General features: G+C 36.6%; 1 protein-coding gene, 1 non-coding gene and 1 pseudogene across 3 annotated transcripts; 1 reads left to right on the top strand and 2 right to left on the bottom strand.

The window, feature by feature from the left end:
* The first annotated feature begins 80,966 nt into the window (after positions 1–80,966).
* On the top strand, positions 80,967–254,443 carry PIK3C3 (phosphatidylinositol 3-kinase catalytic subunit type 3). 2 transcript variants are annotated; one of them, XM_077135585.1, is made up of 25 exons: positions 80,967–81,129; positions 88,996–89,184; positions 93,141–93,284; positions 105,091–105,220; positions 141,920–142,006; positions 144,391–144,486; positions 146,948–147,019; positions 149,279–149,383; positions 150,013–150,105; positions 158,518–158,703; positions 169,161–169,315; positions 170,946–171,036; positions 179,321–179,385; positions 192,648–192,753; positions 194,233–194,349; positions 198,616–198,747; positions 208,099–208,227; positions 208,882–208,951; positions 209,767–209,831; positions 213,693–213,777; positions 220,997–221,071; positions 228,804–228,972; positions 234,546–234,636; positions 241,280–241,405; positions 253,622–254,443. In XM_077135585.1, exons 1-25 carry the CDS (start codon positions 81,062–81,064, stop codon positions 253,634–253,636), a joined length of 2,661 nt encoding a protein of 886 aa, XP_076991700.1. In that variant the 5' UTR covers positions 80,967–81,061; the 3' UTR covers positions 253,637–254,443. The 2 variants fall into 2 exon arrangements, with proteins under 2 accessions (XP_076991700.1, XP_076991699.1); XM_077135584.1 differs by having other exon boundaries at positions 179,318–179,385.
* Positions 114,295–114,710, bottom strand: LOC143662619 (small ribosomal subunit protein uS8 pseudogene; annotated as a pseudogene).
* Positions 244,944–245,047, bottom strand: LOC143662854 (small nucleolar RNA U13). The gene has a single exon (XR_013165622.1). It is a non-coding gene; the product is annotated as a small nucleolar RNA U13 (small nucleolar RNA).
* Positions 254,444–288,358: the final 33,915 nt, after the last annotated feature.

The raw sequence follows: 288,358 nt of genomic DNA, 5'->3' as shown, positions 1-288,358 counted from the left end.
AAACCCAGCGTTGTGCCTTTCCCAGTTTAAATCAGTCAATCGTCTCCTTCCAGCACCACCAGTTCATACCTTGTCTTTAATGTGTCATCCTGACGATAAAAAACGTTTGTAAACTTTTGTTCAGGGCTCAGACTTTCAAGGAGATTCAGCTGGGCCCCGTGTGCATGAACGAATAAAATCCTGCTTCCTGAAGCTCCTCCGGAGCCTTGGTCCCAATTCCTACAGCGTTCCGCCGCATAACGTTCCTGGAGGGCTGCAGCCTTGTCCCTGGTTTTGTGCAACAATAGAAGAGTACGCATATAGTTTATTGTGTCATTTCAAATTAAGCATCACATCTGATCCTTTCTATACCTCTGAAAGGTAAAGAAGGTAACTTTACATGTGATACATTTGAGACTGAGAGAGATGAAAAGTCTGGCTTAGAGGTGCCTGATTGGTAAAGTAGTATAAAAAGGTTAAGCAAAAGCCCTAAACTAAAGAAAAAAAAAAAGGCAAACTCTTTGGGGAAAAACCCTGTTTCAAATTTCTAGATTTAAAAGCAGTTTTATTGACAATGATTTTCTGGCACTTTAAATATCAAGATAATAATACTTTTGGACTGTAGGGGAATTGTGTTATTTAAAATATCTTTAGCTGCTATGATATATTTATTGATATATGGCACAAGTCCTGAAAACCCGGACCCACAGCCTCAGATGCTTAAAAATATATATGATAGAGGATAAATAGATAGATGAGAAAGATGATAGATAGATAGATAGATAGATAGGCAGATGGACATATATATATGGAGAGAGAGAGAGATACAGATATGTATATTCTCTTCTACCATGAGTTGAGCCCACTCTTAATCTCGGAGAAATCACATTCTGTGATGGAATAATACTTTGATAGACCCAGGAGTCCCCCAGAAGAGTAACCTGAGCAGAGAGGAATCCTGACTTTCTGAGAACATTCTCTTCTGCAATGTGTCTTGGTCTCACAAACCTCTCCCACCCCTGAGTAGTCCACCTGTACCCCATGATCTGATCCAATCTGCCCAATTGTCCCGAAAATCCCCATGATCGGGTATAATTTATTTCCTTTGTGCTTAGGCAAGAGAAGGTGCTTGACAAATATTTACTAATGAATGATTGGCGGTTGAGGCATTGAATGCAATTTAATAACATGGAAAAATTCTATAGAAATATAATGACAGAAAAATTATTGCTGTCTGGAGGGAGGTGGACTAGACATTACAACATAAATTTGAACTCAGCTGTAAAGGATGAGTTTTTGGCCACTACAGAATTAGGATGCTTAGACGAATACAGGGCTAAAAGGAAGTTTAATGGCAATGTAGTCCAGCAATCCTTTTGGTACAGTATATTCCCTACAGAATTCAAAAAGTGGGTTCAAAATTTTTAAACACATAAAATGCCTTTGCACATTATTGTGAAATTAATGAAATGAGAAGTGTGGACTGTTTGGTGGCACAATCTTCATCTCTCCAGGTCCCAGCTGTGGCTTGGTACCACCTAATGGTGGTTATTTGTTACAGATTAATATTGATGGGGGCCATTCAGGACTGCAAGGCTGGCTGGGACTTGCAAGATTCCTGTAGCAATTCCAGAAATCATTTAATTCGATGGCATCCATCCCATGGGCCTGGTCAGCAGAGATGGGGCCAGAAGAAAATCGGCCTGCCTACCCAGATGGGATTGTCTGCTATTTTCTCACTTAACCTCACCTCCCTCTTCACATCCCAAAGAGCCCATCATTTCCCCAACAAGATAAGATATTTAGCCAGTTCCTTTTGAAGAAGACAATGAACAAAAGATGAAAGCCAATTGCCAATTGCATTATAACAGACTCCCTATTATCATGGGGACTATTATCACAGGGTTATGTTTGACTCCCTTCTACAAGGGTTTAATCAGTTTATGGTTGAGTACCACATTTGCAAAGAAAGCTGTTCCACCACTGGATACTTTTAATTGGTGGAAATCATTTTTCAGAGACTATTCTATTTGAATATATATACATTAGCAGTGGCTCTTCAGTTATCCAGAGGGACACCATTCCCTTCAAATACTGAAAAATTGCATACGCTTATAAAGTTTTCTCTTTTACTGGCTTAATTTTCCAAATTCCTTCAGGGATTACTCATCTTCCTTGGTCACTGTTGTATCTTGAGTGCCATGGTGCCTGGAACACACTAAACACTCAGTAAAGTTGTACTAAATGAGTAAATGAATGAATGAATGGTTCCAAGTGCTTTCACCCCATGATGGTCATATCTGTAGTCCCTCTTCAAATACAGCACCAAAAGTACAATGTACAGCTCCAGGTATTGTCCAGCAAGCACAGAGAACCAGATTAATCATCACCATGGACACATATTATAGTCAGCTAAGACCCCCCTCCCCCAAGATACTTTTCACAGTTCTACCATTAAGTGCAACTCCCCTAATTGAGTTCTCAGACTGAATTGCAGGACCTCACATTAATCCCTGTAAATTTTGTCTTATTGGATTTAGGCCATTTTCCAGCTTTTAAGACCTCTTTGATCCTTGATTCTGACCTCTGACATTTTAGATATTCAACCTAGCTTTTCACCACCTACAAACTTGATCAGCATTCTATCATTGTCCTCGTACACATATTTAATAAGTAGCTGGACAAGATCCTGGACAGAGTCCTGGGACCTACCTCAAGAGACTTTCCTGCAGATTAATGATGATTTATCTTGCAGTTGATTATTTCCTGAGACCACATAGGTTGTCACAAGAAAATGAAATAATATACCATCAGAGCTTAGACAGACCTACTTTGTAAACCCACACTATCATTTACTAATCGTGTTCTTTCTGGCAAGAAGTAGGGAAAGAAAATTAAAATAAATAAATAACAACAACAAAAAAAAACACAGGCTCCATTGCGTTTCTATGGTCATATGTCAGATACTGGAAAAGGGTTTTCTACCCTTAAGTTCGTGTCATCCTTAGAGCAATCTACATAAATATCAATATCCCTGTTGATGCAAATATTGAGCTTTAAAAAGGTTAAGGAAGTCGGCCAAGCTAAGCAAGTAAGACGCAGCAAAGCCAGTATTAGAATCAGATCTTCCTTGATTTAAAGCACATATTTTTCCTACTGAATCTGTGCTCTATATAACTATAATTTATAGGAGAGAATATTAAGAACCTGCAAAATTAACCATCTTACACAGAGACACAGCATGATTTGTCAAAACCCATATGATAAAACTCTAATTAGAATCTGGCCTCGGTCTCCTTTCACCTATACCTCTCTTCAGGGTAGTATGATGCCCATTTACCTTATGTATAGATTAAAATCAATCAATACTTGGAAAGTGTCTCCTCTATATAGCGCTTTTGGTGAGTTTCTAAGAGAATACAGAGAAAAACAACGCATGGACTATTGCCTCAAGGTGTTTACATTCTAAATGAGAAGACATCCTATAAAGGATTCGATTCTATCCCATCTGTACAATTCAGCACCCTTGTATTAATAGCCTACCACATGTTACACGTGACAGAATGTGCAGGAATGAATGAGATATTCCTACCACATGCAGATGGCATACACTCTAGTAAAGTGCATAAGCTAAGCATACATATAGGATGAGGGATATTATCATTAGGGCCCTGAGAGATACAGGCAAATGTTCCAGGTATTCAAGAAAAAGTGAGAAACCTTGCTAGGATCCAGCAAGATATCTGGCCCTTCATGGTACTCATGATAAAAAGCAGTTTTTCACAAAAACAAAAATACTAGTTAAGAGTAAGAAATCCTTCTGAAATTTAAAAGAAAGGAAAAATAGCAATGGAAGATGAAGGGGGATTTGGATCTCAAGAAACTGGTAAGATTTGACTCTACCATAAATCTCTCCTTTTGGGATCTAAATCTGTGCTGTCCAATATGGTAGCAACTGGATACCTGCGACTACTGAGCACTTGAAATGTGGCTAGTCAAAATTAACTTGTGCTGTAAGTGTAAAATACACTCCAGATTTAGAAGAATCAGTACAAAGAAAAGAATATAAAATATCTCATTAACAATTTTCTGCATCAATTACATATTGAAATGACAATACTTTGGATATATCAGGTTAAAGAAAATATACTATTAAAATCAATTACTACAGTTTCAATTTTTTTAATGTTAGGTACTAGAAAACTTAAAATGTCGTGTGTGGTTTCCATTGTATTTCTGTTAGAGAAGCTGTGGGTTGAACCAGACTGAAAGGTAAGCAGGTTGCTCAAAGACAAACTATGAATCTGTCATTTTTCACTTTTATATTTGTATAGAGATTGCTGTTTTAGTTTGCTAAAACTGCCAGAATGCAATATACCAGAAATGGATTAGCTTTTATGAAGGGGATTTATTAATTTACAAATTACAATTCTAAGGCGTGAAAATGTTCAAATTAAGGCAACAAGAAGATACCTTCACTCAAGAAGGGAAACAGAGTCTGGGATTTATCTGTTACATAGGAAGGCACATGGAAATCTCTGCTGGCCTTCTCTCCCAGCTTCTGGGTTCAAACAGCTCTCTCAGCTCTTTCTGTATCTACAGACATCTGTCCTGGTTTTCCATCTCTGCTTTCTGTGTCAGCTCTTTTAAGGGCACCAGTAAACTAATTAAGACCATATTGAATGGGCAGTCATATCTCCTTGGAAATAATCTAATCAAAAGTCCCACTCACAATAAGTTGGCATCCACAAGATTGGATTAAAAGAGTTTCAAATAAGCACAATTGCCTAACCCCTATGTTATTCTACTACCTGGGGGTTGTTAATTGAAGAAGATAACTGTCTGAAATGATGACATAAAATACTTTCTCTGGGCAGTGTGACAGTGGCTCAGTGGCAGAATTCTCGCCCGCCATGCCTGAGACCTGGGTTTGCTTCCCGGTGCCTGCCCATGTAAAAGAAAAAAAAATACTTTCTCTTAGGAAATTATTTGCATGAAATTTAACATTTAAAAAGAGGACAGGTCACGAACATGCTTTGTGACATTGGCTATGCCACTTAACTAACCTCATGAATCTACTTGTCTACAAAATAAAAAGGTTGGGCCAAGAATCTCCAAGGTTCCTGCCATTTCTACTACACTGGGTTGGGAGTAGAGGGGAATAGTCTATGGGTCCTGAAATCAATGTTACATTTTGGTTCATGCTGATGTGGGTTTTTCCCTCCTCTAACCTTGTCATTGGCATAAGCTGACTTGAAATCCCGACAAATCTTTCTTACACTCTACTTTTGGGTCTTGCAAGGAGCAAATATAAGAGGAAAAACTCCTTCATGGAGTTTTGGTACCTTCCATATGCCCTGAATTTAGACAAAAAATGCCTTTTGCTAACTATACCTCCACATGATCCTCGAGCTTCTCATGCATCATTTTAGACATGCTTTTTCATGTTATGCATGACCCTCCACAAATTTCAGCCTCAGGTACCTTACCAATAATCCAGTCCCTATTTATTTCCTATACAAATTGAGCATGTTTGGAAGATAGCTAGGCTCCCAGTCACACATTAATTCATGTGTTCAGGGCTAGTTTGATACAAAACAAGAGCAATTGTGATAGCCTAGGTATTGGCTTCAGGAGTGAGAGGAAGTCATCTCCCAAAACTTGCATTCCTACCATTAGAATTTGATTCCATTGCTTTTTCACAGTGGTGCTTTGTCTTTCATTAAAATGACAATCTTCAGCAGAAATTGGTTTATCACTCCTCATCTTGATGTAGAATTTGACAAGAACATTTGGGAAAGAGCATAAAAGCTCCAAGAAATGCCATCCTGGAGGTCAAAGGCATAGGACCAGAGGCATCTAAGAGTGCTCCTAGCTCTGGTCTTGCTCCACGACACATCCATATCTGTTTCTGGTTTCCTTTACTCCTACGTGCCAATCTGCTATTTTCTTTTTGCCCTAATGGGACACTTTGACCTATCTAATCTTTCTTCAGGGTAGATATCCCTTTTATATCAGATCTGCTGATATTTCAGTACATGTGCTTATAGCAGCTTAGGCTGAACAGGAGAAGGCTGAGGCTACTGAAAGGCCAGATTAGACAAGTCCTGGAAAAGATCAGTATCAGCACAGAGCTGACGAGCTAATCGGGGTTGACAGAATTGTACCTGGCAGCTCGCCAGCATCTTACCCTCCAGAAAAGGAATCGTAGTTCTGCTGAGTGATTCCAAATGTTGATGATAGCTCCAGGGCCAGAGAAATAGGAGTGCAGTATGAACAGGATTATCAACCCTTCTGGTCCTCCATTGCTAGGTCTAGCAGGATTGTTGGGTATTTTTTGTTTTGTTGGTTCTCTGTTGTTTGTTTTTGTTTTGAGGATGTGCCCTATGCTGATCTCAATATCTTGTTACAGATGATGTTCACAGTTGCTATCAAACTTCGCATCATCTGAAAATACCCAGATGAGTTGGAGGCAGCAGTGAACAACCAGGCAGCCAGCCCTCATAAAGATGAATCAAACTATGGTCATCTGATAAGAAGGCTTGTGAAATCCATTTTTCACCCAAAAGGGAAAGAGTTATTATATCTTCCAAAATTGTCAGGGTGATTAAGTCACCAACGGGAAGACACACTGTTCTCACTTCACCCAAATGCACTGACTGGGTAAACAGAGAACCATGGCTGGTATCAACGACCATAAATTTAAAGTTAGTATTTCAGGTCTGTATCTAAAGAATGACAGAACATCATCTTTCCTGATTCATCCAGTAAGAATGCACCATTCTTTCTCTCCCGATCTAATCAGGAACACTTGTACCATGTTCATTTTTCTTTATAAGTCCAAAAGGCACAGAACAGATTTAGGCCTTCTCTCCACCACTCTTAAATCGGGGTCGGGGGAGGAACTGGCCTGCATAAGAGCAAAATCTCAGATACTATTCTGACCTCCCCACAGGTACTCTGGTTTTCGCTGGCAAAAATTTCATATGCTGTACACAAGTGCCATCTAGTGGTTAGCAGCAAATTAACATGTCCCTTTAAGAAAGAAAGACTTAAAGCCTTTTGTGAGTAACTAAAGGTATTATCTTTTTTATTTAAACAGGATGATTTTTGTATATTTCCCTCCCCTTTTTTAGAAGACATTATTTCTTCCATCTGTTTCTGTTTGGTTGGTATAGAAGTATCTTGCCTTATCTTCTGTCAAAGTGTGCTTTGAGCCATAAAAATAAGCTGGGGTTTATTCTACAAGGAAACACATTGAGAATTCCTCCTTTATTGCCAGTCACTACTCTGCAGAAGAAAATCGAGTTGGTTCTATTGACTCTGGTATTATATTTTAGCAAACACTGCAGGGTTGAGTGGTGGCTGGAATGAAAAAGAAAATTGAGAAACTGGGATGGAGCAAACCACCTGTATCATTTTCTGTGATTCTCCATTGCTTATGGGATGGTGGCAGAAGCTTCCACCCCATAATCAGAGTCTCTATTGCCTGAGCCAAGCTCACTTTCTAGCTTCTTCTCCTTCTGCTCCCTAGTATAAAAATTTGAATTCGCATTAGCCTATCCATTGACTCCTGTATAAATATTTATTTAACCTCTCTTTACTTCTTACCTTTGTCCCTTCTTCCCAGCCCATGGTATACTTCTCCCCTTGCTCCTATTCAACCATACTCATCCTTCAAGTGATATATTTACTATAACAGGATGTCAAAATGGAACTAGTTTAGTCATGGTTTTCATCGACACCTGTATCAACTAGTTATAATTGCATTAAAAATCACCTCAAAACTTAGTGGCTTTCAACTAGAAGCATTTATTATTGTTTGGAAATCTAGGGATTATCTGGGAAATTCTAGTATTGGCTAGGCTTATTGCAACTGTGCTCAACTTTGGATCACACGGTATCTCTGCTATCCTTGGCCTGGTTCTCAAATATCTGTAAATTAGCTGGCTATAAGCTGGTCTAATATGGCCTCAGCTGGGACAAATGGGTTGTCCTTCAGAGAGTGTCACATCTTCCCACACATTAGCCTGGGTTTATTCACATGGTTGTGTAAGGTATGTAGAGAGAGCAGAACCATGCAAGACTTCCTGAGGCCCAGACATAGAATTTGCACTCTGTCACTTCCACTGAATTCAGTTGGTAAAAGTAAATCACAAGATCAGCCCAGATTATGCACTCCAGCTTTCGATAGGAGGAACTGTAAAGTCATACTGTGCAGGATGGGAGCACAAGGAGAGGTGAAGGGAAATGGCTGTATTAGCAATCAAGCTTCCTCAAGACCCCAGGAATGGATACAGTTCACAGTGAGATGGTACCCTCCATGCAGAACTTTCAAAGGAGTCTGAAACTGGGTTTGTAATTCTTAATCCCTCATCCTCATCAAGAGTAGGATATTAGAGGAGGTGCCGTTCTTTGAATTTATCTAACACTCTCCTTACACACACACACACACTGAGAGCATGGGTGAAGGGTGCTTGTCTTAAACTCAATCCTAGGAAGAGCTAATTCGGTAGACCTCTTAGACAGCTTCGTCAGTGTGTCCTAAAATCTGGAGGCTGCTGTGAACTGGTGCCTGAATCAATTTGGATAAATATAAAGGAAAGGAAGCTGGATAAAACATCTGCAGTTTGTGAAGTTAGTGTGCTCCCATCCAGGATGGGTCAAAAATGCCAGACTTCTGTGGAATAGTTGTGAACCAGGAATTTTAGAAAGATTGTATAAATTCGCCTTGGGATATGGTCAAGAAGGCCATGAAAACCTAAGGTCTGAGAAGGACTCAAGGGAGCAGGATGTTAAATGAAAATGTGGAATGCCTGGATGTCACGAGACTAGCCAGGAAAGAAATGGAATTACCCATTTTGAGGGATCTGATGTTCATAGATGCTCAGTTGGAGGTGTTCTAAAGAACTACAGAAGCACCCATATGAAAGAAACCACCTTATATTCCTACAAAGCACAGATCACAGTAAGGCTACCACTCAAGTAAGAACTTTCCTTCTGCCACTGAGTGCATTTCTTCCACTTACCTAGTCTCAACCCCACCATGCAACTTCCTTTGAGGAAGGTGAACAAAGAGCAATAGTGCTGAGTGGAGGAAATTATCAACAACTGCCTTGCCTTCAAGGCAAGATTAAGTCTTCAAGTAAGACTTAATCTTGGGGTTGGGGCAAGGGGTGGAAATGGGATGCATGTAATTTCCAGAGAAGCTTTACCTTTTTTGTTGTTGCATCAGACATATTATTTACTGGGCTGGGACATCCTTTACAGTCTCAAGTACACCCAGATATCATGGACCAGGCCTGTTTCCACTCAGAGGAGGTGAAAATACAAGCTGCAGCATGAGTTTGAATGGGTAGGGGAAAAATAAATCAAGTTGTTTTCTAATTGTAACTCATGAATGTCGCAAGTTTAGTGTAATGATTCCCTTTGGTTTCCTTCTCTGTGCACCCTTACCAGGTGCCTCTTCAGCCACTGTCCTCTCTTTCTTCTTCAGATTAAGTTGGTGTTTGCTTATAAGAAAGCATAAAGTCTATTTAGAACTAAAAAAGAGCAGAAGTTAGAATTATAATTCTACATTTCACAGTATCATCTTGAGCATGTCCCATAATCTCTCTGATCTTTATCTTCTTCCCTTTATAAAAATTAAAATATGATAATACCTACATCCATTACTATTAAAAGTATTAGCTGAGGTAGTACCAATGAAATTTTTAAAAATATTTACTACATTGAAATTAAAATGGCAATATTAAGAAATATTTATTAGTTCATTTAAACTAACAATGATACACACATTACATTTGCATACATAAACATGCTAGTATTAAAAAAAATGACTATATTTTCCAAAACAAAAATATTTTAGGGAGACAAGTGGCCATTTTTCATTTTACAAATCTTTTTAATGTCTGCCTTAAGATAAAGGCAGATAGATTCTTATTTTTGCATCCAATCCACACATCAATCTGCGGTTTTGGTTACAGGATGTGACAAACAGATACTAGTTGAAAGGAGAAGTATTTCAGGTAATTGTGGATAGTCTTATTTGATACTACACCAAAACTCAACTGTAGAATTTTCTTAAAAGTTAGTTGCAATGTGGAACTTGTAATCATGGCAATGATATTTTGTATTCTGGGACATTAAACCCCATTGGTATAGTATGCATTTTGAATGGATCTTTTATGAATGCATGGTTTTATAGTACTATACCTGGGTCACTGGGAAAATACTGGTTAACTAAGCTACACAAATCTTCCAAATGTTGACCCATTTCATTATATAATATTAAAAAAATCACATTTGATTATATCACCAGTTACCTTATCAGAAAACTCTTCTGGTAAGTATTGGGAAGCTGTCAAGATCATGTGGCAGATATAATTGTTCTAAACTGCTACCTTTTGCTTAAAATCTCAAATGTTTTCCTTGAAGTGATAGACTTACATTGTTCATGTTTAAAAAAAAACCTGACAAATATGCAAATGTGAATAACTGTAATTTGTCTGTGTTCTTTCAAGTAAAAATGATGTCCCATGAAAAAAGCTCCTCAGCAAATGACTGAAAAAGGGCTTTTCCAGGAATAAAGGAAGCATCTGTAATGTTGCCCCACTGTCCATGTCTCTTGGCCAAGTTGACAGTGGTGGTTTTCCTTCATATGTCCCAGTGGGAATTTTATTTTGGTCTGAGTCATACAGAAGATCCATAGTAATAATGCTATACTTGCTGAATCCTAGAATTAGAAAATGTCTTAGACATCTAGTCCATTCTAAGAGGAAATTCTCTCTACAGCAGTCTTGACACAATGTCATTCAGCATCTGATCAAGCATTTCCAGTGATGTGAGTCTCAGTAATTCTCTCTGCAGTCCATTCCACCATTCTTGGATAGCTTCAATTATTATTCAGATCTTCATCATATTAAGTCAAAATGTTCCTTCCTTGGTTCCATGATGCAGAAGAGAATGAATCTACTCTCTCTTCCGTATGGCTGACCTTCAAGCATTTAAACTTTAAATTTATTTGAATTTTAAAGATCACTTTAACCCATACCCTTCCCCGCTACAATTGCAGTGCACACACACATGGCGCACACACACAGACACACACACACACACACAATGTTCCATCATCATGAAACCTCTTCCCTAGGACAAAACCTGTTTTCTTCATTAGTCTTCCTCAGATAATAAGGTTTCTAGATCTCTCTTACCCCATTACCCCAGATCCTTTCTGTTCACTCCCGTGCACTTAAACATAGCACAGTATTCTTCTATTAAAGATTGTGAATTTAATCTCTCTGGAGCAGAATTCATTTCTTTCCTGTACATTTGTATTACTGTTGCCTTCAATTACATGTGTTTTTTGCTTGTTTGTTGTGTTTGTTGTTTTTCAGGAGCCACATCAAACTGCTGACTCACGTTGAGTTAGCCTTCAAGCAAAATTTCCAGGTCTTTTTCCCACATAAATATCTCTTAATTCAGCTTTCCTATCCCGTGCTTATGCAATTGATTTTTTTTAGTCTACATATAGGAATTTATAAAGTATGCTGAGAAATTTTATCTTATGGATTTAGACTCATTTGAAATGATCTAGACTGTTAAAATATTTATCGATTTTAATTTTACATCTGTGGCAGAGTTCTTGCTTCCCACCAAAACCTATTTTCTCCTTTTTGGGCACATGACCAAATTATATTTCCCAGACTCCTTTGCATTAAGAGGTGTCCATGAAATGGATTTCTAGCCTTTTGAATGTGGGTAAAAACACACATTGTGTGTTACATTAGGGGCCTTTAAGTTGGCAACATACCTTTTCACCCTCTCTTCCCTCTTTGACTCTTAAACCTAGACATGATGACTTAGTCTTGCCTATAAAGTTGTTGATAAATCCTTTGGTATGACAGAGCCATAAGGCAGAAGGAGCCTGGCTCCCGGAAGCTCAGTGCAAAGAAAAGCTGCCTTCTAATCTGTAATACTTTCTGTAGAATTAAGTGAGCAAGAAATAAATGTATTGTTCCTTAAACTACTAAATTAAGAGTCTATTCATTACATCAGCTTCACTTACATTAATTAATATAATGTACAACATATTGATGGAAGACATGTTTAATAAGATATATGTTAATGCAGTTTGATGATTTTTTTCATGTGCTTAGCATAATGGTGAGAAATATAATACCTTCTGTATTAGTAGGGTTGTCCAGTAAACAGAGCCCACAGGGTATGTGTATGTCTGTATGTCTGCATGTCTGTGTGTGGAGAGAGTGATTATTATAAGAAATTGGCTCATGTGACCATGGGGGCTGGCAAGTCCAAACAAAGTGAGCAGTTCCCAAAATGGAAACTCAGGTAAAGGTGATCTTGCAGTTTTCAGTTTGAACTTTCCAGGAGAAACTGGCTGGCCAATAATTCCAGTGAAAACCCATGTTGAGTTGAAGCAGAAATTTCTCTGGCCACTGAAAACCTCATTTCTACATTTTGAGATCTCTAACTGATTGGATAAGTAGATTACCCACTTTGCTGAAGGCAATTTTCTTTGTTGATTGTAGATGCAACAGCTGATTGTAGATGCAAATCCCATCTATGAACTACCCTCCTAATAAGGAGGAAGCCAGTGCTTGACCAAACAATTAGCCAAGTCCACACACAAAGCCATTTGAAGAAACCTATTGGATTTTCTGGAAAGTCCCCTAAATCCCTGATTCTAGTCATATTATACTTTTATCACAAGTATCCTCTTTGGAGACTTCTCCATTTTCCCCAGTCAGTCAGTACCTCTCTCTACCATGCTCCCACCAAAAACCTTGGCCAAACCACTTGGCCTATAATTGCAATTCTATTGAAATTGTTTGCCTGCTATCTTCTCATTTGACTTTGTATTCCTGAGGGTAGGGACTACATCTTTTCTGTCTGAGTTTTCTCAGTGCTGTGGCATAATATCTGACACATAGTGAGTACTCAATACATGTTTGAAAGTGAATGAACAAATAAATAAAATGAGTACATTTAGGCTTAGCCTACAAGAAAAAAGAATCATTGGGAGATAGTAATTGTAAAAACACTATATTTCTATTAATGGCAAATAATGACTGAGCCTCCAGGTACAACTTTCTAGGAACAAAGTGATTGGTTATCTGGAATGTCTCTGCCATTCTGAAATCTCCGAATCTTTTTTTTTTTCATTTTTTTTGGTGGGGAGGAGGGGCGGTGCATGGTCTGCATGGGTCTCCCGCATAGAAGGTGAACATTCTACCCCTGAAACACCTGTGCACCATGAATCCTTCTATAATCCTACTTTGGCCTTGACTGTCTTGAATTATAGTGTGATAATCTCCTATGACTTCTCAATGTTTTGTGCTCAATGAAAACCAGACATATTTCAACATTGAAAACCAGAGCATATTCTTCAAAACTTCATTCTCTTTAGCTAAGATAAGATGGAACCTTCTGTCTCATTAGATTTCTTACTTTGAGTTCAATTTATTTAAGACTATTTATGACAGCCAGATGGTCCACACTAGTTTCAGACAATTTATCACAGTGCTGTGCTGTTACATTAAATCTATTTCTTAAAGGAGAAAAATCATTTATTATTTTAGCAGGAAGAAATTAGGGCTCCAAACTCATAAGGATACCATATACAGCTAACCTAGATGTCAACTTAGGGCTCCCTGACCCTTTAGAATCTTTATCTAGAAATTATCTGATTGTTTCAATCCCCGTTCAATGTTCTGTGGCAATCCAAAGGTCTTCCAAGATTTTTTTCCAAATTCACTGGGAGATGGGGATGAGTTGGGATATATCCTCATGATCACTTTTTGGTCGGAGCTCTTGCTTCTCACTTTCTCTGGTACATGCTCTGCATTCTGCATTACTTCAACCCAGGTATGAAGCCAAGCCTCTTTCTGAGTTCCAACTGAAATTCCCATTAATGTATTACTGATAACGGCAAAACAGGAGAATGGGCACAGTGAAATGAGGAAAGTTACTTTACATTACAGAAATGCAAACAACCTCAAAATGAATGTTAACTTTTTATGTAGCCTTGCTCTTAAAATTTCTTTACCCACCCTCCCCCATACCACAGTGATTTTTTTTTTTCCCATAGCCCCTCCACCCACATTACCTGAGTTTTCTCACTGGCTCATCTCTCCTTCATACCTCTCTTAAGTCTCTTCTCTCTCCCTTCCCAGTTTCTGTTTCTTTCTAACCCAGAGTAATGTAGCTATCTCATCTATGGCTCCAGCCTCTATAGACACAGCCAGTCTTACCTTTCTCTTGAATCTTGCCAAGGTATTTTCCTAAATAATGACATTATCTTTCTAAGTGGAAAGATCCTGGTGCCATCTATAAGACAATAAAACTTTAAGCTCCATTACAAAGACATGGTGGGGGGAAGGGGACTGAGACAGCTGACAACTGGACTTCAGTTGTTTTGTGTAGATACTTGTCTATGCAAGGGACTGGGGTACACAGCACAACAGCCGCTCGAGCCAGTCCTGCCTCCAGGCTTCCTAACTTCTATTCCAGTGCTCTCTTTACCACGGATCATATCAGTAGCCTCTGTAATGCGCAGTGAGCACACTACATTTCATCCTTTTACGCCAACCTAACCCACACCTCTCTACAACCCAGTGTGGTAACTTCGTTCCTTTCTTGTTTCCTGACTCCATGTTCCTGTCTTCTCAACCTGCCATTACCCCCATCCATCTGTGACTGGGACTCAGATCTCCCAGTGCATCTCAGATTGGGACAGCAATAGCAGTTTTAAGTGTTTCACTCTTCGGGGATACTATGATATTTTCATGTACTGAAGTATCAGATTTTGTGTGTGTTGTTAAGAATCTCAAATCTGTACCAGTTACATCTTGAGTTAAATATTTTACAAGTATTCTTGTAAATACCTGTCCCTCCCTTATTTCACATCCCTACAATATACCTCATTGTTGTTTTATGTCACATTTCCTGAGTTACTAGGGAGGGTGGACATGTTCTCTCATCTTTACTTGTCATTTGAATTCCCTCAGAACCAAATGACCCTGATGAAGTTTTAGAAGTTGAGATGGAGAAAAACTGGAAGTGGGTATGATGTTTAATTAACCATTACAAAAATGAATTGTTCAACATAAAATATTCAAATGGGGCTGGCATTAGATAATCAGCATGTGTGGTTATGTTGAGATAGAAGTATCTACATTTCAGCAGAGACCAGTATATAATATGGGCTATATAGGAACATTCCTATCAACTATATCATGCACACTTTGTCCCCGAGCTGGATACTTCAGGAGGAGTTAATAATTGTTTCAACATGACATCAGCATGTCTCCGCCAAAAGTTCATACACACACACTCAGACACATACACATGCACCTTCCAGATGTGTTGTCTTCATATTCCAGCACCTGGCTGTTTCCAAATAGCTGGGTGCATGGCCTCCTGCAGGTGGAACACCTGGGTGATTGACTGCAATCTTCCCTATTCATCCAAAAGTTTTGGCAGCTAGTTGCAGACAGATTGAAAATCTTCCCCTGAAACAAGCAAGAGTAGCCTCTGTCAGCTGAATATTGACAGACTCCTTGGTGGGGTTTTTCTTCCAAGTCTCAGCTACCATCAAAATGTTATTTTCCAGCTGCTAAGGGCTGGTCTTTTACATTGTAGCTGAAGACCAATTATATTCAGAATGCAGCATGAAAAATACATTTCGCAAGATCTCACTCCTGGCAATGGTGTTTAGATAACAGATAAAGTTATACAACGGTGTATAGGGTAATGTACTTCTGAATATAAGACCATTTGACATCTGAAATTATCCCTCATGACTAATTGAGGCTTTATGTATATAGGAGGAATTGAAGCTGGCCATCTACTGGCAATCACAGTTATTTGGTCTCAGCTCTGTGTGTCTCCATTTATTCTAATGAACATTGGAACACCAAATAAAGGAAATTTCTGAATTCTAGTGGAATAAAAATGTGGTTTAAATTGATTATAGATTGTCTGACATTAACAATCACAAATAAATGATGTGAAATATACCTACATAGTAAATTATATGCACATATTTTATTTCTCCCTGCTTCTACATGCATAATTCAGCTTGCTATGGCTTGGTGCATAAGAACACCTGTTTTGCAGTCAGGCCCAACTGTGTAGGGGTTTTGGCTCTACCACTTACAATCTGCATGGACTCGAGACAATTATTTAACCTCTCCGTGACTTTGCAAAATATAAATAACAATCACAGAATCACTGTGAGGGTTAAATGAGATTGTTTGTGTAAGGCATGTGGAGAGGTGCCTGGAACACAATAAATTCTCAATAAATGTAACAGGACCATGTATGAATGCATGTGTGCTTAGAACATAGATGAATGCTTTTTTTTTAAATAATGCAAAACTTTTGGCACTGATTTTCCAAGTTTTAGCCTCGGAGAACTCTTACATGATCCACAGCTTACAAGAATACAGGGAAAAAAAAGGTAAAAGAAAGGAAGGACATGTTATATAAAAATAAAAGGTAACTGTTAGTGCTTATCACTATATTGTTAACCTTTCTTAAATATCACTTTGATCATTTCACTTTCCTGTCCAAAAATCTTCAGTTGATTCTAATCAAGTCCTTACTTTACCACTTACAAATTGGCTTTGGGCTAGCCACTGTGTCCTCACTTGTCAATGGGAAGGGGAATTCCTGAGCAACCTACTTCTTGGAAGAGTGAAGATCACATGGGAAACCGTCGTGGATATCTTCTGCTCTTGTCTGCTTAGCCATCTCTTTCCTTGAAGAAACTGCCCCCTGTTCTCCATCTGATGTCTCCTGTGAGATTTCAGCCATTGGGATCTGCTTGCTTCTCATCTTAACCCTGAGCACGTGCTAGAGACTTAATCAACTGTGGTACTTGATTCTCATGCCCTCAACAACTGGTCCAAGGGACAGGCATCCAAGTAGAATGAAGAATAGTCCATCCATTAATTTAGATATGAATGGACTCTGGAAGAGAAAGAACCCCTCACTGGATCAACATTTGTTTGCTGACCCTATTGCCACCATCTTTCCCAGTCACACAAGTGAAGCTACATATATATAAAGCTTCTTTGTTGCAAACAAAGAGAGCAACTGTAAAAAAAAAAAAAATTAAATATGAACAAAGAAGCAAGATACAGGGGAAATCCATGACAAACATAGCATAGCCAAGCCATTTCCAACCTTGCTTAGAGATCAAAAAGGCATTGTTTTAATTATTGCTCACTATTCTGTATCAAGCAAACTCCAAGTTTATGCCTTCATTTATTTTGCTTACCCGCTTCTAATAGCTTAAATTTCTTTCACTTTTTTCTGAATTTTCAAATATTGAGCCTTTCCATTTCCAGCTTTCTATTAATTCTCCATCCCTGACTGAATTCCCTCTCTCCTGAAATTTTATCAAACATTAAATGGCCTCATATTTTAGGGCTTAATAATATTCTGTTATTTTGGGTGATCTATGTATCAGTCTGGGTTTCTGATCTATGCCTGCTTCCATTTTCCAGCCCCAAGACTTCTCTTACATTACAGTGAAGATGAGGCTGTTTGCTTGCCGGCTGCTTCCTAGCATCGAAATACCTGGACCATGTTCACAGCAACATAAATAGATCTTTAAAAGATAATTAAAACAGAATGCTCTACTAACACCATTATAGCTATGAACAATATTCAGTCAAAACAAGAACCACACACATTTTATAAGAACACCTATGAGCTGAAAGATGGATAGTAACCAGAATAAAGTAACTGTCTGTGGGAAAAGGGCCCAGTGATGATGGGTCTTGCATGAGCTAATGTTGCCAGTATGCTGCCAACTAAGGAGGATACAGAAAAGTCAACCCTCCACACCCAAGGTCCCAAATAAATTCATAAATATATATGTATATATTGGGTCCTGCCAGTCAGCGGGCACATTTTTTTTTTATGACCCTGGACCTAACAATTGGATCTAAAGTGTTCTTCCTACCACGGTGACAGTGTAGTGGAGTGCTCCAATCTCCTCCAGTCTCCCATGCCATGGTAGCAAGCATAGTCCAACCACTTTCCAAGACATGATATTCCTTTTGTAGCTATCTCAATGTTTTCCATCCCATGCTGTGGCAACTCTTTTATTGAATTCAAGATGAGCAGTAGCCACCAGGCTATGATCTAAAGGAAATCAATCCAGCTGCTCAAGAAAGACTCTGTAAAGAAACTTGGTGATCATTATTAAGTTCTCACTGTTTGCTACCTGCAGTTCCAAGCATTTTATCTCATTTAATTCTTTTAATAACTCTACAAGGAGGTACTATTATTATTGCTATTTTATAGATGAGGAAACTGAAGAACAGAGACTTGCCCAAAGACACACTATGGAGCCAGAGTTTGAAATTTCACACTCTTGTTCTAGCTGCTACCCTTAATAGCCTCACTATTGTTGGATGGGTGGATAGATGAGAAGAAGAATATGCTCAGGAGGAAGGAAATGGAGCAGGGATCCCATGTGTTAGCTAACTACTAGCAGAGATAAGGATAATGTATAAATCATTAGAGCCGGGGCCTTGGAGGCTAAGCACCTATAAAGAAAGTGGCTCCTGGGGTGTGAATGCTGGAATGCCAGGAGGCGTGTACATGCATGAGGGGTTGAAAGGAGAGGGGAAGATCCTCAAAATCACACATGCCCACCTCCAATTTTGATAAGAAACAGGGAGCGTAAGGTTTAGAATCCGATGAAATCTTGACTCCACCAGCTCAATATTTAGCAAGTTATTAAAACTTTAAGCCTCCATGTGCTCATCTGTAAAAATGGGGATGATAATAAATCTTACTGGATTATGTGAGTTCATATATGGGTTTCCAAAGGAGTAACAAAGTTCAAAAATTCAAAAAGAGAGAATCTAACATTCATTGACCACTTTATAAAATCTTACTTTACCTTTCTTTCCTTCCTTGTGGGCAATAGGAAACATCTTTTTAGGGTCTGTACCCTTTGTCATGCAATTTAAACTTCATTCCAATTTGAATTCCTTGATCATAAAGAGCAACAACTCTTCCTTGCCAGATTTATAAGATCCCTCAACACTTTGATCAATCGAATTCAGAACCCTCCTCAAGTACATGTTTCTATTACAATATACCCTGTTTATATAATGAAGCTAAAAGATTGGACATCGAATAGTGTCCTTGTTTGCTAGCTGCCAGAATGCATTATACCAGAAACAGAATGGCTTTTAAAAAGGGGAATTTAGTAAGCTGCTAGTTTACATTTCTAAGGCCAAGAAAATGTTCCAATTACAAGTTCCAATTACAACAAGTCTATAGAAATGTCCAATCAAATGCATCCAGGGAAAGTTACTTTGGTTCAAAATGGCCGATGAAGTTCAGGGTTTCTCTCAAGTGAGAAGGTACATGGAGAACACAGTCACAGTTTCTCTCTGATCTGGAAAGGCACATGGTGAACACAGTAGGGTTCCTCTCTCATTTGGAAGGGCACATGGCGAACACGGCATCATCTGCTAGTTTCTTCTCCTGGCTTCCTGTTTCATGAAGCTCCCCAGGAGGCATTTTCCTTCTTTCTCTTTAAAGATTGCTGGCAGTTGGACTCTATGCTTTGTGGTGCTGCAGCATTCTCTGCTCTCTCCAAATTTCCTTCATTCTCCAAAGTGTTTCCTCTTTTATAGGACTCCAGAAACTTCTCAAGACCTACCCAAATGGGTGGAGACATGTCGTCATCTAATCCAGTTTAACAACGACTCTTGATTAAATCACATCTCCAAGGAGATGATCTGATTACAGTTTCAAACATACAGTATTGAATAGGGATTATTCTGCCTTTACGAAATGGAATTTTGATTAAAACATGGCTTTTCTAGGGAACATACATCCTTTCAAACCAGCACAAATGAGTAGCAAACTTTAAGAAAGCCCAATATTAGAAAAAATGGATTAAAAAAAACTCTAAAACATGTATAAAGAGGTTGGGAAGCAATCATTTCTATTGCCAACAAAACAGAAAAAGAAGAAGTGGATTCAATTTAATAGATAACTTGCTGCAGGGTTAATTTAAAGATTGTGTAATCCAGGTTCATGTAAAAGCACATTTTAATTAAAACATTCTTCTATTTATCAAAATGTTAGTCACACCAATATTGCACAAAGTGTTGCAGCTTCATTTTGCTGTTGTGGTTGTTGTCTGCTTACCCAATCCTAGTTACAATGTTACATGTTTGTGTTTTTTAAAATAGTTTTTTCTGTGTATGTGTGCTATATTAATGAAAATAATATTTCATTATTTTTCCATGTGAGTATCCAGTTATTGCAGCACCATTTGTTGAATTTTTGTTTGCTTGTTTTTTGATTGTTTGTGTTTTGGGAAGTGCCTGGGCCGAGAATCAAACCTAGGTCTCCCACATGGCAGGCGAGAATTCTACCTCTGAACTTCCCCTGTATCCCCACAATGTTACATGTTTTAATAATGAATGGAGTGTGTAGTGTAGAAAGCATGCTAGAAAGGCCCACCTGTATAGTTTATCTTAATTTAAGAGTAATTTAACCAATTTAAAAATACATTTCCAAATATTTGTTGAGAGGTTGCTGGGGTTTTTGTTTGTTTTTTTTAAGTTTGACAACAAAGAAAGGTCCTTAAGAGACACAATGTCCTTTTCCTGTGACTTCCAGAATGGCCAGCTCAGAGGCTGACGGTGATGACGGTAATGATGCCAGCGGCAGAGATGCTCAAGGCAGGCAAAATAAAAATCGTATTTTTGGAAATGGGCTCCTTAAAATTGTCATTTTTTTGTTCCCTTGCCCAGCTTTTTCCCTTCCAATAATAGGTTGAGAATCACAAATAATTACAAACTAGATTATGTTCCTTGACACAGGGGACCATATCTTAGATCCCCAGTTCTCAGCTAAGGTGTCAAAGCATACTCATTTGTTCACATCAGCTGTGAGATACGTTAAGCTCAGTCTTCATGTGTGATGGAGATAATTAGATACTAATAGGGAAAATCCCTCCAAAAATGTGATTTTCTTTTATAAAACAGAGCATTTTGAGGCTTTACCATGAAAATGTCACTTTCACTCATTTGCTTTGAAACATGCTCTCTTGAACTGGGGGGAAAAATGAAGATATAATTACCAGGTTAAAAATTGTACATGAGGCCCCATTATTTTGTCCATATCACAGCCCAGAGGTGAAAACCCACATAGATCCTCATTTTAAATGTCCTGTCATTCATAAACATGGAAAGATCCCAGCATTCAAGTCTGTGTCACAATCTAAATCTAAGATTGTGCTGCTCACAATGGCAGAATCGGTACGAAAATCTTTTGTCAATTTCTGGATCTTGATTTTTTTGTTTGAAGAAAGTGGTTACCCTAGAAATATATTTTTAAAAAAAACATTTTTTGTTACTTTTTATTACTTTTTGTTAATTGTTATGTGAAAAAGAAACCAAACCACAAAATTGTTATATAGACATTTAATCAGGTATAAAAATCAAGTGTAATATGAAAACCCAGAAAAATAAAAATTCTCTTTCATCAAAGTAAGGCATTTAGCTGATTAATTTCAACATTTTTCTTCTCTAAACTCTTTTTATTGTATCTGTTAACAAAAAAATGAAGAAACTCTGCAAAGGATATCCAAGCTTCTAGGAATTTATAAGACCAAAAAAGAGAGACATTTGGTTGTAGCCATGCCTGCAATAGATTGCCAGTCATTTTCAGTGCACTGAATAAAAGCTGCCATTTTCGGTTCACACTGGGGAGAGAGAATGGGGATATTCCATAGGTAAAAAGGGAAATGTCACATTCACACAAAATACTAAAAATACAAGGTTGAGTGAGGAAAAAAGAGTGATTGGGAAGAAAAGGAGAAAAAGAGAAAGAATGCCAGGGCAAGCCTGCAAAAGCAGAGACTGAGTTGAATTTTTAATTTTAGGAGGAGTAGGAATTAAATTCTCCACTGGAAAACTAAATCAAGGGAACTTTTATAGGGTGACTAATACAAAATAATCTACAGGAAGAGCTGAGCCGGTTCAAGGACAAAAGGCCAAGTTCCCTTTCTCCCACCACTGTCAAGGGATATTTAATGAATTCACGGAGCAGAGAGACACAGAGTCCGGAATTCTTAGAGATGCTCACTGGCATCCGGAAAGTCTCTTGTGTACATCTCTGAAAGGCCTTATTATTGACTAATGAGCTTGTCTGAATCACCTATTTGCTTTATTATTTGCAAGCAAACATATAATTTAACCTGCGCTAATTTGAGATTCCAACTTTCCATTTTTAATGCAGCTTGGTTAATGCAGGCAATCTTTCACAGCGCTCATGACGAAAAGGTTACTCTTTATTCTTTTGTGCTAGTGATTTTTTTCAAAGCGAGCCTCACTGGATGTCATTTTCTCTAGAAACTTTTTCCTTTCTTCCCTTAATAGAACAGTCTAATTACTGCATAATCAAAACGAGAGGCGCACAGGCCTGCGTGGCTTCCCCACATTGATGCAATGGTGCAGACCGTGGCTGAACAGTCCAGTGAACTGTCAGTGGCAAAAGTAATTGGAAATGTGGGACTGTCTCTCCATGTACTGGTAGTGGGAGTTTTTCCTGTGCTTTGTTAATCGGAAAATCACTCTCAGGAGTGTTGGGAATCTGCGCTTGTTTGTAAAGACCCTTTATAAGGTTAAAAAAAAAAAGTTATGAAGCTGCCTTACACCCTCCTAAAAATTTTTTTTTCAGTTACACTTTAAATGACTTGGCATTTGAGGTAATGTTATCTAGTGCTAATTCACCTGTTAGGAAATTGCCTCTCTCTAGAACCTGGGGTTAATAGAGTGCAAAGGACCATTCTTATCAAGGGGTGAGAGAAAGGCGATTAATTTACACTATAAATTAAAACATAGAAAATAGGAAAAAACAGGCTCTGAGTTCTGGCCTCACTCCTGAAAAGCTATTATGTTTGGTTGTTTTTTCTGTTTTTAATTTGTTATTTTTATCCACTTTAGCAGGTCTCTAATCATCCCAGGCAGAACACACAGCACGGATGAAACTATACATGAAAGAATATGCTTCAGGAAGCAAAATTAATTGACATTGCAGGGAACATTTTCACAGAGTCCATGGAGTTAAAATTGTGTGGCTTCTATTCACATCACAGTAGACTCATTTGTCTGGTTAATATTTGCAAAAACACATTTGAAAAGAAAAAACCATGAAGTACTAAGCAGCCTTGTTGACAAGCAAGAATCTTTTTTGTCATACTTCACCCTTAATAAAAATAGTGATATGAATAACGATAAAATCCATTTGTACCACATTCAGAATCCATTCCAAAACAACATAGATCAGAAAATGGCTTCTAACAATGGAGATGGGGAATAATTGTTTATGACTGCTATGCTGCTCTTTGCAATGTGCAGTTCTTTTAAATAAAGTCTCTGATGAACTAATAGTAAGATAAATAAATAGACAGAGGATAGACAGATTGCTGATAGACAGTCAGGTAGGTAGGTAGATGTTCTCGTTTCAGGAGACAGGTCTTTGTTCTCTATTCCACCCACCTCCAACAACTAAGGGCAACAGTGGGTTCTTGTCGAATGGAAAATTTTAATGTAGCTGCTGATGCTTACCTTTCACTTTACCCTGACTTCTAAGGCAGCAGCCTCATGGTTGGTATCCTCCCAGGAACACTTAGATGCCTCACGTAGGACTTCACCATTTCCCTTCTCCCTTCTTGCAGGAATTACACTTCCCTGTTCCTTTCTCTTAAGACTCTACCATAGGACATTGTTTCATTCTTTAAGTGCTGCAGGAAATGCAATATAACAGAAATGGGTTGGCTTTTATAAAGGGGATTTATTAAGTTACATATTTACAATTCTAAGGCCATAAAAAGTGTCCCTAACACCTCTAACAGCTGGCGTCTGCTGGTCCCTTGGCTTCTGGTTTCAAACACCTTTCCTGGGTTTTCTTTCTGCATCTCTAGAGATCTCTGACTGTGTGGGCTCTGAAGCTTTTTCCAAAATGGTTCGCTCTTAAAGGGCTCCAGTAAGCAACCCTCTTTGAACGGGTAGAGATACATCTCCATGGAAACCATCTAAACAAAAGTTACAATTGGATGGGTCACATCTCCATGAAAACAACTTAATAAAAAAGATCCCACCCTACAATATTAAATCAAGATTAAAGAACATGGCTTTTCTGGGGTAAACAACAGTTTCAAGCAGGCACAGAGATTAAACACAAGAATTGCACTTGATTAGAAACTGTTTAATGTGCAAATCATCAAAATAATGAGCATACTTGACCATGATTCCACCATGTACAAGTTTTATGGAATTGACACATTACTTAATTTCTTAAGCTTCAGTTTCCTCATTTGAAAACCTGCATCAATAACATTACCCACCCTACAGGGGTCTGGGAAGATTAAATGATATGGTGTACATAAAGCACCTATCCCAGTGGCTGACACATAGTAGTTAATAATTATTAAATATTGGCCTATTTTCCTCAAAGTCAAGTATAATGCTTTACCACATAACTGGAACTAAATATATGTTCACTGAATAGAATAAATGAACAAAGGCAGAGTAGGCCAGATTGCTAACAGTAAGTGAGATATCAGAACAAGTCATCAATCAAATAGCAATTTTTCAGGGTATAAAGCGTCATGCAAGCATCAACATGTTTTCCAGAATATTATTTTGCATTCTGGCCTAGTTTACTTTCCTCTTATGATAAAGCATAGGTTATAGAGACAAAAGATAAATATTACAGGCTTTCAGTAAGACCTTGGAGGCTATTGCAAATACCATTAGCCCTCAAGGAAACAGAATGGTTCCCACTCCTACTACCTGGGATTATTGAAATTGAAGTTAATTGACAATGAATCTCTCTCCACATAACAATTTCAAATGGAAACCCAACTTACTCACATATGGTACTCATTCTATCCAATATATTTGTTGAGAATAATGACATATTTTAAATAAATCAATACCATAGTTAATAAATTTCAGTGTGCCACAAAACACATATTCAAACCTTAGAAGCCATAAAGAAAATTTAAAATGTCCTTGAGAAATTGGGAAAATTGTCTCTAAAAAGAGTATAAAAATCAATAAACATAAGGTGACATATTTAGAGAAAATACATAATACATACATACATACATACATACATACATAGAAAGAACTGCATTAAAGAAAAATCCTAAGGGGAGAAAAAGGGCTTTTAAAGAAAATGAATTTGTATTTGAATAAAATTCCTTTTCTTCCTAGCTGTATAACTTTCCATAGGTCACTTAACTTCTCTGAGCCTGTTTTCCTGTCTTTAAAATGGAAATTATAATGTCTCTGCAAGTTTCCTGGGAGAACGGGAATGTTATGTTCCAGGCACAGAGCAGCCACTCAAACACAGTAGTGGAGACGCAGATGAAGGTAGTGGCAGCAGCCAGAACAGCAGAAGCAGGAGGATTAGACCAGTCATTTAGAAGTCAAATTTGACTACAGGATAAATACAAAGCAGCAGTTTCATGCTGTAGAGAAAAAAAATAACAAATAGCATTCTGAAATGTGTTTTTTAAGCATGCTATAGAAAGGAAAACTAAATGGCAAATAAACATGAAAAAAATGTTCAATTTTACTAGTGACCAGGAAAATGCAAATTAAATAACAAGATACCATTATGTACCCATCAGATTGGCCAAAATGTTAGTGTGGCAATCTCAAATACAAGTGAGGATGTGAAAAAACAGGATTTATGATAAGCACTTTGGAGAGCAGCTAGAAATGTCTAGTAAAAAAAATAAATAAATAACAGTTCCTCTGCTGCTCTCCAGTGCCATTTCACCACTGGAGATGCTCTCACATTTGAACACAAGGGCACATGTACAAGAATTTTTCAGAATAGGAAAAAAAAATAATAAGGAAAACTATAAATGCCTCTTAATAGGAGAATGATATATAAATGTGATATATTCATTAAATAGAATATGATCAAACATTTTAAGTGAATGAATCAAAGCAACGTGTCACCATGACCAAATCTTAAAAAATAATATTGAAATGTGCAAAGCATATTGCTGAATGATTAAAAAATTTATACTAATTTGTATTAGTTCTGAAAAACTACAAAAATCATGAAATGATATACTAGATTCAGGATGCTAGTTTTTCCTGCAATGGGAATGGAAGGAATAGATCATGCAAGAGTACAGAGTCTATGGAATTTGATTTCTTTTAAAAAGATCTGAAGCAAATGTGGCAAACAGATAAGATTTATTAAGCTTGGTACTATGTATGCAGCAAGGCCCATATTATCACATCGTGTAGACAAATCTCTGGGGCTTAGACTTAGCATCTGTAAAATGAAGTAACTGGACCAGCTAATCACTGAATTCTCTTCCAGCTGAGAGATTCCCTAACTCTGTTGTAAGAAAGACTTATAATGATGGAACAGGCTAGTCAAATTTTTCTCTCTGGCATAAAAAGAGGGAATCAGTTTAAATACAAAGAGGAATTACTACAAAGCTACAGTAATTAAGACAGTATGGTACTTGCTTAAAGGCAGACATAGAGATCAATGGAATAGAATTGAGGGTCTGGAAATAAAATTTTATATTCATGGTCAGTTGATTTTCACCAAGGGTGCCAAGACCATTCAATGGGAAAGAATGGTCTTTACAACAAATGGTCCTAAGATAACTGGATATCCTCATGCAAAAGAATGAAATTGGACCTGTACCTCACATACTATACCCCAAAACTAACACATAATGGTTCACAGACCTAAATGTCAGAGCTAAAACTATAAAACTCTTAGAAAAAAAAATTGAGAAGTATATCTTCATGACCTTGAATTAGGCAAAATTTTTAGATATGAAGCCAAAATCTCAAGACACAAAAGAAAAAATAGATAAATTGCATTCCACCTGATTAAAAATTCTGTGTTTCAAAGAACTTCAGCAAGAAAGTGAAAGGCAACCCATGGAAAGGGAGAAGATACGTGCAGATAATGTATCTGTTAAAGGACTTGTGTCAAGAATACAAAGAACTCATACAACTCAACAATAAGACAAATGAACAATGGATTTGAATACACATTTCCTAAAAAAAATCATATAGTAAGGGCCGATAAACACATAAAAAGATACTCAATATCATTAGTCATTAAGGAAATGCATATTAAAACCACAAGGAGATACCTCTTCACAGCCACTAAGATGGCTATAATAGAAAAGATGGACAATAAAAAATATTAGTATGCAAATGGAAAAATTGGAACCCTCATACATGGCTGGTTGGAATATAAAATGGTGCAGCCACTTTGGAAAACAGTTCAGCACTTCCTCAAAAAGTTATAACTCAGCAATTCTACTCCTTGATCAATATCCAAAAGAACTGAAAGCATATGTCCATGCAAAAAGTTATTCACAAATGTTAGTAGCAGCATTATTCATAAAAACCAAAGAGCAAATGTCTATCAACTGATGAAGGATAAACAAACTGTAGAGCATCCCTCCAATGAAAATTATTCAACCATGAAAAGGAATAAAATAGTGATAGGTGGAACAACATGGATGGACCTCAAAAAGACTATGCTAAGTAAAAGAAGCCAGATTCAAAAAGTGACATATGATATAATGCCATTTATATGAAATGTTCAGACAAGGTAAATCAATAGAGACAAAGTAGTCGGTAATTATTAGAAGTTAGGGGAAGGAGGCTATAAGTAATGACTGCTAATGGGTACCTGGTTTCTTTTGGGGGTGAAAAAATATTCTAAAATCAGATAGTGGTGCTATATGCACAACTCTGTGAATATACTAAAAACCACCAAGTTATACACTTTAAAAGGGTAGCTTTTAATGGTATGTGATTCTTACCTTCATTAAGCTCTCACTGAAAAAATTTAAGGAGAAATATTTGGGGGATAGTTTTTGAAAAGAATATCTTTATTATCATAATTATTCTATAGTCAAGGTAATATGTCAGGACTCTGTCACAAAAGCGTTCTAAAAGAAAAAGTAATAACTTGTCTTGATGTCTTGAGAATTTTTTTATCTGAAAGCATAAGATTGGATTATAAAATTTTATGAGATTTTTTACCATTTCATTTAATAATGAACCTAAGATTTCTGTTACCAAATATTTATTTTTCTTCTCTGTCCCCATCTGAGAAGTGATTTTTAAATATAAAAATGTATTCAAAAAAATTTTTTACATGTATTCATTTTCGCATCACAATTGAGGAAAACCCTTTTTGGAAATAAAAATTCAGTGATGCTATCTGTTATTAAAGAAGGAATTGTGCTATATAGGTAAAGATTACAAACAAATGAAATTTATCTGCAGTCAAGCCCCATATTGAGTTTTCCCTTTAATCATACTTCATAGAGATACCTCAAAAAAGGTCTTGTTGCCTGGGGCACAAATGAAATCAGAAGGAAAGATAGACAATAAGGACTGAGATGGTATAATATAGGAATGCCTGGTGTGTATAATGATAATGACTAAATGTACAAACTTAAAAATTTTTTGCTTGAGGAAGAACAATGGAATGTCAATACTGCAGGGTGTTGAAAATAGATGATAATTAATATTTTAAAGCTTTAACTTACGTGTGAAATTAATGCAAAAAATGTTTATTTGATGCAAAGTTTATATTTTGACTAGTGGCATTTCTTAATATAACTTATGCGGACAGTTTAATTGAACACCATAGTACATGGAACCTTGAGTAGGACATGAGATTTTGTAGGTTTGTCCAGAGTGATGCCCCGATAAATCCCAGAGTGATTTCAACAGTGAATAAAAAAATATTTGCAAAGTTCCCTTGGGGATATGGTGAGTGTGCTGGTTTGAAAGGATGTACGGACCCTAGGAAAGCTATGTTTGAATCAAAATCCCATTTTGTAAAGGCAGAAAAATCCCTATTCAATACTGTATGTTTGAAACTGTAATCAGATCATCTCCCTGGAGATGTGATTTAATCAAGAGTGGCTGTTAAACTGGATTAGGTGATGACATGTCTCCACCCCTTTAGGTGGGTCTTGATAAGTTTCTGGAGTCCTATAAAACAGGAAACATTTTGGAGAATGAAAGAGATTTGGAGAGAGCAGAGAATGCTGCAGCACCACGAAGCAGAGAGTCCACGAGCTAGCGACATTTGGAGATGAAGAAGGAAAATGCCTCCTGGGGAGCATTATGAAACCGAAAGCCATGAGAGAAGAAGCTAGCAGATGACTCTGCATTTGCCATGTGTCCTTCTAGATGAGAGAGGAACCCTGACAAATGTTCACCATGTGCCTTTCCAGATGAGAGAGAAGCTCTGAACTTCATCGGCCTTCTTGAACCAAGGTATCTTTCTTTGGATGGATGACTTTGATTTGGACATTTCTATAGACTTGTTTTAATTGGGACATTCTCTAGGCCTTAGAACTGTAAACTAGCAACTTATTAAATTCCCCTTTTTAAAAGCCATTCTGTTTCTGATATATTCCATTCCAGCAGCTAGCAAACTAGAACAGTGAGAAAGGGGAAAAATTCGACTTCCTCAAGTGGAGAATTCTTGATATTCTCACAAGCAGGGGAGACGACCTAAGCAATAGGCTGAGTCCCCAATCTTGGGGTTTGTTCATATGAAACTTAACCCCACAAAGATAGGCTAAGCCTACTTAAAATTAGGCCTAAGAGTCACCCCCAAGAGAACCTCTTTTGTTGCTCAGATGTGACCTCTCTCTGTCAGCCAACATGACAAGCAAACTCACTGCCCTCTCCCTCTCTATGTGGGACATGACTCCCAGGGGTGTGAACCTTCCTGGCAATGTTGGACAGAAATCCTAGAATGAGCTAGAACTCAGCACCAAGAGATTGAGAAAACCTTCTCGACCAAAAGTGGGAAGAGAGAAAGGAAACAAAATAAAGTGTCAATGGCTGAGAGATTCCAAACAGAGTTGAGAGGTTATCCTGGAGGTTATTCTTACACATAATATAGATATCACTTTTTTGTTAGGGTGTAGTGGAGAGGCTGGAGGGAATTGCCGGAAAACATAAAGCTGTGTTCCAGTAGCCATATTTCTTGAAGATAATTGTAAAATGATATAGCTTTTGCAATGTGACTGTGTGATTGTGAAAACTGTGTGTCTGATGCTCCTTTTATCTACCTTATCGACAGATGAGTTAAACTATGGCTTAAAAATAAATTAATAATGGGGGAACAAATGTTAAAATAAATTTAGTAGATTGAAATGCTAATGATCAATGAAAGGGAGGGGTAAGGGGTATGGTATATATAAATTTTTTTCTGTTGTCTTTTTATTTCTTTTTCTGAATTGATGCAAATGTTCTAAGAAATGATCATGATGATGAATATACAACTATATGATGATATTGTTTGTTACTGAGTGCATATGTAGAATGCTTGTGTTTGTATGTTGGTATGTTTAATTAAAAAAAAAAAGGCCTTACTGCTCAGACTCCTGAAGCATAGGATAGTAAATATATCTACCTTTTCTTGCTGAAATGGGGTCAGCACTATAATATCCAATCTCGGTAATTCACTATTAATACCATCTGGCTCTGCATCTGTTTTTGGGTATCCTCTCCCTCCCAGACTGTCAACAGTCATTTCTGTTGTCACTATTAAATGACTTCTATGAAAGTTTTGCATGGATTTACAGAGGTACATCTCCTTAACCCTCCCACATGTTTTTTTTTTCTTTTTTTTTTTATTAATTAAAAAAAGAATTAACAAAACAATTAGAAATCATTTCAATCTACATGTACAATCAGTAATTCTTAATAACATCACATAGTTGCATATTCATCATTTCTTAGTACATTTGCATCGATTTAGAAAAAGAAATAAAAAGACAACAGAATAAGAATTAAAACAATAATAGAAAGAAAAAAAAACAAAAAAAACAAAAACAAAAAACCTATACCTCACATGCAGCTTCATTCAGTGTTTTAACATAATTGCATTACAATTGGGTAGTATTGTGCTGTCCATTTCTGAGTTTTTATATCCAGTCCCGTTGTACAGTCTGTATCCCTTCATCTCCAATTATCCCTTCTCTCTTTTTTTTTTTTTTTAATTAACGGAAAAAAAGAAATTAACCCAACATTTAGAGATCATACCATTCTACACATGCAATCATTAATTCTTAACATCATCACATAGCTGCATGATCATCATTTCTTAGTACATTTGCATTGGTTTAGAAGAACTAGCAACATAACCGAAAAAGATATAGAATGTTAATATAGAGAAAAAAATAAAAGTAATAATAGTAAAATCAAAACAAAACAACACAAAACAAGACAAAAACCTATAGCTCAGATGCAGCTTCATTCAGTGTTTTAACATGATTACTTTACAATTAGGTATTATTGTGCTGTCCATTTTTGAGTTTTTGTATCTAGTCCTGTTGCACAGTCTGTATCCCTTCAGCTTCAATTACCCATTGCCTTACCCTGTTTCTAACTCCTGCTGAACTCTGTTACCAATGACATATTTCAAGTTTATTCTCAAATGTCCGTTCACATCAGTGGGACCATACAGTATTTGTCCTTTAGTTTTTGGCTGGATTCACTCAGCATAATATTCTCTAGGTCCATCCATGTTATTACATGGTTCATAAGTTTATCTTGTCTTAAAGCTGCATAATATTCCATCGTATGTATATACCACAGTTTGTTTAGCCACTCTTCTGTTGATGGAGATTTTGGCTGTTTCCATCTCTTTGCAATTGTAAATAATGCTGCTATAAACATTGGTGTGCAAATGTCCGTTTGTGTCTTTGCCCTTAAGTCCTTTGAGTAGATACCTAGCAATGGTATTGCTGGGTCGTATGGCAATTCTATATTCAGCTTTTTGAGGAACCGCCAAACTGCCTTCCACAGTGGTTGCACCCTTTGACATTCCCACCAACAGTGGATAAGTGTGCCTCTTTCTCCGCATCCTCTCCAACACTTGTCATTTTCTGTTTTGTTGATAATGGCCATTCTGGTGGGTGTGAGATGATATCTCATTGTGGTTTTGATTTGCATTTCTCTAATGGCCAGGGACATTGAGCATCTCTTCATGTGCCTCTTGGCCATCCGTATTTCCTCTTCTGAGAGGTGTCTGTTCAAGTCTTTTTCCCATTTTGTAATTGGGTTGGCTGTCTTTTTGTTGTTGAGATGAACAATCTCTTTATAAATTCTGGATACTAGACCTTTATCTGATATATCATTTCCAAATATTGTCTCCCATTGTGAAGGCTGTCTTTCTACTTTCTTGATGAAGTTCTTTGATGCACAAAAGTGTTTAATTTTGAGCAGTTCCCATTTATTTATTTCCTTCTTCAGTGCTCTTGCTTTAGGTTTAAGGTCCATAAAACCGCCTCCAGTTGTAAGATCCATAAGATATCTCCCTACATTTTCCTCTAACTGTTTTATGGTCTTAGACCTAATGTTTAGATCTTTGATCCATTTTGAGTTAACTTTTGTATAGGGTGTGAGAGATGGGTCTTCTTTCATTCTTTTGCATATGGATATCCAGTTCTCTAGGCACCATTTATTGAAGAGACTGCTCTGTCCCAGGTGAGTTGGCTTGACTGCCTTATCAAAGATCAAATGTCCATAGATGAGAGGGTCTATATCTGAGCACTCTATTCGATTCCATTGGTCGATATATCTATCTTTATGCCAATACCATGCTGTTTTGACCACTGTGGCTTCATAATATGCCTTAAAGTCAGGCAGCGCGAGACCTCCAGCTTCGTTTTTTTTCCTCAAGATGTTTTTAGCAATTCGGGGCACCCTGCCCTTCCAGATAAATTTGCTTATTGGTTTTTCTATTTCTGAAAAATAAGTTGTTGGGATTTTGATTGGTATTGCATTGAATCTGTAAATCAATTTAGGTAGGATTGACATCTTAACTATATTTAGTCTTCCAATCCATGAACACGGTATGCCCTTCCATCTATTTAGGTCTTCTGTGATTTCTTTTAGCAGTTTTTTGTAGTTTTCTTTATATAGGTTTTTTGTCTCTTTAGTTAAATTTATTCCTAGGTATTTTATTCTTTTAGTTGCAATTGTGAATGGGATTCGTTTCTTGATTTCCCCCTCAGCTTGTTCCTTACTAGTGTATAGAAATGCTACAGATTTTTGAATGTTGATCTTGTAACCTGCTACTTTTCTGTACTCATTTATTAGCTCTAGTAGTTTTGTTGTGGATTTTTCCGGGTTTTCGACGTATAGTATCATATCGTCTGCAAACAGTGATAGTTTTACTTCTTCCTTTCCAATTTTGATGCCTTGTATTTCTTTTTCTTGTCTAATTGCTCTGGCTAGAACCTCCAACACAATGTTGAATAATAGTGGTGATAGTGGACATCCTTGTCTTGTTCCTGATCTTAGGGGGAAAGTTTTCAATTTTTCCCCATTGAGGATGATATTAGCTGTGGCTTTTTCATATATTCCCTCTATCATTTTAAGGAAGTTCCCTTGTATTCCTATCTTTTGAAGTGTTTTCAACAGGAAAGGATGTTGAATCTTGTCGAATGCCTTCTCTGCATCAATTGAGATGATCATGTGATTTTTCTGCTTTGATTTGTTGATATGGTGTATTACATTAATTGATTTTCTTATGTTGAACCATCCTTGCATACCTGGGATGAATCCTACTTGGTCATGATGTATAATTCTTTTAATGTGTTGTTGGATACGATTTGCTAGAATTTTATTGAGGATTTTTGCATCTGTATTCATTAGAGAGATTGGTCTGTAGTTTTCTTTTTTTGTAATATCTTTGCCTGGTTTTGGTATGAGGGTGATGTTGGCTTCATAGAATGAATTAGGTAGTTTTCCCTCCACTTCGATTTTTTTGAAGAGTTTGAAGAGAATTGGTACTAATTCTTTCTGGAACGTTTGGTAGAATTCACATGTGAAGCCATCTGGTCCTGGACTTTTCTTTTTAGGAAGCTTTTGAATGACTAATTCAATTTCTTTACTTGTGATTGGTTTGTTGAGGTCATCTATGTCTTCTTGAGTCAAAGTTGGTTGTTCATGTCTTTCCAGGAACCCGTCCATTTCCTCTAAATTGTTGTATTTATTAGCGTAAAGTTGTTCATAGTATCCTGTTATTACCTCCTTTATTTCTGTGAGGTCAGTAGTTATGTCTCCTCTTCCATTTCTGATCTTATTTATTTGCATCCTCTCTCTTCTTCTTTTTGTCAATCTTGCTAAGGGCCCATCAATCTTATTGATTTTCTCATAGAACCAACTTCTGGCCTTATTGATTTTCTCTATTGTTTTCATGTTTTCAATTTCATTTATTTGTGCTCTAATCTTTGTTATTTCTTTCCTTTTGCTTGCTTTGGGGTTAGCTTGCTGTTCTTTCTCCAGTTCTTCCAAATGGATAGTTAATTCCTGAATTTTTGCCTTTTCTTCTTTTCTGATATAGGCATTTAGAGCAATAAATTTCCCTCTTAGCACTGCCTTTGCTGCGTCCCATAAGTTTTGATATGTTGTGTTTTCATTTTCATTCGCCTCGAGGTATTTGCTAATTTCTCTTGCAATTTCTTCTTTGACCCAGTCGTTGTTTAGGAGTGTGTTGTTGAGCCTCCACGTATTTGTGAATTTTCTGGCACTCTGCCTATTATTGATTTCCAACATCATTCCTTTATGGTCCGAGAGAGTGTTGTGTAAGATTTCAATCTTTTTAAATTTGTTGAGACTTGCTTTGTGACCCATCATATGGTCTATCTTTGAGAATGATCCATGAGCACTTGAGAAAAAGGTGTATCCTGCTGTTGTGGGATGTAATGTCCTATAAATGTCTATTAAGTCTAGTTCATTTATAGTAATATTCAGATTCTCTATTTCTTTGTTGATCCTCTGTCTAGATGTTCTGTCCCTTGATGAGAGTGGTGAGTTGAAGTCTCCAACTATTATGGTATATGAGTCTATTTCCCTTTTCAGTGTTTGCAGTATATTCCTCACGTATTTTGGGGCATTCTGATTCGGTGCATAAATATTTATGATTGTTATGTCTTCTTGTTTAATTGTTCCTTTTATTAGTATATAGTGTCCTTCTTTGTCTCTTTTAACTGTTTTACATTTGAAGTCTAATTTGTTGGATATTAGTATAGCCACTCCTGCTCTTTTCTGGTTGTTATTTGCATGAAATATCTTTTCCCAACCTTTCACTTTCAACCTATGTTTATCTTTGGGTCTAAGATGTGTTTCCTGTAGACAGCATATAGAAGGATCCTGTTTTTTAATCCATTCTGCCAATCTATGTCTTTTGATTGGGGAATTCAGTCCATTGACATTTAGTGTTATTACTGTTTGGATAATATTTTCCTCTAACATTTTGCCTTTTGTATTATATATATCATATCTGATTTTCCTTCTTTCTACACTCTTTTCCATATCTCTCTCTTCTGTCTTTTTGTATCTGACTCTAGTGCTCCCTTTAGTATTTCTTGCAGAGCTGGTCTCTTGGTCACAAATTCTCTCAGTGACTTTTTGTCTGAGAATGTTTTAATTTCTCCCTCATTTTTGAAGGATAATTTTGCTGGATATAGGAGTCTTGGTTGGCAGTTTTTCTCTTTTAGTATTTTAAATATATCATCCCACTGTCTTCTAGCTTCCATGGTTTCTGCTGAGAAATCTACACAAAGTCTTATTGGGTTTCCCTTGTATGTAATGGATTGTTTTTCTCTTGCTGCTTTCAAGATCTTCTCTTTCTCTTTGACCTCTGACATTCTAACTAGTAAGTGTCTTGGAGAACGCCTATTTGGGTCTAATCTCTTTGGGGTGCGCTGCACTTCTTGGATCTGTAATTTTAGGTCTTTCATAAGAGTTGGGAAATTTTCAGTGAAAATTTCTTCCATTAGTTTTTCTCCTCCTTTTCCCTTCTCTTCTCCTTCTGGGACACCCACAACACGTATATTTGTGCGGTTCATATTGTCCTTGAGTTCCCTGATACCCTGTTCAAATTTTTCCATTCTTTTCCCGATAGTTTCTGTTTCTTTTTGGAATTCAGATGTTCCATCCTCCAAATCACTAATTCTATCTTCTGTCTCTTTAAATCTATCATTGTAGCTATCCATTATTTTTTCTATGTTTGCTACTTTATCCTTCACTTCCATAAGTTCTGCGATTTGTTTTTTCAGTTTTTCTATTTCTTCTTTATGTTCAGCCCATGTCCTCTTCATGTCCTCCCTCAATTTATCGATTTCATTTTTGAAGAGGTTTTCCATTTCTGTTCGTATATTCAGGATTAGTTGTCTCAGCTCTTGTGTCTCATTTGAGCTATTGGTTTGTTCCTTTGACTGGGCCATATTCTCAATCTTTTGAGCGTGGACAGTTATCTTCTGCTGCTGGCGTCTGGGCATTTATTCAGATTTCTCTTGGTGTTGGACCCAGCAAGGTTGTAATATTTTTCTGTGAAATCTCTGGGTTCTGTTTTTCTTATCCTGCCCAGTAGGTGGCGCTCGTGGCACCCGTTTGTCTGCGGGTCCCACCAGTAAAAGGTGCTGTGGGACCTTAAACTTTGGAAAACTCTCGCCGTCCTGGGGGTTCGCTAGCCGAAACGGCTTGAGCCGGCCCGGGGTCCGAACGCAGGGAGGGTTGCTGGTCGCCGCAGCCAGGGAAAGAGCCCGTCCGAATTTCCTAGTCGGCCCTGGGCAACAAGCGTGGCGGGAGGGCGCCAGCGGCAGCGGCCCACCCGAGAGAGTGCACGTTCCCCGGGAGTCACGGGTTTGGAAGGGGCCTCCCCCACCCGTCACCGTTCTCCGCGGCCTGGGGGTTTCCGATCCAATTCTCTCAGTTGGTCCGGGGGCTGCGCGTGGTCTCCCACATGTTTTGACTAAACACAGTCTTTAATATCAACCTTTAGAAAGCAAAGGAAAGGACCTTTTTACAGGGATAAAATTACAATTACCTGGCACCTCCATAACTCTACCTCATCCTAGCTTGACTGATAGAAGGAAGGCTCTCAATGCCAGCCACTTTTCCTTCAGGACGCTGACTTATAATGGACTCAGTGGAACTAATGAACTCAGTGTTCCTGGGAGAGCCAGGGGAGCTGGGATAGTACCCAAAACTTGATCTACATGAAATGGATATAATGCCATTCCCAGCAGCCCAGTTCTGTGACAAACGCATTGTCTCCAATCTATCAGCATAACCAGTTTCTCACTAACATCCTTTAATCAGCATGGTAAGGTAAAAAGGTGTGTGCGTGTGTGTGTGTGTGTGTGTGTGTGCCTTTAATCAGCATGGTAAGGTAAAAAGGTGTGTGTGTGTGTGTGTGTGTGTGTGGTATAGTTTGTTTCTTTCAGAGGTGGGAGGACAGGAGATAGGAGGAGGGTTCTGTTGACATTTCTTTCTAAAGAAACAGAAGAAGAATAGAGGATTAATAATCATAGTACTGGCTTCTTAATGATACTTAAAGATACAACTTAAATATATTAGAACATTCCTCTGGCTGCATAATGTTGGCCAAACAAAATTATTTTTTATACATAAAACATGTACCCAGAACATTTTTATGGTCTTTCTTCAATTCTACTTTTTTTTAAAAGAAGGAAAAACTTATCTACAGAGAAAATTTCTCCCAGACTGGCTACCACCTGTTTTCCTTTTGTCTACTCAAACTTCAAAATTAGACATTACAAACAAAACTTTAATATTCTATGAATCTGCCATAAGTAGTAAATAATAAGATTGTTGAGTTCTAGGATATTATAACAGACACTCTAGAATCTCAGAATTCCTGACTGTCTTGGTTCACAGATATACCATAGGGTTGTGTATGTCTGAAATCTTGTCTCCAAGTAACTGGGATATTATATTTCATAAGTTATTTGGAAGGAACCAATCTAAATTCAATAATTAATCACACTGTGTTCCAGATGGTACAACTGAAAGGTATTGGTCCCTGAGTGACTGTGTGGAAGAGAGATTCTTTCTTACAAATTGTAGCTTGAACAAGGAATGAAGATTTGTTACATAATTGCTATTTCAAGGTAATTTGTTACTAGAGTATAACCTACCAAACTTGAATAATGTAGCAAGTGATCAGTCTAGAGAATGAACAGATCTGCATGAAAAGGGTGCTCAGCTCCAACCATTTCAAGGAGGGTTATCATTTGGAAAGAAAGAAACTCATTCTAGGCTGGGATATGTAATTTGAGTAAACAGAGAGATGTGAGATCCATGTGAAGAAAAGCAAGAATGATGAATATTAGAAACACATACAAAAGTACTGGCCATATGGCATAAGACTGACTCACAGAGCTTTTGAAATCTGGTTCATTATAGAAGACACTATCTGCAAATAACAGTCAGTTATTTAAGCAACCTTAAGCCACATAGGGAAAATTATTAAAATGATATGAAGGGGTCTAAAGAACTCCAATTCAGAACACCGCCAAGGTTCTGTAAGTGTTGAGAGCCAGATCTGGGAAAGCTGTTGTATTAGTTAGGGTTCTCTAGAGAAACAGAATCAATAGGGAACACTCACAAATACAAAATTTATAAAAGTGTCTCACGTGACCGCGGGAACGCAGAGTACAAAATCCGCAGGGCAGGTTGTGAAGCCGATGATTTCAATGAAGGGTCTGGATGAACTCCACAGAAGAGGCTTGCCAGCGGAAGCAGGAATGGAGCCTGTCTCTTCTGAAGCCTCCTTAAAAAGCTTCCCGTGATTAAATTAAGCATCACTCATTGCAGAAGACACTCCCCTTTGGCTGATTACAAATGGAATCAACTGTGGATGCAGCTGAAGTGATCATGATCTAGTTCTATGAAATATCCTCATTGCAACAGACAGGCCAGCACTTGCCCAACCAGACAAACAGGTACCACCACTTGGCCAAGTTGACACATGAACTTGACCATGACAGCTGTTCTCTGTGCTTTTCATCTCTACTTTCTTTGACGTATTTTTGTTTGTTTGTTTGTGTTCATTCTTCTCTCTCTCTCTGGAGATTGGCTTTCTTGGAGTCTATTTATGTTACCATTCCAGACACACATAGAAAGACACATAGATATAGACTGATCATGTCTATGTTCCAAGTCCAAATCCCAGAACAGATGGTGTCTGGGTGGTGCCAAGGTAAAGTGCCGCCAACTGACCCAATCAGATGGATGTAGCTAAGGAGGTGGGGTCACGTGATACACACATGGCTGCTGGAAGCCTCCCGGGTAAATCAAGTATCTACCAAGAGTGGAGACTGCCTTGTGGACTCAGCTGACTACCAGAAGTTGTCCACTACAGACTGCAGATGAGTTAACATTTGATACTATATGCAATTAGGAAAAGGGGAATAATATGATAAAAGCTACTTTAGGAAAATTACTCTGGTAATATTGAGCAGAATAGATCAAGAAAAATGACAAATGCAGGTGAACATGAGTCTTAGTAAAATTATCATTTTAAAACAAAAGTAAATATGAAAGAAAATTCAGTTAAATAATATCATCACTTATTGACTTTTTTGTTTGATATTGCAGCATAATGCTGAATAATAAATAGTCAATCTATTTCTTATTCATTTAAAGGCATACAGAGTATATAAAACAGATATTTCTAAATGGAGCTGGTCAAGTCAATTACTCAAATTTTGAAGATAAATACACATAAACCTCATAACATTAGTCAATGAAACATTGATGCCTTTTATCTGGTCAATAACGGAAATTTCCCCTGTATTTAAACATTTAAGTCAGAAGAGTTTAGTGTTTAACTTTTCAAGCTATGAATAATATATTTTCTCACACATTTTTTTCATTCAGAATTTATAACCTCTTTGGATTTAATTCTACAAGGACTGATAGCTTGATGAGGTGGAAAAGGCCCAGGCCTGAGAGTGAAAGACCTCTGAAATCTTAATTCTATCTCTAGGTTTTGAGTCCCTCAGCAAAGAATTTAGCCAGTCTGAATTCCTGAATTCCTTTGTTCCCTCCAACAAGTATTGATTTTTTTTTTAATATTTAACAAGCAGATTTGTGCAAACCAGAAAGCATCCTTTAGTTTAGGCTGGAACCCAAAGGCTGACCCAAAGGTCAGCAGATCTATGTCTCCCCAATTCTCCTGCCAACCTGTATGCCAGGGAGCTTGGTTGAGGGGCACTGATTCCCCCCATCCCCCATGAGACTAGCCTCTAAGAAAGGGATCCTGCCTCCCACTGTAGAAGGTGCATGTTCAACATGGACACCAAAGCGTCTGAACTTGAGTGCAGCTGGACAGAGATCACTCAAAGCCAGCTGTCCTGCACAAAGCCTACTTACGGGAAGTTGTTCTCTTCATAAAGCCAGCCCTCCATTATTGACCAATATTAATAATTTTCATGGGGCATCAACTATCACTAACTACCAGCAAATGGAAAGACTTCCACACATGGCCTATACTATTTTTGATGCCATTACTTAATCATAGGTTTAGCAGCCACATTTTGAAATAAATATGTATTTTCCCATAAGAACCAAACTTATTAGTGTAAGCCATAGCTCCATTTGGCACAACTACTGACATCTGTCACATGGAGATAATCAATATTGTTCTCACATTGAACTCTGAATTCCTAGGGTGAAGGAAATTTGGCTTTCTCCCTTTTGCATAGCCTGGGCCTTTTACAGTACCTAGAACTCTAAATGCTCAATTAATTTGTTGGACAAAGAAAACCTAAAATGTTTCCTTGTAAAACAAACATCCAAAAGAGACGAAGGGAGGAAGTTGACAATGTTGAATTTTATCTGAACGCTGTGATCTTGGAAAACAACATATGTTAAGAAAGCCCCTACCCAATTACTGTCCAAGACTGCTTTACCTGTTCTTTTTCTTGACTAAACTTAGGCAGACTGCTTCTCTGTAAACTCCTTTCCTCCCTCATCTTGGCTCTTACAGAATATTTTCCACCAGTCATGAACAGAAAACACAGGAGATAAAATAATATAATGGACAAACCCCATTGATTGACTTCTCTCCATACTCTTCCATTAGCTTATCCCAGTTCTTAAAAACAGTTCTGCCCTCTGCTTTAGTGAAATTGAACCCTTTCTCTCTTTTGTATTGTGTTAGTCTCTGGTCTCTCTCTCTTCTCTATTGCATATAGCTTTGAATAGCATCATCTTGTTTTTCATTGTGTAGTACAATATTTTCTTTGACAAAGGGAAGCAAAATTTGAAAAGCAAGCATGCAAACATGTAGCTTAAGGCCACAATAAATTTCCTAGTCAAATTCCATCTGTTGTAGGGAGTGTTTTATGAAAAGAACAGTGGAGATCTTTAAGCGATATGATGCCACCTTTCTCTCTAGCCCAAAACATTTTACTTCTTTAGCTAGTACCTATAATCAGAGAGGTTATAATTTTTTGGCTTTATCCTTAATCAGGTCTTGAATATGTAGGTTTATGTCTTTCAACAAATTTGAAGAGTTTTCAGCCAATATTTCTTTGAATCATTTTTCATTCCCACTTGCTCTCTCTTCTCCATCAAAAACTGCAATGATATGAATGCTAGGTCAATTCCCTGAGAGTAGAGCCTATTTTCTCTACCTTGTTCAGACAGGGTAAATTCTATTGATCTCCCTTCAAGTTCACTGATTCTCTCCTCTGTCATCTCCACTCTATTACTGAGACCATCTAATAAGTTTTTCATTTCAGTTATTGCATTTTTCAGTTCCATTAATCTCTATTAAGCTATTTTATATAACTTCTCTTTCTTTGTAGAGCTTTTTCTATTTTTTCATTTGTTTGAAGAGAATTAGTAAATGCTTGTTGTGACAAGCAATTCTTTTTTATGATGGCTGCTTTAAAATCCTTGCCATATAATTCCAGCATATCATTTATGTGCTTGTTGACATCTGTTGATTGTCTTTTCTCATTCAAGTTCTGATTTTCCTGGTTCTTGATATTATGAGTGATGTTTTAATGTGTCCTGGACATTTTGGACATTGTGTTATGAGACTCTGGATCCTACTTAATCTATGTTTAGTAGGCTGTCTACCTGTTGATGTGTAGTGCAAAGACTGATTGTATGTGCATGTTCAATTTTTGGCTGGGCCCTAGACACAGTGCCTGCAGAAGTGGAGCATTGACACATACAGTGCTTGCAGATGAGTGGGGTGGATATTCATCTGACCACTTGGCCAAGCAACATTTTCCAGAAAATTTGGGGCAAGGACATGCACTACCTTTGAGTAGTTGCCTCTGAGTGGGAGTATGAGGTCAGCTCTAAGATGCATCTCAGCACCACCACTATGGAAGGAGAAGGGTGAGAGTGAAGTGCTAAAAACTAGTTCTCCCTCCTCCCAACTCATTCCACTTTGTCACAGGGCCTGGTGGAGAGTAGAGTTCTCCACCTCCACTTGCCATCTAACAATGAGGAGAGTGGGATGAGTGAAGGGGGATTGTACTAGCCCTTCTTTGTTCTGCCTCACTGTCACCAGGTAGATGTAAAGGTTTAGCTCCCCATTGGACCCCACTGACATGGATTGGGGATGGGCAAGTTAAATATAGTGGTGACTAGCCCTAGAAGAACTCCTTAAATCTTGCTGCTATTAGGTAGGAATGGAGGCTCAGCTCCTGCTGGACCCTGCTGCCACTATCCTGGTGAGAAAGGTGGATGTACAGGGTGGGGGGAATGGAAGTAACACCTGCATCACTGGGCCTGGGATGGAAGATCAGCTCTCTCTATTTAGTCCCACCAAAACTACTGGGTGGGGGAATTGGAGCACTGCCACCAGTTTCCATGGAGTTAGGAGGTAAGTGGGAAGGTTGGGTGGAAGAACAGCTTTCTGCTCAGCCAGGCTGAAACCATAATGGGGTGTGTATGGATGTGTTAGGCCATCTTTTTCCATCCTTTCACTGAAGTATCCTGTCCTGGATATATGGGAAGTGATAAGGAAACTCACTGCCATGTCATTCCTCAAGACAGAGGTCCCTAGGCAGTCCACCTTTTATTTTCACCTTTCACGGTCTTTTACTTGGTTGTTCTATTATGTCCAAGTTTTATCTTTTAGATATAAGTGGAAAAATCTCTTTTTTGGCAAGAACTGAACTTTGGAGTATGATTCTTTAACTCAGGCAATTGAGGCACTTCCGAGGTTCACAGGCAGAAGCCAGCCCAGAAGGAGTCATCTTCCCAGGTAAAAGCACTTTTGGTGGAATGAACAAAATGATAAATGAATGAATTAATATCTTGTGATACAAACTTCATTCATTGTCACATGATCTGAAGAGACTCCTTATGCCATCAACCTATTTTCATGTGAACTAATAATGATTTATTTTCATTCTAACAACAACATAAAATACACTATATTTAACAATGAGATTGTTTTTGTTTGCTAAAGCTGCCAGAATGCCACACACTTTTAATAAGGGGATTTATTAGTTAAAAATGTGTAGCTCTTCAGAGGATAGGTAGCTAGCTTTCCTCTGAGTTTCTCTTGTCACAGGGACAGGCACACGGCAACATCTGCTGACCGTCTCTCCTAGCTTCTGGGTTCTATGGCCTTTCCCGGGTGATTCCTTATGCATCTCCAGATGTCTGGGCTGAGCTGTTCAGGCTGTGCTACACTGAGCTCCTTCTGACCTCTCTCTTTTAAGCCTCCAGCTATTAAATTAAATCTCACTCATTATGGAAAACACTCCCCTTAGCCAATCGCAAATGCAATCAGCCATAGATGAATTTCACATGCTGAGATTTAAGCCCACAGAAACAAAACAGCGGGACATCATCACCTGACCAAGCTGACACCTGAACCAAACTACCCCAGAGATATACATAATATATATATTTCAAGAGGCCAAGGAACAAATGCATAACCTCACACTTGGCTTGATGCCAACTCTTATTTTGAAATAACTTTTTCTTTAACTTTAAAAAATATTATTTTCTTTGTATTATAAAAGTAATATAACCTTATTGTAGAAAATGTCAAAATATAGAAAAATTTAAGGAGGAAATTGAAAATAGCTTTTATCTCACCACTGTTAATATGGTATATTCTTTCCAGTATTTTTTTCTTTCTACATAGATACTGTCAGATAAAAAAAACGACATCAAAATTAGTACGGAGAGACTTTACCCAAAAGGATAAATCCACAGGGAAATGGATTCTTATAATAGGGAGAGGGAGACTATTGCAATTGTGAGAACATGCTGATCCTGAGATCTACAAGTGTCTGAGGATTAGACAAAAAGGTATTTTTTATAGAGAGGAGTAAACAAGCTAGAAAGAACCATATATGGGGAAGTGGGGTGAAAGGGTGGTGTGATTGAGTTTTCAGAGAATGTTTTATGCTGAAGCTAGCCTATTTTCCAAGGGATTCAAGAGTTGAGAGGGGAGGGGAACTTAAGTAGGGGCTGTGTGCTGGCTCAGGCTAAAAGTGGACCAAATTCCACCTGATGGAAGAATATGTTAGCCAAGATTTAGTTAACAAAATCTTGTTAATCATTGTTCCTATTGATCAGATAATCATTAATGAAATGGAGAATGGGAATTTGGAGGGTCTGTGTCTGGCCTTGTCATAGATAAACAAGGAAGACATCTGTGTCTCTTACCTAAATCACATGAGAAAAGATGGTCCTTTGTGATAAGTTGTCGTCTTAAACACAAAGAGGGGATATTTCTTAACCTTTACTGTTTTTCCAGGACCACAGGGCTCAGGTAAAATTCAGCATTGTCAGTACATAATCAGATGCATGTACTTTATATAATTTTTCATTAATTAAAAAAAAATTACAAGAAACACAAACATTCCCAACACATACACTCAGCAATTCACAATATCATCACAGTCGCATATTCATCATCATGATCATTTCCCAGAACATTAGCATCAATTCAGAAAAAGAAATAAAAAGACAACAGAAAAATATAACAAAGAAAAAAAATTTTACAGGCCATACCCCTTACTGAACCCTTTCACTGATCACTAGCATTTCAAACTAAATCTATTTTAACATTTGTTCCCCCTATTATTTATTTTTATTCCATATGTCCCTCTCATCTGTTGACAAGGTAGATAAAGGGAGCATCAGACACAAGGTTTTCACAATCACACAGTCACATTGTGAAAGCTATATCATTATACAATCATCATCAAGAAACATGGCTACTGGAACACAGCTCTATATTTTCAGGCAGGTCCCTCCAGCCTCTCCATTACATCTTGGATAACAAGGCGATATCTACTTAATGCATAAGAATAACCTCCAGAATAACCTCTCGACTCTGTTTGGAATCTCTCAGCCATTGATACTTTGTCTCATTTCACTCTTCCCCCTTTTGGTCGAGAAGGTTTTCTCAATCCCTTGATGCTGGGTCTCAGCTCATTCTAGAGTTTTTCTCAATCCCCTGATGCTGAATCTCAGCTCATTCTGGGATTTCTGTCCCACGCTGCCAGGAAGATCCACACCCCTGGTAGTCATGTCCCAGGTAGACAGGGGGAGGGTGGTGAGTCTGCTTGCTGTGTTGGCTGGAGAGGGAGGCCACATCTGAGCAACAAAAGAGGTTCTCTTGGGGGTGACTCTTAGGCTTAATTTTAAGAAGGCTTGACCTATCCCCTGTGGGTTTAAGTTTCATATGAACAAACCCCAAGACTGGGGGCTCAGCCTAAAGCTTTGGCTGTCTACACTGCTTGTGAGAATATCAAGAACTCAACTTGGGGAAGTCGAGCTTTCCCCCATTCTCACCATTCCCCGAAGGGGACTTTGCAAATACTTTTCCACTCACTGATCAAATCGCTCTGGGATTCATCATGGCATCACCTGGACAAACCAACAAAATCTCATGTCCTTTACAAAGTTCCATGTACTTAAGGTGTTCAATCAACTATCTACATAAGTTATATTAGGAGATGCACTAGTCAAAGTATAGATTTGTACCAAATAAACATTTTTTGCTTTAGTTTCGCACATTCGTTGAAATTTTAAACTATTAAGTACCATCTATTTTCAGCACACTGCAGTAATGACATTCTTTTGTTCTTCCTCATGCAAAAACATTTTTTAAATTTGTACATTTAGTCACTATCATTATACACTCTAGGCATTCCTAGATTACACCATCTCAATCTTTATTGTCATCTTTCTTTGTGATTTCATTTATGCCCCAGCCCTCCTCCCTCTATCATTCTCATATGCAGCTTCATTCAGTGTTTTAACATAATTCCATTACAGTTAGGTAATATTGTGCTGTCCATTTCTGAGTTTTTATATTCAGTCTTGTTGCACAATCTTTATCCCTTCAGCTCCAACTACCCAATATCTTACCCTATTTCTATCTCCTGACGGTCTCTGTTACCAAGGAAATATTCACTAATGTCAGTTCATATCAGTTAGACCATACAGAAACAAAAATAAAACCTTTTGTTTCTGGCTAACCACACTCAGCACAATGTCCTTAAGGTCCATTCATGTTGTTACATACTTCATAAGTTTATTCTGTCTTACAGCTGCATAATATTCCATCTTATGTAAATGTCACAGTTTGTTTAGCCAACTGTCTGATGATGGACATTTTGGCTGTTTCCATCTTTTGCTAATTGTCAATAATGCTGCTATAAACATTGGTGTGTAAATGTCCATTTGTGTCCTTGGTCTCGTATCCTTTGAGTAGAGACAGCATATAGATGGGTCCTGTTTTTTAATCCATTCTGCCAGGCTACGTCTTTTGATTGGAGAGTTTAATCCATTACCGTTCAGTGTTATTACTGCATGGATAGTACTTTCTTCTACTATTTTGCCTTCTGGATTTTATATGTCATATCTAATTTTCCTTCTTTTTACCTTTACTCATAGTCTTCCTTTCTACACTCTTCTCCACACCTCTCCTGTCTTCATATCTGTCTCTAGTGTTCCCTTTAGTATTTCTTGCAGAGCTGGTCTCTTGGTCACAAATTCTCTCAGTGATTTTTTGTTGGAAAATGTTTTAATTTCTCCCTCATTTTTGAAGGACAATTTTGCTGGATATAGAATTCTTGGTTGGCAGTTTTTCTCTTTTAATAATTCAAATATATCATCCCACTGTCTTCTCACCTCCATGGTTTCTGCTGAGAGATCTGTGCATAGTCTTATTGGGCTTCCCTTGTATTTGATGGATTGCATTTCTCTTGCTTCTTTCAAGATTCTCTCTTTCTCTTTGACCTCTGACATTCTGATTATTAAATGTCTTCGAGTATGTCTATTTGGATCTATTCTCTTTGGGGTATGCTGCACTTCTTGGATCTGTAATTTTAAGTCTTTCATAAGAGTTGGGAAATTTCAGTGATAATTTCCTCCATTAGTTTTTCTCCTCCTTTTCCCTTCTCTTCTCCTTCTGGGACACCCACAACATGTATATTCGTGTGCTTCATATTGCCTTTCAATTCCCTGAGTCCCTGCTCATATTTTTCCATTTTTTTTCCTATAGTTTCTGTTTCTTGTCGGATTTCAGATGTTCCATCCTCCAGTTTTGAAATCCTGTGTTCTGTCTCTCAAAATCTACCATTGTAGGTTTCCATTGTTTTTTTCATCTCTTCTACTGTGTCTTTCATTCCCATAAGTTCTGTGATTTGTTTTTTCAGACTTTCAGTTTCTTCTTTTTGTTCTTTCCTTGCCTTCTTTATATCCTCCGTCAATTCATTGATTTGGTTTTTGATGAGGTTTTCCATGTCTGTTTGTACATTCTGAATTAATTGTTTCAGCTCCTGTATGTCATTTGAATTGCTGTTTTGTTCCTTTGACTGGGCCATATCTTCAGTTTTCTTAGTGTGATTTGTTATTTTTTGCTGGCGTCTAGGCATCTAATTACCTTAATTAGTTTATTCTGGAGATTGCTTTCACTTCTTTTATCTAGGGTTTTCTTGCTGGATGAATTTGTTGTCTATCTGTTCTTTGACGTTCCTTCAGCTTTATCTGGACCTTTAGCTTAAGTTTTAACAGAGGAGAATTTTTCAGTTCTTGTTTTCTTGTTTCCTGCCCTGCTTGTGTGGTGCCTTCCCCCCCCACACACACACTTAGGAGGGTCTACTTAGATATTATAGACCCCAGCCAGATTTTCCTAGACCAAACTGGCTTCCTATCAGAAGGAAAGAGTCACCTGCTTTGGTTTTCCCTGAGGGTGAGACCCAGCAGGTTGAAAGACTTTCCTGTGAAGTCTCTGGACTCTGTTTTTCTTATCCTGTCTGGTATGTGCCACTTGACTGACTGCAGGTCCCACCAGCTTAAGATGATGTGGTACCTTTAACTTTGGCAGACTCTGCCTGCTGGGGGTGTGGTGGAGACAGAGGAGAGGTTGTAGGCTGGTTTTAATGGCTTCAGATTACCAAGCCCTGGTGTCTGAATTCCTTGATGGAGGGATCCCACCTGGGTGGGGCTTTACCCCTCCCCTGGGGAAGGCACAGACTCCAGATAAGCCCCCAAAAGAGTTCACTTCTGCCTATGCCTGGGGCAGTTGCAGCCTGTAAAGTCCTGCCGCTATATCCAGAGGCAGTCAAGCCTTTGTAGAAACACAGCCACAAAAACCTCTGTTTCCTTCTTTTTTTTTCCCCCTTTTTCTGTCAGTCCTGCCTCCTTGGCACCGGGGCAAAAATGAGCAACCTCTGCTTTGATCAGGTTCACCTAAGCTGGGGGCCTATTTTTAGTAGTCAGAATTTGTTAATTAGTTCCACAATTGGCGTTTGATTGTGCCTAGTCCCTGCTGCTGGTAAAGTCCTTTTTTTCACCTCTGGTAGCAGTCTGTGGGGTAGAGGCGCCGGCCACCACAGCTTTGGGAACTCACGGTTTTGGGGGGTGCTTGCAGCCAGTCCCGCTGGTCCAGACTGGGGTACGCTGTGTGTCCGGTCACTGACGTGGCCCCAGGAGCTGTTCTGTACTGTTTCAGGTTATTTAGTAGTTGTTCTGGAGGACGAACTAAAATGTGCATGTTGTTAAGCCGCCATCGTGACCCGGAAGTCCACTTTGTGTAATTTTAAATCTTCCTTTTTTCATTTAATTCTGTATCCTTGTCATTTTCTTATGAGACTAAGATTATTGGGAAAATTTATTTTAATGGAAGAATAATTTGCCATTTTAGAGATGAATATGAATTTATTTAGCCAATCCCTTTTAGTTGAACATTTAGATTGTTTCCTTTTTTTTGCTACTCTAAATAAAGTGCTGGAAAGAACAATTTTTTGAATATTTATCCTTATATAATTGTGGGTATTTCCTTAGTTAGATGCCTTGCCTTCAGTTATGTTTTGGAGGCAATCTCATCCCACAAAATTAATGTCAGCATCTTGGTTCACTTTAGCTGAGGTGGAGAAATAGTGAAGTTCCTAATTTTGAACTTAGCAATATACTGTAAAAGCATATAAAATGTACAGTTATATGGACAGTGAATGCTCCTTGTTTCTAAGTACATATTTATATTCTTGTTATTAGATTCTTTAATAGAGCTCTTGTTCTTTTTTCAATGGCCTCTGTAATTACTCTGAATTATAATCGGTAGTTTTCACCTGAGATACCTGATATTCCTGCTGAAATGTGAAGATTGTATTTTATTCTGAAATAGTCAATAGCATCTTTAAGATATACCTAAACACATGCTTTTTGCAGTTTTAGGTCTTTGGGGTATCATGAGAAAAAATATACAATGTGAATTCTCCTTGAAAGATGTTTAGGAGAAACATTGTTAAACAGTTTTTTTGAGAACGGATAAGTAGCATATAAATGAGCAGAAATTTTAAAGACCTTTGGCTTCTAAAAATCAGAATTTTTAAGAAAAGTGAACCTATCATAGTAAAGCCTTAATAATTAAGCCTCAGTAGAAAAAGGTACAAGGAATATCACAAAAATTAAAACTAATTGAGTCCAGATGATTTGAGGATTAGGAAAAAAACTGGTTGTAAAGTTCTACATTTCCTAAAATGCTCAATGGTAGAAAAAATGTTCTCATAAAAGAGATTAAAGATTAAATTGCCTTATACTGCCTTTTCCTCCTTTAGAAAATAGGTATAATACGGCTCTTCGTAGCAACATATCTCTTCTGTAATTGAAATGATAAATAAATAAAGCTGGGCAAAACCCGAGGTGGTTTCAGAGTTTGAGCTGGGAGTATTGCATTTATACTTTCCAAGTTTCCTTTCTTAACTTGTGACTCTGGGGCTGAAATAATGATCTCTTTTTTTCCCTTTAAAATAAATCTTTCCCTGCTTCTAACTGCCAAGGGAATATTATGAAAACATTCTGAACTAACATTACAGAACTAACATAGCTAAAAAACGTGCATCAGCATTGTGAAAAGGCCTATAATCCCAGAGAGAGAAAAACTCCAAACATTATCAACAGCGCAGGGCTCTTTACTGTTGATTTTGAGAAGCAGTAAGTTTGGGGTTCTTGCTGCTCATTTAGCAAAAATAAACTTTGAAAACACAATGAAAAGAAACAAAAAGGGACTGCACAGAAAACATTCCCTTGTGTTATCCTTCTCCTTGGTATCTCATGACCAAGTAACCTGTCGTATTCTCACAGGAGAACTGATATAAGGGAACAATTGGGAGGGGGAAGGATAGAAACTGGGACAGAGTAGGAGTGTTGTCAGATTTGGCTTCCTACATTTTCGGCCATGCCGCAAGAAAGAATTCAAGGGCACAGCACAGCACAGAGTAAGCAGGTAGAAAGTTTAAGAATGCATGTGGAGAAGGAATATGTGGGTACTCTCACAAGAAAAGAGATAAGAGGCAAGAGGCCCTCACACTGTGGGGCAATCTGCTTTTTTTTTTCCTATAAAATTTTTGTTAACTATTTTGCTCCCTTCTCCTTTTCCCTCAGCTGTGGATGCTTGATGGCAGATGACTCACTCAGGCCGGTCAGTTGGCTCCACTGTTCTCCCTCAGTAACTCACTGAGGTGGAGGTTGTTTGGCCCCCCACTGCTTATTGCTATTCTCAGAGATATCTTTCTCCTTGAGGCCTGACAGCTTCTGGAAATTTGCTCTTTGCTTATCCAGCCACTGCCCTAACTCTAACCCTCCTTTATTTCCCTCTCAGAGATTTCTTGCTCCCTTAATCTGAAGAGAATTTGGGCCAATGGTCCATCTTCTGTAGCTGCTACAAGTTGTCAGTGGGGTTGTAGCCCTATTTGTGGGAGCATAGATGTCTCTGGTTTTGCTATTGAGGGTGGCTGGTTGAGTGTGGGGAACATGAGTATAACCTCTGGCAAGAAATTTGTTGTGAAAGGCTTCCAATCTAGAAGAAATAAACTGGATGAGGAATTGTATACACAGTCTGACTAGAAGCTGGAGCAAGATGGAGCTCAGGGTAGTCTCGAGAGTTTTTTTAGGAACATTGTTGGTTGGGGCTTGGCATACTATGACAGTTTGCAATATCTGACTGAAATTTGCATTAGAAAAAGTTTTAAAATGGCTTCCAGGTTCTAGTGGAAATTTTTTAGTGACTGAAATTTCATTTTCTTTTTTGGTCAACTAATTTTATGATGCGAAGGCCAGGCTTATCTTTGGGAGTCATCTCTCACATTGCTAGGGAGAATTTACACCCCTGGAAGTCATGTCCCATGTAGGGAAGAATGCAGTGAGTTTATTTGCAGAGTTTGGCTTAGTGAGAGAGACTACATTTGTGCAAAAAGAAGTTCTCTGGGGGTGACTGTTTGACATTAATTATAAATGGGCTTAGCCTTGCCATTACAGATAATTTTTGTAATGGCAAGCCACAGATCAAGGGCTTAGTTTATTAAACAGGGATTTTTGCTTAAGAGAATAGCAAGAATTCCCCAGGTGGATAAATTTAATAATTCTACATTTTTCTCTAGTCTCTTAAGGGACTTAGCAAATATTTTTATTTTTTATTAGGATTTTATTCTCTTTTTTTCCTAGGTTCCATGTCAGATAAAGTTGAATTAGGTTGTTTAAATGAACTGACCAGTCAAGTTAATCTAGACAGTATGCTACAGATAAATTAAATTTTTGGAAGCTTTAGAACAAAGTGACAATTTCATTGAGTTTGTAATCTGTCATTTTTAAAGAATGACTACATGCAGATCAGTATTAGGATATAACATGGACAGCAAGAACACTGTTAAGTTTTTAGGAATTTTATATAATCTCTAAATGTATGAATAACAACTCACTTACGTAAATTTAGCTAACAAAGTGATATTAAATCTCTTTATTATTCTAATACTTCTTAAACACTGCTTTTGTAATATTTTTAATGATTTTAGCCCCTCACTTTTACAAGGTGAAAGAACAAATCTTTTGTAATTTCCTTTATGAGTGAGAAGACTTGTCTTTTGAAATAAAAGATAAGGTCAGGATAAACATTTCAACAGAGTAGTCAGATGATTAAGAGAGCAACATTGGCTATGACAGAATTTATTTTCATAAACTCCCTATAACTTTTTATAGCTATCTAGGGCTTGTAGTCACCAGTCACTACAAACAAAGCCTGCTTTCTCAAACTATATTGACAGTCAGGGTGAAGATGGATTTTTAAAAAAAAGTATTCTTAAGATCTGGAACCAAAAACCTGAATGCAGACCTGGGCTACTCAGGGGACTCACCCCCAGGATGCCTTCATTCCATTCAGATAGATTTACTTGCTTAAGGACCTTGATTTATTAGAGGCCTCAGGGCAAATGAGAGGATAAACACAAACTGGGTTTACCAGTAATGAAGAAGATCCCTCCCTAGAAGGGGGTTAGGGCATTCAGGGACAATGAGAAATTGATGAGAACCAGAATGCCCTCAAGTCTACAAAGGGGCTGGATAATGAAGATCTCAGTTTTGGCTTTACCATTAACTCCCAGTTTCAATTTGCTAAAGATGCCAGAATGCAAAAATACAAGAAATGGACTGGCTTTTACAAAGGGGATTTGTTATATTACAAATTTATAGATCTAGGGCCATGAAAATGTCTATAAAGCATCAACAAGATGATACCTGGACTCTGAAAAAAGGCCACCAGCACCTGGAATACCTCTGTTATTTGGGAAGGCACATGATTTATGTCTTCTGGACCTTGCTCTGGTTCATTGCTTTCAGCTTATGATTCCAGTGGATTTCTCTGTTGTTCTGTGGGTCTTCTCTTGGCATGTCTGGGGCATTTCTCTCTCTAAGCATCTGTGGATATTCTCTTATCTTCTCCAGGACAAACTCTGGATTTCATCTCTTAACTTAGCACCTCCCAGGGCATTTTCTTTTCTCCAAGTGTCTGTGCTTTCTCCAAAATGTCTCTTTCCTAAAGGAATCCAGTAAGCAAACTAAGACCCACTTTGAATGGGCGGGGTCACATCTCCATGGAAACCACCCAATCAAAAGGCCTTACCCAAAAATAGGTCTCCCCCCACAAGATTGGAGTACATAACAGATTCAAACCAGCATACTCCATAAGTAGACAATTCTGAGTGGACGGAGGTCTAAAGTAGTAGCTCAGGGTACAGTGGCTCTAGTATTAAGAAATTAATAAGCTTACCTGCAATATCAAGTGTCACCCAAGTCTCCTCTAGATTGATGGTCAGATGTAAAGTCAGCAGAGCCATAAGCAGGCTACAGCTCCCTGATTCTTCTTTACCTACTATGAACAGGACTTGAGGGGACACCCCCCACCCCCATTTCAGGAAACAGTACAGTCCCTGGGCCCCATGCCCATGTTAATGGCACCTGGATCAAGGTCCCAGTGGCTCCCTAGGCCAAGGGTTGTTTCGAGGTTTCTGACACCCTCTCTGCCAGTGGCCCTCTGACTCACGGTTGAAGCAGGTTCCTTGAGGCTTGGAGCCATGATTCACATGACTTTGAAAGGACAGGATGCTTTTAATAGTGACTACAATAAGCTGAGCTGTTCTCTTATCTTTTGCTTACCTTTCAATGCCTTCTCCTCCTCCTTGGCCTTGTCTTCATTGTTAAAGACAGAAAAGGAGTTTTAACAGGTTGTTAGTGGGAGTTTGTGGGCCCATGGAAAGCTGTTGTGATTTTCTCTGAATGTTAGGGGTAGACTGACTGAAGAAATGTGTGCCCAGCAAAATCTGACCTTCCTGGGAATTCAGGCTTACATTAGTAATCTTTTGGGCTTCCACTAACCTCCCCTGAAACAGAGCTGGGTTTTCCTTTCTCTCCTGAATGATCTATCTCCCTTAGCTTATTACAAGTAACTGACTAGATGGTATATTTTCTCCTGCCTTTTAGCAAACAAATTTTTTAAAAGGGGATTAGTAGGAAGATTTTCTTTTCTAAACATTTGCTCATAGTGAATTTTTTACTACTTCCCCTGTCTTCTTCTACGGATTGTAATTGAGAGTTCCATTGGAGAGTTATTCTTTCCCATTTTTTCAACTCATACTGATTGTTGGCATTTCCCATTTTCCCTGGAAAAGGAAAAAGAGGAGCATTATATTTGGCTGCAGTGTGCTTTAATAAGAGACTAAATGAGGACTTGGGGTAGTATTTAAAAGAGGATTATTTCAAATATTTGCCTCCTTCTACAAAAAAGAGTTATGAGAAGAAGTTTTTGATGGTCCCTTTAGGCATAATATAATTTGCAAGAGTCCTTTATGAGTTTGTTCTAAGGCCATAAAAAGCAATATGTACAAAGTTTCCATGTACTAGGGTGACTTTCTGGAGGCCTATGACCTCCAGATGGGTTCCTGGACCAGATAAGTCCTGAAACCCAGCCTGTCCAGAAACATCAGCTAGTTCTATCTCCTTACCCCATATTATTGAGAGCTCCTTCCAACATGAAAAAGTTAGAATAGCCATTGCCCAAATACCCATAAAGAGTGGAATAGCAAGATCAAAGGTGATGGTGGAGTAATGCACAGAAGGTGGGGTTTAACAAACGAATGTGAATGCTGAATCATTAAATTGATACTTCTTTTGGTCTCCAGTATCTTAGAGCAGCTAGAAGTAAAAACTAAAATTGTGGAATTGTAGCCCATACCAAACTCTGAAATCTTTTCTCCAACTAATTGTTGTGCTGTGCTTTGAAATTTATTGCTTTTTGTATATATGTTATTTTTCACAAAAAAGAAAAAGGAAGTTGTGGTGATAAAAAAAAAATGTATTCCTTCTAGCCTCCGATATTCTGGAGCAGGTAGAAGAAAAAATCTGGGATGATGGTATGGTGGCTTATGGCAAACTCTGGGATCTGTCCTGTTTCTACTTGTTGAAGAGTGCTTTGAAAACTTTTGCTTTTCTTCTTTCTTTGCTTTCTATATAGAAAAAGCTATATGTAAGGAATTTTTGCCACTTTCCCTACCTTTTACAAATAGAACTGACTGTCTCATTCATGGCTGTCCCCCAGGTGATACTGTGGCCAGACAAATATTGCAGTAGAAAATAAGCACCACCCATTTCTAAGGAAGAGGGAGGAGAATAAAAAGGCAGATTTCAGTACTGTTTATCCTCCTGCCATTCCCATCACTGATCCCTTGGTGCCATGGGATTAGGCTCCCTATCCTCATGCATCTCCAAGGTCCTTGAAAACTCAGGAGACAGATGGCCCAGTACCATCCCAATGCTGCTAAGATGACCCACTCATCTTCCTAGAAGTGTTTGGGCTGTTAATTTACTGCCTGACTTACTGATTAAGAGAATGGAAAGGATTTGACACACACAAAAAAGAAATTCTAGGGAGGGAATCTCCCCAGCTGTTGCCAGGATTAGGCTATAGGGAAGGAACATGCAACAAATATATCAGTCTCCCCTTAAGGGGGAATGTACTGGGAAAGACAAGTCACACAATAAAATGTGGCTTAGAATGCTTTTCAGGTAAGCAGATGGTCTAGGTATGGATTTATTATAGCCTAAGGTGACTCCTTAGAATGTTAAAGACAAATACATCCATGTTTGCCCCTCACCACTGGAAACCCATGTTATCCATCATCACTTGAATTCTCTGCTTATTTGACTCCACTGCCTGTAATTTGATTCAATTACTCCTTTCTCCCCTTCCAATTCTTCCACTGGGCCTTCTGGAACTGTCTTCTGACATTATAACAGTATCCGCAGCCTCATTTTTGAACTCTGTGCCTCATGGGTAATGTTTCTGTCCCCTGAGGATATTCACCCTTTTCAGTGGAGGCTGCTGCTTCTGTTTTCTTCTCACACCTCCTACTCTAAGGCCATGAGTTGGATTAGATGTACTGCTTGATTCCCACTGCAGCTTCCAACCATTGCTCCTTCACTCCCCCTCAAACCAGCTTATCCATTGGACCCAATAGGCACAGTGCCTAGAGTCCACAATACTTTTGGTGGACCCTAAAAATGTTTTAATTTCTTTTAAAATCAGAAGGAAAGTATGAATATAATCCTATTATATTTGTCTTTTTTTTTTTCTTTTTTGTAAAGAAAGTTTATTTAATTACAAATTTACTAATATGGGAAGGCACATGGAAACATCTGTCTGCCCACTCTCCCAGCCTCTGGGTTCAAACAACTTTCCCGGGGGTATTTCCTCTCTGCATCTCCAAATTTGGAATCTATATAATCCTATTATATTTTTCTTTAAAATATACTTTTTAGTATTTTTTTATGAAGGGGAGTCCTTCAAAGGCAAATATGTCTTGGGCTCAGGAACATAGCCCTGCTTCATACACCCAGCTCTTTCTAAGCATCTACCATCAGGATTTATCATCTCTATTCCATTCTTCATCATCTGAGGACCAGAGTTCTGACTCTTCTTTATTTAGGACAAGAGTTCTAGTCTATTCCTTTCCCCTCCATCCAGACTATGATACCAGGGATGGGCTTAATGGTATACTGGGACATTAATGCAACAGGCCATACTTCTTGATTGATTGCCCGTTAGATTGGAAAAAGTGTGCATTCGGGTGAGTACAGTGGTGAAGAATAAGGAAAGGATCAGGGCTAAGGGCTGGAATACCGTTAAGTATTTCCTGTTTCAGTCAGGATCATCCCAGACATTGGGGAGGGATAGAGTCTACAAGTAGAAGGCCTTGATGGGCCTGGTGAGAAGAGCTGGGGAAGGCAGCATAGCAATTGAGGCCAAGAAACAACCTTATTTTGGGTTTTTCACACTTATTCTCTCCCTCTCTGTTATAGAGTGAATCGTTTGCCACAAAAACACATGTTCAAGTTCTAACCCCTTGTCCTGTGAATGCAAGTTTATTTCTAAATAGGATCCTTGAAGATGTTATTAGTTGAGATGAGGCCAAAGTGCATTAGGGTGGGCCCTAATACAATGTGACTGGTGTCCTTATAAAGAAAGAAAATTTGGGTACAGGGTGTTTGAGAGAGAGAGATAGAGAGATGGCCAGGTGCCCAACAAGGAGACTGAGTTATGCCATAGATGCTGGCACACTATGGCCAGAACCCTGCAAACTCAGACTTCTTGATTTTAAACTTCTAGCCTCCAAAACTGTGACAACAAATTTCTGTTATTAAGCCAACTAGTCTGTGGTACTTTCTTACAGCAGCCCTTGCAAACTAAGAATCTCTCTGTACTTGAGGCCACTCTCATTTACCTAGAAGGGTCATGTGAGCCAAGGAAGCGGTGCCCGACTGGTGGCTCACAGCCCAATGTGGCCAAGGATCTGGTTGTGTTCCAGTCTTGTCTCAGCAGACAACTTGTATGATGCTTCTGATTGCCCTGTTCCCTGAAAGCTGCACGTTGAATTTCCAAGTGCTTTAGCATATCCTGTAAGGAAACCAAATGCTCATAAAAATGAAGTAAGAAAAAATCCTGAATCCTTATTTCCCCTGCAGCGTCCCGGGTTCTTGAAGTGCAAAGTAGAGAGAAGAGCTCAATGTGTGTACAGAGGGGCTCTTCATGCTGAAAAAGCTAGCCTGAAAGTGGAGTGGCAGGCAGCACTAGTTAAGCAGGCATGGAAGAGAAGCTCTACTTCAAAAGGCAGAAGGCGAGTCTGCAGCTGACTGGGCACGTGTGTTTGTTATATCCTGCCCTAGGCTGCTCTTTGGGGAAGGACTGTTGCCTGGGATCAGAGAATGACCCTGCCCTAGGCATCTCTCTTTCTCTGTCCCCTCTCTCTTTCTTGTTAGAGTACATCAGGAAGCAGCCCAACTTCATAATGAAGGAGACTGCCTCTGTACAGGTTTAATCTCTGATTGATGGAATGTAGGGTGGGAAGGAAACTGACAAAAGAGAGTTTATGAATTCACTCTCAAGTTCTAATCACGTCAGAAACCCTGCCAGTCTCCTTAGGCATAAAATTGGGCAAGACAGAGATCAGCACTGTATGTGTTGATGTTTCACTTGCTCCCCCTTTTCTTTAAACTTAGCAACCTACTAAACTTGCAGAATCAGCCTTTACCTCCTTTCTTACTGTGCTAGTTTGAAAGGATGTATGGACCCTAGAAAAGCCACATTTTAATCAAAATCCCATTTCATAAAGGTAGAATAATCCCTATTCAATACTGTATGCTTGAAACTGTAATCAGATCATCTCCCTGGATGATGTGATTTAGTCAAGAGTGGTTGTTAAACTGGATTAGCTGACGACATGTCTCCACCCATTTCAGTGGGTCTTGATAAGTTCCTTGAGTCCTATAAAAGAGGAAACATTTTGGAGAATGAAGGAGATTCAGGGACAGCAGAGAAGAATGACATAGCCACAGGAAGTACAGAGCCCACAAGCCAGTGACCTTTGGAGATGAAGGAGGAAAACACCTCCCGGGGAGCTTCATGAAACAGGAAGCTAGAAGAGAAAGCTAGCAGATGATGCCTTGCTTGCCATGTGCCCTGCCAGCCAAAAGAGAAGCCCTGACTGTGTTCACCATGTGCCTTCTCACTTGAGACAGAAACCCTGAACTTCACTGGCCTTCTTGAACCAAGGTATCTTTCCCTGAATGGGTACCTTTGATTGGACATTTCTATTGACTTATTCTATTTAGGACATTTTCTTGGCCTTAGAACTGTTAACTAGCAACTTATTAAATTTCTCTTTTTAAAAGCCATTCCATTTCTGGTATATTGCATTCCAGCAGCTAGCAAACTAGAACACGTATGTAAGACAAAACAGAAATGGAAATTCTTGTTTGTCTGTTTGTTTGTTTTTTAAGTTGCTGCTCTTCCCTGGGGACACTAACAAAACTGAATTTATTGACCCATTTTTGAACTTTTTGTGCAAGTTTTTCCAATGCAATGTCCCAAAGTTATATAGTTTACTATTTTTCTCAGTATTTAAAGATTAGCATATTAATAAATATTGGGATTCGCAAATACACACGGCCACAACTTAAAAGCAATTACTCAAAAAATAATCAATTTGATGTCAGTATATATTTTTTTGACTGCCAATGTAAGTTTGAAACTGCTCTGGGACTGGTGGTAAGTATAAAAAAAACAAAGATCACACTGTGATCACTGTGGGGTGAAAAATGGACACATGTTAAACAATAGCAAGAAAAGGAGAATGTTAAACAAAAAAAAGTGTGATGAGAATAGCAATGATTCTTATGCATATGTGCGTTGAATGAATAAAGCTCATGTTTTATATTTTTCCATACTTTATCTATATTTTTATTATGAATGTTTTATATATTTACCTGTAAATATATTGGGTTTGTTTGGAAGGATGTACAGACCCTAGAAAAGCCATGTTTTAATCAAAATCCCATTTCATAAAGGCAAAATAATCCCTATTCAATACTGTATGTTTGAAACTGTAATTAGATCATCTTCCTGGAGATGTGATTTAATCAAGAGTGGTTGTTAAACTGGATTAGATGATGACATGTCTCCACCCATTTCAGTGGGTCTTGATTGGTTTCTGAAGTCCTATAAAAGAGGAAACATTTTGGAGAATGAGAGATTCAGAGAGAGCAGAACAGAACGACATAGCCATGAGAAGCAGAGTCTACCAGCCAGTGGCCTTTGGAGGTGAAGAAGGAAAATGCCTCCCGGGGAGCTTCACGAAACAGGAAGCCAGGATAAGAAGCTAGCAGATGACACCGTGCTTGCCATGTGCCTTTTCAGATGAGAGAGAAACTCTGACTGTGTTCGCCATATGTCTTCTCACTTGAGAGAGAAACCCTGAACTTCATTGGCCTTCTTGAATCAAGGTATCTTTCCCTGGATGCCTGTCATTGGACATTTCTACAGACTTGTTTAATTGAGACATTTTCTTGACCTTAGAACTGTAAACTAGCAACTTATTAAATTCCCCTTTTTAAGATCCATTCCATTTCTGGTATATTGCATTCTGGCAGCTAGCAAACTAGAACATATATTATACCATTTCATTGTGTTGGTCACTTCACTCATATAACATTCAATCCATCTGGCTCAAGTGAAATAAAAAAGGGTAAAGACATTCTTCTTTTGGGATGACAAACATTGTGAGATTGGGAAGAAAATCCACAAACTACAGAAGGATCCTAAGTCGTGAAAAGATTATTTAAACCAGTATAAGAGAAACTAGCATTTTAAAATGCACCTTCTATAAAAAAGGAATCCATGGTTTCTGTGCATTGCACTGAAAAAATACTTTAAGGAATCCTAAAGTTATCTGAGAATGTGAATGCTAAAATTCTTTCAAAATTTATTCCTATCATATTACATAACTTTTTGCATAAAGTGCTATTAAAAATAAAAATAGCATTCTGTATAATTTTATCATTAGAATTTTGTATATTTCTTTCTTCTTGAAGTTTTGAATTTAGTTTAATTATAAATAGTTAAATCCACAAAGACATTATGATTTTTATCAGAGAGTCATTGTGCTAGGAGAAATCAACCCACTTACAGAGGGTTCCGACAGCAATATGTTCTATCAACAGATTTAAAACTGCAGAATGTGCAGAGTTCTTGCCTGCCATGCTGGAGACCCAGGTTCAATTCCTGGTACCTGCCCATGCAAAACAACAAAACAACAACAACAAAACAACAACAACAACAAAACTGCAGAATGAGACTCCAGCTATCTACTGGGAAAATAGAAGGCAAGTAGAGTTGACATTGGAGCTAGTGTTTGTCAAATAAAAAATGAATGAGGATAGACTTCAGGAAAGATGCCAGAATAGGTAGTTTCAGAGTTCACTTCTTTTCCAAAAACAGCTGGTGTACAGGCAGAAACTATCCAAAACAACTGTTAAGGGACTCCAGAGACCAGGGGTGTCTACACAGCATCCAGGTAAGAGTAGGATAAAGAAACTGAGAAACTGTAGTGAAAAACTGTCAGTACTCACTTGACCACAGTTCCTGGCACCCATCCCCCACCCTCAAGGCAAGCAGTTTCAAGTCAGCCCTATACCTGCCTGGCAGGCTATTGCAGATTGGGAGGGCTGCAGCAGCCTTTCTCCCCAAGCAAAGAGTGAGAAACAGCCCACTACTAATCCAGCTATCGGCTGGCAAATTTGTGGCAACTTTAAACCACTGGCTTCCACTATATTAGCCCATCCTGGACTGGCAATGCCACAGTATTGTTACACCCATGTCAGAGACAATAGCCATCAGAGGGCTAAAAATGCCCTTCCTTATTAGGGCTGTAGGGAATAGGCCGTTGGAGAAATCAATCTGCTGGGCACAGCCTTTGGGAGCTGAGAAAAGGCATTTTTGACCTTTGGTACTAGTCTGCACTGCAGTATGGGTCCCTGGGCCTGTTTTGTCTGGGAAATGCTGTTGATCCAAGTGTTGAGGAAGAGCCTTAACACAAACCCAATCGATAATAAAATTCTAGACAAAAGAGAGAAATTGACCTTCAAAATAATCTAATCAAGATAGTCAAATGCCCAAATATTAGCCAAAAATTACAAGCCACACTAAGATACAGGAAGATATGGCCCAGACTAAGAAATAAGTTAAAAAGTCAAGGGAGATACAAAATTTGGAAAAATGAATCAAAGTATTCAAACAAATGTCTTAAATCAATTAAAGGAAAGAAAAGAAAATATGGCTAAGGAGATAAAGGATATTAAGAAGACACTGGATGAAGATGAAGAATTTGAAAGCATGCAATAAAAAATAACAGAATATATGGAAATGAAAGTCACAATAGATAAGATTAAAAATATGCTAGAAGCATACAACAGCAGACTTGAATAGGAAAAAGAAAAAATCAGTGACCTAGAAGAGAGGATATGCAAGAGAAAATAATGGAATAAATTGAGCAGGGAATTGAATGACAGCATGAAACATGCAACTGTTACCTTCATGGTGTCCCAGAAAGAAAAGAGATGGGGAAAAGGACAGAAAGAATATTTGAGGAAATAATGGCTGAAAGTTTCTGAACTCCTATGAAAGACATAAATATACACAACATACTTCAAACTGAATAAATAAAAATAGACATACTCCAAGATACATGCTAATCAGACTCTCAACTGCCAAAGATAAAAAGGGAATTCTGAAAGCAGCAAGAAAAAGGTGATCCATTATGTGCCACAGATGCTCAATAAGAGTGAGTGCTGATTTCTCATTAGAAACCATGGAGACAAGCAGGCACGGGTATGATACATTTAAGAAACTGAAAGAGAAAAATTACCTGACAGGAATTCTTTTTCTTTTTTCTTTTTTTGTATGCTGTATGGCGGGGGTCACATTTCATTTTTTTTCCATGTGAGTATCCCATTATTGCAGGATGATTTGTTGAATTTTTGTTTGTTTTTGTTAGTGTGTTCATGTGTTTGTTTGGGAAATTCATGGATCAGGAATCAGACCCAGGTCTCCCACATGGTAAGTGAGAATTCTACCACTGAACTACACTTGTGAAAAAACTGTGGTATATACATATGATGAAATATTACACAGCTGTAAGATGGAATAAAGATATGATGCATGCAACAATGTTTATGAACCTTGAGGACATTATGCTGAGTGAAATGAGCCAGAAACAACAGGGAAAATGCTGTTTGGTCTCATGCTTTGGTTTGCTAATACTGCCGGAATGCAATGCACCATAAATTAAACTGTGTGAGTTAGATTCAGTTGTCAACTTGGCCAAGTAAAGGTGCCCAGATCTATTGCTGTGGACATAAGCCAATGGCATGTGAACCTCATCTGTTGCTGATTACACCTGCAGTCAGCTAGGAGATGTATCTACTGCTATGAATAATGTTTGATTTAATTGGCTGGTACTTAAATAAGAGAGCTTAATGTAGCACAGCCCAAGCAGCTCAGCATATCTCATCTCAGCACTTACAGCTCAGCCCAGGCCTTTGCCGATGCAGAAAGAAATCACCCTGGGGAAAGTTGTTGGAACCCAGAAGCCTGGAGAGAAGGGCAGCAGAGATCACCCTGTGCCTTCCCACATAAGAAAGAACCTCAGTTGAAAGTTAGCTGCCTTTCCTCTGAAGAACTAATGAAATGAATCCCTTTTTATTAAAAGCCAGCCCATCTCTGGTGTGTTGCATTCCGGCAGCTGGCAAACTAGAACAAACAGATTTTAAAAAGGGAATTCATTAAATTACAAGCTTACAGTTCTAAGGCCATAAAAATGTTCAGACTAAGGCATTCAGAGAAAGATAACCTTGATTCAAGAAAGGCCAATATCTGTCACATGGGAGGGCATGTAGCTGGTATCTGCTGGTCCTTGTTCCCAGTACTGTTGCTTCTAGCTTCTGATGCTAGTGGTTTCCTCTCTAAGCATCTGTCGGCCTTTGCTTAGCTTTTCTGGGACACAACTCTGGGTTCTGGCTTGCTTAGCATCTCATGGAAAGTCTTATGGTGACATCTGTGGGACTCTGCATCTCCAAATGTCCATGTCTAGGCATCTGTTCTCTCTGTTGGGACTCCAAATATCTCCAAATGTCTGTATCTGTGTCAGCTCTGAAGTAACTTTATTTTCTCCAAAATGTCTCCCTTTTTTAAAGAGCTCCAATAAACTAAACAAGACCTACCTTGAATGGACAAAGTCACATCTCCATCTACTCGAAAGGCCACACCCATAAATTGGTTTGTCACATCTCCATGGAAACCATCCAATCAAAAGCTCCCACCCTAAATGATATTGAATCAAGATTAGAGAAACAGTTTCAAGATAGCACATCTCACTAGTATGAACTAACTGCAATGAGCAAACTCTGATAGTTAAAGTTGAGAACATAGGCTATCAGAAGATAGAAAGAGGGTAGAGATTGGGCATTTGATGCTTAAGGAGTACAGGATGTTTGACAAGATTGATTATAAAGATTCAGAAATGAATAGCACAATAATTACATGATGGTGGTACAATATTGTAAGTTTAATGAACAAAGCCAAGTGTGAGTATGGAAAAGAGGATGGCTAGGGGCATGTATAGCACCTATACATGCTATAGTGTGTGGACATGATAAGTAATTGTTTTAGTTTGTAAGCTACTGGAATGAATATACTAGAAACAGAATAGCCTTTTTTAAAAAAAAAGAGGGGGGAATTTATTAAGTTGCAAATTTACAGTTCTAAGTCCATGAAAATTTCCAAATTAAGACAAGCCTATAAAAATGTCCAAACTAAGGCACCCTGAAAAAGGTACCTTGACTCAAGAAGGCCGATGACATTCAGGGTTTCTCTCTCAGCTGGAAAGGCACATGGCAATGTCTGCTAGCTTTCTCTCCAGGCTTCTTCAACCAATTCCCTGGGGGCATTTTTTTTTCCTTTTCTGTATCTCTAATGATCTTTGGCTGTGTGGGCTCTTTCAGTTCTGAGCACTTTCCAAAATGGTTCCTTCTTAAAAGGCTCCAGTAAGCAACCCCAGCTTGAATGGGTGGAGATGCATTTCCATGGAAACCATCTATATTAGCCAGGATTCTCTTGTGAAACAGAACCAGCAGGAGAGATCTGTAAATACAAAATTCATAAAGGTGTCTTACACAACCATGGGGATGGAAGAGTCCAAAATACATAGGGCAGGTTGTGAAGCTGGCAGCTCTGATGAAAGGTCTGGATGAACTTCACAGGAGAGGCTTGATGGCTGAAGGTGCAGTGAGTGAGTCTCTCTTCTTCCTTAAGAGCCTTCAACTGATTATATTATCTCATTGTGAGAGACAGGCATTAGTTGATTGCAGATGTAATCAGCCACAGATGCAATCAACTGACATGATTTAATACACCAGACTCCTGGCTTATCAACTAGCCACAAAATTTCCTTGCAGCAATAGTCCAGCCAATGCTTGCCTGATGAGAGAACTGGGCATAATCACTTAGCCAAGTTGACACCAGAACCTAATCATCACAGTATCTAATCAAAAGTTACCACCAACAATTGGATGGGTCACATCTCCATGGAAGCAATAAAAAAGATCCCATCCAGCAATATTGAATTAGGATTAAAGGACATGGCTTTTCTGGGGTACATAATAGCTTCAAACTGGAACATTCTTCCCTTTGGACCCTAAAAGACACGTTCTTTCCAAATGTAAAATACATCCATCCCAAAGCAATATCAGAAAGCCTTAAACCATTTTAGTAACAATATAAATACAATACAAAGTCAGAAACAGTACAAATTCTCTTTAAAGTCAGCTACAGGCATGGTCTGCTCTAAGGCAAAATTCTCCACTGGCTCTGGACCTGTAAGACTCAGAATAAGTTATCTCCTTCCACTATACAGAGGAGGGACTGTCACAAGATAAACATTCCCATTGTTTCAGGGAGAAACTGAAATTAAAACAGGGATCACTGGGCCCAAACAGTTCTGAAAACAAGCAGGACAAATTCCAATAGATTTTAAGTTCTGAGAATCATTTACAGAATGAAGGTCTAACCTTGGAGCTTGAGAAAGTAGCAGTCCCACTTTTTCCAAGTGTTTACATAGTGGCCCTTCTTTCTTCAAACACTAGGGTGAGGATTTTAACATATCCAAGCATTAGAGAGACCACCTTGTTCTCAGCTCCACCCTCTCAAGCATCAAGGTAACTTTTGGACTTTCTGCCACCTCTGGGGCACACACATAACCCCTTCAGAGCAGTGGGGTGGTCACCAGGCTCCCTCCAATGCCCACAGAATATGCTCCACTCTCTCTGAGGCCTGAGGTGGCAAAACTCTTCCTGAACAATGAAGCAGAAGGCCTACCCTCTGCTTCTAGGGCAAACTTATGCTCTCCACATAGGTGGATCCACTTTCCTGGCCTAATATATTTCCTGGCTCCAGAACTTCTGCCTTTGAAGTCATTTTTCTTTCCATTTGTCCATTTTCTGACCCTTTAATTCCAGACTGAAAATTTATACAGATCTGCAATACTTTTGTCAGTTTCCCATTCAGTATACAGGGATCACAACCATCAGACAATAGGACTTTCCACAAATCTTTTCTGGATAACTCCTTTACAAATCCTGGCTTATGCTGCATGGCTGACTGGTTCCATGTTTAGTTAAGTACTCATGTGGGGCATCAGATTCTGAGATTTCATTTTTTGGAAGCCCAGAATTTTCTAGAACATCAATTTCTGGTTTCTTTGAACCCAAGAGTTCAGTTCTAAATTTATCCCTTTCCTGACATATATTATTATAAGTTGAAAGAAGAAACCAGGCTGCATTTTCTGCATTTAGTTTGGAAATTTCCTCAGCTAGATATCCAAGCTCATCACTTTCAAATTCTGCCTCCCATCCAGCACCAATACTCAATTTTGTCAAATTTTCTTCCACTTTAAAGCAAGGATCACCTTTATTCCAGTTTGCAACAGCACATCCATCATTTCTGTCTAAAGCCTATTGGAAGAACTGTTAACGTTCATATTTCTACCAAAAGTCTCTTCAAAGCATTCTAGGGCTTTCCTTTTGTGCTGTTCACAATTATTCCTGAAACTTCCTGTCATCCATTTAAAAAAGCTGTTTCAACATGTTTGGTATTTGCAAACTGCAGAACCCCACTCTTGGTACCAAAGTATGTTTTGGTTTCCTAAATTTACCAGAAATGGCTTGGTTTTTACAAAAGTGATTTATTAGGTTACAAGTTTACAGTTCTAAGACCATGAAAATGTCCAAATTAAGGCAACAAAAGGATACCTTCACTCAAGAAAGGCCAATTGCATCCAGGTTACTCTGTCACAGGGGGTCTCCTGGCTTCTGGTTTTAAATGGCTCTCTCAGCTACTTTTTCAAGTGGCTTTCTTTCTAAGCATCTGTGGGTCCTCACTTAGCTTCTCCTGAGTAGATTCTGGGTATCATCTCTTAGTTTATTATTTCCGAATGTCTTGTCTTGGTTTCAACTCTCTGCTCTTTGTATCATTTCTGAGCTCTCTTTCTTTCTGTGAGCTCTTTTAAGGATTCAAGAACCCTAATTACGACCCACCTTGGATAGGCAAGTTCACATATCTATAGGACTAATCTAATCAAAATGCCCCACCCATAATAAGTCTGCACCCACAGATTGGACTAGGATTAAAAGAACATGACTTTTTTGGGGTACATGACAGTTTCAAACTAGCACAGATATTAAACCCAAAGCACAAGCATTGACAGAAAAAAATAGATAAATGGGACCTACCAAAAATTGAAAAATTGAAGACTTTCTCATTTAAAAGATTTTGTCATCAAGGTGAAAAGGCAGCCTACTCAATGGAAGAAAATATTTTAAATCATATATCTGATAAGGGTTTAATATCCAGAATATATAAAGAAATCCTAAATCTCAACAATAAAAAGACAATCAACTCAATTTAAAAATGGGCAAAAGTCTTGAAAAGACACTTTTCCAAAGAAGAAATTCAAATGACTAAAAAGCACATGAAAAGATACTCGACATCACTAGGTATGCCAGTTTGAAGTTATTATGTATCCCAGAAAAATCCACGCCCTTTAATCCTCATTCAATATTGCTGAATTAAAAAAATCTTCTTTATTGTTCCAATGGAGATGTGGCCCACCCAATTGTGGGTGATAACTTTTGATTACATGGTTTCCATGGATATGTATCCTCACCCATTCAAGATGAGGTTGCTTACTGGAGCCCTTTAAGAGGGAACCATTTTGGAAAAAGTTTGAGTCTATGAGAGCTACCAGAATCAACAGAGCCACCAGAGCCAACAGAGTCAACAGAATGGACAGAACCCTGTGGAAACTGCTGAAGAGAAAGCTAGCAGATCTTGCTATGTACCTTTCCAGCTGAGAGAGAAACCCTGAATGTCGTTGGCCTTCTTGAACCAAGATATCTTTCCCTGGATGCTTTAGATTGGACATTTTTATATTCTTGCTATAATTTGGACATTTTCATGGCCTCAGAACTGCAAACTTTCAACTTAATAAATTCTCCTTTTTAAAAGCCGTTCTGTTTCTGGTATATTGCAAACTAGAACACTAGGGAAATGCAAATGCAAATCAGAATCACAATGAGATATCATTTCACACCTACTAGAATGGCTACTATTAAACAAACATAAAATTAGAAGTGTTAGAACACTTATTCACTGCTAGTAGGAATATAAAATGGCACAGCCACTGGGAAAACAGTTTAATAATTCCTACAGAAGCTTAGTTTAGGATTGCCATTTGATCCAGCAAACCTGCTACTAGGTATATACTCAGAAGAATTGAAGGTAGGGATGCAAACAGGCATTTGCACACCAGTATTCATAGCAGCATTTTTCACAATTGCCAAAAGATGGAGACAACCAACTGTCCAACAAGTGAGGAATAGATAAATAAAATGTGGTGCATACATATGTGGAATAGTATTCATCTTTAAGAAGGAATTGTGCTTGATGCATGTGAATAGTAGCACAAATTGTTAGTATAATTAACAGCACTAAATTATGGGTATGATTGTGGCTGAAAAGGGAAGTCTAGGGTTATGTTTGGCACTAGACAGAAAGCTAAAGGATAAAACATGGGGCTGTATAACATAGTGAACCCTGTTGTGGATGATGACTGTGGTTAATAGTACAAATATATGAGTGTTCTTCCATGAACTAGAACAAATGTATGCCACTATTACAAGGTGTTAATAATGGGGTGGTATATGGAAAATATATACGTAATGCAAACTATGGACTATAGTTAACAGCAATATTATAATATTCTTCCATCAATTGTAACAAAGGCACCACATCAATGCTAAGTGTTAATAATAAGGAGGTATAATAGATATGGGACTTTTCTTTTGGAAGCCATGAATATGTTCTAAAATTGATTGTGATGATGAAAGCACAGCTCTGTGATTATACCGAGAGCCAATGACTGTACATGTTAATTGTATTGTACGGTGTGTGAATAAAAATGTTTTAAAAAAACAAATCAGTATTGGCAAGGATTGAAGGATTGGCTTTATTCTGAAGGATTATTGCGGGGAGTGGACTATAATAATAGAGGGGAGGAGAATGTTGCCAGAAGGAAAATGCTCTAGTCATAAGATCTGCAAGTCTTTGACGGGTTAGGCAAAAAGAATTTTTCTTTTCATACAAAGGCATAAACAAGGCTAGAAGAACTTGGTGGGGAGAAGTGGTACATACCCCAGTTGAAACATGAAATGGAAGGTTTACTTGATCAGAAAGTAGACCATAAATGTTTTACCTGATGCCAGCCTATTATTATCTGGAAGGGTTGTTTTGGAGTCATACACTGGCTCAGGCTGAGGGTGGACCAAAGTTCAGTGCAGAGAAAAAGAGGAAGGGAGGAAGGCGAGAAACTTAACCAAAGTTTGATTGACAAGCATTTTTTTTGGATTCATCAGTGGGAACAAAATTGTTTGGCTGATCAATTACAAGGCAAAGAATAAGAATTTGGAGAGTTTGGGTTTGTCCTGGTCATAAATAAAAAGGGATCATCAGCAAATCTAATTTATGTCATAGGGGAAAGGGAACACAAAAGGGTGGAGGATTTCTTAACTTTTGCTTTTTGAGGATCACAGCGCTTGGGTAAAGTTCAAATTGGTCAGATTGCAGAGGAAAAACCAATCCCACAGAACCTTTAAGTTGTCTACTAAATCCTAGATTTCATTTCAATTTCTTAGTTGACAGGAAGTACTTGGTTCTTATAAAAAATAATAAAAATTGATGTTCTTCAGGCTATTGCAATATGTAGAACACCCCAGATCAGAAGATGAATGTATCTCACAGAGGGGTTCCTCTTTGTCTTTTATAGGGAGAAGTGGATAATGATAGGTAGATTGATTTTACAGTTGATATTGTTTTTGTAATCAGAGGGAGAATCAATTTGTAGCTGACCAGGGCATATTCATCTATGTGTCTAGCTAGTTTAGGGGGGACAAACAGTTCAGCTGATCATTTTGAGACAGAGAATGGGAATTTGGAGGGTTTGGGTCAAGCTTTGTCATAAATAAAAAAGGTAGTTATCAACAAGTCTTATCTGAGACATAGGGAGAATGGTAGTTCTTTGCAGTAAATCATTTTCCTGGAGCACGAAGAGAGGGAAGATTTCTTAACTGTTGCTTTTTCAGATGCACAGGGCTCAGGTAAAATTCAACATTGTCATTCTCAGTCGACTTGTCAACGAGAACTAAACCATCTTGAGTCTTTGAGAGTCCACTTACTAGGTGGCCTGACATTTATGCAGTTGTTCATTTATTGATGTATCAACCATTGAGGGTTTCTGAAAGATAACTTTCAGAATAAAATAAAATGATGATTTTCATGCAGATAAAAATGAACATGTTCAACAATTTATTCTACTCTTTAATCAATGAGGCAACTGTTATAACCAGTTCAAAAGAGAATTCAAATAATATTCTAAATATTTTTGGATTAGGAATATTTAAATGAATATGGAAATGAATGCAAAACTGATTTTCCAAAGGTATGGGGGGAAGGCAACTGGACTCCTTTATAGGAATTATTTTGCATTGCTACAATTGCCTACAATCTACAAAGAGGTAAAATAACTCAATGATAATAAAAGACTAGAATCAGAGAAGCTGGAACAGTGTCCATTAGACAATGTATAGCTCTCTATTGAAGCACAAATTTTGTTGTACATTCCTTTTAGGAAGAATCCAAACTCTACAGCAGGATTTACCAGCCTCTGGGCCCTCTTACTCCTCATCAATTTTTCCTTGCCCCTTCTTCCTTTCCAGTGTATTCTGTGTTTTTTCCAAGCCATCCTGTCTTGAGGAAACAGGGGCTGTTTCCTCTGCCTAGAATACCTTTATTCATTCTTAACCATCTACACTTCTCCCCACTCACCTAACCAACTTCTACTCATCCTTTAGATCTCTGCTTTGTCCTTGCTTCCTCTGCAAAGCACTCTTTTTCTCATCCTTTCACATAAATGTAAGTTACCATTTTAATGGAATGCTGTATCAATTTCCATATTTGCCATAAGTAATTAACTTGTTTATTGTTCTGTCTTTCATATGAAACTGTAACTCAGAGAAAGCAGAGGCTATATCTACCTACATCTATTGTCTCTCCAGTGCTATGCCTAGCCAATGACAGATACTCACTAAATATTTGTAAAAAGAACAAATGAATGACAGATAAAATCATGAATTTGCATGCTATTGTGCTGTAGAAATACAAAGATGAATTAATTGTGGCTGAACATTAAAAAGGGTTAAATGGAAAGAGGCTGGATCTTGAAGTCAGTGGAACAATGAGAAAAGATGAGACTTTTAGGGAGAAGACATAACAAAAGCAACAGCTATGAGGGGAAACATGGGTTGTACAGCAGACTGTAGTTGGCTGAGAGAAAAAAGAAGAGAGAAAGAATCAAATAAGGAGAATATGAACGAGAAAGCACGAGGGCTTCCATCTACTCAGAGAAACCAGCAGAGAAGCAATAAAATCAGTAGAAACAACACACCAAATGGAGGCTGAAGTAAGAATCTGGAAGATGAAGAGGTCCCAGCTATGGAGGATTGACATTTATTCCATCAGGTATGGAAGACTGGGTTTCCAACAGGGAAGAGACGAACTTATTGTACATGTGTAGGCACCATGGACTTATTAGAAATCCTATTATAAAGCATTGGTTATTTCAAAGAAGCCTTATGAAGACCCTTGTTAGCACAGAGGTGACCTTTCAAGAAATTCAAGGTGATTCAGGAAGTGAATGGAGAAGAGGAGAAGCAAAAAACAGCAAAGCAGGTCATAGCTTCCTAAGATGCCCTAAACATAAATTTAATTCGTTTCTGTTGACATAGCAGAAGTCCATCTCCTCTATGAAATCTTCTGGAAAAGTGTTGTCAAGTTCCAATTCCTGACTTATAATTATTAGCAGGATCTGCAGCAAGTTACTTTATTCTCTCCAGGGATCAATTTCTCTTTCTCTAAATGAAATGGAAGAGGTGATGCACATTAAAGTTACTGAAGGCAGTGGACCTCACCCATTAGAAGTAAAACTCCCAACTTATTTAATTGGTATCTGCATTTTAGCAAGATCTTTGGGTGATTCATAGAACTGATCTGGAGAAGCTCTCCATTCTCTTCTGAGAGCACCACCACTAAGTGAAGATAAAGGCATGCGCTGAATACAGAATAAGAGAAAGAATATTATCCAAAACTCATATTCTCAAATAAACATTGAAAGACAAATTAAAAACAATAGCAATTTCACAAAGCAATTAAAATTTAGCTCCAATTCTAAATATTTCATGAGGTCCTGGGAAGCCTCTGTTTCTTCATAACTGCTACGAAGAGACCTGATATAGAATAGCCCTTTTGTTTTGTTTTTAAAACAGAGAAAGTTTCACCCCTGTGCCTTGATTTGACTTGGTTTCTCTGAATAGATGGAAGCTCCAGTGCTTTCTCATTCATATTCTCCTTATTTGAGTCTTTCTTCTTCTGTTCCCTTATCAAATCCCAGCTTCCAGCTGGACACGCATCCTTTCTTCCCAGGAATATGAACTTTCAGAACTTTTAAATCCACAGCTCAAAGCTGAGCAGAATCTCAAGTAAACACTTCTCTCTTGCTCTCTTTTTTATTTTTACCCTTTGCTTATTCATTCCAGGACTACGCTTTTAATGTTTATATAAATTATTTTGTTCTATTTCTCATTAAAAAAGAAATTTCAACAACACAGTGAGGGTTACTTCTTTTCTTTTCTTTTTTTTTTAAGGTCTCTGGCATTATGTCCTTACTCATTTACAGAATCTGGTTAGATGACAAAGAAATTAGAATGGCAGAGATCATGAGGGGTTACCTCTGTCACTATTGTTTGTGGACTCAGAGACTCTGATTACTCCTCTTCCTTTGGTCTCAGGAATGAAAGCCTAATTGTTGGGTCAAAAACCTTTCTGCAATTAAATATCCATACAAAAGCACAAATGCACACAGTACAAGGCAATAAGAGGTGCCAAAAATTAATAGCAGCATCTTTGTCCTATGGAGCATGTAGAAGCACAAGTAAGTATTATGTACCCTAGAAAAGCCATATTTAATCCTGATCCATCTTGTGGAAGCAGCTCTTTCTTTTAATCCCTATCCAATAATGTAGGCTGAAATCTTTTTGATTAGGTTATCTAATGGAGATGTGACATGCCCAATTGTGGGTATTAAATAGAGGGATATGTGACTCCACCCATTCTAGGTGGGTCTTGATTAGTTTACCTTTAAAAGAGGAAGCATTTTGAAGAAAGCTTCAGAATGATGAGATCCATGAGTGCCACGACAGAGCCCTGGCAGAGCCATGAGAACCATGAGAGCCCACGTAGCCAGAGACCTTTAGTGATGAAGAAGGAAAACACCCCTGGGAGAGCTTCAGGAAACAAGAAGCCTGGAGAGAAAGCTAGGAGATGTCACCACATTTGCCATGTGCCTTTCCACCTGAGAGAGAAACTCTGAACCTCATTGGCCTTTCTCTAGTGAGGTAACCTCTTGTTGGTGCCTTAGCTTGAACATTTTTATAGACTTGCTTAATTGGCCCATTTTCACACCCTTAGAACTGTAAACTAGCAACTTGAGAAATTCCCCTTTTTAAAAGCCATTCCATTCCTGGCATACTGCATTCCAGCAGACAGCAAACTGAAACAGATAGTGGGCACAGTGCTTCCAAACAAAATCAGAGTTCTGTTGGCAAAGAAGAAAGGGAGAATAATCATTGAGGAGGTAACCAAAAGTCTTTACCAAACCATGTTGAGGACTTTGGTGTTTATCTTAAAATTGATAGAACGATTTTGGAAGATTTCTAAGCAAAGAAGTGACATGATAAGATTACAAGAAAGAATGGATGTAAAGAGACTAGTTAGGAGGTTTATTAACCAAAATAGGCTAAATGCTCTAAAAATGTACTCCTAAATCTCACTGGTTTAACAATATAAGAGACTTATTTCTTATTCATGTCACAATCCAATCAGATTTTTATTGATGGTTTCCAAGCAGTGAGTCAGAGACCCAGGATTTTTATAGTGTTTTTACCATTTTCTAGGGTCTCAGAGAACTCCATTGAATCTCTATCATCCAACTAGGATGTAAAAGAGAGAAATATAGAAGGTAGCAAATTACACTGAGGTTTTACGGCCACATTCCTTCTGTCCAAATTCCGTTGTCCAGATTCAGTTACATGATCCTAATCTATCAGCAAAAGAGGTTGAAAATGTAGTCTTCCTGTGAATCTGAATGAAAATGAAGCAAATCTTGCATTTGTGTGGCATTGGCTCTGCCACAAGAAGTTGTTGGAATAGGTCAGGTAACAAACAGTGGTGTCTGGACTAAGATGATGATACTGAAGATGGAAAGAAGTTGATGGATTCAATAAATATTTAGGAAGTAAATCTATAGAATACATGAGGGATGAAGGTTGAGTTCTAGGTCTCTGCTTTATGGCAGTATATGGATGACAGTGGGTATGAGAAGACTTTTATTGAAAAAAAAAATGGGAAAGGCTTGCGCGTGATTAAATGCTATTGCAAAGGACCTACCAGAAGGAAAAAGGACAAAGAATGACTGTAAGTTTCCTAAGAAGATACTAATTCAGAAGGTATTAGAATCCAAAGTACAGATATTGATCTTCAATAGAAGACTCATTGCCAATTTTATTGTAATTAGAGGGGGAAAAAGAGATGATTGGCACAGATATAGATGCTTATGTACTTTTGAGGGAAGATAGATGGTGGGTGGAGTTGTGTGAATTTTTACCTCATGGCTTTTACTATCTCCAATAAGTAGGAGGTGAGGCCCTGTGCTGAGAGTGTGGAGAGGAAATAGGGGTATCTGAGGATTAAGGAGAGGGGAGCAGAGTGGCAAAAGAAACTGAACAGAGAATGTAGTAAGACAGTTTGGCAGTGAAAAGGTTGCTGATTGGGAATTTATAAAAAAGGTTGCTGATTGGGAATTTATGAGTCTATCAGTCAGCCCTGATAAAGATTTTCTCAACTAGCACTCTGCTGCCTGGGAACAGGTATGCATCTGGTTGTCATGTTGCATTTATCAGAGTTAAAATCAGATAAAATCAGATAAGTGTTATTAAAAGAGGTTAAAAAGTTGAATGCTAAGACACTATTGAGCAGTTAATGTAAATGAATAAAGTACGTCCTGTTTTAGACAAAAGGGAGTGCAATGGACCCTGGTAAATGAGAAAGTTCATGCCACACGAGTCAAAAAGAGTATATGGAGAGGCAAATTGCAATCAGAAGAGAGCTTGTGTGGCAACACATTGGCAAAAAAAAAAAAAGGAATTAGCTATCACGATTCATGTAGGGAATTTAGGGAATTCTTGATCAGCAATCAACAGACATGCTCTTTTACTCATCAGAACCCAAATTAAATAATGTAAGCATTATTTAATTATTTAATTATTTTAATTATTATTTAAAATAAATAAAAGATCAGCACTGTAACATGCAGAATTGGGTAAAAGAGGTTTTCAACAAATATTTTTAAGTCTTGACTCAGATAATGTAAATAACAATCAGATATCCTCACACTATGTTTTTAGCCCTCCTTTCTAAGATCTGAGTGTACCCCCTTCCCATATTGCAGAGCACACAAGGAGTTCTACCCACAATCATGTTCCTTGGGGATGACCTAGTCATGCTTCGTATACCTGGGATGCTGAACAGTGACATCATTTAACTGCAAGTTTCCTTTTTCTCACTTGTGACACTAAGGGGGGGATTCCTCTATTATTGAATAGAAATATGACAAGGAGCACACATGCAAAATATACTTTTATTATTTTTCAGAATATTACTTTGATCCTTTCCCTTTTATAACTTCTATAAATTAGTTATTTTAATGGAACCACCTAGGCCTTGTGGGTGCTCCTCAAACCCAACTTTTTCCTCATTGTCACATGATAAATGGCCAAGAGTCTTGGAGAATAGGGCAGGAATCTTTCCAGTTTCCTGGAACTGTTGCCAATTCTATTATGTGATTCTAAAACAACTAGAATTATTAAGATTTATAAAGACAATTATTTAATTGGAGAAAAACAGATTAAGAGATAGACGCCTTTAATCTCACAATAACATAGTCATTTTTATTTGGAGGGGTGCTCAATAACAGACTTTTAAAGCTGTAAGTGTAAGTTTTGTTACAAGCTAAAGAGAATAAATTGATCGATAGAAACTGGCAAAAACAAACCTGATTACCTGGAAAGTCTGAAGGATTGGACCACAATCAATAATTTTCTAAACCACCATTAAATAAAATCTGCTATTAGAATAATCAAATATAAAATTGAAATATGATGGCAAAAGAAGCAAAAAATAAAACTGGACTTCCAAAGATGATTAAATACAGAATCAAATAGCCAATGGAGCAGTCTACCATGCAAAGAAAACACCCAGGCCAAAAGTTATTTCCCTATAGACAGGCTGTTGTGCGTATATTTATGAGTTGTGAAAGATCATCTGAGAAGGAAAAAAATTGTTCATTTTTTTTCAGAATAAGCTGTCTAAGGCTTCCATTTCTTCTATGGACATGTCTTTGTCATTGGAATCTGGTACTGAAATTCACCAAAAAAACTTCTCCTTGACCCAGGTTGGTCCAGGAAAGGCACTGCTAGTTTTGGATTCTGTGACACTTATGCTTCCATGAATGATCAAAATCTTCCCTGTTACTGGTACACTATGTTTTCTGAATGCATACCTATCTTTAATACAGTTACACTTCAGTGTTTTGAGATTTCTCTGTAATAAATTTTAATGCTACTGTTTCTCTTAATGTTAAGGTTTAAACAGTTAATATGACTCTATCCTGGATTATATATCTTATAACCAAGTACTAACAATTGATTTTCATGCTTTGATCTGTATTTTTTTTGTGACTATGTTGGGATCAATTAGTATTACTTTAACTGTCATGAATTAAAGAGAAAAGAATAGCGATAGATTTAAGATAAAAAGATGGTTTGGGGGTTATCTAAACGCCAAATGGCATCGTGGTGGCCTTAGTGGGTGTGGTGCTTTGAAAGTGTTGTGTATCCTAGAAAAGCCATGTCCTTTAATTGTGATTCAATACTGTAGGGTGGAAACCTTTGATTAGATTGTTTCCATGGAGAATGACTCACCCAATCATGGGTGTGACCTTTTGATTGGATTATTTCCATGGAGATGTGACACAATTGTGGGTATGACCTTTTGATTACAAGGAGATGTGACTCCATCCATTCAAGGTGAGTCTTGATTAGTCTACTAGAGTTCTTTAAAAGGAGAGTGTTCTAGTTTGCTAGCTGCCTGTGCTGGTCTGAATCTGTGGTGGACCTCAGAAAAGCCATGCCCTTTGATCCTCATTCAATATTGCTGGGTGGGAGTATTTTGATTGTTTCCATGAAGATGTGACCCACCCAATTGTGGGTGGTAACTTTTGATTAGATGATTTCCATGGAGGTGTGTCTCCACCCACTAAAGGTGGAGTTGCTTGCTGGAATCCTTTAAAAGAGGAAACATTTTGGAGGGAGTCCCTTTTGGTAGAGCCACGTGAAAGCCAGCAGACGCTGCCATGTTCGCCATGTGACCTTCCAGCTGAGAGAGAAATGCATCCAGGGAAAGATACCTTGGTTCAAGACAGCCAATGAAGTTCAGGGTCTTTCTCTCATGTAAGAAGGCACATGGTGAACAGAGTCAGGGTTTCTCTCTCAACTGGAAGGGCACATGGCAAACACAGCATCATGTGCCCTTCCAGATGAAAGAGAAACCCTGACTGTGTTCACCATGTGCCGTATCACTTGAGAGAGAGACCCTGAATTTCATCGGCCTTCTTGAACCAAGGTATCATTCCCTGGATGCCTTAAATTGGACATGTCTGTGGACTTGTTTTAATTGGGACATTTTCTTGGCCTTGGAACTGTAAACTAGCAACTCATTAAATTCACCTTTTTAAAAGCCATTCCATTTCTGGTATATTGCATTCCGGCAGCTAGCACACTAGAACACAGCCTGAATGCAACATACCAGAAATGGAATGGCTTTTAAAAAGGGGAATTGAATAAGTTGCTAGTTTACAGTTCGAAGGCTGAGAAAATGTCCTAATTAAAACAAGTCTATAGAAATGTCCAATCTAAAGCATCCAGGGAAAGATACCTTGGTTCAAGAAAGCCAATGAAGTTCAGGGTCTTTCTCTCATGTAAGAAGGCACATGGTGAACAGGGTCAGGGTTTCTCTCTCACCTGGAAGGGCACATGGCAAACACAGCATCATCTGCTAGCTTTCTCTCCTGGCTTCCCTTCACAAAGCTCCCTGGGAGGTGTTATCCTTCTTTATCTCCAAAGCTTGCTGGCTGATGGACTGTCTGCTTCTCGTGGCTATGTCCTTCTGCTCTCTCCAAATCTCTCATTCTCCAAAATGTTTCCTCTTTTATAGGACTTCAGAAACTAATCAAGACTACCCAAATGGGTGGAGACATGCCTCTACCTAATCCAGTTTAACAACCACTCTTGATTAAATCACATCTCCAGAGAGATGAGCTAATCACAGTTTCAAACATACAGTGCTGAACGGGGATTAGAAGAAATGGCTGCCTTTACAAAATGGGATTAGGATTAAAACATGGCTTTTCTAGGATACATACATCATTTCAAACCAGCATGGAGAGACATTTGGGAGGAAGCTCAGATGCTTGGAGAACATTGTTTCAGAACCTAAAGAGACACAGACATTTGGAAATGCAGAAGCTCCAGGAGATGCCAGGAACTGAGAGAGCCAGCAAAAGTTAGACCTGAATCAGAGTTGACAGAGATACACATTTGGAGATGCTTGGAGTGCTGACAGAGAGAGCAGACACCTAGACACTGAAGTTTGGAGATGCAGAGTCCAGCAAACTTCAGCACATATCTTCCCATGAGATGCCAAGCAAGCCAGAACCCACAGTTGTGTCGAGAGTTGTGTCCTGAAGGAGCTAAGTGAAGACTAATAGACACTCAGAGAAGAAACCACTGGCATTAGAAGCTGGAAGCAACAAAACCAGGAACAAGGACCAGTAGATGCCAGCCATGTGCCTTCTCCTGTGACAGATATTGGCTTTTCTTGAATCAAGGTATCTTTCTCTGGATGCTGTAGTTTGGACATTTGTATGGCCTTTGAATTGTAACCTTGTAATTTATAAATTCCCTTCTTAAAAGCTATTCCATTTCTGGCATATTGTATTCTGGCAACATTACAAACCAAAACAGGGGTATACTAATTAATATTTCACATTAATTTGAATAGAAAAGTGAGACCAGCAAATTGAACTGCAACATGACATATAGCAGTTTAGAAATACTAAATTTCAAATAATCAGTCCTGAAAGAATAGTCAATGTCACATTCTTGTTGTGAGCAATGGAATTTCAGCAGAAAAGACATTATCTACTATATTAAAGTTATCAACTTGAAATTTTCTATGTAATTTGTAAATTCATTTTGATTTTACTGTTTGAAAGACCTCTCTCTCTCCTATATATATAATTATAAAAGTAATTTAAGTAAGCACTGGGATCAGAGGATTTTTGAGAAATCTATTTTGTGCCAAATCTCACACCCACTGCTGGAATTATTTTACAGATAGGGCAGTTGTGGCAATTATAGTTGGACAGCTTTGAGGATGAAGAAACTCAATTTTTAATTGTTTTTTGAAATTACATTTTCTCTAAGTTCCAGTCATTGATAGTAGCTGTATTTAAAAACAAATTGTTTGCTTTATTTTTGTTTAAACTTTAAATTACAGGAAGGTAACTATCATTTTTTCCTATTCTACCTATGTCCTTTTCTTGTTTCCACAAACATTTTTGAAAATTTACTTTGGGCAAATCATTGTACTTAGACTTTTTCTTGTGTGTACCTTTCCAGGTTAGGGAGCTCTTCTTTTCAACAGTACTTTAATTTGAACATACTTTAATTTGGACATAGTCTAGCCATGCTCCCTTAAAATGAAGCACCCAGGACTAAACTAATAGAAAATGGAGACTTTTGTTCAATATCATCAATAATGATCAGTCAAGACAAATTAATAAACTCCGCAATGTGCTTGGCTCTAAGAGGAACAGAAAACAGAGGTATATGGAACATTATTCTTGTCTTCATGAAGTTTTGAATTTAGTTAGAATGAAGATTACAATTTTAGGTTATATTAAACATTACAAAAGTAAACATTGTAGAGGCTGAGAGGGTTCAGAGATTTGAGTTTTAGAGTCATTCCAGGATCTAATTTGATTTGGGTCTTGAAAGCTATATTGGACCTGAATAGTCAGAGTACAAACAAGTGCTCAAGCTCTTTCACCAAAGCATCACATTAATGTTGGTAGCGCCAAAACTTGCAACCAGATGAATGTGCTCTCTGTCTAGTCTTTTCCCCACTCTTTAGAGAAGAAAGAGGGTTTTTTTTTTTGCTTGAAATAGCTAATCAGTAATCAAATCTACAATTTTCTAAGTCTCTGGAATTTAGAATCGGCAAAAATTCTCACTCTTGTGATTGTTCTGTGTTTAGCCTACAGGCAGTGAAAACTTAAAATTTTTATCATCGAATTTCTTTTAGGATCGATTTTAGGTACTGCTCAAGTTCAAATGACAGCTCCTTCTTAAAAAAGAAAAAAACGTCCTATTGAAACAGGAACAGAACAGGAAGCTAGGAATGTAACCAGATACACACCGTTTCCGGATTCCTATTTACCCTTAAGCAAGATGGTGGGCATCCTCTGCACATGCGCAGGAAAAACACTTGGGCGGGACGTTTTCGGCGACTAGGCGCTCTTTCGGCTCTGATTAGCTGTGCTCCGGCTAAGGGGTGGAACCGGAAGTGCTGCTGTGTTGCAGCTCCGCTGGTTGAGTTCCGGCGTCGTTTCTGTGGCTCGTTTCCATCCGTGGCTGCTGCTTTTCCTGTCGATGCTATGGGGGAAGCTGAGAAGTTTCACTATGTCTACAGTTGTGACCTGGACATCAATGTGCAGCTCAAGATGTGAGAGAAATCCCGAGGGCAAGGAGTGGGGTTGCTGAGGTGCAGGTTCGGGAGGCAGGTTTTTGGGGGTCGGGGAGAGAAGATGGTGGCTGACCTGAAGGAGGGGCCTGTGGGTTGCCTGGAGAGCAGTGGCAGGAAAGGCGGTGGAGAGTGGAAGTTAGGAGGTGGGGCGCGGTTTGGGAAATTGAAGATGTGGTCCCTTTGAGAAAGGAAACGGTAGGAGTAAATGTAAGCCCCACAGTTTTTTAGTTTGCAGAGCATTTTGCTGTTTACAACTTTTTTGGTGGATCTTTACTGTCATTTTAGAGAGAAGAAGAAACCAAGGCTCGACAAAGACGTGGCCCCGCCGTTAATAGGAGAAGTCTCCTGGAATGGAGACTGCAGAAGTTAGGGTTAGAGAGGGCTGAGCTGTAGTGAGGATGAGATGAGCACGTGGGTGCAGTTTTTGGAGCTTGCGAGGTGATAGAGGCTTTGTCTGACTCTGGGCAGTCTGGTGTTGTGAAGCCAGGAAAGTGAGTCGGAGATGAGGGTGCCAATTGCAAAGGGACGAAGAGTCCTGCAGTAAGACCTTGGAGCACTGTGATTGAAGTCAAATGAGCAAGGGCAAGACATGCTGAGATGAGAATAATGGAGCTGAGATTGGGGACTATGTAGGACTAGGTTCTGTGCATTTTAAGGTATTGCTATAGAAGCATGTTCATTTAACAAATTATTAACCACAGTGTTACCGGACAAAGGCAGTGGATTCTTTTGCCCTACGCGCTCAATAACCAGTTTTGAGACAGCAGGGTTTCAAAAAGAGAAAGAGTTTATTACCAAGCACGTAGTAAGAGAGCAGACATCTTATGGGCCCAAAATCTGTCTTCCCTAACCGCAGTAATTCTGGTAGTTTTATTAGAGAAAAGATGGTCAGCGTTTAGGATAATGAGCACGGTGGCTCCAGATGATGTGGTTAGAGTTAATCTAATTATTTAACATGCACAGATTGATTACATGCGTAGTCACAGGTAAGAAATTGGCGAAATATTGTGAAGTATAGATCACTTGTAGGTTGAAGTCTAAGCTACTGTGTATGTCAGGTGGGCCTGTTTTTGTTAGAACCAGTCTTGGTTATGAAGATAACTTTGGGCTTGGGGTGGGTTAGTTAGGGGCTGTCTTTAGTGATTACATGACTTTAAAGTTGAAAAACTGGTTAACTGGGTACAAATAAAGGTTAGTTACAAAGTTTTTACAATCACGGGGCAGAAGATAGAGACTGTATGATCTTTTATTAGAGATCAAGGCAGCTGGGTTACAGTTAGAAATTTCAGGCATTTCCTGCTGTCTACTTCAGTACACCAGAAAGCAAAAAAGGAATATCTATGTAACAATTTGCTAATCAAAATCATGCCTTAAATTTGGTTTCTCGGTTACAACAGCATCACTCAGAATAAATATTTACTGTGTATGCTCCATCAGTATTCAGCAAATATGTGATAGACAAAGGGCTACGTGATAAATGCATTTTCTTAGTTGATGGTAATTAGATTTTTCTCATTTGTCAGATGTACCTTTGAATGTTTCCTTTTACTTCCAGAAGGCATTTACTTTAGGCTCCGACAAATCCTCACTTTGTGGTTGTGGTAAAACTAATATGTCAACACTCCCATAATGCCTTTGTATACTACTTTACACACTTCAGGTATTTTCTGTAGCAGTCATTATTAGATGCCTAAATAGAACCTGTATTGCCATCACCTGGTAAAGAGCTTTTCTCAGGCTCTCTCCTTTCAGTATTTCTTGGGCATGAATATGTGTGTTTTGAAACTTTTTTTTTAATTTAATTTTTTATTAATTAAAAAAATTACAAGAAACACAAACATTCCCAACACATACACTCAGCAATTCACAATATCGTCACATAGTTGCATATTCATCATCATGATCATTTCCCAGAACATTAGCATCAATTCAGAAAAAGAAATAAAAAGACAACAGAAAAATATAACAAACAGAAAAAAAAATTTTTTTACAGGCCATACCCCTTACTAATCCGTTTCATTGATCACTAGCATTTCAAACTAAATCTATTTTAACATTTGTTCCCCCTATTATTTATTTTTATTCCATATGTTCCTCTTGTCTGTTGGCAAGGTAGATAAAAGGAGCATCGGACACAAGGTTTTCACAATCACACAGTCACATTATGAAAGCTATATCATACAATCATCATCAAGAAACATGGCTACTGGAACACAGTGTTTTGAAACTTTTGATCATTAAAAAGACACAAAGCGAAAATAAAGGTTTCAAATCAGAGTTTTGGCAAAAATCAGTACTAATTGTCTTTTAGCTACTGAGCTAATCAGAGAATAGTAAATTCTTTTATGCTATTTATTCTACCCAGGCCTTTCATCTATTTCAGTGGTTTAAAAACAACTTGTACCTTGATGTCTCTCCTTTTAGCACCATACTTGAATATCAAAATGCTGATCAGACATCCTTGTTTTGGACATCTCAAAGCACTTTAAAAACAACTTGTCTAAAATTAAACACATCATTAGCTCACACTTCCAACATTGATCTTCCTGTATTCTCTTACCTGATTTTGGTGATTGTTAACATCATCCTTTAAGTTGGTTTACTCAGAAAACTGTAAGTTGTGCTTTTACTGTTTCTGTTTAGTCATTCACCAAGTGTCTTGACTCTACCTGCTGAGTCTCTGTGAGCTATGCTCTTTCTTCTGCCTTTCTGCCCCAGCCATAGTATACCTTTTTCATTTATAATTTTAACTGAAAAGTCTTCTAAACAGGTCTCTTTGCTTTCCATCTCATCTCTCTGGTCTGTTCTTTTTTTTTTACTTTATTGTGAAAAATAACATATATGCAAAACAATAAATTCCCAGATACATTTTAAAGAAGTAGTTATACGACAGATTTTAAAGTTTGGTATGAATTTAAGTTCCATGATTTTTCATTTTTCCTTCTAACTGCTCTAAGACACTGGAGACCAAAAGAAATATCAATATATTGATTCAGTAGTCATACTCATTTGTTAATTCCTATCTTCTCTATTATACTCTTCCTTCTCTCTCTTTTTTCCTTTCTGTGAAAAATAATACATATACACAAAAGCAATAAATTTCAGAGTACATTGTAACAGTTAGTTGTAGAACAGATTTCAGAGTTTGGTATGGGTTACAATTCCACAGTTTTAGGTATTTATTTCTAGCTGCTCTAAGGTACTACAGACTAACAGATAACAATGTACTAATTCAGCCCTTATACTCATTTGTTAAACTCGACCTTTTCTGTATAACTCCACTATCACCTTTGATCCTTCTCTCACTCTTTAGAGGTATTTGGCTGTGGCCATTCTAACTTTTCATGTTGGAAAGGCCTGTCAATAATTTGAAATAGGGGGATGGAACTCGATGTTCTGGACAGGCTGACCCCTCTGCACATCAGGGCTTATATCTAGTCTTTTCTTATGCTACTGCCAACAGTGTCATAAATACAAATCTGATTGTTACTCTCCCATTTCACATAATTCAACTAACAGACTTTAAAAAGAAATTCTTGTAACTTTTTATTTTGATATATTCAAAATATTATTTAAACACGTTTTCAGTGTATACAATTATTGATGTATTTTACTTTTTTTACATTAAGTCTTTGAAATCTGGTGTATTTTTTCTTACGTTCATCATCTTAATTCAGATTAACAACATTTCAAGTGCTCAGTAGCCATGTGTGGCTGATGGCTACCATGTTGAACAGCACAGATCTAAACTGGCCTAGATCTTTTGCTAACTGTTCACCTCACCTAGAACCAGTTTCTTTATCCAACTGTGCTAACTTTCCTTACAGAAGTTCAGGAGACTCCAAGACAAGACCATCTCTAAACTTCAGTTCTTATCTCCTCTGAACCCTTTTAACATTAATTAATCTTTTTGGTAACATTGATATTTCTTATGTCAATTATAATATTTGTCAATTTGTATAATCAGAGGTTATTTTTATAATATTTAACGACTAATAAGGTACAGGCCCTTGACCATGGAAATAGGTGCCTGATGAATTGGAACCAATGCCAGTGTGCATGGCCTGTATGATCTCAGTGTATGTACCAGCTCATTAACAGCTCAGGTTACCCTGGGTTGTCAGCTTTCCCCTCAAAATTGTAAGTTCCTTGAGGGCAGGCTTTTTTAAAATTCATCTTTGCATGTCTAAGACGGCTGCTGACCTGGACTGTACTAGGTGCTCTTTAAATATTTTAAATGAGTGAACAAATGCTACCTTGTATTTTTCTTTAAATTTTTTTAGTTAGAAAAGTTGTAGGTTTGCAGAAAAATTATGTAAAAAATACAGTGTTTCTATATACCCTCCCCTGCCATGATTAACACTTTGCAATCTTTGCAAAGTGGTACCTTTGTTTCACTTGATGAAAGAATGTTATAATTAACTATAGTCCATGGTTTATGTTAGGGTGTATTTTTCCCCCATATACCACCCTTTTATCAACATCTTGCATTGGTGTGGCAGATTTGTTATAATTCATGAAAAAACATTTTTATAATTGAACTATTAACTGTAATCCATCATTTACATTAGGGTTCACAGTGTTGTGCAGTCCTATGTTTTATCTTAATTTTTATTCTAGTAAAACATGATCTAAAATTTCACCTTTTAACCACATATATAAATTCAGTAGTGTTAACTCCATTCACAGTATTGTGTTAGCCATCATCATCATTCATTACCAAAACTTTTTTATCTCCCCAACTCATGATTAACTTTGTACCAATTGTTTATTTGTTTTTTTCCTTTCCCAAGAAGAAAAAAAAGCACCTACTTTTTTCCTAGGTGCTTAGTAGGAGAACGGATGGCTTATTGGCCCAAAATCTGTCTGTACCAATTAAGTATTAACTCCCTATGCCTGCTCCTTCCCTGGCCCCTAGCAACCTGTATTTTAGTTCCTGACTATGACTTTTGCTTATTCTCCTCATTTTATATTGGTTTAGATTATACACTATTTGTCCTTTTGTGTCTAGCTTATTTCGCTCAACATGATGTCTTCAAGGTTCACTCATGTCACATGTATCAAAACTTTGTGCTTTTTCATGACTCCATAATATTCCACTTATATCTATAGCACATTTTATTTTTCCATGCATTAGTTGGTGGACATTTGGGTTGAATAACATCAGTGTACAAATAACTGAGTCCCTGCTTTCAGTTCTTTTGGATATATACCTAGAAGTGAGATTGTCAGGCCGTATGGTAACTCTGTGCATTACTTTCTGAGGAACCTCCAAACTGTTTTCCACAGCAGCTGTACCATTTTACATTTCCAGCAACTATGAATGAGTATTTCTATTTTCCACATCCTCTCCAAAATTTGTTAATTTCTATTATTAATAGTAGCCATTTGATAATGGCTTATCAAATACATGGTTTCCAAATATGTTCTCCCATTGTTTATTTTTATAATGAAGTCCTTTGATACAAAAAAGTTTTTGCTTTTGATAAGGTCCGTGTATCTTTTGTTGCTTATGCTTTTGATGTAAAGTCTAAGAAACCATTCGTTTAGTGCAAGGTTCTGAAGATGCTTCCCTACATTTTTTTTCCTAGAAATTTTATAATCTTGGTCCTTATATTTAAGTCTTTGATTCATTTTGAGTTAAATTTTTCAGTTAACAGACTTTTAACTTTGTTTTGGTATATTATCATATATATACAAAGCAATGAAAGAAAAAAACAATAGTTTTCAAAGCGCTCTCCCACAAGTAGTTACAGGACAGATCCCAGAGTTTGTCATGGCTACCATTCCATCCTCTCAGTTTTCCCTTCTAGCTGCTCCAGAATATAGGCGGCTAGAAGGAATAAATATTTTTTTTATCATCACAGTGAACTTTTTTTTCTTTTTTGTGAAAAATAGCATATATACAAAACAGCAATAAATTTCAAAGCATAGCACAACAATTAGAGAACAGATTTCAGAGTTTGATATATGGGTTAAATTCCACAATTTTAGATTTTTACTTCTAGCTGTTCTAAGATACTGGAGACTAAATGAAATACCAATTTAATGATTCAGCAATCACATTCATTTGTTAAACCCTACCTTCTCTGTATAACTCCACCATCACCTTTGATCTGTCTTTCCCACTCTTTAGGGGTATTTGGGCTATGGCCATTCTAACATTTTCATGTTGGAAGGAGCTGTCAGTAATGTGGGGTAGGGAGATGGAACTAGCTGATATTTTGGAGAGGCTGGGCCCTCTAGGTTTCAGATCTTAATCTGGTCCAGGGACCCATCTGGAGGTTGTAGGTTTCTGGAGAGTTGTCCTTGTGCATGGAACCTTTGTAGAATCTTATATAGTGCCCTAGATGTTCTTTAGGATTGGCTGGAATGCGTTTGGTTGGGGTTTGGCAAGTTATGATTTGGTAGCAATGTTTAACTGAAGCTTATATGAGTGAACTCTAGAGTATCCTCTCAACTCTACTTGAACTCTCTCAGCCACTGATACTTTATTAGTTACATTTCTTTTCCCCCTTTTGGTCAGGATGGAATTAAATTAACAGATTTTTTTTTTTTTTTTTTTTTTTTTAAAGAGAGGGAGGAAGGGAAGGAAAGAAAGACAGAGAAGGAAGGAAGGATGGAAGGAAGGAAGGGAGGAAGAAAGGGAAACATCTTTAAACATTTTCTTGTTTTATTATATTTTGTTTGTTTGTTTGTTTTTTTACATGGGCTGGGGCCGGGAATCGAACCGGGGTCCTCCGGCATGGCAGGCAAGCACTCTTGCCCGCTGAGCCACCGCGGCCCGCCCTAAATTAACAGATTTTTGAATGTTCACTTTGTGTTGGCACTTTTCTGAATTTCGTGGTTATTTGATTTGTTTCATTGTCCAGCCTCTATTTACCTTTTCAGTTTCCTCTCTAGCTGCTTCTCCATGTGTGCTTTATATGCTAGCCATACCAGACAAGTTGCAGTTCCACAGACACATTGTCTTGCCTGTTTGTCTTTGTACGTGCTTTTTTCCTTTGGTATGAGTATCTCTTTTGCTTCCATCTCCTGTATATGGTACAGGCTTATTTCAGGCACCTGGGATATTCATCCTCTGTCCTCATGTTAGAAGTAAGGTGCGTTCTTTAGTATAGTGGGAAGAACACTCTCTTGGCTTTCTCGGATGGTTTTTATTCTCAGCTATGTTACTTATTCTGTGACCTTGGGTGAACTTGATTTCTGAGTCTCTGCTTCTTTATAAACAAGAGAATATGATGAAAATTAAGTAGAAAAGGCTATATAAAATGCCTGGCACAGTATTGGGCACAATCTTGATGTTCAAGAAATACTTCTACCTCTTTTAAAGTATCTTGTGAATATCTTTCATATTTGTAACACTGTATATTTAAATAAAAAAAGAACAGTAATACATGCACATAATAAAAAAGAATATTTGGTTAAAATTAAATTTTTTTCTCCAGGAGCTACTACTTAACTTGTTTTTATTTACTGTGCTATATTGTTCATCTTGTTTTTTCATTTCTGGGTCCTATGCCTAGCACAGTAAATGTTTGTTGAAAGAATAAGCTAAGAACTGGTCAACTTGAAATAAACAATAGGAAATTAAGTCTCTAGAAGGTAGATTAGGACTGTGTGGCAGGGTTTTAAATTAAGAGGCCCAAAATTGATGAAGTAAGAATGATTTTAGATATGTTAGGATTTAAGAGACCTCGATTAGATATAAAAGTTGCTTTAATTTCATATACAGAGAATGTTGTATAAGAAACAGGTTACCTTGACACAAATATATGGTTACTGACTATTGTGTATATGTGTGTATTTAAATGTATGGCTATAACATTGTTTTTGTGCTTTCAGAGGAAGTTTGGAAGGGAAGAGAGAACAAAAGAGTTATAAAGCTGTCCTAGAAGACCCAATGTTGAAGTTTTCAGGACTTTATCAAGAGACTTGTTCTGACCTTTATGTTACTTGTCAAGTTTTTGCAGACGGGAAGCCTCTGGCCTTGCCAGTGAGAACATCCTACAAGGCATTTAGTACAAGGTGGAAGTAAGTTGTTTTCTTGCATATGTTGGCTTTTAGGCTGCTCTTTTATTTCTTAATAAATTTTGCAAGTGTAATTTAGTAACGATTACAGAGGAATTTAATACATATAAGCATTGATAAGATAGTTTAAATCAGATAATAGCTCACTCAGATAGAATAAAGTATTATACACATTAGTGTTGTAAGAGCAGTTGAAATGAAAGAACATTCATATTTATCTTCAGTATATTGATATATTTTGATAAGCACTTGGCTGATTTACAAAATGAACAAATATAAAAACACATCCTTATCATCTTTTTATGTTCTGTTCTTTGCCCTTGAATACATAAATACTTTTAGATATTCTGAAATGTTGTTCAACCAGGAGTTTGGAGCTTTAGATATTTAAAGTGAAATCTGTTGTCATGTTCAAATCAGATTTATTAATATTATTATTATATTTTTAACATTAAAATATGTATTTTTTAAGTTCATGGTTTATTAAGCATGAGATGTTAGCAAAACATTGTCAGGATATGGGGTAAATAAATATGAAGTTCATGTTTTTCAGAAATGTATCCTGGGTCCTTAATTTAACTACTTGACACTTCTTAATTCTTTGAGTATATGGTACAGTTCTGATGCTCTGTCCATGTGTTGTATTAATATTCAGCACCCTGGTGGACTCAGTGCAGAAAATAGGTTTTGTGTCCCTCAGAATAGGAACTTAAGCCCATAGTATTTGTGCAAGACAATGTGTGGCCACATGGACAGTCATGTTATGTCATTGAGGGTACAACCCCATGTGGGAATTTTCAAATGTATAACAGTGGAGAGAATAATATAATAAACTTCATGTTTTCATCAATTGGCTTCAATAAAACTCATAGCCAATCATGTTTTATCTATACCTACCATTATTTTGAAGCAAATTCTAAACATATTTTAACTATGTATTTTTATGTATCTCTTTTTTAAAAGTGTCTGTGGCACCATCATCAAGCCTAAAACAAGGGCAGAAATTGCTTAATTGTATCATAAGTCCTTAAACTGGAATAAAGAAATCGATATAATTCTGATAGCTGTATGCAAAATTCTGTATGTCTTACACATTTCTCCAGAGGTAGAGTTCAAATTAAATATTTTGAAGTGGCCTGTGCACTCCCAAAAGATTTCAAACCACAATTTTAGATCTAGAAGGCCAACATGTATGGTGAATCCCACTTTTCTTGGTAAGGAATATTGTTTAGTGGTTTTGTTCCATTCCTTGGTAAAAAGGAAATTCCCAATTAGAGGGAGGCTTAAGTCTTCTTCGTCCTCCCATTTGTCAATTCCTCTTTGCCTTATAAATGTATTATATTATATTTGCAAGTATATAAATATCCTTGCTTGAATGTTTTTGGTTTATATTTTTTAAACTGTAATAATAAAGTAAGTGAATACAATTAGAATAGGATAATGGCTTTTTAAAACTTTAAAAGCCCCAAAGAGCTGTATAGAAAATAGGTTGAAGAAAATACCTCATATTCAGTAACATGAGTAGGTTTTTTTTAAATGAAAATATACTGTTTTTTGCAGATTTTTTGTATACCCTCCACTTTAGTATTTAAAGCTTGAATTGGTTATTAGTTTATCAAAGCAAAATAAAACCTGCCTAAAATGAATGAGGGCAAACTTTAATATATATGTATATACACGTTTTCCTAAAACAAATACACAATAAACTGGGGAAAGAAATTATACCATAAAAGAATCTCTTGCTATCCATATTTTTGTATTTCCGTAAGTATTTTTGTTAAGTATTTTAAGTATTAACAGCTAAGTATTTTTGTAATATGAGATGCCAAATTATTGAAATCTGTTTGGTTTTGGAGTTCTGTAGTGAGTAATGTGAGTTCTAATAAAGAGTAATTTGTCCAGAATTTGTCCTAATCTATTGTATGTTAAGTTGTGTTATGCTATGCTATAATAAGAGAAACCATAGTGTGGGAAACTTGTACTTTGTTTAATTACATTTAAGGTTAAGTTCTCAGTTTTAGGAGGTTACTGCAAATCTCAAGTTTCTATATGAATATTCTGTGGGCAAGTAGTTTAAATTTCTTTTAGAAATCGGTATTCTGCCTTGACCCTTAAAGGATTTGAAGTGACTTTTGAGAGTCACATATAGCAGCCATCTAATATAATTTAAAAATTAGGAAGTCAGACTTTATGAATGATTAGACTAGGGGGTTAATACAAGGATGTGGCAGAGAGGAGTGGTGGAGGGCACAGGGTGGCAACTGGAATGTCAAGATTCAGGCTCTAAGGTCTTACAAAGTTTTGAAAGTTGCCGATGAATTTAGCTTAGTGGGGGTGGGGGTGGGAGGGGAAGGGATGATGTGTGGGAATGGAGAGAACAGAATGGTGTTCAACGTACACAGCTTTCTTATGTCCGACTAGATCTTTCCATACATTTGGTAATATTTTAGAGAAGTTTCCAAACTAGCTGTAGAATCATTTACTTCAAAAGAACTCTCTTGTAGAAGCCCAAAATGGAAAACAGATGGACGGGGAGTTGCTTTGACTTAAAGAGGTGTTGGGGTCCTGGGGTTGGATAGCAAAAGGTTTGAGACCAATGATTTGTTGTTATATGTATCATCTCCTTGTCATTAAAGGGCAAACTGCAAAGGTGTGAAATTTCACAGTTCATTTTGAATATGGTAACTGATTTTCCTCTTTAACTTTAGCCTTTGTTAATTAACTTCAGTGTAATGGAAAACAGTTCTGAGTCTTGGCATTTTAAACCTGGTTTACCATGTGAGAAATAAATGTGTTCGTTTAGTTACTCACGGTTATCTGTAGTGGAGAATGACTTTCTTAAGCATACATACAGTTTATTTTTTTAAGAATGTCATGGAAGAAAAGGTTTTAATGACTTCTTGAATTCTTGAATTCAAGCATCTCTAATTTTCCTTGAGGTCCTTGAATGCATATAATAGATATGTGCAAAAATGATTTGTCATTTAAATTTTTGAAAATTCTCTTCAGCTTTTTACTGATGGAGATGTATTTGATCTAGACTGTTGGGATATGGCTCTTTGAGAATAATTTTGCATAAACAGAAGCTTTTTCCCTAATCGTTCAATGTGTCTGCCGTGTATTACATTGTGTATTACTTGGGTAGTCTTTAGGGATTATACAGGCACTCTGCTGTTTAAGGGAGTTGTAATTATCAAGTGAATCCAGTGTGAGGTGTAAATGCAGAAGAAAATTTTCCACGATGAGTAGAGGGTAAAAGAAGAGATGTGCTGTCATTACTATATTAAGAATAAACATTCCTTCGTCAGATAATGCATAATATATGCAAATATATGTATATATATTTGTTTTTAAAGCTTTAAAATATTTTTAAAGCATAAAGCACAAATAACTAAGCATTGTTAATAGAAATAAGGTGACTTCAGGTGTAGAAAAATCTCACATTAAAAAGAAGTTACATATCTGTCTAGAGCATTATGATAATTTCTATTTGTAAGGGTTTTTTTTTCCCTCCCTGTTTATTGAAGCACTGCTGTGCAGTATAGGACATCAGTAGTGTTTTAAGGGTAATAAGGATAATTCTGATTTTCTCTTCATAGAGTAAAATTTTGTTTTGAAGAACAATAACAGAAAAAAATAGCATTTGGGTTCAAAAAGTTCAACATTTAACGTTCTCTCAGATGTCTGTTAGGCATTAACATGTTCCCTAGTGTCTTAGTGATACTGTTTGAGTGTCTTAGGTTTTACTAGTGTTATTTTTCATGTTATCTATTTTTAAATTTTTTTCTTATATGTTCACTATTTACATTAAGGTTGATTATATAAAAATCCAGGTAACTGGGACATTTTTTCTTTAAATATTAGCTTAGTCTTTTGGGAATTTTTTCTATGGCCAAATCTTGGTTTGTTAATTTAAAAAAGGTTGTATGTATCTGATTATGTTGACTTTATTTTCATAGCTGGAATGAATGGCTCAAATTGCCTGTGAAGTATCCTGATCTGCCCAGGAATGCCCAGGTGGCCCTGACCATATGGGATGTGTATGGACCAGGAAAAGCAGTTCCTGTGGGAGGAACAACGGTGTCACTCTTTGGAAAATATGGGTGAGCATTTAATTCTGCTAATTTGTAGGAGAGTTGTAGCTTTCTGGCATTTTTCTTTTCTGGGAGGTTTTCACAGTTTATACCTACTCTTGTTCTCTGTGTATTAGGTATTGAAACCAGTTTGATACAACATGTGATTCGGTAATTTATGAGTCTGACATTTCCTACAGGAGAATGTATAGATAGAGTGACTAAGAAGCACAATTTATATTACTCTACTGTTAATGTTTGATAATATGATTTTTAAACAAAATATCAATCACTGGGAACTAGAACCTTGCTTTTAGGAAAAAAAAGGCTGGCATTAATTATAACTGCTTTGCTAAAGGGTTTTTCTTCTTTGTCATAGTAATGACAGAAAGTAGTGACAGATAAACAGGATTGAAATACATTAATTTACTAATGATGGTGATGACTTTAATAGAAAAGTTGTTCATTTAAAAAAATTGCAAATAAAAGCAGTTTATGATTAAAAAGAAAACTTACAGTCTTGCAAGTTACAGTCTCTCTATACCTATTCTCCTGTCACAGAGGTTTCACTCTTTATCTTAAGAGAAATGTTGATGTTTTATTTTTCTTGCACGAATTGAGTGTTTTTCTCTAAAGATTTTGGTCCTTCATGAAATACTTGGTTATCCTGATATACAGTTCATATAGGAAAAGCAGATGTTTGATTTTTGTTTTTCCTTTTACAATTTTAAAAATAATGAGTTAGTGCCTTAGTAATTCAGAGGTGACAATTGATGTGTTTTGTTTTTGCCATGAACTTTTAGATTTAATTGTTTTTGATGTGTTGAAGTCTGTTACTACCTTTACTCTTTGTGACATACCATTTTCATGTAGGCCTTACACTCTTTTGACAGTACCTCAGTAGTCATTGTTAGCTTCTATGCTTTCTTGTAGACAGACTATTCCAGGTTCATGAGATAAATTTTCTGCCTCAGAAGGTTCTCTTTATTATCCTTATGTACTCAACTTTTGTATTACGTCTAAGAGAGGCAGTGTAGTACAAAGTATAGTAGAGAGCAAGTTGTGGGACTGGATTTTCTGGGTTTGAATCCTGGCATCTTTGCTGAGTATCTGTACAACCTTGGCACATTGTTTAATCTCCTTTGCCTCAGTTTCCTGATCTGTAAAACAGTGATTACAATAATGTTTGCCTCATAAAATAGTTATGATGGTTAAATTGAATAAGCTTAATGAGTTTAGCTGTCATAACTTCTGGACTATTTTGTCAGTTTTGAATACTATATATTATAAAATAAAATATTTTAACATTAAATAGGGATGACTCACCTCATTAGTCTTCTTTTGGAATTTCTCTGGGTATTTTCCATGTTTGTTTTTTTTACCAGATAAATTTTAATGTTATTTTCTCCAGTTAAAAAAACAGTAACACATTGTTATTTTGTTGGAAAATTTTACCGAATTATGCTAATTTAGGAGAGAACTGATATCTTTAAAATTTTGAAATCTTTTACCCAGAAATAGGGCATGTCAGAAAGGCTTCAATTTTTGAATAAAATTTCTATATAATCTAATTTAGAATAGCTTGGTTCTTCAGGAATGCATAGAATTCAGTTTAATCTAGCTGTTAAAGAAATGTTTATTAGTGATATCCATACAGGAACGAGAATTTAGACACAGTCTAGAACCTTGGAATCTCCAATTTTTCAACATAATTTTTAGTAAAATAGGATGTTACAGGGCAGGCAATGGTTCTCACCTGCCATGCCGGAGACCCGGGTTTGATTCCCGGAGCCTGCCCATAGAAAAAAAAAAATAGAATGTTACAACAGACCAGACAGTGTTACTGAATCAGTGTTGTTCCTTTTCTAGACATTTGTTTCTCCTTAGTTTTCTCTACTAGGATGTCTTTTGCTTGCCACAGAGAAAAAAATACACTATAGTTTATTGTGCATGGGTCTTAGTGGCTACATGTTTTTGAGAGATGGCCAGACCTCTTGGCATTTCCTCCTGGGTTCCTCACAAGTGGTTTACCTTTCAGAGTAGCAGCCAGAAGTTCCCTTATAAAAATATCTTTTTAACACTTGTGCATTTTAGATGACCCTAGGTTCCAGCTTCAGGAGATTTTCTGACTAGGCTATCGGTGTTGAGCAATTGTGTTTTCCACTGGGACAATTGCATTTTCCACTGAAGCATGGTGAAATGACTTGTCAAAAGCCAGCAAACTTTTGCATACTCTCTTCAGTTGAAATGTAATGCGCTACTTTATGTGGTTTTTGACAAATTTTTTAAGAAGTACTTAAATCAGTGGTAATCAGTCTTTTGTATGAGAATTATCTGGGGAGCTTATTGGACACACATTCTTAGGTCCTCCCTCGTTCATTAAATTTGGGATTGGGCCCCAGAATTAGCATTTTTAATAAGCATCCTGAATGATTTTGTGGAAAGTGGCCTGTGGATCACATGTTGAGAAACACTGCATTAACTTTTTTTGTAGTAGTTTATCTGTATTACTTATATGTACAGTTATTTTCATGCATTCCTTTTTTCTTCTTTCTCTGGTGCCCAATTTACTTGTATTTCTACATATATCTTAGTAAGAGAAAAAATTATTTGCCTCCCAGCTAAACCATTGCTGGGTATGTGCATGAAAGACAAATCAGTATTTCTTGTTCTACTTAAAACATTAACTAAACCCCAAGGATTTCCGCACAGGTCGTAGTGGCAATAAGTTGGAGTTAAGTTTTCTGTTAAGTAAATTAAGACTTCGAAGCCTGAAAAGTCATCTACTTGGTTCATGGTATTCCTCCATGTCCTGAACACATCAGATGTCAGATAAAGATGAAATGTATTGATGAATAGCACTGATTCTGTGACGTCAGTAGCTCCCCCAGAGCTTGGTTTCTCAAACTTGAGCCACTTACTTACCATATTTCTGTATAAATATACTCTATGTGATTTTTATTTAACCTGTTTCACTGTTTTTGTTTCTATTTATTTTGAAGGAAAAACTTGATATCTCTGCTGTAAATGTATCATTTAACATTAGTGGGTAATGTTATAAACAAATACAAAGAAAATTATTTTTAAAAATATGATTATATCTAATTAAAATTAAATCATTACCACAACCCTTGTGGAAATACAAATGATAATAAATTTATTAGCTTTACAAAATATGCATGCTATATCTGCAAAAAAGTCCTTAACAATGTTGTTCTGTTTATTTTCTAGTCAGAAATAAGGGGATATTCAGCTCAGTGTCACTTTATTTGAGGAAGATGAGGCTTTATTTCCAGTTTTTCTTTATAAATAAGCCAGTTTCTATATGACTGCAGGCAGCTAGCCAAATCATAAAATTTAGATTTTTAATACAGTTTCATGGACACTTTGAGCAGTGGGCAAGGAGTGCAAAAAAGCTAGATCACCAATTCCTATTCCCCCTTGGCTGTTGCTGTATTTATCTTTGCCTCAGAAGAAGGAATGCTAAGAAACTTTACAAAGTTAAAATAGCTCCTTTTTCTGTCTGTGTCCTGGGGCCTTGCTCTGAGGGCTGAGTGAATTGTGTTGGAGAAAAGCCTAGGTATTCACATCATTTTATTGCACTTCTTATGTACCTTTGGACTACAAAAATAGAATATTTATGATATTCCAGGTGCTCATAGTAGAGTGCAAACATGCACTTGTACTGCTGGGTCACAGCTGCTTCTTTGCATGGTACTGCTGACACCCAGGGAGAGAATGTAACATGTCTTCTGGGTGGCCTCTGCAGAAAGCCTGTGCAAATGTTCTATCTGCAATTGAAAATCATGTCATTTGACACTATAGTTATCTTAATTTGGGAAACACTGACTTAAACCATGGCTTCCTCAAGTATATCTTAAGCAATGAAATAGCACAGATTGATCCCTTTGTTCCTAAAGAGTGCTAGTGTGCACTTAATAATTTTTAGAAAGTAGTCCTCAAAGCATCCAGTATTAAAGTATTTTGTTTGTAACATGGGAATCTTGTGACTTCAAACTCTTATTTGCTTATAACTCTTTTGTGTACTTATCATTGTGAAACAGAGTTTTTTGCAGAATACTTTCATTAATAATTAAAAGACTGATTTGTTAGGATAAGGCTAGAATTTATTGTCCTTAATTCGAAAACCTAGCATGTGAGCTTTCTAAGTAGTCAAGGAATGGATTGATCATTAAGTGGAATTGGCAAAGAACCATAGGAAAGTTACAGATTTCTCCTACAGATGTTTTTTCGAAGTGTGAATTCTGAAGTTGAGGCAGTTGCCGGTATGGAGTGACTTGGCACTGGAAACTGGGGCATCAGTAGCAGCTGTTGCTGGCGCCTCTGCTGGAGTCTGAAGGAGATCCTGCTGTGCCATTTCTTCCATCTTATGTGTGTGGTTTAATTTCCCAAGTGGACCTGATGCTGTGACCATCTTCTATCTTACCACCTGGAGACTGTAACTTTGCAAAGGTTCCATTAGTGTCAAAAGAAAGTAATATGTTTAGTTGATCATTACAGTCACTTGGCATCACCTCTGTCCTTAAATCTATCCTTAAATCTCTCCAGATCATCCCAAGGCACCTAAGTCATTTAGTAACTGATTTGCTGCCAAATATGCTTTTTTTTTGGTTTAGTTAAGTTCAGCCAGTCAGATATTCATATGGGAGAGAGGAGAGGGCAGCCTTCTACTATTTCTGAAGATACATTTAAGGGATATTCATTTATAGTGTTACCATTACCTCACTGTACTGAGTTCCTTAAAGATTGCTCTAGTAGGTCTGTTTGATGTTGAATCTAACTTTTTTTGTTTTGTTTTGTTTAACATGATAAGTATCAAGAACTTTCATCCTTTACAGCCAATCAGTACAATGTATTTTGGGTCTGTAAGTTAGACCTCTCGTAGATATGGCTGCTGGGTGTTAGACATTTTATCACTAACCTTTAGAACGCTTACAACATAGGGTTCTCAATCTTATTATGCTCATGAGCTTGTAGCTATCCTTTGTCATTCCCAATCTAAGTGTTTGTACCATCATTGTATACAATACAAGTGTACTGAAATTATCTGAGGGAAATCTATGAAGAAATGTTCCATTAGTCAGAACATTATAAAGCATCATTTATGTAAACCTTTTTGAATTTAGTAGATATTTTTAGAGATGGAAAGAATATACTAATATATCTAACATGTACCCTTATTATCTTTTTAACATTTTTTGTTGTGAAATACAACATTTATACAAAAAAGCAGTGTGTTTCAAAGTATATTGTGACAAGTAATTATAGAACAGATTTTAGAGTTTGATATGGGTTACAGTTCCACAATTTTAGGTTTTTCCTTCTAGGTGTTCTAAGACACAGAAGATTGAAAGAAATATCAATATAATAATTCGGGAGTTATATGTATTTGTTAAAGCCTATATTCTCTGTTATAACTCCTCCTTCTCATTTGTTCCTTTTCCTAATCTTTAGGGGTATTTGGGCTATGCCCATTCTAACTTTTTCGCGTGGGAAAGGGATGTCGATAATATGGGGTAGAGGGATGAAACTGGTTGATATTCTTAGAGAGGCTGGCCCCTCTGGATTTCAGGACTTAATCTGTCCTAGGAACCTATCTGGAGGTTAGGTTTCAGGAAAGTAATCTTAGTGCACGAAACATTTGTAGAATCTCAGTTAAAGCCCTAGGTGTTCTTTAGGGTTGACAGGAATGGTTTTGGCAAACCCTGGTAATTAGCAATATCTAGCTGAAGCTAGCATAAGCATAGTCTCCAGAATAGCCTCTCAACTCTATTTGAACTCTCTCAACCACTGACAGCCTTAGTTTGTTACATTTCTTTTCCCCCTTTTGGTCAAAAAGGCATTGTTGATGCCGCAGTGCCTGGGCTAGCCTCATCCTTAGTAGTCATGTTCCATATTCCCAGGGAGATTTTCACCCCTGGATGTCATGTCCCACGTAGGGGAGAATGTAATGATTTTACTTGCAAAGTTGGGTTTAAGAGAGAGAGAAGTCACATTTGAGAAACAAAAGAGGTTTTCTGGCAGTACTCTTAGGCATAACTATAGGTAGCCTTAGATTGTCTGCTACATACCTAAACTTCATAAGAACAAGCCTCAAGACCAAGGACTTAGCCTATTCACTTGGGAGTCCCTAATGTTTGTGATAGTTTATCATGGGTTTTCCTGGTGGTAAAGCTTAATAGCTATGCTCTAGGATCTATCTGGTATATTACGTTAAGCTATGCAGAATTACAAGCCTTCATTCCCATTCTGGGCTCCTTGTATTTGGCTTGTTTAAATGAGTTATCCAGATAGGTTGAGTAACATTATGTGCTGCAGAAAATTTAGGTTTTGGACAACCTAAACCTCTCTTCCTTTGGTCTTGTACAGTAGATGAAGTTCTAAAATACTGACAATGTCATCCTTATCCTTGTATTCTGATTTACCTTAGTCCCAACCTGATAGCCTTTGTTCTTATCTCTAATTGAAGCTGACCTCTTTTTCCATTTCTTAAACAGTTGTTGTATATAACAGTGCTGACTCAGAGCTGAGGAGTTCCAGCATTTAATCTTAAGTGTCACATAGGTAGCCCAAGTTCCAGGGAGATACCAGGTTTTTTATTGATTTTTCTCAAACCAAGTTTTGGTTTTATCGATTCTTTTATTGTTCTTTTGTTCTCCCATTCATTTAACTCTGCTTTAATCATTGTTATTTCTCTTCTTCTATTTGCTTTGGGGTTAGTTTGCTGTTCTTTCTCAAGTTCCTCCAGGTTAGCCATTAAGTCCTCGATTTTTACTCTTCTTTTTTAATATAGGCATTTAGGGCAATAAATTTCCCTCTCTCAGCACTGCCTTTGCCGCATCCCGTAATTTCTGATATGTTTTATTGTCATTTTCATTCATCTCCAGATAGTTTTGATTTCTGTAGCAATTTCTTTTTTTGACCCATTGATTGTTTAAGAGTGCATCATATAACCTCTGTTTACTTGTGAAAGTTCTCTTTCTTTGGTGGTCATTCTGTTGTGATCAGAGGAAGTGCTTTGAATAATTTCAATCTTTTAAAATTTATGAAGACCTCTTTGGTGCCCCAGCATATGATCTATCCTGGAGAACATTCCATGAGCACTAGAGAAGAATGGATATCCTGTTGTTTGAGGTATAACTATATATGTCAGGTCTAATTCATTTATCAAATTGTTTAAGTGCTTTAATTCCTTGTCAATCCTTTGTCTGGCTGTTCTATTTATAGAGGAGAGTGATATATTGAAGTCTCCCATTATTGTTGAAACATCTGTAGTTCCCTTCAGTTTTGCTAATGTTTGCCTTCATGTACTTTGGAGTTCCTTGACTGGGAGCATAAACATTTATGATTTTGGTTTTTTTTTGTTGAGTTGTCCCTTTTATTAATATGTAGTGTCCTTCCTTGCCTCTTACATCCTCATATTTAAAGTCTATTTTGTCTGATACTAGTGTCGCTACTACTGCTTTCTTTTGATTACAGTTTGCATGGAACATCTTTTTCCATCCTTTCACTTTCAATCTATTTGTATCCTTGTGTCTAAGATGCATCTCTTCTAAGAAGTGTAGAGATGGATAATATTTCTTAATCCATTCTGCCCATCTGTATGTTTTAATTGGTGAGTTTAATCTGTTAATATTCAAAGTTATTACTGTAAAGGCATTTCGAGTGAATCTAACATCTTATCCTTTGGTTTTTATTTGTCAGATTTGTATATCTTTTTTCCTCTTTCTCTTTTTACCCTTTAAGTTACCCTTACTGGGACTCTTCAGTTCTGTGCCCTCTAGACCTCTCTCTCCTGTCTTTTTTTCTCAGCCACAGAACTCTTTAGTATTTCTTGTAGGGCTGGTTTCTTGTTGACAAATTCTCTCAGCCTTTGCCTGTGAAAATTTTAATCTCCCCCTCACTTTTAAAATTTTTATTTTATTTTTTTCCCTCACTTTTGGAGGACAATTTGGCTGGATAAAGAGTTATTGGCTGAAACTCTTTTTCAGGTTCTTAAATATATCATACCACTGCTTTCTTATCTGCATGGTGTCCTTGAGTAGTCCAAACTCAGTCTTACCTTGTTTCCCTTGTATGTGGTGAGTTACTTTCAGGACTTTCTGATTTTCTTCAACATTTGACAGACTGATTAGTATGTGTCTTAGGAAAGGCCTACTTGGATTTTTTCTGTTTGGGGTTTTTTAGGCTTCTTTGAGTTGTATATCTATGTCTTTTATAAGGGTTGGGAAGTTTTCCCCCATTATCTCCTCAGTTAATCTTCCTAGCCTTTTCTTCTTCTGGAATACCGATGATTCTTCTATTTGTGTGCTTCATGTTGTCCATCATTTCTCTGAGATCCAATTCAAATTTGTCCATCTTTTTTGCCATTTGTTCTTTTGTGCATTCAAATTCAGTTGTCCTGCCCTATACTTTGCTTATTCTTTCTTCTGTCTCTACAAATTGCTGTTGTGTGTCTCTGGTATATTTTTAATTCAGTCTACAGTATCTTTCATCTCTGTGATATCTGCTATTTTTCTACTTATTACTTCAAATTCTTCTTTATGCTCTTCTTTTGTCTTCGTGGTATCCTTTATGTCATTAACCAAACCATTGAATTTCTTTAGGAGAGTTGCATGACCATGTTTGATTAGTTGTTCCAGGGTCTCTGGTACCTCTGGGTGTTTTAGTTTGGTTATTTTGGCTGTAATATATCTGCCTGTATCTTCATAAGCTTTGTGATTTTCTGTTACCTTGAGGCATTTTATTTTCTTGATAGGATTGTTCTGGGGTTTGATTTCCCTTAGTTGTCTTAAGATTTGTTTTTTTGTTTTTGTTTTTTTTTTGCTTGGATTTGTATTAAAGGTCTCTTTCTGCACATGGTTTTGTCAGTAATTCACTGCTAAACCAAGGCCTGGACCTCATGCAGGGAATGCAGTTCTACTTGAGAAATTGTTTGGAGCTAGACAGGTAGGCAGTTTGCCAGGCTGCATTTTTCCTTTTTTTCCCAGCAAATAGTGCTCTTGGGTACCCTTTCCCCCTCAGGCTCACCTCTCCCGGACTGCAGCAGCTGGGTGAGCTGGATGGAGACCCTTTGCAGTTCCAGCAAGGTCCACTGTCCCTGGAGTGCTGGGGAATGGGCAGCATGCACCTCAACAGAGATTCTTCTTGTGGGCCCGATGGAACTGGTGGCCCCCAGACTCCCAGTTGGAATGACCTTGGGTTGTGGGACTGGGTATGTCAGCGACCCTGTCTACAGCCTATTTGGAAATGCCTGCTGTCTTGGTGTGGCATTAGGTCAGATGCTGTGTGGGGGAGTGGGGTGTAGTGAACAGGGGAGTGATGGGATGGAGTGTAGGGTACTGAATGCAAGGGTGGGGGGTGGTGGATGGGGCACAGCATGGGGGCAGGGTTGGAGCAGGGGTGCAGGGGGATGGGTGCAGGTTGTGCAGGAGAGTGTGTAGAGGCGGTGGGTGTGGGCTGCAGCATTGGGAGGGCGGTAGGGCAGCACAGGGTGGACCATGGGGTTGCAGTATGTGTGGGTGCCTGGGCATAGGGGTTGTAGGCGCAGTGTGGTTTGCTTGTTTGTGCCCGCCTCCCTCTCCGTGCACTCCTGAGGGTTCTGGGCCTCTTTTGGAAGGGGAGCAGTAGGTTCTGTGCACTAGCTGAATGATCTCTGTGCTTAAGGAAACCAAATTTACTGGCTTCCAGGTTCACTAAGGGGATGCTGGGTTTTGGGACTGAGAAAGCTGATATCCTCAGCTAGTTGTGGGGGCAGGCACTTTGGTGGGCACATCCTCTTGTCCTTGGTGGAGTCCCAGTGGAGTCTACTCACCCTGTTTTTTCTATCTCAATTCCTCAGCATTTTCCACCTCCCTATATAGTGTAGAAGACACTCTCAGGTCTCTTGTATCCTGAACTGCTGTCCCCGTTGTTTTTCTGTCACTTCTTTAGTTGTTCCTTGCAGCAGGGGTGAAGTCAGCCTATCATATTCCATCATCCAATTATGTACCTTATTAAAAAAATAAATTTAAATGTTAAAGAGTGAAAAATGTTTTAGACTTGCCTACTTATCTGCATATACTTTTAGTGCTTTTTTCTCCAGTATAATTGACAGCTTGCTCTTTCAGTTTTGGGATGCTATTTGAGAAGACGGAAAGGCCTTGTTAAAAATACTTTAAAAAAATAAGAAGAGGACATACAGAAGAACATCCTAACCCCTCATTTAAAAAAAGAAACTCAGAAACTTTTCACAGTGTAATGAGAACATGTTCCTGTTTAAGCTCCCTTGTGAGTTTGTTCAGTCTTTACTCTAGATCTTCTTGGTAGTTTTTGAATGAAATAACATAATTGAAGGGCATATCATCTGTATTAGTTTGCAAGCTGCCGGAATGCAATATACAGAAACTGGAATGGCTTTTAGAAAGGGGAATTTAATAAGTTACGAGTTTACAGTTCTAAGCCTATAAAGGTGTCCAATTAAGGCATCCAGGGAGAGATACCTTAATTCAAGGAAGGTTTATGGGTTAGGTACACCTCTGTCAGCTGGGTAGTCATGTGACTGACATCTGCTGGTCCCTTGCTCCTCAGCTCTGTGCTTTCATCTCTTGTCCTCCCTCGTCTCTCTCCAGGTTCTGGCTTGCCTAACATCTCATGGCAACGTCTGCTGGGCTCCATGCATCTCCAAGCATCCGTGTCTCTGTTCTCTAAATATCAGGCATCTGTGTCAGCTCTGCTATGAAATTTCTCTCTGCTCTGTCCTTTCTAACGCTCTCCAAAATGTTTCCTCTTTTATAAGGGTTCCAGTAAACTAATCAAGACCCACCTGCAATGAGTAGAGACACAGCTCCATCTAATCAAAAGATCACACCCACAATTGGACACCCCACAACTCCCTGGAGATATAATCAAAAGCTCCGACCTACAGTATTAAGATTAAAAGAAATGACTGTCCCTACAAGATTGGATTAAAATACCTTCTCTAGGGTACATAATATTTGCAAACTGGCATATCATCTTTTACCTTAAAGCAGTATTACCAGGCTTAGGCTGAATTTTGTTAAATTTCTGCTTTGCATAGATGGGAAAAAATTTTTTATATGACCCCATCATCTTACTCTCTCTAGAACATCCTTTTTATGGAGAAGAAGATGAGAAATAACACCCTTTGTCCTAGTGAAAAATGTAATAGCTTATATTTATTGCATGCTTACTTTACCAGGTACTATCCTAAGTACTTTTTACTCATTTGTTTAATTCTTCCAACAACTTTGTGAAGTACAGGTTCTCTTTATAACCCCATTTTTTAGATGAGGAAATTGAGGCATAGAGAGTTTAAATGATTTACCTACATTTGCATAGATAATAGATGACACTGTGGGCATTCAAACCCAGCAGTCTAACTCTAGATTCTACTATGTTAAATTGTCCATTAAAGAAAATAGTATGTGATTATTTAAATATTATTTCAGCCTCTGTAAATGTGACATTCCTCCATTGGACAGAAATTTAGTTTCTTATTTCTGAGGTCTCCACTGAGGTGATTAAGTATGTGTTGTCCATTACCAGTCCTTCACTCTTTCCACTCTGTCTTTAGAACTTTCTGTTATAGTTCTAACCACTTGGAGGAGAAAAAGACTAGCGTGTGAAAAACTTCAGTATTACATGATTTTCAGTTGCTTAGTTAATTGTTTAAAAACCCTCTGGGGGCTTAAAGTTTGGTAATAGAGACATGCATTTCCTTATGTAGACTTCTCTCTGTTTTTAAGAATTTCAGTTTGCTATAATGAAGTACATTAATTATTTACTTCTACCCTGAACATTCTTTTTCGTTTAGCATGTTCCGCCAAGGAATGCATGACTTAAAAGTCTGGCCTAATGTAGAAGCAGATGGATCAGAACTCACCAAAACTCCTGGCAGAACAAGTAGTACTCTTTCAGAAGATCAGATGAGCCGCCTTGCCAAGGTAAAAAAGAAACTTTTATAGCAGTTGGAAAACTCTGAATGGTACTTGTAGTATAGAATGGCTTATGAATACAATTATATTTTTTTTAATTAAAAAATTTTTTTTCTTTTGTATGCTGTATAGTGGAGGTCACATTTCTTTCTTTGTCCGTGTGATTGTCCTGTTATCGCAGTACTATTTGTTGAATTGTGTGTGTGTGTGTGTGTGTGTGTGTGCGTGCATGCACGCGTGCACGGGCCAGGAATCAAACCTGGATCTCCCACATGGCAGGCAAGAATTCTACCAAAGAACTACCCTTTGTACCCCCAAATTAAAATTTTTAATAAGTTTTATTGAGATACAATTTGCATACCATAATTAACACACACCTTTGAAAGTGTACAATTCAGTGTTTTTTAGTAAATTCACAGAATTGTGTAAGTCACCACTATATAATTTTAGAACATTTTCATCAGTCAAAAGAAGCCCTATTCCCTCAGCAGTTATCCCTCAATATCCCCTCTCATCATCCTCTGGCAACTACTAATCTACTTTTTTGTCTTTATGGATTTGTCTATTCTAGATGCTTCATATAAATATTATACAATATGTCACGTTTTGTGTCTGGAATTTAGTCATATTTGAAAATGTGAAGCACTTGGTGATATTTTTAAGATAACCCACTATTTTTTGGGGGGAGGGGCACAGCCTAAAGGTTGCAAGTATTACCTTCTAGAGATGCTTATGTTGTTTGGAAATACAGTTTATTAACTGGTCTAAACTGCCCTTCTTGCCTTTTTTTTTTTTATAAGCAGACTGAGTTATTAGCTTTTTCTTTCAAGATTGTCTTAATAAAGTGCTTTCTTTTAGAAGTGCAGAAACTAAGCTCAATTCTGTACTTAAAATGATGTAACATATTTTGTGTATGCCATTCACAAAGCAGTGCGGTAGATACTGTTGAAAGACCTTTCTTTGTTACAATTCTTCTAAAAGACTTTCTTTTAAATCTCACAGTGTTTTCCTTTGCGATCTTATTAGCATGGGTGACTGTTAATGTCTAGAGAAAGTTTTGATGGCAAGTGTTTTCCTGCCTGTTGCTTCAGCCTGCATCTGGAAAAAAATCTTTATTTACTTGACTCTGAAATCTCTCAGCCACTGACACTTTATTTTGTCTCATTTCTCTCTTCCCCTTTTCGGTTGGGAAGGTTTTCTCAATCCCTTGATGCTGAGTCCCAGCTTATTCTACGATTTCTGTCCCATGTTGCCAGGGAGGTTTACAAACTCTGGGAGTCATGTCCTATGTAGAGAAGGGGAGGGCAGTGAGTTTGCTTGCCATGTTGGCTGAGAAAGAGATAGGCCACATCTGACAACAAAAGAGGTTCTCTGGGGGTGACTCTTGGGCCTAATTTTAAGTAGGCTTAGTCTATTTTTTGTGGGGATAGTTTCATATGAGCAGACCCCAAGATTGAAGGCTTGGCCTATTATTTTGGTTGCCCTATTGCTTGTGAGAATATCAGAAATTCTCCATAATGGGGAAGTTGAGTTTTCCCTCTAACTCGCCATTCCCCCCCAAGGGGACTTGGCAAATATTTTTTATTCACTGTTCAAATCAGTTGTCTATCTTTCCTTCTGGTTTCATTTGTGTCCCCAGCCAGCCTCCCTCTATCATTGTGACATTTAGCTTCATTGAGTATACTAACATTATTGTGCTACAATTAGGTAATATTGTGCTATCCATTTCTGAATTTTTACAGTTAGTTCTGTTGCACAATCTGTATCCTTTCAGCTCCAGTTACCCAAAATCTGGAAGAAATATTTGTTATATACAATAAGTATGTGCATTGACTGGGCCTTGTAGTTCAACATAAAATTTTTATTGTCAAGCCCATTTAAAATAATATCTTTTTTTTGTATTGCTCTTTTATGGAAAAATGGTATCACAGCTACCTAAAATCAAGTGTTTTAACTAATGTAGTATTGTCAGCCCCGCTCTGCAATAATTAAATAAAATCTAGTTTTCAATTCAGCTACTCATTCTGAGTTTTCGTTTACATTCTCACATGGGATATAGGGGAGTTCTCAAGGTTTATGTGTCTATCATCCCTTTAAGCGTTTATCTTAGTTACAAAGTTTCATTTAAGCTACTTTCTCTGAATTTTATAAGCCTTGATTAGCTAATAGAAATTTGACTAGGATTAGCTCATTTATAGCTCGTGGGTCACTAATGTGAAAAAGGTAAAGTCTCACGTGCAAGAGGAGTGTAGTGTGTGTTGAATTCAAAGCTCTTACATTGTTTTCTGAGAGCAAAATTATGATTCATATTATGGGTAAAATTCTAAGTCTTGGCAATTTGAGGGGAAATTGACAGACTGGAGAAATATAAATCTGTATAGTTGTACAAAATTCCATTTTGTTTCTGTCCTAGGCATAGTATTTAGGTTTCTGTTCACATTCCTATTTTTTTTTCCCTAATTATTTTGGTGGAAGGTTCAAAACTATTTTTTATAGCAACTGTGACTTTTCTAACAGCAATAATATCATTTAATCATTGGAATTAGTTTGAACTCTACTTAATAGCTTTCCATGTAGGGCATGTTATAGAGTATATTTTTAATTTTTGTCTTTTGGATTTTATAATAGAAAAAAGTGACTTAATCATCAACTTTTTTATGGAAAAAATTCTTAACTTGTGTGGGCTCATATTCTGTTAGTTATCAGTGTACATTAGCAACTCTAGAAATGAGGATTAAGTACGTACGGTAGGGTTAGGTGAATGAGGTATTAGGAAAATGCTGTCTCAGTGTTTTTGTCAATAATCATTAATAATCTAAATTCTTTATATTGGGAGTATGGCAGATTGTGTCCTACCTTTTCAAGATTATAAACTCAGAGGCTTATAGTAGATGGTGAAGGAAGAAAAGTAGACAATTACTAAGATTTACAGCCTGTCTGTACTGCTTAGAGTGGTTAATAATTTCCAAATAACTTTTTATGCATTTTTTTCTTTCTCTTTTTAAAATTTTATTTATGCATTGCTTTTATTTTTTTATTTTTTTATTTGATTTTTTGCATGCAGGCTCTGGGAATCAAACCTGGGTCTCTAGCATGGCAGGTGAGAGTTCTGCCACTGAGCCACCATTGCACTGCCCTATGCATTGTTTTTTTTTTTTTTTTAGTTGTTGTTGTTTTGCATGGGCAGGCTCTGGGAATTGAACTCGGGTCTCTGACATGGCAGGTGAGAACTCGGCCTGCTGAACACGTGGCCTACCCTGTGCATTGGTTTTTAAATCTTTAAAATGGAAATTCAAATTTATGAGAATGAGCATCCACGGCCTTTCTGGTAGTAATTGGATCTGAGCTCTTTTGGTTATTCTTTGCTCCTAATAGAATTGTACTTTTTACATCTCATTATAGTGGAGACTTCAGATCTTGGTATGATGTGACAGTTTGCATTAGTATTGTCATTTTTCCCAAGAGTCTAAACAAAAACCATCAAATCATTGATTACTTTTATTAAGGGGGATAATGCATATAGTATTGTTAAAGTAACTGCACTCTTTCTGAAGAAAGCTTTTTTTATTTTTTGATACTTTGGGCTGTTCTTTTTGCTTCTATACAGTATTTTTTAAAAATTTATTTATTTATTAAAAAAAATTAACAAAAGAACAAAAACATTCTTAACATATGATCATTCCATTCTACATATATAATCAGTAATTCACAATATCATCACGTATTTGCATGTTCGTCATCATGATCATTTCTTAGAACATTTGCATCAGTTCAGAAAAAGAAATAAAGACAACAGAAAAAGAACTAAAACGAAAACAGAAAAAAAAACCATTCCCCTTACCCCTCCCTTTCATTGATCACTAGCATTTCAAACTAAATTTATTTTAACATTTGTTCCCCCTATTATTTATTTTTATTCTGTATATTCTACTCATCTGTTGACAAGGTAGATAAAAGGAGCATCAGACACAAGGTTTTCATAATCACACAGTCACATTGTGAAAGCTATGTCATTCAATCATCCTCAAGAAACATGGCTACTGGAACACAGCTCTACATTTTCAGGCAGTTCCCTCCAGCCTCTCCATTACATCTTGAATAACCAGATGATATCTACTTTGTGTAAGAATAACCTCCAGGATAACTTCTCGACTGTTTGAAATCTCTCAGCCATTGACACTTTGTCTCATTTCCCTCTTCCCCCTTTTGGTCGAGAAGGTTTTCTCAGTCCCTTGATGCTGAGTCTCAGCTCATTGTAGGGTTTTTCTCAATCCCTTGATGCTCAGTCTCAGTTTAGTGTAGGATTCTGTCCGAAGTTGCCAGGAAGGTCCACACCCCTGGGAGTCATGTCCCACATAGACAGGGGAGGGTGGTGAGTTTGCTTGTTGTGTTGTCTGGAGAGAGAGGCCACATCTGAGCAACCAAAGAGGCTCTCTTGGGGGTGACTCTTAGGCCTAATTTTTAAGTAGGCTTGACCTATCCTTTGTGGGGTTAAGTTTCATATGAACAAACCCCAAGACTGGGGGTTCAGCCTATAGCTGTGGTTTTCCACACTGCTTGTGAGAATATCAGAAATTCAACTTGGAGAAGTTGAATTTTCCCCCGTTCTCACCATTCCCCAAAAGGGACTTTGCAAATACTTTCCCACTCACTGATCAAATCACTCTGGGATTCATCGGAGCATCACTCTGGACAAACCAGCAAAATCTCATGTCTTACCCAAGGTTCCATGTACTTATGGTGTTCAACCAAGCTATCTACATAAATTATATTGGGAAATGCAGTAGTTAAAATATAAATTTTGTACCAAATAAACATTTTTTGCTTTGATCTCACACATAATTCTGTACAGTATTTGGTCACACTGGTTGAGGTTTCCAGAATGTTATATCCCTGCTGCTATTGAAGAAAGTATTCAAAAATGATGTTTTAAGTTTGATGAAATTGGAAGCCTGAATATTTGGAAGTACGAAGAACGCTATACTATGAGGCAGAGTTTTCACTGTCTTACCGGCTGGAGGAAAATAATTTATGAGCCTGTGAAATCAGAAGTGTACAATGGATGATTTCTAAGGTCCTGTGTAGCTTTCTATATTGTGCGATTCTAAAAGTATTTAAATAGCTCACAATTGGGATATTTAGCAAACTGGATTTTGTAATTATCATCTTAGTAGAAAATAAAGGTGTGGTTATCAGTTTGTAGATCTGATTGTGTTGTGTTTGTGCCATTTCTTGTTCTTGTGCAGTATGTATGCCTAGAGCAAAGCATTATTCAGGGAAACTGCCTTATGTAATGATGTGACAATACTCTTAGATTTTTTTTTTTGTGGTTACTTGATTAAATGCCTGCTCCTTTACTTAACTTTTTTTTTCTTTAACTTTTTAAATTGTACAGTATAACATATACAAAGTAAAGAAATAAAAAAGCATTAGTTTTCAAAGCACTTTTCAAAACATGGTTACAGGATAGATCCCAGAATTTGTCATGGACTACCATACGATCCTCTCATATTTTTCCCTCTATCTGCTCCAGAATATAGGAGGTTAGTGGGCTTAAATACTTTTTTATCATCACAGTCGACATTTTTTCCTTCTTTTTTTGTATGATAACATATATACAAAAAAACTGTAAATTTCATAGCACAGCACCACAATTAGTTGTAGTACATATTTCAGAATTTGACATGGGTTACAGTTTCCCAGTTTTAGGTTTTTACTTCTAGCTGTTCTAAAATACTGGAGACTGAAAGAGATATCAGTTTAATGTTCAGCATTCATATTCATTTTTTAAGTCCTATCTTCTATTTATAATTCTACCATCACCTTTGATCTTTCCATACCTCTCTTTGGGGTTGTTTGGGCTATGGCAATTCTAAATTTTTGCTGTTGGAAGGGTCAATCACTAATATGGGTTAGAGAGATGGAACTATCTGATATTCTGGAGAGGCTAGGCAAGGTTTCAGGACTTATCTGAACCAGGGACCCGTCTGGAGGTTGCAGGTTTCTAGAAAATTACTCTCGTGCATGGAACCCTTGTGACATCTTATATGTTGCCCTAGGTGTTCTTTACGATTGGCTGGAATGGTTGTGCTTGGGAGTTAGCAGGTTATGATAGGTAGCAAGGTCTACCTGAAGTTGCTTAAGAGCATCCTCCAGAGTAGCCTCTCGACTGTTTGAACTCTCTCTGCCACTGATACTTTATTAATTATGCTTCTTTTCCCCCTTTTGGTCAGGATATTATTGTTGATCCCATGGTGCCAGGTCTGGATTCATCCCTGGGAGTCCTCTCCCACATCACCAGGAGACTTTCACCCCTGGATGTCATGTCACACATAGGAGGGAGGACAGTGATTTCACTTGGAGAGTTGGGCTTAGAGAGACTGAGGTCCTCCAGAAGTAACCCTTAGGCCTGCCTTTAAGTAGTCTAAGCTTCTCCGCTACCTATGTAACCTTCACAAGAGTAAGCCTCATAATTGAGGGCATGGCCTATTGATTTGGATATCCCTAAAATTTGACATTGTATCGGGATTCCGTGATGGTAAGGTTTAATTCCAGAGTCTTTCTCCCTTCCCTCAGGGGACTTTGCCAATACTTTTTTTTTATTTGATTGATATACTTCAGGATGTTTCCAGGCATTACCGTTATCTATACAGGATTAAAGGACCTCTTTCTTATTCTGTGCTTCATGTGTTTCAGTTGTTCAAATGAACTATACAGATAGGTTGGATTAGATTATGCGCTACAGAAAATTTCAGTTCCAGGTCAAATAAACCTTTCTTCCATTGGTCTCAAAGAGTATGTCTGGTTCTAAAATACAGACACTGTCTTCCTTGCCCCTATGTTCTGAATTACTTTAACCCCAACCTGTTTTGCTTGATTCTTATCTCTAAATATCAGGTTATATATATAAAACAGCCTCTCAACATCCAGAAATAATAATCACCACTCCAGACTTAATATGCCTGCTCTAAAAGCTTACAATCTAGGTCCCTGTTTTCTTATAAGCATTTTCTAAAGGTGACCATACTATTATTGTTTTTTTGTTTCTGCTTTGTCTCACCAAATATCCCACATGTTCATTCACATTGTTGCATGCCTCACGATATTGTTCCTTTTTGTTGCAGCACAGCCTTCATTCGTAAGTATACACCATCGTTCACCAATCTGCTTCTCCGTCAGTGCATCCTTCAGCCACCTGCATCCATCGGGCATCATGTAGAGGGCCCAAAGTCCACAGTTCATCAGCATTCTCAAATTTAGATAATTTCATTGTTTCCAAGAGACAGAAAACCAATAGACACACCCTCACCAAATAGGAAATCTAAACCTCCTCTTAACTCTTGTCCCTTACCTCATTATTTACCTCTGCTGTTGCTGTGGTAGTGCTGATGGTTTCCTTCTGAAATAGCTCATAGCATGCAATAGCCGTTTTCCCCCTGTACCCTGGACTTAAACACTCTCTATACAAGAATCATATATTTGAAGTAATTCTTATATTACATTACAAGAATCATATATTTGAACTAATTCATATTTTCTAGTGTGAGTCAGTGCGACACTTAGGTCTATACAACCCCTTTCAATCTTGTTCATCTTCAATATGCTGATATTACTTCTAGACCCCCCTAGAGAATCACTTTTGCTCCTATCTGTTCCCTTCCATTGGAGTTCAGCCTCATTAGCTAATGGTTCACCCATCTCTAGCTTCTGTGTGTCTCTAAGTCCCCTGTCTTCTGTATTTTAAGCCTTTGATTATACCTTTATTCTGGTCATAAAAGTGGAATCATACAGTATCTGTCCTTTTGTATTCAGCTAATTTCGCTCGGCATTATGTCCTCATGGCTCATACAGTATCTGTCCTTTTGTGTCTGACTAATTTCACTCAACGTCTTGTCATGTGCTTCAAGACTTCATTTTCTTTTACTGCTGCATAATATATATATAATGTGTAATATGTGTATATATGTATATTTTGTGTGTGTGTGTACGTATTGTACATAATGTATTGATCCACTCCTCTGTTGGTAGGCATTTGGTTTATTTCCATCTTTTGGCAGTTGTGAATAATGCTGCTATGAATATTGTGTGCAAATGTCTATTTGTGTCCCTGCTTTGAGCTCTTCTGGGTATATACCAGAAGGTTATTGCTGGGTCATAGGGCAACTTGATATTTAGTTTGCTAAGAAAGTGCCAAACAGTCTTCTATAGTGGCTGCACCATTATACCTTCCCACCAGCAGTGTGTAAGTGTCCCAGTTTCTCCACATTCTCTCTAACATTTATAGTTTCCTGTTTTTTTTTTTTTTTTTTTTTAAAGGAAAGACAGAGAGAAGGAAGGAAGGATAGAAGGAAGGAAGGAAGGAAGAAAGGGAAACATCTTTAAACATTTTCTTGTTTTTATTGTAATTTGTTTCTTTGTTTTTGTTACATGGGCTGGGGCCGGGAATCGAACCGAGGTCCTCCGGCATAGCAGGCAAGCACTTTGCCCGCTGAGCCACCGCGGCACGCCCTCCTGTTTTTTTAATAGCAGCCATTCTTATAGGTGTGAGGTGGTATCTCATTGTAGTCTTCATTTGCATTTCCCTTATAGTCAGTGAAAATGAGCATCTCTTGATGTGCTTTTGAGCCATCTGTATTTGCTCTTCAGAAAAATACCTGTTCATACCTTTAGGCCATTTTATAATTGGATTGTTTGTTCTTTTGTTGTTGAGTTGTAAGATTTCTTTGTGTACAGGAAATCAGACTTTTGTCTGATATGTGATTTCCAAATATTTTCTCCCATTGAGTTGGCTGCCTCTTCACCAAAAAAAGTCTTTTGCGGTACAGAAGCATTTGATTTTGAGGAGTTCCCATTAATTTATTTTTTCTTTTGTTGCTTGAGCTTTGGGTGTAAAATTTAGGAAGCTACCTCCTATTAGTAGGTCTTGAAGATGTTTCCCTACATTTTCTTCTAGAAGATTTATGGTGCTAGTCTTATATTTATGTGTTTGATCCACTTTGAGTTAATTTTTATGTAGGGTGTAAGATAGGGATCCTCTTCCATTCTCTTGGCTATTTTTTTTTTTTTTCATGTATGCATTATATTTCTAGAAAAAGAATCCCAGGATTTTTCCTCCTGTGTGTTTTTTTCTTGCTTCTTCATGGTCCATGATACCAGCCGAGGTTGTCACTACAATGAAACCAAACTGACGGGATGGGAGTAGATTATTCTGCCATTTTTATAGATCTTTGAGTTCTACATCAAATCTGGGACTAATTACTCCACACTTGTTTAACCTGCCTGTGAGGTTCACAGCAATTTTCCCAGCTCTGTGATCATCAATAATTTCAAATTCGCCAATGTAGCCATGCTTCATCATCACAGTTAGGAAACGGACGATGACTTTGGAGCACGGCCTGATAAGAACCTGGCGTTTGCCTTTCTTCTCGGCATTGTTGATGCTCTTGAGAGCATCCGCCAGGACGTTCATGCGCACCTTTATGGCGGCATGGAAGGATGGCGGAAAGAGTCTCTTGGCTATTGATTTCCAGTTCTTCCATGCCCAGTTATTGAAAAGACTGTTTTTTCCCAGTTCAGAGGATTCAGGGGCCTTGTCAAAAATCAGTTGACCATAGATTTTGTGGTCTATTTCTGCACTCTCAGTTTGAGTCCATTAGTCAGTGCTTCTGTCTATGTGCCAGTACCATGCTGTTTTGACCACTGTGCTTTTATAATAGGTTTGAAAGTCAGGGAGTGTTAATCCTCCCACTTCTTTTTTAGGATGCTTTTAGCTATTCAGGGACTCTTTCCCTTCCAGATGAATTTGGTTGTCAGCTTTTCCAACTCTTCAAAGTAGGTTGTTGGGGTCAGGCCACAGTGGTTCAGAAGGTAGAGTTATCACCTGGCTTGCCGGAGACCTGGGTTTGATTCCTGGTACTTGCCCATGCAAAAAAATAAAAAAGAAGAAGAAAAGTAGATTTTTGGGATTTTAATTGATACTGTGTTGAATCTGTAGATCAATTTGGGGAGAATTGACATCTTAACTATATTTAGCCTTCCTATCCATGAGCAGGGAATGTCTTTCCACCTATTTATATCTCCTTTGATTTCTTTTAGCAGTACTATGTAGTTTTCTGTGTACAAGTCCTTTACCTCCCTAGTTAAGTTCATTCCTAAGTATTTGATTCTTTTAGTTGCTATTTTGAGTGGAAATTTTTCCTTAAGTGATTCCTCAGCTAAGTCGTTTCTTATGTATAGAAATGTTACTGATTTTTGCGTATTAATTTTATATCCTGTCACCTTGCTGAATTTATTAGCTCTAGTAACTTTGCTGTAGATTTCTCAGGATCTTCCAAGTATAGTATCATATCATCTGCAAATGAGTTTTGCTTCTTCCTTTCCAGTTTGGATGCTTTTTATTTCTTTGTCCTGCCTGATTGCTCTAGCTAGAACTTCTAGCACAATATTGAATAATAGTGGTGATAGTGGGCACCCTTGTCTTGAGCCTGATCTTAGGAGGAAGGCTTTCAGTCTCTCTACACTGAGTACGATGCTTGCTATTGGTTTTTCATATATTCCCTTTATCATATTTAGGTAGTGTTCTAGTTTGCTAGCTGCCAGAATGCAACACACCAGAGATGTATTGACTTTTAATAAAAGGGGATTTATTTCATTAGTTCTTCAGAGAAAAGGCAGCTAACTTTCATCTGAGGTTCTTGTTTACGTGGGAAGGCACAGGATGATCTCTGCTGGCCTTCTCTCCAGGTCTTTGGGTTCCAACAACTTTCCCTGGGGTGATTTCTCTGCATCTCCAAAGGCCTGGGCTGAGCTGCGAGTGCTGAGATGAGCTATGCTGAACTGCTTGGGCTGTGCTATGTTGCGCTCTCTCATTTAAGCACCAGCCAATTAAGTCAGACGTCATTCGTTGCAGCAGGCATGCCTCCTAGCTGACTGCAGATGTAATCAGCAACAGATGAGGTTCACATACCTTTGATTCCTCTCTTTTGGAGTATTTTTATCAGAAAAGGATGCTGGATTTTGTCGAATGCTTTTTCAGCATCAATCGAGATGATCATGTGATTTATTCCCTTTTGATTTGTTACTCTGCTATATTACATTAATTGATTTTCTTGTGTTGAACCATCCTTGAATTCCTGGTATAAACCCCACTTGGTCATGGTGTGTAATTCTTTTAATGTGCTGCTGGATTCAATTTGCTAATATTTTCTTGAGAATTTTTGTGTCTGTGTTCATTAGGGAGATTGGCCTGTAGTTTTCCTTTCTTATAGCTTCTTTACCTGGTTGTGGTATTGTGGTAGTTAGATTCAGGTGTCAGCTTGGCCAGGTGAAGGTTCCTAGTTCTATTGCTGTGGACATCAGCCAATGGCATGTGAACCTCATCTGTTGTTGATTATATCTGTAGTTGACTAGAAGGCATGCCTGCTGCAGTGAATGAGGTTTGATTTAATTGGCTAGTGCTTAAATGAGTGAGCTCAATGTAGGGCAACTCAAGCAGCTCAGCATACCTCATCTCAGCACTCGCAGCTCAGCCCAAGCCTTTGGGGATGCAGAAAGGAATCACCCTGGGGAAGGTTGTTTGAACCCAGAGGCCTGGAGAGAAGGCCAGCAGAGATCACCCTGTGCCTTCCCACATAAGAAAGACCCTCAGTTGAAAGTTAGCTGCCTTTCCTCTGAAGAACTATACCTCAACTAAATAAATCCCCTTTTATTGAAAACCAGTCTGTCTCTGGTGTGTTGCATTCCAGCAGCTAGCCAACTAGAACAGGTATTAAAATGATATTAGCTTCATAAAATGAGTTAAGTAAAGTTCCTTTGTCTTCAATTTTTTTGGAAAAGTTAGAGCAGGATTTGTGTTAGTTCTTTATGGAATGTTTGATAAAATTTCCCTGTGAAGCCATCTGACCCTGGGCCTTTCTGTAGGAAGATTTTTGATGAATTTTTTGAATGTCTTTATTGTGATTGGTTTGTTGAGATCTTCTATTTGAGTCTATGTAGCTTGTTTGTGTGTCTCCAGGAATTTGCCCATTTCATCTAAGTTGTCTAGTGTGTTGGTGTATAGTTATTCATAGTATCCTCTTATGATTTCTTTTATTTCTTCAGGGTCTGTGGTAATGCACCCCTTCTCATTTCTGACTTTATTTTCATCCTCTCTGTTTTTTTCTTTATCAGTCTTGCTAGTGGCCCATCAATTTTACTGATTTTCTCAAAGAATCAACTTCTGGTTTCATTGATTCTTTCTGTTGTTCTTTTGTTCTCCCATTCATTTGTCTTTGCTTTAATCTCTTATTTCTCTTCTCCTATTTGCTTTGTGGTTAGTTTCCTGTTCTTTCTCATGTTCCTCCAGGTTTGCTGTTAAGTCCTCGATTTTTGCTCTTTCTTGTTTTTTAATATAGGCATTTAGGGCAATAAATTTCCCTATCAGCACAGTCTTTGTGGAATGCAAAAAAGGAATCTTATAAGTCTCCTTTAAGTTCTGTTAAGTTTTATTCTCATTTTCATTCATCTCCAGATAGCTGCTGATTTCTCTAGCAATTTCTTCTTTGACCTCCTGGTTGATTGAGAGTATGTTATTTAATTTCCATTTATTTGTAAATATTTTCATTCTTTGGCGATTATTGAGATCCAGTTTCTTCTCATTGCGATCAGAGAAAGTACTTTGAATAATTTCAATATTTTTAAATTTAAAAAGACCTGTTTTGTTACCTAACAAATGATGTATCCTGGAGAATGTTCCATGGCACTAGAGAAGAATGTATCACCTTGTTCTTTGGGGTGCAGTGACCTGTATATGTCTATTAGGTCTAATTCATTCATTGAGTTATCTCACTTCTCTATTTTCTTGTTGACCTTGTCTGATTGTTCTATCTATAGAGGAGAGTAGTGTATTGAAGTCTCCTACTGTTATTGTTGAAACATCTATTGCTCCCTTTAGTTTTGCCAATGTCTATCTCATGTACTTTGGAGCTCCTTGATTGGAAGCATATAGATTGTTATATCTTTTTGGTAAAATGACCCTTTAATTTTATATCTATATATAGATATATCTATATGGTGTCCTTTGTTTCTTATGATGTCTTAATATTTAAAGTCTATTTTGTCCAACATTAGTATTGATATTCCTACTTTCTTTTGTTTACAACTTGCATGGAAAATCTTTTTCCATCCTTTCACTTTCAATCTATTTGTATCCTTTTGATGAAGGTGAGTCTCTTGTAAGCAGCATATAGCTGGATTATGTTTCTTAATCCACTCTTCCAATCTATATCTTTTAATTGGTAAATTTAGTCTGTTAACATTCATAGTTATTACTGAAAAGGCATTTCTTGATTCCACCATCTTATCTTTTTTATTTTATTTGTCAGATCTATATATTCTTTTCCCTCTTTGTCTTTGTAGTATTTAAATTACCCTTAGTGGTACTCTTTAATTCTGTCTTCCTTCAGACCGCCCTCTCCTGTCTTTTTTTTTTTTTCAGTGGGAAGAACTCCTTTTAGTATTTCTTATAGGGCCAGTCTTTTGTTGACAGATTCTTTCAATTCTTCTTTGTCTGTGAAAACTTTGATCTCTCCCTCAGTTTTGAAGGACAGTTTGGCTGGGTACAGAGTTCTTGACTGGAAGTCTTTCTCTTTTAGGATCTTGAATATATCATACCACTGCCTTCTTCCCTCCAGGCTGCTAGTTGAGTCGTCTGAACTCAGTCTGATTTGATTTCCCTTGTATGTAGTAGATTATTTTTCTGTTGCTACTTTCAGAGATTTTCTGCTTCTCTTCAATTTTTAATAGACTGATTAGTATGTGCCTTGTGGAAGGCCTATTTGAATTTATTCTGTTTGACATTCTTTGGGCTTCTTTGACTTGTATATTTATATCTGTGTTAGTTAGAGTCAGTTGTCAACTTGGCCAGGTGAGCATACCTAGTCTTGTTGCTGTGGGCATAAGCCAATGGTACGTGAACCTCATTTGTTGCTAATTACATCTGCAGTCGGCTAGGAGGCATGTCTGCTGCAATGAGTGACGTTTAACTTAATTGGCTGGTGCTTAAATGAGAGAACGCAACGTAGCACAGCCTAAGCAGCTCAGCATAGCTCATCTCAGCACTTGCAGCTCAGCCCAGGCCTTTGGAGATGCAGAAAGAAGTCACCCTGGGGAAAGTTGTTGGAACCCAGGGGCCTGGAGAGAAGACCAGCAGAGACCATCTTGTGCCTTCCACGTAAGAAAGAATCTCAGTGGAAAGTTAGCTCCTTTCCTCTGAAGAACCAACAAAATAAATTCCCTTTTATTAAAAGCCAATCCGTCTCTTTTTATTAAAAGCCAAAGCTAGCAAACCAGAACAATATCCTTTATGAGGGTTGGGAAGTTTCCCCCATTGTATCTTTAACTACTCTTCCTAGCCCTTTACTTCTCTCTTCTCCTTCTGGAACACCAGTAATTCTTATGTTTGCATGCTTTGTTTTGTCTGTCATTTCCCTGAGTTCCCATTCAATTTTTCCCATCTTTTTTGCCATTTGCTGTTTTGAATCTTCGAAGTCAATTATCCTGTCCTCTATATCACTTATTCTTTCTTCTGTCTCTTCAGATGTGGTGTTGTGTGCCTCTATTATATTTTTTATTGGGTCAACAGAGTGTTTAATCTCTGATTTTTGTTATTTTCCCATTTATTCTTTCAAATTGCTCTTCGTGCTCTTCTGTTGTCTTCATGATCTCCTTTATGTCATATAGGAGACATATTTTATTATTTTATTATATCCCCCTTATTTTATTAAGTAGAGTTGTATGAATGTCTTTCATTAGTTCCAGTGTCTGTGTCTCCTCAGGTGTTTTAGTTTGGTCATTAGACAGTGCTGTTAACTTCCTGCATTTGTGATATGCTTAGTGATCTTCAGCAATCTTCATGGCATGTAAATATCTTGATTGATTTACTTTGGAAGTTGATTTCTTTCAGTACTCTAAGACCTTGTGTTTGTAGGATGAAAGCAGAGAGTGGAGTATGGGGTGGAGCACTCAGTATGGGGATTTATTTTAGGGCAGGTTTGGACCCAAGTTGGGGATTCTGTGCTGATGCCTGTGGACGTGGGTCCCCAGTGGCCAGGGAGGATGTAGTTGTGGAGGTGCACAGGTCTGGAGGGTGTTATCCTGGTGTGCAGTGTTCTAAGCCACAGGGCCCTTTGTGTGCATGTGTAGAGCTGTGGGAGCAGGTTGGCGTTACACCTTCGTGGATTGGGTTCAGATGTGACGAAACTATGCAGGGTGGCACTTTCTCAGAGCTAGGAAGTAAGGCTGACAGCTGTGCACATGCGCGATTTGGGGACTGCTGTAAAGTGCAGTTCCCAGAGCTGAATGATGTGTGCATGCGTGGGCCTGGGAGTGCCGTAAACGTATGCACTGAGCTCAGGGAGGATGAGGTGAGGCTGTGCGACACTATGGATGGGGGGTGGGGGTTGCCTAGGTATGGAGGTTAGTGCGCACAACCTTCATGCTCTGGCAACAGCTTACAGGAAACAGGAAGCGAGAGGTAGTGCTCGGGAGGGTGCAGGAGAGGTGAGTTGGGCTGCACCTGTGGGGGTGTGAAATAGTTATGTGTACTGGGGGCTTTGGGGTGGGGAGGCCTGGTGCATTGGGAATGGGCGTGGGTATCAGGGTTCGGGTACATGGGGTTGGGGTGAGTCGCTGGTCACAGGACTGTGCCAGTGAGGGTAGCATGCCCAAGGAATGTGGCCTGACTTACTTCCTGGTCCTGTGTTCCGTTCCATGCACTCCCACGGGCTCAGCCCCTCTGTGCTAGCTCCAGCTTCCTGCCTCTCAGTTCCTTGGTCTTCAACCAGGGCTACCACATGTGGTGCAGAGGTCTCCCAGGTCAGCCGCACTCCTGAATTGCTGCCTCAGTTGCCTTCCTGTCCCTTCTCTAACTTTTCTGTGGAGCAGAGCTAATCTTGAGCTGCTCTTGTCTGCCATCTTCCTGGAAGTCCTCCTTTACTTAAATTTTTGAGGCTGATTTCCTTAAAAACAACTCTTTCTTTACCCACACTGTGGCTCTTTTGCCTTGCTTTTACACCATAGAGAATATAATTCGACACCTAAGCTCTTAATCTAAAATTGTTCCACTGTGGCTCTCTTGTTCTCATTTTTCTTGTTTCATATTTAACAAAAAATTGTGGTTAGATTGTCAGTCTTCCTCAAAACATTTGAAATTGCCTTTTTTATTCCATTATTAAAAGTGGTTGAAGAAGACTTTTCTACATTTGGGTATAATAAGGTTAAACTGGGAAAAGATAAGTTGTTTCTGTTTTTGTACAAAAAAGAATAAAGATTTTAGATATAATGCTTATTTTACTCATATTACCACTTTAAGGAAAGAAATGGGCATTTGAATAGATGAAGTTTAATTAGTCAGAACCAAACAGTTTATTTCCTCTTGTACTTTGATTTTTCCAGCCAGTCAATTTAGTATGGCTATTTCTCGTAGTTCAGAAGGTAGTTGACTTTATAGTAAAAAGGAGTACATAAATCTTAATAGCAAAGTATCGTACCCATGAGCCTAAATAAATAAGCAGAGTGAGAATTTTCAAACTATTTAAGAAAGGTTGTTCAGTTATACAACCACTACAGTCTTGGCTGACTGGGAATAATGGGACAAAAGGACTGTGAAATACAGCATTTAAGTGGCCACATAAAACTATTTAAGTGGCCTGTGAAAAGATAGCATTAGACAATTACTAAGCAAAGAACGCACGAGTCGGCGTTAATGCTCCCATTAATACTCTTAGTACTCCGACGTAGTCCTTAGCTGTGAAAATTGCATTCTAACTATAAGTAACTGAAGTTTAAAAGTCTGCTTTCTAAGTTTGACATTTAAAAAAAAGTTATATCCTTTCCGATGAATTTAGTGGAATTATCTCTAATGATTTTGCATCTTTTTGAGAGCATGCCTTGTTTTCTTGTGGGGAAAACAACAGAAAGAAACAAAACTAACTGGTCTGCAGTTTAGATCTTATTTTTTATAACTTAAATTCTTTGATTTTTAGTAGGAACAGGAAGAAATGGATTTATTAAAATATACTGTTTTTCATCATCTCCTTTCTCTCCTTTCCCATTTCTAAATTTCCCTAATTTTTACTAATATAATGTCTTTCCATTTGAATTGATTTGTAAAATGAATAAAAGGCCAAACTTCTGAGGCATTTTTTAAACTTCTGTTTCTCATGACCCAGCTTTTCAATGATTATGGGATTTACTTGAGCATATTTGCCCATTGTTCCTCTTTGCACCATTTTTTAGCCTGTCATATTGTACGAATTTTATGACTAGTATGCATACCCACCTGGGGTTTTGGTTGTGACCACCAAGGTTTTGTGCTTGATTTATATTTTAATCCATGTCTTTAGACATGAAAGGTTAGCACAAAAGCATGCTTCTCTACTATCTTCTTTTCATTTTAGCAGCTCTGCTTGATGCCTTTGGAATGTGCTTTAGTTTCTGTCGATTTGATTCACAGGAGCGAAAGAGAGACTTAGATGAAAAATGCTTTGTGATCTGTGTGACACAGATAGGTGTGGGAATGTTGAGCAGAGAGTATAGATGAGCATTGTTGCGGTGAAGAAGTGGTAAGATGTGGTATGTCTGACTGAATTTCATAGAGTGCCTTAATGGGGTCACTGTGGGTTGTAGGGTCTGAACCTCAGTTTTGTTGGAATAGGAACTTGTCCAAGAATAATCAGTACCTCAAGAATGGGTTCATGTCAATCAATTCAGAGAGGTAATTATAATTTAGCACTGCATTAATATAACTACATGACATGTGACAATCTGAGTTTAGGGTAATTAAAATTATTTAAAAATAAAAATTCAGTTCTTTTGCACTAATCACATTTTAAGTGCTTAGTAATCATATGTGGCTAGTGCATACCTGTTGGATAGCACAGATATAGAACATTTCCTTTATTGCTGAAAGTTTTACTAGACAGAGCTGATCATGAGTGCCAGTTGACTAATTTGTAATGGCTAAATACCTCTTTTTGTTAACCAAACTACTTGTGTCTGCTATCCAGGATGCCATTTTTCAAGGAGAAAAATTAAATTAGTCTTGCATGAAATTGTTAATATCTTAGTGAACCTTGAAGGAGATAACTGGAAAGAGCTAGAAAGTTTTGTCAGATATTTATCCCAGCTTGGGGGAATTTTACAAGGACTCTGTTTATAGTATCTTTCTAGTTGCTATGTTATTTTTGCATATATTGGCTAAAGTGCATCTTTTGAATGAACATTGACAAATTATCGATTTGGGAAAATAATCTTTTAAAATTGAGATTAAAAGAAGCCCTTTTCTGATTATATGATTTTCATGAAGGGGGATTGAGGCTGTTTATTTTATAGTTTAAAAGTAAAATATAGGGGGTGCAAGGGTAGTTCAGTGGTAGAATTCTAGCCTGCCATGTGAGAGATCCAGGTTTGATTCCTGGCCTGTGCACTTAAAAAAATTCAGCAAATGGTGCTGCCATAATGGAATAGTCACATGGAGAAAGAATCAAATGGGACCCCCCACTATACAGCATATTAAAAAAAAAAGAGCTTAAGGGAAAAAAAAGTTAAATATGAAGTGTTATGTTTTATATAAAATATACCTTAAAACTTATTATATTATTTTACAGTACTAACTATTTGACCTTGGGGATATTTGCCCTTGAAAGGAAACATTTGCACTGATTACGTTGTATTAAATGGTATTTTTCCTAGGGCATTGATTAGAAGTGCTCACTGAAAAAAAAGATTTTTTTTTTAAGAATGTAGGCAACTCCTCTTTATCTCCACCATTATCACTGTGATATTGGCTATATCCTATCTCAAAGCCATGCTTCTAGATGTTTGAGACACACAAAAAGTAAAATTTCCTACTGTCATAATTAGTGTCATTGTGGATAATGAAAACAACTAGAATGATAATTAGTTTACCTGTATAAAGAGCTTTAAAATTTTTAAAATCCTTTGAGGTTTCTTTAGATTGTTACTTCAGTAGTCATTACCAAAGCATAAATTAAATCTTAAGATTTCCTTAGGTTTTTGCTTCAGTAGTTGTTACCAAAGCATAAGTTAAATCTTAACATTTCTTTAGATTGAGAGCTAAAATGAGAAGTGGTTAAGGTTATGACTTTGGAGATAGTTTTCCAGTCAAGTTCCAGTTGTGTCTGTTTTTTGGCTGTGATTATGGACTAACTACTAAACCTTTACTAAGCCATGAAATCCTCATCTATAAAATAAAAATAATAGTTATATCGATTTTATGGATTTTGCCGTAGTTATTGTGAGGACTAAATATAAGTGAGATGAAATAAGTAAAGAATTAAGTATACTGGCCAGCAAATACTAAAAACTAGTAAGTGTCAGCTGTTATTATTCATTTATCTTATTTGCTTTCATATGATCCTAACAAGTATAGAAGTAGGGTTTGTAACCATTTTTTTAATCTTGTGAGAAGGTGGAAGCTTAGAGCGGTTAAGTGTTTTATTTAAGGTTAAATAGCTAGTAAGTTTGCAGAACGAGGACCTGAAATCCACTCTTTTAAATTTTATATGTAATTCTCTTTCTAGAGGTAAATATTGTGTAAGGATTGATAGGAATTTGTTTGTACAGAGAAACACTGTTTTCATTAAGAAAATTGAAATTGGTAATAGGAACAGAAGGAGATGTGAAGTAGTGTACACTGCATGAGCAGCTTGGGTATGATATAGAAAGGGACGCCCCGTAACCTGCTGTAGTGAATAGTACCCGTTATATACCTGTGCTGTGAATGAACTAGAGTTGCGAACGAATTCTTGCCTCTGTAGTCATCACCAAAGCATAAATTAAATCTTAAGATTTCTTTCACAAGACCACAGTCAATACGCAAAGTACTAAGGCTCAGGAGGAATGGAAATATAATTTGAAAAGGGCATATGCTTTTCAAAGAAACAGTGATAGGCACCTCAGGGCACAAACACATGTGAGAACCCTTTGGTAAGGATGAACGACAAAAGGAGCAGGTGCTGGTAACAATTGGGAGAACATTTAGAGCTACAGAGAGTAAGTGGCTGATATTTTCTTCATGTGATCATAAAACTGGTACACAGAAAGCTAGTATGATGGTAGTGAAGTCTCATTCACTGCTAAGCTTTTATCCAATTACTGACTTGATCACCGGTTTATTTTTCAGAAAGTTGAGGAAAAGGACCCTGCTACTCTCTAGGATTAATTCCAGTCAATATGAGGGAACTGATTGGTGAAAGGGAGATAACAGGAACTTTGAAAAAAGCTAAGATATCCCTTATAATATTTTGGGATTGCTACTATAGTTAAGGAGTAGAATATTGGACTGAGTTAGAGGTATGTCTTGGATTCCAGGATAACAGTTCTGGCAGAGTTTGAGGAAAGACAAGACTATCTGAGATTCTAAAATGGAAGACAGCTCGAGACAAACAGATAATCTTAATGGGAAATTTGGGCTAGAGATAAGAAAGGCTATGACAAGAGGACCCTGTGCTGAAATTTGGAACTAAAAATCCCTAAGGAAAAAAAAGTTAAATATATGCATATTTATTATATTTTCCCTTTTGTTTTTAAGGCACTAAAAGCTTATCAAAGAAGTAGGTCTGTGGTAGCAACCTAATTGAGTTGGTGAGTTTTATCTTCTTTTTCATAGAATTGTTCTTTAGCCTTGAAGTGATAAAAATAACTTGGTTACTTGAAGTCAAAGATTGGGTGAAGTGGTATTGTAGGAAAGCACTTACTTATTATAGGTTTATTCACTTTTCCCAGTTATGGCAAATTAAGTACATGGATTTTAAAATTATATATGTATCTAAAGTTTTTCTTTTTCAGTATTAAACAGTTCCGCTAGAGAAATACACAAAATGATGTTATAGACATCCATGTACTCACTGTCAAGATTGAATATATGCTAACATTTTGCCATTTTTGTCTTTTTTAAAGAAGATAGAAAACACTGCAGATATTTGCAATGATGTTCCCATTCTTTCATTTTGAGATTTATCCCTGTTACTCTGTATAGCTCAAGTGCTTTCATTTACACTGCCATATAGTATTTCAATATATGAATAAATTCTCAACATCTTCAGTGTTTTTACTGTTATAAACAGGGCTGCAATGAATATCCTTGTACGTATGGTCCAATGCCCTAAATGAGTTTCTATAGTGTGGAAATCTAGACGTGTTAGATTTTCAAAATGAAGATTATACATTTTCTATTTCATGTAGTTTTTCATGTAGTTTTGTTGCTATTATAAAGATCTTCTAAAAGTTGTATTTTTACATTGGTAAAAAGGAAGTAACAAATTTTGGTGTAGTACTGATTTCTGTTTATTAATCTTATATCCAGCAACATTTCTGAACTCTGATTATTTCTAACTTGTCTATAGGTTCTTTTGGCTTTTCTGTGTTACCATCTATAAACAATTGTCATTTTTACAAATATACATATTTTTTCCTTTTTACTGACTGGTTACATTGTTTAATAGAAAAGAAGTAGTATTCTTGTGTTGTTCCTGACTTTAATGAGAGTGTGTCTTACATTTAAATGTTTGGTAAGATATTGGCTACTAGTTTGGTAGTTTTTTTTTTGGAGGCGGGAGGGATTTAGTTTTTATACCAAAACTTTGTATGATGAATGAATGAAAAAAAATTAGCATCCTTTTAATTATGTGTTTTTGTCCTTTAATGTCCAGAAAAGAGTAACATAGCAGCCCTGAAGCTGCATTTCTAGAAGGGCCTACTTGCCCGGTTGGTCTTTGGCTGGTGTCTAAGAACCTGTCTTCTAAAACGTGTCCTAACTGATGTAGGTGGTTCACTGTGCCTAGACAGTGCAAATACTATAATTTATGGTGAACGCCCGTCTTTCTTCTGGGAACTTAAAATTTCAGTAGTTACTAGGCAGAGAATGCTTGTGTAACCATTCCTCAGTAAAAACTCTGAAATGGGCTTTCCTGAACAGAAACATTACTGCAAGTGTTGCTGAATTTTTGCTGGTAGAGAAAGAAACAAATCTGGTTATGTCTCTTCATGGGCTGAGAGGGGAAATTATAGGAAACCTGTGTATGTATTTCTCTAAACTCCACTTTATGTTTTCTTCCCTTTCTCATCTGTCTGTGTAGCCTCACTGTGTTGGTATAATAAATTTTAGCAGTAGTTATAGCTACCTTTGAATCTGATGAATTCTTGTAGCAAATCAATGAACCTATATGCTGTCTTTAATAATGTGTAATGGATTATGTTAATACATTTTCTATATTAAACTGTTCTTACAGTCTTGGAGTAAATCCTGCTGGGACATGATTTTTTTTTTACATGTTGAATTTTTTACATTTTGCTATTTTTTTGCCTAAATTGAGGATTGCCTAAATTTCACTTTCTTGTACTTTCCTTCTCTAGTTTTGATATTGTGGCCATATTGTCTTCATCAGGTTTTGTGTAACCAGCTTATAAAATGACCTGAGTATGAAGAAAGACAATAATATGGGAGAAATTACTCTACCAAGTATTAAGGCTTACTGTATAGCTGTAGTACTGGTAGTGTATTGTTCTTAAGGTTTGATTCCTTGATTTATGTTTTTTGTTTCTTTATTCTTGTCTTATTTTTAAATATATATTTTGGTATTCTGTTATCTGAATTTCGGTAATATATTCCTGTTACTTGTTGTATTTGCTGACTTCAGCTTTTATTGGATTGTAATTGAAGATTTCATAATCGTCTTTTGCATGGCATACTTTCTTAAATTGTTATACCTATTTTGTTATTACTTTGCATTTTTAACTGTTTGTTGGGGAAGGAGTTTCAGTTTATCATAGTCTTCCACATTATTGAAATATGATTTCAGAAGTGAGTTTTTTATTTTTATTGTACATAACAAGTAAACATACAAACATTCTTGACATACAAACATTTTATACATGGTATATACAATCAGTGGCTCACACTATCATCACATAGTTGTGTTTTCAGCACCATGATCATTTTTTTAAACATTTATATCTCTCCAGCAAAAGAAAGAAAAAACCTCACACATGCCATACCCTTTACTTCTCCCTCTCATTAACCACTGGTATTTCAGTCTACTCAATTATTGAAATATGATTTCAGAAATGAGTGTTTTTAAAAAAATATTTGACATCCTTTCTTGTTAAAAATCCTGGAATAGATTATTAAGTTGATGCTTTCTATGGATATTTTTTTTGGGGGGGGTATGCTGTATGGTGGGTCACATTTCATTCTTTTTCCGTGTTAGTATCCCATTATTGCAGCACCATTTGTTGAATAGTTTGTTTTTGTGGATTTCTTTGGGAAGAGCATGGGCTGGAAATCGAACGCTGGTCTCCTGTATAGCAGGTGAGAATTTTACCACTGAACTAACCTTGTACCCCCTATATGGATTTTTAAACTTCTACCCACATGATTGCATTTTTTAAAATTAAAAAAGTGGGTTTATAGATAAATCATGCATAAAATATAGAGCTCCAGTATACCTTATATTAGTGTGGTACATTTAAAATTTATGAAAGAAAATTTTTTAGAATCTGTACTGTTAATTATAATCCATCATTTACAGTGGAATTCACTATGTTATGTGAACCTATATACATTTTTAAAAATTGCATTCTAGCAGTATATATACAACCTAAATTTTCTTCTTTAAACCACATTCACATATATAATTCAGTGCTGTTAATTACATTCACAGTGTTGTGCATCACCACCATCGCTTACCAAAACTTTTAATCAATCCAGATAGAAACTCTGTGTAAGTTAAGCATTAGCTCTCCATTTCCTACCCCTACCCTAACCTTTGATAACCTCTATTTTAGATTCTAACTCTGTTTGCTTATTTTAATTATTTCATATGCGTGTGATCATACAATATCATCCTATTGTGACTGACTTATTTCAGCCAACATGATATACTCAAGGTTCAGATATGTTATTGCATTATCAGAACTTCTTTTCTTTTTAAGGCTGAATAATATTCCATTTTATGTATATACCACACTTTATTTATCCATTGATTGGTTGATAGATATTTGGAATAAATGCTTCTACCTTTTGGCAATTGAATAATGCCATTTTGGCTTCTTGGCAAAATTCATTTTGGCAAATGAATAACGCAACCCTGAACATTGTTGTGCAAATATCTGTTCAAGTTCTTGCTTTCAGTTCTTTTGGGTATATACTTAAAAGTGGGATTGCCAAGTCATATGGTAATTCTATACCTACTTTCTGAGGAATGGGCTGACTATATTCCACAGTGGCTATACAGTAATAACATTCACACCAACAATGAAAGAATGTTCTTATTTCTCTACATCCTCACCAACATTTGGAGTTTTCTGTATTTTTAATGGTAGTTATTCTAGTGGATTTGAAATGGTATCTTATTGTGGTTTTGATTTGCATTTCCTGAATAGCTAATGATGTTGAACATCTTTCCATGTGCTTTTTTGTCCATTTGTATTTCCTCTTTGGAAAAGTATGTTCGAGTCTTTTGCCCATTTTTAAAATGGGTTGTTTGTCATTTTAATGCTGACTTGCACGATCTCTTTGTATATTCTTTATATTAAACCCTTATTAGATACTGGTTTCCAAGTATTTTTTCCCTTTGAATAGGTTGGCCTTTGTGCTTTATGCTTAAAGTCTGAGAAACCATTGCTTAACACAAGACCCTGGATACGCTTGTTATATTTTCTTCTAGGAATTTTATTGTCCTGGTTCATATATTTAAGTCTTTGATCCATTTTGATTTAGTATATGATGTGAGATAGGGGTCACTGTTCATCATTTTGCATTCATACTTCCAGTTCTCCCAGCACTATTTGTTGAGGAGACTGTTCTTTCCCAATTAGTGTACTTGGCAGCCTTGTTAACTGTTAATTGGCCATAGATTTGAGGGTCTGTTTCTAAACTCTCAGTTTGATTTCATTGATCTATACATCTGTCCTTGTCAGTACCATGCTGTTTTATTTTAAATTATTTTTGATGTATTAGAAAAGGTGTGGGTTTATAGAACAATAGTGTATAAAATACAGGCTTTCCGTACCCCCCCCACCAACTGCATTAGTGTTTAACATTTATTACAATTGATGGTGGCACATTTTTATAACTGTACTGTTAATTAAAGTTTTATTTCTTCCTTTCCAATGTTTTTTTTTTCTTGCCTAATTTCTCTAGCAAGGACTTTGAGTACAATGTTGATAAATGTGGTGAGAATGGCTCTCCTTTTCTTGTTCTGTTGTTAGAGGAAGAGCTTTCAGTATTTCACACTAAGTAGTTTGTTAGCTGTGGGCTTTTCATATACGCCCTTTATCATGCTGAGAAAGTTTCCTTATTATATTCCTAGAGTTTTAAGTGTTTTCATTAAGAAATGGTACTATATTTTGTCGATGCCTTTTTGTGCATTAATGGAAGTGATCATGTTGTGTTTTTTCCCCTTCATTCTGCTAATGAAGTGCATTTCATTAATTGATTTTCCATAATTCCATTGGTTAGTAGTAGTGTCTTCCTTTTCATTTCTGATTTTAGTTATTTGTATCCACTCTTTATTTTCTTCGTCAGTCTGACTAAAAGTTTGTCAATTTTATTGATCTTTTCAAAGAAGCACCTTTTGGTTTTATTGATTCTATTGTTTTTGTTTGTCTTTTTTTAAAATTTTTTATTAATAAATCCAATCAACATACAATATAAACATTCTTTTTTATCACATAGTTGTATATTCATCATCATAATCATTTCTTAGAACATTTGCATCAATTCAGAAAAAAATAAAAAGAAACAAAAAAAAATTCATACATACCATACTCCTTACTTTCCCTTTCTTTGATCACTAGCATTTCAATCTACTGAATTTATTTTAACATTTGATCCCCCTATTATTTATTTCTTTTTAATCCATATGCTTTAATCATCTGTTGATAAGGTCAATAAACGGAGCATCAGACAAGGTTTCACAGTCACATTGCGGAAGCTATATCATTAAACAATCATCTTCAAGAAATATGGCTACTAGGACACAGCTCTACCTTTTCAGGCAGTTCCCTCCAGCCTCTCTGTTTCACCTTAACAAAAAAGGTGATATCTATATTATGTGTAAGAATAATCTCCAGGATAACCTCTCGACTCTGTTTGGAATCTCTCAGTCATTGACACTTTATTTTGTCTCCTTTCTCTCTTCCCCCTTTTGGTCAAGAAGTTTTTCTCAATCCCTTGGTGCTGAGTTCTAGCTCATTCTAGGATTTCTGTCCCACATTGCCAGGAAGGTCCACACCCCAGGGAGTCGTGTCCCATGTCAAGAGGGGGAGGGCAGTGAGAGTTTGTTTATCGTGTCGGCTGAGAGAGAGAGGCCACATCTGAGCAACAAAGAGGTTTTCTTGGAGGTGACTCTTAGGCCTAATTTTAAATAGGCTTCGTCTATCCTTTGTGGGGTTAAGTTTCATATGAACAAACCCTTAGATTGGGGTCTCAGCCTATTGCTTTGGTTGTCCCTACTGCTTGTGAGAATATCAAGAATTCTCCACTTGGGGAAGTTGAATTTTCCCCCTTTCTCACCATTTCCCCAAGGGGACTTTGCAAATACTTTTTTATTCACTGTTCAAATCCTTCTGGGATTTATCAGGGCATCACTCTGGACAAATCTACAAAATCTCATGTCTTACTCAAGGTTCCATGTACTTATAGTGTTCAATTAAGCTGTCCATATAAGTTATATTAGGAAGTGCACTAGTCAAAATATAACTTTTGTACCAAATAAATATTTTTTGCTTTAGTCTCACACATGCGTTAAAGTTCTAAAATATTAATTACCATCTATTTTCAACACTCTGCATTATTGACATTTTGTTCTTCCTCATGCAAAACATTTTTAAATTTGTACATTTAGTCACTATCATTATACACTCTAGGCATTTCTACATTGTACCATCTCAGTCTTTATCATATGTCTTTCCTTCTGATTTCATTTGTTCCCCCATGCTTCCTCCCTCTATCACATTCAGCTTCATTCAGCGTTCTAACATTAGTATATTATAGTTAGTTATTATGGTGCTATCCATTCTGAATTTTTTTACCATCGGTCCCGCTGCACAAGTACATTGCAACAATAGTAGAAAATATTTCAGAGTTCGATATGGGTTACAATTACATAATTTTAGGTTTTTATATTTCTAGCTGCTCTAAGATACTGGAGGCTAAAGGAAATATCAGTATAATAATTCAGCACTCATGCTCATTTGTTAGACCCTACCTTCTCTGTATAACTCCACCATTACGTTTGATCTTTCTCCTGCTCTTTAGGGGTATTTGGGCTATGCCCATTCTAACTTTTCATGTTGGAAGGGGCTGTCAATTTTATGGGATAGTGGGATGGAACTAGTTGATGTTCTGGAAGGGCTGGCCCCTGTGCATTTCAGGGCTTATCTGGTCCAGGAACTTATCTGGAAGTTGTAGATTTCTGGACAGTCACCCTAGTGCATGGAACCTTTGTAGAATCTCATTAAGATGCTATTTAAGATTGATAGGAATGGTTTTGGTTGCTCTTTGAGACCAGTGGAAGAAAAGTTCATTTTGTCTGGAACCTAAATTGACCATTATTTTTAAAACAATGTTAATTTTTAAATAACTTTCATTTTTTCTTTTTTATTGTATAGCATAACATATATACAAAGCAAAGATAATAAAACAATAGTTTTCAAAGCACTTTTCAACAAATAGTTACAGGACAGATCCCAGATTTTGTCATGGGCTACACATATGATCCTCTCAGATTTTTCCTTCTAGCTGTTCCAGAATATTGGAGTCTATAAGGCTTAAATATTTTCTTTATCACTACAATTGACTTTTCTCTCTCTTTTTTTTTTGTGTGAAAAATAATAGATATACAAAAGAGCTATAAATTTCAAAGCACAGTACCACAATTAGTTGTAGAACATATTTCAGAATTTGACATGGGTTACAATTCCACGATTTTAGGTTTTTACTTCTAGCTGCTTGTGCTGGTTTGAAAGGAAATATGCCCCCTAAGAAAGCCATGTTTTAATATAAATCTCATTTCTTAAAGGTAGAATAATCCCTATTCAGTACTGTATATTTAAAACTGTAATGAGATCATCTCCCTGGTTAATGTGATTTAGTTAAGAATGGTTGTTAAACTGGATTAGGGGATGACATGTCTCTACCCATTTGAGTGGGTCTTGATTAGTTTCTGAAGTCCTATAAAAGAGGAACCATTTCGGAGAAAGAGACTCAGAGCAGAGAATGCTGTAACACCAAGAAGCAGAGAATCTACCAACCAGTGACCTTTGGAGATGAAGAAGGAAAACGCCTCCTGGGGAGCTTCATGAAATAGGAAGCCAAGAGAGAAAGTTAGTAGATGACACTGTATTCGCCATGTGCCCTTCCAGCCGAGAGAGAAGCCCTGACTGTGTTCACCATGTGCCTTCTCACTTGAGAGAGAAACCCTGAACTTCATCAGCCTTCTTGAACCAAGGTATCTTTCCCTGGATGCCTTTGATTGGAGATTTCCATAGACTTGTTTTAATTGGGACATTTTCTTGGCCTTAGAACCGTAAACTAGCAACTCATTAAATTCCCCCTTTTAAAAGCCATTCCATTTCTGGTATATTGCATTCCGGCAGCTAGCAAACTAGAACACTGCTCTAAGATACTGGAGAGTAGAAGAGATACCAGTTTAATGATTCAGCAATCATATTCATTTGTTACGACTCCACCATCACCTTTGATCTTTCTATGCTTCTCTTTAGGGGTGTTTTGGCTATGGCTATTCTAACTTTTTAAAAATATTATTTTTAAAATTATTTTAAAATAACTTTCATTTTTTATTATTATAAAGATAATATACATCTTCTACAGTGGTAGAGATTGTCAAAGCACAAAGAATATAGTAATCACTTCTATCCCCACACTCAGAAATGACCAATGTTAATGCCAGGTCTCCGAAAAGAAACTTTACATATAAAAATGGACTCTGTACCCTGGAGGCCTCTCAGTTTCTTTCTCTCAGCTTCTTTTGCAGCTCCTAATGTTTGAGAGACAGAGCAGTATTTCAGAACCCCAGCAACCAATCACATCATAAGTTAAGTCCCCATCCAATCAGGGGTCGACACACCATCTGGTAGGCTGTGTTCAGGCTCCCATCTGCTTTCTCCCTTTCGCTCTCCCACCTGCCTTCTCCCTGCTTCCTTACTCCAATAAGTCTATTAAGCTTTGACTTGCTGTCCTGCGTAGTTTCCTTAACAACTCTGTGCCTAACTAGTAATATTTTTAGTTTATATGCTTTGAGGAAATATGTAAATGTATATGAATATGTGTTTATTTTCCAGTTGGATTATACTGTGTGTGTCTGTGCATGTGTTTTGTTGAACCCTGCTTTTGCTTTTTATAGTGTCTCAAAATTGTTTCAGGTCATTTAAGACACTTCTACACTAAGGTTTATAATAGCTGCAGGGTTTCCCATAATTCATTTTAGCATTAGTTCAAATGTTTGCAAATCTGTGCAGTTATAAAGTCTTGAACCACTTAAAATTTTCCATTGGCTTGAAAGAAAAAGTGAAGATTGTTCTTTTGAGTTAATTTTAAATGGCTGATTTGCTGATATTCTAGTTCCCTGATATCAGACCTAGTGATATGGTATATGTGAGTGCTTAAAGTCAGGATTAAAGTTTGGGAAACATCTTTGAATTCTTTTGTTTCATCAGGTATAGTCTGTCTTATGTATTTATCTTGTTTTTACAAGTTGATATTAAATCCCTTAAAGAATAGTAGAATTTCTTAGTGAACAAAAGAAACAAAAATGAATCCACTTTTCGTAATACCTTTGGTTTGAGCTTGGGCCATGTATTTGGTACTGCTTGATAATTACATGTTGATTACTTTCTATTGTAAAGATAACGGTACATGAATATGAAAGAAACTAGTCAAGGCAAATTTGTAAAGCATAAATCATCTTTTTCCTGCTTCATTTTGAGTCATTGTCAGTCTGTATGTTTGTTTATATCTCCCTTTCCATTTACCCCTCTATAGATTCCTGGGCAGACCCGAAACATAGGAAAATGTAATTTTCAGTCCTTTCCACGCCTTCCTCCTCCCTTTGGAGTGTCTATTGTAAGGAAAAATCTAGATTATGAGATACCTCGAGAGAGCTGCTTCTGAGTGTTAACATCCAGTTTAATTCTCAGTGTTAGCATCCAATTTATGTATAGATTACATACACTCATCCTGAACAGAACTTGATTTAGATAGTAAGTATTTACTGAGAATTACTACCTGGTCTCTTTAATGCTTAGTCAGATCAATCAGGCTCATTGAAATACTGACAAAAAAACTTCCCCTGCCTCGAAAGTTTCATCCTGTATGCTTGGCGTTCCCACCCCAAACAAACTGTCTTTGTTTTCTCATTCCAAACACTGTTAGAATTGTCTCATGTGTCCTTGTAAGTTTCTGTGCATACAGAAACTGTACATCACTCCCTTCAAGTCATACTTCAAGTCTGCTTAAAAGTTACCTTTATGAGAGGCCTTCTGAAGACTTTTTTTTGAAGGTTTTTTAAATAGGAAGGGCCCTTCCTGATGTTTCCTTTCGCAGTTACCTGTTCATTAATTTCATATAATTATTTCAGTTTGTAATTACATGTTTATTACTAACTATGTGAATGGTTTGCCCCCAAGTTCTTTAAGTGCAGGGAACTTGTGAATGGGAGATTATTACTTCAAACAGAAATCAAGTAACTTATATTTATGTTGAGAATACAAAATACTATAGAAAAGTACTCAAGGCTTTCTTATAAAATTGGAGGACAGGAATTATTTTTGTCCTCCAACTTCCTTTTCAGTGTCACTCCCTTCTTCCCCAATCCCTGTCCCTCCAAACACTTGTTTTCCTGCTACATATCAGCTTTATCCCTTTTCCATACAGAAGCCCTTTCAGTAAATATAAACATCAATTGAATGAATTAATGATAGATTTTATCACTCAAAAAGCTTTTAAGAACAGGCCAATGAACTATGAGTTGGAATCACGGAAGTCTCTGCTTCCAGAGAACACTGTACTTTGAGACTTTGTCTTCTCTGATTCTTACTCTGTATGTAATATAGCAAATTGACATACTTTTTTAGTTCTGTCCTTGATATTTATATTGAACACATACTGCTTGGAGAGATGTTCCTGATCATTTTATTCTTTATTGTTTGTTTTTTTCTTTTAAAATTTTTCTCTTTTGGTTGTTGCTTTTTTTTTTATTTTTGTTTTTTCCTTGAGCATTTTATTTATTTATTTATTTATTTATTTTCCTTGAGCATTTTAAATACTTATTTTCTGCCATTAAATCTATTAATATATTATTAGTACACCAGGCAATTTCCTCGGGCATGTTGATATTTGGTTCCTGGGGATCATTTTATTTAAAAAGCTTTTAAAACCACTTTTAATTTCTTGGAGAAGTATAAGAATGGGAAACATAGTAATTGTGTCATTATTTTTTTGTCAGAGGACTTCTCTTCAGAGACATAGAGATCTCTGTGGAAACCTGTGTTTCTTAAAAAGGAAGAATGACACTTTTACTGATTTCTTGACCCATCTCTTTCCCAGATTGGGTACCCTAGTGAGAATTATTACTAGAAGCAATTTTAAAATAGATCATGCTGCTTTTCCACTGCTGTTTAACAAAATACAGATTTTGTCTTTGGAAAGGTTTAGGCTATGATATTTCAGACTCCAAAAGAAATATACATTATTATGCCAATAAAAATATAGTAAGTTAGTACTCTTACTTGTGATTCAAAGGTCATCTTTGTTCCTGAGTGTCTATAGAAGTTCCCAGACTGGGGCTAATTAGGAGCTGCTTTGGACTGGTGTGAATTACTCAAATTTGTGTACATCATTGATTATATCTATATAATATATAGATATAGATAGATATGGATAGATTCATGCCCCATATAGTCCATCCAAGTATACAATCAGTGGCTCACAGTACCATCACATAGATGTGTATTCATCTCTGCGATCATTTTTAGAACATTTGCATCACACCAGAAAAAGAAATTAAAAGAAAATAAAACATACATCCCATATCCCTAACGACTCCCTCACATTGTCCTCTGGTATTGCAATTTACCCATTTTTTTTCACCCCTTAACACCCCCGTTATTTATTTATTTTTGTCCATCTGTGCATACGCTGGATGAAGGTAGCATCAGCCACAAGGTTTTCACAATCACACAGTCATGTTGTAAAAATTATATAGTTATATAGTCATCTTCAAGAATCAAGGCTTTGGAATACAGTTCAACAGTTTCAGGTATCTCCCTGTAGCCACTGCAATACACCATAAGCTAAAAAAGAATATCTATATATATATATAATGCATAAGGATAACCTCCAGGATAACCTCTCAACTCTGCTTGAGATTTCTCAGCCACTGAAACTTTATTTCGTGTCATTTCTCTCTTTTTCTATTTAGTTAAGAAGGCTTTCTCAATCTCAAAATGCCAAGTTTCAGCTTCATATCCCACATTGCCAAGGACACTTACCCCCCTGGAAGTAATGTCTCATGTAGGCAGCTGGGGCAGTCTGTTCACCTGTTGAGTTGACTTTAAGAGAGAGGCCATATCTGAGCAACAAAAGAGACTCCCTGGGGGTGACTCTTAGCCATAATTATAAGTAGGCTTAGCTTCTCCTTTGCAGGAATAAGTTTCATAGGGGCAAGCTCCAAGATTGAGGGCTCAGCCTATTGAATTAGTTGTCCCCAGTGCTTGTGACAATATCAGAAATCCCCCAGATGGGGAAGTTTAATATTTTCTCCTTAGTCCCCAGTCCCCCAAGGGAACTTTGCAAATACTTTTTTATTCTCTGCTCACATTACTCTGGGATGTTTCATGGTATCACACTAACCTGTCCAAACTAACAAGATCCCACTCCTCTTCAAGGTTTTATGTAACTATGATGTTTGAATAAACTAACCATACAAGTTAAATTAGATAATGTGGTACCAAAAATATGAATTTTGTACCAAATATACATGTTTTCCTTTGATCTCACATAGGAGTTGAAGTTTTAAAATATAGTATATACATACATTGTTATCAGCACCTACAAGTGATGTAATGACATAGGCTATTGGCTGATTTTAACAGTTGCTTACAACTTGCATAACGTCTTATCATTTTATAAAATATTAAGAAAAAAACTTTAAAGGAGAAAAGCCTTATGATTTGATGAACTGAAAGAACTTGAGTGGTTGAAGTGACACAGAGGAAGGTAGTGGCTGATCATGCTCTTTTAAGTCCAACCAGGGGCTGGCTTTACACCTCCAGACTCTCTTCCCTTCCCACTATGCATTTGAACAATTAATTATATTATTTGCTAAATAATGCTGTGCTGGTTAGTCTTCAAAGATGGCCCCCAATAAAGCATGCTTCCTTTTATTCACACCCTTTCACACTGATCTTGCTGGTCCTGTAACTTGTTTTAACTAATATAGTGCAGCATAAGTAATGTTGTGCCTGTTCTAAGCCTAAACCTTAAGATGGTGTCACAGCTTTTGTTTCTGCACTTTGAGGAGTGCTTAGCCACCATCTAAGAAGACTTGCTACCCTATTGGAGTGACCTTGTTGAAAGATCATCTGGAAATGGAGAGGCACTGATACTGCACGGGCAAAGAGAAAAGTTCTACCACTCTGATATCCTAACTGAGCCCACCTTTCCTACAGAGGTATAAGCCATCTTGGATGTTTAAGTTCCAGCCACCAAATGAGTAGAGTCTCATGCATAACTCTAATTGAGACCAATTAAAAAAAAATCCAGTTGACTCTCAAGAAATATTATGACAAATAGTAAAATGAATACTATTTTAAGCCAATGAGAGTTTTGGGATTGGTTGTGTTAGGTAGTAATAGATAAATAATACACATGTTTAGAAGCTAATTTAAGTGGTAACTTTCCAGTTCTGTAAAAAGTATAAAACTAAGTCAAGCAGGAACATGTGTAGAATTTCTGCTCTCAGGCTCGAAGTCTGGCACAGGAGACAAGTATATAAACAGAATGTTATCATAGCTGGTTATCTCTGAAATTTCATACTCTGAAGACCAGCCAAACAGCCTGCAGAAAAGTGCTGGGAGAATCTGGCCTCCAGCTTAGACACAGCAAGGATGTGTTGCTCTCCATTCCATTTTAGGCTGCAAGCTGGTTCATTGAAGGGCTATCCTTTAGGGATTTTGGCTATGAGATTAAATCCTCTAGAAATCACCAATATCCAATTAGTTAGGTTATTAGCCTACACAAAAAGTCAGGGGTCATCATTCTATTAATTTCTTGTTTTGCTTCCTGACAAAGCACCGTTAAAAAAAATAGTCATCATAGCATACATGGTACCTCTCTCAACAGTATGTTAAAGATTTTTCTTTATAAGGGCACGGTCTTAGTTTGCCAGGGCTGCTATGACGTAAAACACAGCTTATTGGCTTAAGTGACAGGAATGTACTTTCTCATGGTTTTGGAGCCTGGAAGTCAGAAAGTAAGGCTTCAACAAGCCAAGCTTTCTCCTGGAGTCTGTAGTTTTCTATTGCTGACTTGCCATAATTTCTTGGGTTTCCATGGCTGGCATATCTGCCTCTGTCACATGGGTTCTCCTTCTGGCCATGAAGTCAGTCTTTTTTTCCTACTCAGTTGTCTGTGCAGGTTTTCTGTCTTTATAACAATATCCAGTCATAATGATTTAAGGCCTACTTGATTCACTTTGGCCTTATCTAAATAAGATCTTTGAAAATCCTAGTCATAAATAAGTATATACCTTAATAATCATAGCATATTCAAAGGTCCTATTTACAAATGGGTTCATACCCACAGAAATGCCAATTATTAAGACTTGAACATGTCTTTTGTGAGGTACATGATTCGTTGCCCTGCAGTACATACAGATTTTCCTCAGTCTTTTTGATCCTAAACACAGGATCAAACACAGGATTTCATAATGTGTGTTTGTGTGTACTATAGTTTATTTAACAGTTCCCACTGTTGATGGACATTTACATTGTGTTATGTTGAATCTTTTGGTGTTGCAGTTAATGGTACACAAATTTGAATGTTGCTAGAATAATTTAAACTTGTCCTACAAAGTGGCTTTAACAATTTATGGCACTGCTATTTTTGTTGTAACTCTTTACAACATAGGATTGAGAAAGACCATGTTTGGTATTCAAATAGGAACGCTAAGGCATATACAATATGAAGTAATATATAATCACAACAAAAATTCTAGAGCTAGTGAAAATGCCTTCAGCAAATTTGTCCAGATGATTTAGTAGGAGAATCCAGATGATTTAGTAGGAGAGCAAACAAAACTACATTGTCCTGTATCTTAATTTGCTATTGTCAGTTATTTCCTCAGAGAAAACCAGTAAGGAATCTACTACTGTGTCATAAATATGAAACCACAGTTCAATAAATTACAGAAATTAGTTGAACCAAAATCTCAGTAATAGTGCAGCAATAGAGAGAGGATAGCAAAGACTACAGAAGAAGCATGAGCCTTGGAACCATATAGACATGGGGTTTAAATCCTAGCTCTGCCACTTCATTGTAGTAGTTTATAATTACCTACAAACTGAAGTCAAATTTTCTACTTCATAGTGTGGTTATGACCAGCGTGAGTTATAAATAAGTGTTTTTTCTGTCTTTCCCTTCTTGTTGTATATGGTCTAGGAAGTATGTAAACACATCTTACTGATGTCATCTGACCTTTTAGAAACCAGTTTGGAACATATATGAAATAATACTACCTGCCATGTTTTGTATCCATTATCTAATTATTTGAATTTGGGCATTAGGAATAGAAGTTAATACTTCGAATTTTTTAGATGTGGGTACAAAAAATGATAGAGTTGGAGAATGAAGTGCTAGAGTTGGAACTCAGGGCTTCTGGCTCCTAATCTTTCCTTTATAATAAACTTTGCCTGATCCTCTTTTGGTTTCCTGTTGATTGTTTGTTGTTCTGTTTCTATCTTACTCACATATTTGTGTAATGTTCTACTAAAGGCAGCAAGATGTTTAATCCCTGCTTTATGTGAGGGATTATACTAAGCACTTAATGGTATCTTTATCAGTTTATGTTTAGAGATTTCCTCAGGTTAAATGAAATGTATTATTTGGAAGAAAGCTATGTTGATATTATTTTTACATTACAATTATTTTCAGACCTTCACCAAGGCTCATTAGATGAAGTCAGTATTTTCATTTCTGAAATAGTATAACCACATAGCTGTGATGAGTGTCCCTTTTACAGATCCGAGAGAAATGCCATTCAGTCTGTAACAATCTATTGTTTTTCATATTTGTTAGATTAAAAATGGGAAGAAGAAAGAAAAGGGAGTTTTATTTCCCAGTCAAGGAACTAGTCTTAATCATAAGTCCCTCCCTTTGTAATAGTTAAAATACAAGGTATATAGAACATGAAGAAACTTTCAAAAAATCTTTATTCTTTAGCATGTTTAGATAGCAAAGTATGGGTCTGTTTAAAAAATTGTTTTTTACTGTTTTCTTGTCTCTTTTTGGTTGTGTATGGTTTCTGTTGTACATAGGAGTGGTGCCAATATGAAATTGGCATTACTATTCTTCATTCTCCTTTCTGTTGGTTCTCTGTTAAAATTTTCTGCATTGTATTTATTCTGCAGCTCACCAAGGCTCATCGACAAGGACATATGGTGAAAGTGGATTGGCTGGATAGATTGACATTTAGAGAAATAGAAATGATAAATGAGGTAGGTTTTATCCCTCTTGATTCAAAATATTTTCCCTAAATTTCTAACTCAACTCTTTTTTGATAAGAATTACTTATTGCCAAATAGCTCGCAAATTTAGGGTTATCAAGGTTGACCTGTAGTGTTGAGTTTTAGCCTAATAAGTGGAAAATTTGGGATATCTGCTTTTTAAATATTTAAATGCAAAGTTGAGCCATAAAGTAGTAGTGGGGATATCGTAAGTGTGCTAAATACCATATAGGCAAAGCTTGTGTTAGCTTGATGCCTCATTTGTTTCTTCCCTCTCGCTCTCTGTCTGCCGCTTTCTTGAGATGGTAGTACCTTTTCAAGTTCAAGTCATTATTGGATAAATCTTCCATAAGCACAGTTCTACCTCTTCACTTATTACCTTAATTCCTCCTTGGCATGTCCTCTACCAGTTAAGATACTGTTTGTCTTAGGTACTACATATAGGAATCTGTACCCATAATAAATTTGCATGGTTCGAATAATTTGTTTCTTGACCCTGTCTATTGAGCCAGAATGTTTAATTACCACATGGGTTTCAGCAGGTCATGTTTCCAAAAGTTATTTTAAACAATTTGCTCCCTTATGTATTTGCTCTTGAATAACAAAAAAAACAGATGTTTGGCCTAATATTCTGTATAGAGGATCAGAAATAACAATTGCATTAATCAGAATCGGAATAAAAATATCAATTTTATAATAATCTAGCTTATAATGACTACCACAAGGCACAACTGACTTAATTATGTTTTACCTGAACAGTTTTTAGCAGGCGGAAAGAGAGAGACTTAATTTTACAATGAACCCTTGTAAAAGTTAGATTTTAGCATTGTTCTTTTTAAAATAAATATAATGGTGTTTAGCAAAATTTATATTCATATTAATATTGAGTATCTTTCTAAATTTGTTCATAAGGCGTTCATGTATACTCAAAATAGAAGAAAATTTTACTTTTCAATTTGTCTGCTGATCACATTGTATTAGGATTCTCTAAGGAAACAGAACAATAGGAGATAGTCTGTGAGTATGAGATCTTATGAAAGTATCTCATGCAAGTGTAGGGATGCCTGAGTACAAATTGCCTAGGGCATGCCACAAGCTGGCAACTCTGATGAATGTCTTTAATGAATTCCCCAGGAGAGGCTGACTGGCCAAAGTAGAGAGATTCTCTCTTCTGACTTCTCCTTTAAAACCTTTAAACTGATTGAATTACATGTCTCATTGCTGAAGACACCCTCCTTAGTTGATTGTAGATGTATTCAGTCATAGATGCAATCAACTTACTGATGATTCATGTCTATGAAATGTCCTTACAGTAACTGGGTAAGCCAGTGCTTGCTTGACTAGACAACTGGGCACCATTAGTTGGCAAAGTTGACACAAAGCCTAATCATCAAAACACATTGTAAAGATGTTTGGTCAAAATGTTTACTTGTATTTTTCAACTTGGGTGCTCATGGGTAGTAGAAAATATAATTTTGTGGCTTACTTTGCCCAGCTTTCTGTCACCCCACCCCATCCCCTACTACCACTTCTCCCACCCTCAGCTCTTTAAAAGATAAGACTATTACCATACCACAATAGATTATAGTATGCTTCATAAAGTTGAACATTTTAAATGACCTCTTCAGACCTTTATGATTTTATGCATATAGATTAAAGCCATTTCTACAGCTGTTTTGGGTTAAGATTAATAACCCTTTTAGATTTGATTTCATGTTCACTTCATCATCACCACAGGTGTATGCTTTTTTAAAGGGGATAGATTTACACAAAGAATCAACATTTTTCATGTTGGGAGAAGGAATAATTGGTCACCAGTACAATGTTATCAGAGTGTACTGATTAAAATTTACAAATGGGCAAGTGTTACAAATCCACAAGTTGTGAAAACTTATAAAGGTTATGTCTGTTAAGCTCTTTCTGTCTGTCCTTAGTTACACTTAGTTTTACTTTTAATTTTTGTGGTACTTTATTTAATGTTTGTAGGAGGTTTTGGTCATACAATTCAAGGGTAAACTGATTTTTACTTAAAATTTTTAGAAATACAAAACATCTTTATTTTTTTAAATAAATTTTTTCCCTCATATATATATATTATATGTATAAATACCTTCAAGATTTCATATCTTAAGATCCAAACTACCATATAAGCAAAAAATGTTAATTTATGTGTAAGAAGGGAATTATAAGTGAATGGTAAAGACTGTTGAATAAAACATCAGTGATGAATTTAAATAGTAGAAATTAAAAATTATATTGTAAGTTGTACTTGATAATAAATGTAATACTGAATTGTGGAAAAAAGCTAACTACTAATCTTTTAAGAGAAAGTTGAAGATGACTTTTTTCATAAAAATTTCTCTTTTTCTTTTTAGAGTGAAAAACGAAGTTCTAATTTTATGTACTTGATGGTTGAGTTTCAGTGTGTCAAGTGTGATGATAAGGAGTATGGTATTGTTTATTATGAAAAGGTATTTGCCTTGGAACTGTTTATGGTCTCTAAAGTAGAGGGGAGGGAGAACATTAAAAAAAATTCTAGTGTTCCTGCTGAGATGAATTATTTGGTTGTAGGATGGCAGCAGACATCTGTCAGCAGCAGCTGTTTATGTATACACAAATCAAATCATACAGCTACAACAGGATTACAAAAGCCAATCATTCATGTAATGCAGTTCTGGGTTACAGAATTCAATAAGCATCCAAGTGATTAAAAACTTTTCAATTACTTGTTCTGCATATTGGCATGTAGTGCACTAAATTAATAGCTTTATTAACAATTATATTTATTTGAAAAATAAAAAGAAATCCTTTTGAAGTGATAAACTATTAAAAGGTTATATGTTGAGTATGTATGTGATATACAGTGCATACTAAACTGTAATACAAGTTCTATTGTATTAGATTGCAAATTCTATTGTATTACAATATTGTATTACAGTAGAATTTGTATTACTGTTTAGTATACTTAGTATGCTTATGAAAGACTTCCTGAGTGTGCGTTATTTACATAATATATACAAATAGATACAAAATTGAGAAAATCGTGTTATTACGCTGAGTAATACGAAGAACACAGTTATGGATTTGCTCTACTCTGCTCATTATGCAAAAGAAAGTACTTCTCTGTTTGGTATATAGCTGCTTGAAAAATATTGTGCCTTAAAAACACAGTGAAGGAGATTCATTTAAGTACTACAAAAATAATTGAATGTTTGGTTTGAAAACCACATGAACAGGGTGGGTACCTTCTGTTACTGTGGAAATGATAGATAAGAATCTAAGTCAGTGCAAACAGGGAAGGATTTTTGATTATGGGATAATATAGATCCTAAGATATAGCTGATATTATATGCATTATATTTCCTTATGAGATGCAGCACTTTAAAATTACATTTTCTCTTTAATGTTATTTGTCAAAGCTGTCAAAAATGAATTTTAAAATGTATGCTATTATATCTTTTAAGAACTGTTTTAAACATGTTTTCATAATGTAGGTTTAGGGTTTGCTGTTAAATATGACCATTGTTGTGGTTTTTTTTCAAGTCCAATATGCACATTTTTCCTTTAGTATGTATACCTTTCCCTTTAGTGAAAGGTTAGGAATAGTTAACTGTAACAGTTAACTTGTTTCAGTTATAAAAATATATTTTAATAAAATTACATTTTTCTTTTATATTGAATACAGTTTCATTAAAATATTTCATATTGCAGAAATATTTCTAATGGTGATGGTACATTCAAACAGTGGAGATGTGAAGGATCTTTGGAAAAACAGCTTTGATAATAGATGAAGTAATAACAATAGAATTAGAAGAATTTCAAGTATTTGTGAAAAGGTTCTTGACCCCTTTCTACTGCTTCCTGAAAATTGCTAATAAATTAGTGTCTGTCTCCCAACCTTGTCATATTTCCACTTAGTGTACAGATTGTGAGGCCAGTATTTTGAATCTAATGGAAACAGACTTTGTCACCTATCTTTTGTGACAGATAGCCTTAGTGAAGATTACTTGTCACAGTTGGGCTGATAAATATGGTCTTTTGGTGTTGTGACTAAGAACCAGCCTGTTAAACGACGACTGTGGAAATTTGTGGTTTTCTGTAAAACTCAGTTATTGAACTAAAGTCACAGCGCTCCTTCCTTTTCATTCTCTCCTGATTTTTCTGTAGCTACCTAAAATTGAAAATATATTTACATTTGGAAATTGACAAAAAAGCTTAATGCTAGGCATACAATTTTGAGGAAATGAATTCTGACCTTAGTTTAGTCTTGCCTAGTATGTAAGGTAGTGATATTTATTATGCTCTGTTACTTTTTTGCCTGAATTGGATAAAACATAAAAAGTCAAAATTCTTCAGAAATGATAATACCACCAAAATGAGACAGCTTTATTTCAAGTTTAATTCTAGTTTGCTTTGTGCTGAGTAGATGTCCCTCTGAAAATCAGTGCTGCTGAGCCTCTCTAGCTGTGTATAAATTTGAGTAACATTAACCCTACACTTTGAATAGAAACTCATGAAATGTTATAAACATCTATTTAGCAGTTTTTGCAAATGATATATCTATTATGTCATATTTTAATTGTGCTGTTTTTTGCTCTAAAATTTGAATGGACGTATTTATTTTTGCCGTACTGTCACATGAACAAATTTTCAAATAAAAAACTAACCAAGAGCAATTTAATTTCTATAGACTTCATAGCTCTGAAAACTGTAATACAAATTCTATTGCTATACTTAGTTTTTCCCAGAATATTTCCTCAGCAATCAAAGGAGTAAAATATGGATATGCATTTTAAAAAATGGCAATAGGAATTAATAAAGGGTTAATTAAATATAATTAGTATATATTGTAACATAACATCATGTATTATTTGTTGACTTTTGGTTAAATTTTCCTTTTTTTTTTTTTTAACTTACTGCACTGTAATTCAGGATGGTGATGAGTCATCTCCAATTTTAACAAGCTTCGAGTTTGTCAAGGTTCCTGACCCTCAGATGTCTATGGTGAGTTATTGATTGTGCAGTTTTCTTATGAATGTATTTTTCCTTCTGCACTATTTCTGCTTAAGTCCACTTAATACACTGCAGAGAGACACTAGGATCAATGGAAGAAAATTTGGGGGATACCGGTTTTGTTGCAAAATAAAGAAGATAGCTATGTGTAGCTACTAGAAGATACTGAATTTATAATATGGTCACTTGGGTGATAGTGAGATATCTGTTAACCAATGTTTGAGCTGATAGCTCTCTCTTAGAGATATGAAAGAGTAAGAAGAATTCCTGTTTTTCAGCATAGGTTTAAGTAGATGACTTAAGAATTAGATAGTTCCATGCTACTCACATTTATAACATGTATACATTACTCTGATCCCGTTTATTCTCATTAAATTAGTTACCTTCCTAATTAGACCAAAGTAGGCTAAGTGCAGCACATTAGAAGATGATACCATGTTGTCCACAGTAAATAATTAGAAGATGATAACATGATGATGTTCACTGTAAATACTGGTCAGTAAAGGAGATAGTAATGGCTGAGGACTTAACGTCAATGGAGTAGAGGTTACAAAGAAAGTTCTTTGAGAATCTAGAAATTTAAGAACAAATACCCTAAATACTGCCATAACATAGTAAGATACAGATAATACATATCTGTATCTGAATTTTAATTATAAAATCAAATTATATGTTGCATTCTGGATATTCAGAGCACACAATGATGTACTATTTTAGTATAGTTACATTCAGAATGGCCAGAAGTAATCAAAGTTTTGTCATATTGAAATGTTAGGTGTGTGACTCCTGCCAAAATATCAGGTAAATGGGATGAACATTATTTTTTGGTATTCTTTTCTAAAGAAAGTGGGCATCAGTAATTTTAGCTTTAGTATTCTAGATATTGTAATTTTAAAAAAGCAACTAGAGTTCTGATAAGCATTTTTACTTTTAAATGAAAGCAAGTGAGCATAAAACAAAAGATTTAAAAAAAAGCAAACCACCCCCCTTGGCTCCTGTGCTAAAAAAATTCACTTCAGCTTATAGCCATGATTATTTACTAAATGGAGAAACATATTTCAACAAGGAAATTTTGGATGGTACTGAGCTGCTATACCATTGTATTAGGAAATAAAACAGACTATAAAACCTATATAACTATAAGAGTGTATAAGAGTGTGGTACTGGCATATGCATATACAAATAGACCAGTAGAAAAAAAGTATAAAGCCCAAAAATAGACCTAAGTATGTGTGCAAGTTTAATGTATAACAAAGTTGGTATTTCATCACTGTGGCATTGTGCTGGGGCAAGTGTTAGCCATTTGGATAAAGGTAATATTACATCCATAATTCAAAATCATATGTAAAAATAAAAACTCCAGTGGATTAGGGGTCTAAGTGTTAAATGAAATCATACTAGTACTTTACTGTCAGTTTTTCTAATTATAACTTAAAACTAGTGGCAGCAAATGAGAAGATCGATAAATATGACTATATAAAAAAAGGAAACTTGCATGGCAAAAAGCCTATAATCAAAGAGTCAAGAGACATTTGGCATACTCGGAGAAAATGTTTGCTACATCCATCATAGACAAAGGGCCAAAGTATATAATATATAAATAATTCTTTTTAAAAATAGCAAAAATTAGGATAAAGACATGAACAGACAATTCACACATGCCTTGACCCCCCCCCCCCCCCAGTAAAAAGTACAAAAAGTCCCTTTAGCGTCTGACAGGATGTTCAAATATAATTATTTTGACCATGGGTTAATATCTGTACATGAAAGCATAATGATCATTGTCTCTGCCCTTAGTAATTGACAATTTATGTAACTGCTGAGGTCTCTAATAGCTCAGAAAAGGAGAGCATACTCTAATCTGGGTTGTCAGGGAACATTTTAGAATGATGGTGATAGCTGAATTTAAAAAAAGTGTGAAAAACCTTGAATAGGTGGAAAGTGAGGGATAGATGTTTTAAGAAGTTGGAATCCAGGCATGAACATACTATGGTAGTAGTGGAACATAAGCTATGCTTAAATGCTGGATGAAATCATTACGTTGATGATCCTATAGGGGAGCACTGGGAGACAAACAAACTATTTAAGAAATACATTGGGGAGTAAAGTTGTAATATTAATAAAACGTTAAATTTTATAAAATGGTCTTAAGTGTAAGAAACTGTTACCTTTTCTATTTCTAACTGGCTATTCAAATTTCCTTTGGTTGAAGTTTATATTGCAGATTAATATTTTAAAATAAATTTATAGGAGAATTTAGTTGAGAGCAAGCACCACAAACTTGCCCGGAGTTTAAGAAGTGGACCTTCTGACCACGATCTCAAACCCAATGCAGCCACAAGAGATCAGCTAAATGTAAGAGAATTTAGAAGATACTAATATTAAAAATAATCGGTATTTTGGTTGCAACAGATTTGATACTACTTCACTTAAAACTGATTGAGATGCATAGTTTTTTCAAGTTAATGAACCCTAAGTCATATACATAATTTTACATTTCTGTGGTTTTATTGTTTGAAGGGACTTTTTGTAAATATTTTAGTCTTGAGGCATTTACTGATATTTTCTTGATAAAGAGTACTTAGAACAGGCCTTAAGTTTCATTATCTGATATGTATACAGACATTGTTGTGTGCTTTGATTTGATGAGAGTAGAGTTCATCTGTTTGGTTTTTTTCCTCGTTTTTTGTGGGCTTTCACTATTTTGGTTTTGTTGTTGTTGCTGCTCTTGGTAGATTTAAGTGAGCTCTTGTAGTTATAGACTTATATATTGATTGTGCCTTTCTCATCCTTTTCTCTCCCTTATTGCATAATAGTATCCTTCTTGGATTAATATGTACGAATCTTATTTGGCTTTCTGTACATTCTCCTGCTTATGTAATAGTTCTATTATATAAACATTTAAATAAATGAAAAATAAATGAAATGAAAATACATAGAAAGTATATATTTGGCAAAATAGTTCTTTTCCTTCTTTGTTGTAGATTATTGTGAGTTATCCACCAACCAAGCAACTTACATATGAAGAACAAGATCTTGTTTGGAAGTTTAGATATTATCTTACGAATCAAGAGAAAGTGAGTTTCTTGAATATTTTTGTCTATCAAATTTATCTACAAATTTTAGTAACGATCAAGACTGAGGTTAAAGTGACATGGAACTATAAAGTTACAGTAAATTTTAAAAGTTTCAGAGCCATATATATGATACTCCGTTAAAAAAAATATGAAGGTATACACATAGTAGTTAACAGTTGTTGTCGTTTGTGGAAGAGTGAAGTAGGGGACTTGAGTTTTACTTTACTAACATCTCTGCTGCCTTTAAAAGAAAAATAACAAGGTTGCTTTTAGCATTAAAGATACATACTATGAATACAATTTCTCATATTTTGCCAGAAAATTGAATTCACTGAGCATTTATGTGTGTGTTTATTAATCTTAAAATCAGTAAGAAAAAGACTAGCAATCCAACAGAAAATGGGCAAGGACTATGAATGAAGTGTTCACTGAAAAATTACTCAGAGATGTGATAAGATGTTCAACCTCAATTATTCAAAAGTACTTACTAAAACTATACTGACTGCTTTTCATTTGTCACATTGGCAATAGTCCTACATTTTGATAATAAGCCCTACAGTTTGGTTAGACTGTGTGGAAATAGGTACTCATTCATGGTTGGGGGCTTGTAAGTTCATGAGAGCAAAGAGATTGAATATGCTTACTTTGAAAATTTAGCTTGATACTTGTACTTGTTATATAGTTATTCTTTGGGCATGAAGTTTAGTTTACTGTGATGCTTGGTTTTTTTGTTTGGTTTTTTTTTTTTTAATTTTTTTTTAACCTTTTTAACTCCTACAATATAACATATATACAAAGCACAGAAAGAAAAAAGCAACAGCCTTTAAAGATGCTTGGCTTTTGTAGTAGTAGTTACAGCTGAAATCAATAACTTACAAAGCTGTATAGATACAAATGAACGAACTGTATCCATGACTGTTGTTAGTGTGTCATCACGATCATTTATTTAGCCATCAGTTACACAAAGATTTCTGTTGAAAGTTTTTTAGCAAATTTCCATATTTCTTAATGTCAATTAGGGTTTTTCAAACTAATTGGAAGAGAATGCATTTATATGTTTAACATTTATATGTTTAAAAATAATTTTAAGATCCATTGAAACACTTCAATTAGAAGATTTTTAAACAGAAAGTTCATTCCAGGTTTCTTTTTTTTCAAAGTGTATAGATTTGTATTTTATGATTGATATGCTTAGATTGTTTTCAACCAGTATTTCCAAGCATCCTTTTGAAAAATGCTCTCACTCATTGTTAAAATGGTACTCTTTAACTTAAAGGCTCCAGTTAAATATATAGTATAAGATCAATTCACATTAGTAATGGAAATGTCAGCTCTTTCATTGTCTTATTATTTGCTTGCACTTGCATTATTAGTATTATCTTCCCTCTGTGATTTCTTTCTAGGACTCTTTTTAGCCCTTTGTCCATTTGGTGAGTTACTTCAGTAAAAGTAGATTAGCTTAGTTGAACACTTTAAACTATAATTTATTATAGTGTGCTGAAAACAAGCACATTGTCAACTACTTGGTTTGTGAAAACCCCTTGTGAAATATTACTGTATGTGATTCATCATGCTGATGTACAGTTCAAGGCAAGGTGATAATGCATTTTTAAAGTTTAATTAATAATTACTTTTTAAAAATGAATATGTAAATGCTACTAGGAAATCACATTTTATCTTAGCAGTCAGTGGGTTGTTTTGCTTAACATACAACCTACTTGGCATTCCACTGGTCTTGTGTAGGAGAGTAATGGTATTAAACTGGTACATATTGTAAGGTGCCAAGAATGCTGGGCTAAAGTAGTTACACTTCATACTTTATGTATGCTTCAAGGTTTAGGCAAAGGAATGGCAAGATGTCAGGAATATTTCAAAAATATTTTCTTGGCAATAATGTCTCAAGGATGAATGGACAGATACAGCAGCAATTAAGTATCATTTAGATGCCAATTAATATTGTCCTAGTAGGAGTAATGGGCTATTAATGGTTAGACAGTAATTTCAAGGCAGATGATAGATATGATGAAAAGAAGTGAAAGGTGATAAAGATGAAGGATTCACATTTTGGGGGCAGCATTGTGGGTTCCTTGGATTCAATTTCTGGCACAACCATTTATACTTAGTAGGTAGGGGTGATACAAGTTATTCAGTCTTTGGAAGCTTGGTTTCCTCATTTGTCTAATGGAGACAACCCCCATTCATGGGTAAGATAATAGAGGTTAATAACCTGGCCTCTAGAGTACCTGGTGCATAGTAGTTGGTTTCTTTTGTTTTCATTCCTATAACCTCGTTGAATCTGGGTGATTAGGTAAAAATTTGCATTATGGGAAAAAGTACAAATCTACTAGAGGGAAAGTATGAAGAAATCTAATTTGAAATGTAGAATTTGAGTTGATGGAGTGACATGCAGGCAGTATGGAGACTAGGTCAAAATTAGCCATTTGCTTTCTGCAGTGAAACTATGGAAAGGGTAAAGTTTCTGGAGAGAGAATTGTGGTGAATTAGCACTAGACTTGAATTGAAGACCTGGTAAGTCTTCTTGCCACTAATAAGCTTAACTTCAACTTTAAGCTTCAGTTTCCTCATATTGAATATAAGGTTATTAAATGATAGTGGACTTTACATTTCTTTGGATGCTTAAAATAGTCTTGGATCAGAGAGCCAACAATTAGCTCTTAAAGTAGAATAAAAATAACCATTTATCGAACAACTACTGTGTGTCAAGAATCTTTTAAGTTCTACAACAGCCCCACAGGGTTTATATTGTCAGATGATAAAACAACAGCTTTAAAGAGGTTAAGGGACCTGTGCAGAATCACGAAGTGCAAATGCTGCCTTTTGATAGGTTCACATTTATGAGTTAGAAGACATGGGTCAGTGAAGACATAGAAAAAAGGATTGTAGAGAAAATATTTGCAGAATCATGTACCTGCCAAAGTAGGAATTTTGAAATGCATTGGGGGCAGAGCAGGAGCATCAGGAAAAATGAATCATCTGTCTGGAAGCTCTTACAATTACGTGAGGATGAATGAATGAATAAGTATACTTTAGAATCTCATTATGAGATTTTTTTCTTTTACTGAACCAATATTTTAGTTTCTAAATTTTAATCCATTTATAGCTCATCTTAAGCTTTTCTTCTTGATCATTTCTTGATACCTTGGGAAATTCTTTGTAGATAAATCATATTTATTCACCTTTATATTCAAAATATAAATGAGGAATTTTAACTTTATTTTTAAGTGAACAAAAGGAGATATTCATCAACAGAAACACAGGTTTGTGATTTTGTGTTTCATAGAAAGATTGAGTTAATATCATGACACTGGTTAAATGAAGAATAACTTTGGTCACAGAAATTGCATCTTGAATGCAGCACAGTGTCATCTAAAATACATGGCAAGATATTAAATTAAACATATTAGAATGTATAGATTCAAGTAGCATAGAATAGATTTACAGAGTAGAACTCCCTTAGAAAGGCATGCGAGAAAAATCATTTGTTTAAATAAGTAGTCACTTCCCACTCAAAGTCAATTACTTTTAGATATGTGCAAAAGAAATAAAATGCTCAGATGATATAAAGTGTGTGGCAAGTTTCATTTAACCAGTTGATTTCAAGTTTTGAAAAGGTGGGTGATGAAACTTCAATTCTCAGAGCATATTACAGAATTCATATGATCACTAGAGTAGAGAGAATGATATTTTTTAATGTTTAGGAAGCACCCGAGTAAACCAAATATATATTGTCAATGAAGTGACCAGAGGTATTATTCACACAGCCACATTTTACCCTTGTAATAATTTAAAATGAATTTTATGAAAAATAAATATTCCTGTATCCTCACCACCTAAATTTATTTATACAAAGAAGCCCTTTCAGTATCAGGTTCTCAGAAACTATGCTTTAGGTTATTTGGCAGTTGGGGCCATAAGGATCAAAAGATTTCCTACAGAAAAGGTAGTGCTCAGAAAACAAAATGGTGGAAATTGGTTCTTATAAAGTAAAACTTACTTTGTTTTTTAATTAAATTTGACTTTCCCACCTATTTTTTTAAATGACCTAACAAATATTTTGGATGAAGCCCTATAGCCTGGGCTTGATGTCACACCTCAAAAATTCACAGTAATCCCTTTGCTTACCCAAACCAGTTATATTTATGAAATATTTTTCAATTTGTAGACCCCAGTAGGTAGGTAGAGATTCATTTCTGTGGAGCCCAAAATACGAGTGTTGTTAATTATTTTAAACTAGTTTTTAACATGCTAAGTGGCTTTTCTTTTATAAAGGTATTAATTAACAATAATCATTATATTATTTCTGTGTCTTTGATTATTTTGGGGAATAAAAAGCAATAGGAAGTCTTGTCTGGTAGGGTAATAGTGATTCATTAAATGTTCTTATGAGACTGCTTCTGAAGAAGCTACTGTGACAGTGACATCAGGACAACCGTCATGTTTATTTCCTAACAAGAAGTTGGTGGTGAACCATAGCAGAGATAAACTTAGTTCAGCAAGCATTTATTGTCAGTTCTTGGCCTTTGAGCCTACAGGGCTCTGGAAGTCTGAGGTATGAGATACCGGTCCTCATATAAATTAAAATCCTTTTATGGAAAGAATATTTACACAAAATTAAAATGTGGGAATATAGGATTGTGACTGATTAAAGGTCACTATCTTAATAAACATAGATAATGGGTGTATTATAAATGTGAAAGAAGACAAGGTCAGTGTGCTATGAGGGAGGTTTCACAGAAGGAACATTGGCATTAAAGTTTGAGCGGACTTTGATGTTTTTTACTTGGAGATTATTTTCATGGGAAGAAAAGAATGAATAAAGGCACTGTTGGGGTCAGGGAACAGACAGGTTTGGATGAATGGTTATAAAATAGAAAGAAGGGGTCAGATTTTGGTGAGACTTGAATTCTATGCTTGGAAGTGGATTTCACTGGAAACCCCTGAAGATAGTGTCTTCACAACTGATGTTTTAAGGAAGATGATCCAGGGTGGATTGTGGCTGAGTTGAGAAACAATAAAATGACATAAAAAGGAGGCTCATGTACCCTTCTAGAGATGAAATAGTCTGAACTGGAGCAGTGTTGTTGGTCAGAGAAGGAAAGGAGATTGTATAAGTGAGTTGACTTGGAGACAACTCCCAGGAGTTAGGCCTGAGTCCCTGAAAAAGCAAATATGGCAGTTGGAAGGTGCAGGGTGGAAAGATATTTTAATTTTTGAATGTTTTAAATTGAAAGTATTATAAGGGCAATAAAGTAGAAATTTCTATAATGGATTTGATAAGAGTTGAAAGTAGATATTTTCAGCACTGAAGTGAAATGATCCTGATTTTAAGAATAGGAGATTAGCAGCTGGGTTAAATCAGAAGAAAGGTTAACAAAATACTGCTTTTACTATAAAACATGGTAATAAGCACAGTGAGGTTAAAATTTGACACTAGGTTCAATATCAGATATAGAATAGTAATAAGTAACATCAGAGAATACTATAAAAGTAGTTAACATTTTTTAAGTTTTGATCATATACTAGGGTACTAAAGTCTAAACCTTACTTTTTAAATGAATTACCTTACTTAGTCTTTACTACAACCCTATGAGATGGGCCCGTGAAGTGACTCAGCTAATAATTGATGGAGCTAAGAGTTAGGATTTGAACCCAAATAACCTGGTTTTAAAGCCTGTACTCTTCATATCCTGCAAGATAAAATTGCATTTGTGTCCTGTAACATGGATGAATAAAGGACCTTTAAAGGACCTGTGGTTAATTAATATAATTATTCTGTCTTAAACTTTCTTAGTCCTATTTGTTTCCTTTCTTGTTCATTCGTTTCCTTTCTTGTTCATTCTGTTGCCTCCTTGTTTACATGTGTAACATTTAGCATTATAAATTTGTGAAGTTCTTTGTATTGTGCCTTAAGTTCCTTGGCAGCAGTGTACTTTATAAACTTTACTAATATATCTATAAATCTGAGAATCTGTATTGAATATATTGACATGCTACAACATTTGCTTATAATAAGTACATACCAATAGTCTTCTATTAAGACTACTGATGTGCTATGAAATGATAAACCTTTCACTGTATTTATTTAAGAAATATTGCTTTGCTTCCAAATTCACCTAAAAATACATTTTAGAAGTGAAAAAATTGCATAGAATGAGTTAGTAGGACAATCTGTATTCTTACATGCACTGTACTAAACGGTGTGGGGAGGTACAGAGAGAATAGATAGCTGTTTTAGGGGAGTGCAGACTTTATCTTGAGAGACAAAAATGCCCTCAAAAGGATTTGACAGAGAAGCATCATTTAAATAATGGTAGTACAAGCTATTGAAGGAAGAGCTGAAAGTTGCCGAAAACTTCCTGGAAATGCTGTGATTTTGAGAAGCTGGCCTTAAAGAAAGCGACACCAGTGTTTGGGTGAAGAGGACAGGAAAGCTTATTGACAGGAAAGAGAAAATTGTGTATAAAATAGATTAATCTGGCTGAGGGGAAGAGGAGCAATGGGACTTAGCTTAATGAAATAGAAGTTTGGAGTATAGTGAGAGGTGTCAGTGGAATGCTTTGAAGAACAAGCCAAGATTTTGTTGTTATGAGTGTTTGTTTGTTTTTCTTTAAATAAACTAGATTGACCCTATCATTTCATTGGAAACCATACTTCAACAGTATGTTAATCATCTTCATATATGGAAGGTCTTTCTTTGTGATGGGAATTTAAATGTACTCTCTCCAGAGAGTGAAACTGGCCAATGAAAAGAAGTGGCATGCAAGATTTTTTTTCCCTTTGGTTCATTATAGTTAAAAAACAAAAAAAAGAAAGAAAGAAAAAAATGATTTGACAGTATGTAAATATAATGGCTGCTTTGCAAATCTTTCTTGGCAGGGATATGATAACCTAAATTTCTATTGATAATGGGTATTGAATGTGCTAAGATCATTTCCACCTTGAAATTTTAAGACTTTGGTGAAATGTTTAGAAAAGAAACTAGTGTTGAAACACTTAGCTAGAAGGCTGTTCCAAACTCCAGTGTGTGATGTGAAAATCGAGCTGAGCGTAAATATAGGAAACATTGTTAGGAAATAATTGGCAGGCATTGTGGATGGATATATGAGTGATATAGCTAGGGGGAGTAATTACTTCAGGGGACCTGCTGTTAGCTAATTGGGGATGGCAGTGCCTTAATGAGAAGGAGGTCCCATCTGGTGGAAGAAACCCAGGGATTGAGATCAGTTGACTCTGGGATTCTATGTGTAACACATCTACCATTTTGAAGTGGTGGGTAAGTCCTCGCTGAGGTTATATGAAATTTGGGTATTGGACTAGATATTCTCCGTAGTATCTCATTTCGTAATTTAATGAAATCAAGAATAAGTGGGAGAGGCATGAAGGTACAGTTTGAGTCATTTACTAATGAAAGGATATTAGTTGAGCAGAACAGAATTTAAAATTTTAAGGTTATTATTTTTTTTCAAGAGATCATGCACAATCAAATTCATAGAAGAAACAAAAGGAAGAATAAGAGTCCTAGGTTCAGCCAGGAATGTGTTGTCAATAAGAAGACCTGACTGTAGGATTTACTTTTTCTCGAAAACAGGTGTGTATGTTTCTTGTAAAAGCATTTATTGCATATGCAACTATGAATAATATGCCCCAAGGTAATTACTTAATTAACAGTCTTGTGAAAACTTTAGTATGCTGCCCATGTAAGGAAGGTTTTAGAAGAATGCTACAGACTAATAGCTGAACTGTAGAATATTTGTTGTCCTTTCTGTTTGTCCATTTTTATGTTTGTTTCTGTGAGGTTTTGTTTGATGGCCTGTCTTTTTGAACAGCTACTTCTTTGTGTAATATAACATCCATATTGAATTTTAGTCTAAGTCCTCATTGTGTTACTCTGTCGGTACAAGTATCCAGGAAGGCCAATGATCATATGCTAGGTAGGCAATGGTGAGCGGCTTAGTGATGGGAATATCTACCCTTGCTTGGCTTTGATGCTTTCATTCACTGGTTGTAGTATTGTGTTTCTCACTGTTGATAATGAGGCTTATCTTCAAGGCATCTCAGAATTCAAGAGATATACCTCAGCTATTTCTGTGTCTTTAAGCAATATTAAAAAAAAAAAGAAAAGAAAAATAAAACCCAAATTTTAAATTAATAGTTCTATGCATGTAGTATGGTCTGGAAAATGTGAAGTTACAGAAACATACTTTTTTTGTTCTGCAGTGTTTCTCTGTAGTCATATGCGTAACTTCATTTAATGGAGTTCATACAAGGAAACCGTCTTTTAGGTATCTGTTACTGCACTAGGTCCAAGTGGGAGCTCTGCTACTCACTGTTGACTTCTCATACCCCAGTCAATAGGCTGTTTGTAATTTTAAAAATGTTTTATGATTTCAGGCTTTGACAAAGTTCTTGAAATGTGTTAATTGGGATCTACCCCAGGAGGCCAAACAAGCATTGGAGCTTCTGGGAAAATGGAAGCCAATGGATGTAGAAGATTCCTTGGAGCTATTATCCTCTCATTACACCAATCAAACAGTGAGGCGTTATGCTGTTGCCCGGTTGCAGCAGGCAGATGATGAGGTATGTATGTTATTGTTCATTACTCCTCTGGAGCCTGATCATCAGACATACTCTCTGTTTGTCTGTGTGTGTGTGTGTGTGTGTGTGTGTTCGGAGAGAGAGAGAGAGAGATTGCTTTTTAGAAGGGAGGAAGATGTTGTATGTGTCTTTTCAAAAGTAAAATTAAAATATTCCTCCAAGGAGTCCTCTGTGAAATGAAAATTATTTCCTGATTTGTTACGTGATAGGACAATGTCTCCCAAGACATTTACGTGGCAGCAGAGCTTATATTACTCTGTCTGTACAAAAAGGAATTCTAATGAAAAATGGTTTAATGCAACATCAGCTAGGGAATAATTCAGATCCTCTCTATCAGCCAATAAACAATAAGCCACATTTAATTGTAGACATGCAAAGCCCATGGGGCCTTTAAAGGATAGAGGTGCTTGGTCATTCTAAACTTTTAACTGCTGACAATTATGTATGTATGTAGATTATCCGAAGGTGGTTTAGAATCCCCTGGAAAGCAAAGACTGCACGTTTCATGGTGGCTTTTTAGTTATGTGTAAGGCCACCAGAGAATGAGGAGCACATGTGTTAATACAAAGCATTCCTAATGAGATATACTAATCCAGTGTTTCTTACAGTTCTTATTTTTATAGCGTGAATGGGTTCTCAAAATTGACCCCATAGAGCAGTTGTTTGTTGTCAAAGACCTTTTTTAAAAATAGTGAGATCTTTTTTTAAATGTTTTTTTAATTATGAAATATATATACAAAAAAGCAGTAAATTTCCATGTGCATTTTAACAAGTAGTTATTGAGCAGGTTTTCAAGTTTGATATGGTTACAGTTCCACAATTTTTGAATTTGTAGTGGTAAGTGAGTTTCTAGAAGCAAAATGAAGTATTTATTTTAAAAAGTTGATATTTATGAATATGTGGTTAATTATGGTAAAATTTAAATGTTAAAGTAAGTAATGTGGTGAACCCTCACATATTTCACTCATCTTCATGAGTTGCCAATTTATAGCCTATCTTGTTTCATCTGTAGTATCCCTACCTCCACTAGGTTATTTTAAAGCAATTTTAAATGTCATACAATTTTACCTGAATAGGGTTATCTTCACTCTCTTTTCAAGAAGCAATTTTTAAAAATCTTTTTTTCTTTGATATGTATTCAAAGTAACATGCAGTCATTCAAAGTGTACAGTCAATGGCTTATAATATCATCATGTAGCTGTGCATTTATCATCACAATCAACTTTTTCTTTTTCTGTGAAAAATAACATACATACAAAAAACCAATAAATTTTAAAGCACATCATAGCAATTAGTTGTAGAACAGATTTCAGGGTTTAGTATGGGTTACAGTTCCACAATTTTAGGTTTTACTTCTAGCTGCTCTAAGATACTGGAGACTAAAATATCAATATAATGATTCAGCAATCATACTCATTTGTTAAACCCTACCTACTCTATGTAACTCCATCATCACCTTTGATCTTTCTCCCACTCTTTAGGGCTATTGGCTATGCCCATTCTAACTTTTCATGTTGGAAGAGACTGTTGATAATATGGGATGGGAGATGTAATTGGGTGATGTTCTGAAAGGGTTGGCTCCTCTGCATTTCAGGGCTTATCTGGTCCAGGGACCCATTTGGAAGTTGTAGGTTTCTGAAAAGTTACCCTAGTGCATGGAACCTTTATAGAATCTTATATAACATCCTAGGTGCTGTGTAGGATTGGTAGGAATGGTTTTGGTTGGGGGTTGGCAAGCTGTATTAGGTAGCAATGTCTTAGCCGAACCTACAGAGTAGCCTCTCAGCTATTTGAACTCTTTCAGCCACTGATAGTTCATTTGGTACACCTCTTTTCCCCATGTGAATGATAATAACTGCTACAGCACTTGGTATTTGCTGTACTTAGTACTTAGGAGGAAAAAATTATATGGGTAAAGTTTTGAAATATTACTATACATGTATAAGGAGATTATTTATTTTTATTCTGTGAAATTTCATACCTAAAGCTTTCAGGTTGTGTCTTTCACAGCTAATTGATTAAAATGTCTACTTACCTTTACTTTGTCTGTGAACTACAGTATCTGCGGTTTTATAAACTTCAAATCTTTTCTGGTATCGTCATGGATAAGAGAATCATATAGCATTGAAAGATAAATCAAAGGTCACTTTGTTTAAATAGCCACATATTAGAAAACTTGAATGAAAGATATTCTGTTTTGTATTTGACATTTAGTCCAGGTTCTGGAATGTGTCACATTCTCTCCACTAGCCATGTCTTTGCATGTGTTACTCCATGGACCTGGAGGAATGTTAGTCCTCTCTAATTCATCTTTCAAGCTGTAACTTAGACATCTCAACAGCTAGGAAGCTTTTCTGAACCACCCCAGGATATAATAAGCATTTTTGTTCATTTCTTTCTTGCTCCCACAGCTTTTTTCAAATTTTTTTGTTTTTAAATTTTTGTCATATAGTATAACGTATATACGAAGCAAAGAAATAATTTTCAAAGCACTCTTCAACAAGTAGTTACAGGACAGAATTCCAGAGTTTGTTATGGAGTACCATATGATCGTCTCATAGTTTTCTTTCCAACTGCTCCAGAATATAGGAGGCTGTAGGGCTTAAATATTTTTTTATCACAATTGACTTTTTTTTCCTTCTTTATTTGTGAAAAATAACGTATATGCAAAAAGGCTATAGGTTTCAAAGTACAGCACCACAATTAGTTGTAGAATGTATTTCAGAGTTTGACATGGGTTACAGTTCCACAATTTTAAGTTTTTACTTCTAGCTCTCCTAAAATACTGGAGACTTAAAGAGATATCAATTTAATGATTCAACATTTATATTCATTAGTTAAATCCTGTCTTGTCTGTATAACTCCACCATCACCTTTGGTCTTTCCATCCTTCTCTTTAGGGTTGTTTGGGCTATGGCCTTTCTAAATTTTTCATATTGGAAAGGTCTGTCACTAATACAGGGTAGCGAGATGGAACTATCTGATGTTCTGGAGAGGCTAGGCTAGGTTTCAGGACTTACCTGGACCAGGGACACATCTAGAGGTTATAGGTTTATGGAAAGTTATTCTAGTGCCTGGAGCTCTTGTGGATTCTTATAAATTGCCCTAGGTGTTCTTCAGAATTGGCTGGAATGGTCCTGGTTGGGAGTTGGCAGGTTATAATAGGTAGCAAGTTCTACCTGAAGCTTGAGTAAGAGCAACCTCCAGGGTAGCCACTGAACTCTGTTTGAACTCTCTCTGCCACTAATACTTTATTAATTACACTTCTTTCCCCCCATTTGGTCAGGATGTAATTGTTGATCCCATGGTGCCAGGTCTGGATTCATCCCTGGGAGTCCTCTGCCACATTGTTAGAGAGATTTTCACCACTGTTTGTCATGTCCCATGTGGTGGAGAGTGCAATGATTTCACTTGCAGAGTTGGGCTTAGAGAGACTGAGGCCACATCTGAGCAACAACAGAGGTCCTCCAAAAGTAACTCTTTGGCATACCTTAGGCATAGTCTAAGCTTCTATGCTACCTATGTAAGCTTCACCAGAGTAACCTCATGATTGAGGGCATGGCCTATTGATTTGGGTGTCCCTAAAGTTTGATACAGTATCAGGAGATTCCCTGATGATAAGGTTTAATAGTTCCATAGTCTTTCTCCCCTCCCTCAGGGGGCTTGGCCAATACTTTTTGATTATCTGCTTAGTATACTCTAGGATGTTTCCAGGCATTGCAATAATCCATACAGGATTAAAGGACCCCTTTCTCATTCTGTGCTCTCTCTGTTTCAGTTGTTGAAATGAGCTATACAGATGGGTTGAATTGAATTATGCAGTACAGAAAATTTCAGTTCCAGATCAAATAAACCTTTCTTCCATTGGTCTCAAAGAGTATGTGTGGTTCTAAAATATAGACACTGTCTTCCTTACCCCTATGTTCTGAATTACTTTAACCCCAACCTGTTCAGCTTAATTCTTATCTCTAAACATCAGGTTATTTATATATATATGAAACAGCCTCTCAACATCCAGAAATAATCATCACTACTCCAGACTTAATATGCCTGCTAAAGCTTACAATCTGGGTCCCTGCTTTCTTATAAGCATTTTCTAAAGGTGACCATACTATTATTGTTTTTTTGTTTCTGCTTTATTTTGTCTCACCAAATATCCCACATGTTCATTGACATCATTGCATGCCTCATGACATTGTTCCTTTTTGTAGCAGCGCAGCCTTCGTTTATAAGTATACACCATCGTTCATCATTCTACTTCTCCGTCAGTGCATCTTTCAGCCACCTGCATTCATTGGGCATCATGTAGAGGGCCCAAAGTCCACAGTCCATCAACATTCTCAATTTAACATTATTTCATTGTTCCCAAGAGACAGAAAATCAATAAACACACCCTCACCAAATAGGAGATCTAAACTTCCTCTTAACTCTTGTCCGTCACCCCATTATTTCCATGTGTTATTGCTGTGTTGATGGTTTCCTTTTGAACATAGCTCATAGCATGCAATAGTAGTTTTGCCCCTGTACCCTGGACTTAAACACTGTTTAATCAAGAATTACATCTTTGAAGTAATTCTTACCAGAACTCATTCATATTTCTAGTGTGAGTCAGTAGGACATGTAGGCCTATACAACCCTTTCAATCTTGTTCATCTTCAATATGGTAATATTGCTTCTAGACCCACTAGAGAATCACTTTCGCTCCTGTCTATTCCCTTCCATTGAAGTTCAACTGCATTAGCTAATGGTTCACCTATCTCTAGCTTCTATGTGTCTCTACCTCCCCTATGTTCTGTATTAAAGCCTCTGATTGTACCTTTATGCTGGTCATAAAAATAAAATCATACAGTATCTGTCCTTTTGTGTCTGGCTAACTTCGCTAAGCATTATGTTCTCATGACTCATCCATCTTGTCATGTGCTTCAGGACATCATTTAGTCTTACTGCTGCATGGTATTCCATTGTGTGTGTATACCACATTTTGTTGATCCATTTTTCTGTTGATGGGCATTTGGTTTGTTTCCATCTTTTGGCGATTGTGAGTAATGCTGCTACAAACATCAGTGTGCAAATATCTGTTTGTGTCATTGCTTTCAGCTCTTCTGTGTATATACCAAGTAGGACTATTGCTGGGTCATAGGGCAGCTTGATATGTAGTTTCCTAAGGAACCACCAAACAGTCTTCCATAGTGGTTGTACCATTGTACATTTCCACCAGCAGTTCATAAGTGTCCCAGTTTCTCCATATCCTCTCCAACATTTATAGTTTCCTGTTTGTTTAATAGCAGCCATTCTTATAGGTGTGGGGTGGTATCTCATTGTAGTCTTGGTCTGCATTTCCCTTCTAGCTAATGAAAATGAGCATCTCTTCATGTGCTTTTGAGCCGTCTGTATTTGCTCTTCAGAAAAATGCCTATTCATATCTTTAGTCCATTTTATAATTGGATTGTTTATTCTTTTGTTGTTGAATTTGTATGAGTTCTTTGTATATACAGGAAATCAAACCTTTGTCTGATATGTGATTTCCAAATATTTTCTCCCATTGAGTTGTCTGCCTCTTCAACTTTTTGCTAAAGTCTTTTGAGGTGCACAAGCATTTGATTTTGAGGAGTTCCCATTTATCTATTTTTTTCTTTTGTGGATTGAGCTTTGGGTGCAAAGTTTAGGACGCTACTTCCTGTTACTGTGTCTTGAAGATGTTTCCCTACCTTTTCTTCTAGAAGCTTTATGGTGCTAGGTCTTATATTTAGGTGTTTGATCCCCTTTTAGTTAATTTTTGTGTAGTGTGTAAGATACGGGGCCTCTTCCGTTCTCTTGGCTATTGATAGCCAGTTCTTCCATGCCCAATTATTGAAAAGACTATTTTTTCCCAGTTCAGAGGATTTGGGAGCCTTGTCAAAAATCAGTTGACCATACATTTTGTGGTCTATTACTGCACTTTCAATTCGATTCCATTAGTCAGTGCTTCTGTCTTTGTGCCAATACCATGCTGTTTTGACCACTGTGGTTTTATAATAGGTTTGAAAGTCAGGGAGTGTTAATCCTCCCACTTTGTTCTTGTTTAGGATGCTTTTAGCTATATGGTGTCTCTTTCCCTTCCAGATGAATTTGGCTTTTCCAAATCTTCAAAGTACATTGTTGGGATTTTGATTCATGCTGTGTTGAATCTGTAGATCAATTTGGAGAGAGTTGACATCTTTACTATATTTAGCCTTCCTGTCCATGAGCAGGGAATGTCTTTCCACCTATTTAGATCTCCTTTGATTTCTTTTAGCAGTGTTACGTAGTTTTCTGTGTACAAGTCCATTACGTCCTAGTTAAGTTGATTCCTAAGTATTTGATTCTCTTAGTTGCTATTTTGAATGGATTTTTTTCTGCATCTAACTCCTCAACTAGCTCATTGCTTGTGTATAGAAATGTTATAATTTTATATCCCGCCACCTTGCTGAATTAGCTCAAGTAACTTTGCTGTAGATTTCTCAGGATCTTCCAAGTATAGATCATATCATCTGAAACTAATGAGAGTTTTACTTCTTCCTCTCCCATTTGAATGCCTTCTTTCTTTCCTGCCTGATTACTCTAGCTAGAACTTCTAGCACAATGTTGAATCATAGTGATGACAGTGGGCATCCTTGTCTTGTACCTGACCTTAGGGGGAAGGCTTTCAGTCATTCTCCATTGAGTACAATGCTGGCTATCGGTCTTTCATATATTCCCTTTATAATATTGAGGTAGTTACTTTTGATTCCTATCTTTTGGAGTGTTTTATCAGAAAAGGATGCTGAGTTTTGTCATATGCTTTTTCAACATCAGATAAGATGATCATGTGCCTTTTCCCTTTTGATTTGTTAATGTGCTATATTACATTAATTGATTTTCTTGCATTGAACCATCTTTGCATTCCATATATAAACCCCACTTGATCATGGTGTATAGTTCTTTTAATTTTCTTGAGAATTTTTGCATCTATGTTCATTAGGGAGATTGACCTGTTTTGATATTAAAATGATATTAGCTTCATAAATTGAGTTAGGTAGAGTTCCTTTTTCCTCATTTTTTGGGAAATTTTGAGCAGGACTGGTGTTAGTTCTTTCTGGAATGTTTGATAAAATTCCCCTGTGAAGCCATCTGGCCCTGGAGTTTTCTTTGTAGGAAAATTTTTAATGACTGATTGAATCTCTTTATTTGTGATTGGTTTGTTGAGATCTTCTATTTCTTCCTGAGTCAGTGTAGCTTGTTTGTGTGTCTCCAGTAATTTGTCCTTTTCATCTAAGTTGTTTAATTTGTTGACATATCGTTGTTCATAGTATTCTCTTATGATTTCTTTTATTTCTTCAGGGTCTGTAGTAACACACCCCTTCTCATTTCTGACTTTGTTTATTTGCATCCTCTCTCTTTTTTTCTTTCAGTCTTACTAGTGACCTGTCAATTTTATTGATTTTCTCAGAGAACTAACTTGGTTTTATTGATTCTTGCTGTTGCTCTTTTGTTCTCCCATTCATTTATCTTTGCTTTAATCTTTGTTATTTCTCTTCTTCTATTTTTTTGGGGTTAAGTTGCTTTTCTTTCTCATGTCCCTCCAAGTCAAGTCCTTAAGTTTTGCTCTTTCTTGTTTTTTAATATAGACATTTAAGGATGTAAATTTCCCTCTCTGCACAGCCTTTCCTGCATGCCATAAGTTCTGATAAGTTTTATTCTCATTTTCATTTATCTCCAGATAGCTGCTGATTTCTTGAGTAATTTTTTCTTTGACCCACTGGTTGTTTAAGAATGTATTATTTAATCTCCATATATTTGAGAATATTCTTATTCTTTGGTGGTTATTGAGATCCAGCTTCATCCCATTGTGATAAAGTGCTTTGGATAATTTCAGTATTTTTATATTCATAAAGACCTGTTTTTGCCCCAGCATATGATCTATCCTGGAGAATGTGCCATGAACACTATAGAATGTATAACCTTTTGCTTTGGGGTGCAGTGACTTGTATATGTCTTTTAGGTCTAAATTCATTCATCAAGTTATTTAACTTTTCTATTTCCTTGTTGATCTTCTGTCTGAGTGTTCTGTCTATAGAGGAGATTGGTGTATTGAAGTCTCCTTCTGTTATTGTTGAAACATCCATCGCTCCGTTCAGTTTTGGCAGTGTCTGTTTCATGTACTTCGGAGCTCCTTTATTGGGAGCGTAAACATTTATGATTGTTATATCTTCTTGATGAATTGACCGTTTAATTTAGTATATAGTGACCTTTGTTTCTTATGATGTCTTTATATTTAAAGTCTATTTTGTCTGATATTAGTATAGCTACTCCTGCTTTTTTTTTATTACAACTTGTGTGGAAAATCTTTTTCCATTCTTTCACTTTCAGTCTATTTGTGTCCTTGCATCTAAGATGAGTCTCTTGTAAGCAGCATACATAGCTGGATTATCTTTCTTAAACCATTCTTCCAATCTGTATCTTTTAATTGGTAAATTTAGTCTGTTAACATTCAAAGTTATTACTGAAAAGGAGTTTCTTGATTCTACCATCTTATTTTTTTTATTTTATTTGTCAAATCTATATGTTCTTTTCCCCCCTTCTCTTTGTAGTATTTAAATTACCTTTAGTGGTACTCTTTAATTCTGTGCCTTCTTCCAGACTTTCCTCTCCTGTCTTTTTTTTTTTCAGCAGGTAGAACTCCTTTTAGTATTTCTTATAGGGCCGGTCTCTTGTTGACAAATTCTCTCAGTACTTCTTTGTCTGTGAAAGCTTTGCTCTCTCCCTCAATTTTAAAGGACAATTTGGCTGGGCACAGAATTCTTGGCTCGAAGTCTTTCTCTTTCAGGATCTTGAATATATCATACCACTGCCTTCTCACCTCCAGGGTGCTAATTGAGTAGCCTGAAGTCAGTCTTATTTGATTTCCCTTGTATGTAGTAGGTTGTTTTTTCTTACCACTTTCAGGATTTTTTTGCTTCTCTTCAACATTTGACAGACTGATTAGTACGTGCCATGGGAAGGCCTGTCTGGATTTATTCTGTTTGGGGTTCTTTGGGTTTCTTTGACTTGTATATTTATGTCCTTTATGAGGGTTGGGAAGTTTACCCCCCATTATATCCTCAACTGCTCTTCCTAGCCCTTTACTCCTCTCTTCTCCTTCTGGGACACTAGTGATTCTTACATTTGCATGCTTTGTTTTGTCTATCATTTCCCTGAGTTCCCATTCAGTTTTTTCCATCTTTTTTGCCATTTGCTGTTTGAGTCTTCGAAGTCAATTATCCTGCCCTCTACATCACTTATTCTTTCTTCTGTCTCTTCAAATCTGGTGTTTTGTGCCTCTAGTGTGTTTTTTATTTGGTCAGCAGAGTTTTCAATCTCTGTCATGTCTGCTATTTTTCTATTTATTCTTTTAAATTCCTCTTTGTGCTCTTCTACTGTTCTTGATCTCCTTTATGTCATTTGCTATCCCACTTATTTTATTAAGTAGAGTTCTGTGAACATCTTTGATTCGTTGTTCCAGCATCTGTATTGTCAGGAGGACACCTGAAGAGTCAGGTGTTTTAGTTTGATCATTAGACAGGCCTATATCTGTCTGCATTGTGATATGCTTAGTCATCTTCTGTTGTCTTTATGGGATGTAAATATTTTGATTGATTTACTTCAGGAGTTGATTTCTTTCAGTAGTCTAAGGCCTTGTGTTTCTGGTATGGTTGTACAGCAGGCAGCAGGGCACAGGGTGGAACACTCAGTATGGTGATTTCCTTCAGGGCAGTTATTGGTGCAGGTTGGGTGTGTTATGCTGAAACTTGTGAACGTGGGCGCCCAGTGGCCAGGAAGTATGTAGCTGTGTGGGTGCACTTGTCTGGGGAGATAAGCCTGGCATGTGGTGGTCTAAGGTACGGGGCCCTTTGTGCTCATGCATAGAGCTATAGCAGCAGGTCAGCGCTTTCTTAGAGCTAGGAAGTAAGGCTGAGGGCTGTGCGTATGCGCGGTTCTAGAACCACTGTAATGTGCAGTTCCCAGAGCTGAATGACATGATTGGGGGGCCTGTGTGCATGTGTGGGCCTGGGAGTGATGTAAACGGATATGCTGAGCTCAAGAGGGTGGGGTGAGACTGTGTGAAACTATGGGCAGGAGGGGGCGGGGTAGCCTAGGTATGAAGGTTAGTTCCTGCAACCTTTATCGCTGTTAACAGCTTGCAGGGAACAGGGAGGGGGAGGTAGTGCTTGGGAGGGGTGTAGGAGAAGTGGGTTGGGCTGCACTTGGGTGGGGGTGTGGGGCAGGTACGTGCACTTGGGACTGGTGGGGTGGGGGCGCCTGTCCCTTCTCTGACTTTTCCATGGAGCAGAGCTAATCTCAAACTGCTCTAGTCGGCCATCTTCCTAGAAGTCTTAGCAACATTTTATTTTAATGCAAGGTAAATATTTCTAATATTTGCTTATTTTTTCTTTGTTTTCCAGGATTTATTGATGTACCTATTGCAGCTGGTCCAGGCTCTCAAATATGAAAATTTTGATGACATAAAGAAAGGATTAGAACCCACCAAGAAGGATAGTCAGAGTTCAGTGTCAGAATGTGTGTCAAATTCTGTAATAAATTCTGCAGAAAGTGATAGGTATGAATTTCCACCATATTTCAGATCAATTAGTTTTTCCTCTTTCAAATGATCTTTTCTCCGTATTTCCCAGATGTACCAAACTCTAATACTACTAGTTTTGAAGTATTACCACTGAATATGGCATGTGTACTGAGAGATCATTAATTAACTTTGTTAAAAAGTACCTTTTACAGGCTGTGGAGTCAGAATGCCTGAGATAAAATCCTGACTCTGCCACCTAGTAGCTGTGTAAACTTGTGTAAATTACACATCATCTTTGTAACCCCATTTTCTCATCTCAAAATGGGGATAGCAGTAGTTACTGATCATTACGAATTATTTGAAGATAAAATAAGTGAATATAACATAAGGCATTTAGAGAAGTATTTGATACATAATAGCTACTTAATAGATGTTAGCTATACTTTTATTGCATATTAAACTAAATTGAAAGAAGGAATATGTTAATGGTGTGGAATGTTTTAATGAAAAAATTGTGTTTTTTTATTGGCTGCTTTTAACTCTTCCATAGTTATACTAAAGTGTGTATATGTGTGTGTGTGTGTGTGTGTGTGTGTGTGTGTGTGTGTATGAAATGTGACTTGGATAAAAAGTCTACTAGTAATGATAACAATTAGTAAGTCCCAACTCTGTATCTGACATTGCCAAATGGTCCACATTTTGTCATATCTTACAACATTCCACTTTAATGGGAAAGACCTTACAAAAGTTACCTAAATTGCCCAAAGTCTTACATCTTATACATGATAGAGTTGACTCAAAAGCCTGTGCTGTTTCTACTTTGTCATTTTGATTTTCATAAATTGTAAAACTTGAGATAAAGAATGGTTGAGTAAACGGCCTGTGACTTACTAATACAAAATGGTTTGGAAATGATGCAAGATTTATTTGTGACAGAACCAGATCTAGAATTCAGATTTCTTGAATCAGTCCAGTCATTTTTAATTATTATAGGACGTCAAGATTGGAATCCTGAATTTTCCTTTTTGATCATGTTCATGCTAAATTTTTTTTATCTTGTGTGTTTTATTTGGATAAGAACTGAAAAAAAACAAACAAACCGGAGAAAACATTTTTTTAAGCTACTTTTCTATTTTTAAGAGAAGAGACCCCTCAAGTTTTCTCCCACTGGATATTCCAGGCCTTTAAACCTAGTCATGCTTAATTACTTTCTTTCTCATTTATGCCACCTAGAACATGTTATTAATAAAAGTCTATTTAGGATTTTATATGACAGGATGGAGACTGTGATCCAGTATTTCCCAAATTATTATCTGTTGGTCACAAATTCTGCATGATGTTTGTTTAAGAGAGTTTTTAAAAAAGGCAAGGGTGGTTTTGGGGCCAGAAATGCTGATTTCCAGTTAAATGGGCTTTTTCCTTCTTTTTGAATCCACAGTACTTAGTAAAACCTTTAATGTAAACCTGCACACAATTCCAATAGGATGTTCTTTGACCATGGAGCCCTTTTTTTTTAAAAGCATAATATGACTCTAGTATCAGACAAAAGACACTTCAAGAATGCTTTAACCAGACACAATTTGCATGAACTATACTAAAGAAACAGATCTACTCTTATATATATAATATTTTTAAATCTCAGTGATATTTCCTATTACTCTTGCAGCTCCCAAATTATAACCAGCCCTCTTCCCCCAGTATCTTCCCCGCCTCCTGCATCTAAATCAAAAGAAGTTCCAGATGGTGAAAATCTGGAGGTAAGTGCAAAGATTTTCCAACTTCCTGTAGAAGAGATTTGACCAGATAAACACTTTGTGTTGTTCATCAGACATTGATTTTGATTAATAGACTAAGTTTTGCAACTTTATTAAATAACTTTTTTTTATGATGCATGCTTTTACCTTCCATGTCAGCATAAGGTGCCAGATTATCCTCTTTTCAAGGCATTTATTGGTGCTTTGGACATATAAATGGATTTATAAGCAATGTGAAAATAAACGAGTCTTAATATTTTATTAAGACAGTTCAGAATATTATTAATGTTTAGGGCTATTACATAATTGTCGATGTTTCTGATTGCATTGTAGAAATATATAACTGATACTAATGATAATATACTAAGAAATATATAACTCTGATACTAATGATAATATATACTATGTTTTTAATTTATACAGAAAAAATTAAATTGTGTCCTTTCAGATATGTTGATCTACTCTTGAGGTAAAGCAAGACAAAAAGGGTAGTGCTGGGGGAAGAGCGAAATGAGACAAAATAAAGTATCAACGGCTGAGAGATTCCAAACAGAGTACAGAGGTTATCCTGGAGGTTTTTCTTACGCATTAAATAGATATCACCGGTTTAGATAAGGTGTAATGGAGAGGCTGGAGGGAACTGCCTGAAAATGTAGAGCTGTGGTCCGATGGCCATGTTTCTTGAAGATAATTGTATGATGATTTGACTGTCACAGTGTAACTGTGTGGTTATGAGAGCCTTGTGTCTGATGCTCCTTTTGTCTGCCTTATGGACGGACAAGTAAAACATATGGATTAAAAATAAATAAATAATGGGGGGAACAAATGTTAAAATAAATTCAGTAGATTGAAATGCTGGTGATCGGTGAAGGGGAGGAGTAAGGGTATCGCATGTATGAATTTTTTTCTGTTTTTTTATTGCTTTTTCTGAATTGATGCAGATGTTCTAAGAAATGATCATGATGATGAATATACATCTATGTGATAGTGTGAGTTATTGATTATATAACAAGAATGGAATGATCATATGATAAGAATGTTTGTACGTGGTTATATATCATAAATAAAAAATAAATAAAAAAGTAAATGGATTGACATCAGAGAAAGAAGTATGCTAAGCAATCACTGAAAAAGAATCATAGGACTCAGTAGTGGCATAACCAAGGAAGAAGCTACAATCTAACAAAGCAGGCCACATGCCAGTTCAAGGGACACAAAATATGCAACTTTAGATGCACTGAATCATTTATCATTTATTATTTATGTGACCTTAAATATAATGCTGTATTTGCTGTAATTACATTTGTAAGAAATCACATGTTTAATTAAAATTGCAATTCATTATTTAAAAAAAAAAAGGCTAGTGCTACTCTTAAAAACATTATGGACAGTTGGGAGTGCATTGCAAAATCTAGTCTTGCATGTATTAAGTTTGTTCTCAAGACTTCTAATTTGAGAAGTATCTTTAATATACCTGATGTTGAAATCAAATCGATCAGGAAGTCCTCCCTGAAAAAGTAGCATCTGAGTAAAAACCAAGCAGCTGAGGAAACAGCCATGTGATTCTCTGGGGAAGGAGCATTCCATTGAAGGGAACAGCAAATATAGAGGCACTAAGACAAGAGCTTTCCTGTTTGTACCTGGCTAGAGAGTGAGTAAGAGCATGCATGGCAGAAGGTTGGGTCAGAGAGAAATAGGAGAATCAGTCATGTAGGACCTTGTAGGCCGTTACTTCCATGCCTTACGTAGAGACCATTGAGATAATGAGACTTACTGGAAATGGTGTGAGTGATTGGATTTAAATGTAATTTTACATACGTCCTACCACACAGAAAACTTTTAAGCTAAAAATGAAAATAATTTGTATGTATTTCTGATATTTCTCTTTTGTCTGATGGCCCTGTTTCTTGTTACTCAATGATTAAGCCATTTTTACCTTTGCTCAGTCGTATTAGAATCAGGTATAAAGGTTTTGGATAGTCCAAGCTATAACACTAAACAGTGTGAATCATTTTGAATCATGTCTCCTTACTCCTCTTGCCCTCAGTAGAGTAATAATACTGTACAAGCAATCTTCCCTTTTAAAATATCTGTAAACAGTTACATTTCTGGCCAATCATGTGAATTTCCCCTTTCATGTCTGTGCTTGAGATAGCACCCTTCATGTCTGTTCCCAGATCCTCGGCAGTGGCTTGTTGCTTTCCCAGTTCCTTTCTTTCTTTGTAGGAGTTCTCTATGTAGGTTTGACCCGGTGTTAGACAAGAACTTAGAAACTTGTTTCCAAACATGTTTTTTCTTTTTTACATTTTTTTAAAAAATGAATTCCATGGGTTTTTTAAAAGAAGGTGTATTCTCCAATTACTGGGTATACCATTATACATATGTAATTAGAGCAATATTATTAATTGTGTTACTGAAATCTTCTGTATTCTTTTCTGATAATTGTTTTCTGCTTAATCTAAAAGAAGTAAGCTAAAATTGTTCCATATCCAGGTGGAATTGTCACTTTTCCCTTGTATTTATGTTGGCGCTTGCTATAGATATTTCAGTTATTTTTTAATCTTCTATCACTATGCAGTAAGAATCTTTATATATCTAATAGTTTTTTTTTTTTTTTGTCCTTCATGTCTGTTCTGTCTGATATGAACAGAACTTAATTTTGATTAGTTGTCACTGGTATAATTTTTTTAGGCTTCCATTTCAGTATTTCTGTGGCCTTGTATTATAGCCTTATCTCTTAAAAATATCATATGGCTAGATTTTGGTTTTGAAATGTAGTCCATTATTTAACTGGAGTTTTTGTTCTTGTTTTTTCACATGGACAGGCACTGGGAACTGAACCCAAGTCTCTAGATGGCAAGCGAGAACTCTGCCACTGAACCACTGTTTAGCCCGCCCTTAACTGGAGTTTTTAACCACAGTTATTTTTATTGTGATTATAGCTATGTTTGGATTTATTTCACTATCTTTTTTTTTTTTTTCATTATAAACAATGAACCGACATACCAACATTCTTGACATGGTTACAATCAGTGGCTTACAGTATCATCACATAATTGTGTATTTATCACTGTGATCATTTTTTTGAACATTTGCATCTCTCCAGAAAAAAGAAAGAAAAAACTCATAAATGCCATACCCTTTACCACTCTCTTTCATTGACCACAATATTTCAATCTACTTAATTTGTTTTAATCTTTGTTCCCCCTTTTATTCATTTATTTTTAATTCATATTGTCAAGTACAAAGACAGCCCATATAATGGGAGACAATATTTATAAACAACACATCAGGTAGGGGTCTAGTATCTAGAATATATGAAGAGATTGTTCAGCTCTACAAGAAAAGACAAACAGCCCAATTGCAAATGGACGAAAGACATGAAAGGCACTTCTCAGAAGAGGAAATGCAAATGGCTAAAAATGCTCAATTTCCCTGGCACTTCTCAGAAGAGGAAATGCAAATGGCTAAAAATGCTCAACTTCCCTGGCATTGTATCTTTTTTTTTTTTTACATCGAACCTGGGTCCTCTGGCATTGCAGGCAAGCATTTCTGCCTGCTGAGCCACTGTGGCCTGCCCGCATTGTATCATTTTTAGTTGCTTTTTTTTTATTGTGGAAACATATACATAATATAAGTTTCCCAATCCCAACCACTCCCGAGCATATGTTCAGTTGGATTAATCACATTCATAGTGCTGCACTCCCATTACCACCATCCATTACTAGAACTTTCCTGTCACCCCCAAACAAAAATTTTGTATTTTAATTATGTATTAATTGCTTACCTTCCTACTCTCCCCCCCACCCAGTAACCTACACTCTTTCTCCATTAATTTGCATTGTCTTAGTTTCCCTTTCATCTTATTTCTTATGTTAATTGAGACCTTTAAGAATAAATATATCATAATTTTATGTTATGTTAGGCAAGTCACTGTTGCTCTGATCTTCAGTTAATATATGAGAGTGGGCCTGAGGATCTCTGGAATTGTCTATAGGATTGAGAGCATTTTGGAGATTTTTTTTTTTCCAAACCATTTCATATCTGATAGATAATGAAGTTGCATAAATATTTATAGGTGGTTGGAAATTATGTCTATAATAAATAAAGGGATAAAATGTGGGTTCCATAAAATGGAACAATAAAGATATTAAACTGTTGAACTTTAAAAAAAAAGTAATGACCTTGCCATATAGTCAAAATATTAGTTTTGGGCCTAGATTCTGCCTGTTAAACTTATAGATTCAGTCTTACACTATGGTTTCTGATTGAAGAGTTTCCTTATTGGGTGTTTGTTGCACCCTTAAAATGTAGACCTAAGATTTCAGCACTTATATTGGGGATAAGATTCTTAGAACCTCTGAAATCACTGAGACATTCACTTTCTGACAACAGACTTTTCTTATTATTCGAGCTTGCTTCCTGAGTACTCTGACTACAATCATAGTATCTCCTTGCAAATTCTAGGCTGTTGATCCCTACCCTTTTCTATGTCCATGAATTCCATCAAGTATTTACTTTCCTTTGAATATACCTTTTATCCCATGACTTATCATTTCGGTCATTCTCTTATTGGTACCTTCAGTATCCCTACAAAATCTCAGCCCTTGATAAAACTAATGAATTATCTAATTCAAGAAACTAAATATTGCTGAAGAAAACCATCATAATTATTATGTTCATATCATTGTGAATTCATCATCACAAACCTCAGATGGGCATTCAACACTGACTTCCATCTTGTATTTCTCCAGCTAGGGTGATCTCCATACTCTGCAGTGACTCTTTCTGACTTTTTTCTTCACATGACAATTCTGCCTCACAGCCACTAAGTAAGAATGGTCTGTTTCCCAACCTCAAATTCACAGGCATAAATTCTGTGAATTTCACTTTTTTCCCTACACAGAAGAAACACAACTCCCTCAAAGATATGCTTTTTTCTTTTTTTGATAGAAATGTTAAAGTGTGTAATATTTCTATCTTAAAATGAAAAAAAATCCCACGAAACTCCTTTGATCCCACATTGCTCTCACAACAGCACCCTACTGGTGTTTATGTGTGTGCAGACACAGAAACATGTGTATAGGTCAAGCTTTTCAGAAGGTTTATGCATACTGACTCCTTCCTTCCCTTCCAGTCTGTAATCAGCATCATTCTGACTTTTTAGTCCCATCACTGTAATAAAATTTATATTGCTAAGGTAATTGATTTCATGTTTGTGGTTTGCACTTAATTTTCAGTTCCTTCAATAATCAACAAAATAAATTATTCTGTTCTTGAAGAACTGATTTTCTCATAGTGTAATGAACCATACATCCCTTGTTCAACCTCTCTGGTTCTTTCAGTTTATTTCAGCGCTTTCTTCTATGCTTGACATCTTAATGTTTCACCAGGTCTGCTTCTGTTCTCAGTTTGCCCAAATTTAAATTTCTAGCTCACATCTCTCATTGTAGTTTTAGATTCATATATCCAAATACTTACTTGATCCCTCTTGTGTATCTGGAAGGGATTTCAACCTTAGTATTTCAAAATACAACTCTCTCCCTAGCATCCTAGTCTGCTCTTTGTCTCGAAATTCCATTGTGACATAATATTCAAATCCATAAGCTAAATCTAGGCATTACTGTTGCTTCCTTTCTTTCCTTTACTTCCTACTTCTTCTTTATCAGCAAGTCCTATTAATTATATTTCCCAAATATTTAAGAAATCTGTCTACTTTTCTCCATGTGCACTCTCACCATTCACTCTTCTAGACTCCTGTGATAGCATCCTTACTGATCTCAGATCTGTACTACTCACTGCAACCAGAGTCATTGACATAAAATGGAAATCAGATTATCTCATTCTCCAGCTTAGATCTTTTTGTGTATCTGTTGCTTTTTAAGTAAATTCCATACTCAGTAGTGGGATCATAAAGGTTATGCATTTTGGCCTTTGCCTACCAGTTCAGCCTCCTTTACTTCAGTATAAACTATATTTCAATTGCATTTTTTTTTAATCTTTTTTTTTTAGTGTATGTGTGTGTAATATATATATATAAAAGCAATACATTTCCAAGTACATTTTAACGAGTAGTTATAAAGCAGATTTTAAAATTTGGTATAGGCTATAGTTCCATGATTTTTGTTTTTTTCTTCAAGCTGCTCCAAGATGCCGAGACCAACAGAAATATCAATGTAATGATTCAGCAGTCATACTCATCTATTAAATCCTATCTTCTGTATTATACTTTTCCTTCTCTTTAAATAGCGTACATAGATAAAGCAATAAATTTCAAAGGGCAGTACAACAATTAGTTGTAGAATAGATTTTAGAGTTTGGTATGGTTTACAATTCCATAATTTTAGGGTTTTATTTCTATCTGCTCTAAGATACTGGAGACTAAAAGAAACATCAGTATTATGATTCAACAATCATACTCATTTGTTAAACCCGGCCTTCTCTGTATAACTCCACCAATACCTTTGATCTTTTTCCCCACTCTTTAGGGATATTTGGGCTATGACTATTCTAGCATTTTCATGTTGGAAGGGGCTGTTATAATATGGGGTAAGGGAATGAAACTAGTTGATATTCTAGAAAGGCTGGCCCCTCTGCCTTTCAGGACTGATCTGGTCCAGGGACCCATCTGGAGGTTGTAGGTTTTAGAGAGGTACCTTAGTACACGGAACCTTTGTAGAATCTTACATAATGCCCTAGGTATGCTTTAGGATTAGCAGGAATGGTTTTGGTTGGGGTTTGCAAGTTATGTTAGGTAGCAGAGTCTAACTGAAACATGCATAAAAGGCCACTGATACCATATTTGTTATTCTTGTTTTCCCCTTTTGGTCAGGATGGCATTGTTGATCCCACAGTACCAGGGCCAGGCTTATCCCTGGCAGACATCTCCCCCACCACCAGGGAGATTTTAATCCATGGATACCATGTCCCACATAGAGGGAGGGCAATGATTTCACTTAACAGAGTTGGACTTAGAGGGAGAAAGTCCACATCTGAGCAACAAAAGAGGTCCCCCAGAGGTAACTCTTAGGCATAACTATAGGTAGGCCAAGCTTCTCCACTAGAAACGTACACTTCACACTACAAGCCTCAAGATCAAGGGCTTGGCCTATTGATTTGGGTGTCCCTAATGTTTGGCACAGTATCCAGGGTTTCCCCTGAGGTAAAGTTTAACAGTTCCATACTTTTTCTCCCATCCCTCAAGGGACTTTGCCAGTACTTCTGATTATCTGCCTAATATACTCTGGGATGTATCCAGGCATTGCATTAAGCTCTACAGGATTAAAGGCTCTCATTCTTCTTCTTGGCTTCCTGTGTTTAGATTGTTTAAATGAGCTGTCCAGACAGGTTAAGTTAAATTATGTGCTATAGAAAACCTAGGTTCTGGACATAATAAAACTTTCTTCCTTTGGTCTCAAAGAGTAGGTGACATTCTTAAATGCATGCAATGTCTTCCTTACCCCGTTCTAGTTTGTCAGCTGCTGGAATGCAGTGTATCAGAAACAGAATGGTTTTTAAAAAGGGGAATTTATTAAATTGCTAGTTTACAAATCTAAGGCCATGAAAATGTCCCAGTTAAAGTCAGTCTATAGAAGTGTCCAAATTAAGGCACCAATAAGAGGTTATCTTCATTCAGGAAAGGCCGATGAAGTTCAGGGTTTTTCTCTCAGTTGGAAAGGCAAATGGTGAACATGGCGGTGTCTGCTAGCTTTCTGTCCCAGCTTCTTGTTTCATGAAGTCCCCAGGGACATTTTCCTTCTTCATCTCCAAAGGTCTCTGGTTACGTGAGCTCTGCTTGGTCTTGTGGCACTCATTCTGAAGGGACTCTCTCTAAAATGTTTCCACTTTTAAAGGATTCCAGTAAACTAATCAAGACCCACCTGGAATGGGTGGAGTCACATCTCCCTCTAATGAAAGGTCAGTACACACAATTGGGCTAGCCACATCGCCATGAAGATAACCTAATCAACAACAGTAATGAATAGGAATTAAAAGAAAAGGCAGCCTCCACAAATGGGTTAGGATTAAAACATGGCTTTTCTAGGACACATAATCCTTTCAACCAGCACACCTGTATTCTCAATTACCTTAATCCCTACCCAACTGGCTCCATTTTTATCTCTGAATTCCAGGTTATACGTATATAAAACAATTCCTCAAAATCAAGAAATAACACTTGCCACTCCAGACTAAATGTGACTGCTATGAGAGTTTACAATCTAGGCCCTAGTTTTCTTATAAGTATTTTCTAAATGTCTTTTTTTTTTTTTTTTAAACTCTTTAGCAGGACCTCTGTACCTTTTTGATATCAAGAGCCTGCAAAAACTCAACTTTGGCTAATTATTTATACTGGTAAGTAAAAATAAATTTTACTTTATTTTCTTATGACTCTTCAGGATTGTTTTTCTCCAGGCTGTAAACATTAAGACAGTAATCAAAACCTTGATACATTATTTATATTTAGCTGTATTCTTTTACAACTGTGCTCAAGGGTATGTTTGTTAGCACCTCTGTTTTTCTGCGTTTCATTAACTTTTTAGGAACTAACTGGATAATAGTGGGGTTTTTTTTTCCAGTTTGATGTCTTTCCCTTTTTCATTACTTAAGTTGTCTTCACAGACCTTCAGAAAGAGTGTACTTTTTCATGTTATTTCCAAAAAAGGCATTGCAGTCAAGAAAAAATAGAAAGTAGAAATTTGAAGTTACCTTATCTCATTTTATAGATGATGAAACTGAGTCAAAGATGCTATGTAACTTAACTTTGTACAAACTGAACTGGTATTAGATAATTTATCTAGTACTTTTTCATTTATGGAGTACTTCTGGTGATCTTTTCTCATTTGTTCCTGTGAAATTACATAGGGCAAGTATAAGTTATCTCTGGTTTATATATGAAACAGGTTATCTGAGTTGAAGGAAAGAAGGTGAGAAAGTAAGGCTAACTTCCTGAGACAGTTAATTTGAAGCATGACTCCCTTTTTTTACAGTATTCTGAAGGGAAAAGGTCAAGTAACTTAAGCCACAATGAGAAATATTTTGGTTCAATAAAAGAAAGTGCTAGATAAGAGAGCCTTATTTAGTTTTTCAGGACAGACAAAGGACTAGGTTGGTAAGCTCTACCTAAAGCTTTCCATTTAGAAGATACTTAAAACTAAATAAAACTTTTTAAGCTTCTTTACATACCTTTTTTTTTTAATTGTAGAAATGATCTCTGATCTAATCTTATTGAACAATTTACTGCCTTAAATAGTACAAGTTAATAGATGTCTATAGCTCATTACTTTGAAAAATAATGAAGTGTTTTGAGTTTTCACAAATAATTCACACAAAATACTATCTTATTTTAAACTGGGTTTGAGGAACCTGTTCTTGGGTCAAATCAAATCTTCATTCAAAGATACTGTTATTGGAAAGATACCGTTATTCTAGATGCTGCCCCTGTAGCCAGGAAGTAGGTAACCAAATTGGAGTGCTCTTTTAACAGACATGATTTATTTTATTATTAAACATCTATTAATTATTTTATTATTAAGTATCTGTTTAGTTTAAGCCTTATGGCTAACTTTACAACAAAGCAAAATCACTCTCAGTAATTTTAACCTAATCAGTTGTTTCCCCGCACTTTGGAACCTGTGACTTTTTTTGTTTTGCTTTGTTTGGTTTTTACTGTTGGCCTCAATGGTGGAAGAAAAATAGTTCTCTGCTTTTATTTTAGCAGTTTAATATAATATTCATAAAACTACAGTTCCCTCACATTAAATTTTAGTGTATAATTGAAAATATACCTATAGGATATTTTGACTAACTATTTAGAAGTTCTAGCAGGGGAGTGTAGCTACTCATATACCCTTTACTGAAGAATGGTCCTCCTCTAGTAGGGAAGGTTGTCCTCTTCGAATGAGCATGCAGCTTTGGAAGAGACACACACATGGAGTGGTAACGGAGGAGAGGGACACCTGCCTAGCCAGCCAGATCACCCAAACCAACCCTGGCAATCAAAGGGGTGACAGATGTCACAGTTTGATCATCCTCACATCCTTGAGTAATTGTTAATCACCATTTTGCCTTTGGAAAGTTTACTTAGAAATTCTCATAGTACCAAATAGCTGCTATTTTCTTTTAATGTCGCTTACCATATCCTGCTATTCTTCATTATTCTAAATTCTTAAATGTAAGTCTCTTCACTGGAAATACATTTCCTCATGAAAATTTAAGTAAATATTTGAAAAGAAATAAAGAGAAAAAAATTTAGGAGGATGTTGCCAGTTTTTCAAGTAAGTGCTTAAAATCGAAAATTCTTCAAAATTAAGAAAACTTTTGTATTCTTTTTGTCATTTATAAAGAATTCCTTCTTAGCTTTTTTGTTTCCTTGTAATGTTTTTTTTTTTTTTTTTTTTTTTTTAAAGGAAAGACAGACAGAAGGAAGGAAGGATAGAAGGAAGAAAGGGAAACATCTTTAAACATTTTCTTGTTTTATTGTATTTTTGTTTTTCCGTTTTTTGTTACATGGGCTGGGGCCGGGAATCGAACCGAGGTCCTCCGGCATAGCAGGCAAGCACTTTGCCCGCTGAGCCACCGCGGCCCGCCCTCCTTGTAATGTTAATGGGAACTTCTTTCTGGCTTAGAATTTATAGTCTATAGCAGCCACTTTATAAGAAAGGAAGTATGTGTATATACTGATTATACGGTATTTTGAAATTATGTCTCCTTTGGATTTGACAACAGACCAGATTTCATTGTAAAGATCGAAATTAGTTTTGATAGAATCTTTCACCTCTTATTTCAAGTAGGAAATGTTTTCAGATAATTCTTAAAGCAACTAAACAGTAGAAAACCTATTGAGCACTTTCCAACAAGGCCACAGTTCCTGTTCAGGAGTACTTTGTTTTCTCTGTAGATAATAAGCCAAGTGCAGCCCCACCTCCCAGTCTTGTAAGCATTCCGTCAAACTTAAATTTGATTTGTCTTTTCCCACTATGCCTTTGATTTATAGAAGCTATAGCTTGTGCTAAGCCTATTCAGTCTCTAAGGAGTAATTGTTTTTCCTGTATTTACAGTCTGAATATTGCATATACTCATGGGGGAAAAACTATTTATGTGAACTCCTAACTTTGGTAGGCACTACTGCTCTTATGATTGTAGGGCGACAATATGGGAAATAATTTCAAATAATTGATTTAAAATGATCATTTTTTTCCCTTTGAACTTGAATGGAATAGTATAAAAATATTAAATATAAGAAATTTAATCCTTTCTTAGCTTATTCTATTGCATCAAATGTATTAAAGTATAAAAATTTATTATGCTATTTCTTTTTGAACATTTTGAATATGTTTTTCATTTGTTGCTCCATTTCCAGTGATTTAAAAAGGATTCCTACTGTAGCTAAATCCTTAGGGCCATAGTAGTGCAGATAATCCTTTTAAAATGAATAGTGTCAACCTTTTTAGCCATAGAGGGGAGGCTATAGTCTCCAGTCTGTAAAGTATTGGGCATCAGGATCTATAAATCATTCCAGATTTTATTTTTATAGCCATTCCAGCATGTTGAATTTAAACTTTGGATGCCTTTATATGTTGTTGTTATTTTTAATAAATTTTAAGACCTTTGAAGGTAATACAGGTTCCCAAGACTCATATTAGCCCACTGATGTCACCAACAAAATAGATATTTGGACAATTTTGTCTGCATTTCTACTTTAAGATGACAGCCTTTAAGTACTTAGGGTGTTTTGTAGATAGAATCTAGCTTTATGGCTGTGAACAAGAACTCAAAAATGGTCCAAAATTAGGTCTTCTAGTCTTGATCTGAACTTGTTCTTCAGATTTGGAGATGACACTGACATTGTTTTTAATTTGACCTGTTTTTATAACAAAACTTTGGCCTGAGTGATTTTGAGAGATATTTGATAGCTGACCCTTATCATTAGCTTTACCTATACATATATCCTTAATCATAGGAATAGCCATGGTTATTGTAGACCTTAACACAGTAGTGGTGCATACATGTGTATTGTGGTCATCTGTATTATATATTTGGAATGAGTTTGTTGTTTCCTGGAAGAAATAGAGTGTCACCTATGTTTTAAAGGATGGGTAGAATGTGGTAAGATAAAAAGTAGTCCTGGACAGTACTAAACATTGGCAGAAGTAATGGTTTGGAAGTTTAGACTGAAAGCTTGGGGCCTGCAAAGCGTTTCAAAAATAGTACAAAAGAGGGAACCATTGATATTTTTGTTAATATAGGTGGGGCATGACCCCAGAAGGCAAATTTAAGATGAATTGAATTAAACTATAAGGGATTTGTTTGTAGAGTTGGAGAGAACAGGTAAATGCTGTCTGCTTCTTTATTCCTTGTAGGACTGGATAGTACAGAACCACTGCAAGAGGTATTTTCTAGGAAATATCAAGGTCTGGTGATTGAGAATAGGTTTTGAAGGTAGGGGAATGTTAGCTAAGTTTGGTTCTATATGCACAGGCCAAAAATTGATGACAGCCTATAAAAGTTTTGTTTTGAGAGCACGGTGTTTTTTAAAAATATGAATAGTTTTAGGTAGGGCTTGCATTCTCTCATTTGGCTACAGTCCAGTCTCTTCTTGATTACTCACATTGAAGTAATTCAAACATTTGTGTCACCTCCCTGACTTCTGAGGGAACTTGAGTTTGTAAACCCTGTTACCTGAGAGTTTCTAGCCCAAATGCCTGGAATGTTGATACTATCTTCAGTAGCGATGGGAAAACATCCGATTTATAGTGTGATTGGTTCACTTTTAAACATACTCATTTAAAGATAAAAATAGTATCATGAATATGGGATGCAGTGCATGAAAATTAGGGTGGATGAATATGAAGGCAGACTATGTAATGAAATGCAGTATTAAACTTTACATGTTTAGAAAGAGATATATATTCATGTATGAGATTATGAACATTGAAATAATGGTTAAATTCATGAGATTTGAGTCATTCATTCATTCAACAATAATATATTGAATACCTACTAATGAGCCAGGTGTGAAAGTGCTGAGGGTATGGTAATCAATGAGACAGGTGAACTCTCTGCTGTCAGAAGAACCTCCTGGACAGCAGGACTTACTCTTTCCCAGGAACCATATAAAGGAAGTAGTATAAAGTCAATAAGTGAGCATACCTTGAGATTTGAGAAATGCTATCAGTTAAAGGGGCTAAAAAATTTCATGTAGTTTTAAAAGACAAACAATGTCAAAGGAAGCTTAGACTAGCAAAAAGTCCTAGTATAGCCCGAGGTCTTGGGATCTGATTTCTATTCTACTATTAATTAATTATGCCACATTAAATGAAGCAAAACACACTAAATCAAGCAAATTGCTCTTTTCAAACTGCACATCATGATCCACTGAAATCATTTTAAAGGTTTATAGCTAGCATCTATTAAATACCACAGAGTAGCAGATATTACCAGGCAGCTCATAGTAAGGGTATTACTTTGTGAAACTTTTTTCAGTTTTATGCATATTTGTACACACATATGCCTGTGTTTACTGACTTGTAATATATTAATCTGGCTTGTTCCCATCAGAACATTTAGAAACACCTGTATAATCTAGTCCAGATCAATGTTTATATGATTTTGTAATTCTTCAAGTAATTTAGATTTTTTTTGCTTGTTTTTTTTTAAAATTTTTATTTATATCAACGTACAATGCAATCATTCTTGATATATGAACATTCCATACTTGGTGTGCAATCAGTGGCTCAGAATATCATCACATAGTTGTATATTCATCACCGCGATCATTTCTCAGAACATTTACATCACTCCAGAAAAAGAAATTAAAAGAAAAAGAAAAAACTCATATATACCATACCCCTTACCCTTTCTCTCATTGACCACTAGTATTTCCAAGATAACCTCTCTGCTCTATTTGAAATCTTTCAGCCACTGACACTTTATTTGTCTGATGTCTCTCTTCCCCCTTTCAGTTGAGGTTTTCTCAATCCCTTGATGCTGAGTCCTAGTTCATTCTAGGATTTCTGCCCCACGTTGCCAGGGAGGTTTACACTGCTGCAAGTCATGTCCCATGTAGAAAGGGGGAGGACAGTAAGTTTGCTTGCTGTGTTGGCTGAGAGATAGGCCACATCTGAGAAATAATAGAGATTTTCTGGGGGTGATTCTTAGGTCTAATTTTAAATAGGCTTAGCCTATCTTTTGTGGGGATAAGTTTCATATGAACAAACCTCAAGATTGAAGGTTTGGCTATTGATTTTGTTGTCCTCTCTGCTTGTAAGAATATCAGAGCTTCTCCAAATGGGGAAGTTGAATTTTCCCTCTTTCTCATCATTCCCCCAAGGGGACTTTGCAAATACTTTTTCATTCACAGTTCAAATTACTCTAGGAATGCCCTGCTCGAGGTTCCATGCACTTTCAGTGTTCAATTAAACTGTTCATATAAGTTATGTTAGGAGATGCATTAGTCAAAATATAAATTTTGTACTAAATAAACATTTTTTTTTGCTTTAGTGTCACACATAAGGTAAAGTTTAAAAATATGTATTACCATCTGTTTTCAACACCCTGCAATATTGACATTCCTGTGTTCTTTCTCATGCAAAAACATTTTTTAATTTGTATATTTAGTCACTGTCATTGTGAATTCTAGGCATTCCTCAATTATACCATCTCAATCTTTATCTCTGTCTTTCCATCTGATTTCATTTGTGCCCCCAGCCCTCCTCCCTCTGTCATTCTCACATTCAGCTTCATTCAGTGTACTAACATTATTGTACTAGAGTTAGGTAGTATTGTGCTATCCATTTCTGAATTTTTACAATCGTCCTGTTGCACAATCTGTATCCCTTCAGCTCCAATTGCCCAACATCTACCCTATTTCTGTCTCTTGATGACCTTTATTCTTAACTGAAATTCTCCAAGTTCATTCATTAATGTTATTTCATATCAATGAGACCAAACAGTATCTGTCCTTTTGTTTCTGGCTAATCTCACTCAGCATAATGTCCTCAAGGTCCATCCATGTTGTTTTATACTTTGTAGCTTTATTCTGTCTTACAGCTGTATAATATTCCATCATATGTATGTACCACAGCTTGTTTAGGCACTTGTCTGTTGTGGACATTTGGGCTTTTTCCATTTCTTAGCAATTGTAAATAATGCTGCTATAAACATTGGTGTGCAAATGTCCATTTATGTCCTTGCTCTCATGTCCTCTGAGTAGATAGATACCTAGCAATAGGATTGCTGGATCATATGGCAATTCTATGCTTAGCTTCCTGAGGATCCACCGAACTACCGTCCACAGTGGTTGTACCATTTTACATTCCCACCAGCAGTGGGTAAGTGAGCCTCTTTCTCCATATCCTCTCCAGCACTTGTCATTTTCTGTTTTATTGATAATAGCAATTCTGGTGAGTGTGAGATGCTATCTCATTGTGGTTTTGATTTGTATTTCCCTAATAGCCAGGGAATTTGAGCATCTTTTCATGTGCCTTTTGGCCATTTGTACTTCTCAGAAGTGTCTGTTCATGTCTTTTGTCCATTTTGTAATTGAGCTGTTTGTTTTTTTGTTGTTGAGTTGAACAGTCTCTTTATATATTCTAGATACTAGACCCTTATTTGATATGTTGTTTCCAAACATTGTCTCCTGTTGTGTAGGTTGTCTTTTTACTTTTTTGACAAAGTTCTTTGAGGCATGAAAATGTTTAATTTTGAGGAGTTCCCTTTTATCTATTTCTTTCTTCAGTGCTTGTGCTTTGGGTGTAAGACCTGAGAAACTGCCTCCTATTATAATATTTATAAGATGTTTGCCTACATTTTCTTCTAAAAGTTTTATGGTCTTAGATTTGATGTTTAGGCCCTTGATCCATTTTGAGTTAATTTTTGTATAGGGTGTGAGATATGGATCCTCTTTCATTCTTTTGCATGTGGGTATCCAGTTCTTTAGACACCATTTATTGAAGAGACTGTTCTGTCCCAGGTAAGTTGGCTTGACTGCCTTATCAAAGATGACTTGTCCATAGATAAGAGGGTCTATATCTGAGCACTCTATTTGATTCCATTGATCAGTAAACCTGTCTTTATGCCAGTACCGTGCTGTTTTGACCCCTGTAGCTTCATAATACACCTTAAAGTCAGGTAGTGTCAGACCTCTGACTTCATTTTTCTTTCTCAGGATATTTTTTAGCTATTTGGGACATCCTGCCCTTTCAGATCAATTTGGTTAATGGCTTTTCTATTTCTGAAAGGTAATTTTTTTTTGGAATTTGAATTGGTAGTGCATTGATCCATAAATCAATTTAGGTAGAATTGACATCTTAACTATATTTAGTCTTCCAATCCAGGCTCTTCCATTTATTTAGGTCTTCTGTGATTTCTTTTAGCAATTTCTTATAGCTTTTTTTGTATAGGTCTTTTGTATCCTTAGTTAAATTTATTCCTAAATATTTTATTCTTTTGGTTGCAGTTGTAAATGGAATTTTTTTCTTGACTTCTTCCTGATTGTTTATTACTAATGTATAGAACTACTACAGATTTTTGAGTGTTGATCTTGTAAGCTGCTACTTTGCTGTACTTGTTTATTAGTTCCAGTAGTTTTGCTGTGGATTTTTGAGGGTTTTCGACATATAAATATCGTATCATATGCAAACAGTGAGAGTTTTATTTCTTCCTTTCCAATTTGGATGCCTTGTGTTTCTTTTTCATGTCTAATTGCTCTGGCTAGAACTTCCAACACAGTGTTCAGTAACAGTGGTGATAGCGGACACCTTGTCTTGTTCCTGATCTTAGGGGGAAAGCTTTCAGTTTTTCCCCATTGAGGATGATGCTAGCTGTGAGTTTTTCATATATTCCGTTTATCATGTTGAGAAAGTTCTTTCTGTTGCTATCCTTTGAAGTGTTTTCAACAAGAAAGGATGTTGAATTTTGTCAAATGCCTTTTCTGCGTCAATCGATGATTATGTGGTTTTTCTGCTTTGATTTGTTGATATGCTGTATTACATTAATTGATTTTCTTATGTTGAACCATCCTTGCATACCCAGAATGAATCCTACTTGGTCATGGTGTATTCTTTTAATTGTTGCTCCATTCAGTTTGCAAGAATTTTGTTGAGCATTTTTGCATCTATATTCATTAAAGATTTTCTTTTCTTGTGGTATTTTTGTCTGGGTTTAGTATGAGGGTGATGTTGGCTTCATAGAATAAGTTAGAAAGTCTTCCTTCTTCAATTTTTTTGAAATTTAAGCAGGATCGGTACTAATTCTTTCTTGAATGTTTCGTAGAATTCACATGTGAAGCCATCTGGTCCAGGACTTTTCTTTTTTGGGAGCTTATTAATGACTAATTTAGTTTATTTACTTGTGATTGGTTTGTTGAGCTCATCTATTTCTTCTGGAGTCAATGTTGGTTGTTCATGCCTTTCTAGGAAGTTGTCCATTTCATCTAGATTGTCTAATATTAACATAAAGTTGTTCATAGTATCCTCTCATTACCTCCTTTATTTCTGTGCGGTCAGTGGTTATGTTTCGTCTTCCATTTCTGATTTTATGTATTTGCATCCTCTCCCTTCTTCTATTTGTCAACCTCACAAAGGGTCCATCGATTTTATTGATTTTCTGAAAGAACCATCTTCTGCTTTTGTTGATATTCTCAATTGTTTTCATGTTCTCAGTTTCATTTATTTCTGCTCTGGTGTTTGCTGTTTCTTTCCTTTTGCTTGCTTTAGGGTTGATTTGCTGTTCTTTCTCTAGTTCTTCCAAATGAACAGTTAATTCCTTGATTTTTGCTTTTCCTTTTATAGGCATTTAGGGCAATAAATTTCCCTCTTAGCACTGCCTTTGCTGCATCCCATAAATTTTGATATTTTGTGTTTTCATTTTCATTTGCCTCAAGCTATTTATTGATTTCTCTTGTAACTTCTTCCTTGACCCACTGGTTTTTTAAGAGTATGTTGAGCCTCCATATATTTGTGAATTATCTGGCCCTCCTATTATTGATTTCCAACTTCATTCCTTTATGATCTGAGGAAGTGTTTTGTATGATTTCACTCTTTTTAAATTTATAAATACTTGGTTTGCAACCTAGCATCTGGTCTGTCCTTGAAAATGATCCATGAGCACTTGAGAAAAAGGTGTATCCTGCTGTTGCGGGGTGTAATATTCTATAAATGTCTGTTAACTCTAGTTCGTTTATTGTATTACTCAAATTCTCTGTTTCTTTATTGACCCTCTGTCTAGGCGTTCTGTCCATTGATGAGAATGGGAAATTGAAGTCTCCAACTATTATGGTAGATGTGTCTGTTTCTCTTTTTAGGGTTTTCAGTGTTTATCTCCTGTATTTTGGAGCATTCTGGCTCGGTGCATAAATATTTATGATTGTTATGTCTTCTTGTTGAACTGTTCCTTTTATTAATACATAGTGTCCCTCTTTGTCTCTTTTAATTGTTTTACATTTGAAGTCTAATTTGTTGGATATTAGTATAGCCACTCCTGCTCTTTTCTGATTGTTGTTTGCATGAAATATCTTTTCCTAGCCTTTCAGTTTCAACCTGTGTTTATCCTTGGCCTAAATGTGTCTCCTGTAGACAGCATAGATATGGGTCCTATTTTTTGACCCATTATGCCAGTCTATGTCTTTTGATTGGGGAGTTTAATACATTAACATTTAGTGTTATTACTGTAAGGGCAGTACTTTCTTCCACCATTTTGCCTTTAGGATTTTATATGTCATATCTAATTTTTCTTCTTTTTACCTTTACTGATAATCTTTATTTCTACATTCATCTCCACCCCCTCTCTGCTGTGTTTTCCTCTCTGTCTCTAGTGTTTCCTTTTGTATTTCTTGCAGAGCCAGTCTCTTGGTCACAAATTCTCTCATTAATTTTTTTGTCTGAAAATGTTTTAATTTCCTCCTCATTTTTGAAGGACAATTTGCTGGATATAGAATTCTTGGTTGACAGTTTTTCTCTTTTAGTATCTTGAATATGTCACACCACTTTTAGTTTCTTGAATATATCGTACCACCTCATGGTTTCTGCTGAGAAATCTACACGTAATCTTATTGGGCTTCCCTTGTATGGGATGGACTGCTTTTCTCTTGCTGCTTTCAATATTCTCACTTTCTCTTTGACATCTGACATTCTGATTAGTAAATGTCTTGGATTACCACATCTATTTGGATCTGTTCTATTAGGGGTACAATGCACTTCTTGGATCTATAATTTTAAGTCATAAGAGTTGGGAAATTTTCAGTGATAAATTTCTTCCATTGGTTTTTCTCCTCCTTTTTCCTTCTCTTCTCCTTCTGGGACACCCACACACCTATATTTGTGTACTTCATGTTAGCATTCATTTCCCTGTGTGCCTGCTCATATTTTTCCATTCTTTTACCTATATTTTCTTTTACTTGTCGGATTTCAGGTGTCCCATTCTCTAGTTCACTAGTCCTATTTCTGCCTCTTGAAATCTAACATTATATGTTTTCATTGTTTTTTCCATCTCTTCTGTGCCTTTCATTCCCATAAGTTCTGTGATTTGTTTTTTCAGACTTTCGATTTCTTCTTTTTTGTTCATCCTTTGCCTTCTTTATATCCTCCCTCAATTCATAGATTTGATTTTTGATGAGGTTTTCCATGTCTGTTTGAACATTGTGAATTAATTGTTCCAACTCCTGTATCTCATTTGAATTGTTGGTTTGTTTCTTTGACTGGGCCATATCTTCCCCCCCAAAATAAATTCATTATTGTTTTGCTGGTGTCTAGACATTTAGTTTCCTTAATTAGTTTATTCTGGAGATTGTTTTTGCTTATTTTACCTAGGATTGTCTTACTGAATGACTTTGTTGTCCATCTGTTCTTTGACATTCAGTTCAGTTTATTCTAGACCTCTAGCTTAGATTTTGTTTAACAGATCAGAATTTTTCAGTTCTTGTTTTCTTGTTTCTTGCCCTGCCTGTATGGTGCCTTCTTTTTGTGCCCTTAGAATGGTCTACTTAGGTATTATAGACCCCAGTCAGATTTTCCCAGACCATATTGGCCTCCTCTGAGGAGGAAAGAGTAACCTGCATCGATTTCCCCTGAGGGTGAGACCCAGGAGGTTGAATGACTTTCCTACAAAGCCTCTATACTCTGTGTTTTTCCTGTCCTTCCAAGTATGTGGCACTTGTCTGCCTGCAGGTTCCATAGCATAAGGTGATGTGGTACCTTTAACTTCAGTAGACTCTCCCTGCTGTGGGTGTGGTTGAGACAGAGGAGAGGGTGTAGGCTGGCTTTAATTGCTTCAGTTTTCCAGATCCTGGGATCTGAATTCTTTGAGGGAGGGATTCCACATGAGCTGGGCCCCATCCCTCTCCTGGGGAAGGCACAACCTCAAGCAAGCTCTCAGACAAGCTTAATTCTGCCATTGCCTGGGGCAGTTGCCTGAGAAGCCTTGCAGTCGTATACAAAGAGCAGTCAAGCTGTAGAAACAGAACCACAAAGAAGAAAAGAAAAAACAAAATCCTTCTTTTCAGAACAGAACCCCCATTCCTCAGGTTTGCCAATCAAGAACTTAAGTTAGTACATTGCTCTATGTATCTCCAGGTCCTGTGTGCCCCCTCCTTTCCTTCAGGGCCCAGACCTTTTCCAGTATTTCGTGCTGCCTGATTCAAAAACACCTGTTTTTTTTTTTCTTTTTCTGTCAGCCCTGTCCCCACTGCACCTGCGACAAAGACCAGCAACCTCAGCTTTTACTCGAAGTTCAGCTGAGCTGGGGGCCTATTTTTAGTAGTCAGAATTTGTTAATTAATTCCGCAGTTGGAGCTTGGTTGAACTCAGCCCCTTGCTGCCAATAAAGTCTCTTTCCTTTTACCGTCCGGGAAGCAGCCTGTTGGGGAGGGGAGCTGGCTTCCGCAGCTTGGGGGACACACGGTTCTGGGTGGGATCACAGCTGATCTAGCTTGTCCAGACTGGTGTACGTTGTGTGTCCAGCCACTAATGTAGCCACGGCAGTTGTTTTGTACTGTTCCTGGCTGTTTACTAGTTGCTCTGGAGGACAAACTAAATTCCACACCTCACTAAGCTGCCATCTTGGCTCCCCTCTATCAAGCAGTTTAGATTTGATCAAATATTTACAATTTCTTTAACACTTTAAAATCACAGTTTTATGAGAGAAAGGGTAAATGATTATGTATGGATTTTTGAGAGAAATGGGGGAAATTGGGTGGAAAAGGAAAAAATCAATTTTAAAAATAATAATTTTGCGGAAGTATATTTATGAGTTGCTTTGGAGTGTTTTTCAGAATAGAGAGTCTTATGTAATAAGCATTACTAAAAATATGGAAACATTAGTTCTTGTTCTTAAGTTACTTGGTAGATAGTACTCTGAGAATATTAATGCAGTCTGCTTCAAAAAGTATTAGAAGAAAATGCTTGTTTTGATGGCAAAATTTTGTGGTGATTTTGAATATTGTATAAATATATGACTATGTCACTTTTTAATTTTTTGCTTTTAAAAGAATGATCAAGTTATTTTGATTACCCCCATCAATTAGTTTTGCAAATGTGAATGTGTTTTAATGGTTAAGTCATTTACAAAATGAATCTTAGTTTCATTTCATGTCAAATGATTAACATAAATCTATTTTTAAGGTATGTGATAGTGGAATGTGAAGATCAGGATACTCAGCAGAGAGATCCAAAGACTCATGAGATGTACTTGAACGTGATGAGAAGATTCAGCCAAGCATTGTTGAAGGTAACCATTTACCAGGGTAGCAAACTGTGGTGCATGGGCCAAATCCGGTCCTTTGCTGATATTTGGCATCCTATAAGCTAAGAATGTTTTTTATAGTTTAAAATGGTTGGGAAAAAAATTAAAAAGAAGAATATTGCTTTGTGAATCGTGATATTCAAATTTCAGTGTTCATAAATAAAGTTTTATTAGAACAGAGTCATGCTGTCTGTGGTTTCTTTTGTACTACAGTAACACTTGAAGTTTACTCTGGCCTTTTACAGCGAGTTTCCTTATCATTGATTTAATGAAATAAACCTGTACATGGAACAAAAGGAAACAAGGCTTTCCTTTTTAATTTCACTTTTTTTGTTATCTATTTTTCTTATCAAGGCTGTATTCCAAGAAATTTGACAGTGATCATAGTGCAGATGCTTTTTTTTTTTTTTTAGAGAGAGGGAGGAAGGGAAGGAAAGACAGAGAGAAGGAAGGAAGGATGGAAGGAAGGAAGGAAGAGAAACATCTTTAAACATTTTCTTGTTTTATTATATTTTGTTTTGTTTGTTTTTTTTTTTTACATGGGCTGGGGCCGGGAATCGAACCGAGGTCCTCCGGCATGGCAGGCAAGCACTCTTGCCCGCTGAGCCACCGCGGCCCGCCCCATAGTGCAGATGCTTTTGATACTTTCATATAACTATTATTTCTGCCTCTTAAACAGCCAGTGTACTTGTCATTCTTGAAGCATCTTCATAGTTCAGCCAGGAGAGGGTGCAGATGCAGTAAAAAGAAACCTTTTCCCAATATTAATCTATATTTGCTGCAGAAATATTTTGCCTTTAAAATCTTTTGTTGTCTCATGTTCTAAAAATTTAATTCACATTTTATGTCATTAAAAACTTGAAGACTAAGCTATTATATTTAGCATTGCTGTATCAAGCTTATGGGTAAATAAGCGATTGTCTCTCAGATCTGCCATTTACATCCTTTGTCAACCTATGAAGATATTCTGTTTCTCTGAGCTTAAATTTCCTCATTTTTTAAATGGAGGTGATAATATTTGCCCAGCCACACACTTACCATGGTTATTGGGAAGATTAAATGAGAAAATGTTTTGACAGCAATTTATGAATTAGGAATCACTACATAAGACTTTAGAGTATTTAATTTTTATAACTGGCATTTTACTAAACAAGCACATACTATGTTACTGTTTGAGTACCTTCCTTTTATTTTTGTTTTTTAAATTTTTTTGTTCTTTTAGGATAGTATCTTTGTTTCTGTCATATGCCCAGCACATTTCTAAAGCCACTGACAGATAATTTTTAGCTTTGGAAGAGTTGACAGTGTTTAAGACAGCAGGTTTCTTGCTATCTTTGAATTAAGATAATCTTTTCAGTTTTACTTTGTATTAAAGCTTATGGCTATTAGAAGAAAAAATAAAGATCTATATAAAATCCTGATCTTTATATTACAGAGAACTAATTTCCCTTTCCTTTGATTCAGGGTGATAAGTCTGTCAGGGTTATGCGTTCTTTGCTAGCTGCACAGCAGACGTTTGTAGATCGGCTGGTACATCTAATGAAGGCAGTGCAGCGTGAAAGTGGAAATCGTAAGAAAAAGGTAAGCCTATGGATTTTTCTTTCTATGTTTGACTAATGATGCTTTGGCATCATTAAATATTGCGATTCAGCTACTCTCTTTGGGTTGGTGTTTATTACGAAATTCTGACATATAATAAGCGGTATAATTATGTGTGGGATCTTGTTTTCTGAGCCTGCCTATATTGATTTGTTTAATTCCCACAACACTATAGGAGCTAATATTACTCAATCTCTTTATGCCTTTTTTTCTGTATAATAGAGATAACTTACCCAAGGTCACACAGCTAGTAAGTGTTGGAGCTAGGATTTGTACCCAGGTATCTAGCTCTAGAGTCCACATTCTTATCTATAATGCTTTCACTGGCTGGCATTTTAGAATCTTAGTATCTTAGAGTATAATCTATTTGAAAAGGAGGGGATATTTTGAGGAAACAAAGATCCAGAGTAACTTTTTCCAAGGTTGAGGAACTGGTTGTTAGTAACAACACTTTTCCTGGACAAATAGAAAAGATAAAGTATCTATTCCACCTCTTTCTCTCTCTTTTTTTTTTTTTTTTTTTGGGCAGTAGCTAAATGATGGGAAGGATTCACTTGCCATCTTCTCTTTACATAATCCCATTAGATAAAAGGCAGATCTTTCTTTATAATCTCTTAAAATAACACAATACTTTTCTGTTGCTCCTATTCTCCAGTTTGTGAGAGAAAACTGGAGACAGAAAAGATGAAGGATTGAGTCAAGCATTCAGAGCTAGGAGATCAGGTATAATTAGAGATGCTAGCAGAGATCTGTGCAAGGCATAATATCCATAAGACAGAGGACAAACATGTTTTTATTGAGTTGGCATTTTCTTTGTTGTTAAGGAATCATGAACCATGGTTAAATAATTACACCCCTATTGCTAGTCTCCCTGGAACACCTTTCCTCAGAGAGTGTCTGTGTGAAAAGTAGTATGACCCCAGATCACCATGGCATGGGAAGTGTATGCTCTTGTGATTTACAAGTTTTAGATTTTCAGAAAGATCATTTACAAAATATGGAATTTGGGTGGGCCACCGTGGCTCAGCAGGCAGAGTTCTCGCCTGCCATGCCAGAGGACCCGGGTTTGATTCCTGGTGCCTGCCCATGTTAAAAAAAAAAAAAAAGAAAAAAAAATATGAAATTCCCATATACTGGATGTCTTTTTTCACATCACATTAGTGTGTAACTTTTGTTACAATTGATCAGACTATTATAATGTACTTAGTTGTAATACATCGGTTAATATTAGGGTTCACTATTTGTATTGTAATCCTATGTTGGTATATAAAACATATATATGTCACCTAACATTTTTCCCTTTTAGCCACATTCAGATATATAATTCAGTGGTGTTAGTTACATTCATAATGTTCTGTTACTTACCATCACCACTATACATTATTTGCCAAATCTTTTGCATCACCTCAAGTAGAAACTCTGTACCAGTTAAGAATTATCTCCCCATTCCCTACACCCACCCTGACCCCTGGTCATTTTGTAAGTATATAGAATGATCAGGAAAGGCCTCACTGAGAATTTGGCATTTGGACAAATTAAGACAAGCGAAGAAATAAGCCGTCTTCTGGAGACCACTCCAAGTCACAGGGAAGAGCAAGTGTAAAGGTCCTGAGGTGGGAGCACACATAACATTTTTGAGAAATAGGATAAAGCCCAGTATGTCTAGAGCTAAGTAACTGTGAGGTAGAGTAGTTGAACATGAAGACAAATAATGGGGGACCAGATGGAGTATAGTCTTGCAAACATTATAAGAACTTTGACTGCAACATTAAGTGAGAAAATTATTGGAGCTTTTGAAGAAAAGACACAATCTGACTTTTAGCAGCAGCATTGTGCTTGCTTTTTTTTTTCTTTCCTTAATACTTGCAAACTTACAGAACAGTTAAAAAATAATATTATAAACCCATACAGAGAAGTACCCTTATCCCAGGTACTGATTTTAATATTTCTATCTGTCTTCCATCCATCTATCTGTTTGTCTATACATCAACCCATATTCTGAACACATGAGTAAATTATATACCTCATGCTCCCTGAACACTTAATACTGCCATATTACATTTCCTAGGAAGAATATTTACTTTTGTAACTATCTTACGTGCAGTTATCAAATTCAAAAAATTTATCTTTGATGTAAAGCTAATAGTCTATATTCCAAGTTTTCCATAGTGCCAGTAATGTCCCTTTTGAGCCTTTTCTCCTTCCTTGCTAGATCCCATTCAGGGTCAGGTATTGCATTTAATTGTCTGTGTCTCTTTAAGTTCTTTTTTTTTTTTTAATTCTGGGAACCTATTTACAACGTAACCTCCCATGTCAATGACTCCCACACATGCCACTTTCACAATATTGTAGAACCCTCACCACCTTCTAGTACTAAACCTGTCCTATTTTCCCAAACAGAAACCCTACACCCATTATGCATTAACTCCTCATTCACCCTGCCACTGTCCCACTGTGGTTGCTTTTTAAATTTTTTTTTCCAAAACAAAATTTTTTTATTGTGAAATAGTATATACAAAAAAGCAGTAAATGTCCAAGTACATTCTAACAAGCAGTTGTAGAACAGATTTTAAAGTTTAGTATGTGTTATAGTTCCATGATTTTTCATTTTTTTTTCTTCTAGCTACTCCAAGACACTGGAGACCAAAAGAAACATCAATATAATTATTCAGCAGTCATACTCATTTGTTAAATCTTATCTTCTCTATTATACTCCTCCTCCTCTCTTTTTTCTTTTGTGAAAAATAATATATATCCAAAAAAGCAATGAATTTCAAAGTACATCACAACAGTTAGTAGTAGAATAGGTTTCAGAGTTTGGTATGGGTTACAGTTCCATAATTTAAGGCCTTAAGATACTGGAGGCTAAAAGAAATATTAGTATAATGTTTCAGCACTCATACTCATTTGTTATACCCTACCTTCTTTATATAACTCCACCATCAACTTTGATCTTTCAAATAGAAACTTGAAGGGAATAAGTGTCAGGGGCTATTGCAGTAATCAATCAAGATAAAGAGAAAATGGTAGTTTAGATTCCAGGGATCATAGTAAAATGGAAAGAAGTAATTGGATACTTCACCCTTCTCTTATTGTTGCATTCTGGTTAGTTTATTTATCAGTACTTTGACTAGAAATGGGTTAAGATGAGATAAACTCATATTAGTTGGAGTTACTTCATATTTCTATATCTAACAGTGCATTTGTTTGGAAGTAGATTATTGATTTTTGTAAGGAGTATTTAGAAATTTATGCCAGTTTTCAGTTAATTTTACCTTGAGAAATTCATACCAGTTTTCAGCTAATTTTACCTTGAGATTTTTATCTTTTAGAAGGAGATTTGGGGTATTACTGAAGTGGAAGAATTCACTTTTACCTCTTGGTGGTCCTTAATCTATATTAGTTTTCTGAACTTCCATATTGTCATTAGTAACAAGTTCTCTCCTTTGATACATAAGTCTTTTCAATAGCATTACAGTTGGTGTGCTTTATCCTGCTGTGATTGTGAAGTCATGTTTTCCTCCTTTGAGCAAGAATGTAAGATTCCTACAGCTTTCAAAGAAGTATGTTGTTTATTGAAATTCAGTAGATGGGTTTGGACTGAACACTATAGATGTTACTAAATGATAAAGGTCTTTCATTATGATTTGGATTATCCAGTTCTGAAATCATGGTTCAATGCAGTATGTACATGAGCTGAAGAAAGTGAATGATGCTGATATCTTAGGAAAAGTTTGATCAGTTAGTGTCAATAGAAGATAAAAGGTAGGGTCTAAGTTCCTTTGAGTGAATTGAGTTTCCTTCTTAAACCCAAAACAGTCACCAAAGCAGCATAATAAAATTCTTGCTTAATATTTGGTCATGCAAAATAAAGCTTCATAATTACATTTGCATTTCAATTGCAATCTCATTTACATTTTCTCTATGTGTCCTTATAAATCCTTTGCAAACAAAAACTCAGTCTTTTAAGTCCAGCTTGAATATATTCAGAATAACAGCAAGAGCAATGCTTTCCCTGTCCTTCCTTTTAAGGCCTGTTTTTTCATAGTCAAGGAACTACCCCTTTGAAAGCATGCTGCTGCTATTATTAGGGAGATAATTATCTCTCAGATACATGCTTAACACTCATTTATAGTGCTTTGGAAATATTTCGTAGTTAATAGGATCAGTTTATATGTCTTTACTATTTGTTTTATAAACTGTTTTCCCATTTTAATCTAATTAATCCTTTCTGATTTTTTCTTCTAGAATGAGAGACTACAGGCCTTGCTGGGAGACAATGAAAAGATGAATTTGTCAGATGTTGAACTTATCCCACTGCCTTTAGAACCCCAGGTGAAAATTAGAGGAATTATCCCAGAAACAGCTACGCTATTTAAGGTAAATATTGATGGATCTTTGTTGTATATGATAGCAACCAATTCTTTAATACCAGAACAGAATACCTTGGAAAATTATTACATTTCAGGGAATATCTATAATTTTAATTGATTTAGTAAATGTATATTATAGAGCTGCCTTTAAATTATCAGTGTTTCCATCTTAAGAACTTCTGTTACCAGTACATGGGGATGGAAATATATAAGATAGTTTTATATGTCCAGGTTAGTCCTTAATCTTTTATTCTTTGAACTAATTACTGATTAGAGCCACACCTGCCTCTCGGAGGAATAGTTAAATTGCAGAACTGCATTCAATTCATAAATTCAGATATTCAGATATGAATCCCGGTTAGCCCTTTTTAACATTTCTCAATCTGTTGTCTGTTCCTGTGAAATTTACATTGTTTCTTACATTTTAAATTAGCGATTCCCTTTAGTCCTTAATAACACACCAAGTTTTCTTTTGGCTGGCCACCAGCTGTACCGTCAGAAACAGCGAGTGGTAGCTCCCTTCTCAACTCAGGCTAAAGAGTCAAAGGACTGAGCTTTGTTACCGGTTTCACATCATACAGAAAGGGCCTTTGTTCTAGTTTGTTAGCTGCTGGAATGCAATATACCAGAAACGGAATGGCTTTTAAAAAGGGGAATTTAACAAGTTAATAGTTTACAGTCCTAAGGCTAAGAAAATTAAAACAAGTCTATAGAAATGTTCAATCTAAAGCATCCAGGGAAAGATACCTTGTTTCAAGAAGGCTGATGAAGTTCAGGGTTTCTTTCTCAAGTAGAAGGGCAGATGGCAAACTCAGAGCTTCTCTCTCACCTGGAAAGGCACATGGTGAACACGGTCAGAATTTCTCTCTCATCTGGAAGGGGACATGGCGAACACGGCGTCATTTGCTGGCTGCTTCTCCTGGTTTCCTGTTTCATGAAGTTCCCCAGAAGACATTTTCCTTCTTCATCTCCAAAGGTCGCTGACTGATGAGCTTTGCTTCTTGTGGCCATGTTATTCTGCTCTGCTCTCTCTGAATCTTTCTCCAAAATGTTTCCTCTTCTATAGGATTCCAGTAAACTAATCAAGACCCACCCAAATGGGTGGAGGCATGCCTCCACCTAACCCAACTCAACAACCACTCTTGATTAAATCATATCGCCAGGGAAAGGTGATCTAATTACAGTTTCAAGCATAGAATACTGAATAGGGATTAAAAGAAACGGCTGCCTTTACAAATGGGATTAGGATTAAAACATGGCTTTTCTAGGGTACAAACATCCTTTCAAACCAGCACAGCTTTCTTAGCTAGGTTTTTTAGGTTTTGATTTTAGAACTGGTAGACTAGAAGCTGAATTTTAGCTTGTAACAAATAATCTATTTTGGGTTTTCTTTTGTTGTTCATCATCTTGGTTTCAAATCTGAGTTTAAAATACAAGGTTCTGAAGATTCTCTCCTATATTTTCTTTTAAGAATTCTATGGTTTTAATACTTGTATTTAGGTCACTGATCTATTTTCAGTTAATTTATGTACATAGTATGGCTAGTAGTAGTCCACCTTCATTTTTTTGCATGTGGATACCTTTTTATCAACACCACTTAATGATGAAACATTCTTTCCTTTTATAATACACTTGAATACCCATGTCAAAAGCCTACTGGTGGGCAGGCCACAGTGGCTCAACAGGCAGAGTTCTCACCTGCCATGCTGAAAATCCAGGTTCGATTCCTGGTGCCTGTCCATGGCAAAAAAAAAAAAAGACCTACTGGTCCTAGGAAGTATAGGGTCATTTCTGAAATCTCCACTCTGTTCCATTGGTCTATATGTCTGTCTTAAACACCAATAACACACTGTTTTGAAAATAATTGTAGTTAAGTTTTTGTTTTGTTTTTCAAATTTTTGATTTCAGGAATTTATTTTATCTAATATTGCTATAACTGCCTATACTAGTTAAGTTTTGAAAGTATGAGGACGCCAACTCCATTGTTCTTTATCATGGTGTTTGTTGGTCTTCAGAGCCTTCTGCCTTTCTGTATGAATTTGATCATTAGAGTTTTTATTTCTGCAAAGAAGACTAATGGAATTTATCAGATTGAGGAAGTTTCCTTCTATTCATGGTTTTCTAAGAATTTTTATCAAGAAAGTGTTTTGGATTTTGCAGATGCCTTTTCTGCGTCAATTGAGATGATCATGTGGTATTTTCCCTTTGTTCTATTAATGTGGTCTAATACTTTAATTATTTTTTGAACCACCCTTGCATTTTAGAATAACTCCTACTTGGTTATGGAATATAATTTTTAAAAATTTGCTGTTGTATTCAATTTGTTAGTGATGTGTTGAAGATTTTTGCATTTATATGCATAAGGGATATTCATCTCTAATTTTTTTATCTTGTGAATATCGTTATCTGGCTTTGGTGTGGGGGTTATATTGGCCTCATAGATTGAGTGTATTAGTTTGCATGCTGCTGGAATGTAATGTACCAGAACTGGAATGGCTTTTAAAAAGGAGAATTTAATAAGTTACAAGTGTACAGTTCTAAGGAAGTGGAAGTGTCCATGTTAAGGCACCAACAAGAGGTTACCTTCACTCAAGAAAGTTCTCTTGGTCTGGAATACTCTGTAAGCTGGGAAGTCATGTGGCTGGCATCTGCTGGTCCCTTACTCCTGGGCTCTCTTGCTTTCAGTCTCTGTCCATGTGGGGTTTCCTCACTGCTTCCTCAGGGCTGGCTTTCATCTCTTGGTTTCCCTTGGTTCTCTCTAGGTTCTCGCTTGCTTAACATCTCATGGTGATGTCTGCTGTGCTCCAGGCATCTCCATACATTTATGTCTCTATTCTCTGAAGTTACTTTTCTCCAAGCCATCTACATCTGCTCTCTCTGGCTCTGAGACCTTTTTTTGTTTCTGTAGGCTCTTTCTCCAAAGTGTTTTCTTCCCTTTAAAAGACTCTAATCTCATAAAGACCCACCTGGAATGAATGGAGTCACATCTCCATCTAATGAAGAGATTAAACCTACAATTGGTTGGCCATACCTCTGTGTAGATAATCTAATCAGAATTTCCTACCCTGCAGCCTTGAATCAAAATTAGAAGAAATAGCTGCTTCCACAAGTTTGGATTGTGGCTTTTCTGGGGCACATAATACTTTCAAACCAGCACATTGAGTTAGGGAGTGTTTCCTCTGCTTCAACTTTTTGGAAGAGTTTGAGCAGGTTTGTACTTGGCATGATTGGTAGAATTCACTACTGAAGCCATCTGGTGCTGGGCTTTTCTTTGTTGGGGGAGTTTTGATGACTGGTTTAATCTCTACTTGTTATTGGTTTGTCAAGATCATCTCTTTTTTGTGTCAGTATAGGTTGTGTGTGTGTTTCTTTCTATGAATTTGTCATTGTTCTGATTGTTAAATGCTATCAGAATGCACTATACCAGAAATGAAAGGCTTTTAAAGAGGGAATTTATAAAGTTACAAGTTTTCAGTTAACGTAAAAATGGCCAAACTAAGGTATCCAGAGAAGATACCTTGACTCAAACAAGACCAATCTGGGAAGGTACATGGTTGACATTAACTGGTCCTTGTTCCTGGTTCCATTGCTTCCAGCTTCTGATGCCATTGGTTTCTTGTCTAAGCGTCTGTGGGCCTTTACTGAGCTCCTCCAGGAACATCTCTGGGTTCTGGCTTGCTTAGTATCTCATGGCAGCATCTACTGGGCTTTGTATCTCCAATGTCCATGTCTAGACATCTGCTCTCTCTTTCAGCAATCCAAGCATCTCCAGACATCTGCATCTCTGTCAGCTCTGAGTTTTCTCCAAAATGTCTTCTCTTTTAGTGGACTTTTGTAAACAAAGACCCACCCTGAATGGGTGGAGTCACCTCTCCATCTAATCCAAGGGTCAACCCCACAATTGGGTGTGTCACATCTTCATGGAAACATTCCATTCAGAGTTTCCACCCCACAGTATTGAATCTGGATTAAAAATGAGTATATAATAGCTTCAAACTGGCAAGTCCTTTTCATATAGGTTGGTACACAGTTGTTCATAGTATCCTCTTATAATTCTTTTTATTTCTGTGGCGTCAGTAGTAATGTCCCCCCTTTCATTTATGATTTTAGTGATTTCATTCTCTTTCCTTTGTCCATTTAGCCATATGTTTGTCGATTTTGTTCGTCTTTTCAAAGAATCAACTTTTGCATTTGTTGATCCTTTTAAAAAAAAACTATTTCATTTATCTCTGGCTAATTTTTATTTTCTTTCTTTTGCTCACTTTGGATTTAATTTGCTCTTCTTTTTCTCTTTCTTTTGGTTGTGAGGTTAGATCTCATTTGAGATCTTTTTTTTAAGTGTAAGCATTTAAAGCTATTTAGAGCTATAGATGTCTCTCTCTGAACTACCTTGGCTGCATCCCATCCCATCCCATAAATTGTAGTATGTTGTAATCTGTTTTCATTTGCCTCAAAATATTTCCTAACATCCCTTGTGATTTCTTTTTTGACCCATTGCTCATTTAAATGAGTGTTGTTTAATTTCCTATATTTGTTAATTTTCCATTTTTCCTTCTTTTACTGATTTCCAGTTTCATTCCATTGTGGTCAGAGAAAATGTATGATTTATATGGCTTTTTTTTTTAATTTTATTGAGACTTGTTTTGTATCCTTAAATGCTATTTCTTGGCGTATGATCCATGTGCACTGGAGTAGAATGTGTATTCTGCTTCTGTTGGGTGAAGTGTTCTGTATCTGTTAGGTTTAGTTGGTTTATAGATCATTCAAGTCTTCTGTTTCCTTATTGATATTTTGTCTAGATGTTCTGTCCATTATTGAAAGTGATATATTGAAGTCTTCTACTTTTAAGATAGAACTGTCGTATTTTTCCCTTCATGTCTGTCATTATCTGCTCTCAGATATTTTGGGCCTCTGTCAAGTACATATATACTTATAATTGCGAAGCCTTGTTAAATTGACCCCATTATCAGTATACAGTGGCCTTTTCTGTCCCTTGTAAACTGTTTTTGTCTTAAATCCTATTTCATCTGATAACAGTATAGCTACCCTAGCTCTCGTTGTTACTATTTGTTAAATTCTTTTCTATCCTTTCACTTTTAACCTACTTGTGTCTTTGAATTTAAGAAGAGTCTTTCATAAATAGCATATGCTTTTTTAATCCATTTTCCCAGTCTCTGTCTTTTGACTGGAGCATTTATCCATTTACATTGAAAGTGATTTCTGTAATGCAGGTCTTTCTTTTGCTTTGTTGCTACCTGACTTTTATTGCCACTAAATTCTTCTGTTAATGTCTCCTTCTATATTTGCTTGCTTGATTGTGGTGTATCATTTTCCATCTCTTCTCATTTACTACTGTGTATATTTTTCAGATCCCTTTTTTTTGTGATTACCATGGGGCTTAAATTAATGTGCTAAATATACTACATTCATGTTTTATTTGATAAATTAACTTCAATAACATACAATGCCCTGTTCCTATACCCCTCTGTCCTCCCACTTTTTGTTGTACTTATTATCTTTGCATATTAGATGTCCAAAAACCATAGATTTATTACTTTTTATATTAAGAAGTAATATGTATACATTTATTAATGTATATAAATATATATGCATTTATCATTTATTACTTTTTATATATAAGAAATAATATATGTACATTATGTGTCCACAAACCATAGATTTATTACTTTTTATATATAAGAAGTAAAAAGTGGAGTTTACATACCAAAAAAATGCAATATAGTCATACTAGCATTTTAAATTACCCATGTGGTTACTTTACGGGAAGTCTTTATTTCTTTATACCACTTCATTTCACAGAAAAAAAAGTATCCTTTAACATTGTTTTGTAGGGCAGGTGATGAACTCCCTCAACTTTTGTTCTTCTGAAAATATCTTAATCTCACCCTCATCTTTGAAAGAGTGTCTCAGTGGATATAAAATTCTTGGTTGACAATTATTTTCAGCATTTTAAATATTTCATACCACTGTTTTCTTGACACCGTGCTTTCTGATAAGAAATCAGCCTGCAGCCTTGGGACTCCCTTATATATAACACATTGCTTTTCTCTTGCATCGTTCAGTATCACTCATTTGACTACTGGGTTTCTGGGAATGGGTCTCTTTGAGTTTATCCTGTTTGGGTCCTTTTGGCTTCTTGAATTTGCATATTCATATCTTGTTAAATTTGGGAGGTTTTTGCTATTTTTTAATATTCCTTCTGTCCCCTCTTTTCTCCTTCTGAGATTCCCATAATGTATATAGTGATACGTTTGATGGTGTCCCACAAGACTCTCAGGGTCTGTTTGTGTTATTTATTATTATTCTTTCTGTCCATTCTAATTTGTGGTTGAAACCTTCTAGGGAATATTTTATTTTAGTTATTATGGTCTTCAACTCCAGTATTCCTGTCTAATTGTTAGGTTTTTTTTTTTTTTTTTTGCTATTGAAATTCTCATACTTTTCTGATATTCTTTATTATTATTTTTTGTCCCCTCCCCTCCCCCTTCTGATATTCTTTAGTTCCTTCTCTGTGTTATCCTTTACCTTTTTGAGCGTATTGAAGATCTTTTCTTTTTTGTTTTTGTTTCTGTTTTTGTTTTTGTCTTAGTCTGGTATGTCCAAAACTGGTCTTGATAATTCAAGTTTTCTGTATTTTTATATCGTTCCTTTGGATGGGCCCTCATTTCCTGTTTCTCTCTTTGTGTTGTACTCTTTTCTTGCACATTGTACATTTTTCTGTTTTTAAGTGTTTACTCTGGGATTTAATCTCTGAGCTGTCTGTTCCTTGGATTTGTATCCAACTAAGGATATGACAGATGTTTCCTTAAGTTCCAGAAAATAACAAAATAAATGAGCCAATACAAAAAAAAAATAGCTTTCACAGTCTTTCCAAATTGGTTGTGTTGGCTGATGCTCTCCTTCATAGGTTAGCCCTCTTAACAGGGCGATCAGTCCAAGGTGAAAGTAAAGTGTAGGGTCCATTTTGTCTTTTCTTGGCCCAAGTCTTATCCTGCTTTATTAACTGGTGCCCTTATGAACTTCCATTGCTCCGTGGTGCTCTTATTGTATGTCTTAAAATTGTTATTCCTTTGTCCCAGAACTTCAACTTAGTTCTTTTTTATTGTTTTTTAACTGTCTGCAGTATATGTTCTGGGAGGGCAAGACAGAGTTGTTTCCTGGTTCATTCTTCTGTTCGGCCACCCCATAGACTGGCACTGACCTACAGGCACCAGTGTATATATAGGGTTTTCTCTCTTCCCCCTGAAATGGAGCCAGGGATCCATAGTGGAGTGCAGACAGGTCCACACCATGCTGGAGAAGGGGTAGGGTAGGAGCTACAAAGGCACCATGACCTTCTCCTGCTGTGTTTTCTTGATTTGGCACTTGCCCAGTCACTGCATTGTTTAATAGTTTTCCAGGGTTTTGAGGAAGATGACTCTGCCAGTTTTTGTTAGGGAGAATGGAATCCTGGCGCATCTTATACCGCCATCTAGGTGAAATTATAGATTTCATGATTGGCTTTGCCATTTCTGCAAAAAAGTTTGCTGGAATTTTAAAGATACTACCTCTTCTAATCTGTGAACATAGGATGTCTTCCTATTTATTTAGGTTTCCTTTAATTTCTTTCAGTAATGTTTTGTAGTTTTCAGTGTACAAGTCTTGTATGTTATTGGTGAAATTTACTCCTAGATATTTTACCTTTTAATATGCTACTGAAAATATAATTGTTTTCTTGAATTCTTTTTCAGATTGGTAATGATTGGTGTGATATCAATCAAAATGGGATATCATTTTGTGTATAATAACCATTCCTGACATTTTTTTCATAGATTTTAAGTATGTGGACATCCTTGCAAGTTCTGATTTGTTTAGGAATAATGGCTCTGAGGCAACTAATGCATACCTCTGGCATGGGTTGTAATCATTTTTGTGTTATGGATGCCTTTGAGAATCTGGGGAAAGTGATGGATTATATCCTTTAGAAAATTTCACATCTGATTGCATATACAATTACAAGGGGATCCCTGTGGCCTTTAATGAACTTCTTAGAATCAAAATGGTTAAGAAGCCTTTTTTCCCCCTTTAGTATTTTTTCAAGAGTATTTTGTAGACCTTAAGAGCCAAGGATGGATCTTCATGGGGAGTGGACCCCTTAAGGCAGAGTGATTGGTGATAGTTGTCATCTGTTTGCATTTTAAAATTCAGAGTTTTATTCCACTAGAGCTTACAAATTTTCTTTGAATTATTTGTGGTGCCTTTTTTCCCAACAATTTATAGGAAAGTTTTCAAACATTAAGCAAATTTGAAAGAATTTTACAGTAAACAATTGTCTGTCTACCACTTCAATTTTATCGTTAACAATTCTTTGTATTGCTTTATAATGTACCTGTACATCCTTCTGGGTTAGCTTTTTGTGTTATTATTTCGTCTTTGTTAGGTTAGCGTTAGTGCTATTTGTTTTCTTCATTTTTCTGACTCATTTATTTTCTTTGGATTTTATTTTCTTTGAATTATTACAAATTTCTCCATATTCCCGTAATTTCTTCTCAGTGATCAAAACCCTTAGGGCATTCCTCCCAGAAGTTTTCTGACCTTTCATGTCCAAAGTAGTATTCTCAGGGTAGTACTTTAGTATGATTCACTCTTTTCAAAGAGTATTTAATTTTATTGTTTGATTGATCTAAGAATATACTTACACCAAGTCAGAAGTTTCATCTAAGTAAGGGGAAACTTCTCAGGAGAACATCATATAGTTAATGCAAAAGAAAAGATACTGATGTTTGAAATCTCCCTTCATTTTATAATTAAAGGATTTGAGTATCCTCGTTATACAGATAGTTGTATACCTGTCATTAGATACAGCCCTCCTAATTTACCGATGCATTTTTATGTGTAGGGTATCTTTAATAATAAAAATAGTGATGGTGAACCTATATAGAATGTCTGCTATCTATCAGGTATGGTGTCAAACTTGACCTTTGTGTTTCCTGATCGCCTCAAAAATTCTGCAAAGAGATGTTACCTTTATTTTATAGGTCAGAAAATGGTTACAGGATATGCACAACATGACCCAGCTAGTTCCTTGCAGAGCTTGGATGCATATCCATGACTGTTTTACTTTAAAAGCTTGTACTCTTTTCACCACGATTAAAAAGCTTGTGCTTTTTTCCCACTATTAGATAGCTCACCTTTTCTCTCCAGTGTTGGTTAATGCATCGTCCTACCAACTCATCTTGCTTCTTTAGATAATATGTATGTTTATTTTCCTTATATGTCTGCATTTCCTTCTGAGTGTAGTAAATTTCTATCCATTCTTTCCATCTAAGTTTTTTAAAAATCTTTTTTCTTTCCCCAGAGTGCCCTTATGCCTGCACAGTTGTTCTTTAAAACAGAAGATGGTGGCAAATATCCAGTTATCTTTAAACATGGAGATGATTTACGCCAGGATCAACTTATTCTTCAAATCATTTCACTAATGGACAAGGTGAATATAACCTTATGATGTTGGGAATATTTTTTCATTTTAAAAATACTATGGTTTTTTGCACATGGCACGTATGGGGACAGAAGTATTTGAAATATTCACGTATACTCGTAGAAAGGTTAACAAAATCTACTTGACCTTGAGACACTTAGTTGTTTTTATGTACTGCAGAATGGCTCTTGTGATCAGTATAAAATGAAACTGTGTATGTTCTATTAAAACTTTTTTCCTAATTAAGTTCTATTGGTGTTGGACGTAGTAATTTCTTCAGCTTACTCAATTAGATCTTCCATTTGTGAAAATCTCATTCCTATCCCTGGGTTTTAAAAAATGTTTTCTCACTTTTCCTTTTTTTTGATTTCTGAAAAACTTTGTTTTTGAGAAGGATTGTGTAGATCATAGAGGAACTTTGTTCTGAAATCTGACAGTGATTTAGAGTATTATGAAAAATAAGATATACTCTCATGAAAATGCATAATAACTCTATTTTGGTGATTGTGATTATCAAAGCTAACATAACTTTTATATTTATGTAAGCGCTAATTTAGGTTGACCTTCAAAATAGTATATTAAACTGCTGTAATACTGGTCCACAAAACTGTTTCTTAGTAGTCTCTGTGTTTGATTAATATGTTTTTGTCTTTTGATTGGAAGCTGTTACGAAAAGAAAACCTGGATTTAAAGTTGACTCCCTATAAGGTATTAGCTACTAGTACAAAACACGGTAAGCTTATTTTACATCATGATTATTTATATAAATGCCCAGTGAGTAAGAAATTTTCAATTTCTTAATTGATAATTGACCACTAAGAATGTTAGAGATTCAACATCGTTGGTAGCACTGAAGATCAGTTGATCTTGTCTTTCATGTTTGTACATCGTGAAATCATTCAACAATATTAAGAATTAGAAAACTTAACAGCTTTAAGATGTATTACTTTGCATTCACAATAGTTGCAACTCAGTAGTTGCTTACTTAGGTAGTCTGTGTCCTGAATTATCATTTGAAAGTTACAATGACTCAAGATTTGGAGTATGCTCTTCTTTTAAAAATTATTCAGCAAAAATGCTTCCTTATCTACTGATCTATCTATCTATTGCATATAAGTGTTTCTGAGATTGAATAACTCTGGAAGTTGGGTAGAAACTTTGCTGGGATTGTTTGCCTAATGTTTATTGTAAATTCCTTAGCCTGCTTACTCTTAGAGCTTCTTAGTCTAGCAACTTCCTACCCTTAGGTACCTTGAAGAAGCATAAGTATCTGTTTTAGGTTTATTATTTTGTGTTCCTCATGAACAATAATAAAAATTGGCCCAGAGAAACATTTATTTACTTCATTAAAAAAAAAGTTTCCTTGTAGTTACTATGGCATGAATGCCAATATAAACTTAGGTTTATATGTTTATAGACCCTTTTTAGGTTTTTCAGGTTTGTGTCTTAAATATGTTTATAGATGAAAGTTAATCTTAGCAGAACCTTTGTTTTTTTATTACTTAACTGATAACTAAAATTTACTGCCATGCTTATACTTATGTTTAGGCTTCATGCAGTTTATCCAGTCAGTTCCTGTTGCAGAAGTTCTTGATACAGAAGGAACCATTCAGGTACAATATTTTAAAGATTTATCCAATTCAAGAGTATATTCATGTTGAAAAATTCAGTCTTTATAATAGTTGAGTTAAAAATGAAAGTCTTTTACTACCCCATCCTTACCTTCAACCTTGTTTCTCCTTTTTAATATAAGAAAAGGAGTGGCAGATACTTCCTGTGATTAAGTAATGTATGGCTGTTAAGGTTTTTTGCAGTTTAAATACACGGATTAGTGTTTTTCACCTCTTTAAAAGTTTATTTTTACTATTTGTAAAGTATAATCTTTCTTTTTCCATACGTAAGGAATATATATATGTAATTCACACAGGAAAATAGCTATGACTGAGATGAAAGATAATACAGAAAAAGGTTTGCGAGAGAAGATATTTGTTATAGTGTGTTTTCATGTTTCCCAGCTTAAGAGTATCCCAATAATTCAGTTTGGGATTTATTTTTTATTGTTTTAAATGTTGTTTATTGTGAAATATGCATACAAAAAAGAAAAAGCACTAATGTTCAAAGTACATTCCAACAAGCAGCTACAGAACAGATTTCATAGTCTGGTATGGATTACCATTCCACTGTTTCAAGTTTTTCCTTCTAGCTGCTCCAAAACACTGGAGGCTGAAAGAAATTTTAGTATGGTGATTCAGCAGTCATACTCATTTGTTAAATTCCATCTTCTTTCTTAGAACTCTACCCTCTCCTTTTCTTCTTTTAATATTTTTATTATAAACAACGAACAAACATACAAACATTCTTGACATACATTCTTTTTTATTATGAACAACAAATATATGACATACAGCATTCTTGACATGGTTACAATCAATTGCTCACAATATCATCATATAGTTGTGTATGCATCACCATCATTTTTGAACATTTCCCTTACCCTTTTCCCTCTCATTGACCACTAATATTTCAATCTATTCAATTTATTTTAATCTTTGTTCCCTTCTACTATTTATTTCTTATCCATATTTTTAAATTATCTATCCATACCATAGATAAAAGGAGCATCAGACACAAGGTTTTCACAATCACACAGTCACATTGTGAAAGCTATATCATTATACAATCATCTTCAAGAAACATGGCTACTGGAACACAGCTCTGGTACTTCCCTCTAGCCACTCTAATACACCATAAACTAAAATGGGGGTATCTGTATAATGTGTAAGAGTAACTTTGAGGACACCCTCTTGACTCTGAAATCTCTCAGCCACTGACACTTTATTTTGCTCATTTCTCTCTTCCCCCTTTTGGTTGAGAAAGTTTTCTCAGTCCTTTGATGCCGAGTCCCAGCTCATTGTAGGGTTTCTGTCCCACATTGCCAGGGAGGTTTACACCCTTGGAAGTCGTGTCCCATGTAGAGAGGGGGAGGGCAGTTTGTTCGCTTGCCACATTGGCTGAGAGAGAGAGGCCACATCTGAGCAACAAAAGAGGTTCTCTGGGAGTGACTCTTAGGCCTAATTTTAAGTAGGCTTAGCTTATCCTTTGTGGGGATAAGTTTCATAGGGACAGACCCCAAGATTGAGGGCTCAGCCTATTGATTTGTTTGTCCCCACTGCTTGTAAGAATATCAGAATTCTCCAAATGGGGAAGTTGAATTTTTTATCCTTTCTCCCCATTCCCCTAAGGGGACTTTGCAGATCTTCTTTATTCACTGTTTAAATCACTCTGGGATTTATCAGGGTACACTAACCTGGACAAACCTACAAAATCTCATACCCTATTCAAGATTCCATGTACTTATAGTGTTCAATTAAACATATAAGTTAAATTAGGAAATGCACTAGTCAAAATATAAATTTTGTATCAAATAAACATTTCTTGCTTTAGTCTCACACAGAAGTTGAAGTTTTAAAATATGAATAACCATCTGTTTTCAACACTCTTCAATCCATTCCCTTGTTTTTTTTCACATAGAAGGATTTTTTAATTTATGCTTTTAATCACCATCATTGTACATTCTAGGCATTCCTAAATTATACCATCTCAGTTTTTATCATCCATCTTTCATTCTGGTTTCATCAGTATGGGATTTAGATTTTCAGAAAAGCATTACTCTTATTCCTTAGAAACACAAGTTATTCTGTTATTTGGTTTGGAGTGCAGTCATGTGTAATGGTTGAAAGTTCAGGCTAAGAGTATTAGACTATACAGTTGTATAGTAGCTATGAAATTCCCAACTATATAACCTTGAGTTAAGAAGACTGAACATAGCAGGCCCAAGATTGATATTTTAAGAAAGGCCTGCTTGTCAAAACAGCGTTTGTATGGCATCCAGGAACTTGGCTTTTAGAGTATTCTTTCCATCCCCTAACTGATAAATGTGGTTCACTGTGCCTAGACTGTTTGTTCAAATGATGTGACTTATAGCAGAACCCTGCTTTCCTTCTGGGTTTTGGAATTTTGTTTAGTTGCTAGTTAGAGGATGCCGATGTGACCAACCCCTAATGAAAACCTTGTTGCTAAGTCGCTATCTGGCTTCTTAGACAGAAGCTTTGCACTCATGTCACTGCATTTTTCGATGTTGGAGAAAGTAGTAAACTCAGCGTGTCCCCTCAAGGAAGGGAGTGAACAATGAGGTCTGTGCGTGGATTTTTGCAGACTTAGATGTATTTTTCCCTTGCTGATCCTATTCTGTATGTTCTTTTGTTGTAATAAACCTTAGTCATGAATACAACTAAATGTTCAGTTCCATGAATTCTCTAGCAAATCACTGAGCCTATGGGTCATCTTGGGGACTTCCCAGCAAACTCTTCAAACCTCAGGTTTGCATGTGTAAAATTGGAAATAATAGCACCTTATTCTGAGGGTTGGTCTGAAGATGACATGAAGTATATGTCAGACTCTTCATGTAGGTTTTAATTGAAGTCATTATTTAATAGTTATTATGTTGCTTTGTATAATTATGATTTTGTGAAATGAAAGAAAATAATAGTGTCTTGGCTCTGTGTCCAATATGTGTAAATAGTTCAGTTGGGTTGTAGGGTACTATCTTCAATTTTATTTGATAATTATTAGTTGTTTTCCAGAATAGTTGTACACCATGAGTTTCACCTTGCTATGTATCTTTGCCATTGGTGTTTCCTAACTTCTAATATTTGGTATCATTGTGGTTTTAATTTGCATTTCCCTATAAGGGTTGAGCATTTGAAAATATATTTATGGGCCATTTATTACTTCTGTGAACTGCTTGTTCACGTCTTTTGCCCATTTTTCTATTGGGTTGCTTTTTCTTGTATATTCTAGCTATGTATCTTTTGCCAGATATAATGAGCGTCCAGAAAAGCTGAAAACAAAGAATAAACTTAGTTTTAAACAGTATATGTTAGTTGCATTTCAAATGCAACAAATTATATGCTCAGTTTGTTCTTCTTAGACACCTAAATGTAAAGGAATGGTCTAGGTGGTAATCTAAGGGGGAAAATACTTTAAATTTCCAGTGTTTTCTAACTCTTTGAACACCTTTTCTGCATTTATTATACCCCTGTAATTCTTTTCTTCAATCAACATCCCTTACTGTATTATTTCTTCTGAATTTCTAAAATTCTTAGCATTTACATTCAATTTCTTTTTTAAATATTTGGAATTAGCTGCTAAAACGGTTTCCATTAACAAATTCAATAAGTGTTGTTTAAAAACTCATGTTCACCATTAGGGGAATACATGATATGCGAATTAGATCACAACAAAGCTATTACCAGAAACACTGATTCTTGAATAATATGCTTTTTGAGGTCCACATTTTATAATTTTTTGACTGAGTTTTAAAACAGACATTTGGTCATTATTTACCTTTCAAAGTGCCTAATTTATTTAACGATTGTGTTAAATTAGTAAACATGTAAATCATGTCCTTTCAGAACTTTTTTAGAAAATATGCACCAAGTGAGAATGGACCTAATGGGATAAGTGCTGAGGTTATGGATACTTACGTTAAAAGCTGTGGTAAGTTTCTCAAGCTATTGCTTTCCATTGCGATGTTTGAATAAAAGAAAGCAGGATGTCCTTAGAACACGTTAATATTTAAATGCTCTATAAGAAGAGTAAAGTATATGTTGGTAAAAAAAGTCATTAACACTTTGACATCAATTAAATATATTATGATTTCAATGCCCCTCTTCCTGAGAGCTGTTAATTTTCTCCTACATTTTCTGTCTTTGGTTAACTGCAATTAAGTTGATTGTGATTCTTATTACATTAAAATACTATATCAGGGCTTCTCAAACTCTGGTGTACATAGCCATCACTTTGAGAGGAATGGATTTCTGGCCATTGCCCCTAGAGATTCTCAGCAGGACTGGGGTAGGGTGTAAGTGTTTAGCTCTTATCCACCTTCCAGGTGATGGAGATACTGGGAATCTGTCAATCGCTTTTTGTGTAGCACTGCTGTAGATCAGGGGTCAGCAAATTTTTTCCCTAAAATCTTCCAGATAGTAAATATCTTAGACCTTTTTTGGCCAGGTAGTCTCTTGTTATAACTATTCATTCTGTCATTGTAGTTTTAAAGCAACCCTAGATAATATTAAATGAATTTTCATGGCAATATTACAATAAAGCTTTATTTACAGTGGCCGACCAGATTTGGCCCTCTCTGTACTTTGCCATCTCTTGATCTAGATGACCCTCGTGTCCCATCAGTGGACCACTGGATGTGTAGAGAATTACATTCAGCATAATCTTATTATAGTGGCTTAGACCATGTAAGTGTTTTTTTTTAAGACAAGAAGTAAGGGATCGCTGTCATTGCTTCAGCTGTTTACTGATGTTGGGGCTGGCCAGGGACTCTGATTCTCATGGCCTTTTCCTCATGGTTCACATGCCTGCTACAACTGCGGTCATCTGATATTCTGGCTGGAAATGAGAAAAGGCTAAAAGCACAGCATATCCCAAACAGAATAGGTCCGGATAGGCCTACTCCCAAACACTTACTAATCAGATTGTCAAATATCAAAGACAAAGAAAATTCTGAAAGCAGCCAGAGAAGAGCAATCCATCATATACAAGGAAAGGGTGATAAATCTGTGCAGATTTTTCAGCAGAAACCATGGAGGCAAGAAGGCAATGACATGATATATTTAAGATTCTGAAATCTTGCAAACCAAGAATTCTATGCCAGCAAAACTACTAAAATGATTGTTTTCACACAGTCACTGGGAGAATTTATGGCTAAGAGACTGGCTTTATCAGAAATACTACAGGAGAGAAAGGTCTAGAGAAGAGTATAGAAATGAAGACTATCAGTAAAGATAAAAAGAGAGAAAAACAAATATGACGTGTAAATTCCAAAAGACAAAATGGTAGAAGAAAGTACACTGCCTTTATAGTAATAAGTAATAACATTAATGATGAATAGATTAAGCTGTCCAATTGAAAGAGATGGGCAGACTCCCCCTGTCTACATGGAACGTGACTCCCACGGGTGTGGACCTTCCTGGCAACGTGGGACAGAAATCCTAGAATGAGCTGAGCCTCAGCATCAAGGGACCGAGAAAATCCCTAGAATGAGCTGACACTCAGCATCAAAGGATTGAGAAAACCTTCTCGACCAAAAGGGGGAAGAGCGAAATGAGACAAAATAAAGTGTCAGTGCCTGAGAGATACCAGACAGAGTCGAGAGGTTATCCTGAAGGTTATTCTTACACATTAAATAGATATCACCTTGTTATTCAAGATATAATGGAGAGTCTGGAGGGAACTGCCTGAAAATGTAGAGCTGTGTTCCAGTAGCCATGTTTCTTGAAGGTGATTGTATTATGATATAGCTGTGACTGTGTGATTGTGAAAACCTTGTGTCTGATGCTTCTTTTATCTGCCTTATCAACAGACGAGTAAAACATATGGAAAAAAATAAATAATAGGGGGAACAAATGTTGAAATAAATTTAGATTGAAATGCTGATGATCAATGAAAGGGAGGGATAAGGGGTATGGTATGTATGAATTTTTTTCTGTTGTCTTTTTATTTTTTTTCTGAATAGATGCAAATGTTCTAAGAAATGATCATGATGATGAATATGCAACTGTGTTGTGATTATATGTAGAATGGAATGATCATAAGTTAAGAATGTTCGCGTTTGTTATTTTTTTTTTTTTAAATTAAAAAGTTAAAAAAAAACAGACTGGCAGAATGGGTTAAAAAAAGAACCTATCTATATGCTGTCTAAAAAGAGACTCACTTTAGACTCAAGGACAAAGACAGATGGAAAGCAAATGGTTGGAAAAAGGTATTAGATACAAACAACAACTAGGAAAGAACAGGGGTAGCTATAAATTAGACTAAAACAAAAGAGACGAAGAAGGACGCTATGTATTAATAAAAGGAACAGTTCATCAAGAAGACATAACTATCATAAATATTTATGCACCGAGCCAGAGTGCCCCAAAATACATGAGGTGAACCCTGGCAGCACTAAAGGAAGTAGACACCTCTAAATAATAGCTAGAGACTTCAGTACACCTCTCTCTTTAATGGATAGATCTAGACAGAGAATTAGTAAGGATCAGTAAGGATTTTAAATTGTACAATAAATGAACTAGACTTCACAGATATTTACACCCTACAACCAGATACACATTTTTCTCAGGTGTTCATGGATCATCCTCCAGGATAGACTACTTGTTGGGTTACAAAGCAAGTCTCATTAAATTTTGAAAGATTGAAATTATACAAAATACTTTTCCAGATCATTATAGCATGAAGTTGGAAATCAATAACAGGTGGAAGGCCAGAAAATTTACAAGTATATGGAGGCTAAATGACACATGAATATTAGAGCAGAAATGAATGAAATTGAGAATATGAAAACAGTAGGGAAAATCAGCAAAATTAGAAGTTGGTCCTTTGAGAAAATCAACAAAAATATCGATGGACCCTTAACTGGGCTGACAAAAAAAAACAGAGAGAGGATGCAAATAAATAAGATCAGAAATGGAAAAGGAGATATAGTCACTGACCCCACAGAAATCAAGGAGGTACTGAGAGGCCACTATGAGCAACTATATACTAATGAACTAGACAGCATAGATGGAATGGATAACTTCCCAGGAAAGCGTGAATAGCCAACACTGACTCAGGAAATAGATGACCTCAACAAACCAGTCACAAGAAAAGAGATTGAATCAGTTATCAAGAAGTTCCCAAAAAACAAAAGTCCAGGACCAGATGGCTTCACATGTGAATTCTGCTAAGCATTCAAGAAAAAATTAATACCAGTCCTGCTCAAATTCCTCAAATAAATCAAAGCAGAGAGAAAACCACCTAACTCATTCTACAAAAAAGAAAATTACAGACTAATCTCTTTAGTGAATATAGATGTAAAAATCCTCAACAAAATACCTGCAAATAGAAATCCAACACCTTAAAAGAATTATACACCAACACCAAGAAATATTTATTGCAAGTATGCAAGGCTTTTCCAACACAAGAAAAACAATTAATGTAATATACCACATTAATAAATCAAAGCAGAAAAACTACATGATCTTCTTGATTAATGCAGAAAAGGCATTTGACAAAATTCAACATTTTGTCTTGATGAAAACACTTCAAAGAATAAGAATAGAAGGAAACTTCTTGAACATGATAAAAGGAATATATGAAAAACCCAAAGCTAACATCATCCTCAAGGGGAGAGACTGAAAACTTTCCCTTTAAGATCATGACCAAGACAAGTATCCCTACTGTCACCATTGTTATGCAACATTGTGCTGGAAGGTCTAGCTAGAGCAGTTAGACAAGAAAAGGAAAAGCCATCTAAATTAGGAGTAAAATTCTTCACTGTTTGTAGATGACATGATATGATACTATTTGTCAAAAATCCCAAAAAATATACAGCAAAGCTATTAGAGCTAATATATGAGTACAGCAAAGTGGCAGGGCACAAGATCAACACCCAGACATATACTAGCAATGAGCAATCTGAGGATGAAACTAAGAAAAAAATTTCATTTTCAATAGCAACCAAGAGTCAGATATTTACAAATAAATTTAACCAGGGTTACAAGACCTATAGGCAGTTATAGTAATAAATAAAATAAATCCTGGAGATAAAAATTCAAAAGTAAAAACACATTGAGATATCATTTCACACCCACCAAAATGGCCATTATTTAAAAAAAAAAAAAAAGACAAGTAGTAGATAGGGTGTGGAGAAAGCGGCCCGCTTATTCCCTGTTGGTGTGAATGTAGAATGGTGCAGCTTCTCTGGATGGTTGTTTGGTGGTTCCTCAGGAAGCTAAGTATAGTGTTGCCATATGTTCAGCTTTACTAAGTATATATTCAGATGAAAGCAAGCACACACAAAGACATTTGCGCACCTATGTTTATAGTGGCATTATTCATGATTGCCAAGAGGTGGAAACAGCCCAAATGTCCATCAATGGACAAGTGGCTAAATGAGCTGTGGTATATACATATAATGGAATATTACACAGCTGTAAGACAGAATAAAGTCTTGAAGAGTGCAACAAAGTAGATGAAACTTGAGGACATCATGCTGAGTGAAATTAACCAGAAACAAAAGGACAAATACTGAATGGTCTTACTAATATGAACTAACACTAGGGAGTACACTCTGAGTGTCTAATTTAAGAACACAGGTTATCAGAAAATAGAAAGAGGGTAGAGATTGGCATTTGATATTGGAGAAGTATAGAATGTTCAGTTGGACTGATTGTAAAAATCCAGAAATTGATAGCACAATTTCTTATGGTAGCAATACAATAAGTACACTGAACAATGCTGAGTGTATGTTTGAGGGAGAAGAGTTGGGGCCTTGAAGGAAGGACAGAGGATAAAGACTGGGGTGATATAACCTAGCAATGCCTAGAGTGGACAGTGATGGTGATTATGTGTGTGAATATAAGTGTTTTTGCACGAGAGAGAACAAATGAGTATCAACATTGCAAGATGTTGAAAGTGGGATGGTAGATGGGAAAAATATATAATCAGTGCAAACCAGGGTCTATAGTTGACAGTAACATTGTAATATGCTTCCATTGAATGTAAGACAATATGCCAAACCTAAATGTCAGTAAGTCAGGGTTCTGGTGGAGGGGTATGGATTCTTTGCATAAGAATAGATTGTAATGGTAAAGGCATGGCTATGTAATTATAGCAGGAACCATCGAATTTTTTACTTAGGTTGGATTATATGACTTGTGATAAAACTGTTTAAGAAAGGACAGAGAGATGTAAGTGCTAGAGAAAATGTGGACAGAGAGATGTAGCCATTCATTGTTGGTAGGGAAGCAGAATGGTACAGACCCTCTGGAGGGCAGTGTCTCCACAAGAGACTAGGGGTGGCAGTTCCCATATGACCCTGCGACTCCATTGCTAGATGTATACTTGGAGGAACCGAGGATGGGGACAGGTATGGACATTTGCACACTGGTGTTTATGGCAGAAGTGTTAGCAATTTGCAATGGGTAGAGGGGTTAAAGGGTACATCTGAGAAATGGAAGGGGGAACTGTGATGTATACATACAATGGAATACTGAGAGACTGCAAGAAGTAATGAGATTGTGAGGCTTGCCTCTAGGTGAATGAACCTTGAGGACAGTATATTGAGTGAAACAAGCCAGAAATAAAAAGATAAATAATACCATGGTATGTTCATAGTAACTATAATATCCAAACTCTGAGAATTGAAATCAAGAGCATAGTTATCAGGTTAAAGCCTATTGTAAAGGTTCCTAGACTATAAGCTCTTACAGCAATCGTATCTTGTTTGCGGTTGTAACTGTTATTTCTAAATTCTGGGATTCTGAGCTATTTTTGTGATATGCCTATGACTCAGAATTAGAGCTCCGAAGCTATGAAAGTCAGCATTACTCCATAAGGCCACTCCTAAAAAGTTGAAAAAGTGATGAGACTTCAACTAGAGATATGAATGAAGCTGATTGAGATGGGACAAAGATTGTTCAGAGTACAGGGTAAAGGATGATATGGTCTGTATTTTAAATTTTCGTCTTCTTTGTGAGACCAAAGGAAGTGAGCTTTATTTGGTACAAAATGTATAATTTTGATAGCATACTATCTAATTTAATTTAATGTATATGGTTAGAGTATTTGAAACCATAATTACATGGAACCCTGAATTGGGAGTCAGATTTTAGTTGGATTGTATAGGTTCTTGTGATGCCCTGATACAGCCCAGAGTAATTTGGGCAGAGTATGAAAAATCATTTGCAGAGTCCCCTTGAGGGTCTGGGGTAAAGGGAGAAAATATCCCACCTGGGGAATTCCTGATATTCTTACAAGCATTGGGTACAACCAGTTTAATAGGCCAAGCCTTCAATCTTGGGGCTTGCCTCTATGAAACATTCCTGCAAAGGAGAAGCTAAATCTCCTTATAATTATGCCTAAGAATCACCCCAGAGAACCTCTTTTGTTGCTCAGATGTGGTCTCTCTCTCAAAGCCCAACTTGCCAGGTGAACTCACTGCTCTCCCCCCTATGTGGGACATGACTTCAACTGATGTAAATCTGCCTGGCAACGTGGGACATGACTCCCGAAGATGAGCCAGGACCTGGCATCATGTGATTGAGAAAACCTTCTTGACCAAAAGGGAGCAGAGAGAAATAAGACAAAATGAAGTTTCAGTGGCTGAGAGATTTCAAATAGAGTCAAGATTATTCTTATACATTATATAGATATCCCTTTTTAGTTCTTAGTATATTCGAATAGCTAGAAGGAAATACCTGAAACTGTTGAACTATTTTCCAGTAGCCTAGATTCTTGAAGATGATTGTATAACTATATAGCTTTTATAGTGTGACCATGCATGACACTCCCTTTATCCAAGGAATGAACAGATGAGTAAAAAAATAGACAAAAAATAAATAATAGGAGGGGAATTATGGTAAAAATAAAAATTGAATACATTGCAAATATTAGTGGTAAGAGGGAGGGGTGAGGGGTTTGGGATGTATGGGGTTTTCTTTTTTCTGGAGTAATGCAAATGTTTTAAAAATGATCATGGTGGTGAATATACAACTATTTGATGGTATTGTGAATCGTTGATTATATACTTTGGAGGAACTATGTTGTGAGTGAAGGTAACTCAGTAAAAATATTTTTAAAAAACATTGGTGGAATATATAACCTGGTTTGCATGTGTGCTTTTATAATTCTTTTTTTTCTTTCTTTCTTAAACTTACTGCAGCTGGCTATTGCGTGATTACATATATACTTGGAGTTGGAGACAGGCACATGGATAATCTTTTGCTGACAAAAACAGGTAACAAATAATGACTGCTAGCAAATGCACATTTGTGATGCCAATCATTTCTTCCCATGATTCTTCCTATTAACCAAATAAGTTGTATAATATCAATCATAGAGTCCTGTCAATCCCTTAAAACGGTTACTTTAACCGTCATTTAAGGTCAGCTCCCATTCCTTCTAATAACTGCTTTATTAGTAATCCTGCAGATAATCATCTTTCCTCTACTTCTATACTTGAAATGCCTGCTTTGATATGCATGCTATATAACTCTGAATGTTAGAATGTTTTTCCTCTTACCAAACCACACCTAACTCACTTTAACTTCTTTCGTTCTTGGTTTATCTTCTAGAGTTAACATGGAATAATCATTCTTTTACCCTCCCTCCCATCCCATCCCCCCCCCCCCTTTTTTTTTCGCATGGGCAGGCACTGAGAATCGAACCCAGGTCTTTGGCATGGCAGGCAGCAATTCTCCCACTGTTGCACTGCCCTCTACCCCTTCTTTTTGAGGAATCTTTGCCCCCATGGCTTTACAGCATCTCTGTCAAACAGTTTCCAAATTTAATTCCTTACCTCAATCCATTTCATTAGTTTCTTACTTGAAATATGAATTATTGTCAATTGTACAAATTGTCTTCTTCCATTCCTTGCCTAGACCTGTTCCTCACCTCATTTCCCCATCTCAATAAATAAATCCACCCAGTTGTTCAAGAACCTGAGTCAATCTTAATACCTTTCTTGCCAGCAAATCACGTATCAAATCTATTAGCTAGCATGTCTTGTCTGCTGCTCACCTCCAAAAAAGATCATGAAGTCACCCAACGCTTTCATCTCTACTGCTGTCACCCCAGCTGAAGCCCCTGTCATCTCTTGCCTAAAAAATTTTAATACCATCCATACTCTACTATGGCTGTTCATGTGCCCACTTGGGTCTTCTATTTGTTCCCAGAAAAAATCCAAACCACCCCTGCTTCAGGCAACTGCCCTTGTTTTTTTCCTCTTCCTGAAAATCTCTTCCCTCGGATTTTTGCTTGGCTGACTTTGGTTATTAAGTCTAACGGCATCTCCTTAGAGAAGCCTTTTCTAACGCTTCGGTCTGAAATAGCATCTACTAACCCCTTCCCATTGCTCATTATTTTGTTTTCAGAATAACACTTACCACTAGTTGAAGTTGTCTTTTTTGTACTTAATCCAGTGATTATTTATTGAGCACCTACTATGTGCTAAGTGCTATTCTAGGGACTGGGGATACCAAAGAGAACAAAACAAACACAAGACCTTGCCCTTATGGTACGCGTTGATTTCTTATGACCATCCCCATTCAAAATGCAAGTTCCCTTAGAGAAGGGACCTTGTACATCCAATTTACCACCATGCCCCCCATTGCCTTGCCTGTTTAATGTGTTTAGTAAATCAGTTTGAATTAATGAATGAGTAAATAAATATATCTGTTTTTCTGTGTAACCTTTTCTCCTCTGGTCTAAATAATCCACATTTTTAAATCCTTCTGCAGAAAATAGATTTTCTTTATTACCTTTATTTTTTTGGTTGAAGCATTTAGCCACATTCTATATTGTGATCATTTTATATCTACTAGTATAATACTCTGATATGTTTATTGATCACAGATATATCTATCATATACTCACAAATCCTACTTGTCTCTTCTTTTAAAAATTGATAAATAAGAGACCTTTTCTCTTGGACTTGGAGAATACCTTTCTCAGAAACAAGCTTTAGGCTTCTTATCACCAGTTTTCCACTAGAGGGTGCTCCAGATTTCCCTTTAAAAGCCAAAAACTTACCTAAAGTATGTTACTGGTTAGATAAGAGGCACATTTTTTTTTTAAATGGCATTTTTTTAAGTTATTTTTTTTCTAAACTGCTCCATAATTATTTCATCCTGTTAGCATATTAAGTCTTCCTCAGTAGGATGGATCTTTTCAGGTTATTTTGAATTAGATTTGCATAAAGAAAGACTGGTTGTATCAAGACGCTATAATATACTCTTCAACTTCTTTTAAACATTATGATTAATTTATGTGTCTCTTGTCATCTTTCACTGGCAATCTATATTTCAGAGTTTCAAGATTTATTAATTGCATGTTTGAACTGAATTTTGAATGTGGTTCATTGCAGAAAACATATTTCAGTACTTCTGAGTAAAAAAAATGCCTCAAAAATCATGAAGCATCTTCCACTGAATATTTTGTGGCCATTGTACCATATGAAAATTAAGAACTTTGGATTCTTTCATGTAACTAAGCAAGCTCATAGAGGTCAATGGAACATTTTCCATATGTTGAGTAACATCTCTCTTATTCGTCTGTTCTTCTCATTTGCCAGGTTGTACAGGTTTAGAGTCTGTAAGTGCTGTGGATGAAAATCATTTTTGAGTTGTAGTCAGAGCTCCTCTGGTGTGTCCTCTATTTCCAGTTCTGTGATATAAGAGATGGAGGTGAAAGGAAGAAGACACTCAGATTTCATTCCATTGGAGTATTTGGTAGGCTTGTCGCCAAGAAACTCTTGTAAATTTGCACAAGGCAGAATAAGATCAGACTGAGAACTCTAGGAGACTGTGAAGGAAAATGCTTCACAGCATATAGAAAATTTCATAATGTATACAAGGGGTATAAAAATACAAAATTGTTGATTAATCAGAATTGTTTTGCCCACACTTTATTTTGGTTTTGGATACAGTTAGCTTTGTTGAAGTTTCTGCTGTGCACCAGAGGACACTGTGAATCCACCATGAATGTTAAATCTGAAAATTCCTTTATAGGCGTATTATCATGTGGTCAATTATATTGTTTTCTTGAAGCAACTTGGGGGTGAATGATGTTTTCTTTGTTAATGTGTTAATATAGAATCTTTTAAGCCAGAAATTATAAAATTTAAGCTGTGGTCTGGATTGGGGATTTTACTTTCAGAGTTGGTGTCCTTAGAGAAAACTTTAAGAAGTTTTTTCAGGACAATTAGTTGTGAAAGGACTCAGAAGAAACATGGATTAGATTTATTCTGCTCTTTGGATAAAGATTTGTTTTTCATTTTTATTCTTGCAAACATGAGAGAAAAGTATAACTGAAAAGCATGTTTATTCTTCATGGTGAACAGATTTTATAATAAGATATATAAATAACTTAAACAGTTAAAACATGTGCAAATGAAAACAAGCTGGATGTCTTTATTAAATGGGAAGTTAGTCATATGTCCTAAGCATGGCCCTTCTAATCTTGAAGAAGGCTTTTCTGTCTTTGTTGTTGTTGTTTGTTTTGTTTTTTAACTTCTTTAATTGTATGATATAATATATATACAAAGCATAGAAGGAAAAAGGCAGTAATTTTCAAAGTAGTCTCCAAGTAGTTACAGGACAGATCACAGAGTTTGTCATGGGCTACCATACCATCACATCAGATTTTCCTTCTAGCTGCTCCAGAACATTGGAAGCTGGAAGGAATTTTTTTTTTATCATCACAATCAATTTTTACTTTTCTTTTTTTGTGGAAAATAATGTATATAAAAAAAGCAATAAATGTCAAAGCACAATTATCTAGAGCAGAGGACAGATTTCAGAGTTTGGTATGGGTTACAGTTCCACAATTTTAGGTTTTTACTTAGCTGCTCTAAGATATTGGAGACTAAAAGAAATATCAGTATAATGATTCAGCAATCAAACTTGTTTGTTAAACCCACCCTTCTGTGTATAACGCCACCATCACCCTTGATCTTTCTCCCACTCTTTAGGGGTATTTGGGCTGTGCTCTTTCTAACTTTTTCATGTTGGAAGGGGCTGTCAGTAATATGGGTTAGAGAGAGTGATCTAGCTGATATTCTGGAGAGCCTGGCCCCTTCTAGGTTTCAGGATTTATCTTGTACAGGGACCCATCTGGAGGTTGTGAGTTTCTGGAAAGTTACCGTAGTGAATGGAACCTTTGTAAAAATCTTATATGTTGTGTTCTTTAGGACTGGCTGGGATGATTTTGGTTAGGATTTGGCAAGTTATTATAGATAGCAATGCTTAACTGAAGCTTGTGTAAGAGTGACCTCCTGAGTAGCTTCTCAACTCTGTTTGAACTCTCTCAGCCACTGATACCTTATCTGTTACACTTCTTTACCCCCTTTTGGTCAGGATGGCATTGTTGATCCCATGGTGCCAGGGTCAGACTCATCCCTGGAGGTCATCTCCTACACTGCCAGGGAGACATTCACCACGTAGGGGAGAGGGCAATGATTTCACTTGTAGAGTTGAACTGAGAGAGGGTGAGGCCACATCTGAGCAACCAAAGTGGTCCTCCAGAGGTAACTCTTAGGCATATATATAGGTAAGCTACGCTTCTCTGCTACATACATAAGCTTCACAAGAGCCTCAAGATCAAGTGCTTGGCCTATTGATTTTGGTGTCCCTAATGTTTGACACAGTATCAGGGGTTTCCCCATTGGTAAAGTTTAATAGTTCCATATTTTTTCTCCGAACCCTCAAGGGAGTTTGCCAGTACATTTTGATTAATATGTTAATCTATTTATCTATCTATCTATATTTATATTTATATATGTTAATATATTGATCAATATATATATACATAGTATATGTATATAATGTATTTACTTAATATATTCTAGGATATATCCAGGCATTACATTAAGCTGTAAAGATTTAAAGGGCCTCATTGTTATTCTGGGCTCCCTTTGTTTTGACTGTTTAAATGAGCTGTCCAAGCAGGTTGAGTTAGGTAATGTTCTATAGAAAATTTAGTTTCCGGACAAAATAAAACTTTTCCTTTGGTCTCAAAAAGTAGGTGAAGTTCTAAAATGTAGACAATATCTTCCTTACCCCTGTGTTCTGAATTCCCTTAATCCTGACCTAGATCCACTTTTTAGCCCTCCATTCTCTATTCTTGGTCCATTTGCTTGATAGAGATAAGAATGAAGCTTATCAGGTTGAGATTAAGGTAACTGTAGAAAGCTTTTCTATTTTTCTTGGCACTTCATAGGAATACCCTCTGAGCCTTTGTCAGAAAGCTCTTAGTGAAGGAAAATAATCATTCTTACTATTTCCCTAAGTGGACCTTTTTTCCAGCATATCCTAATCGTTATCATTCCTCAGTTTGTGTGGAATTTATTCAGATACTTGTTTTAGTTCTGAGGACCCTTTTCACAGAGCACTCAATATATCAGGTTCAGAGTCAATTATTTGACTTAAAATTGCTCCTCCACCATTGGGTGACCTTGGGCAAATTACTTGATATATCTGTGACTCTGTCTTCTGATTTCTGAATGGGTAATAATAATAGAACCTCTTTCTTGTTGTGAGGGTTGAATGATATTATTGATAAGATATTATTGTGGTAGAGTGTCTCATAATACTCAGCACATAAACATTTAAGATCAACTTTGTGCTTTTGTTTGTTTACCACTGTGAGGTGAGAATTACTTACGTAGCTGTTATTTGGAATCATCATTTTCAAGATAAGAAATTGTAAAAATTTCTTTTCCAAACCCTCAAATCCAAACTCCTTTACCTTACCATCTCCCCTACATTTTCCTTTGAGGTAGCTCTTCATTTTAAATTTATAGGAAGGTTTATAGAAGAGAAACTGTTAATTTGATCATTGATTCGCCTGAAGCACTTGATGAAAGCACATTGGTGAGATTCATCTTAATTTGAGTCATTAGATATGGTAGGGCCTGAGAATTTGCTTTTGTGGCAAAGACTATCCATAATTATTTTAAGAGATTTTTTTCATTGTCCGCCTTTTTAAAATTGCTTGAGGCTGAATTCTCTTAGATTTCAATCAGAGCAATATATTGTAATAGACAGAAAACTATGAGAATCCAGCTGGTTCTATTCAGCTAGACATTAAGAGTTTGAAAAGTATAACACATTGCTACTCTTCTCACTAAATTATTTTGTTTTAGAAAAAAACATTAAAAAAGCAAATTCTGTTGAAATGTAGTTGAATTGTTATTTTTAAATGAATTAATGTTTATGGATGATCTCAGTTTTAATTTCAAAGAAAGTAAATGTTGGTGGATATAGCCCACATAAGCAAAGCTTCCTCGGGATCTTCAGTAATTTTTAAGAGCATAAACAGACCATAATATTTTAAAGTTTCTCATTGCTGGCAATGTTTTTAGCCTGCACAGAGTGATTGTTCTGCTTTATGCATTAAACAGTTTTCTAGAAGAATAGAATATTGCAGGGTATAAAACTTGATTGGCTTAACTGTTAGAAAAAATTAAAATTCGTAATATTCAATAATTTGTTTTTCTTGCATGGAACTTAAACTGCAGTCAGATACACTGTCTTTTTTTTTCTTCCTCATGCAGAAATGTTTTTTAATTTGTAAAATTAAAAAATAATTGTGAAACTATAACTCATCTGTTGTATAACTACTTGTTAAAAAACTTTTTGAACATTGTACATAAAAGCAGCATCTCTGTCCACTCTAGACATTCCTAAATTATACCATCTCAGTCTTTATCCTCTATCTTTCCTTCTGGTTTCATACGTGACCCCAGCCCTTCTGAATGAAGTACGCTTCATTCACCGTACTTATATTACTGTACTACAATCAGGTAGTATTGTGCTATCCATTTCTGAATTTTCACAATCAGTCCAGTTGCACAATCTGCATTCCTTCAGGACCAGTTGCCCAATCTCTACCCTATTTCTCTCTCCTGATAACCTGTGTTCTTAACTTTAATTCTTCTTTCTTCCTTCTCAGGAACGAAAGATTTGGGCTGGTAATCTCAAGGAAAAGAATGTAGGCTTCCCAAATAGAAGATGTAGGATGTGTTTCCTTATAAAACAAATCATAACGTATTATGAGACAAACAGGTGTGAACAGATGGCACTAGGGTGATTTTTGGTGGGCTTTTAAAATAAATCTATTTCTTCATTGAACAGTGAGTGCCTATTTTATGTCAGAAACTTTTCTGGAGCTAGGGAAAAAGCAATGCACAAAACAGACATAAATTCATTTCTTGGTAGAGCTTAGATTGTGGATCCTTGAGGTGACTTCTTGTGTTAAAATGAATCCCTGCTTTATATCTGCCTGTAAATCACAAAATGCTTTATGATTTCTGTGGCTAATCCTTGTATAAAATGAATTATCACATTCTTTCATATCTATTCTATGAATTTTTATGACTGGGGTAGAGTTTCTCTAAATGGGTATTGCAGTTCTGTTCAGCTCTTGGCAGACATGAATGTTGTGCTTGGTTGCCTAGCCTGCCACTAATGAGTGGCACAGATGAGTTGAAAATGAATCATTTGAAGCTAACAATGTAATTTGAAATTTGGGAGTTTTTTTTTGAATAGTGAAAAATTGAAGCATTAGTGTGAGTGATACTTTAATGGTCTTCCACTATATGAAAATTAGGTTAAATTTTAGCATGAGAAATTTGCTACACTGTACTAACTTCTGCTAATACCTTAAAATGTGGTTTAGGCTTTGGCTGTCTTTAATTCTGCAGATCTAAAATAGGATTTAGTTTTGAAAATTAATATTATCATGCACTAATTTTAAGCACAGCTTCATCTGAATGAAAGTGAGTTAAAATATGCTCTGAAGGCCACCCCTTAAGTCTGAGTTAGAAAACCAAGCATTTTAATAGGCTTCATCACGAACTAAATATTCTTTATGAAGAGTCACTGCTTATAAACCAGTTGTATTACATATCCCCTCTGCAGTTTATTTTCTAAGATAATTTGAAAACAAATGAGTTTTTTGTCAACATCTAGGCAAACTCTTCCACATAGACTTTGGATATATTCTGGGTCGGGATCCGAAGCCACTTCCTCCTCCAATGAAGCTGAATAAAGAAATGGTAGAAGGCATGGGAGGCACACAGAGTGAGCAGTACCAACAATTTCTTAAACAGTGTTACACAGCTTTTCTCCACCTTCGAAGGTAAGTTGATTTGTTTGACATATTTTTGATAAATTCAGTTCATACAGAAAAGAGTTTTTCAGATATATGTATCCTTTTTCAGTGATACAGGCAAAAAGAGTTCTATCTATATTAATATAGAGCCTCATATCAAACGAAGGAGAAAAACTTTTTGCTTTCCCACTAATTATCTGATTGCTGAATGCTAGCAAATGGGAAGCTGACATTAAACAAGACTGGGCAAAGACAAATGTTCAAAATCAGTGGGTTGACGTCATTTTAGTAAAGCTGACTCTGTGTACTTTGACAGTACTGGGAAAGAGCAATGATTGAAAAGCTTTGCACTATCCCTATCTCCCTGAAACCAGTTTTGGGAGATGATGTTAACTACAATAAGTTACTTCTATCTCCCTGGTTGACCTCCCACTTCTTCAAAGAATGAGCCCTTTAGCGTATTTAAAAGTGGTATTAACTGAGTTTTTATTTTTTAGCACTTTAATAGCCTCAGTTTGGATTGTCTTCAGAAGGGAGAGGTTGGAGCATTAAGAAGTTTTGTGTAGGACTGAACAGCAATATATCAGGAAGAAAAAATACAGTAAAAGCCATGTTGGTTAAATTCAGGACACAGCTCTGAAGAATAGTCAGGAATGATGGGATCTTTTGACTGTTTTCAACCTAACTATGCAAAACGAATATTGTTAATCCAGTAGAAAATTCCTACTCAGGTGATATATTGCCTGTGCATATGAGGCTTTGTCTCATTTGTCTTTGTAACCTCAATTCCTTCTGTAGTGTTTGGAATTTAGACATTCCATGTATGTTTTATTGAATGAGAATCCTCAATATTTGTATGAGAATGCCCAGAGTTTCTGACTCAGTAGGGCGAGTTCTCAAGTGACTTTGACACTGCTGGTCATAAGGGAACCATTGGAGAACCGTTGTCCTATTTTAACCTGAATTCATCTTTGTAGTAATTTTGCAGGCTTTCATTGTTAATTCAATTTCTACCATGTGTCACAAACCCTTAAACATACATTTTACAGAGGGCCACATTATTTATTGTTTGAGTAACAGATGGTTGTCAGTTTTACTTTCCAGAAATGTTGAAAGAATAGTGAAATGAACAGTGTTATTTCAGTTTGCTCTGTGATACAGAAGCAGTTTCAGAGAGATGAGAATTCTACTTTAATATCTAGGATTTTTAATTTAAAATACCCAGAGTCTATAAAAAGAACAAGATAAAATTTTGGAGATCTCAAATGAGGAGGTGATATGAAAAGATATCAAGATGATATGAAAAGATAGCTAGAGAAATGTCCAAGGTGCTCTGTCTTAATGAAAGAGCAATAACATGCTTTATAAACTGTCATTGATAATGGATTAGTTGCAATTCAGTAGACTGACAAAACAAACAAGTTATTAATGGAGAGCCAAAGTTAACTTTCCTTACTACCGAGAAAAAAAATCACAAAGATTAATCTAAATTTCTATGCTAAGTCTTAATAGAAATTTTTTTTAATTTTTTAAAATGCCACTATACTTCATTAAAGATCAGCTGGACCCTATGTATTTTGGTGAACATTCTTTTTTTTTTTTTTGTTTGTTTGTTTACATGGGCAGGCACCGGGAATCGAACCCGGGTCCTCTGGCATTGGGAGCCACCGTGGCCCACCCAACATTCATTTTTTAATGGTGTATATTAAAATATGGTTATTAAAAATTGCCTGTAGGATTTAAGATTTAATAACTTGTTTGGAACAAAGTTTGTTTTGTTTTTACTCACTTTTTTATTACTGAGGTTTAACCAGACACCTTCTTTACATGGTTTTGTTGTTCACGGATCAACTTCTTTGGTAAGAACCCTTGGATAACACTTTCACTGATGCTTTAAATCCTGTCACCCTACCACCATATATAATCTACCTCACTTGTCTCCCTTCCCCCAGCATTTTATGATCTAAAACTGTAATCACTAACTTTGCCCCCCTCCCACAAAACTTTCCTCTTAAGCATTTTCATCCTGTCCTATAAGCACACTTGTCTAAACTTGGTCAGAACTCTGTCATATCTATAGTTCAACAACTATATGTTATTGAAGCAAATCTCTGCAAATCTGTTGTTTTCTCTCTTTTAAATCTGTGGCTCTCAACCAGGTACTATTTAGCACTCTCACCTCCTAGCAAGGTACATTTGGCAATGTTGGAGGCCTTTTTGATTGTCACAGCTGAATGAGTGCTGTTGGCATCTAGTGGGTAGAGGTCAGGGATTCTCATAAACATTGTATTGTTTCCCTGTTAATCAATTCTCCCTCATAGCTAAACACACTAAATTCTCCTCTTACTGATTGCCTCCTTTTTTCTCTTCAGTTTTCTCTAGTAACACTCCAGTTCCTACTATGCTCTTGAAACTAATTTTATCAAGATAAACAGTTACCTATACCAAATCCAGTGGCCTCTTTTGCTTCACAGCAGCGTCTGACCATTGGACACAACTGATCTGAAAATCTTTCTTAGATTTGGTGTGGCTCACATCCCTGTTTTCCTTTTGCCATACTGATTATTCCTGTCTCCTTTAATGTTTCCTTCCCTCCTCTAATCTCTAAATATTGAATTGTCTACAAGTTCCATTATCATTTGAAGGCCTTAGTTCTTGATCTTTCTTATACTCTAAGATCTCTTAAGCATTTGTCATCCAGTCCTATGACTTTCAAAAGGATACACATATGCTGATGGCTTTCAAATCTGACCTCTCCTGAGATATATCTAACTTACTTGATATTTGTACAGGTCTGATAGGAACTCTATGTCCAGAACAGAATTGTTGATTCCCTACCAGATATCCTGCTCCTACTTCATTTGCTCTTTTCTATTTTGGTGAATAACACTAGGACCCTATTACTTAGGCTAGATCCTTGGTGACACTCAGTTCCTCTACCCTTACCCTCCCTTCCTCCCCCATGGAAACCATCAGCATTATCACCCATTCCACTTCCTAAATATATCCTGATTGATAACCTCCATATTGTTTCTTCTCTACCTGGATTTCTGAAATGGTTTCCCTGCCTCCATTCTTATTCTGCCACAATAAGTGTGTGCTTTTAAAAATACGTAATGGAGACTGTCACTCCCCTTTAAATTCAGTTGCTTCACAGTGCATATAAATAATATCCTACCTCCTTACAATGGCTCCCTCTCATCCCACCCATCAATCTGTAATACATTTCCCCATTTTTCTTTCTTAGTTAATCTCTTTATCACTCAGCCAGGCATGAAATTACCTTGTTTAATTCTATTAAACTCTATTACCTGAGTTCCCATTTTCCTAAGAAAGTATGCTTCATGAAGATTGGGATCTTATTTGTCCAATTCACTGTGTCCCTAGTGTCTGGACAGTATATATAGTGATACACAATAAGTATTTGTTGATTGGATGAAATTATCATATGAGTAGAAATGGAATGACAACTGTGGTATACTTTTATCAGTTCCCATTATGAAATCAGTCAGTCAGTTAAAGCTGAGTTAAAGCTGTTTAGCTATTTATGATTATAAATGACTTGGGGCTTAATGTGATTACAAGGCTGCAGCAAGGCAGAAGTTTTTATTACAGTCCCTCCTGATTTTCATGGGCAATATAAAATTTGAAAATAATGATAAAATGGGTAATTTGAGGTTCATCCTAGAGAGACATTTTTGACCACAAGATCCATTATCATTACAGTTCAAATATTATGATTTCGCTTTAGCAGTTTTCATCCAAAGAATTTATTTGTGATACATGAATTTGCATTCTGAAGGCCTTGACTGTAAGTTGATTGTTTAAAGTTATTGCTAGTCCAGTATAGAAAATTTCCAGAGTACAGGCATTATTCTCTATGTATGTATTTCTCTCTATCCCCAATAAATGAAGTTTAAGTAAAATTTTTGTCTAAAATTCAAATTGTACTCTTTTTGAACACCTTTTTTTTCCAGGTATATTTTTAATCTTTCTACATATATGAATAGTTTGTACCTGGTATGCAAAAAGTAAAATATAGTTGAGAGATATATATAGTGTCAAAATAGATGCTATTAAAATGATAGAGGATCCTGCTTTTGACAACTATCATCCTTTCCACAAACAAGAAGAGTATACCAAGAATAGAGACCCAGCAGATACTCTGTCATTCTGAGGTTTTATACTGTTTATACCTCAATTAAAACTCTATTAAACTAGGTAAAACTAGAGATCTCCTTGACTTGTAAGCTTGAGGGAAGAGGAAGACATAGGCAGTGAAGTGTTTCTCCCTAAGAAGCAACACACCTTCTTTTACCACCCACTCCAGGCTGTCTTTAGATGAGAAGCAGCCCTCTTCGAATATTTTTGAGGAAGGATTGAGAGAGAAAGGGAAAGACTTTACTTTCTCCTGATAGGAAATAGTACTGTCCCTCATATGTACACTGATCAAATGAGCTCTGTTAAAATTTTACTCCCAAGACTGTGGTCCAAATACAATGTCCTAGAATTTTACCATATCATACTTATCCATCCTTTTGCGGGGAGTAGGATTGAAGCAAAAAGAGGAACAAGGAGAACTTTTAAATTTTTAAATAGTTTTTAAGTAACAGATTTTGCTTTTTTTATTGTATGGATATATAGATAGATGGCTGGGATAAAGATTCTTTATCACCTAAATACTAACCTTCATTTCCTAGAGAATACAGTGTAAGGTACTTAGGTTGTCCCTTTTACCAAGACCAAGTAAAAGCCACATTCATTGCCTAAAACCCAGGCTTCCTTTATGCATGCATATCTATCCCCAGCGTCAAACCCAAATCTCCTTTTACCACTACATGTGCCACACTGAGCATAAATGCCTAAGAGGAGAGTATTCTGAAGCAGAAGGTAGTGTGTACCCAGGGTCAATTTACTTTTATTTTTCTCCATAAAGTCTCTACTGCTAGAAACAGACATCTGAAACAGTAATGTTTTTCCTTCTCTGGGAGATGTAGGGGAGTGTGGAAATTGGTGTGAATAAAGCTTTAATTACTATTAGGAGGCCAGCACCCTCCAGATATATCATTATTTAGATATCTTGTCCATTTTTTAATGCTGTAGAGTAATAGATATTTTCTCCTGCATTTAGGACTGCTTATATTCAGTCACTGTAATTCCTGGAATTGCGAATAGTATCTATCCCTAGAGGATACCCAGAAGTGATCAGTAAGGATAACATGGTTGCCTTTTTATTTATTTAGCCGTGCCACACTGAGGTAATCTTAAGCTAGGAGATTCATATCATCTAGCAAAAACAGATGGACCTTGTTTACTTAAGTGCTTAATTAGATATGAAGTGGATTCTTCTTAGACCTCTTCTAGAAATATTTTTACTAAATAATGAAAAGAATGTCACCATTAGATAGTTGTTCCAAAGGTTTCTTCAGTAGATTTTTTTTTTTAAGGCTTGCTTTCCATTGAGATAGCTAATTAATAGACTCAAATTCTACTTTCCATTGAAGTAATAATATTCATAAAGATCTAAGGAGTGGTGATATAAAAAAAGAAATGCGAATTCTAATTCAGTGTTTTTTTTTTTCTTTTTTACTTTGCTGTAGGTATTCTAATCTGATTTTAAACTTGTTTTCCTTGATGGTAGATGCAAACATTCCAGATATTGCTCTTGAACCAGATAAAACCGTGAAAAAGGTAATTATTATACATTCTCAAATAGTACAGTATACTTTTTGTATCTAAAAGAGGTTAGTTTCTAGTACCTCATTTCCTCTTGCAAGCAAGGTTGCTAAACTCCTAAGTAATGTAAATTTAAAAAGAGACCTTTTGTTGGGCAGTCTTATATGTTATCGACATATATGGCAATAGGTCACACTGTAGAACTCAGATAATATTCATAATCAAATTTGAGGATAGAGGCTTTAATGATTTTTTTACTTTCCAAAACACAACTACCTCCCAGTTCCTCTGCAACTAGTTCTGTCTCCTTCCCTGTTGACACCTGTAGGCATATGGTAGGTCAGCATATCTGAAAAGATTACTTATAACCCTTGATCTTTTTCCTGAAAAGTTTATCTCATCCTTTAATATTCCAGGTGGAATACCAGATTCCTAGCATTTCCAGGCTAGCATACTAAAGCTCAAAAACAATACGTTAGGGTACATGGGTGGTTCAGTGGTAGAATGCTTGCCTTTCATGCAGGAGACCAGGGTTTGATTCCCGGACCATGCACCCCCCAAAAAATAAAAGCAATACACTATAGATCTTCTTTTTTGGCATGCTGTATGGCATGGTCGCATTTCATTATTTTTCCGTGTGAGTATCCCATTATTGCAGCACCATTTGTTGAATTGTTATTTGTTTGTTTTGTTTGGGGGGAAAGTACATAGACTGGGAATCGAACCCGGGTCTCCTGCATACATTATAGATTTTATATAGAAGGCATATCTTTCACATTTTTTATCCTTCACATCCATAGCCTCAGTTACAGAGCTTTCTTAATGTGTTAAAAGAACGAAGGAAAGTTGTATAGATGAACAGTTATTCAGAGCTATTTTATCCTTGATTTCTTGCAGAGATTTGAGGAACGGCCTCAGGTTTGAAGTTTCTGTCTGAATATCTGTTTTTCTTATTCATTTGGTGTAGATTGTATGTTAAAGTACCTTATTCACCCAAAGGTATCATAATTTGATTTTAAATATAAGTGTAATTGTCAGTATTGTAGTTCATTAAAAGATTCTAAGTAAGGCAAGATAATCTCTTGACTCTGAGATCTCTCAGCCACTGAAACTTTATTTTGTCTCATCTCTCTCTTTCCCCTTTTGGTCAAGAGGGCTTTCCCATTCCAGGAGTCCTGTCCCATGTAGAGGCGGTAAACCCCAAGATCGAGGACTCAGCCTGTTGAATTGATTGAACCCGTTGCTTATAAGAATATCAGGAATTCCCCAGATGAGGAAGTTTAAAGTTTCCCCTTTCTCGCCAGTTACTCCAAGGGGACTTGGCAAATAATTTTTGTTCTCTGCCCGAATTATTCTGGGATGTATTGGGGCATCACATTAACCTGTACAGACCAACAAGATATCACACCCTATTTAAGATTGTATGTAATTGTAAGATGTTCAAATAAATTGAGCATACGAGTTGAATTGGATAATACGCTACCCAAAATATAAATTTTGCATCAAATAAACATCTCTCCCTTTGGTCTTACACAGAAGTTGAAGTTTTAAAGTATGGTCCATATCATCCTTTACCATGTATTCTAACTTATCTTAGTCCAGTCCAGATCAGCGTCATTCATACCTCTAGTTAAAATCTGAGCACTTTTTCACTTTATTTGAACAGTTGCTGTGTGGGGTAATGCTGACTTTTCAATTTCAGTGCTCTGAGTCTCAGGTGTCACTTATATATCCAAAGTTTCAGGGAACACTCAGATTGTACACAAGTAGCTCAGTATCTCAGAATTTAGAAATGACAATTACAACTTCTGAGTATATGTGACTGCTGTAAGAGCTTAGAAACTAGGAACCTTTACAGTATGCTTTAACCTGATGACCTATGTTCTCAACATCAGTTCTCTGAATTTGTATGTTATAGACATGATAATATTTGTCTTTTTGTTTCTGACATTTAACATACTGTATGTAAGGTTCATTCACTCAGTTAACATGCCTCACAACTTCATTCCTTCTTGTAGCTACTCAGTAGTTTGTTGTATGTATACACCACAGTTCCCCCTTCCATTCCTCAGTTGTTGTACCCTTAGACTATGAAGGAGGCTAATTGTCTCTATCTTGAGAAGATTCTAACTCTCTGAAATGAAACAATACCTTATAGTAACCCTCCATATAATTGTTTTAATCATAAAGATCTATTTTTTCACATTGTTGATATTTTCTGCATTTAAAGATAAGACATCCAGATATTGAGAGATAATGTTTAAGTTTGAAAGTCTTAGAACAGACTTTCTCTGTAGTTAGGGCTGGCAATAAGAAAGGATTTCAAAAATAAAAGGGCACTCCATTGTTTCTGGAAACTCTAAAAAGATAGACCCTTAGAAGAGGTCATTTTTTTTCTAAGTCGAATTTCCATAGGTTTAAAATGGATTTTACTTCTAGTTGATAAATGAGGGTTTTAAAAGGACAGAATGATAACTAATTTTTACCAGTGATGTGTCAAGGAATTAGAAAGTGAAAAGAAAGACAATCTTCAAGACATCATTCTTGTTTAAAAATTGAATATTTAAATACCTTCCAAGGTTGCCAGTTCTAGAATTCTTTCAACATGGTTACATGCAACAAGTGATCATTCAGTTGATTTCTGCCCTACTTCCAGTTGTTTTAAAGCTTAATATGAACTAACTGTCAAGGAGCTAATACAAAAGCCTATAAAACTGCACAACAATGTTCATAGCAGCGTTATTCACAATTGCCAAAAGATGGAGGTAACCCAAGTATCCCTCAACCAGTGAATAGATAGACTAATGTGGTGTGTACATACAGTGGAATATTATACAGCTATAAAAATGAAGTCCTGATGCATACCACATTATGGATGTATCTTGAGTACATTCTACTGAGTGAGATAAGCAAGTTACAAGAGGACAAATATCATATGATCTCACCGTTATGGATTAATTATAATAAGCAAACTCAGAGAGTTAAATCTAGAATGTAGGTTACCAGGGGATGGATTTGGGGTGGAGAATTTCTGTTTAAGTTGACTATAAATGTTTGGAAATAAATGGTTGGTGATGATAGCACATTGTTGTGAGTGTAATTAACAGTTCTGAATTATGGGTATGAAAGTGATTGAAAGGGGAAGTTTTGAATTGTATGTTACTAGAATGAAAGTTAGAAGATAAAACATGGGACTGTATGCACAGTAACCCTATTGTGGACTGTGGAATGGAGCTAATGGTACTATTTTCATCAGTTGGAACAAAGGTACCATACTAATGCAAAGTGTCAACAATAGAGGGGTATATGGGAATGCTGTGTTTTTTAACATGGCTTTTTGGTAAACCTACAACTTTTCTAATTAAAAATAATAATTTAACGAAATTAATTATGCTCAGTGAAAGAAACTTTCATTATAAATAAATGCTATTTATATAAAATGTAAATATCAATACATCTATAGAGACAAACAGATTAGTAGTTATATAGGACTGGGAAAGAATAGAGGGATTGAGAGGTGACTGCTAGGGGTATGTACTTTTTCTTTGGGAGTAATGAAAATATTATAAGATTAATTATGGTGATGAATGCACAGCTCTGTGAATATTGTAAAAGCCACTGATTGTACACTTTGGATGGATTGCATGGTATGCAAGTATATCTTAATAAAAGTGCTCTTAAAAAAAGGAAAGGCCTATAAAATGTATAATCTACTACTTGAATTAGTGTTCAAATGAAGAGCAATATTAAACCCTCTATATTCTATACCATTTCTAGACTACTGTTTTTACATGTTAAGATGAAATCAGATATACCATAGAGTCAGGACATGTAAATGCTGAAGGAAAAATGGATTGTTAGGGAAGATGCTTTCAAGATATTTAAAGTTTTGGCATATGTGACAGATGGAAGATGAGAAAGAGAACAGGAATTTAATCCAGGAAGAGAAGGCATTGAGAACCAGCACAAAGAAGGGAGTAAATTTATCTATGTAACTGAGAAGCAAAACTAAAATTAAGAAATACAAGTTTTATATCACCTGCACTTTTGCTAATTAATACCAACTATGCAATGATAAATCGACTCCTCAAATTGTAGTTAATTGCCCACTGCTGAAATTTTATTAGTGGCTAAATCTTTCAGAGAAGTTGTTCTATGTCTTGTGATAGTTTTATGTTTGGAATATTTCCAGTATAGTGTAGGATTACCAGTGGATCATTAAGAATGAAGGTGGCAATTGCATTTATAAGATGAAGAAATAAACACTATTATTTGTTCCCTTCAGTCTTCTTAGTATGTCCACAAATATTTAGCATCTGAGTACCATATTTCAAAGACAGAAATGCTGGTCCAGATTATTTTAAAACATGGTAATAATTCAAAATAATGTTATAAAAATACTATTTAGAGAAACTGCAGAGTGACCAAATTCAGGCCTAAGCACAAAGGATTCAGGCAGAGGAAGAGAGATATTCAGATTTGTGGCCTTTTGTTTGAAGGTACTCCCAAGATTGGTTTGGAGGCTTACTGATGACATATAAGAGGACAGAGTTGGGCCTGGTGGGATAGCTAGGAAGTTAGGGAAATTTTTTTAAAAGCTCCCTTCCATACAAAATTATTTCAGATTTTGTCTGTGAAATTGCAACACTGGGAGCTTAAAGAACTGAACAGAATTTAAGTTATTGCCCATCATAAGGAGGACAGAGTATAGAATTTGTTTTCAGCCAACTTAAGTGTCTGCTAGAAGAATTTCTGAGCTAAAAAAACAGATTTAGTTCTCTACAATGTATCATTCAAAGTGTATTGAATCTAATAAATAAAAAAAAAAGAAAATGCTAGATATGTGAAGAAACAGAACATATGACCCATAGTAAGGAAGAAAAAATAGTCACTAAAATCCTACAGTGAAATGACCCAGATGTCCAAGTGACTAGAAAAAAAACTTAAGTTGCAGCCTTTATACATATTTTCTAGTGCATAAGGGAAAATAAATGCTTAATGACTGAATAGATGGGTATCTCAACAGAAATAAAAAGAAAAACTAAATGAAAAATCTAGAACTAAAAATGCAATAGCTAAAATGAAACATTAATTGAAGAGGCTATTAACAGCAGATTGATCTGGCATTGGTAGTCAATGAATTTAAAGGTGAATCAATGGAAAATGTAAATCTGAAGAACAGAGAGGATATAGGTTGAAGAAAATGAATAGAACTTGATAGTAAGAAGCAACCTAATATAACTCAATTTATGTGATACCAAATCAACCATTTAAATGCCATTAAATTGCTTTTCTTATAAAAGAGAATATTTAGATTTAATAAATAACATTTTCTTTATATGCGTGGTAAGTATCTTCTGTTTTTAAGTCAGGCACTTTTATAAGGTGCCTGATTCTTCTGCTGTGTAGTTTTTTGATGTGCTTAAAATAGTTCTGAGGTTGTCAGGCTTGATCTTTCTAAGTAAATGTCAATGAAAACAAAGGCTTAAATTCAAGGAACTTGTTTGTCAGTATCTGGGGTCTAGAAATGGGAGAGCTAGTTCATTGAATTACTGTCAGGTCACTTGTATACCAGCAAGAGACAACCCTACTGAGCTGGGCTACAGGCTGCCACGACTGTCTGCACTTTCTTCTTGCAGTCTTTTAGTAGATACTTTTAATTAAAAGGAAATACTAAATGTGATCATTTATATTCACTTGGAAGTCCCATTTTCTTCTATTCTGCCTGTTGGGAGTATATGTAAGTGATTTAGAAAAGGAGAAAAGTAGTGGATTATATTACTTAAATGGTTAATGATACAGTCTGGACACATGTTCCAGTTATCTTTAGTTGAGGGTTCCTGGGTTGACTTCATTACTTCTCTCTGCCTCAGTTTCTTCATCTTATAGATTGAGATATTAATAACTTATAGGGCCATCTGGGAATCAAGTGAAATACTGTGTGTACATTGCCTTGTACAGTGTTTTGCACAAGGTATTCATTCAGTAAATACTGGCTTTTATTTTTTTTACCATTCTCAAATATTAATCAATTTTCTAGAAATTAGTGCTGTCAGAAATCAACTGTAACTTTAAATATGAATGAAAAGTGCCCTTTATAATTTATAGGCCTGGTAAAGTGGTCCTTTTCAAGGATACAGAAAACTTTTCTATAGAAATGGAGACATTTTTATTTTGTCAGTGATTGACTTAGTTATTATTGTTACATGGGTAGTGAACATGAGGGAGAAAATTAATCTCACTTTGTTGTACCCACTTCACAAAGAGTAATAGGGATAAGGTAAAGGAGATTGTTAATAATTGTCACTATTTAAATCTTACATAGTAATTTTAGATTTGGAAATGCAAAAAAGCAAAGCACATTTTTGAGGTAAAAGAATAGTTTTTGTCTATTTTTAACTTTGACGGACCTAACTATCACATTTTCTATTTACTTTGTTTGGATTTTTTTTCCCTTAACAAAAATAGTAAACTTCACACTCAAAAGAATAATAGCATCCAGACCTCATCTTGTAAGTTATAGATCATTTCTTTGTCATAGAAGTAGGTCATGATATATTATAATAATAACTACATCAGGTTGATTCTGGCCCCTTGAAATATGTACCTGTTTGTTTGGGGTTTTTTTTCATTAAATTAACAGACTCTTATTTTGCAGGTTCAAGATAAATTCCGTCTTGACCTGTCTGATGAAGAGGCAGTGCTTTACATGCAAACTCTGATTGACGAAAGTGTCCATGCCCTGTTTCCTGCAGTGGTAGAACAGATTCACAAGTTTGCCCAGGTAGGCTTTCTGAAGGCAATATGTTTATCTGAGCTTTTCCTTGTACTTACTTCCTTATTAGAGCCACATTTTTCTCCAGCCAACTGGCATCTTTTTAATTTTTTTGTAAATCTCTTTTGACCTCTCACTAGTCAACTTAAGTGAACATGTTCCGTGCATTAACTCTAAAACATTTCACTTAAATTTTCTCAGTAATAACTAAATTGTGGAGCATCACCATAGTATATTTAACCTTCATAGTCAGTGATGATCATAAATCCTTACTGAGAGGAAGAAGCTTAGTAGCTAGGAGATATAATCCATACCCTGCACTAAAAGATCAGGGCATTCACTGTTATCCATATCTTTAACAAACAAGCAAATGTTTGAAGGAAGATGTGTTAGTTTGAAACTATTGTGTACGCCAGAAAAACTGTGTTTTTTAATCCTATTTCTGTATTGCTGGGTCGGATCTTTTTGATTAAGTTGTTTCCATGGACATGTGTCTCCACCCATTCAAAGTGGGGTCACTTACTAGATTCCTTTAAGAGGGAAGCATTTTAGAAACTGCTTCAGAACCCACACAGCCAGAGACCTTTGGCGAAGCAAAAGGAAAACATCTCTGGGGAAGCCTTATGAAACAAGCAGTGAGAGAGAACGCTAGTAGACATTGCCAGCTGACAGCCTTCTCAGCCAAAAGTGACTTCCAGGAGTCAAAGACCCCAGCAGACACAGACCATATGCCTTCCCAGCTGACAAAGATATTCTAGATAACATCAGCCTTTCTTGAGTAAAGGTAACATCTTGTTGGTGCCTTAATATGGACATTTTCACAGCTTTAGAGCTGTAAACTTTGTAATATAATAAATTCCCTTTTAGAAAGTCATTCCATTTCTTTTATATTGCATTCTGCCAGCCTTTCGCAAACCAGAACAGATTTTGGTAATTAGAGTGGGGTGCTGCTGCTGCAGTCTGCAAATACCAAACACATGGAATGGCTTTTTAAGTGGATAACGGCATGATTCTGGAAGAGTTGTAAGGAGCTTGATAGAGAAGTCCTAGAATACTTTGAAAAGACTGTTTGGTGGACTCTAAAAATACTTCTGATAGGCCTTAGACAGAAATGATGCATGTGTTATTGCAAGCTGGAAGGAAGGCAATTCTTGTTTTAAAGTGGCAAAGAATTTGGCAAACTGGACTTTTGGTTTTGGATGGAAGGCAGATTTTAAAAGCCACGAGCTCAGATCCTTAGCTGAAGGAGATTTCCAAATTAAATGTGGAAATTGTGGCCTGGTTTCTCCTTGCAGCTTATAGTAAAATGTGACAGGAAAGAGATTAGCTAAGAACTTAACTCTTGGGTACAAAGAAACCAGAAAGTTGATGGTCTGGTAAATTCTGGGCTTCCAGAAATTGACTCCAAAGTGAGAGTCATGTGAGATTTTAACTGAACATGAAAGCAGGTCAGCCATTTCAGAAAAAGGCGAAATTGGAGAGGAAGGATTTGTAGGAAGTTCTATTGTCTAATGGGTATGATCCCTGCATACTACATAGACAACCAACGAGTGTGTTATGGATTTGGTAAAAACTGAACCACTGCCAGGCTGGATGAAGAGGGACAGAAAAGGACAAATTGAAGGAAAAGTAACTTCAGAGGCAGGACCATAGAAACTAAGGTCTGAAGCCAAGAAACCTCAGGCCAGGAGGATGGATCTATCCATGCACTTGTAGAGGGTGAGTTTGTCTTGCACAGGAAGAATTGTGCTGCCCCAGGCTTCAGAGAGATTGGAGCGCATAAATCTAGGATGGGGGGTGGGGAGGGAGCCTGGCTTCACCCCTTTGTTGTGGAGGGTTTTTGAGCATGTGCCCTGGTGATGTCAGAGAGCCCGGGTGCTACCCCGATATTTGGAGAGGGTAGAACCAAGAAAAAGGTGGTCTCCCCATGTCCTGCAAGGTTACATTTGGAGAGAACAAGGCTGGTGTGTAAGCCCTTGGAAAGGGTGGGACTGCTGCTCTGTCAAACCTGGAGAACAAATGACTCAAACTCTGAAATCGAGTGGAGTTTGCCCTGCTGGTTTTAGGATCTCTGTGACCTTTGACCCCTGTGTTCCTTCCAGTTTCTTCCTTTGGAAATGGAAACACAGATCCTATGACTATTCCTCCTTTGTATATTGGCAGCATATACAATATGTTCTGAGTCTTACAGGTCCAGAGGAGAATTTTTGCCTTAGGACAGACCAGGCCTGTAGCTGACTTTCATGAGATTTTATACTACTTCTGACTTGGTGTTATATTTGTATTGTTACTGAAATGGTTTAAGGCTCTGTGATGCTGTAATGGAATAAAGATATTTTGTATATGGAAAGAACATGACTTTTGGGAGTCCAAAGGGTAGAGTATGATCATTTGAAACTATTGTGTATCCCAAAAAAGCTGTGTTCTTTAATCCTGTTTCAATATTGCTGGGTAGGATCTTTTTGAGTAAGTTGTTTCCATGGATATGTGACACACCCAGTTTTGAGTGGTGCCTATCGATTACACAGTTTCCATGGAGAATACGGTGTCTCTACCCATTCAAGGTGGGTTCATTCACTAGAGTCCTTTAAGAGGAAAGCATTTTTTAAAAAGCTTCAGAGCCCACACAGCCAGAGACCTTTGGCGATTCAAAACATGTCTGGGGGAGCCTTGTGAAATGAGCACTGAGAGAGAGAGCTAGCAGACATTGCCAGCTGACAGCCTTCCCAGCTAACTGGTATCCAGAAGTCAAGACCCAGCAGCCACAGGCCACGTGCCTTCCCAGCTGACCGGATGCTTCCGGACAGCATAGCCTTTCTTGAGTAAAGGTAATATTTTGTTGGTACCTTAGTATGGACATTTTCATGGCCTTAACTGTAAACTTATAAATTTCCTCTTTAAAAGCCATTCTTTTCTGGTATGTTGCATTCTGCCAACCTTTAGCAAACTAAAGCAGAAGATAAACCTCAGATTTAAGACCTGTTTTAATTATGAATTTTATAATGAGGTTGATCATGAAAATGGTTAGGGAACAGAAAAAATTAAGTCTCTTTCCTCTCCAACACCACTCATGTTCTTATAACTCCTTTCTGACTTAAAACATTTACTTAATAAATTTCCCAGTCCACAAACTCAAAGCCTGCCTGCTTTGACTTCTCCCTTACCCACTATGCAGCAAGTCAACAAACCTTATCAGTTTCTGTTTCTTTAATTATCTCTTCCTCTCATTTTCTCGTGCTGATGTTTTAATTTAATCCGTTGGATCACTACAATCCATCATAACTCTTGTTTTTTGTCTCTGAGCATGGTTATCTTTTTTCTTCACATAGTCCTCTCATAGTTTCACAAAATGTTTTACTTTTCATTTTTTTTAACGTAACTGGGTGTAATGTGTTTGTTTCCCCATCATGTAACAAATGAAGCCCAGTCTCTCACAGCTTGAGACCTTCTAAAATGTCATGTTCTAAGGTGCTTTCCAAGATGTTTCCCTTATGTTCTGTTCTCTTCTGTGTTTGTTTCTCTATATACACCCTTTTTTTTCCCTTCACATCAGATGGGCGGTGTGCTGATATAACAAGGTTGGAGGGAGGAACCTTTCACACAAATATTAAATACCCATTCATTCCTCGAACTCTTGAACCACGAAAGGATCTGTACACCCTTTTTGTTTAAAAACAAATAAACTCAGCTAACTATAACATTACTGAGTGTAGAGACATAACCTTTATATCTTTGTATTTCCATAGCAAGGGATTTGATTTACCCATCACAGTTGTTCGTTTATGTCACCCTGTTCTATTCCTATCTATAACCATACAGATTTCTCTCCTTCATTGTTTTTTCCCTATCCATAGTTGCAGTTTCCAGAGTTCCTCAGTTTTGCAATTTCAATATATAATGGATCTAAAATTCCACATTTGAATTTAGTGCTGCTACCTAACTCCTCATTTCAGTTACTTATAGCTACATAACAAATCCCAAATTTACTGCTTAAATAATTTAATATTTCTTATAATCTGTCTGTCAGGAATTTAGCGAGAGCTGAGCTGTGTGTGGTTCCTTTGTTTTCTATGGTATCAGCTGGGATTACCCATTCAGCTGTGTTCAGCTGAAGGTTGAGCTCATTTGGAGAGTCCAAAAAGATGTTACTCAGATGCCTGGCTCATCCATATAACCTCTCTCTGTCCACTCTGTATCTCAGCATTCAATACAGTAGCCTGAACTGCTGTTCTACATCATGGCTTCTGCCTTATCCAAGAGAATGTGGAAGCAAAACTGTCCTCATAAACACTAGGCTCAGAACTGGCAAATGGTCACTTTGACTTGTTAAAACAAGTCACAAGGCCAGTTGAGATTCACAGGGAATGGAAAGACAGATGAAGGAGAAGAAAGAGTGTAATTAAAAAAAAAAAAAACATACTGTCTTTGGCGGGGGTAGTAATAAAGACTCTAGGTCTCAGTTTACACAAAAAGTAATTGATATTGCATTAAAAACTAGCATGCATCCATTTTTGACAAATTTATTTTATCTGCTGTCAGAGATGCATAATGGTTAATTACTCTCCATATATCAAACTAATGTTGACTAGAAAGCAAAGTAAATGAAGTCTCACCTCTCAGGATGGTTACATTGAGAGTTACTGAGTAGCCATTGAACCACATTGCATAACATGTACCTTTTCTTCTAATCATACAGAAAATATGAATGATGAAAGAAATTGGGAATAAGGGTAGACATACTCTTAGACATTTGCAGGGAAGATCATATTTACTGTGATCTAAATGCACAATTATATTTCTTAAATAAAAAGAACATTAAGTCTATATCTTAGGTTCCTATTTTTCAATTTTTCAGAAAAAGAATCCTAATCTGGTTAAATAGTTGTTTAAAATTAGCTAAAGTTTAACTTTTTTTACTGTGAAATACAACATATATACAAAAAGAAATAAATTTCAAAGTATATAACAATAATTCGTTTAAGAACATATAGGAGTTTGGTATGGGTTACAATTCCACAATTTTAGATTTTTATTTCTAGCTGCTCTAAGGTACTGAGGCTAAAAGAAATATCACTATAATATTTTAGCACTCATACTTATTGTCAAACTGACCTTCTTTGTGTAACTCCACCATTACCTTTGATCTTTCTCCCACTCTTTAGGGGTATTTGGGCTATGCCCATTCTAACTTTTTCATTTTGGAAGGGGCTGTTGATATATGGGATAGGGGATGCAACTAGTTGATGTTCTGGAAGGCTGGCCCCTCTGCATTTCAGGACTTATCTGGCCCAGGGACCCATCTGGAGATTGTAGGTTTTGGAGAGATACCCTAGTGCATGGAACCTTTGTAGAATCTTGTATAATGCCCTAGGTTTTCTATAGGATAGGCAGGGATGATTTTGGTTGGGGTTTGGAAAATTACAGTAGGTAAATGTCTAACTGAAGCATGCGTGAGAGTGACCTCCAGTGTAGCCTCTCTTTGAATTCTCTCAGCCACTCATACCTTATTTGTTACACTTCTTTTCCTTCTTTTGGTCAGGATGGCTTTGTTGATCCCACAGTGCCAGGGCCAGGCTCATCCCCAACACTACCAGGGAGACTTTCAGCCCTGTATGTCATATCCCACATAGCAGGTAGGGCAATGGTTTCACTTGTAGAGATGGGCTTAGAGAGAAAAAGTCCACATCTGAGCAACAAAAGAGGTCCTCTGGCAGTGGCTCTTAGGCATACTTATAGATAGGCTAAACTCCTCTGCTACATACATAAGCTTCACAAGAGCAAGCCTCAAGATCAAAGGCTTGGCCTATTGATTTGGGTGTCCCCTAATATTTGACACAGTATCCAGGGTTTTCCCAGTGGTAAAGTTCCATAATTTTTCTCCCATTTCTCAAGGGACTCTGAGTCCCTTGAGAAATTATCTGCTTAATAGTATCTGTTTAATATTCTCTGTCATATATCCAGGTATTTCATTAAGCTCTACAGGATTAAAGGTTCTCATTCTTTTTCTGGGCTCCCTGTGTTTGAATTATTTAAATGATCTATCCAGACAGGTTGAGTTAGATTATATGCTTCAGAAAACCTAGGATCTGGACAAAATAAAACTTTCTTCCTCTGGTCCCAAAGAGTAGATAAAGTCCTAAAATACAGGCAATGTCTTCCTTATCCCTGTGTTCTGAATTACCTCAATCCCAACCTGATCAGCTTCATTCGTATCTCTAAATACCAGATTATACATATATGAAGCAGCTCAAAATCCAGAAGTAGCCATTACCACTCCAGACTAAATGGGACTGCTATAAAAGCTTACAATCTTAAATTTAAAATTTATTTAAAATTTAAAATTAGCATAGATTCTTAATAACAAAATAGTATAGAAAAATAAGGCAATGGCATCATGAAATTAAGAGAAGATCAAAGCTAACTGGATGATGCCTCCTCATCATCCTTCTAGACTGGTAAAAGTGGAGGTCTAAAGTACAGAATGGCTCTGTGTAGCTAAACAGTTTTAGATCTCTCAGCTCTCCATTTTATAATGATGTGCCAGTTTGAATCTATTTCATACCCCAGGAAAACCATGTTTTAATCTTGATCTGATTTTGCGGAGAGAGGGGCAGCTGTTTCTTTTGATCCTGATTCAACATTGTAGGTTGTAACTTTTGATTAGATTATCTGCACAGAAACATGGTATGCCTAGCTGGGTTAGATGGAGGTGTGACTCCACCCATTGCAGGTGGGTCTTTATTAGTTTACTGGATTCCTTTAAAAGAGGAAACATTTTGGAGAAAGCCAGAGATGGCAGAGCTGACAGAAACTTAAGGGTAGAGCTGACAGAGAACAGACACAGATGTTTGCAGATGCTTGGAGCTCAGCAGATATCACCATGAAATATTAACTCAGAACCTGGAGAGAGCCCAGGGAAGCTAAGAGATGAAAGGCAGCCCTGGAGAAGCAACGTGAGGAACCCCCACAGGAACAGAGGCTGAAAGCAATGGAGCCCAGGAGCAAGGGACCAGCAGATGCCAGCCACGTGACTACCCAGCTAACAGAGGTGTTGCTGACCAGCTGGCCTTTGTCGAATTAAGAAGGCCTTAGTTGGGACATTTTTGTATACTCAGAACTGTAAACATGTAACTTACTAAATTCCATTTTTAAAAGCTGCTCCATTTCTGATATTTCACATTCTGGTAGCTTACAAACTAAAAAAATGATAAACAGTCTGTGGGGACAGCAAGAGCTGTTTATTGAACTTTGTATTTCAACTACTGCTTCTCATTTTTTAATATCCTGTAATTTTTACTGTAACTCTTATGAGTTTTAGCATTATCCCCAATTTATAGATAAAGAGTCTGAACTACATAAAAAGTTGGGTTTCCTACCTTATCAAACACAAGTCTTCTTTACCAGAACTCCATATTCTTTATCCTAAGAGATGAACTTGAAAATGTTCAGGCTATTTTTCCAGTGTCCATATCAGCGTACACCTGAAACAATATCAAAATAAGGGTAAATAGAGTAACCTAAGGATAATAAATTTTATTGGAACTTGCTGAGGCACTGAAGACACAAGAATACTAAATAAAGTCCTAACTTCATATAAGCCTTTTCAAACCAGTTTTTTTAACTAATCTCGGCAGGAATTATTTTTCTTTGATAACTCTCAAATTCCTGTATATATATTGTTTTGATACTAATAATCACAGGTGCACTAAAATTCTGATGACCATGTTTTTTTCATCACTCATAGCGTTAAAAGGATGCAGTATGACCAATTGATTTATGCTAATTTTAGTACTTTTCTGTTAATTACTATGAAGTATAAAACTTTTTTTTATTGTTGTTTAAGGAGGTAGACTGATGCATATTAACAAAAGTAGTTGTTCAGCCTAAAAGAAATGAAATTCTAAAAGAAGACTGAAAATTGCCAGATATACTTATTAGGTTAACAAGCTGAAAAGGCTAGTTTTCTTCTGTCATACAGTTCCTTAGGAAGGGTAGATATTAAACACTGCAATATTCTTTGCCTGTCAACACCCACCTATTAGTGGTACAAATTTCCCACTACAAAACACATTATTTTTGAAATTGCATCGTCGGAATTATCATTAATGGGCTCTGTAATCTTGTCTGCATAAGAAATGTAGAGATCATCATTTAGGCCAGTTTTGGTTCTAAATCTAGATCCATTTCCTCCCATTTGTTTTTTGCCTTTCTCGTCACTGATTGACAGGAGTCTGGAGAATGGGTGGTGGTTTTTACTAATCTAGCTAACTGAATTTTGGTAATTTCATAGGATCAGACAGGAATTTTTTGCAGAATGAACAGATTGCATTCAAAAAGTATAAGTTCCTGTTCAAGTACTATGACATCTTATCATGCTGAATGTGATTCTCAGTATTGAAGATTCTTGGTTTTTGTACAGCATGGCCCCGTGTGCAATCCATCAAAGAAATGGGTTTTGTTCTGTTTTTTTTTTTTTAACCTGTGTTGTGGGGAAAGGTTACTGTTTTTTTTTTAATATATTCTTTTTTTTTTGATAAAAGAACGTTCAAGCACATACATTCTTAGCATACAAACATTCCATAAATGTATAATCAGTGGCTCCCAGTATCATCACATAGTTGTATTTTCATCACCGTGATCATTTCTCAGAACATTTACATCACTTCAGAAAAAGAAAAGAGAAAACTCATACAAACCATACCCCATCCCTCCCTCTCATTGACCACTAGTATTTCCATCTATCTAAATATGTATTTTTTTAATTTTAATATTTGTTCACCCTATTTATTTATTTTTTATCCATATGTTTTACTCTTCTGTCCATGCATAGATAAAAGGAGCATCAGACACAAGGTTTTCACAACCACACAGTCACATTACATAAACTGTATCATTATACAGTTATCTTCAAGAAACATGGCTTCTGGAACACAGCTCTACAGTTTCAGACACTTCCCTCTAGCCTAATACACCTTAAACTAAAAAAGGTATATCTATATAATGCATAAGAACCTCCAGGATAACCTCTCAACTCTGTGCCATTGACACTTTATTTTGTCTCATTTCTCTCTTCCTCTTTTGGTCAAGAAGGTTTTCTCAATCCCTTGATGCTGAGTCCCAGCTCATTCTAGTATTACTGTCCCATGTTGCCAGGGAGGTTTACACCCCTAGGAGTTATGTCCCACATAGAGAGGGGGAAGGCAGTAAGTTTGCTTGCCATGTTGGCTGAGAGAGAGATAGGTCACCTCTGAGCAACAAAAGAGGTTCTCTGGTGGTGACTCTTGGGCCTAATTAGTCTATCCTTTGCAGGATTAAGTATCATAGGGACTTGATTTGGTTGTCTTTCTGCTTGCAAAGAATATCAGGCCTTCTCCAAATGGGGAAGTTGAATTTCCCTCTTTCTCATCATTCCCCAAGGTGACTTTGCAAATACTTTTTCATTCATGTTCAAATCTCTCTGGAATTTATTGGGGCATCACTCTGGACAAACCTACAAAATCTGATGCCCTATTCAAGGTTCCATGTACTTATAGTGTTCATTTCAACTGTCTGTATAAGTTAAATTAGGAAATGCACTAATCAAAATATAAATTTTATAAAAATAAACTTTTTTTTGCTTTAGTCTCACACATAAGTTAAAGTTTTAAAATATGAATTACCATCTATTTTCAGCACCCTGCACTATTGATATTCCTTTGTTCTTCCTCATGCAAGAACATTTTTTATTGTGTACATTTAGTCACTATCATTGCACACTCTAGGCATTCCTAGATTTTCCCATCTCAGTCTTTATCATCTATCTTTTGAAAGGTTACTATTTTCAACTTTGTAAGAGATGCCTGCCTCCAATGTTTTGCCTTTTTCTTGTGAATTTAACACCTAATCCCTGTGAAGGTTGTTTCCACTGTAACTGCCATAGTTCATACTTTTTAGAAGCTACCCTCTAGATCAGTGAATTGAGAAACTAAGACCATTCAAGCCCATTTCTCCATTTATTACCCTGTTTACACTGTAAACATTGCCTGTGTCCCGTGTATACAAAAACACATCTTAGTATGCCTGTATGTAGACTTATATTGCCTTTGGACAATCTGGAAATCAGTAGTTAACCTTTCCATTTGTTTCTGTTATTTGAAAGTCACTATTTTGGAGAGCCAGAGTAATTTTGACTTGCCTTTTAAGCTTTTGTAATATTAGTAAATGTGATAATGTAAATGTTTCTATACACTTATAGCTGTTACTGTATCTGTCCAAATATATTGAAACATAGTTTTATTTGTGAAGTTTGACACTTGATCTTTTTAAATAACAGTAAGGAAGCCAGCTTTGTTTAGGAGTCTTAAAGGGTCTTATTCAGCTAATACCCATCGTGAAAAAAGAAAATTATTGTGCACAAGAATTTTAATTATGTTTTTCCTTTAATAGTTTTGTCTGAAGTCCTTATGCCTAGAAGTATAATTTGTTCTGGGTCTTGATTGTAAGTGAACAGATCAGTAGAGATAAAGTCCATCTTAATCTTCTAGTCAAGACACACTATTTTCTAAAACAGGCAATTGGCCTTAATATGGAAATGTCCATATTTTAAACCCTAGTTCATTAATTTATCAATATTATTTCCTGCTTCACAATTAAGTGACATTTAGTCTTTAGCTGTGACAGAAACATGCGCTTGTAGCTGCAAAATAATGCTTAAAAGCATTACTAGGACTAAAAGATATATATATATATCTTTTGTGTGTGTGTGTGTGTGTGTGTGTCTGTTTAACATTACTTAATTTTACCAACTTTACAATTTTTGTTTTTGTTTTTGCTGACACGCTCTTGCCTCCTATTCTATTTGTGCTTTTTAGAACTGTTTATATAAAATGACTTGGAAAGCTGATTGCTCTTTGCATACTGAACTCCTTTCTCCTCTCATATTCTCTCTTATATGTCAAACTAAAGTTACATGGAATCCTTACTAGTTTTAATCTTGGTTTACTTAATTACTTGATTCACAGTTCTTATAAGGTTGAAAACTAAATACCCTGAAGTACTCTTAACAGCCATGTAAGAAAGCCAAAAAAAATGAATTGTCTCTCAGTGTGGCTGAGACATAGGTCTATATATTTAGTACTTTGTTTTTCCCCTCCAATTTAAACATACAGGACTCTGTATAATAGCATCTGCACTAGGACATCTAGAATTACTCATTTAAATAATATTACAATTAGTAAGCTTCTTAGCTTTCTTTTCTACCCATACACATGCACACACTTTTTTTTTTCACTTTTTCTCTGAGTAATAAAGTTTATAGAAAGAAAATTTTGTTACATATTAAAAGCCTCCTTAGTTCCTACAAGATAATGCCTTCTTATATTTAATTGAATAAATGAGCACGTGAGGTATGGATGCCTCCATGCATATTCACCCAACAGAATTATCAAAGTCCTATTGACAATATTCATTAAAGAAAACCATTAACTGTGGCAGATTCTTTTTGCATTAAATGACCTTTAAGATGAATGGGTAGGATTTTCTCAATTTCACTGAAACTTAATTTGAGAGAGAATGATAATGAAGTGTGACTTTACAAATGTTATATATGTGGTAACTGTGAGGTGCCTAGCACAAAATAAGTGATTAAAAAATTTGGCTTCTTTTTACTTCTTTGTGATACCCTATTAATACTGAACACTATTACTGTGTTGGCCCAAAACTTCTCTTCTCTGGGCGGAATGTCGTATTTGTTCTTCCAGGATTTCCAAATCTTTTCTGGAATGGATAGCTTGCGGTCTGTAGAATAAACTGCATCAGTCTTTCTAAAAATGTGACATTCATAGAACTAAGTGTACCACTCAAAATATGAATTGCCTCATCACTGCAGAATTCAGTGGTATTATTTTGCTTTCCTAGTGTTAGATGCTTTGCCAGTTATGGTATATTTATATAATAATTACGTCAAATACCCTCATTCCCCTAATATTTTCTCATATAAACTGATTCTTAAGTCAGACTTCAGGAATCCATTATATTGTGGCTAACTGCAGTTATCTTGAGGCATTTAGCAAAGTAATTTTTTTAAATGTCTTTTTAAAAAAAAAGTTCTCAAATTACAAGTGATTTTTTTTATTAAATTATTTGTTCATCTCTTTCAAAGCATTTAAACCTTACAGCCTCTTGTATGTCATTAGTTAATGATAATATTTTCCATTTGTATTGTGTTTTTGTTTTTATTTTTTGTAGTACTGGAGAAAATGAAATTGCGTTTGGCCCATCATGATGCTTGGCTCAGTAAACAAAACTACGTAAGAATTAGCAACCTGTGTATAAGGAAGACTTCAGAGTAATAAGCAATGAAGGGAAAACTTAATCTTCAAGATACTGTTTTTTCTAAATGCTACATGGTGCCTGAATTCAGTTTCCTTGGATGTCATTTCTTAAATATGGTCTTGAGAAATTTGTTTTAACTTATTGTATATATTTTCAGATGAATACATTGTTAATAAACTATGAAGTGCCAAGCTTGTTGTAGGATCAAATATAATGTAAGATATACGCAGGAATACTGTTTAAGTACTAAATTATTTTAATCTTTAAGCTTAAAACATTATTTTTTCCCTCATCTCTTTAAATCAGGACAGCATTTGTATGATTTTGAATTATTGTCTCAGTTTAAAGTTTTTTTTAATATTATCTCTTGATTTTTTTTGCCTAATGTACATTTTTTAAATAAAAGATTTACATGTTATGGCTTATTTTACAGTTCAAATATTGCTTTTATTTCAAGAGTCATTTCCTCTTGTAAATTGTTTTCTTTTAAATTACAGTTCTCTTAGGTTATAAGTATGTTTAACATAGAACGCAAAAAATGTGTCTTGAAAACTATAGTTTGCATTTCTCCATCATTGTAAGTATGTAAAGTAGTATTTACAATGTAATTATCTGGTTAACTGGCCAAAAAATAACATGACAGCAGCTTTTTAAGTATTGAGTCTAAGATATTTTTATGTATTCATGTAAGCAAACATTGTTTTCTATAATAAATTCTTTTTTGATGCAAACTTAGTTCTCAGCAGCTTAAGTGAATATTTTGTTTTCCTTTTAAAAGCCTATAAGTCATACTATTCCATATAGTTTTTTTTGCGTCTTAGAACTTTGGGGAAAGGGAATGTCCACAAATAAATTGAACAGCACAAGAATGATCTTAAATTAACATGTCTCACAGTCTTGTGATGTTTTAGGAAAAAAAAAAAATCTCATTCTTTGGGTACTACATCAATATAAAATGTCAAATGCCAGTAAAGAAGGAAGATGAGCATTAAACAATAGCATAGCTTCATAAAATTCCATGGTGACTAATGTTTGTCACCAAATTCTTATCTCTGAGCTTACCTCTTTAGAGTGGTTTACCAGGGGGAAAACAGGCATAGAATCAAGAGAAGTCATAGAGCATATGGAATGTAATTTGTATAAAACAAATTTAAAAAAAGTGAAGATAAAAGACATTTGCTAATCGTCTTAAACCCACATCCCTGTTTAGTCTCTCATTTTAACCCTATTTCTATTAGCATCTCCTCCAAAGCCTTTGTTGGCCCTCTTGAAAGTGACCTCTTTCTCCATCTCCTGAATGCCCATAATTATTAATACTTTTTAAATAGCAGGTAGTATAATTTTTATTTTTTACTTGTGTGTGTTATTTCAGGGGTTGGCACACTTTTCCTACAACTCAGCTCTACTGTTAGAATGCAGAAACAGCCATAGACAATACGTACATGAATGGGCGTGGTCAAAGTAGTTTGCTGACCCCTGCTTTGATTAATTGTAAGGGAAAAACTTTCATCTTACTGTGTAGATAATAGCTTGTTTATAAATATAAGAGCTAACAATTAGTGAGGAGGGTTGATCTTCAGTAACCTCGTATTCAAAGCAACCTTGATAAGAACTATAAGAGTTTCCAAGGAACGAAGGTAGGTATTGAGTGAGGAAGAAGCATCTGTGAGAAGGATGGCAGTGACTTTGATTTTCTGGGAGTATTTTAGCTATAAATACTGAGCCTAAACTAGAAAGAAAAGTGATTTAGCAGTCTCAAAAGCAACATACTATTTCCCCAGATACCATTGTTTCATTTAGAGCTCTACCATCACAGTGTAGTCTATATTTTTCTTTATTGTCATTGCTATGTGAATTATTTGGCAAATTCTCTATTGTTTCCAGGACAATGTGTCTGTTGAGCTTGAGAAATGTATTGTGAGGTCATATTGTTTTAATTAGAAAGTGTGATACACAGTAAGTAGTCAGAGTGAGATTTCTGAGTCAGGGACAGAATGGGGATGGCATTAGCTGAAAGTGAGACTCTGGGAAAGAAAGAAAGGTATGGTTACAGTTCCTAATTAAAGGAATAGTACAACCTGATGTGCTATTCTCCATATACTAGGGTTCAGTGTTCCCTAGCTCATTTGCATTATGGAGTTTTCAGCTGGATATATATATTGTAATAGTAGCAGTCAATATTATTTAAGGACTTAGTATTACATGTCAACTATGCTTATTGCATCATGCAGCTTATCTCATTCTTTATAACATTCCTCTTAGGTGTGTCTCCTAATTTTCCTGTTGAGGTAACTGAAGTTTAAGGTAGTTATTTTCTTCAGATTAGGCTGCTAGTGAGAGTGGAGTTGGGATTTAAAGTTGGGCTAGTCAGACTCCAGTGATAACAGACTTGAAAAGGCTCTCCTAGCATTATTTCTCACGGAAACAGTAGTGATAGTACTGACCTCAGTGTGTGCACATGTGTAGATGTGTGGTCCATTAGACTTTAATCCCAAGAACACAAGATTTATTCCTTTTTTTTTTGTCATGTTTTATTTTTCCACTTCTGTTAACAGGATTACCAAAGGCACAGGCAGTAGTCTATAACGTAAATTAAACAAATTTCCAAGAGATTGAGTTGTGTTATCGTGTCACGTACTCATACTTGTCTTGCGATGGGGAATAGATCATTCAGTAGAAACATGGGTAAAATAAGCCTTAACCGTGTACAACTGCTAACCTACAATAATGATGTAGCTTACTTATATCCTTGCATTATGTCTAGTGTTGAATTAAAATAGTAAACCATACTAAGAACCTTAGGAATAAGAGTAATTACTAATATTTTTAGTAATATGGTTTTTAGGTAGATCACATACTCTAAATCAGAATTTCAAATGAAAAAACATCGAGTGTTTTTGCAGATAATTTTCAAAAGCAAAGTGAACTTTCTATGATCAAATACAGGTAATATACTGATTTGCCAAAATGAATGATAAATACTTCACTATAAAGAATGTATAACACTTGTATAGGAGACTGGAACAGAAAAAAGGACATTCAGTAAAAACTAAGGAAATCTGAACAAAGTATGGCCAAGTTAAAACAAAAAAGTGAAATGAGTAACCTTAGGAGGCAGTGAGCATCCTATCCATTACTTAGATTCCATGGATCAGTGGCAGGGAACAAGGAGGCAAGAAATGCATTAGGGCAGAGGATATGATTAAGTTTCAGTTACCCTGATCCAAAACAAATATTTCTTGCTTTATCCTTATTCCATTTTCTCCTTTTTGTCTTTTGAAGGGGTAGGGTGGGTACTGGCTATATATCCTCCAGGAAAAAAAATGCATACCAGAACATCTATAACTAATGATTGGTTTGTAGTAAAAGTGGTTACTGCATAAATGCTAGCTAAGTGGAGTACATTTTGTGAAGTGCTATGGCCTCGTAACATTGTTTTCTTACCTACATTTTTACTTTTATCTATCTTGATGGTGTATAACATAACAAAATTCAATTTCAGTTGCTGTTGGTAACATTTTAAATGTGTACAATATCAAAAATTTCATATAAGGGGCGGGCCGCGGTGGCTCAGCGGGCAAAGTGCTTGCCTGCTATGCCGGAGGACCTCGGTTCGATTCCCGGCCCCAGCCCATGTAACAAAAAACGGAAAAACAAAATACAATAAAACAAGAAAATGTTTAAAGATGTTTCCCTTTCTTCCTTCCTTCCTTCCTTCTATCCTTCCTTCCTTCTCTCTGTCTTTCCTTTAAAAAAAAAAAAAAAAAAAAAAAAAATTTCATATAACTTATGCAATATGATTTAACTTTAATGTGAATTAACATTTTAGGAAAAACTGATTTTATATATTTATGTACAGTCTCACTACATGAATTTCCAGGCATGGTTATTTTGGGTGTTTTTGCTTTGTTCAGTGCATTTCTTTTGCCCCCTCCTGTATCCCATTATCTTGCTCAGTTCTTATTGTGAAAAACTTGACAAAGCCTTTGTAATTTATCTATGTGTCCTTGATTATTAATTTTGTACCTGGCCCAGCATAGGCCTTCAGTAAATGTTTTTGGGTGGGTGCAATAGATCGGCAAAGATATTTTTTTCTGGATTCTAAATGCTCTCTCCTTCTTTAATGTGCTTTTGGCACTTTACTATGTTCTGCAAATATTGCACATTTTTTTCCATTAACATTTATTTATTAATTAAAAAAATTAACAAAAACATTAACATATCGTTCCATTCTACCTATATAATCAGTAATTCTTAATATCATCACAGTTGCCTATTCATCATTTCTTAGAACATTTGCATCGATTTAGAAAAAGAAAAAGACAACAGAAAAAGAAATAAAACGATAACAGAAAAAAAAAAGATTATACATACCATACTCCTTACCCCTTGCTTTCAAATATTGCACATTTTAATTGAGATTGTTTTCTTAAAAATGACCGCTTTTCCTCAAAGCATTTTTAGGGACATGGAGCCATAAGGATTAAATTAGTTTATTTTATTTTCATAAACTCTTAACTAATTAGGTGTTTTTCCAATTAAGTAGTTGATTATGGTATCGTGTGTGCATGCACATGTATGTGTAACAAATTTTCTAATATTTTTTTGTCTGTAATGCCCCTCTTCAAATGATAGCCCTATTTACTAGTGCACAGGGGTCACAAAATTACTACTAGAGAAATGACATGGGCCTTGTCCAATAGAGTAATAGACAGGAAATTGCGGAATTACAGAGAAGCCGAGTTACAATCGTTGGTTCATTTAACATATAGAGTACCAACTCTATACCAGGTACCAACTACTGTAGGTGCTTGGGATCCATCCATGAACAAAACCGTACATAACAGACTTATGATTGGTACTAGAAACACAAAGGAAACTATGCCATGTGTCTTAAGGGCTATGAAGACAAACAGGGTTAAATGTTAGGGAATGATGGGCAGAGAGCTGCCGTTTTAGTTAGAATCTGAATGAACACCTCTAATTAGTTGGCCTTTGATCAGAGAGGCCTCAGTGAAATGACAACCCTGGGATTGAGAGGAGAGGTTAATCGGGCCTGATGGGTTACTTTAAAATTACATATTTAAATAGCCCCAAATATTGCAAAAATGTAAAAAAAAAAAAAGCAAAGCAGGAATAGATTTTTTTTGTCCTTTTTTAGTGTTCAGGCCTAATCTAGGAATTCTGGAAAATATTAATCAATTTGCTAGTTAACCGTGCTTCAAATAAGAAAAGGCCCACTGCTTACCTAACTGGGCCATCATGAGGATGTCTGCATCCCTTGAGTAAGGTAAATTGCCTGTCTTATTACCCAACCAACAAGATGAAACCAGGTTCCTGCTACACTTTCACTTGGAAGAGAGTTTTCCTGGAAACAGTATTTAAGAGCAAAAATGTGGCTAGTGTGGCCAGAATCCAGAGAACAAGCAGGAAAAAAGGCAAAGCACTTGAGCAGAGAATCGAGGGCTCCCTAAGGGCACTCGAAAATGGGGGGGTTATCAGTTGTTATGTCCAAAACAGCCTCGCATAAGAATGAACTGTCCCACTGAAAAGACATGCCACAGTTGAGTAACACTGCTAACTATTCAAAAAGGTATACTGGAATGAATGGAAGTTTCTCCTCCCTTCCAGCCCTCTTGAGTCTTACTCTCCTAAAAGAGGAGGAAGTTAAAAGGGGAGGAATTGTTGTCTGCCTTCTCAGGTGTTTCTTTGAAATCTGTATCTTCTCTAGAAATTATCTCAAGATCTGTAACTGTGGAAGACACTATTGGGTGGTATCTGCCAGTCATTCTGTCTACTTCTTTCTTACTGGCAGAGCCCCAGCTTTGAACAGTTACCTACCTTCCTAAATGTTCACAGGTCCTCATCCCTAGCCCAAGTAGAGAAGCTTGTCTAGAAAAGAATGGCAGATATTGCCTTAAAATTTTCTTAATGTTTTGTGTGTGTATGTGTAATATTGCCCTAAGCCATTCAAAAATAAATCGCACATTTGATACCCTATTACCCTTAATAGTACAATATATTTCTTGGAAATAGGGTGTTTTTCTACATAACAATCATTAAAATCAGAAATACTCATCTGATATTACCATTTAATCCATAGTGTGGTAAATTGACTGATGTACCCAAAAAGGCACTTTCTTAATCTTAATCAGCATCTCTGTGGGTGGGAACCACCCATTGTAAATAGGACCTTTTGAAGATGTCATTTCTAAATTAAAGTGTGGTGGGCTAAAGCCAGAAAGGAGAGGACATTGCCTGCGGCAGCAGGTGAAAATACAAGAACCCCGAGCATGGCTGACGGCCAACACCAGAGCACTACAGACCCTGGGAGAGAGCAAGCTTTGCCAACATCTTGATTTTGGACTTCTAGCCTCAAAACCTTGAGCTAATAGATTCCTGTTGTTTAAGCCAACCCATTGTATGGTTATTTGTCAGTTTGGCAAACTAAGGCACAAAGACTGCATTAAAAGTTCACCAGGTTTCAGTGATGACCTTTTTAAGTCCATGATTCAACTTAGGACCATGCTTTTTATTTAGGTATAAAAATAAAAAGGTATCATATCTTTTTTTTTATTTTTTTATTTTTTTATTTTTTATTTTTATTTTTACATGGGCAGGCACCAGGAATCGAACCTGGGTCCTCTGGCATGGCAGGCAAGCATTCTTGCCTGCTGAGCCACCGTGGCCCACCCTGTATCATATCTTTAGTCTTGTTCAATCTGAAATGGTTCCTCAGTTTTATTTTTCCTTTACATTTTTAAAAAGCACAGGCCAATTACCTTGAAGAAAACTCCATGGTTTCAGTTTGTTCCCCAAAATTTGTATGTTCCTTGGTAGGAATGCTATAGAAGTAATTCTGTGTTCTCAGGCATCTATCAGGAGGTACATAATGTCTACCTAATTGTCTGCTTTCCTGGTGGAGGTGACTTTTATTATTCGGTTAAAATAGTGTGTCCCATCTTTCTCCATTGTAAAGTCACTTATAAATTAACAAGTAATTAGAATTTTGTGAGGAGATATTTTGAGAGTATGTAAATACCCTGTTCTTTACCACACTTTCACCTACTAGTTTTAACATAGATTGATAATTCTTGCCTAAATCAATTATTAGTATGATGGAGGCCAAATGGTAACTTTCTAATCCATTCCTTCTGCATCTGTTAATTGGTTTTATACTGTAAGGTAGAATTTTTCTTTCTCTATTAATTATTCATTCATTGCCATTCATTTATTTAAATCAATATGGACTCTAATGCAGTCATATTTTATTGTAGAATCTATTCCAAATATGACTTATTTTGGTGGTTAAATTGCCTACCTTCAAGCTAGCACTTCTGTCCCCCTGGCATGGTCCCAACATTCTTTGAGCACTTCCTTCCTTCTGGCCCCTCTTGTACTTCCTCTGTCCCAGCCCTGGGAATCCACCATTTTTTCAAGGGGTCAGTCGTGTTTCCTTTCAGTTGAGAAAGGTACTTAGAGATTAGGATCTGTGAGCCAGATGTGCTCACTTTTACCAGACTCCTCTCAGAGCTAGAAAGTGTATGTATGTGTGTGTATACAAACTCATGATTTATACAAACACCCTGAAAATTCTGTATATGGATATATGTGTATGTAGTCTACATGCGTATAATGCCATGAGTACAAACCAACCTCCAGTTATAATATTACCCTTCCTCAACATATTTGCAATTCCCTCCTCCAACAGTGAAAAACTTTGCTCCCATTTCTCTCACTATAACTATGCTTGATCCATCGTGTCTTCAACTAACCTGAAAACTCATTTCCAGACCCTCCAAAGGTCAGGTCAGCCAAACTCTCAGTCCCAAAGAACTGGAAGAAGGAATGAAACCTGCACAAATTATAAGAGACTGACTTATACTGATGAAAGCATTGCCAGCTTGAGCTAAAAAGGACTGAAATTGTTCAAAATGAGAAGAGAGTCCTGGGCTCCCAATATGGGAAGAAAGCAACTACCAACATGGGCTGCTGCTTATGGAAAAGGAACATCTCAGAAAGCAAAGCCAAGAATCCAGAGAGTGAGATCCTGGACTTTGGCCTGATGCCATAGTTGGATGAGATTTTTAATGATCTTGGGAAGAATGAGAATAATAATGGCCACGGAAGTCTATGATGGATGGCAAATAAAAGGACTTCAATTCTTTGTAGTTTTCCCTGGTAAGTGGTGGAGATTATTCTTCCATTCCTTGAGTTTGGGTGATCTTTTTTCTTGCTTTCTGGTACAGGCACTGTGTTGTGAGTCCCAAGCCCCCACTCAAAAGGTTTTGCAAGTTTTTCACTTTCATGGAACCTTGACCTGTCACTTAAATAAACTTGAGCCAGTCTGCTGGATGATGAGAGACATATAGGAATTCACCCTCACTTCCCCAAGTGACAGCAAGCCAACCCCCTGAAGTAGAGCTAATCAGCAATCCACAGCAGACACATGTGACCCCAATTGAGACCAGTAGAAAAACCACTAGGCTTTGCTCAGTTTCATTTGCCACTAAGGCGTAATCTAATGAATACAGATATCATGCATTGAATGTGTACCAGACTTAGTGTCAAGCACTATGAATATCAAGATTGAAAAAAACTAAAAAAATGAATCTAGGGGGACCCTAGTGCATGGCGTAACCTTAGGGTGAATTTAAAAGAATGTTTAAATCACAATTCTTCATGCTACAATCTGACCAGATAACCTCCAAATAAGGTGTCTTATATTTCTAAAATAGAATTTAATATAGCCATCGCCATTGTTAATATTGTCATTCTAAAACTGAAGTCTAAATAGTAATGGATATAAATAAGGTCAGAATAAGCAGATTAGCCTACCTCCGAATGAATGACAGACACTAAATTCTAGTTAAATTCTGTCTTCATCAATTCTTGCATTCTCAAGGCATGACCACCACTATTTGCCTTGAGATCATCAGGACTATTATTAGATAAAGACCATATTATTATGGTCTTTATCTGAGTTATGCCAGTCACCACAATAAAATCAGGCCTCCCTAGGCATTCCCTCATGCCCTTGTCTTTCACTTCCATAGAGCTTAGTACAATTACCATCTCCCCAAACCTCTCGTTTCTTGGGGCATCAATAGAATCTGCCAGTGCCAAAGTTTACATTCTGTGTTGTGAATTTAGGTACTATATACACTTTTATATGTTCTCTTAAGAAGGAAAAAATATATATAACAAAGCAAATTAGTTTCAGAAATTCAGTAAAGCCAACAACAACAAAAACTGTCCCATTATATCCCACTATCTATATAACTTCAGCACTTCTTTAGACAGCACTAACCAATAATTATGTTGATAATCATGAGCCTTTGAAAGACTGGAGGTTATCAAAGAAGCCAACATGTTTAGGTAACTATGCCTAATACTGAATAGTTAGTAGAATGCTAACTTATGTGTTTCACAAATAAATAAATGAAGTTAGTTTTAGTTCTCAGTTAATGAGAACATTAGAATTGCCTTCACCAACCTGAAAAACTAATTTTAATTTCAACAAGCTGGCTTTTTGATAAAACTTTCCCATGAAAATATCATAAAAGAGATCTAAAGTTTGATGTTAAAAAAAAAGTTTAAACAGAAACTTATCATACGACATGGCAATTCCATGGCTAAGTATCTATTCAAGAGAAATGAAAAGAGGTCCACATAAAGATTTTTACCCAAATGTTCACTGCATGATATATAATAGCCAGAAGTGGAACAACTCAAATGTTCAAGTGGTGAATGTCTTACAAATGGAAGTTTTCTGATCTAAAATCACAGTGGTTATTGCTAGGTGCTCACTCATTCGTCCCCAAAATCCCAGTATATGCATGTCAAATTGCTATTTACAAATTATTTCTCCATACCAGCACTCCAACTTCTATACTGTTTAGAATAATGGCCTGTGTAGGCCTGCACAATCTTATTGGTTCCTATTTAATATTTCCAATTAATACTGACTGAGTGGCAGATTTATATGTCTTCTGATTTACAATACTAGGTAAGTGATACATCTGCCACTCAGGAGCAACATCCATTCCCATAATATATTGAAGTAAAGGAGACATTACCACTTCCCATAAAGTCTGTTCAAACATTCCAGTTTTCACCTTAATCCCATCAGTCATTGTGTTGCTATACTTTTTCAATCTAACTGTAGCCGTTAGTATTTGTGCTGGTTTGAAACTGTTGCGTACTCAGAAAAGCCAGGCTCTTTAATCCTCATTCAGTATTGTCGGGTAGGCATCTCCACATTGAAGGTGGGGTTGCTTACTGAAGCCCTTTAAAAGGGAATCATTCAGTAAAGAACCCAGAGTGCTGACACAGTCCACACAGTCAGAGATCTTTGGAGATACAGAGGGAAAACACCACCAGACAAGCCTTATGAAATAAGGAGACAAAGCTAGCGGACATCACCATGTGCCCTCTCAGCTGAGAGAGAAACCCCGAACTTCATTGGCCCTTTCTTTGAAATTAAGATATCTCTCTGGATGCCTTAATTTGGACACTTTCATGGCCTTAGAACTATAAACATTTAACTGAATAAATTCCCTTTTTAAAAGCTGTTCCATTTCTGGTATATTACATTCCAGCAGTTTACAAACTAAAAAAGTACTATAAATCTAAAATCTGTTGGTGAACGTGTTCTCCAGTCAAGTAAAGAAGACACAACCACTTCACATAAAGCCTGTTAAGACATAATCCCATTTCGTAATCCCATTAACCATTGCATGCCCACACTCTCCCAATCTAACCGTGGCCTGCATTTGGACTTCATCAGCAGGTTTTAGAATCACAATGTCATGAATCTCCCTTGTCAAAATCCAGGAAACGTCTCTTCTCCAACCTTGTCCATTTTACCCTCTCAGATGCACGTGGCTGTGTGTCTAAGGCTGGAATTTGGTTCTTCCAACAATCTTTATCTTGAATAACAAATCCAATCACTGCCTCAGGCAATCCAGGCCAAGGTTTCATGATCACTTTTGCCTTCTAGATTTTTAAATTCCTCCAAACTGGGGTAAATAGAGCAGACTTGTTTAAGGGCCTTAATGTTGGGGCATCAACTAGGGCTTCCACTGATCCCTGCAATTTATATTTGTGCTGCCTTAACACTTTTGTTTCAACCCCATAAAAATATGCCTTATTCATCCCTGTTCTTAATAACCATCTAAATATTTCTACCAGGTTGAGATAGGCCCTTTGAACTTCCCTATATCTTTATCCATTTTATTGTGAATTATTCTAATTTTCTTCTCGTCTTTAATACCCATAAGAGGAAGATGAGACAGAAAATCTGATTAGACTTCTCAAATTAATACTCAATTTAGCAGTAGTAAGGTTAAATTGGGGTACCCATGCAAATACCCTTTAATCACAGCATTTCCATGCCCTGAGTAAGCAGCATATTCAAAGAATGACTATCCTGATCGTCATAAAGCCAATCCAGAATGGCCTGCATCCGCTGCTTCATCTAGGGTGTTCTGTTTGGCATTCATAGGAGAAACAGGATAATCTCCCCTCTGAGAGTAAAATCAAACTTTACAGGGACTTTCATCCAAACACAAGGCTAGCTGACCCTCTGGGAATAACCTGCCTTGTGTGTGGATCATATAGAGCCATCTGTGGTTGTTCAATAGTAGTAAGCTATGGGTCCTGTATCAACCCAGACATGCCACAGCACTCAAAACCAAAGATTCTTCCTCTAAGTTAGTAACTTTCACAATCCATTTTAGTAAGTTTTTTCAGGAAACGGAAGATACTGAGCCATAAAATTAGGCAATTCATTCACACTGTATTTTAGATAGTTTCTTAGCTCTTCCCTTCCCCTACACGGACTACTTTCTTGTTAAACAGAGGTCCTAGAGATGCTGTCTGTTGCTCTGAATAATTTTTTCCTTTAGAATTGGCCCTGAGGTTAGTGGTCATAGCTCAGAATGCTGAAATCTGAGCTTGGTCTTGCATCAGAAAGCTAAAACTTTCATTTTAGCTATTATAGTTAACAGTAACCATATTAAATTTAGCATGTTTATTTGCATTTCATTATGTATCTAGTGAGCCAACTCTTTAGGACTTGATCTACCACCATTTCAAAACTCCATAGGTAACTTTTACCATCCTTTATAAGGATTGGGAAGTTTTCTGCCATTATATCCTCCATTAATCTTCCTAATCCTTTACTCTGCTCTTCTCCTTCTGGGACACTGATGATTCTTATATTTGTGCACTTTGTTTTGGCCATCATTTCCCTGAGATCCAATTCAAATTTTTCAAACTTCTCCATCTTTTTTTTACCATTTGCTCTTTTGTGTGTTCAAAATCAGTTGCCCTCCTCTAGTTCACTTATTCTTTCTTCTGCCTCTTCAGATCTGTTGTTGTGTATCTCTAGTGTATATTTTATTTGGTCTGCTGCACTTTTAATTTCTGTGATATCTGCTATTTTTCTACTTATTCTCTCAAATTTATCTTTATGCTCTTCTAGTATCTTTTTTATCTCCTTTATGTCATTACCCCACCCACTGATTTTATTTAGTAGAGTTAAATAAGCATCTTTCATTAGTTGTTCCAAAGCCTGTGTCTCCTCTGGTGTTTTAATATGGGCATTAAGCTGGGCTGTATCTGTCTGCATCATGATACACTTAGTGATCTTCTGTTGCCTTTGAGGCATGTAATTTTCTTGATAGGGTTAATTTGAAAGTTGATTTCCTTCACTGGACTAAAGCTATATATTTGAGGCATGGATGTGGAGCAGGATGTGGGGCACGACAGTGCAGTGACAGGTTGTAACACAGGTATAGGCATAGGTGGGGTACAGGGAGTGCAGTAGTGGAGGTGCAGTATGGGGGCCGTGGTGGCAGGGAACAGCTTAGGCAGGCCTTCGAGCACAAAAGCAGGGCGTGGTGTGGGAGATGCAGAGGTAGGGCAGAGTGGAAGATGAATGGGGGTGCTGAGTGGATGCACAGGGGCTGGTACACAGAGAGGACATGGATGGATACATGGTACATGGGAGTCATTGGTATCAGGGTGTGAGGTTGGGGCACAGGGAGGGCAATGTGCATGTACGTCCTTGCATAGGTGAAGGGGTACAGGGGACCCTGGATGTGAATATGCAAGTATGTAGGGGCAGGGCACACGTCATGGCAGTTGCAGGATATGGGTCAGGTTGGGTGATGTTGGGTGGGTGAGGCCCTGGCATAGGCATGCAGATGTGTGTGAGGGGGGTTTGGGACAGGTATGCACATGTGTGCAGGGTGGCCTGTGTAGCACAGATGCACACATCAGCACATGCCAGGTGTAGAAGCCAGGCACGTGGATAAGTGGGTGGGGCAAGGGTTATGCACATGTGCAGGACAGAGGGTTGGGGTGCAGAGCCCAAGAAATTGGTGCATGGATGTGTAGACACCCAGCTGGGAGGATGTGGCTGTGAGCCTGCATGGGTCTGTGGGGTGGGGCCCTGGTGTGCAGAGGTCTAGGGGGCAGAGCCCTGTTGTGCACATGTGCAAGAGCTTGGGGGGCAGCAGGCCGAGGTTGCATCTGTTTGGGCTGGGATGCAACCATCCCAGGATGGTTGGCCAGGATGCGCAGGTCAGCGCTTGCCCAGAGCTGGGGGCTGTGGCTTGGGCGGGGGGTGCATTTGCACATATCTGGGAGGACCTTACACTAATGTACAAATGTACAGAGTTCAGGGGGGACAGGGTGGGTTTGCATGACTGTGTGGGCTGGGGACAGGTGTGGTCCAGGTATGAAAGTGAGTACTGTGGCCTGGATGCGTGATGTGCCAGTGATCATCTGCAGGGGTGCGGGTGGGGTTCAAGGAGCAGGGATGGCATGCATGAGGGTAGTGTGTTCAGAGAATGTAGCTTGGCCTACTTGCTTGTCCTCATCTCCCTGTCCATGCACTCCTGAGGGCTCTGGGCCTTGCATTGGAAATGGGGGTGTTGGGCTATTTGCTCAAAAGTTGGTTCTTTGAGAAAATCAATGAAGTCAATGGGCCACTAGCCAGGCTGACAAAAAAAGAGAAAGGATGCAAATAAACAAAACCAGAAATGAGAGGGGGTCATTACCACAGACCCTGAAGAAATAAAAAATATCATAAGAGGATACTATGAATGACAACAAACTTGACAACTTAGATGAAATGGACAAATTCCTGGAAATGCACAGACAAGCTACACTGACTCAAGAAGAAATAGATGATTTCAACAAACCAATCATAAGTAAAGAAATTCAATCAGTCATCAAAAATCTTTCTACAAAGAAAAACCCAGGACCAGATGACTTCACAGGGGGATTTTTATCAAACATTCCAAAAAGAATTAACACCAATCCTGTTCAAACTTTTCCAAAAAAAAATTGAGGAAAAAGAAATACTACTGTGGTAGTTGGAGTTAGTTGTCAACTTGGCCAGGTGAAGATGCCTAGTTAAATGGCTGTGGACATGAGCCAATGGCATGTGAACCTCATCTGTTACTGATTACATCTGCAGTCAGCTAAGAGGCGTGCCTGCTGCAATGAATGATGTTTGAGTTAATTGGCTGGTGCTTAAATGAGAGAGCTCAACGTAGCACAGCCCAACCAGCTCAGCATACCTCATCTTAGCACCCGCAGCTCAGCCCAGACCTTTGGAGGTGCAGAAAGAAATCACCCTAGGGAAAGTTGTTGGAACCCAGAGGCCTGTAGAGAAGGCCAGCAGAGACCACCATGTGCCTTCCCATGTAAGAAAGAACCTCGGTTGCAAGTTAACTGCCTTTCCTCTGAAGAACTAATAAAATAAATCCCCTTTTATTAAAAGCCAGTCCGTCTCTGGTGTGTTGCATTCCAGCAGCTAGCAAACTAGAACAACTACCTAACTCATTTCATGAAGTTAACATCACTTTCATACCAAAACTGTATAAAGATGCTATAAGAAAGGAAAACTACAGGTCAATCTCCCTAATGAATATAGATGCAAAAATTCTCAAGAAAATATTAGCAAATTGAATCCAACAGCACCTCAAAAGAAGTATACACCATGACCAAGTGAGTTTATACCAGGAATACAAGGATGTTTCAACACAAGAAAATCAGTTTATGTAGTATAGCACATTGACAAATCAAAAAAGGAAAATCATATGATCATCTCGATTGATGCTGAAAAAGTGTCTGACAAAACTCAAAATCCTTTTCTGATAAAAATACTTCAAAAGGTAGGATTCACAGGTAACTTCCTCAATATGATGAAAGGCATATATGAAAAACCCATAGCTAGCATAGTACTCTATAGTTGAGAGGCTGAAAGCTTTCCCCAAGATCAGGGATGAGACAAAAATACCCTCTGTCACCACTATTATTTGACATGGTACCAGAAGTTCTAGCTAGAGTAATCAGGCAGGAAAAAGAAATAAAAGGCATCCAAATTGGAAAGGAAGAAGTAACGTTTTAGTTACAGATGACACGATACTATACTTAGAAAATCCCGAGAAATCTACAACAAAGTTACTTGAGCTAATAAACAAATCCAGCAAGGTGGCACATTGTAAAATTAATGTGCAAAAATCAGTAATGTTTCTATGCATAAGCAATGACCTAACTGAGGAGTTAGTTAAGGAAAAATTTTCATTCAAAATAGCAACTAAAAGAATCAAGTATCTAGGAATGAACTTAACTAGGGATGTGAAGGACTTGTACACAGAGAGCTACATAACATTAGTAAAAGAAATCAAAGCTCTAAATAGGTGGAAAGACATTCCATGCTCATGGAGAAGAAGGTTAAATGTAGTTAAGATGTCAATTCTACCCAAATTAGAAGAAAATGTAGGGAAAAATCTTCATGACCTAGTAATAAGAGGTGGCTTCCTAAACTACACTCAAAGCACAAGCAACAAAAGAAAAAGTAGATAAATGGGAACTCCTCAAAATAAAATATTTTCAGGCTTCAAAAGACTTTGCCAAATAGGTGAAGATGCAACCAACTCAATGAGAGAAAATATTTGGAAATTACACATTGGATGAAGATTTGATATCCTGTATATGTAAAGAAATCATGCAACTCAACAACAAAAGAACAAACAACCCAGTTATAAAGTGGGCTAAAGCTATAAATTGGCATTTTTCTGAAGAGCAAATACTGATGGCTAAAAATCACTTGAAGAGATGCCCATTCTCATTAGCTATAAGGGAAATACAGATCAAGACTACAATAAGATATCACCTCACACCTTTAAGAATGGCTGCTATTAAACAAACAGGAACATCAAATGTTGGAGAGGATGTGGAGAAATTGGAAAATTTATGCACTGCTGGTGGGAATGTACAATGGTATAGCTGCTAGTGGTTCCTCAGAAAACTAAATATCAAGCTACCCTGTAACCCAATAATACCACTACTCAATACATACCCAGAAGAGCTGAAAGCAGTGACACAAATAGAGATCTAGCACACTGATGTTCATAACAGCATTATTCACAATCGTCAAAAGATGAACACAATCCAAGTGCCCATCAACAGAAAAGTGGATTAACAAAATGTGGTATATACATATGATGGAATATTATGCAACAGAAAAATAAAATGACATCCTGAAGCACATGAGAAGATGGATGAGCATTGAGGACATAATGCTGAGTGAAATAACCCAACACAAAAGGACAGATTTTGTATGATTCCACCTTTTTTTTTTTTTTGGCATGGACAGGCTCCTGGAATCAAAGCTGGGTCTCCAGCACAGCAGGCAAGAATTCTGCCACTGAGCCACCAGTGCACCACTTGATTCCACTCTCAAGAGTGGAATCTCTCCGCTACCTTGGAGCAGCTGGAAGTAAGGGCCTGGAATTGTGGAGTTGTAGCCCATGCCAGGCTCTGGAGTCTGTCATGCAACTGGTTGTTGCTATGTACCTTGAAATTTATTGATTTTGTGTGTATTGTTTTTCACAAAAAAGAAGGAAAAAAAGCAGGAGGAGTATATAACAGAGAAGATAGGATTTAACAAATGTGTATGACTACTGAATCATTATATTGATATTTCTTTTGGTTTCCAGTGTCTTGGAGCAGCTGGAAGAAAAAATGAAAAATTATGGAACTATAACACATACCAAACTTTAAAATCTGTTCTATAACTATTTGCCAAACTGTACTTGGAATTTTTTTGCTTTTTTGTATATATATATTTCACAATAAAATGCTAAAAGAAAAAAAAAAAGAAGACACGTAGGTCTGAAATTCAAGTTCCTGCATCCTCTCCATATAGAGTCAGAAAACATCACCTTCCTTGCATACCAACCATGGGAGCTCAACCCAGTTTCCAGTTTATATGGAGTTTCATTACATAGGCTGATCTGTGGAATCCATCCACAGTTGAACTCAATCTCTAGCCTGCCTCCCCTCCCACAAGTCCTGGAGGTCTGGCTTGTATGACAGGGCTCAAACCCCCTGTGCCAGTCTGAAAGGGCTGTATACCCTAGAAAAGCCATGTTCTAATCCTGATCCATCCTGTGGAGGCAACCGTTTCAGTACTGTATTCAGTACTATACTTTGGAAACTTGATTAGATCATCTCTATGCAGATGTGACACACCCAATTGTGGGTATTAACCTTTGATGAGAGGGAGATGTGACTGCACCCATTCCAGGTGGGTCTTCATTAGTTTACTGGAATCCTTTAAAAGAAGAAATATTTTGGAGAAAGCTTGAGAGTCACGAGAAACCACATGAACTAGAGCCCACATAGCCAGAGACCTTTGGAAATGAAGAAGGCAAACACCCTAGGGGAGCTTCATGCAACAAGAAGCCTGGAGAGAAGGCTGACAGATGTCGCCATATTCATCATGTGCCTTTACAGTTAAGAGAAAAACCCTGAACCTCATTTGCCTTCTTGAACCAAGGTAGAGTTCTCTGGATGCCTTAGATTGAACATTTCTATAGACTTGCTTTAATTTGGACAATTTCACAGCCTTAGAACTGTAAATACGCAACTTAATAAATTCCCCTTTTAAAAAGCCATTCCATTTCCAGTATATCGCATTCTGGCAGCTTGCAAACTAGAACACCCCCTAATCATATGGTTGGTCTTTCTAGTATAGCCAGACCCCCACCCCCTCAAAGACTACTGATGAGGCTGACCCCAACTTTAATCAACCTGTTAGCATATGAACTATCAGGTGTGGTCCTGGGCCTACGATGAATAATAACAAAAGCATTCCCACATGGGAAATTTTAAAGATACAATTGTTGCCTCCAAGAAAGCAGAGACAAAGACCAGGCAAATTTATTATACTATGAATTTTAAAAACATTATGCCAAGCAAAAGAAGCCAGATATAAAATAATACATACTGTATAGCTCTATTTCCAGTAAAGACAAATCTTTAGAGGCAGAAAATAAACCAGTATTTGCCAGGGGCTAGGGGTGAGAAGTGGAATTGATTATGCAAGGGCCCTGGGAGAATTTGTTGTGGTGTTGGAAATCATCTAAAACTAGGTTTTTGGTGATGGTTGCACAACTCTACGTTTAACTAAAAAATCACAGAACTGTATACTTACAATGGGTGTGTTTTAGTAAATGTAAATTATACCTCAGTAAAACTGGCTCTTAAAAGAGAGAACACTGGACAGTGCAACGATAGCTCCGTGGTAGAGTTCTAGCCTGAAATGCGGGACACCCAGGTTCAATTCCCCGAACCTGCCCATGCCAAAAAATAAAAAAACAGAGAGCACTGGAGAGGCCTGCTGTCAAAGGCAATGAAACATTGGCTTTCTAGCGTGAGCAGGGAGAAGATAGACTGGCAGGAGAGTTGGACAGGTACCCTTCTCCTCCTTCCGGATCAGCAGCCGAGGGAACTGATTCACCAATGGCTTCCCGCCCAACCTGAAGTTCCCTTAAGCCACGAGTTTCGCCCTAGCCCGAAGTTATGTCTACGTTTTGAATGGACCTCTTTGTCCCCAGTGCTCTGCTCACTGTGTTACAGCCTCAGAATCCTGTGTCATATCTGTTAACCCTGCTCTCTGGTCCTCACCGAAGACGTGGCCTCCGGTCCTCACTGAAGACGTGGCCTCTTCCAGCGTGACATCACCAGTCATATTGGCACATCTATATACTTGACCCCAATGAGTGTTTCCTGGATTTACGACGATGCTGATGGCAAGGGTAAGAAGCTGTGGCGGTCCAAACCAGCCTCTACTGCTGCACAGAGTTGGAGTCCCTTGAGAGGCCTGAGAGCAAAGTCCCCAAAGCAATAGAAGAACCTGAGGCCCCGGGCGTAGAGCCACAGACCCCATAGATGCCTGAATTTCTGAACCACCGGCCCGGCTTAGTGCCCAACTATTTTCTTAACCTCAGGAATATCCTGACCCAGTGTACAGAGGTACAAGTCCAGTTCGCTAACGAGACTACAATCTTGAAACAAAGTATGCTGCTTTCTTTAAGCCGATCTATGACTTGAGATGCGAAATCATAAATTCAGAAAATACTTATGATTGGAAAATAGAGGCTAAGGAGCCAGAAATCAGAGATATAAAATTTGAACAAAAAAAGACTGGAGAAAGAGAAGGTCCCATTGAAATAAATGATACAGATGCTGAAGAAAAAGAGGATTTTAAGGGACTGTCTGTTGAGGGGGCCAAAGAAAATCCCGACACCAAAGGAATTCACTGATGTTGGTTAATAGTTTTTAAAAAGTTCAAGTGCTTGGTTCTATGATTAAAGAACATGATGAACCTGTTCTAAAATATCTGAAAGTTGTTGAACTAAAGTTCTCAAATTCTGGGGAATCTCTAAGCTACACTTTTGAATTTTACTTTGAACCTAATGAATATTTTAAAAATGAAGTGCTGATGAAGGCATATATACTAAAGACTTGACCAAAATTTAAATCAAATCCTTCCTTATCTGGGGCATTTGAAATTCAGAGCTATGTAGGATGTCAAGTAGATTTGAAGAGAAGAAATACTGTTACTGTGAAAACCATTCAGAAGAAATGCAGTATAAATGGAAAAATTCAAACAGTGACTGAAATAGTTTCCAATGATTCATGCTTTAAGTCTTTCAGTTCCCCTGTAGTTCTTGAACAAGGATACCTTGATGAAAAATAAAAAGGTATCCTTTCTGAGGACTTTTAAATAGATCAGATTTTACATCATCATGTAATTATGAAATCAGTATTTCACTTAAGGGGAAAAGTTTCTCATGTTCTTGAAGAGGAATCTGATAATGTATCTGACATGATGCTTGATGAGGATGGGGATGAGGAGATTGCAAAAATTCTTAACTATCTGGCCAAAGGTACTTAAACTGCAAGCTGTGTTATACAACCTTGTTCATCACAATTTAAAACCAACAAATACTTAAAGTCATGTGTGGTTCTTAGAGTATGCTAAGAAAGTTTTAAAGTACTAATTCTTAGCTTTTAATAGTATTTGCTTCTGTGCGAAATGGAGAATGAGTAAATTTCACAAAGCAAATTAGTTATTTTCTACATATTTGGTTTACATGAAGTCCTTTTGATAAGAGCTCTTGGATTCCAACTGTGGAAGTTATTTGAACTATTAGCCAAGGTAAATATGCATTTACCTAGAGTTGAAGGGTTTTGTTTGCTAGCACTAGAGCTGTGTTTGTAATGCTGCTAACGCATGTCAATGACTTATTAAAGCAGAAGGTGGTTTGCTTTTTTTTAATATGCTAAATCAATGACTAGCCTACATTTTTTTTAATGTCCAAAGTGGCAGTTAATAACTATATTATGGTTGTTAATGTGACCGTAATCTAGAAACTTCATTGTAAGATTATTTAGCACTGTAGTATTACTTAATAGAAAGGTTTTATAAGTTTGCATAACTGTATTGCACATAAGGTGACCAAATCCTTTCCTTTAGTGTGGTCCATATTATATTTCATTGATAATCTTAATTTTTTTTTTTAATATTCGATAAACTTTGTTCATGTTTGTGGTGGCTTGGAGTTACGTACCTCTGAGAAATCCATTGTGTGGTATGATTGAGCAGCCTGGAAGCAAAAACAGTTTTTGATACCAAAAAATAGAGTGCTGAAAATATCTAAAATGTAGAAATGGCTTTGGAATTGGGTAATGGGTAGAGACTGGAAGAATTGTGAGGTATTCAATAGAAAAAGCCTAGATTGCTTTTTTTAAGAAAACTATTTCAGTCCTCCTGTAGTAAAAATAGAAATAGGCATGATGAAGGTACTTCTGATGAGGCCTTAGAAGGAAATAGTGATTGTGTTATTGGAAACTGGGAGAACAGTGATCCTTGTTTTTTCATGTCAGACAACTTGCTGAAATTGAGTTCTGATGTTGGATGGAAGGCAGAACTCGAAGGTGATGAATTTAGATATTAGCTGATGATATTTCTAAGCTAAGTGTAGAAGGTGCAGCCTGTTTTTTCCTTGCAGCCTGTTTTTTCCTTGCAACTTATACTACAATGGGAGAGGAAAGAGATTAGTTGAGAACTTAAGTCAAAGCACAAAAGTTAGTTGATGGTTTAGAAATTCTGAGCCGATCCAGATAGTGTGCTATAGACTAGAGCCATTTCTAGTACTATCAGGGGCCTTACTTAGATTCTAGAAAGTGAGTTCTCAGAGTACAGGGTTTCATGTGAGGGTTTAAAGGAACATGGATCCAATAAGCCATTTCAGTGGAAGTGAGGACTGGAAATGCAGTTTTGCATACAGGATCTATGGGAAATTCTATTGTCTGCTGGTTTGGACTCCCATGAACTGCATGCAAAGCTGACAACGTCATTGCAAAATTTGAGTGGAGAACTATTACCAGCCAGGGACAGAGAAAGAATGAAATGAAGGAAGAATGACTTCAAGGGCAGAACCATGGAAGCTGAGGTTTAGGTCAGAGAAATCTCCTCAGGCCAAGAGACCAGGCCTACCTATGTTTATGAAAAGAAGAAGTTCAGCCCTACATTTGGAGGGGGGCAGGCCATCTGCCCCAGTGCTTGTAAGGGGCAAGCCTTGTACCCCATTATTCAGGGAGAGTGCTGCCACCCCAGTGCTTGAAGAGGATAGGGCCTGTGTCCCAACATTTGGAAAGAGATTGTCTGCCAGCCTAGTGGTTGGAGAGGATGGGGCCATCACCCAGGGTTCACGGAGAGCATGGCCACTGTGTAAGCACATGGAAGTGGTGGGACTACCACTCCATCAGGCCTGGAGGACAAAACACCAATCCACAGATGACCTCAGACTTTGAAATTTAATATCATTTTCCCTGCTGGGTTTCAGAATTCTTTGTGACCCATGACCCTTGTTTTCCTTCCAGTTTCCACCTTCCAGTATGGAAATGTTTATCCTATGCTTGTCAGATAATTTTTTTTCTAGGTTTCACAGGTCCACAGATAGAAGGGGATTGTGTCCCAAGACAGACCACACCCACAACTTTGATTTTGATGAGGATTTGTACTTAGCACTGTTACTGAAGTGACTTAAGGTTTTTGGAATGGATGTAGAAAAAATATGTTTTCTGGGCTCCAGAGGTAGACTGGTGTTTTGGAGTAATGTACCTAAGGAAAACATATTCTTAATTTCAGTCCATTCCTGTGGGTGTGAACCCATTGTAAATAGGAACTTTTGATGAGGTTACTTCAATTGAGGTGGCCCAAATGAATCAGGATGGGTCTTAATCCTATTATTGGAGTCTTTTATAAGCAGAATGAAATTTGGACACATAAGGAAAGAAAGTCATAGGAATAAGAGGAAGTCAACTGAACCCAGAGAAGCCAAGACAAGCTGCTATGTGTACTGCCACATGACAGAAAAGACAGGGATTGCAGGTAACTAGCCGCCAAATGCCAGTCTTCGGGGAGAAGACATTACCTTGATGATGCCTTGATTTTGGACTTTTCCTAGCCTCAAAACCATGAGCCAAAAATTTCCTGTTGTTGAAGCCAACCCATTGCATGGTATTTGTTTTGGCATCCAGAAAATGAAAACAATTATTCTTTTTTTGTAATCTAAAATGTCAAAAATAAAATGAAGGGAAGCAATAAACATTTCTGTGTAAGAAGATACATTATAGTGGTTAAATAAAATATAAAATTTATAGTTTATTAGACTAGGAACACAAATAGCATGTATAATTAATATCTGAGAAATTCCTACACTGCTGTTCCAAAAGCATTTTGTTTTAGTATATAAAGCATCTGCTTCATTTTATGGTCATTTCTCCAGTAGAAGCCCAAATAGTAGTGAAATAGTCAAAATATGAGGAAGCAATGAGAATACATTATCTGAATAAATAACTGAATAGTTTTATAAGGGAGAATTTTTGTTGGTTCCAGAAAGGGTTGAAAATGAGGGGAACTTAACTTGGTCTGTGCTTTTAACAGCCTTTAGAAATTGTACTGACAGGAAGTTGCTACCAGGACAATTCTAGAAATTACATTGTTTGCATAAAGATTATTAGAAGATAATTTGTAATAGATACTTTATTAGTAATAAATAACTTATTAGTGATAAATTACATTAGGAATGGGTATGGAGAAAATATTAGATTACAACCAAACTATATTGTTGGATTCAGAATGGGCAGGGAGGTTTGCATAATCCCCTGAGAATACTTTTAAGTTACTTATAAGATTATATCTGCTCAAGTAGTATCGTCCTCTCCCCCATTATATATTTTAATTTTCTATTACCCTAAGTACCTTAGGTCCTGAATATTGTATAATAGATATATTGTATAAATAACATAACGCACATAAAGCAAGGTCAGATATATTCATTTAGTGAGAGCTTCAACACATTGGAATGTAATGTAACATGGTTTTATTTTTCCAAATAGTTGCTTTCACTGCAGAGTGTATAATAATCCCTTCTCACAGGCTAGTAGACTCCCTTGAAAGTCCCTTTTTCATAATTTTTAGAGCTTTTTAGTCTTAAGAGCAATCCATATTTTGACCCTCAGACTAAAGCCTTTTCTGTTAATCCTCTATCTTATTTAAAGGTTCCTTCTTTGAATCCTAAGTAACATCTCGTTTTGAGGTAAGAGATAGGTTTATGTTTGTGTGTTTGATATCCCCAGTAGTTTCCTTCTTTCCCTGGTCAGTCTTTAAGGCCATTATTTCCAAATGCTTATTTCCTGTCATTCCCAGTATATTAGCAGAAACCTCCAAACTTTATGAGCAGTTGCCCTGGAACTTCCTTCCTTGTCTTGTAGGAAGAAATTATCTCCTCCTTCACCACAAAGAGGGGAAGAATAACTTCTCTGACTATTACACGCTCCTCAAAAAGGTGACTCTCCCTTTTAGTCTCTTTATTTACACCAAGTGGGGTTGATGAATTGGTATTGTACTGCCAGTTCTGATAAGTTGCTGGGCCTTAAATTATGGGAGGAGAAAGCCAAATTAGTATTCCTGGCACTACTCTAACTTTTTTACTTGGATAAGGAGAAGAATTAGTCTCCTGTCCCAAAATATATGGTAGGAATGTTGGGGACTCCAGGCCATTTCATAGAGTCACTGCTGACACAGGGACCTCCAAGTGCTAGGTGGAGGTTCTGGTTTAGTTTTCGCTAGGAAAAGAATGCCACATGCATGCATTGCCCCAGAACCAGCAGAATTACCTAGCCCTCAAATATCTGTTGGGTATGTGTGCAAGCACCCAATTCTAATTTGTATGAGCATCTTTCTGAATCCAAAATTTGCTTAGAACTTGACAAAATGTTGTCACACCTCTCCATGAGAACATTAACATCATAGTACACTACAGCTAAATGACCTACCTCTACCATAAGTATTGGTAATTATCCAGAGTCTCATAGTGAATTCCTCAGACATGAACATCATCTTATTTAGGCACTCACAGAATAAGTGTCCCAGAAAATTCAATTACCAACATCATGACAGATCTTTCTTCATATCCCATCCAACACTCTTCATTGATTTTCCTCCTACCTCCATGACTGCTCTTTCTCAATCTCCTTTCTCTAACGATCAGCCTCTAACTGTTGAACTACAACAAGGTTTGTTGCTGAAACCTTTGTTTCCTCACCAGTGATCTCATCAAATCCTGTGGTTTTAAATGTCATTGACATGCTGATGACTAGGACCAGCTTTATGGGTGTGTGACATACGGTTATACCTGACCCATGTTCAGAAGGCCTCTTTGCTTGATTTTATTTTCTTTTGTTGCTGTCTCCTAAGTCTTACTAATTGTATCTGTGAATTTGTGTTTTGTAAATGAAATCCAATGGTGCAAAACAGCTTGCATGTGAGCAGATGAAATGCATGCATTATGTGTCTACCTCTGTTCCTTGCCACCCCATTAGCATTCATGATTCTGCCTTAGCATAGGATTCTGGTGGGCCCACAATGCACTGGACTCAGTGGGACTCAGAGGAAGTGCAAGGTAATTGTCTTACATCTACAACTGAATAAGCAAGGACACTGACAGTCATAAAAGACCACACTTTTTGTTTCAATGAATTTCCTTTAAATACAGAAGACAATGTTCTAATAAACATGAGCAACCAAGCATTTTTATTTCTTGCTTGCTCAAGTTACTTTCCTGTAGTGACAACCACTTACACTGATAACAGTGACATAGAAAGAAAAGGAAAGATAGGCCAAACCATCATTCCTTTTCTTTTCAGGTTTCTTTTCTCATCAGTGGGGAGTGATATGTATGCATTTCATGAAGTTAAATAAAAATAGTTGAGTTAGTTTTTTTGCAGTGTTTTCATTGTTCTGATAAGAATGAAATACATGTGCATATGGAGCTATGAATTATGAATTGTGTAACTTTGGTGATTCTGTCCACAAGTTAAATGCTTTATATTTGCATTTAAAACTGGCATTGGCATTGCATGATATAAAGATGACTGCTAAAATTCAGGCTATAACTTAAAAAAATAATTGCCTTTACTTAAAAGAACATTAAAAGACAAATAACTACACAGTTGAAAGAGAGACCATTGAAAAAAAGGAAACACTTTATATTTTAGTACCTTTGATGTTGTCTTTAACTTTCTTTTTTGAACAAGAGGCCCTACATTTCCATTTTGCACTGAATTCCTCAAATTATATAGCCTGCTCTGTTCATGATTCAGATTGGCATAACCAACACTGAATTCTAAGTCTAGGTGCTACTGGAAATCTCTTCTTAAATGCCTATTAGGGATTGAATTGTGTACCCAGTTAGGTCATATTCTTGGTCTTGGTTTGCAGTCTGCTGGGTGTGGACTCATAAGTATGATATCTTCAAGATGTTACTTCAGTTAAGATGTGGCCCAACTGAATCAGGTTGGGCTTTAATCAGGATTACTAGAGTCCTTTATAAGCAGAGTGAATGTCAGAGACGGAGCTGCATGGAATATCCAGAAGATAGAAGTCAATGGAACCCAGTGGAGAAAAGAGAAGACATGGCCATGTTCATTGCCATGTAATGGAAAAGCCAAGGACTCCCAAAGATTGCTGGCCAACGAGAAGATACTGATATGATAAATAAAATCTAGTAGGCTCAATTGGAGGCATGCTATGCTAAGCCCCATGTCGGCAAAACCAATATTTAAATTTTTGTTTGCTCTTTGGGGGTGCTTGGGCCAGGAACTGAACCCAGGTCTCCTGCATGGTCAGTGAGAATCCCACCACTGAACTACTCACGCACCCTAAGTAAGTTTTTATTCTCTGTAAATGTCCGGCTCATCCAGAAAACAGAATTTAAACCAGACAATCAGCTATTGCCAACTCTCTATTATAATGTCAGCTAACTTCCTCATTGCTAAGCAACTGCCTGAACTGACCATATTAGGAAATGTAGTCTGCATGAAGCAATGAAAATTTCTTCCCAATAGAAATAGACTTATTCTGTCTATAAACACCTGCTGCTCTCCTTTTTGTTCGGAGAAATTCCTTTCTACCTCATGGACATTGGAATCTCCCCAGTTCATGAATTGATTCAATAAAACACTGAGATCTAACCAAATTTTGCTTAAGTTATTTTGACAATCACAAAAGACCCAAAGGAAAACTGCTCATGACTGTAAATAACCTGAACGTCAGGGTGGTACCTGTAGGAACCTATTGTGTTTTCTGTCCTTGTTGTCATTAGTGAATTACCTCTCAGATTTGAGCTCCACTTGTATTAACACTCTCTGACATCACTGAGTTCCTATCCAGGGGTTAATGGGCCAATTATTCTTTGCAGGAATTACCTATGGCTTACCCTTTGGCTTTGTTCACAGCATTTCCACTGTAGGGCCCACAGCATTTTGCTGCTGGTTATGGGATCCTTAAATTCTAAGAGCACTCCATCAACTGGCACCCCAGCATCTTTTATGTTTCTGAATTATTGGGCACAGAGTTGTACCTACTTAATTAAATGACAGAAAAATCACCTAAGGATGACTTAGAATTACAACAGCCCTTTTGGGGAGTTCTTCACTGAATAAGATTACTCATCTTAGAAATGTAAAAAGTGGGCTCCCAAATAAGGCAGAGCCACAAGAAAAACTTAGACTCTAAAATAGCTTCCTTTAGGACTACTTAAAAAAAGTGAATGAGAAATTAAAGGCTCAAAGCTTTAATGCCAATGACCATTCAGCTCACACCCTCCTACCCCAACTGCCCCTTCTCTTTATCTATTTTTTCCTGAATATCCCTTTTCCATTTTCCATTCTAACAGTTACCCTACTTTCTGGAAAAGGAAGTTAAGTAGTTGCCACTTAAAGTTAGATCCTTTGAGGTTGCTGGAGAACTGCCACAAATAACTGTCTCTGCATGGTGAAAGACTGAATTACAAGCTATACAAGGAATTTCCTAAGCCATAGGAAGATCCTCAAAAATTCTATGAGGAATTTAAAATAATTATAGGAGCCTACAAACCTCGGCTGCCAGATCTTAACCAATTAATCCATATGTTAGCCAGGGGAAGCTCAAAAATGAATGCACAAAGCAGACTGGTTGGAGTCTCCATGGAACCATCTGCCCGTGGGTATGAAAGAAGCTCAAAAATAATTTGCAACTGATTTTTAAAAGCTATTCCTAAAAGTTTTTCCTGCATTCACTGATTGGTGAATCATTCAAACCTGTAAACTGAAAAAGGGATGAATTTGTGGTTGATTTTAAAATTCTATTAGAAACACTTTTTCTAAAACACTCAGGGGTTTAAGGAAATAACTGCTGATACCCAGCCTGCATTAGTGGCTCTATTTATGAATGGCCTGCCCCCTAATTTAGGGGGACTTGTAAAAATATAAAGAATAGCTTGGGAAGCAACAGATCTAGCTAAACCTACAACTATGGCTAGTTTTTGAAATGACATTTTAAAAGAAACTTAAGTTCCAGGTCAAGGTGGTGGCTTAACAACGTGCATATTTTAGTTCGTCCTCCAGAACAACTACTAAATAACCTGAAATGGACAGAACAGCACCTGAGGCCACGTCAGTGAGCAGACACACAGTGTACCCCAGTCTGGACCAGCTGGACCGGCTTCGAGCACCCCCCCAGAACCGTGAGTTCCCAAAGCTACGGCAGCAGATGCCTCTCCCCCACAGGCCGCTTCCCAGAGGGGAAAGGAAAGGACTTTACCAGCAGCAGGGACTGGACACAATCAAACGCCAATTGTGGAACTAATTAACAAATTCTGACTACTAAAAATAGGCCCCCAGCTTAGGTGAACCTGATCAAAGCGGAGGTTGCTCATTTTTTCGCCAGTGCCAAGGGGGCAGGACCTACAGAAAAAGGGGAAAAAAAAAAGAAGGAAACAGAGGTTTTTGTGGCTGTGTATCTACAAAGGCTTGACTGCCTCTGGATACAGCAGCAGGCCTTTTCAGGCTGCAACTGCCCTAGGCATAGACAGAAACAAGCTCGTTTGGAGGCTTGTCTGGAGCCTGTGCCTTCCTCAGGGGAGGGGTGAAGCCCCACCCAGGTGGAATCCCTCCATCAAGGAATTCAGACACCAGGGCTTGGTAATCTGAAGCCATTAAAACCAGCCTACAACCTCTCCTCTGTCTCCACCACGCCCCCAGCAGGGAGAGTCTCTCAAAGTTAAAGGTACCACGTCATCTTATGCTGGTGGGACCTGCAGTCAGACAAGCGCCACACACAGGGCAGGATAAGAAAAACAGAGTCCAGAGACTTCACAGGAAAGTCTTTCAACCTGCTGGGTCTCACCCTCAGGGAAAACCGAAGCAGGTGACTCTTTCCTCCTGATAGGAGGCCAGTTTGGTCTGGGAAAATCTGGCTGGGGTCTATAATATCTAAGTAGACCCTCCTAAGTGTGTGTGTGTGGGGGGAAGGCACCACACAAGCAGGGCAGGAAACAAGAAAACAAGAACTGAAAAATTCTCCTCTGTTAAAACTTAAGCTAAAGGTCCAGATAAAGCTGAAGGAACGTCAAAGAACAGATAGACAACAAATTCATCCAGCAAGAAAACCCTAGATAAAAGAAGTGAAAGTAATCTCTAGAATAAACTAATTAAGGTAATTAAATGCCTAGATGCCAGCAAAAAATAACAAATCACACTAAGAAAACTGAAGATATGGCCCAGTCAAAGGAACAAAACAGCAATTCAAATGGCATACAGGAGCTGAAACAATTAATTCAGAATGTATGAACAGACATGGAAAACCTCATCAAAAACCAAATCAATGAATTGAGGGAGGATATAAAGAAGGCAAGGAAAGAACAAAAAGAAGAAACTGAAAGTCTGAAAAAACAAATCACAGAACTTATGGGAATGAAAGACACAGTAGAAGAGATGAAAAAAACAATGGAAACCTACAATGGTAGATTTTGAGAGACAGAACATAGGATTTCAAAACTGGAGGAAGGAACATCTGAAATCTGTCAAGAAACAGAAACTATAGGAAAAAAAATGGAAAAATATGAGCAGGGACTCAGGGAATTGAAAGACAAATGAAGCGCACAAATATACGTGTTGTGGGTGTCCCAGAAGGAGAAGAGAAGGGAAAAGGAGGAGAAAAACTAATGGAGGAAATTATCACTGAAAATTTCCCAACTCTTATGAAAGTCTTAAAATTAGAGATCCAAGAAGTGCAGCGTACCCCAAAGAGAATAGATCCAAATAGACATACTCCAAGACATTTAATAATCAGAACGTCAGAGGTCAAAGAGAAAGAGAGGATCTTGAAAGCAGCAAGAGAAAAGCAATCCATCACATACAAGGGAAGCCCAATAAGACTATGCGCAGATCTCTCAGCAGAAACCATGGAGGCGAGAAGACAGTGGGATAATATATTTAAATTATTAAAAGAGAAAAACTGCCAACCAAGAATTCTATATCCAACAAAATTGTCCTTCAAAAATGAGGAAGAAATTAAAGCATTTTCAGACAAAAAATCACTGACAGAATTTGTGACCAAGAGACCAGCTCTGCAAGAAATACTAAAGGGAACACTAGAGACAGATACAAAGACAGAAGAAAGAGGTGCGGAGAAGAGTGTATAAAGGAAGACTATGAGTAGGGGTAAAAAGGAGGAAAATTAGATATGACATATAAAATCCAGAAGGCAAAATAGTAGAAGAAAGTACTACCCATGCAGTAATAACGCTGAATGTTAATGGATTAAACTCTCCAATCAAAAGACATAGTCTGGCAGAATGGATTAAAAAACAGGACCCATCTATATGCTGTCTCTACTCAAAGGACACGAGGCCAAGGACACAAATGGACATTTACACACCAATGTTTATAGCAGCATTATTAACAATTACCAAGAGATGGAAACAGCCAAAATGTCCATCAACAGACAGTTGACTAAACAAACTGTGACATTTACATAAGATGGAATATTATGCAGCTGTAAGACAGAAGGAAGTTATGAAGTATGTAACAACATGAATGGACCTTAAGGACATTATACTGAGTGGGATTAGCCAGAAACAAAAGGACAAATACTGTATGGTCTCACTGATATGAACTGACATTAGTGAATAAACTTGGAATATTTCCTTGGTAACAGAGACCATCAGGAGATAGAAATAGGGTGAGATATTGGGTAATTGGAGCTGAAGGGATACAGATTGTGCAACAGGACTGAATATAAAAACTCAGAAATGGACAGCACAATACTACCTAACTGTAATACAATCATGTTAAAACACTGAATGAAGCTGCATGTGAGAATGATAGAGGGAGGAGGGCTGAGGACATAAATGAAATCAGAAAGAAAGATAGATGGTAAAGATCGAGATGGTATAATCTAGGAATGCCTAGAGTGTATAATAATAGTGAAGTGTACAATGTACAAATTTAAAAAATGTTTTTGCATGAGGAAGAACAAAGGAATGTCATTATTGCAGGGTGCTGAAAAGAGATGATAATTAATACTTTAAAATGTCACCTTATGTGTGAGACTAAAGCAAAAAATGTTTATTTGTTACAAAATTTATATTTTGTCTAGAGTGTTTCCTAATATAACTCATGTAGATAGTTTGATTGAATGTCATAAGCACTTGGAATCTCAGGTAGGACATGACATTTTGTTGGTTTGTCCAGAGTGATGCCCCGATGTATCCCAGAGTGATTTGATCAGTGACTGGAAAAGTATTTGCAAGCCCCCTTCAGGGAATGGTGAGAGCGGGGAGAAATTCAACTTCCCCAAGTTGAATTCTTGATATTCTCACAAGCAGTGTGGACAACCAAAGTTTGGCTGATCCCCCAGTCTTGGGGGTTGTTCATATGAAACTTAACCCACAAAGGATAGGTCAAGTCTGCTTAAAATTTAGGCCTAAGAGTCACCCCCAAGAGAGCCTCTTTAGTTGCTCAGATGTGGCTTCTCTCTCCAGCCAACACAATGAGCAGTCTCACCACCCTCCCCCTCTCTGCGTGGAACATGACTCCCAGGGGTGTGGACCTTCCTGGCAACGTAGGACAGAGATCCTGGAATGAGCTGAGAATCAGCATCAAGGGACTGAGAAAAACCCTAGAATGAGCTGAGAATTAACAGCAAGGGATTGAGAGAACCTTCTCAACCAAAGGGGGAAGAGTGAAATGAGACTAAGTGTCAATGGCTGAGAGATTCCAAACGTAGTTGAGAGGTTATCCTGGAGGTTATTCTTATGCATTAAGTAGATATCACCTTGTTGTTCAAGATGTAGTGACAGGCTGGAGGGAACTGCCTGAAAATGTAGAGCTGTGTTCCAGTAGCCCTGTTTCTTGATGATGATTGAACAATGATATAGCTTTCACAATGAGACTCTGTGAATGTGAAAACCTTGTGTCTGATGCTCCTTTTAGCTACTATATCAACAGAAGAGTAGAACATATGGAATAAAAATAAATAATAGGGGGAACAAATGTTAAAATAAATTTAGTTTGAAATGCGAGTGGTAAATGAAAGCGAGGGGTAAGGGGTATGGTATGTATAATCTTTTTTTTTCTCTGTTATCGTTTTATTTCTTTTTCTGTTGTCTTTTTATTTCTTTTTTTTAAATCGATGCAAATGTTCTAAGAAATGATGAATATGCAACTATGTGATGATATTAAGAATTACTGATTGTATATGTAGAATGGAATGATATCTTAATGTTTTGTTTAATTTTTTTTAATTAATGAAAAAAGTTAAAAAAAAAAAGAAGGAAAGGTGAGCAGCTATAGGAGAAAGATAAGCTCTACTGCTCATGCAGTGAGTAGAGAGTATTACTGTGCCCTAGTTTACTCTTCTATAAGATGAAAATAATAATATATGACCGCTTTCCCTAAAAGTAATAGGAAAGTTATTGGAATCTAGTCACTGAGTTTGGGCACTTTCATCAATCTGATGGTCTTCAGTTTTTACATCTGCCAAGGATGGGGATGAACAAATGTTATCAAATATGCTCACGCTTTTGTCCTCTGAAACAAAAAAAAAAAATTTAAAAAACACGCTTTTATCCCTCTGAAAGTGGGACAAAATAATGAATTTTAGTAGTAACATCAGGCATTTTGCCATTTCTTCATAACTTGAATAGGCCTCCCCATAAATTCAGACCATAAGTCATCGTCCTCTCTTTCTCATTATCAATCACTCACATATCCTATGTGTAGAAAGTCACTATCTCTCTCACGTGTGCTCTATTGCCTCTGAAATAGGGTGATAGTATGAAGGTTAAATCACCACCCAGGCCATAGCAGTGCCCAGTATAAGGTCTCCATTTGGTAACCCTTTTAATTTTGGGTTTAGTAATTCTTTTTCTAATGCCAACAGCTGTGTGAAAAGAGCTTATAGCATCAACCACCCACCTTGTATTGAGCCCGGGTTATCAGCCTAGACTTCTTATTTCCTCAAAGATATTTTATTTGGGGGTCCTTGCAGCCCTCTCTGTCACTGGGCTTTTGGGGAACATTAATTCTCTTTTCATAATATTCCTTTTACTCTGAATCTCCGAGAGAAGGAGTTGCAACAAGCAACCATTTTTCTAGCACTAACTACTTTGGGACCCTCAGGTAATTTGCCCCATCTTCTCTCCCAAAGTCTGCATGATGGATGGGGCATGATAGAGGATGCCAGCTTCCTTCAGTCAAACCCAAAGTCACCTCCTTCTTTTCCCAAGGATTTAGACCTGCCTGGTATAAAGAGGTGTAGCATGGTGGTTAAGAGTGTAGTTGTCAGAGCCAGAGTGCCCAAGTCCTAACTCCAGGCTTGCTCATGTTTTACCCTGGGTGACATAAAGGAAGTTACTTATTTCCTCTGTATCTAAATCTCATCATCTGAAAAAAAAAATGTTAATAATAGAATTCACCTCATAATAGTGTGTGAGGTTTAAATAAATTATCCACGTAAAGAGCTTATAACAGTGCCTGGCCTAGACCAAACATTATGTAGTTGTTCTCTATTATTAGCTTCTTGAAAAGGGGTAAAAATGAAATCTTTATTCAAGAAATGATTTGATGGCCACTATTGTGTGCTGGGGATAGAGTGGTGAAAAAAACAGAAATGGATCCTACCTACCTGTGCCTTACAACCTAATGGGAGAGATAGCTAATAACCAAACAATAAATAAATTAACTAATAATTATAAAATTTAATCAGCACTTTGAAAGAAGCAACTGTGTGTAGTGAAAGAGGACCCAATAGGGAGAACTAATTTAGATACAGTCACAAAAGAATAGTTCCCCAAGGAGATGATGTTTAAGCAAAGAATAGATGGATGAAAGGAACCATTAAGTCCATCAGGGATTCAAAGTGGCAAAAGGGGTATTTAAGTCAAAGGAAACAGCACATGCAGTGGTGTGAGCTAGGAAAGAACTTGCCTTGTGCAGAACCTGAAATAAAACTGGTATGTCTGGAATCTGGTGAGCAAGTTAAGACATCAGAACATGAGGCTGGAGAAAAGCACCGTTGATCAAATCATACAGAGGCTTATAAAGCATGTCAAGGATTTGGGATTTCATTTTAAGTACAAAGGAAGCCAGTGAAAACTTTTAAGAGGACTTAAACGAGATGCTTTAGGTTATTAAATTATCATTGTTTCTTGTGTAGAAAGTAGAACTTTGGGGAAATACCAGGAAGACCAATTAGTAGTCTCACAGTCGATTATTATGGCCTGGATTGGGTGGTAGCAGTGGATATGTGGAGAAGTGAATAGATTTGAAGTATGTTTTGAAGGAAGGATGCATGGGACTTGATGATGGATTGACTGTGGTAAGGAAGACAAAGGAATCAAGGGTAATTCTCAGGATTCCTGCATAAGCAGTAGAGTGAATTGTGAA

This window comes from Tamandua tetradactyla, chromosome 18, assembly GCF_023851605.1.
Source record: "Tamandua tetradactyla isolate mTamTet1 chromosome 18, mTamTet1.pri, whole genome shotgun sequence".
Classification (NCBI taxonomy): Eukaryota; Metazoa; Chordata; class Mammalia; order Pilosa; family Myrmecophagidae; genus Tamandua; species Tamandua tetradactyla.
Note: the sequence above shows the minus strand (reverse complement) of the source record. Positions and strands in the feature narration are given on the sequence as shown.

What these genes read in the sequence shown, in the direction of transcription:
- PIK3C3 (XM_077135584.1), top strand. Translation starts at nt 81,062, where the DNA reads ATGGGGGAAGCTGAGAAGTTTCACTATGTCTACAGTTGTGACCTGGAC. An exon ending in AGATGAGCCGCCTTGCCAAG is followed by an intron (nt 105,221 to 141,919) that starts GTAAAAAAGAAA and finishes TTTATTCTGCAG; the next exon opens with CTCACCAAGGCTCATCGACA. An exon ending in TTGGCTAATTATTTATACTG is followed by an intron (nt 179,386 to 192,647) that starts GTAAGTAAAAAT and finishes TCTATTTTTAAG; the next exon opens with GTATGTGATAGTGGAATGTG.